Source organism: Aythya ferina (genome assembly GCF_964211825.1).
Source record: "Aythya ferina genome assembly, chromosome: Z".
NCBI classification, from domain to species: domain Eukaryota; kingdom Metazoa; phylum Chordata; class Aves; order Anseriformes; family Anatidae; genus Aythya; species Aythya ferina.
In genome coordinates this window covers 43,073,146-43,361,503 of record NC_140299.1, presented here as the reverse complement: position 1 = coordinate 43,361,503, position 288,358 = coordinate 43,073,146, and the positions used below count along the sequence as shown (strand labels likewise).

The 288,358-nt window shown below is 42.5% G+C and overlaps 9 protein-coding genes across 21 annotated transcripts in view; 7 read left to right on the top strand and 2 right to left on the bottom strand.

Annotated features, from left to right (window-relative positions):
• The window catches only part of GOLM1 (golgi membrane protein 1), a 29,027-nt gene extending 12,284 nt beyond the window's left edge, over positions 1-16,743 (top strand). For both annotated transcript variants that reach the window (XM_084503871.1, XM_084503872.1), the window contains exons 4-10: positions 1,723-1,777; positions 3,586-3,688; positions 5,611-5,749; positions 9,637-9,763; positions 11,011-11,271; positions 13,522-13,632; positions 13,948-16,743. In XM_084503871.1, the coding sequence (XP_084359997.1) occupies positions 1,723-1,777; positions 3,586-3,688; positions 5,611-5,749; positions 9,637-9,763; positions 11,011-11,271; positions 13,522-13,632; positions 13,948-14,015 (864 nt within the window). In that variant the 3' untranslated portion in view covers positions 14,016-16,743. The remainder of the gene's footprint in view (positions 1-1,722; positions 1,778-3,585; positions 3,689-5,610; positions 5,750-9,636; positions 9,764-11,010; positions 11,272-13,521; positions 13,633-13,947) is intronic.
• Positions 16,744-18,365: 1,622 nt separating this feature from the next.
• Positions 18,366-47,572, bottom strand: NAA35 (N-alpha-acetyltransferase 35, NatC auxiliary subunit). Of its 2 annotated transcripts, none has more exons than XM_084503869.1 (23): positions 47,467-47,572; positions 46,870-47,003; positions 45,715-45,748; positions 41,715-41,829; positions 40,557-40,631; positions 39,128-39,295; positions 38,325-38,391; positions 37,567-37,610; positions 37,079-37,129; positions 36,150-36,233; positions 35,195-35,309; positions 34,523-34,701; positions 33,371-33,430; positions 32,112-32,218; positions 31,837-31,903; positions 27,989-28,087; positions 25,638-25,816; positions 23,744-23,880; positions 22,298-22,365; positions 21,909-22,049; positions 20,296-20,418; positions 19,119-19,199; positions 18,366-18,542 (listed from the first exon to the last, which is right to left on the bottom strand). In XM_084503869.1, the coding sequence occupies exons 2-23, from the start codon at positions 46,991-46,993 to the stop codon at positions 18,483-18,485; spliced, it is 2,178 nt and encodes a 725-aa protein (XP_084359995.1). In that variant the 5' UTR covers positions 46,994-47,003; positions 47,467-47,572; the 3' UTR covers positions 18,366-18,482. The 2 variants fall into 2 exon arrangements, with proteins under 2 accessions (XP_084359995.1, XP_084359996.1); XM_084503870.1 differs by lacking the exon at positions 47,467-47,572 and adding an exon at positions 47,114-47,381.
• A 501-nt stretch (positions 47,573-48,073) lies between these two features.
• AGTPBP1 (ATP/GTP binding carboxypeptidase 1) lies at positions 48,074-114,204 on the top strand. 9 transcript variants are annotated; one of them, XM_084503859.1, is made up of 26 exons: positions 48,074-48,204; positions 63,043-63,113; positions 67,196-67,326; positions 68,112-68,179; positions 68,554-68,617; positions 68,959-69,105; positions 69,412-69,543; positions 71,298-71,391; positions 72,894-72,931; positions 75,179-75,387; positions 75,841-76,018; positions 77,740-77,837; positions 78,591-78,707; positions 79,006-79,712; positions 83,309-83,392; positions 83,673-83,759; positions 83,850-83,998; positions 85,523-85,610; positions 86,275-86,419; positions 88,086-88,239; positions 89,025-89,205; positions 90,669-90,798; positions 91,149-91,280; positions 93,483-93,659; positions 98,890-99,050; positions 112,355-114,204. In XM_084503859.1, the coding sequence occupies exons 1-26, from the start codon at positions 48,172-48,174 to the stop codon at positions 112,530-112,532; spliced, it is 3,753 nt and encodes a 1,250-aa protein (XP_084359985.1). In that variant the 5' UTR covers positions 48,074-48,171; the 3' UTR covers positions 112,533-114,204. The 9 variants fall into 9 exon arrangements, with proteins under 9 accessions (XP_084359985.1, XP_084359990.1, XP_084359992.1 ...); XM_084503861.1 differs by lacking the exon at positions 48,074-48,204 and adding an exon at positions 53,464-53,616; XM_084503867.1 differs by lacking the exon at positions 48,074-48,204 and adding an exon at positions 55,142-55,201.
• An 18,833-nt stretch (positions 114,205-133,037) lies between these two features.
• On the top strand, positions 133,038-147,341 carry LOC311426803 (uncharacterized protein). 3 transcript variants are annotated; one of them, XM_084503464.1, is made up of 6 exons: positions 140,528-140,937; positions 145,278-145,513; positions 145,604-145,704; positions 145,909-146,094; positions 146,183-146,401; positions 146,492-147,341. In XM_084503464.1, exons 1-6 carry the CDS (start codon positions 140,844-140,846, stop codon positions 146,595-146,597), a joined length of 942 nt encoding a protein of 313 aa, XP_084359590.1. In that variant the 5' UTR covers positions 140,528-140,843; the 3' UTR covers positions 146,598-147,341. The 3 variants fall into 3 exon arrangements, 1 of the variants encoding a protein (XP_084359590.1); XR_014687057.1 differs by lacking the exon at positions 140,528-140,937 and adding an exon at positions 133,038-133,129 and having other exon boundaries at positions 145,278-145,704; positions 146,183-147,341; XR_014687058.1 differs by lacking the exon at positions 140,528-140,937 and adding an exon at positions 133,038-133,129 and having other exon boundaries at positions 145,278-145,704; positions 145,909-147,341.
• A 7,411-nt stretch (positions 147,342-154,752) lies between these two features.
• On the top strand, positions 154,753-157,054 carry LOC311427336 (uncharacterized protein; the record flags this gene model as incomplete). The annotated part of the gene is made up of 5 exons (XM_084504650.1): positions 154,753-155,226; positions 155,317-155,417; positions 155,622-155,807; positions 155,896-156,114; positions 156,205-157,054. 5 exons carry the CDS (start codon positions 154,753-154,755, stop codon positions 156,308-156,310), a joined length of 1,086 nt encoding a protein of 361 aa, XP_084360776.1. The 3' UTR covers positions 156,311-157,054.
• A 7,411-nt stretch (positions 157,055-164,465) lies between these two features.
• LOC311427335 (uncharacterized protein) lies at positions 164,466-166,767 on the top strand (the record flags this gene model as incomplete). The annotated part of the gene is made up of 5 exons (XM_084504649.1): positions 164,466-164,939; positions 165,030-165,130; positions 165,335-165,520; positions 165,609-165,827; positions 165,918-166,767. 5 exons carry the CDS (start codon positions 164,466-164,468, stop codon positions 166,021-166,023), a joined length of 1,086 nt encoding a protein of 361 aa, XP_084360775.1. The 3' UTR covers positions 166,024-166,767.
• A 7,411-nt stretch (positions 166,768-174,178) lies between these two features.
• Positions 174,179-176,480, top strand: LOC311427334 (uncharacterized protein; the record flags this gene model as incomplete). The annotated part of the gene is made up of 5 exons (XM_084504648.1): positions 174,179-174,652; positions 174,743-174,843; positions 175,048-175,233; positions 175,322-175,540; positions 175,631-176,480. 5 exons carry the CDS (start codon positions 174,179-174,181, stop codon positions 175,734-175,736), a joined length of 1,086 nt encoding a protein of 361 aa, XP_084360774.1. The 3' UTR covers positions 175,737-176,480.
• A 7,411-nt stretch (positions 176,481-183,891) lies between these two features.
• Positions 183,892-186,193, top strand: LOC311427333 (uncharacterized protein; the record flags this gene model as incomplete). The annotated part of the gene is made up of 5 exons (XM_084504647.1): positions 183,892-184,365; positions 184,456-184,556; positions 184,761-184,946; positions 185,035-185,253; positions 185,344-186,193. The coding sequence occupies 5 exons, from the start codon at positions 183,892-183,894 to the stop codon at positions 185,447-185,449; spliced, it is 1,086 nt and encodes a 361-aa protein (XP_084360773.1). The 3' UTR covers positions 185,450-186,193.
• Positions 186,194-196,957: 10,764 nt separating this feature from the next.
• Positions 196,958-286,401, bottom strand: LOC311427634 (uncharacterized protein). The gene is made up of 6 exons (XM_084505140.1): positions 286,374-286,401; positions 198,786-199,021; positions 198,595-198,695; positions 198,205-198,390; positions 197,898-198,116; positions 196,958-197,807 (listed from the first exon to the last, which is right to left on the bottom strand). Exons 4-6 carry the CDS (start codon positions 198,372-198,374, stop codon positions 197,702-197,704), a joined length of 495 nt encoding a protein of 164 aa, XP_084361266.1. The 5' UTR covers positions 198,375-198,390; positions 198,595-198,695; positions 198,786-199,021; positions 286,374-286,401; the 3' UTR covers positions 196,958-197,701.
• Positions 286,402-288,358: the final 1,957 nt, after the last annotated feature.

Here is a 288,358-nt window from a genome sequence, read left to right as displayed (position 1 = left end):
TCTGTCTAACAGGGCTACTGCCACAGTCAGAGATCGGACTTTGATATGGCAAAATACCAAGTATCCTGGAGCTGAATAATCACGGCTAGGGATTGTAGGTATTGTTCTGTGGGCTCAATGAGATTTAAAATGTATTTTTTTTTCCTGGCTCTGAGTTCAGGCTGGTGTTTGCTGACTGTTCCCCTGCAGTTTGAAAAATGAAATGGTATCTGCCTAATTCACAGCTATGAAGCAAAGATTAGCTAATGTTTGCGTGGCAGGAGGAAGAATGGAAAGCCCGAAGCTATTGATACAGTCAGACAGAAAACTGGCAGTTGAAATGCTGCCCTGTAAATTATTAAACAGCATTTCTGCTCAAGTTAAACAGGTGAATAGATTTCCATGATTTCTTCCTGTACTCTTACCCTCAAATTCAGGAAGGAAGGCGTGGCATTGCCAAAAGGAAGTATTACTTGGTTTGGATTTATGCAGTCCAAACGAGTAAGATACGCGTTTATTTCTTAATGTTTCAAGGAGACTTTTTCGTTTTTCTGCACATCAGCTAATCACAGTTATTGCTGTCCTAAAATGTCCTTGAAAATGTCTGCCTCTTCATCAGGACATGAATGGCTACTGCTTTGAACTGGGACTTCTTAACGGGTGGACAAAAGACAAATCCACACCTCTGCTATGTTACCTCATTTGGATTGATTGGACCCTGTCCTCCATCAGTTAGTACTTGTTGCTGCAGTCTTCAAGAAAATGGGCACTGACTGGCAGCATTGACTGGCATGGCACGGGCAGGCAGGCTGAATGTAGGCACTTCTTTTCCCTTGAAGTGCTGTGGGTGTGGGCATGCATCAGTAACTGAGCAGCAGCTTTGGGAAACATGGGGCTTGATGTACCCTGACCTCAGACCCCTGCAGAATATAGGGTTTTCCTGGGAAAACTGAAGAAGTAGAAAATTGCAATGAAACGTAAGAGATCTGCTCCTGAGACTGGATCATTGGTGAAGGATCAGTGGATCTCATCTTTAAGACTCCTGGACCAGGCTTTCTGAATGTTAAATATGAGTTATGTTGATATTTGGCTCAGAGGAATTGTTTTCATGCTAGTTCAGTGAATATTCAGGTGTTTTGGGGCATTTGTATTTGTGTTGGGAGAGGGCGAGTGAGGGGAGAAAGGGGCGCATCGTGTTGATATGTTGACTGCTTCTTCAGAGTGAGAGAGTGAGCGCAAAGCGAGGGAACGGAGGAACATTATGCAGTGCTTTCTTATCAGAGCAGGAGTGGATAATTAGAAATGTGATACAAGGCACAGGCTTCAAGTTGCTTTGGCAGAGTTCACTTATGCTTTCTGTTAAAGGAGTTTCTGTAGCAGGAGTTAACAGCAAGTTACACTACAAGGTATTCTCTGTCATGGAATAACATTAAACCAGCGTGAAGCAGCAAGCAGTTTTAGCAGTGGGCTCTGTAAATTCCTCCTACTTTTGTTTGTGATATCTGTGCAGTGATAGCTGTTTTTTTCTGTATGTATACTGGGAAATCTGGGTTAAAATAAGTGCTTGTTGTTTGTAATAATAAATCTCTAGAACAGCTAATAAAGCTTCTGTGTTAGGCTGTAATTCAGCACTCGCAAATCAAAAATCCTGCTTTAAGTGCTTTGGTGGTTGTTGTTTATAACCTTAATGGTAACACAGGCCCTTTGCAATTAAAACATCGTTTTCTGTTTTGTGCCTTCCAGGCAGTGCTCATAAACAACATCACAACAAATGAACGATTAATCCAGAGTCTAAAAGGTATGATATAATACCCCCTGTATCACCCTCATATTGGTCTTTAAGGCTTGTCTTAAGACTTTAAGTCTTCTAGGAATGCTGCTTCCTTCAAGCTGTGGGGAGGGTGCAGGAGCTGCTGTGACTTTGATCCTGCATCCGCACACTTCAGTTCAGCGATCTGTCAGTCTGCATGTGCCTCAACACCAGAGGGATTTCACAGAAGCATAGGGTGGTATGGATTGGGAGGGATCTTAAAGATCATCTAATTCCAACCAGTTTCAAGAGTGTGCAGGCTCACCTCCCACCAGACCAGGCTGCTCAAAGCCCCATCCAACCTGGCCTTAAACGCTTCCAGGGATGGGGCATCCACGGCTTTGCTGGGAAACCTGTGCCAGTGCTTCACCACCCTCTCAGTAAAGAATTTATTTTGAATATCTAATGTAAATCAACCTTCTTTAAGTATAAAGCCATTACTCCTTGTCCTATCACTCCACCCCTTGACAAGGAGTCCCTCCCCAGCTTTCCTGTAGGCCCCCTTTAGGCACTGGCAGGCTGCTGTAAGGTCTCCCCAGAGCCTTCTCTTCTGCAGGCTGAACAACCCCAACTCCCTCAGCCTGTCTTCATAGGAGAGGTGCTCCAGCCCTCCAATCATCCTTGTGGCCCTCCTCTGGGCCTGCTCTAACAGGTCCATGTCCTTCTTGTGCTGGGGGCCCCAGAGCTGAAGGCAGTGCTCCAGGTGGGGTCTCACGAGAGCAGAGCAGAGGGGGACAATCACCTCCCTCACCCTGCTGGCCACGCTGCTTTTGGTGCAGCCCAGGATGTGGTTGGGTTTCTGGTGTGCAAGTGCACCTTGCTAGCTCACGTTGAGCTTCTCATCAGCCAACACCCCCAGGTCCCTGACCTCAGGGCTGCTCTCAATCCGTTCCACCCTTTACTTGTCGATGTAGTACTTAATGTAGGACTCCTGACCCCGAACGGCTAATGATATAAAAATGATAAGAAATAAAACTAGCTCCTGTGTATATTGTTAATATACCTTTCATTCCACTTTTTATAGCATGTTTGCATTGCTCTCTGAGGTGTTCGGGTCATAGGTTTTAGCACCAAGAGAATTATGAAATTCTTACAATAAACATGAAAATGTAGTCTAATTCCTTTCAGTTCATGTTTGTGCTCCAAAACATTGTTAGCAATTTATGCCTCAGATGTCTGGAGAGCTCATCATAGGTTCTATAAACAGGCGAATAAATGTATTGCCAGTTCTCCTGATGTCCTCTCACAAAGCTTTCTATCAGAATGTATTTATAATGCTAGAGCATGATGGTGATTCTTCTAACATTAAAAAAAAAAAGATGAATCTTGTATTCCTCAAAACCAGAGGAATCTAATAGTAAAATGTATGTTATTCAGGGAAGAATTGGAAACTTGGTCTTCTGATAGCTAATTAACATGAAAGCTATTTCATACTATGGTCCGATTAGTCTTTCATAGACCTGAATGCTTTCTGGGCTGAAATCTAGCAGAACAAGGGTTTGCAAACAAGCTATAGAGTATTCCTAATGAAGTAAAGGAGATCAAAATGTTAACAAAAGCTTTGTGACATGTATGTTCAGCTGAAAGGCTGTTTAATCATACCCAGCCCAGTGCGTCCTTGATGAATCAGTTTAGCAATTGTCAATGCATCTGTATGCAAAATGTAATGAACATAAGAGGAGGATCGAGCTAGTGTACTTACTGACAGACCTGTTGTGTGATATTTATGTTGTAATATACCCAGGTATATATGTACGTGTGTATTTTAATACATACTTTAATCCTGTTATGATCAGACCACTTGAAAGAGTTACAGACAGAATATGGAAAACTACAGATAGATGTTTACCAGTTTCAGAAGAACCAGACTAACCTTCAGAGAAAGTTCTCCTATGACCTGTAAGTATGCTCTTTCTAAATAATGGCTTCTGGAGTTGTAAGTGATTCAGTTACAACCCTGAGTATTCTTGTGATAGCTGTATCACTGTCAGTAAATGTGCAGTTTTAAGCACCTGACACATCTAAAATTGCTCATGGTCGATCTTGGAGAAAAACATAGTCCTTGCAATGCCCAGCATCTCAGTATGCACGGATTACTCACACACTTCATGTTCCTTCCAGTGCAGGAAGAGAAAAGTAGCAATATTCTGATGTAAGAGCTGGGGAAAATGGGAACACAAAATGGCTAGACAGTCCAACAGCCACATTTTAGCCAGATTTTTTAGGAATTCTGACTAAAAGCTCAATGTGCTAATCAAAGAACCTGAATTTTGCAGGCCAAGCTTGAAAACTTGAAATACCTTTTTTTAATTACTTTTTTTGTTTGTTCTTCACTTCCCTGAATTAAGAGTTAAGGATTTGTATTACCACATTTGGGATGTTTACTGAGTGTCAGTTGGTTATGTAGTGTTTCTTTTTCTAACAAAAGTAAAAGGAAGTTGGAGATTTAAGTTTGTACTAGCCTTTTATTAATCTGCATTGAATTTACAAGTCAATCAAAATATTTTTCCCCTTGAAGTTTATTGCATGCCACAGCTATGACATAGCTGGGACTGCTGGACCTTTGTTGGTGGTTTTTGCTAGCTGGAGAAGAGTATCTCTCTTCTAGTGTCCTCCTTGGAAGGCTGTGGTCATCAAGAATAAATGGGTCTGTACGTGTATGTGCTGTACAGTCGTGTTCCATGTGAGTGGTAAATCCTTGAACTACTGGATTGATAAGCATGTGCAGGAAAGTGATACAAAGTAAATGTGGTAAGCCTGATGTCTGAAAACTCACGCTTATTGCTCCTCTCTTGTGAAATATTTTCAAGTACATCTTGTTTAGTGGAAGAAGATCAGATCCGGAGGAAACATCTCAAGGATCACAACAGGCTCAAGGTGAAGGGATAAACAAGTTACAGTGATGAAACTGTACTACTTAGCTGGGTTATTGCGGGTCAGGGAAGGGGCAGAGACAGGAATGGTAATTCAGCCCACCATTAGATGAAAAGGAACTAAGCTGCTAACTTGCCTGCCTTCTGTCAGTCCTGAGGCAGGTGGTAATCCACAAGAGCAGTTGTTACCTCAGTCAAGAAGCTACACTTTCTTCGCTAGCTTTGCTGAATAATATTTAGATGTTCATTTTTGATGACCATGAGAGTGGCCGGCTACGCGACTGCAAGCAGCAGACCCTTAGTGTCATGACAGAGGAGGCACTGGTAGCACTGTGTAACTGTTAGCTTTATATATAAAATACTAAACGCTGTCCTCTTTAAGAAATACCCATGTTGGAACTCATCATAGCTACCAAAGAACTCCTTTCTGTAGCATTTTGTTGTCTTACAGCACTGTGCCTTGGTGGAGTATTGAGAAAGGGTGTGTTTGGTTTGCTAGCAGTAGCTTGCATCTGTTTCAGATTTGACCTAGTACTTTGCTGTTTCGTCCTGTATCTAAAACCCAAATACGTGCTTCTGTTATCATAACAGAAAATTTTCAGGGATCAAAACTGTTTTTGACTTAAGTGAAATGGACTGATTAGTCAAAGACAAGAAAATCCATACAGCTTGTTAAGCTGGTATAGCAAAAGCAATTTAATTTCTTAAAGTGGAACTTGGACCACCTGCACCTTGGGTTTGTCTCTAGGGGATAGGTTAGCATCCTCTTTTTTTCTTATGGACTTCTCAAATATAAGCCCAGGTAATAGAACCAAGAAGATTTAAAAAAATAAAAAAATAAAAAAAAAGGAATGGAATGAATAATGTTACCAAACAACATTTTAGAAGAGTTATTTTATGGATGTGGATGAAAGTTCATGACTACTCACTTGTTCGTGTTTTCTCCAGGTCACAGTGCATCAACCAGATGAAAGAATTAAAAGAACAATGTGAAGAAAGGATAAATGAGATCACAAAAAAAGGCAGTGATGTATCACAAGACAGAGAAAATAAAGACTTCCCAGAAGATTCCAAAAAAAGTGGCCAGGTATGGTGGACGTAGTTTCTTATAAATCTTTTTCTAAGTAATTCTTAAGTGGTTCTCCTCCTTTCTGCTATCTTCAGCTAACATTAGCTCATTAAGTTTTGTACTGCTCTGATTCACGCCTGTTGAATGTTTCTGATTTATGTGAAATTGAGAGATTCTGGATGCAGAACAAGGCAGAGGCTGCAGGAGACCTTGCTGTTCCCCAAATCACTGTCTCTCTGAGTGGGGCAGGACTCGAGAGCTGCTAACGAGGGTGGTATTTTCAAGAATATCTGTGCTGCTGAGCTTTGGTCCTTTTGACTTTGTCAAAGGACTTTACAAAGCTTTGTGTGTTGAAGTTGGATGAGGATACATGATGAGAATAAAAGTACGGTGAATCACTTCAGAGTACCAGCAAGCCTCGAATATGACACTGTAGTCCATAGGTCTCCACTAGCGACTCTGGGGTTCGTCAATAGGTATAAAGTGCCACGATTTTCCACATGAACACAAATTTCAGGCTTTTGCAGTGGGAATGAGGGGGAGAGCAAATGTTTTAGCCGTTTGCTTTGGTTATTCTGAATCAAAAAGGCACAAAAAACGTTGCTGTATGTACTTTGAGCAGTATCAGTGCAGGCTTGCCAAAGGAGGTGGCTGTGTGCCCACCCAGTCTTTCCTCCTGGGATGCAGAGGGTGGGAAAAATGCTAAGAAAAAGAAATCTCAGATGGTCATGTTGTCTTGGCATGTGAATTACTGATGCTTCTTCAGTGATGTGGGGTTAGATCAGGGATAGGACTTGAGCAGTTAAGCTTGCTACAAACAGCCCTGGAAACAGGTAGTGAAACTCCTGGTTGAAAAGGCAGCTAATTTATTGGGATGTACAACAATTTATTTGGATGTCTCCTTTCATCAGGAGTACAGGCACCTGTGGCAGATGTTACATTTGTACGTGTGGCTGCATTTGGGCCTTTTTACCATATATGAGTGGCCAACTCTCATTGCAAAGGCAAGAGAGTTTAGGTGTAGTATCTGCCTTTTACTCCTTGCCTAGGAAAAAGGCTGCTTGGAGGAACAATTTGGTGACTTAGTAAGTGGAAAGGGTAAAGCATTGAGAGCTGAACCTGAGTTTTGCAAATTGCTAGAAACGATTGGGAGAAAATGGCTGAAACATCTTCCCATTGACCCCCGGGGTTCAGATAATTGTTCCAGCCTCTGTTCTGCTCTCCTCAAACTCTTTATGTGAAAAGGGAGAACTGCTGAAGCTGTGACCTTTTATCCTGGGAACCTGTGTTATTTGAAAGAGCTGCAAAAAGAATGAAGCGTTAGAGACAGTAAATGCTAGCCATTTACCCCTTTAGAAGAAAGTGAAAGCTCCTGTTTGTCTAACTCAGGAATTTTTATCAACAGTGCCAGGTAAGTGAGTAAATAACAAACCCATCATTTGGACACACCAGGGAAACCTTGTACAGCAAATGCATCCTATTTGATTGGAAGATGGAAAACACAAACCATTTGGAAAGTTGATAAGGGGAAGAGCATACTGAAGAGGTGATCAACGCAATTTCCAGTGATGCCTTGCAGCAGATTTTCATTAACATTGCTTGTACCAGATGTGGTTTGTGTACCAGTTCCAGCCTGGCACCTGGGAAGCTCGGCTAAAGCCCCTCTACAACACACCTACAGCCTTCTTCAGCAAGTCCTGTAGCTGAATGGCAGTCATTGCTCAAATCAGGCAGCACTTTACTAGTCCTCCTTTCAATCTACAGATGGGTTGGTGCCAGCTGAGATAACCACCGATACAGCTGCAGCCAGAAGAGATTCTGTTTTCTGATGTTCCCTAATGTCTGTGATAGTGCCTTCTATGTCAAGCTGCAACTTTCACAGTAATTTGTTTGCCCAGGGATTGCAACTTTTGCTTGTACAGAGGATGAGTTATTTATTGCCATGAAAGTTTTTAACCCAAGTTTTTAGCTGGAATAATTCCTGTTTTTACAGAGCACAGTGGCTGAGCTACTGTGGTTTCCTATTTTTCATGCAGAGTTGGAAGGTGTACGTGCTTATGTCCTGGAAAGATCAGGGTTAAAATAGAGAAAGAAGATGGAATTTGCACTATTGGTTAGTTAATAAATACACAGATATTCTAACAGCTCTGTCTTTTAAGGACTGATGTATACTCTTCGGTTGAAAGATATATAACGTCTGTATTAATTTCTCTCTAATGTGTTTAAATTATTATTTTTTTAGCAAGAAGACCAACCTCTTCAACTCAAATTTTTTCAGCACACACACTTCTTTTATTTAACTCTATCATTAAAAATTACAGAGTTAGATATTTAAGGTAACGTAAATTAAGGGCTCTTATGTGTCTAATTAAGAGCAGAATTGCAGCTGTTAAGTTCAGGCTCCATATTTTTATGGAAGTATTTGTGCCCCAGCCTAAAGTGGAAAACAGATTTTTGTTCAGTGTCTGGTGGAGCTGCTTAATTATGTATAAAAAAGAAGCATGTTTAAATACAGCATTTTTGGGTTTTAATGACTAGAAGGAAGACAGAGTTCTATTGCAGTAAATTTACCCAATCTTCTGTGGTATGAGTTGCTTCTCAAGCTTTCATAAGAGTTAGTGTTAGATTATTTATTGTTGATGTTGGACTTTATGGTGTTGACCCAACATGGTCTTTAGTTCTGCTTGGCCTCGACTGAGCTTAAACATTTTCAGAATAGCCAAGTAATCGTGTCCTACAAATCCTCTGCAACTCCACTATCTTGATTATTTAAAGGCTTCTTTCTGCAGATGTTTTCCAAATGACCATACGAAGACTTGGCAACCTAGTATTTTATTGGCATGCTTAGGACAATAGGTAGCTGCAGTTTATCAACAATCCTAACAGGAAGCTCTTTGCTGTATGACTTTCCACATCATGGGGTTTCTTACTCAATTGCGTAGTCAGGTGTAAAAATGTTTGTCTCTGAATGTCTGTACACTTGTTCTCTCCAGATCTTTAAAAAGATAAATATGCAAGACAAACAGTTTCATTACAGACTTTTTTTTTTTTTTTTTTTTTAATGCTGGAATGTTGCAAGATGGTCTCTGGACACATTTTACGCACATGTTTGTGTGAACTGAATTTGAGTTGACATAGCTCTTGGCCGGTTAAATGCTAATATGAGTAAAAGCAGCACAGAAAATTTTGACTCTCGAGTTAGAAGATCTTCAAGACAGTGTACAATTAATCTTAAAGCCATGTACAATTAATCTAAGCCATTAATCTTAAAGCAGATCATATGGGTCAGACTCTGAGACCGGTCCAGTACCAGCATTAAATAATCCTTAATTCAAAACTCTTCCTTAAGTGAGCTTCATCCAGTTAAATAGATACTGTTGTCTACTTGGTTGATTTGTGTGTTTTGTTTTGTTTTCTTTTTCTTCTTTGAAGCCTGCATTCAACATAGTTTTAGTCCAGTTCTGTACAGCCTTGATTAACTGAACTCTGATTATGCACGAACTCGGTTTGCCTGTCCCTGTCCTAGCAGTAGCTAATGCCATCTGCTCTTACTGCTCTGCTGGCCCTGGTGAGGTAGCAGGGCAGCAGTGGAGAAACGTGCAGGACTACAGTTCTGTGGACCTCACTGCGTAACAGGTAGTGTTTCCAGCCAAGAACAGTAATCTCAGTTTTAATTAAATTAATGGTGTCGTAAGTTCTTGTGATGTGTTATGTGCTGTTTATATATAGAAACATCACTGCATAATCAGGATTGTAACTCCATCAACAGCAGAAAAAATTCTGAGTGTTTAGATTTATTTTTTTTATCTCTACTGAAAATTGAATGGATTCTGATCTAATTGTAGCTTCCAAGTCCAGGAACAGATGTTAAGACCAATATCTGTCTGTGTGTATTCACTTTATAGGCAGATAGTCAGCTGCCAGCCTTGAAGCAATCTGAGTTCACGCAGACTGACTCAGAACAGCCAAAAGACAATGATGTACCAAAAGAAGAACTTACGGTAAAGAAGACAGACCCTCTGCAGGCTCAAGGTGAGATAGAAATCACTGGTATCTTAGGAACTTGAGTGAGAAAGCTTGTAATTTAATGGCACACTTAAAAAATATTTTTGCATACATGATTAAGATGGAAAAGTGACACTGGTAGGCTGAATTATAATCAATTTTCCTTTAGCTGTAGGAGGGTATAACTAGTATCTGTTCAAGTATTTTTATTACAATCATTCCTACTAGTTCAGTTATATCGAAATTGATGTGTTGCATGTAAAGGAAAATAAAAAGAGTTATCATTCTACCATTGTCATATCGCTCACGTACTGTTGAGAAAATACCTTGCTTTTGGATGCAAAGACTTTTAAGCATGTTTTAAATTTGCTAGTTTTAGTAAGTGATACATCTAGGCTGCTGCTCTTCTGTACGGAATGGCTGAAAGTTAGGCTTTAAACAAATGCATGCCTGTGCTTTCCATGTGTTGTCAACGAGCAAAATGCAAGTAATGGAAATGATATGCAGGAGATCAGATTAGATAACCTAGTGGTTGCTTATTGCATTAAACCCTAAAAAACTATTAATTTGAATGGATGTGCCCTTGTGCATCAGTCTCAGAGAACCGTGTGTGAGAAATCCAATTTCCTATTTAATTATTCTTTCATGCTATCTTAAATTACAATCCTAGGAGTAATTTTAGAGCAATTCAAGACAACATCTCCATATAATTTATGTGGGTAAATTTTGTCCTGGTGTTTTTTAGTTAAAAATACAAATACACAGGAAAAGCGATGCGGTAATGTCTGCTGGAAGCAACAGCCTACCTCCGTTTCCTCTGTGAAGGCTGTAAGAACAGCCATCATTTAGCTGAAAACCTGCCCATGTAACTACTTTGTCCTGAGATGCTTTTGCACACCTAGTCTGTTTTATTGCCAATAATGAAACGCAACACACAGAAACCCGATGTTGCGTAGCAAATGGCAATTTTTATTTAAACTGCTCTATTTCACCTGCCAAACTTTTTTTAACCCCACATGTGAGCATTCTAAGTAGGCAGCAATGTGAATATGATTGCAGTAGACAATGTCACTAGACTTTACAAGTCTCATCTTTTAGCTGTCCCCAGTCTGAAAAGCATGGGTTGTCTTCTGTCTTTCTCTTTGGATCTGATATGACTGAGAGAAAAACAAGAATTGAATGTAAAAAACGAAGCAGCGTTTATTAAAGGTTTTTAACTTTTGCTGCCACTGAAAGATGCTATTTTTTTACTCAATCATTTTTACTGTTTACAGAAAGAATAAGTGACCTAGCTGCCATCAGAAAACAGGACCCTAAAGCAGAAGAGGAGAAACTTTCTGGTGAACTGAAACACCCACAGGATTCAGTCAAGGCTGCTGCAGAGAAAGACCTGCACCCAGCTGAAGATGAGAAGCATGTAGCTGGGCAGGATGCATTAATGCCAGCCGCAGAGCAGGATGACACTGAGGAGGTGGAGAGGGAGCAGCTCCTAAATTTTGACGATAAGCAGAGTGCATCACCCTCTGGAAAGGCTGGTTGGTAGCGTTTTGTGTGTTGCAAGTAAAGGGATAAAAGTGCAGAATGGAGCATGGTTTCTGAAATAGTGATGGCAGCTGGCTGGACTTAGTATAAGGTGTTTTAAAGGTTAGCATGAGAGGTAAAAGGTTAGTTAACCCCCAGCACTCTTCTACAGCCAGAGAGTGAAGATGGAGGCTTCTGTTCGTGCAGCAGGAGCTACCAGGCTGGGTTCTGCTGCACCACTGTCACAGCCTTTCTGTCTGTCTCTCCATCATCTGCACACAGCATCTGGGGATGTTAGTCCCAGAAACTTCGTGGTATTGAGGCTGTGTGAAAACATAACGCTTTTGAAAAGGATGAGACATGTTGCCCATCCAGAGCATTGATGAGTAGAGATGCTGCTTATTAATGTTTTGCACAAAGTCATCTTAAAATGTTGATGTGTAAACGCTAGTTACCCGTGTTTGAAAATACACTAACACGAGTGAAAGTCCACCTGAGACTTAAGGTATCTGAAATTTATTATCGTGAGTCTGCAAAACTGAAGATTGGAAGTTGTCAGCAGAGGTGACATTTTTTGGCATCTACCATATGTGACTGTGAACCAGTGTCTGTCTCCACGGTGCTGAGACATCTGATGTCTTGTCAAAACCTGGCCAGGATCTAGACATCCCCCTGTCTCAAGGAACTCAGTCTTAGGTAGACTTCAATTCGTGCATGCAGCATGGTGTTCCCAGTACTATCAGCACTTTTATGGTTATCAGCACTTTTTCACAGAACAAAATAGTATTTTCTGATGCAGTTGAAGCTTACGGCATTCATGCAGGCTCAGTTCCTTGCTTCTCCTGAGCTTATCCCAGCCTGTCTTGTGTGTCTATCTTTCCAACTGGAGTATCTATCCAAAGGACCTTGCTACGATCTCTTCTGAATGTGGAAATCCTTCACCCTTCCTCGTGTGATGCAGTACTGAATCGGTAGCCCAGACAGTAAACAAGCAGCCTGATGGACTGCAGGAAATGCTGTCTATGCTTTTCAACCCAGTGAATGCATTCATACAATGCATTATGTTGTGATGTTACCACAGTGGACTTGGCAGGGATAAATGATCTCATCTGCATTGCAGAAGTCGTATTTTTCCAACTGCATCAAAAAGATGCTGGCCAGAGCAGGCAGTTCTCCAAAGAGATGTGACTATACACGTTAGCTGTTTCCATTTTAACTCAAGTAGCAATCAGGTGCAAAAATCATCCAAATATTAGTGCAAGAAAAAACTCTGTGGTGCGGCCTGCGAAAGGTCACGGTTTCAGTGAGAGCAAGACCAGCACAGTATTCTTCAGGCTTGATCGCTTAGCAAAAATACCATACCTTATGGTGTAGGTGCCTTGCAGCCAAAGGATCATCAAGCAGAAATGGCTTTCTTTTATGTTCTCCCAGCATCCTGTCAGCTAAAGCTTCTTTCAAGCTTCTTTTCTGGAGACCTTTAGGCCTATTACTGCAGATATTTTGGTCTGAACATGGACAATTGTAGGCTGAAAGTTTTCAAGCCTCCTTCTAAATCAGCTGCTGTTTAGATAGTTTGGCTTTTCTTTCTCCTTGAGAACTAGAGACTCTTTATCTTAGCTGGGGTATGCTTATACCTCTATGCCATTATGTTTTTTACTGGCTGGCAAACTGGAAAATAAAGGTCGGACTTTAGCAGTCAAAATAATTTACTTCTGAGCAATCTGTATTAAGAAATCTTCATCTTGAGCAAATTTTACTACACTAAGTTGTGTGGAGCAGGATGATTCAGGACAGAGCGAAGACAATCTTTTACAGAAAACCGCTTTTGTGTCAAGTTAGCACATAGTGAAGTACTCTTTTTATGCTGTGTTCAGAGCTTTCTGATTGGTGGACAAGCCAAAACAAGAAGGGGGGGATCTGACATATGTTGTAGCAGTGGTGCTAATACATTTAAAAGCAACTCCATCACGTTTTCAGTGTCATCTTCAGCTTTTACTGTTTCTTTGGCTGTCATGTACTGTGTTCTGAAATTGCTTAATGCTTTTTCTTTGTCCATCTGAATGCATTGCCAAATTTTATTCCAAATCCCAAAAGATAATTATCTTGCTCGTTGTACAAGATTTACAGCAAAGGTTTTCTATTCAGTATTAAAACGTACTCTTTAAACAGCAGTTAACTCGACAGCAAAATAAATTCTGTGCTAGGTATTTGCAGTAACTGTATCTTGTGCAGCATAGAACTCATTTAATGTAATGTTTTTCCAGACAATCAGGCACAGGACGCATTGAAGGACAAGGACGTTGACTACAATGTAGATGAGAATGAGGCTGAATCAGAAACGGATAAGCAAGCAGCACTTGCAGGCATTGCAAATGGTAAGTAGGAAAAAAAGAATGTTTTAATTCAAGCTGAAAATGTTACCATGATTTTCTGAATGTTACCCTGTAGCAGATACAGCTACTTTTTTTCTTTGTTCTCTGAGCTTTCCCTAGTTTTGAATGTGACCTATTTTCTGTGTAGCATTACCAAAACTATTTCTTAATGTGTGTTGGGGAGTGGGAGTATCTGTAGCTTTACTCTGCCGTGCAGTACTGTGCAGTACTAACAGTCCTTTCGGAATTTCTAGATGAAGAACTATCACTTCTGAGCCTTAAAGAGATTTCTGTGTCTTTTTCTTTTTTCCTAATTAGTTCAAAACTCTGACGAAAATATGAAGAACCACTTATATGACCAAACTGAGAAACGAGAGAGGTTGTGAACAAGGGAAGTTGATGATGCAACTTCGTCACCTCTTCCTTTAAATGCAGCAAGGATGAGGGCAAAGTGATTTAAGAATGTTTGATTATCTTCTCAAGACTTCGATAAGGGCCCAAATGAAGGAATATTTTGTTGCAAAGTGTTATTACTGTTTCAGTGATGAAAAAAAATCGTTAAATCTCTCAAGGCTTGTTTTAAAGCATCTTGACCTCTGCTATGACTCTTTCCTTCCTACTGATTATAAAATTGAGACCAGCAAGCAATAACTGTAGTAACTTTGAAGTCAGGTCACTTGTACAGTGACTACAGTCATGCTACAATCACAGTGTGCATGGATTGGTGGTACATGGGAAAGAATCCTTGGGCAAGGACAGATTTTTTTCCCTTGATTAATGCAGTAGAGAAATCCCCAACCTAGGCTTAAAAGGGGAGGGTAAGCAAACTTGCCTTGACAAAACGTGAAAGATGAAAAACAGCCCATGCATGCTGCAGTCTTCCCCCTTATGCCAACTCTGACACCATTTTATTGCAGTGTAGGTAGACTCAGCACAACTGTAGTTCCTAAATATTGTGCAGTATGATAGTTTCCTTGGTCTCACAAATGAAACGCCTAGCTTACATGATCTGTACTAGAAATGAATCACTGTCTTGGTTGTGTTCTTAGCTTTAAGTTTAAAGTAGATTCTGATAATAGTATCTTAAGAGATTAGCAGGAAAGTTTCTTGAAAGCCTTGCTGGACACCTGTTCACAAAATCAGAAGTGCGGTTTGGTTCAATTACCACTAATTTCCACAGAATTCAGTCAGGCAGACTGCTGAGAGGCCTTCTGAAATGTTGTGCCACGTCTACCCTTTATCTAGCCACTATCTTCTAAAGAGTAGACAGGCAAACACTTGCCTTACAGAACAGCGGATTCAGCTGTTCAAAAGGTGAATAATCTTCTCTGCTGGACTTGTGAAGGCAGCAAACCAGACTATGCATTTTCCAGACATTTCACTCTCTCTCACAGATGAAGCTGTAGTTGTTGTGAAGTTCTGTGTTATACACAATGTATCACGTTGTTTATGTGTTGTAGTCTTTGTCTTTTCTGCATCTTTTTGAATGTAAACTAAAAACTAGTTTACTTCGGATAGCCTAAGGATAGCCTAAAAGTACCCATCGCTGCCACTGAAACAACCTCCAACTTCAGTCTTACCTGCATCGTGTGCAGTCAGCAGTTCGGAAGATTGTGTCTGTCCTTAAGACCGATACCCACGTTTGGAAGTCTGGGAATGTGAACCAACCAGTATGACCAGAAGACAGACACCACCAACTTCCCAAACAGCAACTTTTAAGAATACAAAGACTTGTTGTGGCTTTCCTGGCTTTCTCTCAACGTACTTCGTGTTATTACAGCCTCCATGGTGTCTCATTCTTAAGTGTACTGTGCTACAGCTCCTGTAATTTTACATGTCTAAATGTGCAAGTGGAGGGTTGGTTCTTTTGTGAATGAAAAAGAGTTGTCAACAGAAGGCAGAGCTCAAGTCAGACAGTGCCTATTACACCCAAATCGACAAACAGATCACTTGCAGACTTGCCAAATGTAACTTGAATTCTTTTAAGAGAATCACTAATTGTCCATTACTGAGTTCTTTGTTACTTTTTCACCATTTAAGTCAGATTTTACTGGGCTGGGCTACTATAGTAAGTAGTAGAGAAAAGGAGGTAATGAGCATCTCTGAATGACAAATGCTGGGGAACTTGGGTTGTTTCTGCTATGCTGGTTCTTTTTGCTTTAAGTTATTTTTTTGCAAAACATGTTATGTTTTGACAAGATGTTTACATGTGTTCAGAGTAAAATGGGCATTATTTTAGGACTTGATCTGTAAACTTATGTAGCTGAGATGAAGTTAATCAGGAATTTAATAGTGATTATTAAAGAGCATATGCTTAACAGTATGAAATGTGCAATTGAATGCTCTATTCAAGTTGAATGAATGGCTTTAACTTGAAACTGGCAAAATGCCAAACAAAAAATCCTTCATGTTATTAATATATTGCCAAATAATTCTTCTAGAATTAGAGTAGTTCAGTTAGAACAGACCTACAACTATCAAGTCCAACTGCCTGACCTCTTGGGGGCTAATAAAATGTTATAGCCTACCAATAAGGAAATTGTCTAAATGCCTCTTGAACACTGACAGGCGCGGGACATCAACCAGTGCCTGTTCCAGTGTTTGGCCTCCCTCGTATAAGGAAATTTCTCGCTGTACTTCTGTACAGTACCTAAAATCTGACAAGCCTCCTTGCTAGCCAGCTAAATGGTGTCCTCCCCCTAAATACAACTTCCTCGGTGCAAAGCACAGTTGCTGTAACTGACAGTAGGGGTCTGAAAGCCTGTGTAAAAGTAATATTGAAAACCATGATGGAATATAGTCTTATTGTCAATAACTTGAAGTGCTACAGGAATATAAATAGGGTGGTAGATTTCTAATGGACAAGGGACCTTTGTGTCTACTGTACCGAACTTTGAAGTCCAAGGACTAACTTTTATTTAAACAAACGAGATTCACTTGGAACTGTGGTTTACAGTGTGTGATCACTAAAACTTTCACTTGCATGAGGGAGGGAAAGCTTCTTGACTAGTCTTCTTGGGGTTAAATTAACACTTGTCCTTGATGTTTTTTAAAAGTGAAGCCTGATACATTTTAGATAATCATTTTAAAATAAAAATAATCTTCTCTACTGTGCGCTATCTTGTTCTGTACTGTTGATTCAGTTCTAATATTAGTGAAAATGGGAAAGGTGATCATTCAAGTTTTTAGAGTTCTGTGAAATGTGCTACGATGTAGAACGTGTACTCTCATACTTCCTGCTTCCTTCGGAAAAATATAAAAGGCTGTCCCTTGAGTTGCCATCATGGAGTTAAAGATTTTGAAGACAGGAAATATTTTTATGATTGCTTACAAGGCAGCAGCAAAAGATAGATGAATTCCTCATGTCCTGCACTGCTACCAGTTTACCATCTTTACAACTATATTTTCCAGGATTTTCATTCCTCTGGCAGTGATATAGAAACACTCAAGTATATGAATCAACATAAACAAACATGTAAAACAGTATGCAACCTCCTTACCAGAGAAATGAGAAACTGCATCTTGAGAGTTCCTCATTCCTGGAAGCTGCAAACTGCTGGCCAGCCAAGGGGTTGTTCTACTTCAGGAGTTCCTTCCTGTTTTCTTGTTAGAGCTTACCAGTGCTGTTGCTTATGTGATGCCCTTAAAGCGGTATTACTCCATGATACAGAGGTATGTTAAGAGAAACACAAACAATCCCCTGCGTAGTTAAGAGGGAGTTAAAAGCTCATCACTGTGCCGTTTTGCAGCAGTATGGTTCATCAAAAGCAAGTCACCTTTTTAACACTCCTGTTCCCTTATAGCAGAAGGCTGCTTAACACAGGAGCATGCCTGTCGGCGTTGTTTCAGATCTGGAAGCATAGGACGAAGAACTCCTCTGGGAAGGGAAGGGTAGGACTGGGACTTCCCCTGTTTGGGATTCCTATCCCTACTAACCCTTACAGAAGGCAGCAATATTCAGCAGCAGCTCTGTAGTCAAAGCAACACAATGAAGGTCATGCAAGAGCTGATGAAGCAACAGAACAAACTAGCAATCCTTCCTTTGCATTGGCAAAGTTATAACAGGATTGAAATTAAATTGCAGATTAGTTAAAATACACTTCTGGCGTCTCGTGTTCCAGTGTTGCTAGTGCCTATTCTAGTATTAGCTATGCAGATTCTCAAGTGCCATAGAGAAATAAGAAATAACTTACTCCATTTCTTGCTGTCTTTAAGGACACCTCCATTTGAGACAGAATACCTCCTCCACAACTGACTTTAATAAAATAAAGTCTCTGAATGCAGGAGCTAAATGAAGAAGTCTAGCTTTTATCTGATTCTGATTGGTATAAAGATTGTTTTAGCTTGCTGGACATGGCAAGAAAGGAAATCAGCCTTTCTACTTGCAAAATGAGCACATCTGATTCAGTTTGGGCAAAAGTATGGAAATAGACCATTTCTCCAAGTGGCTTTGTTCAAAGAATTGCAGTAGCTCAGCTGTGCCTCACAGACATAAGACTATACTGCAATATTTTTATTCAGTCATGAGTGTTACTAAATCTTTAAAACACCATTATTCTGCTGGAATTCATTCATAAAAATGAATTATGATTAAATCTGTAATAAAATCAAGTAAGGTACAACATTCTTCAACAATGCAGTTGATTAAAATCAGCTTCACTTCCAAGAACGTTATACAAACCACTTTAAAACAGCAGTTGTCATTCAGGTCATACAAAGAAGGCAGACTAGAGATATTTCATGAAATAATACTTTTATCCTAGAGCTCCTGCTCAGTTGGTACAGCACGAGATATTCCACCTGACAGCTGGAATCTGATTATGCTTCAGGTATCCAAACAATAATCCCATCTTTCAAACAAGCTTCACAACTGGAAAGTACTTATGAGGGGAGAAGTCAAATTCTGGAGGAACCTAGAAGGAAAAGGTTTAAAATTTTACACTGAAGCACTACTACTGAACTTTGTATTCAAAATGAGGTACACCTTGCAGATAGATGAAAACTTTTAAATAGCAGGCAATTTAAAGAATAATCACAGCTCTTTCCTATCCAGAAAATACTCCAATCCAGTTCTGGATATTCCAGCCATTCCAGTCAGTCTCCAGTGGTCACGGGCACCACGTTGTAGAGCGCTGGTGTGCCTTACTTCAGCGTGGTCCTTCCCTCTTCTGTGCCCACCCCTCAACTGGAAGCCTGAAGGCCCTCTCCTGAAGGCTAGCCCTCCCCCTGCTGTGTTCACACAAGCTGACGATACATGGCTACCAATTACTCCCTGCTTTTGAAGACTACCTGTACTTGCAAAGGTCATCCCATGCATGCCTTATCTAATTTTGTTTCAAAGACATTTAAAAATAGTTTTCTTTATTTAAATAACTACAACAAACTATTTCTAACTGTGGCCTGAATGTGCTAAATCAGCTGTAAGAAATCTGTGGTAGCATTGCATTTATTACAGTACCTCACATTCATTTCAACCAGCATTTTCTTACCTTAGAGTCCTTTTTGTGACCTCCTGCCAGTAGCTTCATGACCACAATATTGGGTTTAGCAACTTTTAGGATTCGACTAACCTAAACAGAAAACAACAGGAAGTTTTCAAGTGGAAGCACATGACCTCAAAAATAATTCAAAGATAACACTCAAATGTACACATACGCTAACAATTTTGCAGTCCTCTTACAGCACCAGTTTATTTCAGATGAGATCAAGGCATTCTAGATATCCTCTGGAGTATATCAATTGGATTAAATTAATTAATTTTAATGTTCACTTTTTTATTCAACAGACCATAGAGATGACATGGTTAAGTTCAAGGATTGTTAAAACTATGGCAAGTTCTAAAGCACTTGTCCAAATAAAGGTTTAGACAGACTCTCAGTATCTTATCCCATATACTGATCCAAACCTGATGAGGAAGATCAACTTAAGCACCAAACAGGCTGCTTTTTAATGGAAGTGCTCTGGGCACACTTGAACTAGCTTGAACTACTGTTAGTCTCAAGTAGCTAGCTCTTCTGTAATCACGACCAGGAACCAGAGAACAGGCCAGGATCCCTAAATCCTCAGAAGAACCTAATCCCATAACTGTTCTTAACCTGCTCAGATGTGACAGAGTCGATGTCCTTGCTTCAAGGACAGTCACAGACACTTAGTTTTTATGCTATGAGCAAACAGGGAGGAACTCCTACCAGTGTTTACAATTACTCATGAGAAAACTGCTCCAGGAAACAAATGCCAGATTCAAACCCTCTTTCCAGCCTGATGACGCTGAAACCAATTTTTCCAATCCCTCAGGGAAAATGACTGGTTTCCAGGTAAGTGAGGCACATGTGCATGTCTCCTTCTCAGTAAAAGAGATACGCTCTTTGAATGTGGCCAGAAGGCAGCATACAAGCATAGATAAATTGCTACCTAACATTTAAGATACTTGGCAGGGAGAGGCTTTGGAACAGGGAGCACAACCCAGATTTCATTATTGAATGTACTCAGGTGAACCACTGCGACACCAGCCTCCTCTGTCTGCTCCGTAACCAAAACATTCAGCTTTCTTTGCTCATCACCAGAGCACACGTAAGGCACCCTGGATCTCAAACAAATACTGCTAAAAAACAAACCCACTCATTCAGTTATTAGCAACCACTCCTTTTTCCAGTATTTCAGTCTTACCTCATGGTCTGGATTAGGAATATTCTCAAGAATCATTTTTGCTTGCTGGAAGTGTTTACTAGCTGCCATGTAGAGATCTGCTGACTGAGGAGGGGGGCTGTACTTATTTAAATCAGACATTTCCTATCATGTTAAAGAAAAACAAAGATACAGTAAGATCAGTTGCCAATTAATTTTATTACCTTAATTGAAAACAAATTACTGTATTGAACAAAAAAGTTATGTCAACTAAATATTTTAAGAATAAGCAGTAAAGTTGAAAACATTCATTTTAAAAGGCAAATATCAAGAAGCAACAAATTATTTAAAGATTATTTTAAAGTGCCACAAAATGCAATGAACTACTACTTTGGATTAAATTATCCCCATTCTGAACAACTTGACATTCACTTGCTTTTTCAGTCCCACGCAGCAGTGAGTGAAAGTACAGGAGGAAAAAAGAGAACTAATGGATGTAATATTAATTACTCAAGGCATGTTTATGGCAAGTGATAGACTCACACTGTTCAGAACTTCATTTTACATAATTTTGATCCCTTAACTCTTTTTTTACTCAGAGATAAGAACTTCTATAACAAGGGAGGAAGCCATGATAGTCTTCATTTTCACAACTGTTCATGACACTAAATCAGGAATTGTGGCTGGCGTACAAAATAGTATAGTTTCAGTAGGAGGCAGACCGTTAGAAACTTGAAGACTGGCCACCAGAAATCTAAGTTCAATGTGAAATGTCCAAATTTCTGTATCTGAGGCAGAATAACCCCACAAATCAGTAGAATGTAGTTGGTTACTAAGTACAGTGAACATGAAGTTGAATATAAGCCAACAGGGTGATCTTAAGCTCCCTGTTAATGGCACACAATATAACACAGGGAGAAAGACCACAAATTGCAGTTTGAGAGATTCAAACAGGACATGAGGACAAAGGCGAATGAGGACAAAAGGCCCTGAATCAGGTTATCCAAAGACTAAGAGGATCTGAAAATGTGTAGGATCAGGTTATCCAAACAGGATAAATCCCTGGATTTTTTTCAGGCTTGTTACACAAAGGCACAGCTGGTTTGATCTATAATACTAGTTCAGGGAGGAGACTGGACAGAACAAGCCTCCAGACTGTTTCCAACCAGCACTTCTGTGATTTAAAACTGAAATTTGATTTTATCTTTGTTTTATTTTCCCATTTGCTTGCTGCAGTAATAACAACATTCTACTAGGTAAAACACAACCAAAAAGTGTGTCAATGGACTTTAAATAAACTTTTTCATGCAAACCAACACAAGCATCTCAAACTGCCCAAGACAACCAATTTTTAAGTATCTAAGAGTCTGAGTTTACTAATAATTCAAAACTATGTTTTTCCTTGCATGTAACTAAAGCTAGAAATCCTTGCAATTTTGACTAATAGAAACGGAATGGTTTGGCTTGGAAGGGACCTTAAAGATCATCTAGTTCAAACCCCTGGCCATGGGCAGGGACACTTCCCGGCCCAGGTAAGCCTTAATGTGAACTTTGAGATGTTAAGAGCAATTTTTACAGGGACAAAATTGTCTATAGCAGGTAAACAAACTATTTTTATAAAAGAATGACTGGTGCCACGTTTTAAGATTACTTACTTTGAACTGCAGGTAGTGCACTGGGGGTGGTGTGATAACACTGTTGAATGGAGCAAACCTGTGCTCGTATCGCACTTGTTCACTATCCAGCTCAAACTTAGGCTTTCTTACTTTGCCATCCATGTCAAATGCGATCATTGTCTAAAAAGGACAGGACAGAGTACAGTGAAAAGTGTTAACTTTATGTTGTATTCTGCTGTGAGCAAAGTGAAAATTATGATTTAGCTACAACTGGAAGGAGATAAAAGTAGTAGAGAATTTAAAGAATTTACTATATCACATTATTAACTTGAAATTAATTTCCAGTCCCACTAAAAACAGAGGGCATGCATGTATACTTCTTATTTAAAAAAAAATAAGCCATTGTTCAGCAAGCATGTATAAATTACCTTGTACATCCCAGCACACATATTTTGGTACGCCTGACTCATGGTGATCTCTCTACTGAGAGGGCGAACTGCAAATTTCACAAAGATTTTTTTTTAATTCAACATAAGCACGCATATATATCACATCAAAATATTTCTTTCACGTTTTCTGAAACTGATGTAATCCTCAAATACCATTAAAAATAATGAAAAAAACCCTGGAGCATAAATATCAGAACAAATTTTTGCTCATCTGACCCCTGATTATACAAAACATCACGAGACATACTTAATAACCATCACACAAACAGCATATTGCCTTCAATGGAATAAATCTGTTCAGACTGTCGAAGGTATTAGCATGTCACTATATTACATTAAATAATCTAAAATTTACAGTTTCTTGTTGAGAGATCTGTTTGCTTAATCCTTATATTTTTTAAATGTTTAAAACCAGAAGGTTAAAACTTTTAAACCAGAAAGCTTCTTACCCTAATAATATTCCTTGATGCTCCCCTTTAGCTTCCATTGTTTTTACTGGACACAAATTTGGCACCTTTTTAGAAAGCATAAAATTTGGTAGTAATTTTCCAAATTTCTAGAGCAAAGGGAATTTGGTTGAAATGATCTTGAGCTGTTCATATCTAATTGTTTGTTCTTCTTGAGTGGAAGACAAGGACATATAAACAGAAAAAAAGAAGGAACAGCAAAGAAGTAGAACTTCTGCATGCTCTTCAATTACAAAGTTAATGCTAAGGTAACTCCAATACATCACAATCTTAGTAGCCACTTAGGCATGGCAAATCTGTATTAAAAGCTATTTAAAGACTGGTTTGAGCTGCTTCTTTAGTAGCACGCTTACCATTCTGACTACAGTAGCAGTCAGCTATGACTTAGGAAAAGAAATTCTCATTGCCTGTTATATACATACATCAGAGAAAGCCTGACTTCTGAATGAGGTTTCTGCATAATATTACTACCACTGAATTGAAATAGGGCAATTCACTATTGTAAAATTAAGAAACACGCTTGAACACAATTGGAAGCCAAATAGAAATTACAGAAATACAGTGGAAGTTTGTTTTTTTAATCCAGCTACAGAAGCCTGTTACAAAAACCATACCTCCACAGGAATTACAGACTGTAAAAATGTAGTATTTTTCAAAGACAATTGCTCTGGTGCTGTTAATTACACCTCACAGCAACTAAGACATAACACTACTGGTGAAGCTATGAATATAAATGAGTTTGGGATTAAAAAAAAATAATAATCCTGAAATAAACAAACATATGGAAAATTCTTATGCAGAGAATGTTTTTAGTTAAAATGCTTACTTTCAGTCTTCATTAACTTCAGGAAATTTTTCCCACACACATAAACGTTCACTGGATTAATTTTAAATTTTAGTTCTACGAGGCCACAAGAAGAGAAGAAAACATCTGAATTACACTCTACACCTCAGATACCTTTTTTCTTTTTCTTTGTTTTCTTGCTACTACGGCCTTTCTGTTGTTCCTCCATTATTCTCTCTTCTGCCATTTGAGAGCTGTCAGCACGGCTCAGTGTTGACATCAACCAAGCATACAGGAACTCTGATAGATACCTACAGAAGAAACAGTTTGTAGCTGTTACATACCACAGTGTAAATCTTGACGCACACATCCTAACTGAGTGCTAAGTCAGCCAAATCATAAGGGACTATTAGGACATTTCAATCCACCTGCTTTGAAGAAGGTGCACTGCTGAAATCAACAAGTTATTCTGTGTTGTTTTATTAAACAAGACTCCACACAGAGTCTCAAGGTATGCATGTTTCTTAAGACTAAGTGAAGTGAAAGTTTCTTCCTATTTCAAAACCCAGAAAAGATTATTTTTTCTATAATTCTTCCTTCCCACACCATCATTTTAAAAAAGCTTGGTTTGCTATCTAAATGCTATGTCTCTGGTTTTGTTATGAATTACTGTTTTGAGAAACAAGGTTACTAATAACTGTTTCAAGCATTAAAAACTCATGAATTATCACCCAAAAAAAAGAAAGGCCAATCCCACAGGAACACTAGATCCACATGCATTTTCTCTTAGTATTTAAAAGAAATCTTTAACAATTCTTTACAAGACATTTCTTAGTGAGCAGCAGTGGATCCAAGAATTTTCCAACCTGTTTTCAAACCAAAAGGAATGGGGAAAAAAGAGCAGAAAGTACAAATCTGGAGGACATAAAAAAGTTTCTTAAGAAGTTTTAACTCAGAAGAAAAATTACTGAGAAACTTTCAGATTTCCTCTCAGACACTTCCTCTATTTTTTTTTTTCATTTCTTCACTTAAAGTGACGAGATAAAACAGCTAATGTGATAGTTCTGCTTAAGAATGATTTTATTAAAATGGAGTCAAGGGGGAAATAATGACAGGTAAAACAGCAAGTTGCAGAAAACCTCGTATTACTTGTTAAGGTGATACTTAGAGCATATTGCAATCACCTGGTAATTATCTGTAGGGTTACTTCTCCCACTTAATGTTTAATCCACTAATAAAACAATGCAAAACATAATGAGATGCACTGAAGTTCAAGTCATTTAAACCTGTCTCATCAGTCAGAAAGAAGGCTGACAGCTTACATGGTAAGAGCTTTTTTTTTATTGGCAGCTTCATAAAAAACAAACTGCAAAGTACAGAAGTACTTCAAAGTTCTTTCAGAAATACTTTAAGGTTCAACATCAATTTTTTAATGCTGAACCAAAGAAGTGAACTATGTAAAATCTTCTGATTTGGACCAAGACATCTACAATGAAAAATAATTTAATGTGAATGAAGATGAATGATAGTGAGGTAAAGGAAAAAAAAGCATTTTGACTCCATAGAGTGTGATCATTTTGACTAAATGCAAGTATCTCATCAAATATGCTCAAAGAGTATGATGTTTTTACATAGTCACCTTTTACATGACAGTCACAACTTAAAGACTGAAGTTCTTTTTAAAAATTCTAAAGGGATCAATGAGATTATTGATCTTGATAGGACAAATACAGAAAAGAACAAAGGAAGTTGTTTTCATTCTGCATTCTCTTCTGCCAAAAGCAGTGTATTTTTCATCTGTTTTCATTTGAAGATACTGTTTTCAAAATCTAAATAGAGAACCAATTACTATTTCAACAAAACGTTAAGTAAAGTAACTATTAAGTCTAGAAAAGACAGCAATAGATTTTTCTTCTCCATTCGTAAGTTTATGAATAGGTAACTAAATAGTGTGTTGAGCAAGCCTGAGATTAGGAGTAATACCTGAAGTCCCTATTTTAAATATTTGCAACTAGAACTCAGTGGGAGCAGCCCTCCCCCAAGAACTGTCAATAAGGCATCCTCTTACCAATATATGTAGTAATATTCATGCATACTGTAAAGCTCCAACTCAAAGCCACTCAGAAGATACTGTATCATAATACGAAGGTTATGATATAGGACCCAGGTGCCCAAGCATGCCAAATGTTGCCTTTGTGGTTCCTGCTTCAGTAACATGCTATGAAGTGCTGCATCTACTTTTTCTGCCTACCGAAAAAGAGAGCAAAACAAACTACTCAATAGCAGACAGGGAAGGAAGAACATATGACTGGAAGAGCATTTGAGTTCTGCCAGAAATAAAATCTTAACAAACTCTGAATAGAAATTGGGTCAGCAAAGCTATGCTCCAAATTAAAAACAGGAATGTTTTTCCAGATACTGTCACCTCTATGCTCTAGAGCCATCAGAAATCAGAAATGTTACTCACATGCCTATAAGCAAATTCAGCTCAACAGACAAAAAAATGCTCAATACAGTCATACAGGGAAATAAGTTTATTAACCACTAATAACATTACTCCTATTAAAATTTAAAATTTTAAAGTTTATAACAGTCATGTGAACACTAGACCTCAGAAAACACAACAAGCGGGTATCTGTTTTGTTACATTGGCAATTATCTTTTTTTCCTTCTAATGTAGCTGCAATGAAAAAGTATATTTCTAAGTATATATTATTAGTATGCAAGAAACACACTCTGCCCTAACACTGAAACTAAAACATTAGTAAGACCTATTCAGTCTTAAAAGTAATTGTACAAAAGATATGAAATATCCCACAGTAGGAATATTATCAGTAGTCCTGAACAAATCACCCTGTATTGCCTATTACAAAGTGAAAAAACATTGTCTCTGAGCTGCAATACTGCAGCAAACTCAAGCAAACAATCTTCAGAAAAGCTGAAGCACACAAAATCTCCCCTCCCCTCCAATTTTCTGGACTGTCCTCCTTACCATGATCCTGGAAAACATTTGCTTATTTCATTACCTCTGACTCCCAAATGAAACATTCCCATCAAGAGGAAATATACCTTTTCCTGTGTTTTTTTTTTCTTTTTTAACTTCTCCAGAATGAATAATGTTCAAAATAAGTTGAAGCACGTATTTTTAAGAGTTATTTCCTTCACATATCATTTTTAAAATTTAGGAAAATTTAGCATCCTACAGAGCTATAAATCTGAATTTTCAGAAGTGTTTACAAAGATGTCTCCTAGAATCACAGACCAGCCCAGGTTGGAATGGACCTCCAAGGACCATCAGGTGCAACCTTTCACAGAACAGGGCACCTCTATGAGATTACCCAGCTCCCTGTCCAATCTCATCCTGAAAACCTCCAATGATAAAGATTCCACCACATCCCTAGGGAGGTTGTTCCAGTAACTGGTTGATCTCATTGTGAAAAAGAACTATTTTCTTTTATCAGGATAAGACATCTTGCAGTGCAGCTTGTACTTTTTGTCACTCGTCTTCCTCCTTTGCTGGTGTGGTAACACATAGACTGTCACAGTTACTTGATTGTGTGATTTGGGCTCCAGGTTTGCCAGTAAAGATGGAGGTAATGAAGGTACTGACTGTGTCTCTGCATGCCCTAGCAAGTTTTTTGTAGTCCTCAATGCATAGCTGACCACAATTCCATACACAGCATGCTTTTTTGCTTTTAAGCACAGACAAAAGCTCCTTATTTAGCAAGGGTGGTCTCTTCTTCTGCCTCATTCTTTTCCCTTTGTAGTGAGTGGACCATTCTTGCAATTCCAGGAGTTTGTTCTTGAATAACTCCCAGAACTTACAAGCTTCTTTGCCCTTCCATGCATGCTTCCCAGGAAATCCCTCACAGATGGGTGTTAAGCATACTAAAGTTGGCTCTTCTAAAATCTAGGCATCTGTCCCATTACTGGTCTTCAGTGTGCTCAGCCAGATCCTAAACCCCACACCATTACTATTGCTGTATTCAAGGCCGCCATCAGTTAAGAACTTAACTAAGTCTTCTCAGTTTGCAAGCAGTAAATTTAGCAATTCAGTGTTCCCAGTTGGCACACTGAGGACCTGTAGCAGGAAGCGGTCCTCAATGCATTCCAGGAACCTGATGGACATCCATCTCACCCGTCTCTCCCTGCTTACATCCTGCAGACCAACAGTGTCAAAAAGGATAGAAGAGCACAAACAGTGGAGTTGCCATTGGATTGCAGATGCAAGAGATTTCCCCAAAGACTATTTCTAGGATAAAATTAATCTAAAATTAAAAAAGCAGTATCTTTTTGTTCAACAGATCTAACAAACAGTATGAGTTGCTTCCTTTACATAGAATCTAATACCATATGCTCCGCTAGGGTACAAATATACCTAGAACAATAGGTTTGCTAGCCTGCTGTCTGGAATATTACCTCATCCTGGAGGGTGGCAAATTCCTCGAGAATGTGACCCAGTTTATCTCTCTGACGAGCTCTATTGTGTCCATGGATTTGAATCAGACTACAAAATGGCTGAAAGAAACAAAGTGTGGTTTTAATTTTTCAGCACAACCTTGAGACTGCTTCGAGGAAGGGTACTGTGATGCCTGCTTAGGCATCACATTTTATACATCTGTATTGGGAGGTGGCTTCCTTTCAGTTGCCTGGGGAGTGCAAGCTCTGCGGAGCAATGCAAGTGCTTACTTCTCTGTACTTAAGTCAATGTGAGACTGAATGGACATCTCTGAGGAGTCTGATCAGAACAGACTGCTCATGGGAAGAGAGAAATTACTTATATCTGTTTTCTGATCTTTTCATTCTGCTGCATTGTAGCAATAAATACAGAACCTTTTCAAACATTTTTTTTTTAATTTTTAATTTTGTTTTTATTTTTTATTTTAATTTTCAAATAGAAGATAAGGTAAAAGGTATTTTTTACTCTAGTACTATGCACTTGTTTTGTGGTAGTGGGTGTGGATTTCTAATAATATGGAGTATTAGTCAAAATGTTAATGAAAAATCTGGAAGAACAATACATGCAAAAAACAGCCATAGTTATTATACCAGCTTTCTAAAAGTGTATTCACTTCCAAGACAGCAAAGTTTTGCAATTTTGCCTTTACATCAGGAATCTATAAGAAATGGTTTTGTGAGAAACAAAGTTGTGTTTTTGCAGTAGGGAATTACTTTTCTCTATTCCAAGGTAGCTGTGTAATCATAACAAGGAGAAATGCTGAGTAGATAAGTGGTCAGTAGAAGGCCTCACTCTTCCAAAACAAAGTAGAAGCTTGAGAAAAACAGGATGAGCAGTGTGGGAACAGTAAAACAAAGATCGCAAGTTCTCAAAACATAAGAAATGAGAAATCAAAGGGTTGAAATTTGAAAATTGTACATATATGGTATAGATGAGCATCGAGTAGCTTGTGAACCTGTAGAACTCAGGCAATGAGGAAACAGTGGAGGTGATCAGGCATTGGGTAACAGGGAATAAAAGGTTATGATTTGTTTACTAAAATGTGCTCCTGACAGGACACCTGCTATTGCAATTGAGAATAAAATGGCTTCACAGAAGATCCTCTCTGAAGAAAATTATATGAGATTTTTCTCACAATTTGGGGGCTCATCTGGGATATTGTCGCCTGCTGAAGATTTCTTGCCACCACAGACAGGAAGGTGCACCCCGCTGATTTCAGCGGTCCCGTCGGGGGTGGTGGGTTGTCTTGGTACGGCCAGCAAAGGACCAAGACTGTTAATTTGAAAACAGGCTCTGTGAAGCTCTGGGGAGGAGGGAAGCCAGCACAAACAGACACAGCCCACATATAGTCCAGCCCGAATCGGTAACAGGCACTGGGATTACTGCTGAAAACCTGGACCGGGAAGCCGTGCATGGACCGAGGTAAAGGAAACTTTACCGTATCTTGCCTCGGGTTGGGTTCGGGGAGACTCTGGTGTGAATGAGATGCACTTTTAGTGCGGAGTGAATGTGAAGTCCTGATCTGTGAGGCTTGGTGGGCCTGCGAGGGGACGAACAAAGTCCCCTTGGCTGGAAAGGGACGAAGCGAAAGAGAGGAGAGGAGTGAAAGAGAGTCTCAGGGGTTTGGGCCCTTAGGTGTACAGTACCCCGAGCACGGTGAAGTGAGGTGCTCGGCAGTACACCCCACCTCTGTCTTAATCCTAGGTGAAGGCGTGTGGTACCCTGTGGGTTGTAAAAGTCCACAGCTGCACGTCAGGAAGAGCTGGGGATTAAGGGTTCCAAGAGTCAGCAGGGTGGGGTTGGTTGGAGACCCCAGGATTGTGCCTAAAGATAGCCCTTTGGAGCGAATGATAAGGATTTGGAAAAACAAGCCAAAAACTAGGGAAAGAGATTTTAAAAATATATAATTAAAAATGGTTTGATATTGTGTAGTTGTCTGGCCTAAAAAGCTAATGAAAGGAAGTTCAGTATTTTGGCCAAAATACGGGTCTGATGAAAATTCGGGCCTGAAATTTGTATCTAAACAATAAGGTTCTGTTTTAGGATGAGGAATCAAGTTATGCTCCCTGTAATCCTAGTATTGCACCGGAGGCAGAGGCAGGTGCTGTGGGAGGGGAGACAGGGACTGCAGTTGATGCTGTCCCTGGAGAAGTTGCCCCCGGGGATCGCGGAGTGGCAGAAGTGAAGCCAGGGGGTCCCGGTGGGGCCTCGGGGCTCTGCAGGGCCAACGCAGGACCGGTGCCGCTCCCCCCTTACCAACAGAGAGCTTAGGAGTTTTAAGAAGAAAATGGAAATCATTAATTGAGGGCCTAGCAGAACAGTCAAATCCGTTTCTAAGGCCTAATTTGTATTCCTGGGGGGAAATGTCAATCTTGAGTATGTTATTCCCTGGAAAAGAATGTTTAGGAGGGGAATGATTTGGCAGGTAGCTATGCAAGAATGGGAAAGAACTAACACCCTCCCCCACCCCAAGACCAACAGTAATGCCGATAGAGCAGAAATATCTGCTTATCCAACTGCAGTAATAACAACCCACAACAGAAATCATATAGAGCCTTGGGGTCAGAATTAGAAAGTACTCAGGGATGAATCCTGAGGACCGGGTAGCCCAAGGGTTCTTTAAAGTTCATTTTGTGATTAAAGCCTGGCCAGATATACAGAAAAAGCTCCAGAAGGTGGGAGCAACAGTGTAGGTAGTATGAAGGTGTATGCCAGGAAGGGAGATGAGAAGGAAAAGCAGAGAGCGACACAAATGGCATTCATGGCGTACTGGGTAGTGAGGCAGAGGGGGAGATAGAGGGCCCAGGATGGAAAGGAGAGGAAGAGAGATGGAGAAATGGCAGGCAAGGAAAGCTACCTGTGTTGCAGCCTAAACGCTAGCAGGGACAGGCTTTGAGAAGATGTTTTAAGTGTGGCCAGGCCAGACACTTCAAACAGGGGTATCCGGAGTAGAAGCAGGAGGACGGATTGCTGTTATAAATTTAGAATAGGGGATTCAGGGCTTCCCAGAAAGCTAGTTCCCTGATAAAGGAAAAAGTGTACCTCAAGAGTTCCTCAAATGTACCTCAATGGGGATCACTCTACAATTATCATTATGGGCAAAACAGACTTAGCATAGGAAGATTAATAAAATTTATCACCTACTGATGATGGGCTGCAGTGGTGAGAAACAAAGAAACAAGCACCTTCCCCCACCCACTCTCTTCCAACTCCTCCCTGCCCTGAGTGGCATGGGGGGGCTGGGAGCGGGGGCTGCAGTCAGTCCGTGGTGCTTTGTTTCCCCTGCTCCTTCACGGTCACTCTCCCCCATGCTCTATTGTGGGGTGCCGACCTTCCTGGGCTGGTCCCGTGTGGGTTTCTCCACAGGCAGCAGAAAACGGGCTCTCTGGGAGCTCCTCTGGTGTGGGGTCCCTCTTGTGAGGTGCTGACCTTCCTGGGCTGTTCCTAAATGGGCTGCGTGTGGAGATCTGCTCCACTGCGCTACACCATGGGCTGCAGGGGTCTGCCTTCCCCACCAGGGGCCTCTTTATGCACTGCGGGGGGGCTTCAGCTCTTGTACTTGGAGCACATCTACACTGCACTCCCCCTCTTCTGCACTGACCTTGGTGTCTGCAGGGAGGTTTCTCACTCCTCACTCTCCCAGCTACTGTTGTGCAGCATTTTTTTTCCTTTTCTTGGGTGTGCTCTCATAGAGATTTAAACTGCATTGCTCATGGTTTTCAATACTTCAGTACTTTCAATACTAGGAAATCTTTGTAGGAAGTACTCATATATGAATTTATTTACTGTAATTGGAATGACCACTTACCCGGACACAATGTGTCACAAAGGAATCGATGTAGTCCTTAGCCTGGTGATTATTATAAAGACAACACCTAGAAGGGAAATACCAACATGCATACATATCAATATAAATGTTACCTGTCTACATAGCACACAATTCAAGAAGAAACATGAAGGCAGCAACAGTAACTAACTTCTTCATGAATAAGCACAAGCAAGTACAAAGTGTGCTTGTTCTTCATATGAAATATTTTTCATCATATATGTAAACACATGCAAGTCAATTCAAGATCCACTTACTTTGGAGAAAGTACTGGAGGACTGACAAAAGACCTTAAAGCATCTTTTACCATGTCTTGCATGAGGTGAGTACCAAACACCTTCTTGTTATCTACCAGAAATGTTGTCTGAAAGTAAAAATGTGTTTTTAGAAACATTCTTTAAGTTAAAAGTAATGCTTCATAAATTACTAATAGGAAGCTGTTATGGTACCTAAATTGTATCAAAAACTTGCAAGATTGCTTTAAAAATTAAAATAATTCATCTAAGTACAAGGTGATGGCCTCAGAAATAAAGGCATAATGAGATCATTCATTTATGTGTTATTTCTATAATACAAATATAGCTCTGTAAGTTGCATAAGAAAACTGATCTTTTCTTGGACTTCAAAGACAACTGATCAGACAGATGTTTCTTTCTGAAGATGAACAGAAAATAGGCTATGCAGTTTCCCTGGAGGCAGAAAAGGCAAATCTGAAAAGAAACAGGCCTATTGCAGATTTTTCTCTATTCTATAGATACTACTGCTTCCATCGATTATGTTTGCTGCTCATTCCACTCTCCTTCATGAGTGTGCACTGTCCCTTTCTTACATGGTTTACCAGCAGCTGAAGAAAAAGCTCTGCTGCCAGGCACCCACAGGGACTGCACAAAGACATGTAGTAGAAAGTCAGAACACACACACACTATGAAAACATTTTACTTGCCAATAGTTATTTCCCATCAGATGTATTCATGGCTTAATCAGGATCAAAGGGGATCTGATGTTCAGGGACACCCTATTTGAATCAAAATCTCTTATAAGGAAATATATTTTATTCTGAGTTAAGGAGTACGTAATATACTCTCAAGGCAAGTGAAACAGTGAGAAAAAAAAATCTAAGCCTGTTGCGCCCTAACCATCAGTTACTGTTGTAGCAACATAGGCAGTCTGTATATGAAATTCAGTCACAACAGAGAGACTGAAAACAAACACCAGCCCCAGACTAAGGCCATCTGTACAGGACAGTATAAAAATGCCTGTACATTTTTAAGGCAGAGAAAAAAAGTTCAATAGTGTGCTCTAATTAGCATGTACTAACATGTTCTAAATGTTATTTTAATGTGTTTAAAAAAGACATCAAAACAAACTCCATTTATCTGGTACTTAAAGAAAATGTTTACAACTGGTATATTATTAAGTGATATGTAAATAATTTGAATATTTAAAATAATAAGATGAATCTGCATTTGTTATGAAATCTTAAGTACTTTACCCAACAACATAGATTAGGACTTGCCTGTAACAGAGATCTTGAAAGAACACATGGTGATTGCTCACTGAATTCACAAAAAAAATCCTAGTTATATTTAGGAAAAAAAAGACAAGTCAGTTAGTTTAATATCCAACTTTTTATCTATCTATATATAGATAGATAGAGAGAGCTGCATTTTAGGTACACATTGCACACACACACAAACATGATTATGTAAATACATCTATATAAATATATACACACACACACACAGACATGCACATAGCATAGCTTATACAAACTGTAAGAAAGCAAGCATGAATAATTTGAACAAAACAGAAGATATAAGCTAAAATCTGTTTCTTCTCTAATTATCCATTATTGAACAGAACAAAAGGTTTTGACTTTTCTTTTTCAAATGTAACAATTAAATGGTTAACATTACAGAAACACTGTGAAACAGCTCAGGTCTCAGCAACATTGAACCAGGTATGTAACAAATCTGCAAAGCTTAATTTGCAGCAGTTATTCCATGCAAATACTGTTTGAATTAATACAACAGATTATAGGAAGACAAAGCATTTTTGCTTGGTCTATGAACTGCACCTGACATAACTGTTGCTCTTTTGTCAGTCAGCAAATTGTGTTAGAAAGTATCTGAAGCCTTTAAATCATTTATAATAAATGCAGGCAGTAACCGAGGGCAGCATCTCTATTCAGGGAAGAACATAAGCAGATGCTTAGCTTTATGTCTATCAAAGGAATTACATGCTTAAATTCAAATGTATGAAGAATTTTCTTGTGTTACAGGCACATATGTGTCTGTAATAAGGAATACAATAAGGAATGGTGTTCTGCTATTGCAGATACAGCTCTTCAGCCAAAGAAATAAGAACCACACAGAAATTAATGTGCTTATGTTCTGTCTCTGCTATGCATTATTATTTAACAGGTAATGGGAAAATGGGAAGTTTGAGTGAAAAGGTCTTGAAAAAAAAAGAGACAACCAATGAAGTATCATGAAAGAAAGTAGGTACTGAAATGGTACACAGCAATAGAAAATACTGAAAGATTTATTGATACAGCACAGTTTTGCCTGCCATGAGCAACAACACAGTATATATGGAATGCTTTTTTTCCATAAGTCAGATTGTAAGATCTTATGTTTGGCTATAAATACAAAATATTTATGCTTACCAGTATACAGTGCAAATTAGTCAAGTTGACCACTTCACATACAGTTTTTATTCGGTCTATTAGTTTGGAAAAATAATTGACCATTTCTTCCCTTTTAATTATTTTTGCATATCGAGGGAAAGTTGGAGGCAGCAATCTCTGATTAACCAGGGGTTCAAAGCCCATCATAATAGGATGATCTAAGAAAGGGGGAGAGAGAAAGCAAAAAGCTGCACATAAACTGTGTTTTTAGAACTCGCTTTGAAGTATAATACTAATGTTTCCACTAGCAAAAATGAACTTTTTAACTGACGGTTAATTTCTGTTGACACAAACTCCCCAGCTGAGAATGATTACTATTAAAGAAAAAGAAACTCAGCACCTTAGCAATTACCTGCACAGAAAGCGAGGTCGTGTTTCTTATGTTGAAATAGCATATGCACTAATTTGGAGTGCACTACACTTTATCAAAAGCTCACATGGTCTCCGGTTTTGAAGTGATAATATTACTTTCAAAAGAACCAACTTTTAGAGAAATAAAATTGAGATAAAAATGCAGATCTATAACAGCTTGTATGACAAGTATTACTATTCCAAGATAAGCAGTGATTTTTTTAAAATACACTTAAATATTGGAGTTTATTAAGGCAACATATTTAAGAAATGAATAAAATAATAAAATCTGACATTTACCTCCTTTAGTGGTATCATTCTGTGCCTGGATACCATGATGTAATGAATTGTGGATGGCAGAAAGCAAGTCAGCTGCCTGAGTCATCAGTTTCTGAGCTTCTGCAACTGCACTTGTCTGAAAGGCAGAGAGCAGTTACCTGCACTTCCAGTGAACGTAAAAAAAAGTTTCAGACCTCCATAAGAGCTAACAAAAGCTGAATAAGATCCTCAACTCCGCATAGTATTCCCCTATTATATCCACAGTTCTATTACAAGAATAAGCGGCTACACAGACCTAAATCAATTCAAAGTAGACTGTGAAGTTAGTAACTTATCCAGTAATCAGACATGACCTGGTTTTGTACATATCATTAACTCATAGCAATTAATACAGAGAATTTGCTTGCAGATCAGAGTAATCACTTCCATATCAATTTTATTTCTATTCTACAAATGATTAGAACATAATTCTTCTCAACTACTCAATCCCTTTTTCTTGAACATTGATGTCTATCAATTACATTTGGACCTAACAATTTAATAAAGGTCTTTTAAACTGCCCTGTAGGCAGCGAGATATAAATTCAATACCCACATTGATGGAAAAGCTAATGATTCTCTAGAGTTGGACACAATACAGCCCGATGTCATGTACCTGCTAAAGAGACAGGACTTGAGAAAGAAAAGTTTTTCTTGTGAGTGTGAAAAGAGTGATCCCAAACCTGTAGATGTTTTCTTTATGTGTTCTAGAAGCGACATTGTCTCTCCATACAAGGGCATACTAACATCAGTTACCGCCCATTCACGTGTTTTTATAAAAACTGAACAGAAACTGACAAAAGCTACTATAAGACCTTCCCCAACCCTGCAAATGCAGCAATATCATCTCAGGTTTACAGAATTTACAGAATAATTTTTCTACTTTAGAGAAAGAATTATAATAAAAACACATTAAAAGAACACATAAATAAATGTACCTCTTTTTTGGTAAATGCTATTAGAACTGTCAGTAGCACCCGGGTAAACTTTACTCTGCTGAACACAGCTAAACATTGTTGATGCTGTAATTAAAAATATGCTTCAAATTACTAAGCAATACACTCATTTAAAATTAAATCCTGAAACTTATTAAAATATCTTTCATAAACCTATAACATTATGCTCCCAAGTCTTAAAAACAGGTTATCTACTTTCCTGAAGAAGAGTTACAGAATTTATGTAAGAAATCTGTGCTGCTGCCAGAAAAGCACTAACAAAAAATACAAAAATACTTTCAGTAATGTACAGCCACTGGCTATATAGCTAACTCCTACGCAAACGCAATTCAAACTTCAGCTTAGGTGAACAGTCACAAACTATTAAAAGAAACTGACTTTTTTTTTCTCCTTTTTTTTTTCTTCCTCATGAAAATCCACATTACAAATAATTTCTGAACAAATTCGGTTATTGGGAAAGAAAACCCATACCCTTCTCTATGAACGACATCAAATACATTTATCATCACTCTTTTTGGAAGGAGCTACACTGCTACCATCTTCTCTTCCTAGTTTTTCCCTTGACAGGGAAGTTGTCAGCAGCAGTAAACTCTGTTGGAAGGAACTGAGGGAAGCAGGTAGAGGATTTGTAATCTACTTTGCTAATTATCTTTTATCAAGAGATGGATAAATAAATGGCAGCATTGCAGCAGCATTCACTACTCTCCCAACAGTATCAATCCAGAAGCTTTTCAGAGCTTAAAATCCAACCTACTAGGTTGGGCTATGCTCAGGGCCATGTTTAGAGAAGCTCAGATATGCGAGCAGCGGCAACACTGGTGACACACACTGCCCACACATTGAACTCCTGATTTAAGTTAACAATATACTAATTTGTGAAATCAGGAAGAAAGAAGTAACTAATTCATTACTTCAAGTTCAACTTCGGGATCTCTCTCTTCTCCTTGTCGAATTCGAGTGCTCTGAAAGGTAAAGGAATTGAAATAATTCATTGAAAATTGCAAAGGGAAGCTACTGAGAAAAACACCTTTATACTCTCTAGAACATCCATCTGTTAAATAGTCCTAAAAACAATTCTCAAGTTCGAAATTTCATAATATATAATCTACGTTTTTAAGTCATCTGAGACACTCTTACAGTAATTATACCGATCTCAGTCTACTTTGCAAATAGTCAATTTCCACTTTTTATGGAAATTTTAAGAACATTTTATACTGTAGACTTTGACAAAGGAAGATTGAATTCTTCAATGTCACACAGTATACGTACATAAGACCCAGAAGAAAACCAACGCCCACAATCAACATTTACAGACGGACTTCATAATCCATCTCCCTCTCCCAAACCTACATTAAGCACCCCATAAGTATAATCAGCAAGGCAAACATAAGAGAAATACCTTCACTCGTCTTTGCATGTCATCTTCTACATCTTTTAGCATACCTGGAAAAGTGACAATACAGCTAAAAGCTGCGAAGCATTCCTAGGTACACCTAGACCACTTAAAGCAAGAAAACTGTATGGGGAAGGCAAGTTTTGAAGTGCTTTAGACACATATTAGCCAAATACTAGGGAAAAAAAAAACATGCGGGATGACAGGGATGTCTTGCAACAACAGATAAATCAGAGTATATCCAAAGTTAAAGTGTTCTACAAATCTTCTAATATTAACTAATGGGAAGTTCAAGTCTATATAATACTTCATAGAAAAGACTAACGTAAATATCTATGTATACACCAATAACGTATGTTATTATAGCTTTAGAACTACTTTTTCCTCAAAAGTACTCCATGTAGATCACAATAAATAGCGAAGTAGAGAAGCAGAATTCAAGAAGAACACTTTGCTGTGATTTGTATCTATCTCAGTCCTGGATGATCCCATGCTTAGCCACTTGGCTGACATATATTAAAGCATCTTTCCTGTTTTTCAGGCATTTAACAAACAAATAGCTGAAACTTTTCTTCAAGAAAAAAAATAATAAGGTTGGCCTCTCTTTTTACCAGGCCACCAGTTTTCACAAAACTAGAAAAACAAACAAACAAACAAAAAACAACCGAGATTCCTGCTGATTCATTATATTCAGTTGAAAGTAACCAACTTACTCAAGAGAAACTGAGACTAATGGAGAGATACACAGAAAGCAGAAGCTGTACCTGTAACTCTAAGATCTGTCACACTGTTGGCCATTTTAAATCCGTAAGTCATTGACTGAAAATCTTCCTAAAAAAAACAACAACACAGAAGTATGAAGCAGTGAAATATAAATAAAAACAACAAAAAACTTAAAACTTTTACTAAGTATAAAATTTAAGTTTGTTTTTTTTTTTTCTAAGCAATGGAATACACACTTGGTTAGGGTGCTTTTCCTGTTTTCCTGCTCAAATCCAGCTTGGGAAAACCATTTTCTGCATAAATCCTTAATACAAGTATGCCTTCATAATTCTTATCAATTGTCATCCTGTCAAAACATTTCAAGAACGATGGACGTACAGCACTATTCAACCAATTTTAGATCTATTCAATAAGAAGTACTTGTCCAAGTTCAGAAAACACCAAGGTTTTCTCCAGTACAAGGACACAGAAAACCAGGTTCTCATTCCACTGATATATATACATTTCAAATAGACATGGTTATCTAAAGTAGAAAAATCAAAAACTAAACAGAATGAAAACCACAAGTAAATGTGATTTCAAATGGTTAGCCACAAAATTTGCATTATTTCCTGAATAAAATATTTATGCGCCTTAATATTCAAGCAAAATATAGGAAACATCTCCACTGAAGAAAAATGCATTTTAAAAAGATCAGGTCCAACACATTCAAGAGGATGAAGTGCTGCTCCTGTGGTACCTACCAATCAAATAGGAATACATTTATCTAAAATGCTCTTTCATTTGTGTTAAGGAGCCTACATGCAGTGTAGCACACTTACCCGTAAGATGTACTGAAACATACCTCCTCAAAAACAGCTGCTTTGTTAACTTTTTCTCTGGCAATATCACAGATTTTTAGGATTCCCAGAGCAAAAGCCTTCATAGCAGGATCTTCTATGAAGTCCGGATTATGAATGTAAAGGCAAGTGAATACTGTCTGTGCCAATGAATGTCCCTCTAACCATGTTATCTAGGGAAAATAAAAAAAAAATAAAATGTTTTATTCATGACAGCCAAGTCCTCATTTTCATATCCCCATTCTTTTTGCATCTCACTGTGCTTCAGCAAGTAAGAAAGTCCATATCCTCTTAACTTTCAATCTAGCAAAAAGGGTTGAAGAAGGACTCTTAACCTACTCATCTGCTGCCTATGAAAGGCAGTAAGTTAATTAACCAGAAGCACTATCAAATTCCTGCGTGGGAGCTCTGCTCTCTAACTGTAGCTTACGCATGACAGAAAGTTGAGAGACCATCAGACTTTTTACTCAAAAAAAAATTTATACAAATACAGAACAAAAAGTTAGAGTAGCTATGGAACAATTCAGCAATATTCTACATGTTCTCTACAACTCATAGCTTCTTTTCACAAACCAATTTCTCTACTTTCATGGTTTAAACTAAAGGGAAAAAGCTTCAGTAATTTAAAATATTACTTCTATCATGAAATACAATAGGATCAGATTTCTAACACTACCACAGTTCCTTAAAAGTTCAGCAGTTCACCAGTATTTCAAGGGGGTAGGAAAAAAGGAATAATGTTACACCGTATCAAATATACAGTGACCTTTCTATGGTTTGTTGTGAATAAACTAAATAAATTTGAACTGTTGTTTAAAAAAAATGAAGTAGTTTTATTGACATAATTTTAAAGAGTATCTTAAAATATTTTGTATTACCTACTGAGCAAATGAAAAGATACATATAGGAAGAATAGTCACAATCATCATATGTAAAAATATGTAGAAATGTGTGATAATTTACGTAATTCCTTTCTAAATTGAACTAGATATTTTCTTTCCATTCCTCAAAACGCCAATGAAAGCTCGAAGTCAACGCTGGCTGTACAAAGATGAGCAACAGGCTGCTGTACGCTACTGAGTATCACTCACAACACAGACAAACCCTGACATACAGCAGGCAGATATACACATGAAAAAAAGCTACAATTACAGAAACTTTTAGTATTATTTAAAATATTACCAGTTCTCTTCCATAATGATTTCTTGGAATTAAAAAACAACATGCAAACAAACAAAAACAAAAAATCAAAGTTATGGCCTGTTATATGCCAGTGCAAATGTATCAGTGGAAATCAAAACACAAAGTACATATTTTCTGCTTAGTGGATCCCTTTCCTCAAGTTCTATTTCTTTTCTTCTTTTTTAAATCTGGATTAGGGGATTACATTTTGAAAGCAAGAACATTTAACACTAAGAGTGGAGAAATCCTCACCAAACAACAGAAGCATGTATCCATTATTCCTATCAGCTCAGGCGATGTGAGATCCTTTATTTTAATGGTGCCATCCTTAGAAAACAAAGAAAGAAACAGATTTTATGAATCTGGAAGACCACAGACAAAACATAACTTATTATTGGTACAGCCAAAAAAGAAATTACAATTTGGTTAAGATTTCAGAACACTGGCATATGATAAGCTTTATTGATCAGCTTTATAATGCCTCAAAAATTCTGGAAAAGTTTACTTTATCATCATGTTGAACATCGACCAACAGACAGCTTTTCAAAGAACAATCTAAAATAAAAATTCTGATTTTTGAGTCGCCAATAAAAGTTTAAAACCAAGTAACTGGCAACACTCAAAATCACAAAATAGCATGTGTAGCCATAGTAACAATTGAACAAGGAATAATATGTATGACCTATGAAGGCTGCTTTTTATACTTCAGATACTTGTACATAGTTTTACTGCTTTGAGGGTCAGGAACAGAAGCAGCAACCCTATTTCTTTGATTTTATTTATTCAGTGTGTGCACATCTGAATCAAGAATTAGATGGCTGTTATTTTACTGGGGTTTCTCTTTCAGTCTGTTCAAAGTATTATGGCAATTTTTTATTTTCCCTCTCTGAGTCCATTACTTTTTCCAAAGTAATAGACAGTCTTTCAGCCTAGCTTCAATTAGTTTTGACCATTCAGAATTGCCACTGTGAATGTTGTCAAATTTGCTAGCTTCTTTTCAGTGCTAATGATGCTAATGAACTGATAGTCACAAAGCATTAATTTACAGCTTTTGTAGAGAAGCTGGTTTCTTTTCATCTGGAAGATGGACTAACCAGTATATCTTCATTTAAAACACATGTTTTAGGGATGCAAGGGATGACTTGCCAAAGTGCTTCTGAAATGTATTTGATTTATTAATACCTAACAGTTTTACAGTACTTTTCACTTAAAGAGTTACTATCATTGTGGTAATGCAAATTGCAAAAAAGGCAAGCACCACAAGCTACTTATCCAAAAGAAAAAAAAAAAATCAATTTATGTAGAGTGAAAAACATACATGAAGTTGAATTATGCTTAACTACAATTTGATTAAGTTATACCATACTTTCACAGCCAGTGAAAAGGCATAAACAGAAAACTCCCACAAACCTTAATAGCTTGCTCAAAGTTAAGAACCTTTCTGTTAACTTGGTTTCCAATCATACCAGCATCCATCTTGGGATCCATCATTTCAATGGCAGACATGGCTTCAAAAAGACCAAAACTAAGGAGACAAAAATGATCCAAATTTAATTACCTTATACAAAATGGTCTTTACAAACCAGTGTAAAAGAACATATCGTGACAACCTTAAGTACATTGCGTTCTGACTGATGACAATAAAGTATGATCCCTCTGTACCACTTCTGGGTACGGAAGGAGAGTTAGAGCAGTTGGGAATGAAGGAGTGAAGCTGAGCCTGGCAAAGAGGGGAGGAAAGTCGTTGGTTTAATACTTAACTTTTTATTTCTACCTGAATGAGTAAATACATTTTAATTGGCAGTAAATTAATTTTCACTGAGAGGATGGTTGGGCACTGAAACAAGCTCCCAATGGCAGTGGTTACAGCACCAAGCCCATCAGAGTTCAAGAAGTGTTTGGATACCACTCCACTTTGGATACACATGGTCTGATTTTTGGGTGGTCCTCTGTGGAGCCAGGAGTTGGATTCAATGATCCCTGTGGGTCCCTTTCAACTCAGTGTATTTGATTCTATTATCAATCTTGAGAGAGCATGGTTTTCAGGAATTTAAGGATTGTTCAAGAAGTATGTAAGAGACGCTTAGCAGAAAACACTTAGTCTTTATTTTAAGCCATTTTAAGAGCACTACTTAGGCAAACATCACACTTCTAAATACATATTTCTATACACCCCATACAGACATACCACCTTTTTAAAAATCACGTAAAATTATAAAATGATGTTAAGTGAAAGATGTTCTTTATTATGTTACATCCAAAACCTTAAGTAAGACACATCATAGAATGGTTTGGGTTAGAAGAGACCTTAAAGATCACCTAATTCCAATCCTTCTGCCATGGGCAGGGACACCTTCCACTAGATTTGACTGCTCAAAGCCCCATCCAACCTGGCCTTGAACACTTCCAGGGATGGGGCACTCAGAGCTTCTCCATTCCAGTGCCTCACCTTCCTCATTGTGAAGAACTTCTTCCTATTATCTAATCTAAATCTACTCTGTTTTAGTACCCTTTCTCCAGATTGCTCATGTAAAAAGTCTCTCTCCATCTTTTTTATAAACCCCTTTGGTCTCCCCAGAGCCTTCTTTTCTCCAGACTGAACATCCCCAGCTCTCTCAGCCTTTCATCGTAGGAGAGGTGCTCCAGCCCTCTGATCATCTTTGTAGCCCTCCTCTGGGCCTGCTCAAACAGGTTCACGTCTTTCTTGGACACAGCACTCCAACTGAGACCTTACAAGGGAGAGCAGAGGGGGACAATAAGCTCCCTCCACCTGCTGGCCACACCTCTTTTGATACAGCCCAGGATGCAGTTGGCTTTTTGGGCTGCAAGCGCACACTGCTGGCTCGCGTTGAGCTTTTTGACCATCAGAATCCCCAAATCTTTCTCCACAGGGTTGCTCTCACAGTGCTGTTCTTCTCTCAGTCTGTGCTCAGGTCCAGGATTGCCCTGACCCAGCTGCAGCACCTTGCACGTGGACTTGTGGAATGTCATTAGGTTCACGTGGGCCCAGTTCTCAAGCTTGATTATGTATATATCCCCCACAAATTAATGGCGTTACACGTTATAAACAACAATATACATTGAATATACTAGCTTTGTTTCAAATGGGCATTATAAGAAAACTGACTGCAAAAATTAACCAAACAGAAGAACTCCAGCATGAGACCTCAGTGCCAGGGAAGCTCACGGAGCAGATTATCTTGAGAGTCATCACGCGGCACTTGCAGGGCAAGCAGGCGATCAGGCCCAGTCAGCATGGGTTTATGAAAGGCAGGTCCTGCTTGACGAACCTGATCTCCTTCTATGACAGAGTGATGCACTGGGTAGATGAGGGAAAGGCTGTGGATGTGGTCTACCTTGACTTCAGCAAGGCTTTTGATACTGTTTCCCACAGCATTCTCCTCAAGAAACTGGCTGGATAGTTGGGCCCAAAGAGTCGTGGTGAATGGAGTCAAATCCAGTTGGAGGTCGGTCACTAGTGGTGTTCCCCAGGGTTTGGTGCTGGGCCCGGTCCTCTTTAATATCTTCATCGATGATCTGGATGAGGGCATTGAGTGCACCCTCAGTAAGTTGGCAGATGACACCAAGTTAGGTGCGTGTGTCGATCTGCTCGAGGGCAGGAAGGCTCTGCAGGAGGATCTGGACAGGCTGCACCGATGGGCTGAGGTCAGCTGCACGAAGTTCAACAAGGCCGAGTGCCGGGTCCTGCACCTGGGGTGCAATAACCCCAAGCGGAGCTACAGGCTGGGAGAGGAGTGGTTGGAGAGCTGCCAGGCAGAGAAGGACCTGGGAGTAGTGGTTGATAGTCGGCTGAATATGAGACAGCAGTGTGCTCAGGTGGCCAAGAAGGCCAACGGCATCCTGACTTGCATAAGAAGCAGTGTGGCCAGCAGGGCTAGGGAGGTGATCGTCCCCCTGTACTCGGCTCTGGTGAGGCCGCACCTCGAGTACTGTGTTCAGTTTTGGGCCCCTCGCTACAAGAAGGACATGGAGGTGCTTGAGCGGGTCCAGAGAAGGGCGACGAAGCTGGTGAGGGGCCTGGAGAACAAGTCCTATGAGGAGCGGCTGAGGGAGCTGGGCTTGTTCAGCCTGGAGAAAAGGAGGCTCAGGGGCGACCTTATTGCTCTCTACAGGTCCCTTAAAGGAGGCTGTAGCGAGGTGGGGGTTGGTCTGTTCTCCCACGTGCCTGGTGACAGGACGAGGGGGAACGGGCTAAAGTTGCACCAGCGGAGATTTAGGTTGGATGTTAGGAAGAACTTCTTTCCCGAAAGGGTTGTTAGGCATTGGAACGGGCTGCCCAGGGAAGTGGTGGAGTCACCATCCCTGGAGGTCTTTAAAAGACGTTTAGATGTAGAGCTTAGGGATATGGTTTAGTGGAGGACTGTTAGTGTTAGGTCAGAGGTTGGACTCGATGATCCTGAGGTCTCTTCCAACCTAGAAATTCTATGATTCTGTGATATGTGACAATGTATCTTTTGTAGTCAGGAAGTTTGTAAAAGCTTCATAGGATACACTCAATGAAAGACTGGCCTACAAAGACAGGATATAGTGCCTCACCTTTTGTACACTGATACTCAGTGGATTTGCTGAACAAGCCTTTCTTAAATGAAAAAAGATTACTGCATGGTAGATGTTCTAATTCTGAGAGTCAGTTATGTATAAAATTATACTATGAAAATGTGCTTTGACTCTACTGAGTAACTTTGTGACATCCTTGAAAACAATTTTAAGCATTTAAATAGCGTATTTCTGTCTTCTGAGCTATTAGTGAGCTATTAGTCTTAAGTGGGCAGTTCTTCCCTTCTGCAAATGAACAGACTTACGCAGTTAAATGATTTACATTTTCTTGAAAATGTTTTAATCTTAATTAATTCTTTAAAAAAAATAAAAATAAAATAAGATCTTAGTACATGCTTTTTGTTGAAGTATATTTTTTCCTTAGACTGTAGAGTTCTCAGTTTCCACCTTGGCATCATGTTTTAGAATTACTCTAAAACACATCTATCTAAAACTTGCTAATAACAACTGAGGTAATTGAATTTTAAAACTTGAAACCTTTCCGGTCTTTTTGTGTAAAAGCACATCCGTATAAAATAGGTCAGTAGGTTCACCACTTTCAACATCACTGATGATCTTGAACAAGTTCCATAAACTTCTAATATTCACACTAAATCTATTAACAGGAAAAGTAATGCTATACTGGCACTATGAGAAATGTTCGGCCTTCATATAGATGCATCATATACATGCTAATGAGGATGAATGGGTATTATGAATATTTCAACTATTTTAGTTAAATAAAAATTAAAAGAAACTTAGTTCATACTTCATGACTTACTCATTAGGAAGTATTAATACATTTGCACTAATTCTATTTCAAAAAACAAAACTATCCCAAAGGCATACTTACAGCTTGTCATGAAGCAGTTCTCCTAACTTGAGTTCTACAAAGGAACAGAACATGATAAATGATTAAAATCATCCTTCTAACAGAACTTCCAACAAACTTCCAGGATAGTTGTATTACTTAAAAACGGTATTACACTAAATGGGAAAGGCGTGGGAAGCAGACCAGGCATTTCTACGCTACTTTATTTGCTTTTACTTAAAAAGCACTTTTAAAACTGAAAAGCTAGAAAAACAGCTCTTCATATTTCCTAAGCCTTCTCTGCTATTCTAGCACTTGAAGGGGTTTAAAATTACCCAACAGTAGCATTTGAATAGCCTGAAACATGGGACAGCAGTTTTCCATGCTCCTTTATGCAGATGTTCAATATTTCCAGAGAAGGCGTTTACTGAAATGCTTGCTTTTTCGTATTATTTTTAACAAATACATCTGAAGATGTATTTGATGAACAAACAAAGTATAGATCACTAATAAAAGGGAATTATTTCAAAGTATAACGAAATTGTGTCTATTGTTGTGTAACTGCCTGTGTGTGGTAAGTTTTACACTTTTTCCTTAGTGTCACCATAAAATCAATTAAAAAAAAGTTGCTGTCATTGTACACTAATAGCTAATAACCATAAAGACACTATTTAAGTGACACTACTTAATTTATTAATAGCTAATAACCATAAAGACACTATTTAAATGAAACCAATTGTTTCCCTGTTGAGTGGGATGTACTGCGTCTCCTCTGAATGTCACCCTTATTTCACAGATGAAAAATGAAGCACTGACCAATTAAATGAAAAAAAAAACAACAGATCCTGCACATTCAAAAACGTACAGAAAAAAAGTGTTGATTCTGCATAGATGTGAACTTTCCATTTAGCACAAGACAGGAAGAACTCTTTGCAAAGAAAATAAAAAATCAGACGCAAAAACGCATATGACAATAGAAAAAACGTAACTAGGGAAGATATTTATGTAATCTGCAAGAAGCTAGGCATGGTTCTTCTGATATACCTATCCTTGCAGTAAATGAAACACAGGGAACCATAGCATCAGTGTGGTCCACTCATCTGGATCTTGAACACAGGCCAAACTACTTAACCATGGGACTATCCTCAGCACTCCACGGGTTCCTGTTTTTCTCAGAACATGAGTAGTAAAACTCACCTCTACAGGCTTCTTCGAATTCCTGGGTTATATCTACCCAGCTTGTGTTGCTCTCTTCCATCTTGTCAGGCATACCGAGTTCCCATCCCGAATCATCATCTTCGACTGACGCCTTCATAACCATGGTGCCGGACCTGCAAACCCGCATCACACACGGGACACGTTACGCACGAATTACAGAAAGCGCTTCAACAGAGCATTATTTTTCCCTGCAATACCAGCGGACACGGGAAAAGAGACTAACCTGGCTTCACTTAAACAGCTACCGCATAAAAGATTGACAAAAAACTAGCCGTAAAGCTCTTCTTTAAAGGATGTAGCTCACGGGCTACGACGGAAAACCCCGCCGGCGGCCCGCTCCCTCCCGACTCGGCCTCCCCACCGGAGGCCTCCGCGGGGCCGGGACCGTTGGGGCCGGAGCCGTTGGGGGCGGCCGTTGGGAGCGGTTGCCCGCTGCCGGGCGCCTCAACGGCCGCGCTGGGCCCGGGGGACGCCCGGGGGACGCTCGCCCGGGACCGCCGGTGCCGCGCCTCGCCCGGTGCCGCCCCCCTGCCCCCAGACGCCCGCCCCGAGCCCCCCGCGGCGCCCGGCCCTCACCCGCCGCACGCAGCGAGCGCCCCTCGGTCTCGGTCGCCGCCGCTGCCGCCGGACGCCAACGGGAGTCGGCCCGCTTGCGCATGCGCCGTTGCGCCTCCGCGCACCGACTTCTGCGCATGCGCGCGGCGCCGCTACAGGCTGGTGGGCGGGAGGGGGTCGCTGGCGGCCCGAGGGGAGGGGAGGGGAGGGGGAAGGGGAGGGGGAAGGGGCTGCGCTGTAGGCACACTTCCTGGAGAAATGCACGGGTCTGTGTAACGCTTATCTCGTGCTGATCCGAAGGGTATGATTGTGAGCAGCAGGCCGTTGCTGCTGAGCCCGACAGTGGCTGAGCGTCCGTGAATGCAAGCTGGCCATACCTCCCTGTCTGTAACAGACGCAATGCCAGCAGCGCTACCGCTCTGCTCTGCAGACAGGGGAGGATTCTGCACTTCAGGGGAAATTCTGTTTCGTTTCAGGCAAAACAACTCAAATTATTGTTACAGATTGTTTCATAGATACAAAATTAAATAAAAAACCTTCAGTCCTTCACTCATTTCTGAAAAGATCGTACGTTGGCAGCTTGTTCGCGATGCTTCCGTTATCCAGCACCTGTGTATGTTTGTGTGCAGGCGGAACTCCAGGAGCTGTGACCTGGCTCTTGCGATGATCGCGTTCCAGTTCTCAGCAGGCCGGTGGGTGCGTCGTAGCTGGCCGTAAGCACTTCTCATGGAAAAAATACCAGGAGTCAAAGATGAGCAGGTTGGTTGCGTTTGTGTGAAGTGACCGTAGCAGTTTAAAAAGCGAGTATGTGATCCCTGCAGTCATCAGTAATCTGAGGTGTTTTGTTTCGAGAACATCAAAGCCCTTTAACTTTATAGGATACAACAAAGCTCACTGATAGGGCAGAGTGAAGGAGTGAGCTAACTTTGATATGTGTGATACTCACACGGGGGCAAACAAAAGAATAAAATCTCTTTTTACTTATTTTTAGGTTCCACACATGCACCTTTTCTTTGGGGGAAAAGTGTATTACAAAAGTCAGTAGTATTTAAAAGTCCTTGGTGCTTAATGGAAAAATAGCCTTTTTTCTCTTAGACAAGCACATCTGTTTGGATGTGCTAATAAAGGGGTGGGGTGGAAAGCAACCTGCTTGTAGTTATCAGGGCCTGCGTCCAGAACTTGTCATATGTTTCCTTCTTGGTGGACTGGGAGTAGCTTAAATGTAAAGATTATGAGGAACTCAGTTCAATTTTAATTAAGAAGTACCTTTGTTCCTGTAATATAGTAAGAACATGTCATCATATACTTGATTTAAATAGGCTGGTTTGTTCAAGAAAACTTCAGCTAACCTTGTACTGATTTAGGGTATAGTCAGTTGACTGCCTGCTCTTTTTGTCTTTCCAGAACAATTTTATATTAATGTTGATGGTACTGATGTATTTTGTATGTGTGTGTAATACAGAGTCTATTTTTACACTGTAGGAACTTGTATTAAATCATTATGAATTTTTTAAAGATACTTATGAGAAGATAGGAGCAGACTTGTCATATACTGTTCAGCTTAAAGAAAAAAAAAATCCTGCAAAAGGAATTCTGATCTGCAGAGAGAGAGGGAAAGAGAAAAAGCACCTGCAGTGTTATAAATCCATCACAGCAAGACAGGTCACCTGCTGCAAGTTGGTTTCAGTTAGAGTTTCCCCATCTCATTGTTTTTGAAGGTTATTCTTTACCTTTGTCTTGCTCAAAGAACAGTGGTAATTTTCAAGAACTTAATTGTTTATATGCGCTTGTCAACAGGAATAATTGGTGCAGGGAGAGAAGGAAAATAGAGATGTGTTGAAGTTTGTAAATATTTTCATAAACAGAAAGAAGGTGACCTTCAACTGGGCCAAAGTTCATTTTAATCCTTGCCGTTCGTTAAGGTGCCTGTATGTGGAGGAATTTACCACAGGGTATTCCAGGGTAACGGTCTGTTTAAAAACAAAACAAAACACAACAATGAAATCAACTGAAAAACTGCCCCCAGTGTGCAGCTTCATAGTACTGTGCTGACAGTTTTGTACTAATATAAGTTGTTAATCTCTGGTACAGCGATATAACTAAAAATACTTAGATATTTCTCAGGATCAACCATACATGGCAGGATATGAAGACATAGCAAAATGTTGCCCTCAGTGTACAAATTAAATGAGGTACATACATTCTTCCTTTTTCATTTTTTATTTTTAAACTGTGAGAATGGAAGTTTTTGACTGGAATGTGAGCAATTCACTCTCTTTTTTTTTGAGTTTATAACCTGTGTGTATGAATAAAATTCGGTTGTCTTTAGGTATATGAAAAAAAAGTGTCTGAATTGGCACAAGCCTATGAAGCGTGATGCGTCACTTTGGAAATCCCTCTCCTTACCACCTCAAAACAACCCTCCCCCTGAGTCCCACCAATCCCAGAAGACTAGGATGAAAGTACCCAGTAGGGTACAAATCTATACATTCTGAATTAGTCTGTGCAAAGAATATTGATGGGTTATTTCTTTTGTGGTGTTATAAAAGCAAGAATAGCTGAATGAACCACAGATGTGAGGTTGAACTGAAATGCTTTTGTATTTGTTGAAATACATACATAGTAGAGCACAAAAGATCTTCTCAAAGGTGAAAAAGAACAGAGGCTATGCTGGAATAGTACCAAGTATTCTAATTGTTAGAGAGGAATGACATATCTAGAGATAAAGAGCCAAAGCCAAATTCTCCAGTGTGTATGTAGAAACAAGTGTTGGCTCTCAAATGAGGGAGTGATTGTTTTTCACAGTTAAGGAGAAGTGGTAGCTATGTTTATTATCACAGACTGACTGGATTTATTGAGTATACAGGGGCTATAGAAACAGGCAAGGCGGATTTAACTAGTGCAGGTTAAGATTTAATAATAAACAGTGAGTAACCTGGTGATAATTACAAGGGAAACTGAGAGAGGGAGAGGATAGGGTCTAATCATGCTTACATATTGTTTCCATTAAAGTATGTTGGAGAGCTTTCTCAATCTCTTTGTTTTTCATGCTCCCAGAGGGAATAGCCATTAACTTTAAAAATTGTTTCTGATTATTTTAGTTATATAGGCTGATTGTGGAACTCCCAATGTGCTGCATATGTATTAGTAAATATTTGAATAACGGACTGTAAGCATGCAGTTGGGGGAGGGGAGCCATTTGTTGTTTGCAAACTTTCACTCTTGCATAAGCTTCTGGAAAGTGTTGCTGGATTCATTGTTCTTACTGCCTTTCCAAAAATAGTAAATGAATACAATATGATTTGTGTAAACATAGAAGCTACTTTTTTTTTTTTTTAAGCTTACATTGCTGGATACCTCTCAGGTCCTTGCCTTTCCACACTGACTGCAGATTGACATACTTTTGCTACTTTTTTTTCTTTTTTTTGTAAGTGCATGGATTATCCCATTTGCAAGAGTACACTTGTGTCAAAATTCTCTACAATTAGCAAAATCAGAGGCCTAGTCTTGTATGGAACCAGTTCTGTTTTGCAAGGCAGTGTTGCTGTTATTTTCAGAAAAGTGTGTCTGGGACCCGTCAAGCTTTCACGTAATGACAGCAATATAATTTGTCATCACCTCATTTTCAAAACACCACAGATTTATGGTTTTCTCTGGCTAAATAAAAACTTAATTGTTTCCAGTAGTTTTGTGTACCTGTCAAAGATTTCACTTGGAATGTTGTAAAACTGTGTGAATTTAAAAAGCATAATGAACCTTTATATTAATTTCATAGCATATGATAAATGTTCAGAATTGTATTGTGTTTTAAGTGTAATCTTTTAAGCATATCTTTACAAAGGATCCAAACTATTGACTTTTGCACACAGGAATGTATTTGAAAACAAAATAGGGGAAGTTCTTGCAGTCTCATGTAAATAAATTCCACCAGAATCGGTGAAAATTCTTTTGCAAATTAGAACAATATTGGCCTGCTGCTAACTTTGTACATTTGTTCTAAAGACAAAGTTGTGTTCTGTAGAAATAAATCCTAAATGTGGAATCACTGCACCTGAAAACAAAACAAAACAACAACGACAAGATTGATAAATGAATGACCTTCAACATCCATGTGCAGATGTTCTGGTAGTAAAAATAGAAATGCACAGAAAAATCGTTTGGGTGAAATAACTAAGATAGTTTTCATTTTGTTCTTGGGTCATATTTATTTTTTCGTTCTTCTGAGTACATTCACAATGTGAGAGTTTAGCGGACTTCAGGAAAGGATCCAAGTATTTGTTTAGCCATGTTACTATCGCTCATTTTTTTCTGAAGTGGAATGGCACTTGTTGCCAGTCTCAACCAAGTTAATCCAATGCTGTGTCCTCCTTCTACAGTAGAGACTTTTCATGTTTTTAGCTAATTTATTTTTGTCGTGTGCCAGGATACACGGAGAGCTATTTAAAAATATTCTCTTCTGAACTAACTTAAGTGAACTGATTCTTTCTTCAGTTTAAAAAAAAAAGGGGGGGGAATTTTTTTTTTATATTCCCCTTCTTTGCTTTTTACTTGCCAGTGCCTGCCTGATACTATTTTTGTCTTTGACTGAGTCATACTTGAGTTTATTCTACGTCTTCTGCTAATGCCAATATTGCTGTAGACAGAGTTATGCATTTAAAATTATTCCATGAATAGAACATCGCAGAAAACTTGTAGCTGTGCTGTTTGCTGCTTTAAAGTATTCTCTGTTAATAGCTGTCCAACATGACTGCTGTTATGGAACAAGTGAGACTGTTCCTGCCCAGTGCCAATATGCTGGTAAATTCCTGCATTCTGATTCTCTGCATTCCTCTTACGCAAGCTACACGACTGAAGAACATGTAAGGTAGGAGAGGGAGGAATCCCCATCCAAATCTGTGTGTATTCTCTGATCATAATCCATAGGTGCACAAGTTCCAGGAAGCATAATTAATGCTGATGTATTTGTAACTAAGTAAGATCAGGCACTGCTTATGTGCCTTAACCTCTCCTATCCATTCATTTTAATATGTTGGAGAGGGGAATTCGGAAGCCATAATCAGCATTTATGCAAAAATGACGTGATAATGGACTTAAGAATCTGTTACACCACTTTAAACTTGAATTAGCTCCAGCATAACAGCAGTTGGCTTCCATGATCTAATGGGCAGAAATTGGCTGCCACTAGCTAGCTAGGCAAACATTGTATTTAAGCAGAGCCAGATAGGAGGACTGGTATCTCCTGCCTATCACAGGTACACAAAGGTAGTACCCTGGTCCTGACTTTCAGGTTTCTGCTGACTCGAGCATCTTTGTTCTGTGTCCAGAAGGTATAGATGTGTATCTTCTCTGCACAGATCACTTGTGGGCTGCATGGATGATAAGTGGAACGTAATCTAATACCGTGACACCATTGGAGCTAAGGCAAGCAGTAAACTATTCTTCAGGTGTATCGACCCTGAGGAAGGGTTGCCAGACATCACCCAAAGTGCAGAGCTGCTTGCTAGAGAGTAAAGCTTTGGAAATCTTTGTTCCAGTCGTTGGGGGTGGCATAAATGATGGTGTATAAGGCAGGAGTTGCAGGTGGCATAGCAAAGTTGGGTAATATGCATGGATGTTGAAAGGCACGGTGAGTGGGAGCGTGTGTGCTTCAAAACCTGCTTCTTGCTGGATGAGCATCAGGACGGGAGGCTCTGTGTTACTGGGGATGACGGCCTCGGGAGAAGCACCGCCTGTCCGCACCGGCAGAACCACACACCTTGGGGCCCAGGGCCGGCACCCGCCGCGACAGGCCGGGCGGCGCCCCCGGCAGCCCCTCAGGGCAGGTCCCTGAGGCAGCCCCAGCAGGACGAGGACGAGGGCGAGGCGCAGGCAGCGGGCGGCCGAGCCCCGCGCCCCCCGCGGCCAGGTGAAGCCCTCCCCGCGGCGGCCGCCGGCGCGGCCTCGGGGCGCCTGCGCGGGGCGGGGCGGGCGCTGCGGAGCGGAGCGGGGCGGGCACGGCCCCGCTGCCGGTCCCGGTCCCGGTCCCGGTCCCGGAGCCGGTGCCGGTGCCGGTGCCGGTCCTGCCGCCGCCGCCGAGCGGATGAGGACGGCGGGGGCGCAGCCCGCAGCCCCCGGCACGGCCCGCGGGGAGCCGCCCGCAGGCGGTGAAGCTCCGCGGGCGCCTGCGGAGATGTAAGGGGCGGGGAACCGGGAACGGGGAACCGGGAACCGGGAGCGGGGAGCGGGGAGCGGGGCTGGCGGGCGTGGGGGAGGCTGCGGCTGCTCGGCGTGCCCGCGGGGTGTGGAGCAGCGTGAAACTTGCACGCGGGGTCGTGGTTTTCGTGTCTGTGTTGCCCTGAAGAGGGAACTGCCCGCCTAGCGATTGCATTTTATTATTATTATTTTTTTTTTTTCCCCTTGCAAACGGTGTGCTTGTAGCCGAGCAGGTGCGTTTAAGCCGCCAGGACTGCCCTCACGGGTTGTGTGTAAGGGAACGGCTTCCCTGTTTTGCAAGGAGTCATTGTATGTCTGGCTGCCGCATATAATGACAGGGCGATGCTAATAGGACAGCCCCACCTTCTGGTTAATCCGGCAGTGAAATCATACTTGTTGACCTAAGAGTTTTTCTGGAAATACCAGACGACGCACAATGTGAGTGCAAGTGCAAGGCTCTATTTTTTTTTATTTTTTTGGCTGGGGGAGAGTGGCAAGACGATGTCCTTTTCTGGAAACCTTTGTGTGTAACATCAGGATAATTTTATCACGTACCCCCATTTCAGCAGAACAGATTGTTATTGTTAGCCTCTGATGTCTTAACTCATCACTGTGGTTCTTTGTTTTTGTTTTTATATGCTAGCCTAAACTGTGGACTTCAAGAGCTTAATAAAAATGAGCCTCTACTTTTATTTCCTTCAAAAAGGTAAAGGAGGATGCCAAACCAAGGAATAGTCTTGAAGTGTGGATATTGTAAGGGTAGGCAGTGAAGAGGTACCTAATCACAGAGGGGCAGGGCTCATGCTTAAAGTTCCATCACAAATTGTCCTCTAAATAAAAGCTTTTGGATCGAAAAATAGTGACCTGCTTTGGTAGCAGTGGTGGCCATGCTCTGCCCTAAATCTTGCTGAGGCTCGTGAGCCACAGCAGGCCTCCATGTGATGGCTCCGTGGGCCAGACAGCTCGTTAGCAGCAGGGCGGAGCCTGATCCTACAAAATCTCTTACGGGAAGTAAGGAAGCGCATCAGGGTCTAGCAAACGGCCTGATAAGGGATCTGAACTCGACTACAGGTCAACCACTTCAACTAATAAGTATGTTGCCTCATCTCCTTCCTCCCTGTAATCAAAGGAGGAGTCGTCTTGACACCCTTGCTCTGTTATCTGTGGAGCGTGGACGAAGGCTGGTGCTGCCCCGCTCCCCCGTTGTGTGCATGTTGTGCACCTGCCCTCAGTGCGATGCAGACCCCACGGTCAGGCCTCCCCTGCGATCACATCCACACCCTGTGGTGTGGCAATGATGTGAATAAGCGCTAAGGGGAGGGGGATTGCACAACCTGGGTGATAAACAAATGGGCAAAAGGCTTGAGTGCTGGAAAATTACTGATCAAAAGATGAATGATGGTCTTGCAATCCTATAAATACTGATCCCAGACGAGCTCAGCTCTCCAGAGAACGCAGCAAGCTGCACCCTTCTGCTCCCCGAGCTCAGGTGCCCCACGGTGTTGGGCTGCCCAGGGCTGAGGCTGTGAGGAGCAAGCTTGTCCATGGGCAAACAGGGAGTAGGGTGAGTAATTCACTCCAGGGGGTATTTTGGAAGCACGTGTGACTGGTTTCAGACACCCTCAGGACTCTGCAGTAAGACCTGGGTGAACCTTGCCATTCACGTCTCTTTAAGTAACTTGTCATTTCTGTTGTAGCAAATTCCTGTAGATCATTGTGCTAATTGACTAATACTTAGATACCGATTAAGTACTGTTAAAATTCATATAAACTGTGTTATCTGTTATAAGGCAGTATTATAAATCCTTAATTGCTGCTTCGTTAGAGTTGTGTAAATCTAATTCTGCAGCAGTAGTAAACAGTAAAAAGCAATCGGCTGATTCTCATTACAGTTAAGCTTACCCTTCTTGGAAGCATCCTTTCCAAAATTATGCATGAGAAGCTACAGCTGGAGAGGGGAAACCTGAGAGAAGGCTTTTTGAAGTCCTCTTGGCTGATGGAGGCAACTTGCTGTTTCACCTCTTGTTTAGGTGTTAGCCTAGTGAAGACGTGCACGCGTTCGGGGAGTCGGTAGCAACCTGTCTCATGATGAGAGACTTTGCGGCCTCTAAACATGGTGATGCTCTGCTGGACACATCTGGGAGCTGCCTGTTTTTGGGGTCTTGGCATACATTAATTGAATCTGTTCTTTGATTTCCAGTATCTGTGAGCTCATTGCTCTGAAGAGATTGCTCCTATGGTAGGAATTGCTGATGTTTGGAAGAACTGAGTGCAGCTCAAGTCGCTCTGGCACTGGAGTGATGGCCGCAGTAACTGAAGTATTTAAACTCCTTAAGGAACTTACAGAGGAAGTCAGGTTTCTTGGAATGAGCATGAGTGCTGAACAAGGCAGCTGCTTGTGGGAGTGCTTAGGAGGGATTTGTAATGGCAGTGTATCTCTGAGTATGCTTTCAAGCCCTGCCACTATCCACAGCTTAACTCCCCAATATCCTGTGCTAAGCATCAAGAAGATTATGAGCAGTTCGATGCGTGCCCTGGATACACAGACAGCTCAGCGTGGTTTACATTTGGAAATAGAGTTTTGTAACATTTAAATGTAGAAAGACTGAAAGTTGGGAGGGAGGAGGGGAGCACCCAGATATACTTCCTTTTTTTTTCTTTTTTTTTTTTAATAGCTACAAAGATGGTAGTCACGAAACTGTCATCCTAAAAGCCTAATACACTAAAAGATGCATATAACTGTTTTGCTACACCTTAAAAAAAAAAAAAAAAAAAAAAGCAATTTATGAGAAACAGGGTATCCAGTGTTGTGTATACTGGAGGGAGGCAATGCCGTTTTAATTGTTTCATGTATAATTCATAACCTAAATAGTACAAATCTACAAATCAAGGTTTTGAGAATGATAGTGATTGCTGAGAGATTTTATGGATTGTGATGTGATTGTATTTGTGCTTACTGATGAGCAGAATTACCTTAAAGAGCTGGAAATGCATTTCAGTGTATAAATCTGCAACATGGAGGCACTGTTTGATTGTTGTTCCGTTGTTTGTTCTTCTCGTCATCTGGATTAAAAGGCTTGATGGTTTGCTCTAACTCAGCAGGTGAACTAAAACAAGCATAGATTTTTGGATTATGTATTTACAGATCTATGTTAGCCATCCTGACAGCATAAGCCAAAGGGACCAGTCACTGGGTTAGATGCTGGCAAGCACCTCTGAGGTTTAACACTCTGTCATTGAAGCATTGCCAAGAAATCAGGAATATTACTGGGGTTTCCAGTTCGTGTTCAGTATGTGGCAAAGGGAAATGCTTAGTTTCTGCTATGATAGTCCTTCCCCTCATGGCTATTTTTACTGCCCCCCCACCTCCCCCCGTCCCCATACCATTCACCTTCTGCCTGATGAAAGGGTTATATTATCTGTGCAAGAAGCAGCTGACTTTGGCAATATTTCTGTCAACTCAAATCACGCAAGTTCTGAATGTGATACTCTTGAGTGTGACGTTGGCAAGTTTGTCATGTCTTGAGGACTACAATTATGGTGCATTGGTAACTTTCTAGGAGCTTCTTTCCAGGCAAGAAATGAAGTGCGTTTTTTTCTGCTGAAAGACTTTGTGTATTGGTGTTAGCTGTTGTTGCTGTGGGTTTTTTGTTGTTTTTTGTTTTTAAGGGAATGAGTTAGATATTTACAGCTCTTCAGGCAGCTCATATCAGACTTGTTTTTACAGTTAAGTGTGGTGGTGGTAATAGGCTGCATGACATAGTTGGCAGGTTGCTGTGCAGGGCTTTGGTGCTGCAGTCTTCTGCGAAGCTTTATATGTGTTGTTTTGAATATCTGAGTGTATACTGCAGTTTATGTAGTCATGTCAAAAAGTAAGCGTTGTGCAATAATACAGCAGTGAGTGAACTAATCAGCTGACTTTATTTTCTACTATAAATATTTATAGGAAAGGGTACAAGGAAAAGGCAGTAGCTGATTTTTTAAGAGCACTTTTTTATTCAAAGTTGTGTTTAAACAGACTTTTTCAGTGTCTTGTAAATAATTATTTCAGTCCATAAACAGTTTCTGAGGCTCTGGGGTGTGTGAAATGCTGTGCTATCAAAAGCCTGTTTGCTTCTGGTTTAGTCTGCACTGGGACAGGGGAGGGTGGCACACGTATGCTTATGTGAGAGGTAAAGCTGTCTTTTTCAGAGCCTACCCTTGTTTGCAGTCTTCTGATCTTGTGGCGGGTTTTAGTTGAGCTGTAACTTCCCAAGTTCTTGCTGCGTGGCATTTACAAAGTTTTAAATCATTACATCATTTCATCATATCTACTTTTTTTTTTTTTAATTTATTGTTACTCGACACAATTCCGGCCTCTACATTGTTTCCTGTCTCTTTCACACATATGTATGTGTTCTTAATGCTGCAACATTTAGAAAGATTTTGCTGGGCTACTTGCTTGCACTGTCCACTGTCTGAGAAATAATTTGTTTGTTATGTACTTGTTAGGGTTCCTTTTTTTTTTTTTTTTCCCCTAAACCTTTCAAATCAGTAGCTCCATAATGAGCATAAATGAAGACTGAGCTCTGGCTTTGAAAATACTTGGGATGCACCTAGCTTTGAATACAAAGCAAAATACAGAAATATATATAAATGAACAGTCCCACAGACTTATTGTGCAGACATATCAACATAGAGAAACTGAATCTTTTTGTCTCCTGGTGGATATGATTTGTTAAAACTCCTGTATCATGCTAAAATTTTTTTTTTGTTTGGTTGTTTGTTTGTTTGTTTTTTTTTGAGATTTTGTGCAGCATAGTCCTACTATTAACTAGGGTTAATTTCAGAGGTCTTTGGCTTTCTTAAGGAGTCTTTTATTTTCTTTCTTTCTTTTTTTTTTTTTTTTTAATGAAAAAAAAGATATTTTAATGTTTTTAGTCACATTTATTCTTCCATGACCAGCATTTTTCATATCTTTTGGTCAGTTAAAGCATATGAATTTAGCTTATGTAAAATCAAAATGTCTTCCAGCTTCAGCAGCAGGCAGATTAACTTATTTTCTTTCAGAGAGACTCCTAATAGCAGGACTTCAGCACAAAAGCTTTGGGGCTTTTTCAATCTCCATGGGGTTCAAGGCATCAGCTTCATCTGGCATGGCCCGTACGTGCCTCTTGTAAGCACATCTGTGTTTGTGGCAGAGTTGTTTTTCCTCGTCAGACTACTACTGCTGCTCACTTTGCTTACCGTTAGCTTGCTGAATACTGCTAGATTTGTCTTCCGTGGCAGTTATTTGAAAGCATATTTGGGGAAGAATTTTCCATTGCAGGAAAATGGACATGATGGCATGACAGTATAGTATAATACCCCAAAATATATATTTAAAATCTATGAATCAAAAAACTTCAAGTTTCAGTGACAACGGGGAGTGGGGAGGGGAATCCAAATCATGAAACCAGAGTTGCTGTTACTTAAAATAAAAATTTTGAGCCTCAGATGTGAGGTGATTCTGTTACCATGTTTAATATATGAGAATTTTTCAGATTTGATGCTAGGAAAATGCCAGTAAACCTGCTCAGCACTGACATGCTGTAATGATTATACTAATGTAACTATGCTTTTTTTCTTAATATGATTACAATTTAGTGTAAAGATTGGAGTTTGCTTTTATTTATTTTTTTAATGCCCATTAGTAATTAATGGGAGATAAAAGAGAAAACAATATGCAGCAATACTTAACTGCAAGTTCTGGTGCAGCTGAGGCATACACATTACTGCATTGAGTATAATCTTCAATTTTATTTAAAAATGGCTGTTCACACCACGTAGAAATTCTGCCTGGGTGGCATACAATTAAATAAGGCATGTATTTACTTTCTCCTGAAATATGTGTGTCAGTTCAAGTATCAGCATGTCAAAGATGCAAGTAAAGCTCTGTGACAGTGCATATGAAGTATTAGGTTAGCAGCTTTTACTTTTTTTGATTCCCTCTTTCCATTATTAGGTAGATGATGGAAAGTAAAGCTGATGATTTAGGTGGCTTTCTAATGCGGTATGGCATTCCTGGTATTTGCGTGAAAATGAAAAGGTATCCTCTGAGGAAAGACAAACAAGGGGAGTGGGACAGGCATACACCTGATTTTAGCAAGGGAATTTCATTATTATTATTATTATTATTATTATTATTATTATTATTATTATTATTATTATTATTATTATAAACAGATGGCATTCTAGGTGCTTCTTCCCCCAAAATAGTGGATTTAGGATCATGAAAGCACGTGACTACCTAAGATGGGAAAGAGCCAGGTCTGACTGTACATGGATATGGATAGGTGAGACCAAGGAAAGAGTTGGTGTCCCTAATGAGGGGTTTGGACACCAAGTATCACAAGTACTTGATGCATGATCTCAGGGGGGTCACAGTAAGGAGGAAATGTGAAACCTGTCAGTCAGCAAAGAAAAGCCCAAACGTACAAGTTTCTTCATCCACATGGAAAGAACAGGGACTGAGGCTGTTGATACAAGAGGCTGGTGATAGCTGGATTCTGTGACCTGGGCCATCATCCCTTGTATGTTTTCTTGCAAAAGTCCTGAGGCCAGGTGTTCCGTGATAGTGGCATGGTATTATCCAACATCAAGAACACAGTGCCAGAATTACCAATTCCTCTTTCCCTCTCTGCACAGGTTGCTACCTAGCTTGTGCCAGTAAAATTTCCTCTGAATCCTGTTGCAATTTCTGGCAGAACTGCTGCCGTCTTGGAGGGGCAGAGCATCTTGGTGTTTATCTGATGTGTAAGTCGACTTAGTGCTCAGGAAGATGGTGTCCTTATGAGTCCCTGCAGTCTAGCAGGTTTTTCCAGTAATGCCTAATAGACACTCCTGGATGTGAGATATGAACAAAATGGTGCCTGTCATTTCTTTAGCTATTTTTTTGAGCAAAAGAAAATAGCTTTGTAATAGTGCTGGTTATTTTTTCTAGTAGCTTTGTGGTTATATATCCCAGAAGGCTCCACGTTGCTCTGTTTCGGGACATTCTCAAGCTTATGAGAAAGGTAAATACTGGGTCTGTTCTCTGCCCTTTTGCTTAAGCTTTGCCCATGAGTCTCATAGGGCTGAAGAGATGGATCAGCAGCAAAGGTGAGTGGGTGGCTCAATGACAGAGAATTTACGTGAGAAGTAGGCAAATGCGTGCGACATAAGCGTGTCTTTACTTTTGGGGGAGAAAGGATAAAGTGAAAATTATGTGCAACCTCCTGCAGTCTGTTTCATATGTTAGTGTTGGTAGCGTTCTTGCAGTAAGTGCAGCTTCTGATTTGGAAATTTACTTGTCTGAAGAAATTTCCTACAAGGAATTTGCCTGTTTGCACTGCCCAGGTCGGAGACCAGAGGGCATAATGTGCCACAGACAGTACGAAATGACTGAGGGTGATTCCACAGAATCCAGCATATATTTAACTAGTCAACACCTTCTGCTCCCCTCTGTTTCCCTTCAGTTTAAGGCTTGATTGTTGTTTTTCTTGTTTTGTTTTCTTCAGGTGCTCTTCCAAATGCTTAATAATCGTTGCTAATTTATCCTCTGCTCTGCTCTGTCCTGGCAGACTAGTGTCACTAGTTGTGTTTAAAAAATGTTTAAATTGAGCCCCATGCACCTTCTGTCTTTACCTTCCTAGCAATACTTTATTCAAATGCAGCATCATATTTTTTTACATCGTCTCATATGTTCTACATTAGTGGAAAGTCAAAGAGAGAGTTTGTTACTTTACTATGTATATATGTTCCACCACAACCCTCTGGATTGCTGGTGTATGTGTTCTTTTTCTACCTGCTTGTTTTTGCTGTTTTTTTGTTTGTTTGTCTTCAGGGGTTCTCGTACTTTCTTACCAGCTTGTCTTTTTCCCCTTGTCCTGGAGTATTTGTACGTTGTGTTTACTGAAATACTTTGTATCAAATTTAGAGTCGAACAAATTAAGACCTTGTAGTTCAAGATAGTTCATCTCTGTAGCTGGCTGTACGTGTAAAGCAGTTCAGTACACTATACTATGTAGAAACCATTGGCACTGGCAGACTGTTCGTCATCTGTCTGACAGCAGGTCAAGGCTGCTAGCTAAACAGCACTTGGCTACTTGAACTCAGGAATCTAATAATTTCCCCTGTAAGACCAGTAGCCTGATTCAAATAATCCAGACTTTGTAATCTTTCTGATTGTCTGCTTTGTGGTAGACACAGTTATTATCCTGTAACTCTTCATTTTCTTTAAATGAAGTCAAGGTAGTGTACACTTGAAGGTTACTTGGTCAAATCTAGAACACCTGTTAGCTTGAGTCAGGCTGCAATTATTTTAAAAATCTGAGCAATTGCTTCCTGGCTGTTGGAAAAAGATTCTGTCTTCGGGTAAGTCTGGAAATAAGCTTGCTTCATTCTTCATCTGCTTTAGGCTTTTAGCAGTTGCCAAATGAAATTTACCAGGAATCAAAAACTGGTTATTATATATATTGAACAAATATTTTTGGTAATATTTTTGGTAAGTCTTACAAATTTCTCTGTGGGGTCTGTTTCTCGTCTGCATTTCACAACTGCATTATTGCCTTCATTCTCACTTCCTATATCTCTGGACAACTTCTGTCTTAAAACTAACCACCGTGCCCTTTGAAAACACTGTGCTTTTTTTTTTTGCTTGTTTGTTTGTTTGTTTGTTTTTGTTGTTTGGTTAGTTTTTTTTTTTTCTTTTTTTTTTCAGTAGAGTATGTGCTATTCATATTAGATCTCAAATGGGAGTACTGAGGTTCAGTTAATGGCCCTGTAGACTGCAACCTTAATTGCTTGGAGGCACCATTTGAGGAAACAGTGTACCCTGAGGACACTATGTCCTTAAAAGGGTAGGAAAATTGTGTCCTTAGCACGATATGGGTTCTGTCCAAGAAACGTATTCAGGTCTTTCTTAAATAAGAACACCAAACGCTCCATGTTTCTTGCAGTGCCCCTGTTCCTAGTTATCCTATGGATACATGGAATGGCAGTCAGAAATAAGCATGTTGTGGTATCTCACAACAATATCAGGGAAGTTTAAAAACGGGCATGTACTGACTTCAGGAGGAGCTTTGTTTGGTGACTTAGCTGTGGACATGAAAACATTGGCTGTTAAATCTCTGATACCAATTCCTGTTTTATTGTAATCAGGCTCTGAGCTTGGTAGGACTGAATTACAACGTGGAACCACGCTGCATGCTTACACTGCAATGCTTTATTTTAAAAGCTGTGTCATAGACTGAAGAGAGGAAAAGCTTGTGCCAGTGCAGAGAAGTGTGATCGATGAGGATTAACTTATTTGACATTTCTAGTGCAGAGATGCTCAATATGGTGGTAACACTTCATCACTAAAGAGCAATAGATACTGATAATATGTAATTGTTTAATATCTTCCAGGTTATCAGAGATGGTGATTTGAAGAATAAGGTTTCCGATATGAACAAAGTAAAATTATCATCTGAAAAAAGGTAAATTTAAAACTAAACTGACTTCTCAACATCAAGCCATTTGAGATTTGTGAAGACATGGTCCATGTTATTAGTAATATAAATAAAATATTCATTATGTGTCCCTGATGAGAGAGAAGAAATTTATGTCCTGAAACACTGAGGGAGTTGATATTGATTAGCATAATGTAGCTTGATTTTTAAGAAGTAACTTTGCACACTTTAAATTTGTCTGCATTTAATCTCAGACATGTCCGTATATAACTGAATATACGTTCAATTTCATTGAAATAAATATCAATTAATTTCATCATTTCATGCAGATACAGGAAAACACACAAATGATTACTACTGAAAGAATTAAAGGACAAGTTCACAAAACTGCACAGGAAGTCATGGAATTTGTCACAAGATATATTTAATTCTCCAACAACTGTACGACTCAGCATACAATTAGGACACACAACAGTGAAATTACAGAAGATTTCAAGAGTTTTTTGTTACTTTCATGATAGCTTATTTTAACAAATACTTGAAAAAGCTATGCAATTAACTATGGAAGGCAATAACCCTGTTAAACATCAGCAAGCTTGAAATACTTTTTATTTTTATATTTTTTTTCTGTATATAAAAATGTAAAAATAATTCTGTAAAAATATATGTGAATATATATATTTAAAAAAAAAAAACAGTTTTATTCTTCTGAGCTGGCACAGTTTGAACCACCTAGTTTCATCAAACTGATATTAAAAAAAAAATTCTCAGTGCAGCATAATAGGGTATTTTGGCTTCAATCTTATTTCTCTGAAATACCAATTCTTACTGAAACTTGTAAATGAAAGTATGAAAAGCATTACAATGAAGCTGTCTTTGGTTATTTATTTTATGTTTTTAGCAGGCTTTAAGGACAGGTTGGACATTTGTCTGTCAGGAAGTGCAAATGTGGCCTTGATTCTCATCTCTGAGAACAGTTTTGATGACCTTGTGAAGTTAGAGTTAAGGAGTTAATGCTCCTTAGCTATGCTTATTGTAATTAGAGATAGTGGAAACCTCAGTGTAAGCCTCAGTGACTACAGAGTCCTCTTAACGAGAAGGCTTTACAATGGGTGAAGCGAAAAATGCTTTCCTTGTTAAAAAGCAGGGTAAGACTTTTAAGAAGTCTTAGATGAAAGGCAGGCTGCAGTGTTCAGGGTATTCACGTGAGGTTCTGCAACGTCAGCAACTTAAGAGGAAATTTAGCTTGACTGGACACTGCTTTTATTGTGCTGTTCTGATTATTTCTTTGTTTTACCTGGCTGATGAATTAAAATCACTGAATTCTCTGATACCTCTGTTTTTGAGAGCAGTCTTCTAGATACGGATCCTGGCTTGTTTATTTGACAAGACATACGTATTTGCATTACAGATACCAGAAGAGAGTTCCATCCCAAACTGGAGTTGCACTTGATTCATAGGTCAAATGGGTTGTCACCGTGATGTTACGAGCAGGAGCAGAATCAGTCCGCCTAGCTGACATAATTTTGTGTCCTACAGCCTTTTTAATGTACAGTACAGATGCTGATATCTGTCAGTGTTATATGCCACTATGTATATCAGTGTAGGATATAATAAAAATGTAATTCTTGTTTTAAGGAGGATATTAAGAATTTTCAGTTAGGAAAATAGGTAAGAAGAAATTATGACTTATGATTTATATTCGAGCATAGACACTGGGTAGGTATAATTTCAAGACCATTTGTGATCTGAGGATTTGAAGTTGGTTTGGCTATATTTCTGATGGAAAAATTCTTGCAAGATCAATAGCCTAAAATCATTTTAAAGATAACCGTTCAAGTGCTGCGGTGAGTGCTGGTTGCTCTTAGTAGAAATTCTGGCACCAGGAGGAGATTACACTCCTGTACTGTTGGGCTTAAATTGTTATACCAGACTGTGGTGAGGATTATTTACCCTTCCTAAACCCCTTAAAGCTTTTAGTAAGTGTGAAGAGATTATGCTAGATGTTAACTGTCTCTATGTGGTATATAACTTCCACGTGCCAGTGTTCCTTTTTGGAGTTTGCTGGCTGGAGGAGTCAAAATTAGATTTGTTTTGAAGCATTAATTTCTTTAAAGAAGTTTTGTGTTTAGAAAAACCTGTATTCCCTTTTCCTTTGTTTGTTATTATGGAACATCTTTGTTGTTGTCCTTGTTTGTTTCTTACTTTAAACTACATTTATGTCATTCTGAGACCAGTGATATACCTAAATGGAAATACTCCCTCCCTACCCCCCAGCAAATATGCATGCTGTCACACACACGTATACATGTAAAACAGCAGCTCTGCTACACAGTGGCTTCTTTGTGGGTTGCCCAGACTATTATTTTTGCTATGGGGCAGGTGAAGTTAATGGCCTTTGGAAGTCTGTGACCACATCGACAAAGCTTGCGTATTTCATTACAGTTTGGGGCTTAGTTTGGAGTATTTCAAGGTCAAGTTTCAAGTGAAAAATGGAGAAGTAGAAACAACGGAACAAAGTTTAAGCAAATAAATAATTTCAGCTTTATTATTACTATTCAGCGTGGTATTGAATGGTGAGAAGGAACTAGAGGTGATTACTTTAGTTATAGATTAAAACATAGCATTTAAGCAAGTCAGATTTATTTGAGATTGAAAATACTTTTGAACCAAAGCCTAGCAAATGACTGAGAAAATGATACACTTCTCAGTAGAAAATTACTTTGATTGAAGCTCTGTAATTAGTATTGCCATTTCTTACTCCTGGTGTTAATAATTTATAAGTACCATGTATAATCTCAAGTTGTTTTTTGGTTATGCACTTCACTTTTCCACACTGACATGTAAATAATAGTTGTGGAAGCAGTTTCCTCTGCAACTGCTGTATCAGTGTGCTTTCACAGTGGTGTGACCTTTGCCATCAGCTACCTTTTTTCCTTGACTTTAACATTTATGCCCACGTGTAAACTAATTCCTTAAACAGTTAGCTGTGGGAGGTGTTTTCCAAGACATAAAATACAAATGAAGATGTAATAATTCTGCATTGTTATAAACAAAACTGACAGTCTTTATAAGGTTAATGTTATATACGTCAGTTTTATTGCAGGTAGTCAGAAGAGTATGTGTCTAAAACGAATTATTGTTGATTATTGCAGGATTCTAATGGTACAGAAGTGAAAAGTCAATGTAGTTTTACCTGGGAAATCATTTCCTCTATTTAATTATATGACCATAATTCAAATGTTAAACATTTGTCTAAAAATGGCTTTCATGTAAGAACATGAATCTGAAGACTATTCTGAATAATTGTAATGGCCTAAAACTGAAGAGTAAATAAAACAATTCTAGACTGACTTTATTTTGAGCACTCTAAATATTTACATGAATTCTTTCTCCGTAATCTACCTATAAATATAAATACTTGCTTTGAAATAGTTTCTTGTATTAAAGTACATTTTCAAGGCAAGTATGTGATGGCAAGCCAAGATGCTGTTTGTGTTCATGATGAATCCAAACTCTGTTGGTACATTTGGAGATTTTCTGAAGTTTTGTACTCAAAATCGTGGTCTTTTTCTTTAGCTGATGAGTGTTGACTTTCTTACTTTGTGAATGATTATCTTTTCCTTCACTTCTTGAAGACAGTCCCGTATGACAAATTGTCTTTGGGACTACAAGAAGTTGCCTATTTTTCTTCAATAGTTGGTTTGATACATTAACCTGGCACTTGACTACATTCAATAGAAGTTACTCAGATTGACATGGAGAAACATATATCTGTATTTAACCTTCTGCAACCGGTTAACCTCTTCACACTTGCTTTTAGAGATGATATTCAAATATAATTAGTTTGCTGAAATGTAGGCTTTGCAAAATTGTTGCCGGAACAGTTAAGAATAGTTGCCAGAATTAAGGAGAATTATGGTGGTTTTATAAATGACAGAAGTAGCCACTCCTCTTACTCTCTCTTCCTGTTTTTAGTGTTTTTTCCTCTTTTTTTTTTTTTTTTTTTTTTCCTCAACTAATGTTTGATTTCATGCTTTGTGTGGATAGACAAATTAAGGTAAAAATTCTTTTTTTTTTTTTTTTTTTTTTTTTTTTTTTTTTTTTAGCGTTTCTACCAATTCTCGGACTATGTCTCTGCTGTCACAGCTGGAGAAGATCAATTTGGACTCTGTATTAGGAGAAGCAGATAATGCCAGATATGTTACCTCAAAGATCCTTCATCTGGTTCAGAGTCAGGGTAAATACCTGTTTTTTGTTTGTAATAGTTTTCCTTTTGAACCTTCTTCGTTCTGTTTATTCTTTACTGGACTTTTTTTTTTTTCTTTTTCTGTTTGCTAAACTTTTTTATCCATCTGTTTCTGTCATGGGCTGTTGAAGGTGCATGTTTAAGGCCATGTTTAAAATTACCTGGTATAATATTGGTTACACCGAATACATTTTGTATCATCAATATAATATATTTTTTCAGAATTTATATCATAAATTATTGCATGTATTATATTGTAGTCAATTTAAGTCATAATTCACTGTGTAAGAACAGCTAATGTGATACTGTCATATTTGGTACATTATAAAATATTTAGCTGCTGCAGTTATATTGATATTCAGTTAATACAGAAAGAGGTTTACTTTGTTTGATAAAAGGTACTTTGAACACTATTCATATGAAGAATAATCTGTTTACTGTTAAAAAGGCTCATGTTTATTTTCACTGCTGCTCATAGATGACCTGTTTCCGTGGTAGACTGATCCACTGAAGATTTATATATCTGATTCCATGAATTAGCCTCACAAGTACATAGAGTTACAGATGCTTTTGCTTTGCTTCTTCCCCTATTTTCCAAATGTTGTTTATTTCTAGCCCCTTTCAGGCTATCTTCACTTGTCAGGCTATCTCAAAAGTCATTTTCAATCTAAAGACAGAAGTGTCTGGTGATGTAATACTAACCAATATGGAAGATAAAAAAAAAAATAATAAATATTTCCTTAAAAGAAAACTGGCCTTCTTCTTCTTACTGGCAGAAAAAACCAGGAAGGAGATGACATCTAAGGGTTCCACTGGAATAGAAGTTATCCTGTCAACCCTAGAGGTAAAACATTTTAATCTTTCTGCTTGTGTGTACACTGCAGGTTTTCCTATCATCTGGGCTTTGTATTTTTAAATATGTTGTTATTCTAGCTCTTCTCTAAAACTTGAGTTTGTCAAAGGACTCTCTAATGATTAAATATGGTCTTTTAAGTATCATAGAGGATTTAATTAATTCTCTCCCTTATTTTTTCAAACATTCCATTTAATATGTCATACTAAGAACTATATTTTAATTCGTTCTGCGGTTAATTCAGGCTGCATGGTGTGAAGGTTAGCTGGAAAGTAACATCTTAAGTTTTGTTTGACTTTAGTGACATTTAAATATCTAAAACCCTATTGGACTTCTAAATTAATCAAATATCCTTTTTATTGCAGAATACAAGAGATCCTCAAACTATTCTAAATATACTAAATATTCTCATTGAATTAGTCTCAATTGGTAAGTGTTCATTAAGATAGTAGTTTGTCATTATATTCATGTATTCTTATGTAGACTTGTTTTGTTTATTTATTTTTCCCTGAAGGTTGCTAAAGCTGTCTTTATACACATTTTAGACTTCGAGAGAATCAAAAGAACATAAAGACTGAAGTGACTTTTTAAATAATCATGCACGTATATTTTGTGTTGCTGTAAGTCTAAGTCCAGCATATTTTTCTTCACGTTTGAAGAAAATACCACTATCAATATTGCTATTTAAAGTCTTCTTTTATATTATCTATAGCTTAGATAGTTAACTGCTCTTTGGTTATGAAGATATCAATTGTGTATTAAATTTCTAGGTGGTGGTCGGAGAGCAAGTGTCTTGGTCACTAAAGGAGGGACACAGATCTTGTTGCAACTGCTTTTGAATGCCAACAGAGAGTCTCCCCCAAATGAAGAATTAATGGTGCTTCTTCATACACTTCTTGCAAAAATTGGTCCAAAAGGTGATGATGATGCACTTATGTAATATGGCTTAATACTTTGCAGTTTTGTAATTAAAATTTAAGAAAATTATATTGCTGAATAAACATCCATGTGCTCAGAATTAGTAGAGGAGAAGAAAAGGAGGAGTAGAGGGGAGTAAAACATGGTAAATATATATATTTAACATGCCATATAAATTATATTTAATATAAATAAATCCACAAAGTTAACATAGCACTTACAGGAATTCACAGTTTATTTAACTTCTATTTTTTAATGATAATTTCAAAACTGATTTGATTGATCTTTTATTTCTTTGATGTCAGACAAAAAGATTGGCATGAAGGCAAGAATTAATGGTGCCCTGAACATATCATTGAATTTAGTGAAGCATAATTTACAGAACCACAGGCTAATTTTACCATGCCTTCAAGTATTACGAGTTTATTCAACCAACTGTAAGTATTGGTTGAATACTTTTCTTTTGCTTATAATACATACGTTTTACATAGATACGGTTAAAAAATATAGCATCTACATACTTGTTTAATGTTAAATGCTTAAAGTTACTATGGTTACCGGAGAATTTGATTTTTATATTGTCAAATTGCTTAAGTCTAATAAAAGCTGTGAAGTTTTTGTGCTTGTGCATCTTTTGGTTTTTGTTCAGTGGTTCACATATGGTTGGCATTCTTTAATGCATTTGAGTATGTAGAATTTGGGTGCACATCATTTGCATAAATGCTGGTGCTGTGTGACCTAAACCAGGAATGCTAACATTGTGCTTGCAAAAGCACTTCAAATGAAAGAATTACTCTTTATTACGCATGCTCATGATTTTTTTTAGTGTATTTTTATTTTAATTAATAGTTGCAAATTTAAAACTTAGTTCTCACAGGAAATATTTACTTTTTTTGTTTAACCTTCCCCTTACTGAAATTCAATGAAAACTCTTCCATGAAAGCCTAGTTCATTGTTTGTACAAGTAGTAGGAAGTTGCTGAAAACAGTGTGATTCTCACAGAACCTCCCATTTGTTGATTGCGCTGATTTTTTTTCCACTGAACTCAAAATAGACATTCAACCTTTTAAATAAATGTATGAATATGAAAGTGTACCAACAGTTTTGACAGAATTGATTTGATGACCTGTAAGAATGTTTTCAGATTACTCGCATGAGAATTTGTAACGTTCCAGTACTTTATGTGGAAGCTTTATTTCTGTTGAGCTGTCTGATAATGAGGTAAAATGCTTTTAAATGGGAGAAGATAATACAGATGTTCATACAGGTTAGCTTTCATACAGGTTAATTTTCTTAAGCCTGAAAATGGAAGATTGAACTGAATCTCTAATTTGGATTATGCTTAGATCACTTCTGTCCTTCTATATTTCCCACTCCTTACAAACATAAAAAGTAGTAGTTTATTTCATGTTGATGGGTGGTGTTACTTAAACTTTGTTTACATTTGCTACCAGAATAGTCCTCATTTTCCTTATCTTTTAGTGTTGTAATAGTTCTGCTAATGATGAAATTGCAACTTGGGTACAAGTGTTGAATGGTACTCATGTGGCACTTACGATGTTGAACTTGTCTCATTGCTTAGTTGCTCTCTTCTTATTTTTCTAAGACTGTGTATTTTTAAGCTCAGTTTGGAATTGAATTCTGGTGCCTTTTTAAACCATGCAGCATGCATTTTGTCAATATTAGCACCATTTCTCTTAATTTGTACCCTTCCCACTGGATTACTATTTTTTTCTGAGAAAACATAACTCAAGAAGCATTAGCTTGAAAATGCTGGTTGATAGACCTGTCTATCCAGATAATGAAGGGTAACAGCAACTCAGAACCTGATAGACCCAAAAATTTAGACATCATGCTGTCTCGATTAAACCATGAGCTTTACAAAAATACAAATCCTTTTTATGATACACATCAGTAACAAGGGAAGCAGAAGCATGCACAAGAACTAGTGTGTTAATTTTATCTGTAAAGTAGTAAGTAATGTTTTTTTTTTTTTTCTTTTGCAAGTTTTATCAGGACTTTATTATTACAGTGATTATATGAAGAGTAGTGTCTGCTTGTCATTGTTTGTCTTAAAGAATATGTGTCTGGTACTTGAGAATGTACTAGCTTGGATTTTAGTTTGTGTATTGATTTTTCTTTTGCCTTCCTTATTATCTTTTTTGTTTGTCTTTTTTTTTAACTCTTCCAGCTGTAAATGCAGTGTCCTTGGGAAAGAATGGAGTAGTAGAACTGATGTTTAAGATCATTGGCCCTTTTAGTAAAAAGAACACTAGCCTTATGAAGTAAGTAATGTCTTTTTAATACAGTATATGGAAAAAATCTTTAGATAAATTTCAAAACTTTTTATAAAAAATAATGTTAGCGAAATCAAATGTAACTAGTATTTGAAAGTTAAAGTGAAGGGAAGTGGGAGGAAGAGCTACAGATACAACTTTTTTTAGAGTATAGCAGAATATGCAGTTATAGTCCAGGTAAAAGAATATAAATGTTATTTTTTGCCTCTAATATTTCTGCATGGAAACTGTACAGTGGCCATGCCCAAATCAGGACAAACCAATCAGGACAATTCCATAATTTTTCTGTCTGTTGAATTGGCTCCCAGACGAAGAGTGACATTATCTGTGGTTTTTTTTTTTTTTTTTTTTTTTTTTTTGTAATACAATTTTCTTTATGTTCCATTTGAAAACAATTATCAACTCTCAAAGACAATAAAATAGGAAACTCCAGCTATCTAGTGGACTATTGCATAAAATAAAGAACATTTCACTGAGAACCTTAAAAGTGGTGTCTTTAGATTTTTTTTCTTTCCAAGGGTGTTTTTTGTTTATTTGTTTTTGTGTTTTGTGTTTGTTTTTTAGAGAGCTTAGGGTTAAAATGAGTAAGTGTATCTTCCTGGAGATAGCAATTTCTTTACATTACTACCAACTTTTAGAAGTGCATACTTGCGGGGAAACAGATTTTTTTTTTAATCTGCTTAACAAAATAATGTTTGAATATGAAAACCCAAGTTTTTCATATTTGAACTTTACTACAAACTGTTACAAAATGTTATCTAAATCTGGTACTTGTGGTTGTTGCGGTGTCTCTATTAAAAAAAAAAAAAAAAAAAAAAAAAGCCCTGTCCCTTCAAGCCCTGTCTAAAATTAAACACATGAACTTACTATTCCATGATGTGAGTAATCTTGATATCCTTGTTTATGGTTTGAGATCAGATGTGTGAAGTCTATCCTTACAAAGCGGGTAAAAATAAATATATATGCTTTCTAGTTGTACATCTTGAGTTAGTTCAGACAAAACCTTGTGTGCAAAATAACTTGAGTGATCTTGTATTGCAGTGCACATTGAGTGTTACATCTCTATATTTATACACTGCAAGTTTTGACCTACAGTTCTCTAAAACAGTGTCCTTTATTTTACAGAAGTACTTGCTCTGCTGCAAACATAAAAACATGGGTGTTAGAAATACCTCATCCATTGAATATAGTTCATAAACATTGCGTTGTCACTTAACTTTTTTTTTTTTTTTTTTTGCAAAGACTAAGTTTGTATAGCCACTATGTTGATGTTTTTAAATTTCACCATCAGATTTCAGATATAGAAGAGATGCACGATAGTTTAATAAAACCATTTTTAAAGCCAAAGCTGTGATACAGCACAACCAGGAGAACATTTAGGTAGATGCTAAAGAAATCTGTTAGCTGTATTTTTTATTTTTATTTTTTACAATGTTGTAGATGAAGTTCACTAGTTGTTTGTTGTTTGACTTTTCTTGTTATATTGACAGGGTTGCTTTAGACACACTTGCTGCATTGCTAAAATCAAGTAAGTGTTTAACTACAAGAAACTGTTTGTCTAGCTGAGATATATATGTGTGTGTATAAACATACAGATGTTTGTGTATATAGACAAAGAGTAGATCTAATACTAAGTCTGTGGCCAAAACAAAACCAGGGCTAGGATAAGGTTACAGTTTTATTGGTATCTGGTACTTCCGTTTTTGAACAGTACATATATATTTAATAATCAGTTACTGTCTCTTCAGTTCTGCTGCAGAAAGGCTGCACAGCTTCTGCAGAACTGGTCTGGAACCAAGGCGGTTTTACAGTCACTCACCTCAGCCCTGCAGCCGTGGATACCTGTAGCTTATCTCCAATGCATCTTCTTCATACACATATCTGAAAATATCTGTTGGATGACAGGGGAAAATACTGGGTTTTTCAGATACCTTTCTGATGAATTAGATCTTGGGTCCTAAAGACAAGTCTGTCTGTGATGACCATGAAGTGGAACCAGGGGTAAGAGAACAACGGTCTGTTCCCAGGTGTTGGCTGATGGCAGCAGACCCTGGCAAACGTCTTCTCTGCTGATTTTGCACCAGGACTATAATTGGCAAGGGATTAAAACCTAATTATTTCTAAAAACTGCAACATTCCTAGTTGTTCTAGTGGAGTTGGATAAGGACTGAGGCATGATTAGATTTGCAGACAACTATTTCAGGTGTGACAGGAAAGTTCTGAGACACTTCTTAGAGTTTTCTCAGGTTTGATGAGAGTGACACTTGGTCTTTTGGGTTTTTGTATTTACTAATTTGGGAGTTTCTCCTTGGAAAATCCAGGGAAATAAATATTTATGAATTATTTCTGGTATTCTGTTCTGTGAATTTGCAGTCAAATTTTAGTGTTGGGAAGAGAAATTAAATGTTGAAAAGGTGTGTATTTTGAAACAGGAGGTCTTGTGCATTTATTTTGAGATAATTCTTATTCAGTCCTGAGGGGTCTTGACACTGTAATTTCCTACACTTCATGTAAGTAAATCTTTTCATAAAAGCATTAATTTCTGGTGTGTGGTTTTGGCATACCAATTACCCAATAAGTGGGTAACATTTAGGGATTGAGTATTTTCAGTTCATAGACGTGAGTGATAGTTGCTGTAATACCGTAAGGATTACAAATAGTAAGAAATTTGTTTCAATCCTGTCTTTACACAGTGTTTGGATATTGATAGATAGGCTTTACATAAGCTATTTTTTTAATTTGCTAGTGTACAGTATCTTACAATTACCTTTAAGTGTAACACACACACACACAAAAATGATGTGCAATGTTATTCTGAGGAACAAAGTATAGAGAACTGAACTCAGTCATTTGGTCACTTCTAATGGGAGTAATGTGTCCTGTGCTTGTTGTCTTTAAGATGAGACTTATACGAGTTTTGTTTGGCAGAAGACAATTATGTGAACACAATGCAAAATAAATTAGACAAGCAAATAAGGTTATTTAATAAATTATTCCAAAATAATAATAATAATAATAAAACAACACACAAATGATGTGTTTTAAAATTGTGTAGCATATGTACACTTGCCATTTACCGGTGTCTATTATGTACATTGTTTTTATTGCATGCTTTTAGTTTAAAAAAAAAAAAAAAAAAAAAGGAGAGAAATTTTTCTAGTACTCACTTTTCAAAACCAATTTATGTTTAAATTGGGTTTTCAATTGAAAAACAAAACAAAAAAACAGAACACCAAAATCTGAACATTTTATTATATACGACTAATAAATAATAAGACTTATTGTCTTGGAGCAATAATGACTGAACATATAGGTTCATTTTAACAAGATGGAAATACCTGAGGAAATTCTGCTAATGATTTCCATATTGATTCAAAATATTTTGCCTATTACTTGTTATTGATATGTTTGATATAAGTTCATTCTCTTTGTAATTATACTTCCCAATTGCAATAAGGAGTTAAGTTAAATGTGCAGCAATCTCATTGTACAGCTGAGGTATATATGTGTGGCTTTGAATGACTTAGTTAAAATTTTGGCAATACTGACAAACATAGGGCTTCTAAGAAATGTCTAGAAAATATGGGAACGTATTTGCTAGCATTTTTTATGATTAGGTTGATGTAAAACACTGCCAAGTGTGCCTGAAATAACACCTTAAATGCAATAGTTCAATAATTTGTGTAAAAATAATAATTCTATAATAGATATGAAAGTAATACTGAAATAATTGGGCAATTTTTAATTTACTTTCTTAACTTCTTTTTAAATAAAGAAACAAATGCCAGGAGAGCAGTAGACAGAGGATATGTGCATGTGCTTTTAACAATTTACGTTGATTGGCACCGTCATGATAGTCGACACAGATACATGCTGATACGTAAAGGAGTTTTACAGTGTATTAAAAGTGTTACGAACATCAAATTGGGAAGAAAAGCATTCATTGATGCAAATGGAATGAAAATCCTTTACAACACTTCACAAGTAAGTTTTTCTCTTTTTCTTGTTGTTCAGTTTGTCTCTTTAAAAACGCTTTCTCACCTCAAATTTATCATAGTTTTAACGATATTCATGATCATTCATAATTGTGGGGGTAAGGGTTATTTTCTTAACTTACTTAAAGCAGAAGGAAAGGGTGCAGGAGGAGATTCCTATTTACTCTTATTCAGCTATGACTATTTATGGGAGGGTGGTTTGATTTTATTTTTTTTTTAAAGCCTTCTCTTTGAGGTCTGGGTTTTAAAAAGGAGAGTTTAAGGGCAGATGGCAGAAGTTCTTTTAGCCTTCAAAGGAGGCTTCTGTTTTAAGTTTGAAAATTTATTTCATATCAAATATTTTAGCCATTAGTGAATTTTAGAAATCTATACAAACAAATGCAGTTTGACTACTAGTTTGAGAGCTGCTTTTCTCTTGTCTTCATTATTTTTCTGTTAACAGGAGTGCCTTGCAGTAAGAACTCTTGATCCCCTTGTCAACACATCCAGCCTAATAATGAGAAAATGTTTTCCTAAAAATCGTCTTCCTTTACCAACTATTAAAAGTGCTTTTCATTTCCAACTCCCAGTTATTCCAGCCAGTGGTCCTGTGGCTCAGCTGTACAATTTGCCTCCTGATGGTATGGTCATTTCAAAATGTTTTTTCTTTGAGTATGTCTAATACACTGTATGTCAGGTGGAATCAACTGCAGGTGTTTATCTTCTCCAGTAAAACCTAGACCCCAATGAGATTCTTATCAGCTAGCAAACGGTCTGTAGCTGTTAGTGTGGAGCACCAGTTTCTAATATTAACTGATGACAATTTTGTCTATACATATGTGGTTATGTTTCTGGAGTTATAATATATAAAAAAAAAAAATAAAAAGAGGAACTAAATATGATCAACCTCTAAAATGGTCGTCAAACTCTGAATTGTAAAGCATGGTCTGTACATATTTATCTACAAACTTATATGGGCTCTCTTTTAAGCTCATCATACGTATTATCTGTGTGAAGTGTAACTATCTACATCCTGTTTTACAGAAATACACATTCCTTAATTTTTTTTCTGTTACTCTGGTAAACTGGATGTACAGAATTTAGGTTAATGTGTACCATTTGAAGTGCTGACTTTAATCCTTTGTGATTCTTCCTTTATTTGCATGATGAGTATATTCTTCTACATTCTTGGACTCTTCCAATCTTGTAGGCATCACTTATCTGCAGACTATTTGTATGATGCCTTGTAGGAAATAGATTCACCCCATTGTGATTGCCTCTCATTATTTTTGCAGAATTAATGCTTAGTGCATTTTCAGATATGGGGAAACAGTTTAGTATCTGGGTAAACAAATAATAGAATCGCTGCGAGGAAGTTGCTCCAAAGTAAGGAGATGAAGTCAGGTGTTTTAATACTTTATTCAAAGCATTTTCTGAAACAAAATGTGATAGCTATGAAAAAAAGACACACATCTCGTCAGAGTTTATTTAGGACAGACCTAAACTGCAGCTGTTTAGAGGTTGCTTTACTTTCAGAGTAGAAAAGTGATTTACAACTGTGTTCTAAAATCCACAGAAGTAACACCTCTACTTAATATAGTGTTACATACACATAATACTTCTCTTGAAACTACCTGTTCTGTTGAAGTAGGCTATTGATACTTTTTCTTTGTGTTTGAAATCTGTAAACAAAGAATTGGAAAACCCAGAGAAATAGGATACATATGATTTTTATTATCTAAGAAAAACTTCAGTACTAGAGATACAGAATGTTGGGGGTGATAAAACTCTGATTTTATTAAAACTATAATTTTGTAGAGTCAGTATTGTAAAAGCAATACATAAGAATACCTTATTAAATCAGTATAATTTCTGAAGTGTGATTCTGTAAATTTCTAAGTGAGCCTTTTATTAGCAGTTGGTAAATTTCCTGCAGGGTTTTGTGCTGAGCTCTGGTTTTGTGCTGAGCTCAAGTCATGCTGAGATGTTCTTGGCACCTCTATACTGTAAAGTATTTCTAAAGGCTGTGTGCTGTTTTGCATTGTTTTTTTTTTTTTTTTTTTTTTTGAGGTGCTTTTTTGTTTTTGTTTTGCTTTGTTTAAGCCAGAGGTCTTTGTTCTGTCTTAAACTGCATGGAAATTTAATAAATTGAGTCTGCAGTATTGTGAAACAAACATTTTGTTTTTTAAATCTTGTAGTAATTAACATTTATGGGCTTTTACAGGACTTAAAACAAGTTGGTTTTTACATTTTTTTTCAAGTGTTAAGTAGAAAGAAAATAAACCCAGTACATACACTTTTTTGAGTATATATTTTACTTTAAGCGAATGATCAGCCTTACAAAACTTATTTTATATCGTAGTGGATGATGTAGTAGATGAAAGCGATGACAACGATGATGCTGAAACAGAATCAGAAATTGAAACTGAAATTGAGGATGACAAGGACCAACATTTTAAGGTTGGTATGAGATAAAACTAAAGAGCAAAAATCAGATACAGCAATTACTTGTTTATTTTTAAATTGCTTGAATTGTGTATACAGCCATGGGTTTAAATATGAAAAGGGTGTTGAGTGGTGAAAAGGGTGATTGACTAGGTCAGTGTTTTCAGCAAGGTAACCTTGGAGTTCAGCCAATGGAAGAGATTGGATCTCCCATTGTTTTATTGCTTTTGGAAGGTTTTCTTCTGCTCTCCGTCTTCCAGTCAGGACGTGAAAGGAAATTAAGTCAGAACAGCCTTATTCAGTATTTTTATGTTACATGTATTCAGGAGTTGATTGAATCATCTGTCTATGGACTGTAATGACAACTTATTCAAGGCACTCATGAGACCTGACGAAGGGAATATCGTCTTTCATTGAAGCAATTATTCCTTTGTCACTGCAGTCAGATGAAATCTCTACACGTCAGATTGAGATGGTTGGGTTATGCATAGATCTTATGTAAAGGGTAGTCTGATGTCTGTGCATAATACATTTTGATGAAAGCAAGAAAATTGTTTTATGTTTGTGATGTTTCTGTTGAAATGGAAGTGTTGAGATACTGATGAAATCAAAATGCTTTTAATAATGATGAAATGTGTGGTTCAGCTCATTTTAAAATAGTGATATTTGACTTTTAAAGCATGTCTGCATCAGATATAAATGCTGATTATCATTATTTTAGAAGTTCATTAATTCTGGGTTGAAGATTAATTTCTTCTGGTGTTTCAGAATGATGATATTGAGACTGATATTAATAAACTGAAGCCTAGACAGGAATTGGGACGACCTTTAGAAGAATTGAAAATGTATGAGAAATTTTTCCCAGAACTTTCAGAAAACTTTCAGGTAAAGTATATGATTTCCAATGCAGTCCTCATCATGAAGAGTTGACTCTGAAGCACAGTTTGATGCTTTTGTTTTGAGTGGATAGCTACTCCAGCAAAAAAAAAAAAAAAAAAATAAAAGAGGGGACACAGTTTGCAGTTCTAGAGGTACACATAGGGTTGGTGTTTAGGGAGTTGTTTAGTTTAATATTGTGTGTTGCTTTAATATTGAGAGTAGAATGGTATGACTTGATAATTTTTTCTTGATAAACTACTTGTTTGTTGTTTTTATGCTTTTTTTTTCTCTTTTATATTTTAAGGACTGTGACCTAGTCTCCAAGGAACCAAAGCCTTTTGTACCTGATGCAAATCTGGGTGGACCTATTGTTGTTCCTACAGCAGGAGAGGAGGTCTCTGCTGAAGCAAACCTCTCAGTTAAAGGAATTTCTTTGAAGGAGAGTAATTCTTTATTGACAGAAGAATGCAATAGGAGGCCAGCCTTTCTGGAACTACCAAAGAAAGATAGTATCAAAGACAGTAGTTTACTTCAGCAAAATGATCAAAGGAAGCTGCTTCCATCATGCCAGTGTCTAAGCCAAGAAATTGTCAAAGGCTTGGACAGAATCAGCTTGCAGAACAGTACAAAAAGTGATCAGTATTATGCAGGGTGTGTAATAAAGAAGGAAAACAAAGCTAGCCTTACCCCACTTGCATGTAGTAAAACTTGTGAACATGTTTCACCTTGTGGAGGTAGTCTTTTTGAAGGGTCATCTGTCCACCTGGGAAAACTCTGTTGCACTGGAGTGGATTCGGAGGAGGAGGATTCCAGATCTAGTTCATCAGGGGAACAAGTAGTGCTTGAAGTTTCTGATGTATCACCAGTTCACGACTGTGATCTCTATATTGAAATGGTGAAAAACACAAAATCTATTCCTGAATATTCAGAAGTGGCCTATCCAGATTATTTTGGCCATATTCCACCCCCATTTAAAGAGCCTATTCTGGAAAGGCCTTATGGAGTGCAGAGGTGAGTTACTGTATGCCTTTTGTTCTTATTGTCTCCCTTGAAAAGTAATCTTTTACATGCCTGTTAATCTTAGCCTATACAATTTTTACCTTGGCATCTAAAACTGCTTTAATTGAAAAACAATTTGAAGGTAAGTGAGTAGGCATTAATCAATGCAAAGCCCTAAATAAGAAGAGAATCAGAATCTTTGCAAATTCTCATTCAGTAATTCCAATTTCTAAATACTAAGTTTACTTTGTAGTCTTAATTTCTGTCCCTGTCATCCCCCCCATATATATCTTTTGGTTTTTATTTAAAACCAAACCAAACCAAACCAAAACCCAACAACATAAACAAAAAGCTCCACAATGCTTTAACACTTCATAAATCAGAAGAAAAAAGCTAGAGATGTAATGCTTTCTAACTTAACTGTTCAACTACAGAATATTTTACTTAAACAATGAGTTGCAGTGTATTTTATCAGTCAAAAAAATGAGAAGTCTGAGAGCTTGTGGACATAAGGGTGTATCAACAGTATTTCCCCTTGAAGCTTTTTATTGGCTGCTTCTCTGTGTTGTCTGTAAATAAGTGCAAATTTGCACAAATAAGTACAAATTCTGGTGTACATGAATGGAATTCCTTCTATTTGTATTAGAGGAACTGTAAAAGCACTGAAGAGACTATGTGCTAGACTGCTCATGTGTTCAGCATTAGTATTTTTTCAGTTAAGATACCTGAATGTTCCCCTTAGGTCTTATCAAATATTAATAGTTGATAGTTGAAAGGTACTTCACTTTTTCACATTCCTGTGCTACCAAAGCTATCTTTCAGCAAAATGCAGTGGGAAAAAATTAAAATAATACTTTTTAAGTATTTGGTTTTAATGTTTGCAATGTAACAGAACAACTGCTAAGGATGTAGTCTGTATTAGATCTGCAAAATGACACAGAATAAGCATGTCAACATAACCAATTATTTGTTTGCTGAGATTTTCATTATTAAAAAATATTGAATGTCACTGGTAGTCATTTGCAGAGATAGTATGAAGAGCTGGCTCATGAGTAAAATTAAGCTACTGTAAAGACAAAAAAAGTTTTTGCAAGAAGTAGTGGTAGTAGATCTTGTCACTTGCTTAATTATTGTTTGAATGCTGTCAGTGTCATACCCATAAATTTAACCACATTCAAGAGATTGTTCATATTTACATTTAGTTATTGATTACGATGATAAAGAGATTAAGTGTCTTTAAAACTAGGCAGTAGAATTGAAATATTTCAGCTGATTCTCAGACCTGTCATAAAAAGGTGGTCTTTCTGATGAAATGAACAAATATTAAAATACTAATGGCATAATATATGTACTATTACTAGAAAGCTAACTTGTGTTAAAGAATGACCTTCCCCATATGCTTATTTTTAAGGTAGATTCAGTTTATCTGCAGATGTGTTGATTTCTGATGCAAGACTAAGAACTGCATTTTAAGAAAATCATGCAGATCTTCATGTAGGGTTTTGCAGTACTTAATCATTCTGAATTTTCCTGAGCAACATTATATCGAATGAAGTCTCTAAAAACAAATAAAATTTGTCATTCCATTGCTCATTCTTCTTAGAAATAAAGCACCGTATTAAACTCTGCCTTTTGACAAACAAACCTACTTGTGAGGTTGTACATAAAGCAGATCTCTAAACTGTGAAGGTAATTCTTGATGATATTTGTTTTAGCTTTAAAATGCTTTATTTTTGTTGGGGTATACTATCTATGTTGGAAATATACTTCAGCTCATCCGTGAAACAAGTATGAAATTTCACCTTCCAATGCAAAGCTTGAATCAAAAATCTCATGTAATCTTTCTAAGATATGCTGTTCTAAGAACTCAGTTTTCTGGAAAGGGCTTGGTCTTGTTACTGCAATGTAACAAATTTCTGAGAAAGGAACCTGTTTGAAGAGGCCTTAATCTTTTTAGGAATTTTAAATTTGCAGAAAGGTGTTGAAAATGAGTTTGGTAGAGGACATAGGGAAGCTTTTAAGTCTTTCGGAAATTAGTGTCCAAATTCTTTCGGCATTCAGTGGGATTTATGTTCTCTTCACTGTGTGCAGTTAGTTACTGCTTGTCAGCTACGTCTTCTTTGGAAAACAATGTGTTGCCTTAATCCGTTGCCTTAATGCCATCTGATAATAACAGAAGTCTTCTTTATTTTTCTACTATTCAGAAAAGAAAAATATTACTTAATTCAATTCTCTGTGAATTAGGGATTCAATACTGACTTTTTTCTATTCCTTATTTTTTAATTTTTTTTTTCTGTACACTTTAATATTTTCTAATCCTCTATTAGAAGTGATCATTAGGTAAATCAGGATCCACAAAAAATGGCCTAAAAACACAGAGTTTTGTGTCAACAGTATTTTTTTTTTGTATTTTTTTTTAATTATCTTAAAATAGATTCTCCTATCTCTCGATTTTTTTTTTTTTTTTTTAGTACCTGAAAATACCCACTACAACTTTGCCTTTTAGTGTGCATCTTGAATACCATTTGTTTATTCTTTTTTGTGTTTTCAATGTCTGATATTTATTAATGGATTTTACTCTGGCACAACTCTTGTGATAGTAGAAAGTATTATGACGCTTTGAAACTGAAGCACGCTGAGAGTTAATGATTTGTGTAAGATCGAAAATCTGTAGTTCTGCCCTGAACTGAACTTGGTGAAATAGGTGGTGGTGAGTCAGCATTTTTACAGTTCTGTCGGTATGGTGGGCTTGTGACTTGCTTACTTTTCAGTTGCTCTTAATTTAATGAGGTCCTAAAGTTCTGTGTTTACCTTCTTTTCCTCATTTGTCAACAATATTTATCTTAATTAAATGGACAGTTTCCAGCCTGAACATTCTTTACAACTCTGTTCCTGTATTCTTCATTGTTAATCTGCCTCCTTTTCTTCTTATTGCAGGTGCTGTGCAAGCTTTTCCACACAGCTCTGCCACTATATTTCATTCTTGAACTGCAAAACATACTTACTTTTCCAAACCAGGACCTAGATACTGCCAGTTGTGCAATGGTTTTATGATCTGGATAAGCATACAGCTGGCATTTGGCTGACATCACCAAATTCATTCTTATTTGTTACCTAGTCGATAAATGAACGTAGATCTCCAGAGGTGAAAAGCTAGTGCACTAACACACTCACTGCACGACCTACTCTCTAAAACTCTTTAATTTTAGTTATGATAGGACTCAAGTGAGTTACTAATACTATGAAGTGCTGTCCTAGATTAAAGCATTAACAAAAGTAATGTTTGAGTAATTCCTGCTACTACTATACATTATGAAATGGTACTTTTTTATTTTATTTACATAAGATAAAACCCAGTGGGTTGTGTGCATGAAAACTCAGTTCCCTCACATACAGATGTTGAAATCAGTCAGCTGTGAATGCAGGTGTTTAAAATGAAGTACACCTATAATTCGTGCACATAAGTGGGGATGAGGCTGAGGTCTCTTTGAAAATCTGTCCCCTGTCTTCATGTTAATGTTAGTTTTCTTTGTTGTATGAGGTAATTTCTCTTTTGTAATTGGAAACAGTATACAACAATTTAAATGGTCATTCTTCTTTTATTTTAGGACAAAAATCTCACAAGATATTGAAAGACTAATTCATCAAAATGACATTATAGACAGAGTTGTATATGATCTTGATAATTCCAGGTAAGTTTTTACCCCACTGAAAACAATACTCAAATAATAGCCTAAGCCTATTCTCTTTCTCCGTTATATGATCTGGAATTTTAAAAGTGGCAGCGTTATGATAGACTTCACTAAAAGTTTATTTTAAAGTAATGTTGTTTCTGCTATTCAAGATATATTTGTGGAAATGTTCAAAATAATTTCTAAGTTAACAAATATGGGCTAAAATTAACCTAATGAGTTTGTTTCAGTCAAATCTGTTTTACTTATTGGCCCCTTTTTTTTTCTTTTGTACCCTTAGTTGGTCAGTGCCAGAGGAAGCAGATGTTTTGAAGTTTAATTCCAAGTTCGAATCTGGAAACCTACGTAAAGTTATTCAAATCAGAAAGTAAGATATTTCAGCTTTTCTTTTTACATGCAAGGCTTTTCATTTCTGATTTTTTTTAAAAAAGATTAATTTGTTTTTGTTAATCTTCAGAAACGAGTACGATCTAATTCTGAACTCAGATATAAATAGCAATCATTATCATCAATGGTTTTACTTTGAAGTCAGTGGAATGAAAACAGGCATTGGTTACCGGTTTAACATCATCAACTGTGAAAAGTCAAACAGTCAGTTTAACTACGGTAAGATATATTTCCCATACTTTGAGAAGAAATATGTAGAAAAAGCTCTGTACTAGACAACTAAGCTGCTTCCTTTCCTCTCCCCCCTTAAGCCTCCTGGGGACTGGTATAGTTGTGTTTTCTTACAGATCGGATTTTTAAAATAGCATTATTAGAGAATGTTTTGACAAGCTTCGGTAAAAAGAAAAAAAAAATCTTAAAACAGTGGCTGTCAGTTTTTAAAATTTTGTGTTGTGAGTGAAACCACGTTTCTGGTTGAAGAATGTTACTGGTGGCTGCAGCTAAAATTTGTGTTAAGACTGTTGTGGGGATGACACCACCAAAGCCTGTTGACCTGCACAGGTGGAGGAAAATGGCAGCTAATGTCTTTAATCCCTTTCTGAACAAAGGTGTATTTTCAGAAGTGAAAGTAGGTGGACACCTTCTCAGACAGCTTTGTGTTACTGATAGGAAGAGAGGTGCATTGTGTTTGAGAAGGAATCTGAAGTCTCCTCTGAACTTATGTGCTTTGTAAATGCACAGAACCCCTGTAGTCTCTACCTATTACTGTTTCATGGTTGTGCCTCATCCAAAAATATTGGCTTACCTGATACACCTTTATTCTATTTGTCTGGATTTCAGGCATTCAGTGTAAAAACTTTTTTTTCTTCTTTTTTTTTTTCTGATGGATATTCTAGAATTCTTCCTTTTAGTCATTTGTAGAGGAGAAAGAGAAAATCCCTTCTCCCACTCATCCTCAGACACTTGGGATAGAGTAACATCGTATTAGTCTTTGTCATAATTTATAATTCACATTGGTAGAATCCAGGAATACCCAAGTAGTTTAACCAGTAGTAAAATGCTTTTAAATTCTGTTTTCACCAGTTACCTTAGATCTTCATTCATATGTTTCAAACACTTAGTAGTTACTTTTTTTAAGTATATTGATTGAACCAGTCAATATATTTGACTAATTACCTAAGTAGCAAATACTGTTCAATTAAGATATATAATTTTCCATTCCAACTTGATACGAAGTATTCAACTTAACTATATTCTTCCAAAAATATAAACTGTTACTGTAAAAAAAAAAAAAAATATCATTCTGAAACATCAGTTACTTTTACAGCTATTCACGTGAATGGATAATAGTTTTTTTTTTTTTTTTTTTTTTAAAAAAAAAACAACTTTTTGAAGCCTTTCTATATAGGTGAGTTGGATAGAGTAGAACCCTAGATTTTCGTGGATTATTATTTGTGCTAACCACAGCTTTCGCTTACACATTTTGTTTTCACCTTGTGTAGATCTGATTTTTTTAATTTGCTGTTTTCTGAAAACAAGGAGGAAGGACAGTCTTTTGTGACCTGATTGAAAAAGAATGTATAGAATGTATAATATTCAGATATTTATACAAGTGTACTCTTTGATGGTAAATGAGCATAGCTAGTTTGGAGACTCACATAAAAATGTTGATGTGGTCCATTACTTATAAGATTGCGACGTTTAAGGTTAAGCATTAAAATGAGATGCATTTTTTCCTTGAAGGCATGCAGCCCCTTATGTATTCTGTTCAGGAAGCATTAAATTCTCGACCATCATGGACTCGTGTTGGGACAGATATTTGTTACTATAAGTAAGTACACCTGTCAAACATACACCAAAGCTTTTACTGAAGATTAGTGTAAGTAGAATTTTTAAGGAAAAATGTTTGGTATTAACTTTTAATAATTACATTTTAGTGGTTTGGTTTTGAACACGTTTTTCTTCCTCAGCTGTAGAGAATGACACAAGTGACAGATGTTGGGTGCTTTTTTTTTTTTTTTTTATTAGCACACAGCAAATGTAGTTCATCTTTCATTACATATTGCTGGAGAACCTTTTTATGGAATGTGCAAATACCTGTTTACTGAAATGTTAATAGTGATTTCCAGTAATATTGATAAAGTGGTGTTCGTATTTAGTCTGTTTTCTATTTAATCATGCAATCATTGTAGAGCAATCATAAAACACAGGATGAGAAGGTAACAGCATATCCTTGTGTTACCCTTCTGGTCAACAGTTGCTTACTTCCTTTTTTTGTTTGTTTGTGTACTCGCATCTTCCTGATGTGCATGCATGTGTATCCCTACTGTGATGAAGTATCTTACAGATGGTGGGAAAGAGTGGATTTAACCTGGATGAAAAGGGAAGAGAAATACAGTCCCTAAAAATTTTCTTGCTCTTATAATGTGGTTCAGAAATAATCAACGATACTGAAAAGTATTCTAGTATGTCTATTCACTTCACTTTACTCTTAGGAATCATTTTTCAAGAAGTTCGATTGCTGCTGGGGGTCAGAAAGGAAAATCTTACTACACGATTACGTTCACAGTGACTTTTCAACATAAAGATGATGTCTGCTACTTTGCTTACCATTATCCATATACATACTCAACTTTAAAGGTGAGAAGATTACAATCCATTACAAAGATCAATATTTACACATTTAGAGAATGTGATACAGAAGCATTCGTGATTGATTTCTTTTTACTTCTTTCTGTGGAGTTCAAAATGCTGCTTGAAATTGAGGATTATAAAACATTAGTACTTAGAATGGTGATGTGTAGGTTGTTATAAAAAACAGTAACTGGAAAAATAAATGCATCCTTTCAGGCTAAAAGTTTTTTTCTGAGAATCACAATTCATAATTGTCTGGAAAACTACTAATTGAATTTTATTTATTTATTTATTTTGAGTCAAATGACTCATATCCTGATGATGTATGTATACCTTTTCATAACAGATCTATCAAAGTTACAATTACGTAAGATAATCAGGGACATTTTCAGGATAATGAATTACCTGAAAAGGGTATTGTAAAGTACCAAGCAAAACTTGGTTGGAATTTCAAGTGGTTGTTTTTGTCATAGTATTAAAAATACGCTTGGGGATTCAGTGGCTAGTATGAAACTGTGTTGAGCAAAGCTTTTTACAAAGGAGTGTTCTCTCCCTGATGGCAGTTTATAAGCAGCTGCTGCCTCCAACAGCTTTGAGGCCTGGGGTTTCTGCCTAACCAGCTGCTGGAGCCCAGCTGAGGGACCCAGGGGTCTCTGTCCCAGGTTGATGGATGTGGCTGCTGCTTCCCTGTTTGCAGGTTCAGTCAGTAGTAGCAGTAACCTAGATAGAGACAGACTGACACCCATCTCCCCACCCCCCAGTGTCACAGCTACACAGACTGGCACAGACAAGGTGCTGCCTTCAACAGCCCTCATTTAACATTTCCAATACTTACTTTAAACCTAGTTTCAAGTCTCTTTCCTTCTCTCCAGCTGGTAAAGACTGCTGATCCAAGTGAGAGCATCCCCCTTCCCTGGATTCACAAGCATGCACACGTCGTGGGGTGCTGCTATGGCCCATCTGTCCATGCAATCCCCTGCCTGATCCTCATCCCTCTTACCTGCTGTAGAGGCCTTCTGCTTGCAGGCTAGTCCAGATGGATGCTTACTGGCACATGGGTGCACACGCTCATCTGGCAGGCACTCTGCCTCGTGGTGCCTCCCAAAGACCAGCATGACTCTGCCTGCTTGGTAACCCTGCCTGGACCTGGGTCCTCAAACTTGCTGGCTAGTCCAACTAGCTTTCTCCAAAGCTTTGCCTGTATTTTTCCAGGCCCACCAGCCTAATGCCTGGAGACATTTGATCTTGGCCATTGTTTCTATTATATCTTGTTTACCAGCTTTGTCTCTCTCTCGTTCCTGGTTATTGCTTCCCCCTTTACTTGTTATCTTCTGCACTGAAAAGGTCCCTGATCAGGTAACCTTAGTGAATCACAGGCACTCACTTTCCACGTACCCTTACAGTTTCATTTGGTAGAAAAGGAAGAAATCTACTCTCTGTTCCTTCATTTGCCTCAAAGCAGTTGTAACAGCAGGCTATATAAAGAAAAGCAGTCAGTTTGTTAGAAATACAGAGAGTGGTATTTAATGGTCAAAAGTACCATGGGAGCTTTAATACTGTTTAGAATGACAAAAAGAAAGAAGGATTAAACAGGACACGTGGAATAAGCTGTCATAAATGATTGCAAAACATTTGATCTGTATTTTTTTTTGTCATTATTTTGGGGATGAAGATGCATCTTCAGAAGTTGGAATCTATGCACAACCCTCAACAGATATATTTTCGACAAGATGTTCTCTGTGAGACCCTGGCTGGCAACAGTTGTCCCTTAGTCACTATTACAGCCATGCCAGAGTCAAATTACTATGAACATATCTGTCAGTTTAGTAAGTATGATTTTTCTTTCTCATCAACTGAAAAGAATGGCAAAACATCTCTTTATGAAAAAAAAAATAGTATTAACCACTGTGCATTGTAAAAGTAGCAATGTAAATAGAGTAAGATTAATGAATCACATTAGAGGAGAAGGTTGTTCATATTCAGGATTTGTTTTGTATTTAAAAATACTTGTGGTAGTCAAGGATATTTATAAGTGACTTTTTTTCTTTCAAATATTAAGTAAGTTGCTAGATATTTTTGCATGTAGCATTTTGCAGACAATACACCTTGGAAGGGGTACCTGAGTTCTGAGTTCCTTTTTTGTCTCCAAAAGTTCAGCATATTTGTTTGTCAAAAAAAAAAAAATCTTTCCCAGAGCTAAAGATAGAGTCATGTGTAAGCTACTGTGATTTGAACTGCACTTTGGTCATAACAGCATTCTATTTTATTCTTCCCTGCCACAAGTTTTGTCTATTGCAAAAAAAAAAAAAAAAAAAAAAAAAAAGCATCAAACTTGTCAGATCGTAATCACCAGCTCAAGCTGGTTATGCTCATGTGTCTTGGATTGAATTTAAAGCTCAGTTGTGAGAATTCTGTAATTAGCAGTCCTTGTAACAATATTCTGGCAAGCTGTATCAAGAATTCCCCATTTATGTGAATATACTGAAAAATAACTCCCAAATAATCTATTGTGGTTTGTAATAAAAGAGGCTGTCTTTTCCTCTCTTCAATTAACAGACTGCTTAATTAGCTTGAGTCTTATTTTGCAACTTTTGTGCATGCTTCTTTTTAGGGAATCGTCCTTATATTTTTCTGTCTGCTCGTGTACATCCTGGAGAGACTAATGCAAGCTGGGTTATGAAGGGAACACTGGAATATCTTATGAGCAATAACCCAAATGCCCAAAGTTTACGAGAATCTTATATTTTCAAAATTATTCCCATGCTCAATCCGGATGGTGTCATCAATGGAAAGTAAGCATAAGTTTACTTACAGATACTTGACCTCTAATACAAAGTCTTTGAATCTGTTATTAAAAAAAATAAAAAAAATATAAACTAATCCCAAAACATAAACATATTTAACAAAAGAAGTATTTAGTATGAAGAAAATTACTTAGGAAATTTCTAGACCTTAGTTTTCCATTTTTTGGCTTTCCAAGGTAGGTGCAGTTGTTTCAGGAATTCAAACTTTATAAATATATGTTCATTTTTTATGGTTGATTTGATATCATTTTAATTGTCTCTCTGAACTACTAGAAAATACTACTGTTCGCAGTCTCGGATAGGTATAGAATGGTATATGATACCACAGCTGCTTCTAGAAAAAGTATGACAAGTTCATATTTATCATGAAAAGTAAGTTCTTATATCTGATACATCTTTTTATATAGTTCTCCCTTTTTTTTTCCTGTGTTTTTTAGAAGGATGTTATGGAAGTGGCTGTGTCATCAGGTGTTATTAAAGGGGAGAACTATATTAGGTCAGTAAGAGAGTATCCTGAATTTATGATAGCTTAATGGCAATACTTTCATTTACTACTACTTTTCTTACTAAATCCAAGGAATATTTCAGAACGCTTTGACACTGCAATCAATAAGTATTCAGCAGTCTATATTGGTTATAGGGAGTTCTCATAAAATGGAAATTCCAGTATGGTGAATCTGCACTTCTTTCTTACCTAGTTATGAGTAGTATTTTAGAAGTTTTTCCAAAAAAAACAACAATAAAACACATTCAAACCAATGATAGATTTGAGTAGAACCCTCTCTTTATATACATAAAAATACGTACGACCTGAAAACCTGGAATTAAATCATTCAGACTATAAGTGAAAGTTTAACACAATTTAAGAGAGTTAACAAATCTGTCCAATCAGACACAATTAAAAAAGAAATGTACTGAAAATGACTGTACAAATGTGAATTTCTGCAACCTAAACAGTTCTTACTGAAAGTTTGCTGAATACAGAGATGATTTTTGTTTCCTTATTTTCGTAATAGCTGGCTGTCTCCTGATGACTTCACGTTGAAATCTTAGATTTCTGGTTGACATTAGTATTTGTTACAGAAGTCAACACACCAAAACTGTAAAGATACCATATGTTTGAAGTTACTGATTTTGAACTAGCATTTAAATAAAATCACAAGCTTTCAGTTTCAACAGCACATACGCAAGATAACAATTAAATTAATATGAGAAGCCACTTCTGATTTATTTTTACGTTTTCTGTAACATGGCTTAAAAATAAAAGCTCAAATATTTCTATACATTTCTATTAATCACAGTGTTATAAAACTGAAGTTTATTTCTTACCAGGCTGTTCCAAAGAAGCAGTGGTAACAACTAAAACTTCAGGTTGGGGGGGAAGCTTATTTAAAAGTATTCAGATAATACAAACATATTATCATGTGTTTTTCCTTCTTCCTCTGCAATAGCCACCGTTGCTCTTTAAGTGGAGAAGACTTAAACAGACAGTGGCAAAATCCAAATCCAGATCTGCATCCCACCATTTACCATGCTAAAGGCTTACTGCAATATTTGGCTGCTATTAAACGTTTACCACTGGTGAGTATGTCTGTATAAACAATTCTGAAGCTTTTAAACTTAGCTGTTCTATAAAACAAACATTTTCATAAGGTCTTACAACGTATCACACTTAAAAATTTGACTTGGTGAAATGAGCTTTTGCAGATTTCTAAGTCTGAATTTGTTTTTATTGTTAGGGTGGAGGGTTAAATCCTTCCATAGAAGAATCCTGCCTTTTCCTCATAATGCAAAAGTTTATCATATAGAGAGTTTTGTTTGATATTTTTTTTGAACTTTCAACAGTGAAAATATAAATACAATAGAAGGATAAATGAAGATTTTTAAAATTTATGTGCCTTGGCTTTATAGTGGTATATGGTTAATTGTAGGTTTACTGCGATTATCATGGCCATTCACGTAAAAAGAATGTATTTATGTATGGCTGCAGCATCAAAGAGACAATGTGGCACACAAATGTTAATGCTGCCTCTTGTGACCTAATGGAAGACCCTGGTTATAGGGTAAGTTTGACATTAATACCTTTTTCACTTGGCATGCATTTGGAATATGCCTTTCAAATAACTTCCTAGTCTTATTCTGTGCACACAGTGACTTCATAGCATAACCAGACTTATTTGGAATGATCGCTTTTAGTTCATCTGTGTATGTCAAAATATTTTGATAGCTTTAAACATCATTTGTATGCTAATACAGCTTAAGAATTTACTGTTAGCAGAGTGCTTAATTTTTTTTCAAATAGCATTGTGTGCTTTTTCTGTTCAACACCTTGAAGCAAATATATGGAAAATATACTTCTGTGCATTTATAATTAGTCAATGGAAAAAAAATCATTTGAGTATGGGAAATAATAGAATAGGGTCAAGAAAATAAGCAAAAATAACAAAATTACCCCGAGAAATACTCATATATATGGAAAAAAGCAAAGTTCCTGTTTTAAAAACATGTAGTTATGAGGCATTTACCCCTAATACACAATTAATTTACATGAGCAACATCCACTGTATTATATAACCTTTTAAAAATTCATAAAATAAAATTCAAAGAATTATGTGATAATTTATTCTGTGTAGCTCCACTGCCGCCATGTGGCAATTAGAAATATGTGCAACCTAAAATATCCAAACAGCTTGTGTTTTCTAAGGAGATGCAAACTTGGAAGGACTTGTGGGTGATGTGATGGTTGGAAGCTGTCTTGAGCATGACAATTATGAGATGATAGGGTTTTTGATCTTTGGTAAAGTAAGGAAGGTGGTTAGCAGAACTGCTGCCTTGGATTTCCAGAAGGCAGCATTTGGTCTATTTAGAAACCTGTCTTGGGAGTGGTTCTGAAAGGCAAATGAGGCCAGGAAGGCAGGACCTTTTTCTTTAAAGATCAGCCTGGCTTCTTCAGGAACTCAGCAAGGAAAAGAGTTCATGAACTCTGGAAGGAGTGGATGGCTCATGAGGACTATAGAGCTTGTTGCCTAATTGTGCAGGGAGAAAATTGGAAGGGCCAAAGTCCAACTGGAACTCAATTTGTATAGTGCAGCAAAAGACAATAAAAAGTGCTTTTATAAATACATGAACATTGAAAGGAAGATTAGGAGAATCTGCATCCTTTATTGGATGGAGACTTCAGTAATTTACCAGCAGTCTTAGCTAACCATGATGGATGCAGTTGACTGGAAATTAGCAAATGTGACTAACCTACAAGAAGGGCAGGTTTTGGCCCCTTGCTATATGAAAGATGTTGAGGTGCTGGAGTGCATATAGAGTAGAACAACAAAGCTGGTGAAGGATCTAGAAAACAAGACATATGAGGAGTGACTGAGAGCACATGAGTTTTATAGTTTGGAGAAAAGAAGGCTGAGGGGAGACCTCAGCTCTCTCTACAGCTACCTGAAAGGTAGTGAAAGGTTGTAACAAGCAGCGTGTCAGTTCTTTTCTCAGGTGAGGAATGATAATCCTGTCATGGAAATGGTCTCAAGTTGCTCCAAGGGAGGTTTAGATTAGATATTAGGAAGAATTTCTTCACAGAGAGGGTAGCAAAGATTGGAACAGGTTGTCCAGGGAAGTGGTAGAGTTCACCATCCCTGGAGCATTTAAGAGGCATGTGGACCTGGCACCAAAGGACATGATGGGACCTGGTAGGTCAGGCCATCTTGAAGGTCTTTTCCAACCTAGATGATTCTATGATTTTCCATAGCTGTAATGTGAACAGCTTGAACTTTGATTCATAATCTTGAGGTTAATTGTGTGCTTAGTGCTTTGCAGAATATGGATGAATTTTATGTGTTAATAAAATTGTGCCTGTTAGGTCTGCAGGTTGGATTGTTGGAACAGTTCAATATCTGAATTATGCTTCCTTAACTATAAGGGTTGTGTAGGACACGTAATTTAAGCAAAGTTATCTGGGTGAATTAGAAGGAGATAGTGATCACCTGAAGAATTCCTCATTCCTATACACTTAACTAATACTTCATTTTAGGAACTGCGTCTGAAAAATAGGATTTAAACAAGTAGGAAGTTACGAACCTGTTGTCATTTGAGCCTCCTGGGCTTAAATAAGTCCAGCTGGCAAAGTCTTTTTAATTATTACTCTTATATTAATTTAAACTACAGACAGATTGTCTGATGACAGTTTGTGATTTAATGTTTTCTCTTCCCTTCCTTTTGTAAATGGAATAAAGAATCACCGTCTCTTTCGGATTATTGTCTTGCAGACACTCCCTAAGATCCTGAGTCAAACTGCACCAGCATTCTGTATGGGCAGCTGCAGCTTTGTAGTGGAAAAGTCCAAGGAGTCAACAGCACGAGTTGTTGTCTGGAGAGAGATTGGAGTACAGAGGAGCTACACCATGGAAAGCACATTATGTGGATGTGACCAGGGTAAATACAAGGTAAGAAAGTGTATCAGTTAAAACTGCTCTTGCTTTATAATTTCTACCATTTGCATTGGTATCCTGGTCTATAACCCCACTTGCTTGCTTGCTTACCTTAGACTTCTAAAACTGCTCTAAGATCTCTGTACTGTAAAGTTGGTGAAATGACATTATTTGCAATATTACAAGTTGCATAACAGTCTTTGTCTGTCACTTAAAACACATCATTGTATGCTATGCTTATGGGCTGTTTTAACAAGCTTACTGTTAATTATTGCTTATAGCACAAATGAATGCATGTAATTAAAAAATTCAGAGAACTGTTCTTTCCAGTAGATTATTCAGATTGGGTGGTAATAAATGCCAATACTAGAATAAAAAAAATCCTTCACATGTGGCAGTTTTAGACTTCACCATGGCAGTTACTGGTTCTTCAGAAAGTATTTAGTACAGAATTTTTGTAGATCAAGAAATAAATTTAGGAAGCAAAACACTTTCATGTTGTCTTAACAACACTATTAAGTGTGTATCTTTAGGTAAACTCATCATAGCTGTTTCATTTCTAGACTTAGAGCTTTTTTTCAAGTTGTGTCATTCAAACCGTTAATAGGGATGGATGTTTTAAAACAAAAACCGACCCCCCTCACTAGTAGAAAACTTACATCATAAGGAAAAACCTTTGTAGGAAGAAAAGGAAAAAAAAGTAAAAATCCTAACATCAGATCTTCAGCTTCCATCACTGGGTTAATTGTGGCTAAAAGTTGAAGCAAGTTTGTAAAGTGAACGTTCAGAGAAGTCACATCTTCCTCTGCTTCAAAACGGAGTTTAGAAGACTAAACTCTTTTATACTCAAGAAAATGTGACCAGAAGCCACAGATAAGGTGCTTGACAAAATGAGAACCAGAAGGCTGGGACAAAGAAGGAGGAGGAGAAAAAAGGGTGTAATGAGGTATATTTACCCATGCTTATCTTTTCAGACAGCAGGAAGATATTTTGGCAGGAATTATAGTAGGTCTGTAACTACTGAATGAGTGCATTAATTTTGTCAATTAACAACAAGCATTCCTGTTATTGTCGGAATATTCCATTACAATTTTCATTGTTCCTCAGATGTTGACATTATGGGGTTTTAAAAAATAACCTATCCAGCTAGTTTGAAACTTCCAGAATATTCTTATAAACATCAATATTCATGGCCTTCACAGTGCTCCTACAGAAAGTTCTTATTGAAAGGTGAATAGAGATGTTTTGTGGACAAACTTTTGAGATGCTTAAGTTGCAAAGCCCTTCAGTGAGGGAGGAAGAAATGGCTGAATTGTGGAAAAATCAGTTACTCTAAAGGGAAAAGCATTCTCCTACATGCTATAAACAAGTTGATGAGATTGAATTGCTGTTCTGTCACTTATTTTGTTTGGAATGAAACAGTTCATGAGGTCTTAGTCATTCTTTGTCATACAGGAAGAACCTTCATTGTTTCTTCACTATGATAATGCTCAGGTTAATTAATGAAATTTGTCTCAAAGGCCAAAGTTACTAGACAGATAAAGGAAAGAGCAACATTTCTGCAAGGAGACTGCCAAAGAGAGAAGAGACTGGGCCTTTTTTCTATGGAGGAAGTGAAGCCAGCAACTCCATGAATGGACTTGTGATATAAATTTGTTTTCATATTTCATATGTTATTTCAAAACACAAAACTGAGTTAAGCTGTTGAAATTCTCTCCTCTACTGCTTGCCACCCCAAAAGACATGACAGCTCAGATCTGAGGGACTGTGTGCTGTGTAAAGGTCTGAAGCGCTTTTCTGCTCTCCTGGCTTACTGTCATCACTGAATTTTGTCAAAGCACAAAGAAGATTACTAAAAAATTTTGTTCTTTTTGAAAGAAATTATGACTCTCTGCCAAAGTTGGTCATCACTTCTTATTATTTTTAATTTTGCTTGGACAGTGATGATGCTAGACTGCGTACAGACAGGAAGGAAGTTGTTTAACTGAAGTTTGCAATTAGGATCGCTGGGCCAGTTATCTCTGGAAGCAAACTCACTTGAACTGCTTGTGTGTTGTTTTTGTAACACATTGAAAATCAGTGCTGCAAATATGGTTTAGCAATCTGTGATTCAAGATACGAAAACCAAAAAGATGAGGTGAAAAGTTGCTCAGTAATCTATGAAGGATAGTTAAGATTCCAGATAAAAGGAAAATTTTGTTACTAAACCTAAAAGTTGAACAGTAATTTAACTAGGAAATCTGTTCCTTTCCTGCTTGGAGATTAATGAGTTTGGTAGTATGACTTAATTTTTAAGTTAATTGAGAAGGCTTTGTTGCTTGGAAATTTTACTATGCACAGAAAAGAAGACTTCAAGAGTCTAAAACAAGGATTTGGTCAACAAACAAAGTTACCACGATCATTCCATCTCCACACTTCGAATTCACAAAAATGATCACATCTTTGTAACCCCTACTTTCTCCAAATCTTAGTACAACTTTTCTATTTAAATACATATTACAGGAAGATTTGTCTCAACTTAAGGTGGCAGCCTGTTGCACCTTCTGTCACACATCTTTGTTTTCGGGTAGGAGAGTCCATTGCTGAGAAGAAATATGAAGCCATTTACACGCTGTACTTAGTAAGGAAGACACCAATCAGCTGTAAAAAATATTACTGTCTGCTGTATAGGATAATGACTGTGTAAAATATAAAGGAAAAGGAAAAAAATTCAGAATTTCAAACAGCCAAAATTCCAAGCATCTTTTTTTTTTTTTTTTTTTTAAGCTACCTTGAGGTGGCTAAACTTGTGCTTAACAGCAATGTTTGTAGCATATAAGAAACTTAATTTGGCCACAGTTGAAGGTATTAGAGTAATAGTTGAAGGTATTTGGAAGATCAAGAAGCAGAGTACAATCAAAGCTTCAGCAAAAGTGAACTTCATCTCAGTTCTTCAGTGCAATTACAATGTCTTGAAGCAGACTTTGGGTCCCTTGTTTCGTGGAAAGTAAGAGAATTTTCTGATAGATCATTAAGAGTGGATTAAGAAGTTTTATATTTGACAAGTATGTGTTACTGCATTCTCTGCTGATCAAAGAAATGATAAAAGCAAACCTAGACTTTAGCTTAGGCTTTTACTTCAAGCCTATAGACTCTTCAGTATAGCATGTTCAAAGTCCTGCTTGGTTCACAAGTTAGCCATCTCCTATTTGATCCATTTAGATTTCTCTTTAGTTATGTACTGTTTCTGCTGTGCTGAAAATAGCAGCCATGGAATATGCACACGCTATTTATCTTTCTAACAATTGTCTTTGCACTTTATTTCATACTATACTCTTGTCAACTTAAACAGCCACTCCTCTGATACTCTCTGTAAGGAGTCTGCCAACTAACTGTATCTTCTTCAGCAACAGATGTAGACAATGATCGGAAAAGTTTCTGAACATCCAGTTGTGCACCTTAGTAATCTTTGTAACAGTGAGATTACTGTTACACTTCTCCTTCCTCTTCTGCATACTTGTTGCCTCTTGTCCTTAATGTTATTTTAATCTTTTTGGGGCAGGGACTGTGTCTTCCTGTGATTAGCGTAGTGGAGCCCCAGCTATGATTGGGGTCTTCGAATGTTACAGATGTGCAAACAGATAACAAAACATAAACAAAAATTTGGCCTCTGTGGATAAGGTACTGCACTGGGAGTGAGGAGAACTGATTTCTGTTCCCAGCGGGGTCAGTGACATGCTGTGAGACACTGTGCAAATCGCTTCAGCCCTCTCTGCCTCCATTTCTCCATCAATAAAATGAGGATAATTCTTCCTTTATTAATAAAGTGCTTTGAAACCTACAGCACAAAAGCACTATAAAAGAGGTAAGTAGTATTATTATTAACAATAATACTTAGTATCCAATTCTTGTTCACTGATAACAGGTTTCTGTGCCATTTGACAGGAGGATGACACTTTTATAGAATAGTAGGTATTGCTTTAGCTTTCTTGTTACTAAAAGGCACCTTGTTTATGAAGACTACTGATAAAAAGAGAAATTGCAAGAAAAATAAATTCAAGCTTTCCATTTAAGTTTGCATACAGTCAAAACAGAAGTACGTGAAGTATGTGCAAACAGCAATACAATTCTTCTGAGCCTTGCATTTTATAGTACAGCATCAGCGTGGCAACATACAAAGCTTGTGCTCTAGCTTTTAGGTCAAAAAAAAAAAAAGGATTCTCTGTTCTTTTTGCTTCATATATTTTCCTCCTGGGTGAGAGCTTGCCACTGTTTCCTGGTTCGTCTGCTTTCCTGCTTGTTTTGTCAAAGCTTCTTTTTAACTACCCATTTCTTTAAGAGGCTTAGAAGAAACAAACTAAACTCTTCCTTAAATTCTCCCGAGAGTAAGAAGTTGCAGAGGGAATATTGAATTAGGTTGTGACGCTGAATATGTTATTGTATATATGGTTCAGTACTGGCCAATTCTGTAATTTTTGAGGATGACTCTGTAATACTGTTCTCTTTTTGTAAAAGAGTTGAGGTCAGAGGTTCTGTCCTTACATAAAGCATTGCTCACTAAGTCTATAAGCTGATGGGACATGTCACATGTGGTCTTGAAGAATAACACAAATTCTACCTCTTCACAGAAGAAAATATCTTATTCAAGTTAGAAAACTGTTGCTTTTGATACTTCAATTTTTTGTTTGTCTTTTTTATTTAATAAATGTGTGAATAAATGCTTTCAGAATTAACATGTAACCTCTAACTCATAGGAAGGGAAGAGATACTTGTTTATGTTAAGGAGTAACATTATTTTAAATTCTCGTTTATGTGTTCGACCATGATCAACTTCATTGATATGTTCTAAGTGTGAATTTACTCATTTTGAAGGGACTTTTGTTTGAAAAATCTTGTATTTGAGATAATCTTATTTGAAATTCATTTTTTAAAATTTTGTCTCAACTTTTATAAATAATTTAGACTTATAAACTTGGACATAGTATCTAATCTCTCTCTTCCAATGTAAATGGGTAAAAGTTCTTTTAATATTGATGTGCTATTCGTATTAAATAGGAAGCTCTGAAGAAATGCAGAAGTGTCCAGAAATGTCTGTTTCCCCTTAGAAGACTCAAGTTGTTATTGTCTGTTTTGTTTTGTTCCTGATACTTGTGCTAAGCATTTACTCTGCAGTTCTTAAATGTGTTGTAAATAATAATTGTGCAGTATGTGTGGGTTTATCTGCATGTACCTATTTTATATTTTTTAAATCTTATTTTTAAATTAGGGATTGCAGATAGGGACAAGAGAACTGGAGGAGATGGGAGCCAAGTTCTGTGTTGGCTTACTGCGTTTAAAAAGAATGGCCTCACCTTTGGAATACAACCTACCTTCTAGTCTGCTGGATATTGAAAATGAGTTGATTGAGTCGAGCTGTAAAGTGACAAGGTAGTACACATTTATTATATTTCCTTTTTTTTTTTTTTTTCCAGGTAAAAAAGTTTATTTCTCAAATTAAGTGAAGATTCTCTCAAAAAATGTTATTTCAGTCTTCAGAAAGAATGTTGTTGTGTTGTGACACTTAGTTTTTCAATATACTCAGATTACTCGTACACTATCTTGTTAATTCAATTTCTTCAAACTTTTAAAGAAAGTAGTAATAAAGTCAGACTGTATGAGACTGTATGCTAACATTTGTTGTTGCTAGTATAAATTTTAAGGTCATCAGGGAGTCATTATATGCAGTGGAACCCTAAGTCTCAATTGTCTCTTTCTCACAGCAGTTTTTTTTTAATTTTATTACTGAACACAGTATGAAAAATTTATTTGGACAGACTTGAACTATAGAAGTTGAAAATTACTGTAGGAACTGTAAATTTTTCTTCCAAATATGTTTTCTTCCGGTACAGATACATAAGAGTAGTTTAAGAATTTAAAACAAATGAAATAAGGTTTGTGACACAAAGTGCATTGTACCTGTTCAGTAGCTAGCTTATTATGTTGTCAAACTGTTAAAGCCTTAGATAGGGTTGAAAAACCACACGTATTGTTATATGTTTCCATGCACTTAGTATCCACGTGTATGTGGTAATTGGAGATACACAGGAAACAAATTATTTCAAATGTGTAAACATCTCTTTCTGAAAATGTGGTTGGAGATGAAATAATGTAGAATTACAAATTTAAGAAAAGTATTAGATGAGTTTGGAAAAGAATAAGATTTGTGTGCTATATAACATGTTATCATTAACATACTTTAAGCCAAAAATAGTTTTACAGTGACCTTGGCTATATCTCCAGCTGGGGAAAGTTGGGGTAAAAAAAAAAAAAGAACTTATTTTTGCTTTTGTGGAACTAAAATAATAAGGTGCCTAAGACTTTTGAAGCTACACTAATGAGGAATTTGTCTGTAGACTGTGCAGAACTAGCAGAAATATGGGAGAGCATCTGTGGTACCCTGTGGAAGGTAGGGGTGATGTTCAGTTCCAGTATTGAGGCTTGAAAAGATTCCATAGTGCACCTCAGATAAACTCCATGATATTAAAATGTGGAGCAAAGGAAAATGTTCTACACTGCAAAGCTTCTAGGACAGGATTCCAGATAGAGTTCCAACTTTAGTATACAGGAAGTCTTACTACAGCAAGTAAAATGAATTGTTTTGATTATAATTTTCCTCACAAGGCCTTTATCAAAATCAAAAGGAAAACTCAGAGCTGGAGGAGGAGGAAATATGAGAGCTGTTTTCAAACGTAAAAAGCTAAATTCAAGGAATCTATTCTGTCTAGAGAAGACAGGATCAGAAGTAATGGCCTTAAATTTGAAAGGAGAAGATATATATATTACCTACAGTCTATTCTCTCTCTCTCTCTCTCTCTCTATACACACACACACACACACACACACACACACACATATATATGTATGGCAAGCAAAAATGAAGTTTTCAGGTAGATCAACGGGGAAAGCTGCACGGTCTCCATAGGAGTTTAAGAAAAGTATGGACAGACTTCAGTCCAGAATAAGGGTGGGCATAGCTGAATTGCCTGAATGCAGAGGTATACACTGAAGAGGCTGTGGGTAACTTCAGTAAGTACCATGCTTAAAATATGTCTAATATGCATAGATACGGATTAGTGAAGAGTAACTTTGAATCTCTTTTTTCAAGCATTGTTTTATATAATTATGGGGGGGGAAAAAAAGTCACAGAGCATTTCTGGAAAATTATCATGCTGGGGGTGCTTCTCTGTAGTGCCTGCATACTAATGCACACAGCACAGGGAGTAAAAATACTGAATTAAAGGTCTGTGTGTGGTTGCAATTCTGTCATGTTGTTGGGATCACAGAGATGTGGTGGGATAGCTCCCATAAGTGCAGTTCTGCAGCTGAGGGGTACAGATTGTGTAGGAAAGCTAGGTATCAGGAGGTGAGTTGGGCAAGTCCTTTTTGTGAGAGGACACCCGGATGCATGGAGCTCTGCCTGCGCAAGGGTGAGGAGCCAACTGAGAGTTTATTGGGTGAGGATTAAAGAGCAGACCACTGTGGGTGACATTGTAGTGGGTATCTGCTATAGCCCACCTGACCAGGCAGCAAGTAGGGGAGGACTTCTACTGACAGCTAGAAGTAGCCTCACATTTGCAGGCCCTGGTCCTCATGGGGGGCTTCAGCCATGCCTGACATTACTGGAGGAACAACACAGAAGATCGTAAGCAACCTTGGGAGGTTCCTGGAGGGCACTGATGACAAGTTTCTTACTGAATGGTCAGACACAACAAGGAGAGGTGCTCTGCTGGACCTGGTACTTGCAGACAAGGATGTGCTGGCTGGGATGTGAAAGTGGGAGGCAGCCTTGGCTGCAATGACCAGGGGGTGGTGGAGTTCAGGTTCCCAAGACGAGCAGGGCAAAAAACAAAGTCACAGCAGTGATATCACTGAGGCAGTCTCAATTATTTACTCCTGCTTGAGGAGGAATGTTGCCAGCAGCTCAAGTGAGGTGATACTTTTCTTCTGCTCAGCACTGGTAAGCCCACAGCCCGGATGTGTATCCAGGTCTAGGCCCTCCTTTACAGGACAGAGATGGATGTACTGGAAGAGAGGCCAATGAGGAGCCCTTAGGATGATTAAGGGACTGGAGTATCTCCCATAGGAGGAAAGGCTGAAAGAGCTGGGACTGTTCAGCCTGGAGAAGAAAAGGCTCGGGTGGATCTTGTCAGGGTGCCCGTATACTTGAAGGGAGCCTGTAAAGAAGACAGAGCCAGGCTGTTTTCAGTGGTGTCCAGTGACAGGACAGCGGGCAATGGATGCAGACTGAAATGGGAGAAATTCCATTTAAGTATTTTAAAAAGTGTAATTTAAAAAGTTTGCTGGTGTTTTGTGCAGCTGGAGTAATTGAAGTACTAAGTCAGGTAGTCAGAATAAAAAGTACCTTTTGTGCATTAGAGAAACATGCTAAACTTCAAAATCTAACACTAACATGTTGCTCTTTATCTCTTGGAGCCTTTCTTACATTACAGCCTTGAGTGCAAACTTTCAAGAATAGTTTGTATTTTATTTGCACCTAGTATATGTTAAGGAAACCATATAATATTTTCTCATCCAGAAGTGTTGTATCATTGTCAATTTTATTAGAACCAAGCTTCAGTATAGATGCATCTCTTTGAAATACTAAGCATCAAATTGTGGTATTTTGAACAAAGATGTATTTGTGAGTGACTAATTATTGGGGTGGCATTGGAGAACAGCCCCAGATTTCCACATAACTTTATATAAACCAGTGCCTCAGGTGATGAATCTTTATGTAACTTTATCTCTCTATAAAAAGTTAGAGTGTTAGTTCACATAGATACTGGCTGTGTTTTAGAAAAAAAAAAGGCTGGTTTTTGCAGTTCATTAACGTTATTCAGGGCGGATTGACCTTAACACCTGTTGAAATGAGAAATGTCATACATGAGTCAGTCCCCATAGTTTCCGGCAGAGAGCTAAAGAAACATCCGAAACACGTAAGCATCAGAATAGGAAAAAACAATTTGGTTATGCTTTCACCATTCTGCTTTTAATTGATCCTCAAACAGTAGAACAAGTTAGGTGTGATTGCGTTGAAGAATTAGAGAACTATTGTCTGGATTAAATGCTTATGCTAGATGTTACCATAAGGTAAGAGCAGAATTAGTGTTTTCTTTGAATTGCGTTTCTGAAAGTTCAGAAATGCAATTCAATCAGCACAATCATTTGTTGAGATTTTCCGGTTTCAGTGAGGCTAAGTTTCACAGTAAAGCTGATTGCTATGGTCCTAATTCTGCAATAGGTTTGCCAAAGTTAGTCTGCACATATGTTGATAACTTTCTTTGAGAGTATGTACAAGCATAAGTATAATCCTTTGGATTTACAGTTCTTCCATCTTGTACTTTTAAAGTGCATTGTTTATGACAGGGTGTGAAAGTGCCTCCAGTCAGTAAAAGGTTGTTACTGCTTTCTGTTTGATAGAATACTTGAGCAATGTTAGATGAAAAAAAGAGAAAGCAGGAAGGTGGCTTGTTTTGATGCTAAGAAATAAAGCAAATCCTGAAGAGAAAGATATGGCTATGGATACACAGTTCAAACTTCTTTCTCAGCTAAAATACTGCTTTAATCAAGTTAGCTCTTAAAAACAAACAAACAAACAAAGCTATTGTGTACCAAAATTAATTGCATGTAAACACTGTGCTGGAGCAGGGGAAAAGCTGCCCCTGACATGATTTATATTTTGTTGGTGAGAACAAGGGTTATGAGGGCTGCTTTATTCTGGATTTTCTGAAAGCACTCGCTTTAATAAAATAAAAATAAAAGACTCGCTACTGTAGAAATGCAGTGTAGGTTGGCACATGTGAGCAGAGTTGAAAAATAACATGATGCTTATAAGAAAGTTGACGAGGCTGTACACAGAACTGTTTATAATCCTTTTGTGTAAGAAAGATAACTGGTACTAAGGAACTTAAAAAACAACAAAACCCAAAACATCCAAAACTCACAAAGGTTCAGGCTCCATTCCAGTGGGCCACGTCATGAAAATCCAAAAGTAATTGTGCTGTTAGACAAAACTTTATACTGGGGAGAGATCATTTAATAACTTCATTGAACGTTTTAAAAGTGAGTTTTTATTTAGAAATCATTTTAAAAACAAAATTTTCCCCAGTCATGACCTTTAGGTATTACACAGCTACAGACAGTGAATGGCAATAGCCAACTGCTACTGCAGGAAAGAAATGAAGGCAGTGGAAAAAAGATCAGATTCTGTGCATGTTAGAGTTAAAACTTCTATCAGGTAAAGAACATTAACATAAAAAGTGTTAAGCTTTATTGGAGAAATCCGTTAACAACACTTTAGATTTTTCTAGTGTGTGATGGCTTTGTTCTTCTAACCTATTAAATGTTGATTCATGTTAATAACACTAACAGGAAACTGTGTAGCGTGAACTGAGAAATTAAGTACCTTACTCTGAGTGGTCATTTACCAATAGCATATGCCTGTGTAAGAATCTGTGCTGAAAAAAATCAAATGTGTGGTTTCCAACAATGTATCTTGAAACCATAACATCAATAATGAAATACATTGTTTATTTATAGCTGACTTTGTGTTTGGACACTTTCTTAACAATTATAACTATCAAGTTACTTTTCATGTACAGACTTACTTGACTGAATTCAGCAGAAATGCTTTTTACTTAAAAAATGGGAGTGGAATTGGACACTTGACAGGAAATCTTTTTCAGAGAAAAGTTTAAATTGCATGGCTGTCTGTGGTGTTACTAGAACATCAACCTAATATCACACTGTTTCTTTCAAATGTGAATTTTCTTAAACTTCATGTAACTACAGCAGCCTTATATTCAGCCACTGATTTTCTTGAATTTGCTGATGCATCATCAAACAGATTTGCTTAATCAATGTTACCTAAGCAATTATCTCTAATTAAAACCATTGAAAAATATAAGTATGTAACAGCTAAACTGGCAAAAACGTTCATTTAGTAAATCTAGAAAAAATGCCTTTTTTTAAATTATAATTCTGGTACTCTTCTGAGATAAATAAACCCCACGGTATTAGGAAATTACTACCTGGGTGGCTGGGTTCACTCCTTTTTTTTCTTTTTTCTTTTTCTTTTTCTTTTTTTTTTTTTTGATATCTGTACTTTGTGCTATAGAAGCCATATAAATACATGGTTTTTGTATAAGGAAGATGATATAATTCTGTTCACAATACCTCCACCACTATTAGCTATAAAAGTACCTTATTATGTATGTTTGCACATCGTCTTCTCTCATCCTTTGCTAAGGGGATTAGCATGAAGTCCAAGTTTCCAATCTTCTGCAGCACTCACTACGTATTTCAGCAGAAAGTTCAAAAACCTGTACTGTTCATCAGTGATGATACTCACAGAGGAAGTCTCTGTAGTTATATACTTGCAGGTACTCATATTTAGAACTGAAACACTTTGTGAAACAGGGTGTAGTTAAAGTTCAGCTTTTTCGTGATACCATGTTCTTCTGGTCTAGATTTAGTTTAAAAGAAATTGTAACAAAATAATCTTTTTTTTTTAATTTTGTCTCAGGGATTGCTTGAGGGCTTGGTAGATAGGTAGTGATCAGATAGTAACTCCTCAAAAATAAAATTGGATTGTCACAAGTGGGAGCCCCTTCTCCTGAGTAAGGAACATTTAGATTTTTAAGTGCTGAAGAAAAGTGTGGTTCAGAACAGATTTTCCACAGGTCTTTCATAACTTTTACTTCTCTTCAAGCTTTTTTTTTTTTTTTTTTTTTTTTTTAAGCAACTGGTGAAGTAGTTTTCAAGGCAGTTTTGCATTTCTGTTGTACAGTGAAAAAGAACACTGGCCATTGCCTCAAGGTGTTATTCTTGTAAATTTATTAATCATAACTTTTTTTTGTCATCATGGGTGGGCAGGTGTGTGCTCCAAAAGGTCTGTCTAGAAGGCTCTACCTAATTGCCATAGGTACAATGCATACCAGCTCCCAGTGACACCTCATAATGAGACTCAGCAAAGTCTTGAGCTCTCCTTTTCCCACTTAACCAGTTTGACAATAATGGAACATCAGTGATCTTGTGGTGTTTTTGCCAGGTACTCTTACACCTGAAGCACAGAGGGCTTCTGTGCTATAGGACACCTTACTGCTGTTTTGATGAAAGCTTTGCCTTGTACAGTTTTCTTTTTCCCCTCCACAGTAAGGAGCTGGCTACTTTTCCTTGGGTCAGAAGTCCCTGCCCTTGTCAAGGCACATAGATTTTCCTGTAATGTTGTTCTATTTCTAGGTGTATTAGACAAGTGATTTTTATTAACATATCTTGAAATCTTTATGCCAAATCTGGGAAATGTAGGCCATTTGCCCTTTGATGTATTCTGAGTGATGAAGTTTTTGTGTTTGTGAGCTGTTCTAGACAAGATATTAAAAACCTCTATCAGCTGGTTTATTGGGCTTAATTTATTTATTTGCTTGAGCACTGGAACTACACTTGAGTCTCTACTGAGTTAAATTTATAAAGCTAGTTTCTATGCCTCTTCAGAAGCAATCGTGGACCACAAGATAGTCAGTCACACACAGTTCCTTGCTTCATATGCCCAGACTTCCATTTTTATTATTCTATTATAGTAAAAGTACTGCTTATGATTTCTTTGTGCTTACGTGATTCACAGCTCATTACTTACTGTTAGTGATGACTGAGGAAAACTATTTACAGAAAATCCAGGTAAAAAAAAATATGAATAAGTAGTATAAAAGTACATAGTTTTTCACAGCTCTAATGTCCTCGTTAGAGTAAAGCAGTGAAAAAGATCGTAGTTACTCCCTTTATATTTTGAATGTTACTGGTGTTACTGTAAAAATAAAAAACAATACAATTTTAATGCTTGAAAGGAAAAACAGCCAAGCTTAAACGTCAAAATGTAAACACAGAAGCATCAGTTTTATTTGCAAATGATTTTGAGGGTTTCTCAAGCTCTCCTTGGTTTTACTAGTTGTATTTACAATGGCCAAGTAAATGCTAATATTTTAAAATTTACCTCTGATATTTCATTACACGTAGGCTCAGTTTCCATGAGTTCATTTTGAACCATGTCTGACACATATTTGACTTAAGAAAAATAAAGCAGTCAGAAGATTTATTTCCCCTCTGGCAGTGCACTTTAACATTTTAAGTGATGAATTAAACACTTTATTTTTCTTTAATTATTTCAGACCAGTTTGCCAGTGTTTTCCTCCATTTCCAAATGGAAAAGATTAGACTGTAATACTGATCTTGTAGTAAGAATTATAGTTGTTATGCTGACAGGTTTGATAGGGTCTGCATGCAATGAAACAAAAACACATGACTGCAGTCATAACTGCTAGGACTTACTGGAATTATCTCTTGCTCAGTAACTTGACCTTTTTTTCTAGTCCTTTCATTAATTGTTTTGACACTCATTGGTGTGTTCTAGAACGTGTTGTATTTTTGTTTGTTAATTTGATTTAATTACAGCAGAGAAGCAGACAGCATCTTTTGGGAATGCTTTTGGCTATCTAGGAAATGGTAGAAAAGCAGACTGCCAATACGAGCTATGGGGAAGAAAAAAAAACACATCTGTGAAATCCATTTCCTGCACTTACCATGTCATATTTGAGAAAATATATCAGAGTGGTAGGGGCACATGCAAGAGAATATCTGACAGAGATCCTCTTGCAAAGGGTCTCTTTGTGTGCTGCCAGGAGGGAACTGAATTTGAGCTATTTTGTTTCCCTTCATCTTAATAACTCATAAGCTTTGCTCAGACAGAATGATGGTGTAAGAGAGACATGGATATATTGAAAAGACATATCTTTTCAATATTAATATTATTTCAATATTAATATTATCTTTGAAAAGATGTATCTTTTTTGAAAAGATATGTGGGGTCACAAGGACAACGAAGAGACTGGAGCACCTCTCCTATGAGGTGCTCTCCTCTCCTGAGAGCTATGTTCAGAAGGCTCGGGGGATCTCATCAATGTGTACAAAATACCTGAAGGGAGGAGGGTGCAAAGAGGATGGTTTAGCCAGGCTCCTCAGTGGTGCCCAGCACCAGGACAAGAGGCACTGGGCACCGGCTGTAACACAGGCACAGGCTGCCCACATCAGCAGCGCAGTCTCCTCCTTGGAGAGCTGCAAAAGCTGCCTGGACGCGGTCGTGGGTGGCCCTGCTTGGGCAGGGGTTGGGCCAGGTGGGCTCTGGAGGTCCCCACCAACCTCACCCATTCTGTGTCTGTGATCCACTTTTCACGCTTCTCTTCCATTCTTGGCAATGTGATCCAAATATTAGGTGTAAAGTACTAAAGTCAACAGTTGTGGAATCCAACCAATTTAATCCAGTTTTGAGTTTTACAAGATGTATTTCGGGGTGATACCACACAGAAAGTGTTGAGATTACTTTTTGTTAAACTGTGGAGGGAAATAATGGAATGCTGTAAGTGGGGATATTGAAAAATAAAACTTAAAGGGGATTTGGATACACAGCTACTCGTGGTTGGGAAGGGAGTTGGACATGTAATTGTTCTCTTTAGTATTGGAAATTCTCTTCACAAACTATCCTTGCTGATTTGGGAACAGCACACAGGTGAAGAGCTCGTTAAGGGCACAGCACTCCTGTTGCAGCTTTGCTGATTCCTATAAAACAATGTGGACCCTAAAGGGAAATCAAGGAACAGGAATGGATAAATGATTCCTTTGTGGTACATCCTGACTCTTTTGTTCCTTAAAAATTTTCCCTTCCCTGGCATTGCAATTTTGAAAGAAATTGTTAGTTCTTAGATTTTTCTCTCCTTCCTTTCCAAAATCCCCAGGCAGCAGCAACTTTACACTGCTTAACAGAGAACATTTCTTATATTTTTTTCTTCAGAAGTTTTTAAATGTGTGCGCTTCCCCTGTAGTCTCAGAAAATTGCTTATCTCCATGGGACTTAAATTGGTTGTGTTTGTGTCTGGCTTGTGGATTAATTTCTCTGTAATTGAGTCATATGGATAATGAAAAATCCAAGTATGTCTTTGAGGGACAAATAAAATTTTAGCTTGAAAAAATACATCATGTTAGCAAATGGGTTTATTTTTGTTTATTTATGTTTGGAGCATTAATTTAAATAAGAAAAAACATAGGCATTGTTGTTAAAAATAAATGTTTTAGTAAGCTGCTGTGTTCATGCCTAAATTCAGTGCATTTGATGGCAGGTGATGTAGAAAATGCACTTTTTTATATTAAAGGAATATTATTGAAGTTCTTCATAAATATGAGGACCAAAAAGTTGTATCAGGTATGTTACTTGACATTTAGGAATTATTCTTTTTACCCATAAAATGTTATTCAAGTAAAATCTTTGCAAAAGTTCACAGAAGATACACCGATTATAACATCCATTAGGCTACAAACTGTGGCTGTATGATAAACAATCTCTGTTAACTTGAGAAAAATAATGGTTTCCTTTTAAAAGCAAATGCAGGAGGTATAGGGGTAGAGGAAGAGGGATTATTGAGCAAGTTAATTAGAAACAGCCCAAGGGAAAAGTTAGGAAATTAAAACCCACTGAATCAGCATGATGGCAGCTAGAAGTATATTGTCACAAGATATGTTGAGGGTGGGGAGCGGCGGGGAGGCAAACGAAGGATTTGATTAAACAGTAAGAAATTTTTTCAGGTGTTTGGATTTCTACATTTCTTGTAGCCAAGCCTCGGTAAAGCAGTGAAGCAGTAATTGTAGTTTGCAGGTTCACACTAACCTGTAGAATAAAGACTGATGGAAAGTTAAATATCCAAGGTTAGCATCTGATACATTAGAAGACAAGCCATGGCAAAGCAAATGTATGTGAGCGGTATGCAACAGGTTTTTCCTTTGGATGTAAAACATTCTGGCATACCGTTTTGTGAGGAACGAAGACTCAAAGGGAAAATGGGAAAAGTCATCTCAATATATTTAAACTTTTGTTTTCAATAATTAATGATTGAGAAGTGTTGGCACATTGTGTTTTGGAGGGCAGTAGGAAGCTTATGAGGCAGATTTTGGAGCCAGTTTCTACATTAAAAGTCTATGCAGTTTTGAGAGTGAGATCAGTTTATCTATTGTACTGGTACTTTTCTTGAATAATGAAATTTATAATGTTGATTTTATTATACAGGAAGTGCAACTAAAAGCATCCTCAAGAATTTTGCATGTATACATGCCAGAGCAAACATCTGAACTGTCGTATATCAGACATAACAATGTTAAGACTGTGCACACTGGCTGAATTTCTAAAAGCCAGAAGTGTGCATACATATGATTATATGAAATAAATTTTTATAAACATAACAAATAACACAGTACAGACATGTACTGTGTACAGACAAATAACAGTACAGACATGTATTGTTTTGCAACACAGTGTAAAGCAGGACATATTCTATGAACTGACAAGGCATCTCTACATAGTAAACTTTGTGGTTTGCTAGTTTGTCCAGTTCAGTGTGTTCCCCTTAAAATAAGCTTCGTTGTTTGCTACTTTTTTAAATAGGCTTGTTGGTTGCTTTATTTGCTTATTTATTTTTGTACTGGATTAAATATTAAAGCTTAATTTCCAAACAATGAAACTTACTTTAAAAAAAAAAAAGTGGTAGAAGTTTTTCAGAGAGCTTTATTAGCCTATATAATACCTCACTAATGTGAATTTTTCTGAGTGTCTACTGTAATGCATTAACATCTCACTGTCAATGGCTAATAAAGTATTTGTCATTGACACAACCCATTGTAGTTTTTTGTTTCAGTATTCAGAATTATTAGTTAGATAGGGCCTACATTCAGATTTAATGGGTCCATTTCCTGTGAATTGAATTACACAATCTATCCTGCAATTGCAGTGTGGATTCCTTGCATGTGAAACCCAGCAAATCAATACCTGTGTTAAGTGGTTAGAAGCAGGACCTACAAAAAAAAAAATGCTGTGCATTTTTTGGAATATGATATATTTGGTGCTATCTCATCAAAATAAAGGAAACATTTCAGCTTTTTTTTTTTTTTTTTTTTCCCATTAAAGGAAAATCTTGGCAGGCAGTAACTGCCTAGGGCATAAAGCATCACAAAATGAAAGCCCAAAAAAACTGTATACATTTCCTGGGGCTACAGCAGGTTCTTCAAATGAAGTGTGTATCTTTACTTACAGTACAGTGGTTTGCCCACCTGTGAAATGAAGAGGCAGCTCAGTGAAGATACTGGTTGTTTTCCTCACATGGTCTCTCTCCTAAATGGAAATAATTTTGTTCAAAGAGCTGGCACCAGTTCTTTAACCAACATAGCGGGTTGTTACCCTAGTTACAATTTAAATAACCTTTGCAAGTATTTAGTTTGGTGGAGTACTCCCTTTTGCACTGATCAGTGTGTGAATAGCTTGTTCACTGAACTATGGTACAGATTGTTTTAAATGTAAATCCAGAAACTCCAACTGAATTGAATTTTTGATAGTTTGTTTTGTTACTATTTTAGGTCTTACGTCTTTTTTTTTTTTTTCCTAAACTGGGACTAGGAGTTCGTCTATTTGTTGTTCTCCCAAAATATGAATTAATTGCCAACTTCAGAAAATGTTAGTGTAGCATGTTATTGGTATTATAGGTAGAAGAAAACAATGTGAAGTTTATTCGCAATGAATAGGGATTGCGTTACAGATTCAAGTGATCCACTTAAGCTCTTAACAGAACTAGAAAGAAGGAATGACTAATCCTTTTAATTTTGAACCCACAGCCACAATAAACTGTGTGCCTTAAGACAAAATTCATCAAAATTAATATGCAAACATTTATACAAGTACCTGATGCCTTCTCTTATGAGAATGCTCTTTTGGCTGAGTTCTGTGTAAGTTGATTATTAGGTAAAACGCATTACAAAACCTTCTTAGGACTTCATCTGAATATAAAACAACTTATGAAATATTTAGCAATACTGAGTGGTTTTAAGCAGATAGCTTTTTATGTGCCAAGGGAGAGTAGTAAAACTTGGTCTGGAAAACACCCATACTTTTTAAAATTTTTTGTTTATTTATTTGGTTTTACTTTTGTTTTCATCTGTCTTAGGAAGGTGAGATGATCGGAAAGTTACTTATTAACCTTTCTCTTGTTCACACTCAAAGTATTACTTCTCTTATTCTTGGAGGCTATTAGTTACAAGCAGGGATCATTTTGTGGACCGTGACAATGTGAGGACCAGATATAAATCTTATGACTCAAATGGCAACTTAATTTTAGTTGTAGGCCAGAAAAACTTGCCTCAATTTGTCATCTGCAGTATGTGCAGTATAATTGCTCATAATGCTTTTCAGTAAAAAGTATTTAGTAAAATACGCAGGTTTCCCACCCAAATTCTCCGACTGTGGTATGTTTTATTTTATTTTTTTTTATAGCAGATACTGTTTCTGCATTTGAGTCCTGTAACAACTTATGGTAATGCTATAATTGTATAATGTTTGCACAGGCAATTAGTGTAATTCTGTAACATACAGTTGATTTGTCATGGCACATTTGGATAACGAGTTATGTATGATCGACCAATTAGTTCAGGGTCCTACAAACGTGTTTTTGGCTCTCAGTTGTTTCATGTGCAATTAAAAAATCAGTTTTGGGTAAACCACTGCTATCCTGAGGTCACGTTGTATATTACTGCATGTTGGGATGGGGATGGGGCATGGCCTGAATGTTGTGTTTGAGGTAAAGCTTTTAACAACCTCTTGTTCGTTTCAGCCCTACTACATATGTTTTGGATGAAGATGAGCCTCGCTTCCTTGAAGAAGTTGACTACAGTGCAGAGAGTAATGATGATCAAGACACCGAATTAGCTGAGAACGCGGGTGATTACGAGGCCACTAATCAAGAAGATGGACTCTCAGACTCAGACTCAACAAGGATACTCCTTTCCTGAACCGTCCTTGCAGCCAGTAATAAGAAGAATCCTGGTTTTTATAGTCATACACCTCCTCACTCTCACCTACTAAGGGGATAAGCTTAAGGAGCCACAGATAACTGGTTCCTTTTCAAGCTCAAGGACAATAAATATTTTTGATTTCTCATAAATTAGCATTTGTTTTATTTAAAAAAAAAAGTGTTTTCTCTTAGCACGAACTAGATAAATTTATTTACTGTTTAGTTCATTTTCTACTAAATAGTATTGCATGGTGTTTTGTGTCCTTAAAGCCTATCATCAAAAAATGGATTATAATTTGTGGTGTGTCAGAGTACAGAAACTAATTCTGTGTGGTACAATTCTTTGAGTTGCTTTCTGAAAAATAACTTATGTACAGATTTTTTTAAATTATGTGTGTGTGTATATGCGTGTGTGTACACTGAGGTGAAGAGGTTATTTTTCAACATTATGTTAAGGATTTGATTGTGTTTGCAATAATGTAGTGCCTGCTCTGAAACCGTTCAATAATTACTAAATTAAAAATTAAAGAGTGATGTATGAATTGTTGCACTGTTTCTTGCTTCTGAGGATTATATGGTTTTACCACAGTACTAGCTGAAAATACAATGTCTGTTCACAGTTCAGGAGTTTTGCACTGCAACCAATGCAGCCTGTGTTTACAAGAACTATATGCTTGTTAGAAGTCACTCCCATAAAACAACTATGGTTTAATATGAAAAGGTTTTTTTTCTCAAGTGTACATGACTACAAGAAATGGTTAAACATGTACATTGTGTATATATATTTTAGTTACCCAGTTGCTCAGTTTTTCTTGTTCAATATGCACATAGTTTAAGAGCTCACTGTACTGGGTGCACATTAGCTGCTGATCTCCAGTTTAAATGCTTAAAGAAGGAAGGTCCATTTTTGTTGAAACATATTTTGGCTGTTTTCAACCCAGTGTTAACCCTGCTTTGAGGAGAAGATTGGTCTAGGTAACCTCCTGAGGTCCTTTCTAGCCCAAATAATTATGCTGTGATGCTGTCTTCTTTGTTTTTCAAGCTGTCAGGCATGGGATTTAAACTTCTTTGTCTTCTGTCATCTGCCAGTTTCTATTGCCTCTTGTCTCTGCTTAGTATGAGATTGAATGCACAAATGAAGTTGCACTCTGTTGTTTACAAGAACTGACATGTTTTGCAATGAAAAATACTTTTCCAAAATGATTTTTACTTGATGTGACCCCATTGTGGCATTCATTTTCTGCTGCATGTGCAAGGCGTTAAGAGCATGAATAATAACACTCCAAAGTTACAGAAGGCTTTTAACTGATTGAGAACTTTGTGTGCAATTACTGTTGCAAATGACACTGTATTTGGGAGGGGAAGGGTGCTGTTGGTAGAAGGATTAAAAAATTCAGGGAATTAACTGTATGAAGGGATTTGCACCGGGAGTTCTTTCACCAGAGTCTGCTGTTTCAAATGCAGCACTGGTTGGTGATGTCTGTCCGTGTTCTGATGTTCAAGTCCTGGTTCTGAAGCTGGGGAAGGGGTTTTGACACTCCAGTGATATGCTACTGTACTTTTTGTTCAAAGACTTATATTTATGTTAATAGTCATGCACTGTTGAAATGTAAGGCTATAATGGAAATGCATTTTTGTCCCTATATAAATTTATCTCTGTCTTGTGAAAATAAGTGTTCCTTGTGTTCTTTGAACTACATACTATAAATAAGAAAGTCCCTGTTGGAGAGGAGTCCCCTGCACACAAGGTGCTGAGGAATTGAGAATCTGCCAAGAAGAAGGATTAACCTTGCCAGAAAACTTGAAATATCTTTAAGTCAGCCCAGTCAGAGCAGTGCAGAATGCCTGTATTACTGTGCCACTTCTGTACGAGCTCTCTGCATAAATTTTCATCCCTAAGGATTCATACTTCAGTAACTTCCATAAATAATTTTGTCTTAAATTTTGGAAGGTGCAGGATGCCAAGTGTTAGTTAACCCCACTGTGCATTTTGCAAGACTAAAAACTTACTACACCCAGTTAGAAATACTTCTGAGTTAGTAGTACAAAATTATCTTTTCATCCAGAGCAAATATGCACGTATGCTCTCAGATTTATACATCAGTTTATGATGCACTTAAACACTAGATTAGATTTGTGTAGTTGATTAGATGTCAGACTGGCAGTTGTGGGTCTGAACTTCAGTTCCAACGCAAGAGTGAAACTGTCACGAAACTGTCACCTTGTGGAAAACGCAGAGGCTGTACCTCCTGCATGCTTTACTGCACCTGCCATGGGTGCGGCGTCCGGAGGGGCAGAATCTCCATTCGTGCCCACGGGAACACAAGCTCCCAGGAGGAACTGCTGCAGCTGTAGCTTTTTCACGCTATGTATCCCACTGCTAACAACCGCATTGGCAGACAAACTCCAGTGTCCCCTTTTATCTGCTTTGGTGAGAAATTTGGTGTTTTAGCTGAAACGGGAATAGTTGAGGCTTGAGCACATGCTCCACTCCGTTCCTATGGCGCTCACCCCCATTAAACGGGCAGAATGGGGGTGAACAAAGACTGGCAGCCACAAACCAGTCTGGCACGGCCTGACCCAGACAATTGGCTGTCTTCCTTTCGTGCATTGGCATTCCAGTGTACTTCTTGCTTTAAATGAAACCCTTTTATTATAAGCATGACTGATTCTGTTTAGGAAAAGGAGCTATTATTATATCCTTTTTTTCCCGTAAAAATAACAAATAAGGTTAGAAACAATAATTACATTTCTGTTACTCACAGTTACTGTCTGGCTTCTAAATAATTGCTGGATGATGAATTCCTTTATTCCTTTTCCAGGTATCATTCAGACAGCAGCTAAAATTTGCTATTGTGTTTGCTAGTGACATCTCTTGGTGTAACATAACTTATAGCTAAGAATGCAGTTTGTGCCAAAATCTTCTTGAGCTCTTTTTGAAGGTGGATTGCTTTATGAGCCTGACTTATAGAGGAGAACTGATTTTTATCTCAAATAAGACTGCAGTAGCAGTAAACGCAGTTCACAGTGCAGAAATTCCACGTTTCAGAGAGAGTTGCCATTGTAATACTGTGATAAACAAACTTATTGCAGTTATTATGCATGCCCTAAGTAACAATACTTATTAATAAAAATATATAATAAAGAATGAATTACAATCACTTTGCTTCCCTATACATTTTAGTGGTTAGAAAATGTAAAGGATTTTTTGTGATAGGCTTTGCTGCTCTGAACCTATTTATAAAAGTTGGGGCGTGCTTAGCATTTCAGAAAAGAGGATCTTATTTTTATTCCCTGCCAAATTAAAGTTAGTGCACTGCAGGCTTAGTGCACCATTTGCACATTTATAGATTTAATTATAGCTCTATAAAAAAGCTTAATATCCATGAATGAATCTAAAACTTCTGAATATTTTGGACGAACCACAGTGGAGGACATCACAGAGCACACAGGAAAAGAGTCTTTTGGTGCGATCTTTCCATCCTACACAGCAAACACTTTTCATCTAATCTAGGAAAGGCACAATTTTATTTTTCACTAAGTCATGCCTTTACAATCCAACTCAGACTGCAGCTGACAACTAGTAAAGGGTACATTACCCTAAATTATATATGGCTTGGCTAGGTGGCTCTTTTTAATAATATATATTTCTAATAGTATAGAGTATTTGTTTAGTTGCTGTAAAGTAGTTCATAAATATGAAACATACCCACTTAATTCTTCTGCTCTACAAAACGTTAGGTGAAATTCTTTCTATTTAAAAAGAACAGAAAAGAAAAATACATATTCTTAGTCCAGCTTTTGAAGCAGTTCATAAAGAATAGACTCCTCTGAAAATTATGGGTCTATCAACAAAGGAAGTGGTACACCATAGAATTTGTTGAGCCAAATTATGTGGTTACCAAATGCCCGTCAGCTGCAGCTTTTTGCTGCCCTGTGTGGTATTCTTACCATGACATGTTTGTGCTTTGTGTGTGCCCTTCTTTCTTGGAATGGGGTTATTTAGCATGCATCATTTTTCACAGTAGATTAGAAGAATGTGTACTTAAGCTAGCAGTACCAAATAACACTATTGTAAATTTTTATAGGACTGAGTACTAAATAATACAAGAACCGGACTAACAAAATTCCACAGTAGTACTTCAATATGTGAAATGTTGCTGTTAACATGGCATGGGGAGAGCAACTTAAAATTACCTGAAACAGGAGCTGCCTTTGCACTCTCTCTCCAAACTTAACAAGATCAGACAATAAATGTGCAAAAAGATTCCACAATGTAGTACAAGGAACTTTTTTTTTTTTTCCAAATCCTATACTGTCCTTACATATATTTTGTCCTACTCAGGTCAAAAGAAAAATGTCTAGATTTGCTTGTGTATTTAGAGAATAACTCACTCTACCACTCAATTTCATTTCTTTCAGTCCAAAAGCAAAAACTGGGTTCTTAAAATCATGTAATATTACTGTAGATATCTTCATACAGCTTAACCTGCACAAGGTCTCTCAATTTAAGGTGGGTTCTAAGCTTATGAGAACAGCTAGGGAAGTCATAATGAGGTTTCCTCCAGAGCACAGAGGCCTGTGGGCCAGGCATGGCCTAGACAGGCAGCTTTAACAGAACAACAGCCTTGCTTTCCCTCAAACCTGAAAATCAAGCAGGGGTTACTCGCCTAGCAGGGAGCTGGGAAAGGGGATGCACATCCAGTCCATGTTTTACTTCACAGCTTGCAGTCTTCTGTTCGATCCAATCACCTGAAACAGCTCTGGAAGGCTATTGGCTTTCACCGCTGAACTGCTTAGGGCAACGAAGCTGGTGAGGGGCCTGGAGAACAAGTCCTATGAGGAGCGGCTGAGGGAGCTGGGCTTGTTCAGCCTGGAGAAGAGGAGGCTCAGGGGTGACCTTATCGCTCTTTTTAGGTACCTTAAAGGAGGCTGTAGCGAGGTGGGGGTTGGCCTGTTCTCCCACGTGCCTGGTGACAGGACGAGGGGGAATGGGCTTAAGTTGAGCCAGGGGATTTTTAGGTTAGATGTTAGGAAGAACTTCTTCACTGAAAGGGTTGTGAGGCACTGGAACAGGCTGCCCAGGGAAGTGGTGGAGTCACCATCCCTGGAAGTCTTCAAAAGACGTTTAGATGTAGAGCTTAGGGATATGGTTTAGTGGAGGGCTGTTAGCGTTAGGTTGGAGGTTGGACTCGATGACCTTGAGGTCTCTTCCAACCTAGAAAATTCTGTGATTCTGTGATTATCACTTGACTGGTTGCAGACTGCTCTCCTTACAAGGCTCTGTTTTGGGGTTGGATCAGAAGTATTGTCTTCTCTGGCTAATTATTAAGTCAACATAAACAACACTTAGATGGCAGCATGACATTCATGTTCAATTTATTCCCCAAAGAAAATGAATATGAATGTATTCCAGCATAAGACAGGAAGTACAGAGTACCTAAGAAAGGTGATATTGATTATTTTGTATAAAATTTGCCTGTACCATATTTACGTAAATCTTAAGAATGATACAAGCAGTCCAGCTAACCCCCAGACTAAAATGGCTTAGTCATACGTTTTGTGAAGACAAACTGGAACGAAGTCTCTTGCACAAACCCTCAGCCAACAGTCTGCCTTAATATTTGGCTTTGATTCAGCATCCCACTTAATTTAATTTACTACAATACACTGCCAAATGAAAAGTCCTAAACTGGGTCAGATAGTATTCCAAAATAACATATGCCTGTTTTTTTTTTGTTTTTTTTTTTTTTGTTTTTTTTTTGTTCAGTTAAGACTGTTGCAAAATTTGTACATTCTCTGCAACAGCCATCCTACTGTTACCACTGGGATATAATCACAAAATGCAGCCACAGCCTCAATTTACACACTTCTCATACTTGTGCACAAGTACACAGGTCCAATTTCATCCATTCGGGTCATGCCAGTCCTTTAGCTTACGTGATAAACCAGTAATAATTCCCTCTTCTTTTCAGTTTGACCTCACTGTTGACAAAATCCTTCTGTTATGAATCATGCTACTCAGGATTGCTTGAAAACTCTCCTGTTATCAAATGCAAACCTTGAGTGTGTTCCAGAACGAAAGAAAGTGCCCCAAAACATCTGCTTAAATACAGCAGGTCATTACTCAGTATGTCAGGTACTTTATCCTTTTGTCCAAAGCCTCTATGTCCAGAACAGAAATAGACTGTGTATCAAAACAAGAATTTTTCAACTCCATGTTACCAGAATAAATTAATTCAGGAAGATACTAACTACACAGATCCTTTTATGCTAACCACCTGGACCCAAATTTTAATAAGGTAGTAGATCAAACATTATTTACTGAAGCATGGCAGCTGCTCGTCAGCTACTTCAGAAAGGAAGCCGAGTCACTCAGCAGTCTCCCTCACGTGGCTTCCTGTGTTGAGGCAGAAATGCTCTCGTTGACAGCAGGGGAAGTCTTCAGCTCAGTATCACTCCCTCGGCTGTATCTCCCTCGCAGAGCTTAAGGATCCTTCCTCTGCGTTTGAGCTGTGCTCTGCAGCAGGGAGGCAGAGGGGAGGGTGTCTGGCAACTTTTTCAGCCACTTCCCTGGGCAGCCCATTCCAATGCCTAAGATGGACCCAGTGAACATTTCCTGCATTTCTAGCTTGTGGACAGCAGCAGCAAACAGGGCCTGAGTAACACCTCAGCCACATGAAGCCTCTCTGGAGCCTCCACCACCAGCCTCCCCCCAGCCCACGGCCAGGGCTGGCCAGCCCCAGGGTGCTGCTGGAGAACAAAATGGCGGGCGCGCCTCAGGAGTGGGCACATAGGTCTGTGGGCAGGAGGGCCAGGGATCCCAAAGGCTTACAGGACTTTAGGTTATGGCTTACACGTTCTATTTCTGTCATTCCCCCTCCTATGTTCATGCAGATCTTTAATTATTGCCAGCTGCATTCTTAATGCCTCAAGCTGAGGAAACAATTTCATTCTAGAAAACGGTACAGCTCTTTCCTTACAGCTTAAAATCACCACCTTAAAGCCAGGACCCACCTACAACATTATCGCTGTTAAATCGAGTGATTTACATCACCAAGATTTATGTTCGTCTTTAGCAGGTGCTAATGTAAATGGAATAGTAGAAATAGAGCACTTCAACAAAAGTTTAAAGTGTTTGTCACACACCAAGTTGGAAAGAATGCGTCTCAGACCCCAGCCTTACACGCAGGAAGGCTTATGTGTTGATTGAGCTATGGGGTTTGCAGGAAGAGATGTTCAAGCCAAATGTGTCTGCTGGAGGCTAACTCTGAGGAAATTTGGAAAGGCATTTTCTCATTCCCAACTGAAAGGCTGTATATGTCTTTAAGTGCTAAGGATTTGAGCAATGCCAAAAGAGGAAGAGAAGACGTTGTGGTGTTGCAAACTGAAGAGATAGCAAAAAGGTTTCAAATAGCTTAAATGCACTTATTTTCAATGCCTTAAAAAAAGGGGTGGTGGTGGTGGTATCAGATTGCTTACAACAAATCCAATATTAACCTATTATTTCTGAAGTCACTAACACTCTGAATTTACAAAATTCAAGTTCTCATATTAATTCAATTTAAAGCTAATTAAACCTTGTTATTCTCTTGATAAGAAAGATTTTTTTTTTTAGGAAAGAATATTTTTTGATATATTAACAGAAAAAGCACCACTGTTTCCTACAAAAAGCTACTTCAAGGCTCCAGCTGTGGATAGCACTAACCCAAGCCCATTCTTCTTCTCTTTGATGTCCTTTAAAGATTCATTCATAATGTAGGTCAATACTGTGAAAGAAATGCACCATTTTCCAGCCTGGGGTTTGTGAATTGGGAAGGGCAGCTATATTATATCATGTAAGGATATAAGATATTGATTTTTATAATAAAAGATTATGATGACTGGTAGTACACTTAGAATGCATTGCCAGATAGTATTACATATGTAAAAGATTCACATCCCCACATGATGCCAGTTATTAGAAAAATCCCTTGAGAAAGCTTGTAAAGAAGTGAAAAAGCAGTCCATATGGCATTCAGCAGAGTGTAACGTTTCAAAGCTGCAAGACTTTTCTGAGGAGAAGCTGTATCTGATTTTTACATAGAGTTCCTGTTAATGTATCCTAGATTTCTTTATTTTCACCATACGTATCTGGCTGCTGGTTAATACCTTACAGGAGAGGAGACCAAACAGTAGAACATTGCCCACCATAGCTGTGAGAGTGCTGGAGGAGGAAAGCAAATGTTTCTCCTTGTTTGTGGCCAGGAGCTTTTCCAGGCAGCCCTGTGAGTGGCAGCTGAAGGTCATACTGATTATGTGTTTCCCTGATGACTGGTCTAGTTGAATGGGTGCCTCTAGCTATGGGGCAGGCCTTGGCCTAATGACGTGGTGAAGGAGATGTCCTTTAATAGGTATTGACCATTGAAATGCTACCAGGAATCAGTAAAAATAAACAAATCAAAATCATTAATGTTTTCCTGTACCTTCTTCCTCTAGTTTGTTTTAATTTATAGTGAGGGTTGCTGTTGTCTTTTATTTATTGAATAGTCAGTTATTAACCTATGAACTAGGTAATACTGGACATACCTATATTATGGAAAAAAATATAGAATGGAATAGAACAGAACAGAATAGAATAGTTCACTTGGAAAGGACCTTCAAAAAATCCTTCACTCCAACTGCCTGAGCACTTCAGGGCTAACCAAAAGTTACAGCATGTTATTGAGGGCAGTGCCCAAAAGCCTCATGAACACTGACAGGCACAGGACACCAGCCGGCTCTCTACAAAGCCTGTTCCAATGTCTGACAACCCTCATGGTACATAAATTTTCCCGTGTCCCATGTGAACTGGCCCTCAATAGCTTTGTGCCATTCCTGCACATCCTTTTATCAGTTACCAGCAGCAGAGACCAGCACTTCCCTCTCCATTTCCCTTCCTCAGGAAGTTGCAGAGAGCCATGAGGTCACCTCTTGGCCTCTTTTTTCCCAAATAAACAACCCGAGTGTCCTCAGCCTCTCCTCACAGAACCTGCCTTCCAGCCCTCTTACCGGCTTGGTTGTCCTCTGCACACTTTCAAGTGTCTTAATAACCTTTTTTATACTGTGGAGCCCAGAACTGTGAGGCCACCCCAACATGAAGCATAGCAGGAGAATCTTGACCAGCTGGCTGTGCTGTGCTTAATGCACCCACATGGTTTGCCCTCGTGGCTGCCTGGGCAGACTGCTGGCTCATGCTGAGCATCCCCAGATCCCTTCCTGCTGAGCTGTTCTCCAGCCAATCTGTTCTTGTTTCCAGCATTAGCATGCTATATATATACCCTCTATGTTTCCATGCAGTGGCACACAATCTCCAGGTTAACAATTCTCCTTCCTCACTGAGTGGAAAAATTGTAGGACCTGTACTACTGGACCAGGGAAAGGGTTTATAATCTCATGCTTGCCATCAGCCAGTGTTGACAGCTGTTGAGACATATGAAGAGCAGTTCAAAGCCTAATTCAGTCAAAGCAACATTACCCTTAGTAATCACATATTGTTCAAAACCCTGTAGCAAAAGAGGTTGTTGTCTTTTTTTTTTTTTTTTTTTTCTGCTTCATTAACTGACTATATTTATCCAGTGAATGCAGATACCACTATTTTTAATATTGCTTAGTGTCTTCACTTAAATTAAGTGCTGTTTCAGGTTTATTCCAGTAAAAGTGCTGTGTTCCATTTTTTTTCAGTCAATATTCCCCGTTTTTTGTGTCCAAGAACATAGATTTTCACAATCTACATTTTGTTTTTCTAGGTGGAAATGGCTACAGTCTCAAGCCAGTGAAAATCCAGGACTCCCTTTAAGACTTAATACAGATCCTGATGATACCTTTAAACTATTGTTATGAATTCAGAGTTGACAGAAAGGAATCTAAGCACTTAAAATAATGTAACACCTCAACAGAAACACTCGAATGGTCTCACCTCCAGGCTGGCAGTAATGCTGCCATGAAAAGAAATGGCAGCTAACAACATGAATTATGGTGCAGAGTGGAAGTCAAGGATGACTACAAGGAAGTCATCCTTCAATCTTTTGTTGTTTCTGTTGCTGAAGCAAGTAGACTGCATTTCTTCAGGCTGCTTTGATGTAAAGCATCATGCGAAACTGGATTCATCCTCACAAGTTTTTCCGAATTTTCCCTGGGTCACCATCTCCTTTTCAAACGTGGTCATTGGAGACCGTACTACAGCCATGCACTTTGTTCACAGATTTCCTGATGTTGTGGGCAGTGAAATAATATTTTTCTTCTTATACTAAGCCTTTTCCTGGTCATAAGTAAAAGCACATCATGGTCTTTGCACTGGGATTTGACATAGTTTATCTGCTTTGATTTTCACCTCTTTGTGTATGTTATTGCTCCCCAAAACCATAGTCACTATCTAGAACTCTTTTTTGTTTTTCAGATGTCTAACCTTAAATTGATGTGCAGGAAAACATGTGAGCTTAGCTAGCCTTGCAGTTTGCTCTGTGTTCAGACGGTAAACATTCACGTTTGGAGAATATACTCCTTATTCTTCTTGTGAAAAATAGAGATTTATGTGCAGATTTTTAATTTAAATGAATCTTAAAAAAAATCACTGAGCATAATTTACCATTTTAAAACATCTGTTTAAAATGTAGTGTAAACTTACTAAAATCTACATTTAAGCAGATTTTAGAAACACTTAAAAGGGTTGAATCAAATTTATTTCAGTATTTAATGCCTTTGAAAACTATTGAACAAGTTTTTACTTGCTTTTACTAGTATGGAAACAAGTTAGTATGTAGTTAGTGAGCTTGATCTAAGTAGATGGGAATCCTCTTGTGTGGCAAATAAAACACAGATAGAAAAAAAAAGGAAAAAAAAAAAAGCAAAAAAAAAAAAGCCCCAGTTAATGTTAGCCTGAAGATCTAGATCCTCACGTTGAATTAAAGCAGGTCTCCTGCTCCAAGTAGTGCTAGCTGGTGAGTGTCAGTTTTTGAATGCCTGAGTTGGGACAACCGAAACGCTGGCTGAAATTGGTGGGAGCTAGTTTTGAATATGTGAAGTGAAGTGTAATGCTTCACATTTCTGCCATGGCACTGACTATGTGCAGTTTTTTTTTTTTATATTACATTCTCAATGCCTCAGGTCCCAGACAATCAACTGCATGAAAAAAAAAAGAAAAAAAAATAAAAAGAAAAAAATAAAATAAAAAAAACCCACTCTGTTAATTAAATAATTTTGGAAACATGATTAAGACTTGATGAGCATCACTGTATGTTTAAAAATATGATTCTAAGAGTCCTGCGAGAACCTTGAGGAATTTGGCTTCAGAATACTTTGAATAGTGTGACATTAATAAGGCAGGAGATCCTGCAAAGAACAAGAGGAATGAAACGAGCATATCCAATAGTTGCTCATCAGGGGTATGGAGTCTTTTTTCATGCAGTGAATGAAGCACAAAAGAAAAAGTATATACCTAAAGATTGCATCATAATTAATAAGCATAGGGAGGCTAAATTAAGTTTGCAAAGATGACTTTTGGAGTTCTCAACTGCAGTTTTATTACTTCTTGAATGAATTTTTCTGTGAAGCATATAGTTAGGTCTTTAAGTGCACTCCAGCAACTAGTAAATTCTGGTTCAATATCACTGTCCTCAAATTAGTCCATCACGTTATATGTGTTGTAAAAAGATGTAGTGGGTTTACGTGGCAAGGTTTTGGTAGCAGGGGGCCATAGAGGTGACTTCTGTGAAGAGAAGCTGGAAGCTGCCTCATGTTAGGTAAGGGCCCACTGCTGACCATAGACAAGCCAGTAAGTGATGTTGTTTGCACCTCTGCGAGAGCATATCTAAGACAGGGAAAAGAAAAATGCTGCAACACACAGCAGCTGGGAGAGTGAGAGGAGTGAGGAACAGCCTTGCAGGCACCAAGGTCAGTGCAGAAGGAGGGGGAGAGGTGCTCCAGGCACTGGAGCAGAAGTCCCCTGTGGCCTGTGGAGAGGCCCTTGGTGGAGCAGGATGTCCCCCTGCAGCCCATGGGTCCCACATGGAGCAGATCTCCATGCTACAGCCCCCCCATGGGTGGAGGAGACCATGGTGGAGCAGGTGGACCTGCACTAACAGAGGCTGCCTCCTACAGAAGACCCCTGCTGGCGCAGGCCCCGGGCTGGAGCTGCAGCCCATGGAGAGGAGCCCACGCAGGAGTAGGGGTCTGGGGGGAGCTGCCGCCCACCCATGGGGGACCCGTGCTGGAGCAGTTTGCTCCTGGGGGATGGACCCCGTGGGATGGAGCCGTGTGGGAGCAGTGCTTGAGGGGCTGCTGCCTGTGGGCAGCCTCTGCAGGCTTGGTTGGGGAAGGATGGCATCCATGGGAGGGACCCCACAGCACTGGGGAAGAGAGTGACCGAGAAGGAGCGGCAGAGACGAAGTGCTACAGGCTGACCATAACCCCAGTTCCCCCATTCCCCCGTGCTGCTCAGGGGGAGGTGGTGGAAGAGGGTGGATGGGGGGAAGGTGCTTTTGTTTTTTTTCCTTTGTTTCTCACTTCTCTTACTTGTTAGCAATAGGCAATAAATCTTACTATCTCCCTATGCTGAGGCTGTTTTGCCCATCACGATAACTGTTGAGTGATCTCCCTATCCTTATCTCAACCCTTGAGCCCTTTGCATCATATTTTTCTCCCCCTTTCCCTTTGAGGAGGGGGAGTGAGAGGGCAGGTGTGGTGGAGCTTGGCCGCCCACCCAAGTAAAACCACCACAAGAGAACAAAATAATATGAGAAGAACTTTTTCATCTTTGCTTTAGCATGTGCAGAGCACATAGACATTTTGACAGGGTAACTGCAAAATATTATTGGTTTATTTACATAATAAAAAGGCTCAAAGTTCCCTAAGATATCCACATTCAAGAATTCAAACATCCGTTTTTATCTTGTGCTTTCAAAGGAAAGTATGCTAAATAATTATGTTTAAAGCAGAATAATAATCAGTAACTTGCCAAAAGCAAACTTATCTTCCATGTTAAATTCCTTACTTGCTCCGAACATAAATTGCTTTTATTGTAAAGGCCTTTATATGAGCTGTTATTTCTACTCACTTGCTTTTTATGTCAAAATAATAGGGGTTAATTGTGCATTTTCAGCTGTTGGGTCTTTCTTTCCATAAACCTTGGAAGACACAAAGTAGCAGAAAGCAGAAGGAGGATTGCAAACCTTTGATGTGTTTTTTTGCTGTTTGACATAATAATTGAGATTATGTAAGATCAAATGTCTCTTTGAGTGTCACAAATAAGAACAAAGGTCATGCAGGTTCTCACTAGCCTACAAAAGAGATAAATTTAAACGTCGGATGTTGGTAATGAGGTCATGCACAGTGAAATTATTATATTCCACTTATCTTTTCCTTACTGAAATTGCTAAAAGTACCAGAGAAATACAGAAGATTTTAAAATATGAAACACAGCTTTCTGGTTACTTGGTGTGTCCAAAAAACAAGATGGGGATCATTTGTGGCTTTATAAAACACACACAAAAAATTGCTGTCTTCAACTTTTTCCAGCTTTGTGGAGGATGCAACATCTTGCTAATGGTGTTCTAAGTGGAAGCAGAATAAGCTGTTACTCCTGAATTTAGGTCCTGGACTTCTTTAGTGATGTTTTAAGAAATACTTACATCTTTACTTATGAGATCTTTTGAGACATAATGGATTATAACATAGACTACACAGCATGGAAAGTGAGAATTGCAATAATGCATTTTTTAAGTGCTCAGCCTGTTTTTCATGGGGTAGACATTCCCCTCGTGCAGAGATATGGGATCAGTTAAACTAGTACAATGCCAGGGATATTTTGGGAGGCTCACCAAGCACAGTGACTGTCATTAATACAAACTATGCACGTCAAGGAGAAGGAAGAAAGGAAATGGGCTAATACCTAAGACAATTAGTTTCCTAGTTAAGTAAAGACTTCTAAATTCGGGAATGTTTATGATTCAGAGTGAGGACCTGAATTTGAGGGAGAGCTCAAGCTTCTTTTTGCTTTCATTAGGCTATAGATGATCTACTATATAGATATAGTAGATTAATTTATTTACTAATAGTTTTTTTTTTTCTTTTTTCTAGCAACAAAATCCTTGAAAAGGACTTTTACAATGATGTGTTTCTTCAACATTTTCATCCTATTTTGTACTACTATTTTGTGGGGATTGATATAAATTTTGTTCCCCTGGAAGAGATATATAGACCTGCTCAGGCGAAGCTCCTACCAGACTACATAAAGGTTGATTTTATGGATTAAGCACTGGACCAGGGTGCATGTGGCCATGGAATTCTAATTCTCTACTTCAAACTTTATGTGAGCAATGTAATTTCTTTGCACTCCAGTTCACTGTTTTCAGAAGATGATCACCCATTCTAACCTCACAGGGACAGATGCTTGCAAGATCAGTATTCAAGTAAGTATTAATCCAGCCAAAATAACAACAGTATAAATGCTAAAAACCAGGGCTATTTAGAAAACACCAAAACCAGCTAATAGTCTTGCAAAATTTATGTCAAAAGAGAGTGCTGAATAACCAATACAGCACATTGGTCCATTCTTTCCTTTATGCATTCTCTTCTTGTCCAGTCCTCCCTTTTCAAATGTTATTAAGTCTAAATTTTTGCACCTTATAATTCAAATTGCTAGGCTTTTTTTTTTCTTTCTTAGTTAATCTCTTGCTTCTCACCAGACAATGTACATTTGTGATAACTGATGACTTGAAACACAGTCATTTACAAGAGAACTCCTTCACACAGTGTTAAAGTTTTCAGTAGTGAAATGAATAGACAATATTAGCCAAGAGCCATATATGAGAAGCCTGTAATTTTAGCATTTGCCCCTCTTCTAACATACAGGTCCATAACCACTTCTCCAGCCAAGCCGGCCATGCAAGGTGAGTTGTGGGACAGGATCGATCAGAATTTATCATGACTGGCACCAAGAGCTGCTGCTGGGCCCTGCATAAAGACCGAGATGCCGAGGCCAGCGCCACATTTGGCCCTGCATGCCTAAAACTCGCTACAGGGACCAGGAGAAGCTGGACTGCATGAGGCTCTGCAGGCAGTCAGGAAGATAGCTGTGAGCTGACTAGGTCCCGCTGCTGTGAGGCTACACAGGGGAAGAGGTCTGCCTTGAGAGGAGAACCCCAGCTGGAGACCACAGCATGCAGAAGATCAGAAGCCTTAAGGGGAGCCACATGATCTTCAGATGTATCCTACTACTCAGACTCGGGAGTAATGCATATGCCATCATGTAATCAACTTCAGGAGTTTGACACAAATTGATGACTTTTTGAAGGGGATTTTCTCCCCATTTTCTTTTTCTTTTTCTTATCCAAGGATCCTATTAACAAAGTATTCTCTTGAAAGCTGCTGAAACAAATGAAAAAAAGAAAGTGCATTTTTGGTATGGAATCTTCTATAAGGTGTTGTGTATGTGGAAGCATTGCCTGCACTGCACACTGGCAATGCTTTTCTCTTCCTTGACTTCACAGTGTAGCCAGCCTTCATGGATTTGTGACAGTTGCTAGGTCTGATTAAGCAGTCTAAACACATGCAAATCGCACCTATGGTCAACATTTTGGGGGAAATTCAAGCAGGGGATTCTCTTCTGCTCTTCCCAGACCCAACACTCACCAGTTGCTCTGATGTATTCCCCAGGCTGTAAGGAGTTACTGTGTCCTGCCTGGGGGGTCTGTCAAATTGGGCACTGTCAAATAGAGATGCAGCTGCAGATACACAGGAGAAAAAGCAATGTACTAGAATGACTAGCAATGACTAGAAAACATTTCTTATTCTCACAATGCATGATGTTTCCAATGGCATCCATTCACACTCTGAGAGGAAAGAGATTTTGGAACATGTAGGTAGAGGCTGATTTTGTAAGCTACAAGAACTCCAGGGATGAGAGAACTCAGTTCAGGTGCCCACTTCAAAGCCTATGTAATTCATATCAATTCCTCGAATGGTATTCCTCTAATGGTACAAATTAAAAAACCAACCAACCAACCAACAAAACAAACAAACAAACAAACAAACAAACAACAACAAAAAAAAAACCACACATTATCCCTCTCTAACTCCCCCTCCTCAAAGGGAAAGGGAGAGAAAGCTCTATGAAAAGGTCTCAAAGGTTGAGATAAGGACAGGGAGATCGATCAAAAATGATCATGATGGGTAGAACCGACTCCGTGTAGGGAGATTAGTAAACTTTATTGCCTATAACTGACAAGCTAGAGAAGTGAGAAACAAAGGAAAGAAACCAAAACCAACTTCCACCCATCCACCCTCTTCCACTTCCACCCCTGAACAGTGCAAAGGAACAGGGAAGTGGGGGTTCCAGGCAGTCCATAGCACTTCATCTCCATCATTCCTTCTCGGTCCCTCCCTGCCCTGCTCCCCATGGGGTCCCTCCCATGGATGCCGTCTTTCCCCAGCTGAGCCTGCGGGGGCTGCCCACAGGCAGCAGCTCTCCAAGCACTGCTCACACATGGCTCCGCCCCACGGGGTCCGTCCATCCATCCCCCAGGAGCAAACTGCTCCAGCACGGGTCCCCCACGGGTGTGCGGCAGCTCCCCCCAGACCCCCTGCTCCTGCGTGGGCTCCTCTCCATGGGCTGCAGCTCCCCTCAGACCACTGCTCCTGTGGGGGTTCTCCATGGGCCGCAGCCTCCTCCAGGCCACATCCACCTGCTACCCCCACCGGGGGCTCCTCCACCCATGGGGGGGCTGCAGCGTGGAGATCTGCTCCATGGGGGACCCATGGGCTGCAGGGGGACAGCCTGCTCCACCAGGGGCCTCTCCCTGCACAGCCCGCAGGGGAACTGCTGCTGCCTGCCTGGAGCACCTCCTGCCCTCCTCCTGCTGCACTGACCTTGGGGCTGCAGGGCTGGTATTTCTTATTTTCTACTGAATTGGTGTTTCTGTATTTCTTCTTTCCATATGTATAGATATCATTCCCTGCTGTTTATGGCATCGCCCTGGAATCCTGAAGGGAAGGAGAGAAAAGCAGAAAGGATAGACTGCCTTCTCCATTGATAGGAGATAAATCCCTAAGAGAAAGCCAAGGGCTGCTTTGACCTGGATTGGGAGGACTCAGAAGGCTGGCCTGCAGTGCTGCGGTGTAGGCAGATCCTGTGGGACTGTCCCCTGCAGCCTCCAAGGCAGGCACGAGGTGGTTCCATTGAATGCAGCCTCCTGCTGGCTGTGCCTGGAGACATGTGGCCTGGCCAGGGAGACCTGGCGGGATCCTGGGAGGACACGGGCAAGGCCTCGGTGACTGCTGGCAAAGATGGATGCTGAACACAAGGCTGAAGCAATGGGGATTGAGTGGATGGTGGCGTCGTGGTAGCCCTGGATTTGCATACTGGGGCCAGAGCAAGCTCTGAGGACAGCTCATGGTGATGTCCCCCACTGAGGGTGTGTGACTGCCTCGTGCAATGGATTGTGACTGCATGTCCCCGCTGCTTATATGCAGGTGCAGAGTCCCATCCTCTCCAGCTGTGCATTTATGTGAGGACTGGAGTGAAGAGCAAGGTTGGCCTTGGTGCTGGTGTCATGTCCTGGGAGTTGCTGCAGCAGCTCTCAGTGCCCTTCCCAGAGCCATTGGAGGTTCTTCCATGGTCCAGTTCAGGCCATCACGAGACCCAGGAGGAACGCTTGTGGCAGCCAAGGTGAGCGCTGTGGGGGCAGATCCCCTGGGCAGCTGGAAGAGCTTCCATCTTGATGACCTGCAGACCTCTTCCAGATGCCCCTCCCCAGGTCAGCACCTGACCAGGGCCTCTCTGCCTTTTACATTGTAACACCTGCTGTGGCAGTGCCAGTGAGGAGGAGAAGGTCTCACCTCATGGTCCTCCCCTGCCCCTGTCAGCAGGTGGAGAACATAGCCATGGCGCTGGACAGTCGCTGTCCAATGTCTGGACAGCTGGGACAATGCCAGCTATGTGCTGCCATGCCTCCACCAGTTCTGCTTTCGGTGTATCCAGCGGTGGGCTGAGAGCAAGCCTGAGTGTCCCCTGTGCAAGGGGACTATCAGCTCCATTGTGCACTCGCTGTGGGCGGATGACAAGTTTAAAGAAGTCACCATCACGGTGTCTGCAGAGGCATTGGATGTGGGCCACCCAGATGACCCTGGCCCTCAACACCCTGCAGGATCCCGACCACAGGCTGTGGGCCTGCTGCTTGGGGGTCTTGTGGGCAGCTTCCATCCCACCACCTGGGCCTTCATCTTCCGCCTGTACCCCCATGTCCTCCAGCCCCTGCTGCCCTGGCTGCACCACAAGCTGAAGCAGTTGCTGGGGGGTGATGCCCAGGCAGCCTCTGAAGCACAGCACTTTGTCATCTCCAGCCTGCGCTTCTTTGGCCTGGATGAGGGCTCCCTGGCCCTGCTGCTGCGCACTTCCCTGCAAAGGCACACAGCTGGCTTTGTGCGCCAGCTCATTGACACTTCTGTGCAGCAGTGCAGCAGGGAGGTCCACCGCCTGCTGGGCCTGGAGGAACCCCATGCTGCTGCCTCTGGCCCCTCTGCCTCTCCCGAGGGGAATCCTGCCCCTGGCCGAGCGCCCTCCTGCAGCCCTGAGGCAGCCAATGTGGAGGAGCTCGCAAGCACCTCAGCAGCAGATGCCCTTCGTGGGCGTCCTGGCCACTCCCTCTCTGTCCAGGAAGAGCCTCTTGAGGAGCAAGGGGAGGCTGTGGCAGGGTCCTCCACTGCCAGCCGGGGCTGGGACCGCTCACGCAGGATGCCCCGGCAGCCTCTAAAGAGCAGGGCCAGCAGCTCCCAGGACCCTCTGCCACCTAAGAAGAGACCACCCCGCCACTGAAACAACAAGAGTGCCCCAGCAGCTGGCAAAACCAGAGCCGGGCTGGCAGACAGGGCTTCACTGGCAGTGGGGGACCAGTGTGCTCTGCAGAGGAGTTTCAATCCTACCATCTTAAAAGAAAGTAAAGACATCAAAATGACAGATAAAGTCTCCACATGTCTCTGTACAGTCTCTGGTTCTGTCATGCCCACCCCTGTGGCTTTCTCCCCACGACTTCCTTGCACTTCTGCTTGGCCCTAAGGCCAGGGAGTCCGTCTGGAGGGAGAGGGACTTGGTCCTCTGCTCTTGCCAGTCTTCTGTTCCCTGAGCTGAGCACTATGGTGCCTCCAGCTCTGCTCTCTCAGTGTTTCTAAGAAACATTTCAAGACCCAGGGGGCTTGTCCTACTGGTCTTTGAAGGCTTCCTTCCTCTCACTTGAGCACCACAGGTACTGGCCCCCTGCTCTCACAGCGTCTCTGTGCCCTCTCTTGACCACTGCAGTGCCTGGCTGTGGTGCTTGCAAGGCACTCAAGTCAGGACAGGGAGATGTGGCAAGAGCTGCGGGCCAGGCCCTGCGGTCATAGAATTATAGAAAGGTTTGGTTTGAAGGCATCTTAAAGATCGTAGAAGTCCAATCTCCCTGCCATAGTCAGGGACCCCACCCACTAGACCAGGTAGCTCAAGGCCCCATCCAACCTGGCCTTAAATACTTCCATGTATGGGTCATCCATAGCCTCTCTGGGCAACTTTTTCCAGTGCCTCACCACACAGTCTTCCAGTACCTCATGGGGTTACAGGAAAGCTGTTGACTGACTGCACTGGGGGGAGTAGTGACAGGACAGAATTTATTCCTTAGATCTAATAAGAATCTACCCTTTTTTAGTTGCAAGCCTTTATGCTCTGGCCTATCACTACACTTCCCTACTGGCAGGCTGCAATGAGGTGTTCCTAGAGCCTTGTCTTCTTCAGGCTGAACAACCCCAACTCCCTCAGCCTTTCCTCATAGGAGATGATAGTCGGGCATTGGAATGGGTTGCCCAGGGAGGTGGTAGAGTCACTGTCCCTGAGGGTGTTGAAGGAAAGCTTCGACTTGGTACTTAGGGACATGGTTTATTGGGTAACATTGATGGTTAGGGGCATGGTTGGATGAGATGATCTGGGAGGTCTTTTCCAATGTTAACGATTCCATGATTCTACGATTTCTCTCCACCTTGATATTGATCCGTTGACCGTAACACTCTGAGTGCAACCATCAAGCCAATTCCTTACCAGCAAGTTGCTCAGCTCAGGGGCAGGAGGCATGGAAAGAGCAGACGAACACAACTGTGCCTTTGTTGACCAGCACAGGTGTGTTTCCTGGACTAAATAAGCCATGGACCTATTTAGTGAAGTCCAGAGGAGGGCCATAAGGCTGGTGACAGGGATGGAGCTGTTTCCTCTGAAGAAAGGCTGAGGGCCTGGAGAAGAGAAGGCTCCAGGGAAACCTTCTAGCAGCTTTCCAATATCTGAAGGAGGCCTACAGGTGTAGTGGGTTCACATGGCATGGTTTTGGTAGCATGGGGCTGCAGGGGTGGTCACTGTGAGAAGAACCCTGAACCTGCCTGCCCCATGTAGGATTAGGGCCAGTTTCAGCCGGCTCCAAAAGGGACCTCCCTCTGGTCAGAGCTGAGCCAATGAGCAATGTTGTTGGTGACCCTGTGAGAGCAGATTTAAGAAAGGGAAAAAGTAATGTGGCACAACAGCAGCTGGGAGAGTGAGGAGTGAGAACCATCCCTGCAGACCCCAAGGTGAGTGCAGCAGGAGGGCAGGAGGTGCTCCAGGCAGGCAGCAGCAGTTCCCCTGCGGGCTGTGCAGGGAGAGGCCCCTGGTGGAGCAGGCTGTCCCCCTGCAGCCCATGGGTCCCCCATGGAGCAGATCTCCACGCTGCAGCCCCCCCATGGGTGGAGGAGCCCCCGGTGGGGGTAGCAGGTGGATGTGGCCTGGAGGAGGCTGCGGCCCATGGAGAGCACCCTCATCTCTGCTGGGACCTCAGAGGTACATCCACCCCACCCCAAGTGACCTGCAGGTACCCAGCACAGAAGTCGAGCTGGAGAAGTGTCTGTTGCTTGTGGTGTCTCCATGCTGGGTGCTGGGTGCAATCCTCTTCAGCAAATGGAGAGGCAGAGCATGCAGTTGAAGGCAGCGATGGGTATTGCGTGTCCTGCAGGTAGGAAAAATTTCCCAAGGAGCAGCCAAGGGCTGCCTTTGACCTGGTATGGTAGGTAGCGGCTGCACCCAGAGGGCCAGCCAGCAGTCTGGCTAGACTATTGCAACTCTTTGGTGTCCCTATTTTGCCAAGTGCATCTCTTGTAATTAAAAAAAAATATATTAAAAAAATCAAGATTTGGTTCTCCCTTAACAGTACTTGTCACTTTTCGATAGGTTCAGTGGACACCAGCAGGCATGGTGGCACTCACGTAGTTCTGGTAATGCAGCAGTAGCACTTGTCTCTAGCACTAGTTTTCAATCAGCAAACTCTCTGCATTGAATTTGTCCATGACCCTCTTAAATCACAAGTCTTTACAGGTTCACATCATGGTGACTGAGCTGAGGCTCTCGTCCTCAACATGGCGTTTAATTCTGGACATCGTTGTCCTCCACCGTTGTCATCGGTGTCCTCCATCAGGTAGCTGCAATAGCAATGGTTCAGTGAATGGAGCTGGGGAAAACCAGCAACATCACTTAGTGCTGGGGTAGCTTTGGGGTCAAAACCACACTTTACTATTAATTCAGTGCCTGCCCCAGAATTTCAGTCAATCTTGCAGGGTGAATGGTACAGGTTCTTCCTGTCTCCAGTCACCCAGGTGGTGATTGCTAAAGCGGTGCTCCTGAAGACGGAGCTTCCGTGTTTCTTCTTTTCTTATATATATATATTATTCCTTGCTGTTCATGGAAGATTGGCACCCTCACTTCCACAGTGCTCCCCTCCTCCACCACCATTACTTCGTATGTGTGTGCTCTGTGCAGGACCCTTCCCAGCACATCTCTGATCTCTTTCAAGTGACCCCAGCAGAAAAGGTAGGAAGTTTTTTTATTGTTGTTGCTTTTTGTTTTGTTTGTTTTTTTCACTTGCATGCAGTCTACTAGGCTCTGAGGTTTGCAGTCTTATACTGTGACAGTTACATGTTAACTGATGATTTTTTCAGATGTTTTGTGAGGTGTTTGTTGCTGTTTGTCACTGTTTTGGAAGGCCTTTGTTTAGGTGTGGTAGGGTCTCTCCTGGAGACCTACTGCAATGGTCTCTCTGTTCTTATGTAAGGGTGTCTGAGTTGCCTAAAGATCAGGTTTTGGCCCCAGTTGCTCCTTGTCAGCTAAAAACAGCGTCCCTAGGGGAAACCAAGGTCTGCAGCCAGCCCTGCAGCTTGTGAAGTTGTTCATGATTGGTGGAAAAATTGTGTCCTGATGTTGCAGGAAATGCTGAGAGCCAAAGATCAGTTATGTCATAGTAGCAGGAGGAGCACTAAATCTCCTAGTCTATTTTGGGATACTCCACTGAATAATCATCACCATTTACAGTAGTCTCTGAAACAGCTGTAAGTTCTTCTCCTCACAAATATGGGGCATTTTAAAGCCAGCTGTCCTTGCAAGAGACCATGAACAGGCAGCTAGAATAGTGTCAGTATGATTCTGCGCTGTAAAGCATGTCCTTACAGACTCAGGTTTTCTGCTCAAGTGCTACATTATTTCTCTATAAATCCCACCAGTTTCTCAGATTTTTATGTTTTCGTCTCAGAGCCATGCATTCTCGACACCATTTTTTCCCCGGACTCTTTTTCTGCTTATAAGAGCCTTGAATTATTTTCCGGTTTACATCCTGTTAACTGCTTGGATCATCACGTTGTGAAACACTCTCTTGTTTACTGGATTTAGCATTATGATGGGGACAATAGCAGAGTAAAACCTGCACAGCTAATGTGTGAGTAATATGATAACCTGAGAAAATGGCAGATGATAAGAATTTCAGTGTCAGTGACTGATTAGAAAGGACATTGCAAAAAAGGCGTAGGTTAATCTCGGAAGCTGCCAGATCCACTATCTGGGAAACAAATCTGATTGCAAATGCTTGATAATGATGTACAAGCAGAAATTTGGGAAGTTTGGGAATGATTATATTGCATAATGGAATATGCTCTAAGCCTGAGCAATATCCTGTAACCCTACAGTGTTACATTAAGCTCTCCCATGAGTGCAGAATTTATTTTACTATCAGTTACTAGATATTGTACGGTGTGAGTCATAATTCATAAAACAACTGCTTACAGCAAGCAAATCAGCATCGGTTGTTTGCATAGTCCTGCAAAATGAGAATTGGTTCAGTTTGCTCTAGACTCACTAAGAAAATACTTTTCAGGACTTGATAAAAGTATTTATATTTTGAAAAGGATTACCAAGGTAATCACAACTTTTGCCTGTCTGTGGACTATGATTTTCTGTGTTTCACACAGGTCCATAAACAATGCATATATGCTTTCAAACACTTGGGACATGTATGACCTCATTGACTTTACTGTCTTTCCTTTCTTATCTTTGCTGGTGTATGTGTTTAATATTCTCTTTTATATTGTTTCTTCTCCTGACTGACTGACACAGGATTGCTGCTCTAACTTAATAATAAATAGAATAGTCACAGATGCTGGTCATGGCATTGCATCTGTAAGCATTTGGAAGAGCACTGAAAAAGAAAAACCTTATTTATTTACAGACAGCATTGTAATTATCAGTGATGAATAACGTGAGTGGGTGGAGAGAGGCTCTGTCCTTCATTTAACAGCTATTTCAGTATTTTTCCTGGGACAGGGGATTCCAGAGTAAACCATCTCTAACGCCAGGAAGGAGGGACTCAAGACCAGGTTTTGAAGCAGGGGCTGGCTTTTCCACCTGACTGTTTGCAGGATTTCAGTGCAGATGTGCAATCCAGAGAAGTATGTGATCCTTTCAGTCTAAAACTGACCGTAAATGCAACTACAGTCTTGATTACCACCTGATGTTTAGGTGAATTGCTATCCCTTTCTGATATTTCCATGTCAGCCCATGAACTGAACCCAGTGATTCACTCCTCCTAGCTACATAGATTGAAAAAAATGCACAGTTTGGTTTGTCAGGGAGTGTTAAAATTTGTGTGGCAATAGATGTAGTCTACTGCAAGTCAAAAAAAATTCCCCCCTTTTTTTGGTGTTAGGTTTGTGATAAATGGAAGCCAAATGTTCACTTAAATAGTTGGGAAAAATGGCATAATTGCCTAGTGCTTGCATGTATCTGATGATAAGCTACCTCTGCAGAGACAACAGGAGCTGTGTACAGCTGCTCCCTGTGGATAATTGAAGAGACTGTAGTCTTCAGATTTTCTTGAGAACAATGCCTTGATGTGTCTATAGCATTACCATGGTCCATCTGAGGCCAGGCTGTCTCAGTTACGGGTTATTTTCCCATTTTCTTGGGATTTTTGATAGCCAGGGGATGGAGGTCTGTCTATGAGCTATACTTGCAAATGTAGAATCTTTTTGCTCTGATTATAATTTTGTACTGAGAATGTCTCCCAAAGCAAAGAAGTATTAGTGACAGTTATTGTTGTACTCAGGTAACAGTACAGACCTTGCCCTTTCTCAGGACTGCAGATCTTGGCAATCAGGAAAAGCATCAGAAATGCGTGCAACCTCATTTTTGGAAGGGTGAGGCTGGAGATGCCACAGGTGCAGAGGTGAGGAGAGAGGATGAAAAGAGGGTCTGGCCACTAAAACAAATTGGATGTTCTGAGATTGCAGATGCAGCTGGTTAGTAGTCATCCTGACACATTCATTAATGGGAAAACACATGTAGCACAGAGCAATTAAAAGGCTGTCTAATGTATGTGGTGATTTTACTGCTAGGCAGCTGAACTCCACCACAACTGCTCTCTCGCTCGCCCTCCTCGGAAGAGGAGGGGAAGAAGAAAAGGAAAGAAATGACTCATGGGTTGAGATAAGGGTAACTTAATTAAATGAAAAATAATCATTAAGGGAAAATTATTATCAAATCATTTAACTAAAGGGAAAAGGGAAAGGGAAAACAACAGCAACAAACAAAACCAAGCAAAAGCTGTGTGGAAGTGCAGAGGAAAGAAATTACTCTCTACTCCCACCAACAAGTGATGCTTGACCATGTCCTTGAATCAGTGCCTCATAGCACATAGCTGTTGTTTGCGAGGGCAGATGTTCACAGTGGAAACCTGCCCTTCCCCTCTTCTTCCTTTTTCCACGTTTTATTGCTGAATGCAACATTATATGGTATGGAATATCCCTTTGGTTGGTGTAGGTCAGCTGCCCTGGTGATGTTCCATCCTCACCTCTTGCCTACCCAAAGCCTTCTTTTCCACAAGAGGGCAGGTTTTAATCCCATGCACTGTACTAGAAGGTGTGTCATGGAGACAGAGGATTTGACCTGCACTCTGCCTCAGAGGGGTAGATACAGAAGAATGAGGAATGGGTGAGAATAATCAACTCTGAAATATTTGCTTCCTTCCAGCACTCGTGTCCAAGAAGAAAATTGTGGTCTTCTATACCAGTGAGTGAAATCTTGAAACAAACCACAAGTTGTCTTGGGATTCAGGAACTGGTCTTCGTATATCTTGCTGCAGGGCTTCCAGTGAATGTAGAAATCTCAGCTGGCTAATAATCACAGGACTGCTCAGTGTTTCTTTGTTAGCTGAGCTTGATGCACTTGGCTAACCATGACACTCAAATGCATTTTTGCCTTCTTGGCATGAAATGAAAAAGTCTTTGCATTGTTTAAAAGTCATATATTCTCTCTGCAACTCTATTTTTATTTTCCTGTTTCATTCTGTTTCTCTGCATCTCCATGTATTTTGGGTGTATGACCACCACAATCACAGGAAAAGGTACATGGTGTCATTTTTCCTTGCAAGTAAATAGAAGGAAGAAAATACACGAACATATGAGAAAACATACAAAAACTGCCAGAGCAGGTATGACTGTTTTTCATTGAGAAACTCAATATAGTAAGGCCAAAATAATAACTGCAGAACAGTCATTAAGAGGGAAAGGTTGGGTAAAGGGAAGGTCTGTAGAAGGTGAAGGAGGGATAGATGTGCAAATAGCTTGGGCTTGGGCAACAGCCCTACAGAAGTGCAGAAAGAGTCTGACAGTATGCCGTGTGGCGTGACTTGTTGTCAAGCATTTCAGGCCATGGGCTGCTGCAAACAGAAGCACAAGCCCATTTGTTCACACAATGCCCACTGCTCATGTCCTGCTTTCCTGGTACAGCCCATCCCCAGTTCCCACAGTTCAGCTTCAGTTTCTGCCCAAACACAATGTGAGTAACTGCAGCACTTGCTACAGATTCAGTATTGCTGAGTAGATATGCTCTCCCCTAAATGGAAAAGAAACACATGGATAAAAAACAGAAATCAGGAAGCAAATGTTCTTGGTTTTGGAAAAACTCTACTGATCACTCATCTAAAGCAAGTGGGAAATAGCAAAATTGAGAAAAACGTAACAAATTAGATAAGCAAAATATGTATTTGTGGAGTAAGAGAAACAGAAAACTGCAGGATTAAAGGTAACACCCTTGCACCATTTATGCTCCTATTTATTGTTTTCATTGCTTTTGCTACAGGACTAACACCTTTGGAAACTTTCCCTCTTTTATTCATCGTGCTCCTAAAATGATAGTAAGGACAACTGTAGTTCACACACAATTAAAAAAACTTGTTCTACCTGACATGAAGTTTGATAAATTTAGAAGATTTACCCGAAAAATATCCACACAGAAGTTACATATTTTTGTTGTACATCTATTTCAAAACAATTATTTATTATCCATTACTATCTAAAATCAGCGCTGGTTCTAAAAAATCTGTGACTGTAGGTCAGAGTAAATCCTGGTGGCTGGTCAAGCTTAGTATCTTGTCTGCAAAAGACCGCTCAAAATAAAAATCAAACAATATGGCATGTAGTGGCACTTCTCCGGAATGATCTCTCAACCTAAATACGTGATCTCTCATACCTCACTTCTCCAGAATAATCTCTCCTATCTTCTATCTCCTATCTTCTCCTCAATTAATGTAAAGTTAATATAGTGCATCCTAAAGGAGGCTCTCCTAAATGTAAAATCAACCATGTAAGCTACTAGTAGACATTACTGAAAAAAAAAAAAAAGCTTTTGGAAGATGTACTCTAGCAAGCAATCAATTACTGAGTCAAAAAAATAACCCTTGATCCCCTCTAAAGCTTTAGAAATGTGGATTTCTATTTGTAATTAAAAAAGAGCAGAATAGTAATAACAAAAAAAGTTCCCTGTCTAATTTTAGAAACTGATTTAACCTTTATGATTTATAGAGAAGTGACAAGTCCATATCACTGAAGGGCTTGCCAAAACCTCCATCACTATTTAAATAATAATCTATATTTTATTATAATGTGTAATAATAATAATAAATAATAATAATAATAAATAATAATAATAACCTAAAATATTTTATGTTTAATATAATTTTGTCCTTTAGATTAAAAGAATAAAGCAAGCTACAGAGCTGACCTGATACACCACCTGCATCTCAGTATACAGAAATACAGCATACGGTATATAGGCCGAGAAAGCCTCAGTGTCTAGATTTGAAAAGTATTTGCTGTATAATAGGGGTGATTATAGCACTTAAGCATTCTGCCCTGATGCTATGCTACATCTGAGTTGTCAGAAAAAAATAAGAAGAAAATACTATTTCAATAGAAACTTAAATTTTCTTAAAGGCTTGCTAAGGCCACCAGCTAGAGTTAATGAGTCTTTATGCAATCTACTTAGTATCACATTCCAGTTGCATCCTTCAGAAGTAAATAAAAGTTCTTTTCAAGACATACTACTATCTTTGTTAGAGACAACAAAGAAATGATAAAATTATAGATACAATTTTGCAAATAATAACTCTTAATGACTAAAAGTTAACCATTTAAGATTTGCACAAATGTTTAAAAAAATAACTATTTAAGAATTGCACGAACTCTGCCTAACACAGTGTCTTATTTCCTCAATGCTAAAAATCTCAACACAGATCACAGTCTTGGCTTAAGTTGCACAGTTAACATAAGAGCTTATTAATAAAGCTCTTTAAGATCAAAATTAATTCAGAGAATCTCAAATGGGGGTTGTAAAGCTTTATTTCAACTGAGACCCATCAGAACATTTTGAAAATTAAAGCTTATGAAATTCATACAAACTCTTGAAACAAAAATATTGTTATGTCTTGAAGTTGAATCATACCTTAACTATGTCATCTACTTAAAGCAAATTTGATTCCAAATCAATTAGCGCCTTTATTTCCAATGTTTTAATCAGGACTTTGCATTTGAAGAATTTATTCATCATAAAACTCTAGAAGGTGGCACTGCGCATAGAATCTCACAGGAAATGTTCTTGGTGCATCATTAATTACCATCAGTAATGCTTATTCTATTTCACTGAAGAACCATAATGAATGAACTACGACTGTTCTTTCCTTCGTCAGGTTTCTTAACAAAGCTCCTACTTTTAGAAGGATTCTCCCTGAAATCCCTCAAGAACTACTGTAAGTTAACTGATAAGAAGCTAAGACATTTACTTGCTATTTTCTTTGTATCTACAGACAAAATTTTGAACAGTTCACTTGCAGGCATTTTGCAGACCACCAAGTTTATTGCAGTTCACACATTCTATGCCAAAATCAGGATTGAAGCAATTTATTAATTTATTATTGACAACTGTTTAACCAGTAACCTGTGAGCTATATAGTCAAGATCCAGCAATACAGGTAAACCATGATATTAGATGCACACAAAAAGCTAATCAATACATACCAAAGTCTGAAACAACTTCCTGTAGCAATCTCCCCTGAAGATCTACTCACATCTGTGCATGGTAGCATGCACGTCTTTTCTCAAAGGGCCTGTGAGCAGTGACAGGCAAACACCCTTCTTCAGCACGTGGTGGTTCCCCTCCTTGCGCACCTGCTGCTAGAGGTGTGGGTGTGGGACAAGTGGGAACGGGCTAAAGTTGCGCCAGAGGAGTTTTAGGTTGGATGTTGCATGTTGGCCACCATGCACCTTGAACATTTGTGAGAATAGACTGAGGGGGGAACATAGTAGTGTCTAAGCGACTCTAGGTGGCTAATTTCTTATATTAGGAGTGAGTTTCTATCTCTGAGTAATTGGTAACGACAGCCATGGAGAAGGTTGAGGTACTCAGCAGCTTCTATGCCTCCATCTGCACTGGTAGACGGGCTTCCCAAGTCTTTCATTTCCCTGAACCCGTAAATGGAGGCTGGGGGATCAAAATCCCACCCACTACAAGTGCAGAGCAGGTTCGACACCAGCTGTACCTAAACAGGTACAAGTCTATAGGACCTGATGCCATCATGGAGACGTGGTGGGACCACTCTCATGACTGGAGTGCTGCAATGACTGGCTATAGGCTCTTCAGAAGGGGCAGGCAGCACAGAAGGGGTGGTGGGGTGGCTCTCTTTATTAGAGAATCTTTCCATGCTGTGGAACTCGAGGCTGGCAATGACAAGGTTGAGTCCCTGTGGGTTAGGATCGGCGGGAAGGCCAACAAGGCGAGCATCCTGGTGGGGGTCTGTTATAGACCGCCGAACCAGGACGAGGAGACGGATGAGGAGTTCTACAGGCAGCTGACAGAAGTTGTGAAATCGTCGGTGCTTCTTCGCTTGGGGGACTTCAACCTCCCTGACATATCCTGGAAGCACAACACAGCCCAGAGAAAGCAGTCTAGGAGGTTTCTGGAGAGCGTGGAAGATCGCTTCCTGACGCAGCTGGTTAGTGAGCCTCCCAGGGGCGGTGCCCCGCTAGACCTTCTCTTCACAAACAGAGAAGGACTGGTGGGAGATGTGGTGGTCGGGAGCTGTCTTGGGCAGAGTGAGCACGAAATGGTGGAGTTCTCTATTCTTGGCGAGGCCAGGAAGGGGACCAGCAAAACGACTGTATTGGACTTCCAGAGGGCTGACTTTGAGCTGCTCAGGACACGGCTTGGTAGAGTCCCTTGGGGGGCGGTTCTGAAGGGCAGAGGAGTGCAGGAAGGCTGGGTGCTCTTCAAGAAGGAAATCTCAATGGCACAGGAGCGGTCTGTCCCCACGTGCCCACCGACGAGCCGGTGTGGAAGAAGACCGGCCTGGCTCAACAGAGTTGCAGCTTGAGCTCAGGAGAAAAAAGAGGGTTTGTAATCTTTGGAAGAAAGGGCGGGCCACTGAGGAGGACTATAAGGATGTTGCGAGGCCGTGCAGGGACCAAATTAGAAAGGCCAAAGCTCATCTGGAGCTCAATCTGGCTACTGCCGTTAAAGACAACAAAAAACCTTTTTACAAATACATCAACACAAAACGGAGGACTAAGGAGAATCTCCATCCTTTACTGGATGCGGGGGGAAACCTTGTTACAAAAGATGAGGAAAAGGCGGAGGTGCTTAATGCCTTCTTTGCCTCAGTCTTTAGCGGCAATAGCGGTTGTTCTCTGGATACCCAATGCCCTGAGCTGGCAGAAGGGGATGGGGAGCAGAATGTGACCCTCACTATCCACGAAGAAATGGTTGGCGATCTGCTACGGCACTTGGATGTGCACAAGTCGATGGGGCCGGATGGGATCCACCCGAGGGTACTGAGAGAACTGGCGGAGGAGCTGGCCAAGCCACTATCCATCATTTATCAGCAGTCCTGGCTATCGGGGGAGGTCCCAGTTGACTGGCAGCTGGCAAACGTGACGGCCATCTACAAGAAGGGCCGGAGGGCAGACCCGGGGACCCATAGGCCTGTCAGTTGGACCTCAGTGCCAGGGAAGCTCATGGAGCAGATTATCTTGAGAGTCATCACGCGGCACTTGCAGGGCAAGCAGGCGATCAGGCCCAGTCAGCATGGGTTTATGAAAGGCAGGTCCTGCTTGACGGACCTGGTCTCCTTCTATGACAAAGTGACGCGCTTGGTGGATGAGGGAAAGGCTGTGGATGTGGTCTACGCTGACTTCAACAAGGCTTTTGACCCCGTTTCCCATAGCATTCTCCTCAAGAAACTGGCTGCTCTTGGCTTGGACTGGCGCAGGCTTCGTTGGGTTAGAAACTGGCTGGATAGTCGGGCCCAAAGAGTCGTGGTGAATGGAGTCAAATCCAGTTGGAGGTCGGTCACTAGTGGTGTTCCCCAGGGTTCGGTGCTGGGCCCGGTCCTCTTTAATATCTTCATCGATGATCTGGATGAGGGCATTGAGTGCACCCTCAGTAAGTTGGCAGATGACACCAAGTTAGGTGCGTGTGTCGATCTGCTCGAGGGCAGGAAGGCTCTGCAGGAGGATCTGGACAGGCTGCACCGATGGGCTGAGGTCAGCTGCGCGAAGTTCAACAAGGCCGAGTGCCGGGTCCTGCACCTGGGGCGCAATAACCCCAAGCGGAGCTACAGGCTGGGAGAGGAGTGGTTGGAGAGCTGCCAGGCAGAGAAGGACCTGGGAGTAGTGGTTGATAGTCGGCTGAATATGAGCCAGCAGTGTGCTCAGGTGGCCAAGAAGGCCAACGGCATCCTGGCTTGCATAAGAAGCAGTGTGGCCAGCAGGGCTAGGGAAGTGATCGTCCCCCTGTACTCGGCTCTGGTGAGGCCGCACCTCGAGCACTGTGTTCAGTTTTGGGCCCCTCGCTACAAGAAGGACATGGAGGTGCTCGAGCGAGTCCAGAGAAGGGCGACGAAGCTGGTGAGGGGCCTGGAGAACAAGTCCTATGAGGAGCGGCTGAGGGAGCTGGGCTTGTTCAGCCTGGAGAAAAGGAGGCTCGGGGGTGACCTTATCGCTCTCTACAGGTCCCTTAAAGGAGGCTGTAGCGAGGTGGGGGTTGGTCTGTTCTCCCACGTGCCTGGTGACAGGACGAGGAGGAACGGGCTAAAGTTGCACCAGGGGAGATTTAGGTTGGATGTTAGGAAGAACTTCTTTCCCGAAAGGGTTGTTAGGCATTGGAACGGGCTGCCCAGGGAAGTGGTGGAGTCGCCATCCCTGGAGGTCTTTAAAAGACGTTTAGATGTAGAGCTTAGCGATATGGTTTAGTGGAGGACTGTTAGTGTTTGGTCAGAGGTTGGACTCGATGATCTTGAGGTCTCTTCCAACCCAGAAATTCTCTAATTCAGTGAAAATTGACGCCACTTCAGCTGCTTTCACTTTTACTAGAGTTTGGGGATTTCTTAGTTTTTCCTCAACTTTACTCTTTAGCTGAAATAAAGTTCATTTCAATGCAATTGCTGCTACGGCTCCTTGATTCCCCTCCCCAGAATCACAACCCGTGGCTTTGGGCTTTTCACTCTTTTTATTCATTTAGTTCTGCCTTCGTGCTTCCACCGTGGGCAGGAACAGACGTGTGCCCCTGTGCGCTGATGGGGGGCTCCTCTCTGCTTGCCTCTCCTCTTCCAGCCGCACGCACAGGCAGCCATGGGACCGAAGCGGGGCGCGCTCCTGGCCTCTCTCCCTCGGCGGGGAGCTCTCCGAGCCCTGCAGGGCAGGCAGCACAGCCCCAGCCGCACCCCAGCACGCTCCCACAGCCTGCTGGCACGGCCCCGCAGCCCTGCCCAAACACCAGGGCACCTTGTCCACCGCCCGGCCCGGGCCTGGGCTCCGCATCAGCTGCTGCCCCCGCCCCCCCGCAGTGCTGCCCTGCCCATGGCTCAGCAGGCAGGGGGTGCCCCATGTCACAAAGGGGCAGGGACGGCCTTGGCCCCGGAACGCTGGCCCCAGTGGCACTTGGGCGCTTGGGCAGCCCTGCCGTGGCTGCCCGTGCTGACGGGGAGGCTGCTCGGCTGCCTGCTCCTCTCCTGCGGCTCAACCAGAGGAACAACTCCAACTCAAACAACAAACTCCACCAGAGGAACTCAGCTCCTCTCTCCTCCTCCCTTCTCAGGCCCTCGCCTCAGACGGCTCTCAGCGCCCTACAGGACACTGACCGAACCGAGCCACCGCACACTCCTGGCCGCTCCTTCCCAGCACGGGGCCGGACATTTGTCCACGCTCTCCAGGACAGGTAACATCAGCCCGACCCACACCCTCCCACGGTCCCATAGCAAGCAGCCAGGTGACACGCTCAGGCCAGGATGGCAGGGACAGCTCCATCAGGACGACGGGACACGGACAGCCTCGGTGAGACGCTAGAGACCCTCGGGCAGAGAGGCAGGGGCTGCCCGTGGTCACAGGGGGATGCTGCTCCGTTTGTTCCTTCTCTCATTAAAGCCAGACTCAGACAGCAATGGGACCAGATCACAGCACACTCCTGGGCTCTCCCCAAGGACTGCTCAGCTGGAAGGAAGAGCGGCCAACGCTACACAGGACAGGTAAGATTGCCCCAACCCACCCCCACCATGGTCCACAGCAAGCAGGAAGGTGAGATGTTTGGGCCACGATGGGAGTGACCGCTCCATCAGGATGACGGGAGATGGACGGACGTGGTGAGTTGCTGGAGTCCCTCAGTCAGAGAGGCTGGGGCAGCTCGTGGTCACAGGGAGATGCTGCTCCGTTTGTTCCTTCTCTCATTAAAGGCAGGCACAGACAGGAATGAGAATAGAGCCCTGCATACTCCTGGCCTCTCTCCGCTTGAGAAGTCAGCTGGAAAAGCTGTCAACGCTCTCCAGGACAGAGAAGATCACCCCAACCTATTCCACACCACAGTGTCAATGCCTGGAAAGTGGGCCCAACATGGCTGACCCGGGAAGGACGGCCTTGGAGTGAGGCTGGGAGAGCCTTAGGCTGGGAGGCAGGGGCTGCTCCTGGCCACAGGGGAAGGCTGCTCCCTTTTGGCTTCCTCTCTTATAGCTCAAAACACTCACAGCGATGGGACCAGACCGCGGCACACTCCTGGTCTTGCTGCCCTCCTCTACTGAGCTGGACGGAAGAGCTGCCAACGCTCTCCAGGACAGGTAAGATTGCCCCAGCCCACACCTCACTCCGGTCCACAGCAAGCAGGACGATGACACGTTCGGGACAGGATGGCAGGGACAGCTCCATCAAGACAACGGGACACGGACAGCCTCGGTGAGACGATAGAGACTCTTGGGGAGGGAGGCGGGGGCTGCCCGTGGTCACAGGGGGTTGCTGCTCCGTTTGCTGCTGCTTCTCTTTCAGCCACAAACACACAGCGATGGGACCAGACCATGGCACGATCCTGCCCTCTCTGCCTGTGAGAACTCAGCTGGGAGGAAGAGCTGCCAATGCTCTCCAGGACAGATAAGCGATCCCCAACCCACAGCCCTCCACACTCTCAGAGCATGCCAGAAGATGACCTGGCTGGGCTATGATGGGCATCTCCTGGCCGTCAGGGAGATGGGAGATGGACGGCCCTGGAGTGAGGCTGGGAGAGCCTCACACAGGGAGGAAGGGACGCCTTCCAGTGCTGGCAGGGGGTGTCTGCTCTCTTTGTCACCTCCTCTCTTACAGCTGGACACGCTGACAGTGAGGGAATGACGCCATGGCACACTCCTGGCCTCTCTCTTTCCGCACTCTGACAGAGAATTCACCACGCTCTCCAGGACAGATAAGATTGCCCCAGCCCATTCCCCACCACGCTCTCACTGCCCTGGCCTAACTCAGCTGACTCTTGGCTGTCAGGGATACCCAGGAAGCATGGCCTTGCTGTCGGGCTGGGAGTGCTTGCCATGGGTTGGGGCTGCTCTTTTTGATCATTTTCCTTTCTCACCCCATCACAGAGCCCCGAGGAGACTAAGCTCTGCCACTGGCCTTTCCCGCCTCTGCCCAGTCGCTCCACGGCCACTGACCTGAAGGCTGCTGCAGCTTTCTACAACCACAGCCATCGAAGGAGCACGAAGGACACGGGGACCCCACCTCTACCCTGACACGGTCCTACAAGCACAACCACAGGCCCCGCAGCGAAGGACAAAGAGAGCTCGGCACGCCTCCGTGACACCCCACGTCTCTCTCAAACGTTGCGCAAATAAAGCTCTGATTCACAACCTCATTGGCTGCTCTTGCCTGCCCTTCTTGGGGAAACCTCAAGGGGGGTTGCCTTTTGCAGAAGGAGCGAGTGCGCCAGCCTCCGCTTCTTCAGATGCTGGCATCAAGAGAATTTCAAAGCACATTACGTGTCCTAATCTAAGAGTCTGCAGGCTTGGGTCTGGAATCCACTTTGCTCCCTCTTTCACCAAGGGCGTATAAGGAAGGACCAACATTTTTGTGTTGTGCTCCCACTTTGAAAGTGCTCCCACTTTCCCCACAGCCCTCCTTCCCCTCCAAGTGCTTTTCAGAGAGGGAGAAAACAGTGTTCCAGCCCCAAACACGCTGACAACCACAAATGGCACCTCACACAACTAAACCATGTCCACCTCGAGTGGACACCGGCGCACAATGTACCTGAATGCCATCAGGCTACCAAGGGACAGAGCTCATCTGTATCTCTGGCGTGACAGGGGCATCCCAACAGCTAACTCTATTGGAAGCTGAAGTGAGCCTAACTGGGAATCAGTGGCAAAAGCTTCCCTTTGTGACTGGCCCGGAGGCTCCATGCATCCTTGCCATAGACTACCTCAAGAGAGGGTACTTCAAGGGTACCGGTGGGCTTTTGGCATAGCTGCTTTGAGCACAGAGAAGATCAGGCAGCTGTCTACCCTGCCTGACCTTTCCGAAGACCCTTCCGTAGTAGGATTGTGGTAGGCAGTCATCGGAAATGGAAAGCTGCTGCGTGGAGTCCCACACGACGAGTTGTGGAGGCTGTAGAAGGGGAAGGCAACTTGAGTCACTATGCAGAAGTAAAAGCCATACAACTAGTGCTAGAGATTGCTGAACGAGAAAAATGGCCAGGACTGTATCTTACATTGGCTCATGGATAGCGGCAAATGCTCTGGGAGGGTGGCTGCAGCAATGGAAACAGAGCAACTGGCAGTGTAGAGAGAAACCTAGCTGGGCTGCTGCCCTGTGGCAAGAGATTGCTGCCTGGGTACAAAACCTGGATGCAAAAGTACGTCATGTAGATGCCCACATGCGCAAGAGATGCGCTACTGAGGAACATGAGAACAACAAAGAGGTGGATCGAGCTTCAAAAATTGAAGTGGCTCAGGTGGGCCTGGACTGGGGACGTAAGGGTGAGCTGTTTGTAGCTCGATGGGCCCGGGAAACATCAGGACATCTGGGGAGGGATGCCATATACAGATGGGTTCGTGATCGAGGGGTGGACCTACCCACTGAGGCCATCACACAGGTTACCCATGAGTGTGGGCCCTGTGCTGCAATCAAGAGAGCCATGAAGGTAAAATCTCCCTGGAATAGGGGGAGGTGGCTAGGGGTTCAGTATGGTGAGGCATGAATCACATGTGATTCGTGGAATGCGAAACATGAATGCTGGTGTCTGAAACGGGAAACAAGACATGGCAGGTATAAATAAAGCAGTCCCTGGCTGCCACGGTATAGAAAGCACACTCAGACAGGGACTGGTTGTCCTGAGTTATGTGAAAGCAGCCCTGCAGCTCAGCCGATTTCAATCATCACTAATTTATTCTTGCTGCTTTTGTCAGGACTTCTTCCGTAGTTCTCAAAGTGCACCATCCCGAGGTACATCAATGTCCACCACGACCGTATGTTGCCCGGATTAGCCCAGAATCTGCCATATGAAAGCCAAGGTTTCCTCACATGGCCCCTGGGCAAATACACACAGCTTCAGATAGAGCTAATGTGATCTTCTGACCAGCAAGTGAAACACAAGCCTCTCCTATGGAGCTAGAAAAGCTTCTTAGGTACCTGTACTGGGTCTGGCTGGGATGTTAACTTTCCCTGCAGCAGCCCATCAGAAATGGCTCTACTCCTTGGAGCCGACCTCTGGATACATCTCCAGGACTACACCTTCATGCCACTTCTTTTGCAATCAGTGTTTCATACCAATTTGAGGACTGAGAATGGGATGTGACTGGGTTTTCTGCACGCTCCTAACACCTGGGTTGCCTCTTACAAACGCCGCCCATTAAACCTGCCCTGTGGTCCTTCTGGGCTTCAGAGAAAGGGGCAGAGGAAGCCAATAGACTGCTCAGGAAGATATTTATTGTGCTCAAATGCACAAGCAATTCTGGCGCATCACTGTCTTCAAGGGCTTGCTTCCTGTTGGTGGAAGGTTTTTCTGGGCATGTCCATGTGAGATATGTTCATCTGATTTGTGTCAGTATGGAACAGTGCTAGGGCAGCATGGTATGATGAATGTGACCTTCTGTCTTACGTACCCTTGTATAACCACAAGTCTAAGAAAAACAGAGTGGTTAATGTATATAATTCTTGTATCTTGCAAAGGAATGTTTTAGCAATTCGTGTCAATAGAGAGCTTGAAGGGAAATGTATTTGTAGGTTTTTCCTTGAAGTCTCTGATATCTGGGGGGTTCAGAATAACTGCTACCTATTATGATTATTGCATGGGACACTATGCAAGTCTCTGATATCTGGCCAGGAGATTAAGGAGACGGGGAGAGCTGAAGAACAACTAAAAGAGAAAGCTTGCAGGGGATGCTGCACAAGTCTCTGACATACAGCCAAGTTGGACAAAGGAGAAGGACAAGAGGGAGGAAGACTATGAGCCTTCAGCACGAGAGACCCCCAGAGGCACCGCTGGAGACTGATACGCATGCTCCCGTAGGAGGGTTTGGATTCCAGAAACTAATTGTAATAACCCTGTTTTTTTTTAGAAGTAGTAATGAATATGCATTAGCCTCGGAGCATAAAAATCAGCTACTTGATGTAACTGGTGTGCGTCTTGGTGGAGCAGAGACTCCCGGTGCACCCAGCGCTGTTTGCTTACCTCTATTCCTTTCATAAATTGTAAACTTTGATTACTGTCCTATTTTGAAGACTGAGCCATTTATTCCATCCAGAACCATCTAACGAGAGGATTGTTTTTTGTCAGATGGAAGAGAAGAAGGGCTCTGTTGCCCAAGGTAATATCCAAACTCCACTTCTCTGAATTTGCTTCAGGACCATGCTGCCCTTATCTATGGGGCAAAAACATCTCCAGTCAGCTCTGTTTGGGCAATGCTCTGATAAAGTAAGATTTCTGCTTCTCCAGCCACAGCCAGGCCAGGAATGCCTTTTTCCAGGGAGAAAGCCAAAGAAAGTGGCAAACCGCAGCCTGCTGCACCCTGAGGGGCAAGGGAAGAGCAAAGCCGGGGCTGGCACAGCCAGGAGCACCCCTGCAGGGAGCTGCAACGTCCCGGAGGGAAGTTTTGTTCAGATGGACCGAGGGCCAGGTTTGACAGCCTCGGGTGTGCCTCCCACTGCGCGCTGCAGCCTCTCTCGCCTCCAGATCGGTCACTGTTCTCTGCAACATGCCGTGCCCTTCAGCACACTTTCCCCCTCTTTTTCTTGGGGAAGAAATGCCTGACTTCCTCTTACAGGTTTGGTACTTGTGCGTAGGGAAAGGAGGAGAAAACACAGGGCGCTCCGTAGAGTAATGCCTTCTCTTTCTTACGGGGAGGCAGCAGGCCATCCAGGAAGGGTTCCCTCATTCCCATTACAACTGCCTGCTTTATTCTAGCCTGGCCCTCTGCAGGAACACGGGCTGAAGTTCCCAACGGCCTGATGAGCTCATGCAGCAACATGGAAGCTGCTCTGCAAGCTCTGTGCATTTGCTTATGGTCAAACAAAGCCAAATGCCACTTTGTCCTTCCAAGTGACCAACAAAGGCCACTGACGTCTGTCGCTGGGGCTGGGAACCCACTGCATGGGCAACTCTGCTGGCTTCAGCAGAGCCCCCCTGCACAACAGCAGGCAGAATTCTGACCCAAAAGTGGACTGATTTTGGTCACAGCGAGACTAGAGGTCAGACTGATCTTAACAATGTCCTTCAGAGTTTCCTTTAGGAGGATCCTTTCTGTTAAGGGAAGTGTTCCGGCAAATAGCATATAAAATGGTGGGGCTCATCGAGAGGGCTTTAAACTAGGTTAGATGGGGGTTGGGACTGAAACAAGGCTTGTTGGAGCTGTGCCGGGGGAACAATGGCGAGGCCTGGGGAGAAGGCAATGGCCCAGCTGAAGTGCATCTACACCAATGCACGCAGCATGATAACAAACAGGAGGAGCTGGAAGCCATCGTGCAGCAGGCAGGCTACGACTTGGTTGCCATCACGGAGACGTGGTGGGACCACTCTCATGACTGGAGTGCTACAATGACTGGCTATAGGCTCTTCAGAAGGGGCAGGCAGCACAGAAGGGGTGGTGGGGTGGCTCTCTTTATTAGAGAATCTTTCCATGCTGTGGAACTCGAGGCTGGCAATGACAAGGTTGAGTCCCTGTGGGTTAGGATCGGCGGGAAGGCCAACAAGGCGAGCATCCTGGTGGGGGTCTGTTATAGACCGCCGAACCAGGACGAGGAGACGGATGAGGAGTTCTACAGGCAGCTGACAGAAGTTGTGAAATCGTCGGTGCTTCTTCGCTTGGGGGACTTCAACCTCCCTGACATATCCTGGAAGCACAACACAGCCCAGAGAAAGCAGTCTAGGAGGTTTCTGGAGAGCGTGGAAGATCGCTTCCTGACGCAGCTGGTTAGTGAGCCTCCCAGGGGCGGTGCCCCGCTAGACCTTCTCTTCACAAACAGAGAAGGACTGGTGGGAGATGTGGTGGTCGGGAGCTGTCTTGGGCAGAGTGAGCACGAAATGGTGGAGTTCTCTATTCTTGGCGAGGCCAGGAAGGGGACCAGCAAAACGACTGTATTGGACTTCCAGAGGGCTGACTTTGAGCTGCTCAGGACACGGCTTGGTAGAGTCCCTTGGGGGGCGGTTCTGAAGGGCAGAGGAGTGCAGGAAGGCTGGGTGCTCTTCAAGAAGGAAATCTCAATGGCACAGGAGCGGTCTGTCCCCACGTGCCCACCGACGAGCCGGTGTGGAAGAAGACCGGCCTGGCTCAACAGAGTTGCAGCTTGAGCTCAGGAGAAAAAAGAGGGTTTGTAATCTTTGGAAGAAAGGGCGGGCCACTGAGGAGGACTATAAGGATGTTGCGAGGCCGTGCAGGGACCAAATTAGAAAGGCCAAAGCTCATCTGGAGCTCAATCTGGCTACTGCCGTTAAAGACAACAAAAAACCTTTTTACAAATACATCAACACAAAACGGAGGACTAAGGAGAATCTCCATCCTTTACTGGATGCGGGGGGAAACCTTGTTACAAAAGATGAGGAAAAGGCGGAGGTGCTTAATGCCTTCTTTGCCTCAGTCTTTAGCGGCAATAGCGGTTGTTCTCTGGATACCCAATGCCCTGAGCTGGCGGAAGGGGATGGGGAGCAGAATGTGACCCTCACTATCCACGAAGAAATGGTTGGCGATCTGCTACGGCACTTGGATGTGCACAAGTCGATGGGGCCGGATTGGATCCACCCGAGGGTACTGAGAGAACTGGCGGAGGAGCTGGCCAAGCCACTATCCATCATTTATCAGCAGTCCTGGCTATCGGGGGAGGTCCCAGTTGACTGGCAGCTGGCAAACGTGACGCCCATCTACAAGAAGGGCCGGAGGGCAGACCCGGGGACCCATAGGCCTGTCAGTTGGACCTCAGTGCCAGGGAAGCTCATGGAGCAGATTATCTTGAGAGTCATCACGCGGCACTTGCAGGGCAAGCAGGCGATCAGGCCCAGTCAGCATGGGTTTATGAAAGGCAGGTCCTGCTTGACGGACCTGGTCTCCTTCTATGACAAAGTGACGCGCTTGGTGGATGAGGGAAAGGCTGTGGATGTGGTCTACGCTGACTTCAACAAGGCTTTTGACCCCGTTTCCCATAGCATTCTCCTCAAGAAACTGGCTGCTCTTGGCTTGGACTGGCGCAGGCTTCGTTGGGTTAGAAACTGGCTGGATAGTCGGGCCCAAAGAGTCGTGGTGAATGGAGTCAAATCCAGTTGGAGGTCGGTCACTAGTGGTGTTCCCCAGGGTTCGGTGCTGGGCCCGGTCCTCTTTAATATCTTCATCGATGATCTGGATGAGGGCATTGAGTGCACCCTCAGTAAGTTGGCAGATGACACCAAGTTAGGTGCGTGTGTCGATCTGCTCGAGGGCAGGAAGGCTCTGCAGGAGGATCTGGACAGGCTGCACCGATGGGCTGAGGTCAGCTGCACGAAGTTCAACAAGGCCGAGTGCCGGGTCCTGCACCTGGGGCGCAATAACCCCAAGCGGAGCTACAGGCTGGGAGAGGAGTGGTTGGAGAGCTGCCAGGCAGAGAAGGACCTGGGAGTAGTGGTTGATAGTCGGCTGAATATGAGCCAGCAGTGTGCTCAGGTGGCCAAGAAGGCCAACGGCATCCTGGCTTGCATAAGAAGCAGTGTGGCCAGCAGGGCTAGGGAAGTGATCGTCCCCCTGTACTCGGCTCTGGTGAGGCCGCACCTCGAGCACTGTGTTCAGTTTTGGGCCCCTCGCTACAAGAAGGACATGGAGGTGCTCGAGCGAGTCCAGAGAAGGGCGACGAAGCTGGTGAGGGGCCTGGAGAACAAGTCCTATGAGGAGCGGCTGAGGGAGCTGGGCTTGTTCAGCCTGGAGAAAAGGAGGCTCGGGGGTGACCTTATCGCTCTCTACAGGTCCCTTAAAGGAGGCTGTAGCGAGGTGGGGGTTGGTCTGTTCTCCCACGTGCCTGGTGACAGGACGAGGAGGAACGGGCTAAAGTTGCACCAGGGGAGATTTAGGTTGGATGTTAGGAAGAACTTCTTTCCCGAAAGGGTTGTTAGGCATTGGAACGGGCTGCCCAGGGAAGTGGTGGAGTCGCCATCCCTGGAGGTCTTTAAAAGACGTTTAGATGTAGAGCTTAGCGATATGGTTTAGTGGAGGACTGTTAGTGTTTGGTCAGAGGTTGGACTCGATGATCTTGAGGTCTCTTCCAACCCAGAAATTCTCTAATTCAGTGAAAATTGACGCCACTTCAGCTGCTTTCACTTTTACTAGAGTTTGGGGATTTCTTAGTTTTTCCTCAACTTTACTCTTTAGCTGAAATAAAGTTCATTTCAATGCAATTGCTGCTACGGCTCCTTGATTCCCCTCCCCAGAATCACAACCCGTGGCTTTGGGCTTTTCACTCTTTTTATTCATTTAGTTCTGCCTTCGTGCTTCCACCGTGGGCAGGAACAGACGTGTGCCCCTGTGCGCTGATGGGGGGCTCCTCTCTGCTTGCCTCTCCTCTTCCAGCCGCACGCACAGGCAGCCATGGGACCGAAGCGGGGCGCGCTCCTGGCCTCTCTCCCTCGGCGGGGAGCTCTCCGAGCCCTGCAGGGCAGGCAGCACAGCCCCAGCCGCACCCCAGCACGCTCCCACAGCCTGCTGGCACGGCCCCGCAGCCCTGCCCAAACACCAGGGCACCTTGTCCACCGCCCGGCCCGGGCCTGGGCTCCGCATCAGCTGCTGCCCCCGCCCCCCCGCAGTGCTGCCCTGCCCATGGCTCAGCAGGCAGGGGGTGCCCCATGTCACAAAGGGGCAGGGACGGCCTTGGCCCCGGAACGCTGGCCCCAGTGGCACTTGGGCGCTTGGGCAGCCCTGCCGTGGCTGCCCGTGCTGACGGGGAGGCTGCTCGGCTGCCTGCTCCTCTCCTGCGGCTCAACCAGAGGAACAACTCCAACTCAAACAACAAACTCCACCAGAGGAACTCAGCTCCTCTCTCCTCCTCCCTTCTCAGGCCCTCGCCTCAGACGGCTCTCAGCGCCCTACAGGACACTGACCGAACCGAGCCACCGCACACTCCTGGCCGCTCCTTCCCAGCACGGGGCCGGACATTTGTCCACGCTCTCCAGGACAGGTAACATCAGCCCGACCCACACCCTCCCACGGTCCCATAGCAAGCAGCCAGGTGACACGCTCAGGCCAGGATGGCAGGGACAGCTCCATCAGGACGACGGGACACGGACAGCCTCGGTGAGACGCTAGAGACCCTCGGGCAGAGAGGCAGGGGCTGCCCGTGGTCACAGGGGGATGCTGCTCCGTTTGTTCCTTCTCTCATTAAAGCCAGACTCAGACAGCAATGGGACCAGATCACAGCACACTCCTGGGCTCTCCCCAAGGACTGCTCAGCTGGAAGGAAGAGCGGCCAACGCTACACAGGACAGGTAAGATTGCCCCAACCCACCCCCACCATGGTCCACAGCAAGCAGGAAGGTGAGATGTTTGGGCCACGATGGGAGTGACCGCTCCATCAGGATGACGGGAGATGGACGGACGTGGTGAGTTGCTGGAGTCCCTCAGTCAGAGAGGCTGGGGCAGCTCGTGGTCACAGGGAGATGCTGCTCCGTTTGTTCCTTCTCTCATTAAAGGCAGGCACAGACAGGAATGAGAATAGAGCCCTGCATACTCCTGGCCTCTCTCCGCTTGAGAAGTCAGCTGGAAAAGCTGTCAACGCTCTCCAGGACAGAGAAGATCACCCCAACCTATTCCACACCACAGTGTCAATGCCTGGAAAGTGGGCCCAACATGGCTGACCCGGGAAGGACGGCCTTGGAGTGAGGCTGGGAGAGCCTTAGGCTGGGAGGCAGGGGCTGCTCCTGGCCACAGGGGAAGGCTGCTCCCTTTTGGCTTCCTCTCTTATAGCTCAAAACACTCACAGCGATGGGACCAGACCGCGGCACACTCCTGGTCTTGCTGCCCTCCTCTACTGAGCTGGACGGAAGAGCTGCCAACGCTCTCCAGGACAGGTAAGATTGCCCCAGCCCACACCTCACTCCGGTCCACAGCAAGCAGGACGATGACACGTTCGGGACAGGATGGCAGGGACAGCTCCATCAAGACAACGGGACACGGACAGCCTCGGTGAGACGATAGAGACTCTTGGGGAGGGAGGCGGGGGCTGCCCGTGGTCACAGGGGGTTGCTGCTCCGTTTGCTGCTGCTTCTCTTTCAGCCACAAACACACAGCGATGGGACCAGACCATGGCACGATCCTGCCCTCTCTGCCTGTGAGAACTCAGCTGGGAGGAAGAGCTGCCAATGCTCTCCAGGACAGATAAGCGATCCCCAACCCACAGCCCTCCACACTCTCAGAGCATGCCAGAAGATGACCTGGCTGGGCTATGATGGGCATCTCCTGGCCGTCAGGGAGATGGGAGATGGACGGCCCTGGAGTGAGGCTGGGAGAGCCTCACACAGGGAGGAAGGGACGCCTTCCAGTGCTGGCAGGGGGTGTCTGCTCTCTTTGTCACCTCCTCTCTTACAGCTGGACACGCTGACAGTGAGGGAATGACGCCATGGCACACTCCTGGCCTCTCTCTTTCCGCACTCTGACAGAGAATTCACCACGCTCTCCAGGACAGATAAGATTGCCCCAGCCCATTCCCCACCACGCTCTCACTGCCCTGGCCTAACTCAGCTGACTCTTGGCTGTCAGGGATACCCAGGAAGCATGGCCTTGCTGTCGGGCTGGGAGTGCTTGCCATGGGTTGGGGCTGCTCTTTTTGATCATTTTCCTTTCTCACCCCATCACAGAGCCCCGAGGAGACTAAGCTCTGCCACTGGCCTTTCCCGCCTCTGCCCAGTCGCTCCACGGCCACTGACCTGAAGGCTGCTGCAGCTTTCTACAACCACAGCCATCGAAGGAGCACGAAGGACACGGGGACCCCACCTCTACCCTGACACGGTCCTACAAGCACAACCACAGGCCCCGCAGCGAAGGACAAAGAGAGCTCGGCACGCCTCCGTGACACCCCACGTCTCTCTCAAACGTTGCGCAAATAAAGCTCTGATTCACAACCTCATTGGCTGCTCTTGCCTGCCCTTCTTGGGGAAACCTCAAGGGGGGTTGCCTTTTGCAGAAGGAGCGAGTGCGCCAGCCTCCGCTTCTTCAGATGCTGGCATCAAGAGAATTTCAAAGCACATTACGTGTCCTAATCTAAGAGTCTGCAGGCTTGGGTCTGGAATCCACTTTGCTCCCTCTTTCACCAAGGGCGTATAAGGAAGGACCAACATTTTTGTGTTGTGCTCCCACTTTGAAAGTGCTCCCACTTTCCCCACAGCCCTCCTTCCCCTCCAAGTGCTTTTCAGAGAGGGAGAAAACAGTGTTCCAGCCCCAAACACGCTGACAACCACAAATGGCACCTCACACAACTAAACCATGTCCACCTCGAGTGGACACCGGCGCACAATGTACCTGAATGCCATCAGGCTACCAAGGGACAGAGCTCATCTGTATCTCTGGCGTGACAGGGGCATCCCAACAGCTAACTCTATTGGAAGCTGAAGTGAGCCTAACTGGGAATCAGTGGCAAAAGCTTCCCTTTGTGACTGGCCCGGAGGCTCCATGCATCCTTGCCATAGACTACCTCAAGAGAGGGTACTTCAAGGGTACCGGTGGGCTTTTGGCATAGCTGCTTTGAGCACAGAGAAGATCAGGCAGCTGTCTACCCTGCCTGACCTTTCCGAAGACCCTTCCGTAGTAGGATTGTGGTAGGCAGTCATCGGAAATGGAAAGCTGCTGCGTGGAGTCCCACACGACGAGTTGTGGAGGCTGTAGAAGGGGAAGGCAACTTGAGTCACTATGCAGAAGTAAAAGCCATACAACTAGTGCTAGAGATTGCTGAACGAGAAAAATGGCCAGGACTGTATCTTACATTGGCTCATGGATAGCGGCAAATGCTCTGGGAGGGTGGCTGCAGCAATGGAAACAGAGCAACTGGCAGTGTAGAGAGAAACCTAGCTGGGCTGCTGCCCTGTGGCAAGAGATTGCTGCCTGGGTACAAAACCTGGATGCAAAAGTACGTCATGTAGATGCCCACATGCGCAAGAGATGCGCTACTGAGGAACATGAGAACAACAAAGAGGTGGATCGAGCTTCAAAAATTGAAGTGGCTCAGGTGGGCCTGGACTGGGGACGTAAGGGTGAGCTGTTTGTAGCTCGATGGGCCCGGGAAACATCAGGACATCTGGGGAGGGATGCCATATACAGATGGGTTCGTGATCGAGGGGTGGACCTACCCACTGAGGCCATCACACAGGTTACCCATGAGTGTGGGCCCTGTGCTGCAATCAAGAGAGCCATGAAGGTAAAATCTCCCTGGAATAGGGGGAGGTGGCTAGGGGTTCAGTATGGTGAGGCATGAATCACATGTGATTCGTGGAATGCGAAACATGAATGCTGGTGTCTGAAACGGGAAACAAGACATGGCAGGTATAAATAAAGCAGTCCCTGGCTGCCACGGTATAGAAAGCACACTCAGACAGGGACTGGTTGTCCTGAGTTATGTGAAAGCAGCCCTGCAGCTCAGCCGATTTCAATCATCACTAATTTATTCTTGCTGCTTTTGTCAGGACTTCTTCCGTAGTTCTCAAAGTGCACCATCCCGAGGTACATCAATGTCCACCACGACCGTATGTTGCCCGGATTAGCCCAGAATCTGCCATATGAAAGCCAAGGTTTCCTCACATGGCCCCTGGGCAAATACACACAGCTTCAGATAGAGCTAATGTGATCTTCTGACCAGCAAGTGAAACACAAGCCTCTCCTATGGAGCTAGAAAAGCTTCTTAGGTACCTGTACTGGGTCTGGCTGGGATGTTAACTTTCCCTGCAGCAGCCCATCAGAAATGGCTCTACTCCTTGGAGCCGACCTCTGGATACATCTCCAGGACTACACCTTCATGCCACTTCTTTTGCAATCAGTGTTTCATACCAATTTGAGGACTGAGAATGGGATGTGACTGGGTTTTCTGCACGCTCCTAACACCTGGGTTGCCTCTTACAAACGCCGCCCATTAAACCTGCCCTGTGGTCCTTCTGGGCTTCAGAGAAAGGGGCAGAGGAAGCCAATAGACTGCTCAGGAAGATATTTATTGTGCTCAAATGCACAAGCAATTCTGGCGCATCACTGTCTTCAAGGGCTTGCTTCCTGTTGGTGGAAGGTTTTTCTGGGCATGTCCATGTGAGATATGTTCATCTGATTTGTGTCAGTATGGAACAGTGCTAGGGCAGCATGGTATGATGAATGTGACCTTCTGTCTTACGTACCCTTGTATAACCACAAGTCTAAGAAAAACAGAGTGGTTAATGTATATAATTCTTGTATCTTGCAAAGGAATGTTTTAGCAATTCGTGTCAATAGAGAGCTTGAAGGGAAATGTATTTGTAGGTTTTTCCTTGAAGTCTCTGATATCTGGGGGGTTCAGAATAACTGCTACCTATTATGATTATTGCATGGGACACTATGCAAGTCTCTGATATCTGGCCAGGAGATTAAGGAGACGGGGAGAGCTGAAGAACAACTAAAAGAGAAAGCTTGCAGGGGATGCTGCACAAGTCTCTGACATACAGCCAAGTTGGACAAAGGAGAAGGACAAGAGGGAGGAAGACTATGAGCCTTCAGCACGAGAGACCCCCAGAGGCACCGCTGGAGACTGATACGCATGCTCCCGTAGGAGGGTTTGGATTCCAGAAACTAATTGTAATAACCCTGTTTTTTTTTAGAAGTAGTAATGAATATGCATTAGCCTCGGAGCATAAAAATCAGCTACTTGATGTAACTGGTGTGCGTCTTGGTGGAGCAGAGACTCCCGGTGCACCCAGCGCTGTTTGCTTACCTCTATTCCTTTCATAAATTGTAAACTTTGATTACTGTCCTATTTTGAAGACTGAGCCATTTATTCCATCCAGAACCATCTAACGAGAGGATTGTTTTTTGTCAGATGGAAGAGAAGAAGGGCTCTGTTGCCCAAGGTAATATCCAAACTCCACTTCTCTGAATTTGCTTCAGGACCATGCTGCCCTTATCTATGGGGCAAAAACATCTCCAGTCAGCTCTGTTTGGGCAATGCTCTGATAAAGTAAGATTTCTGCTTCTCCAGCCACAGCCAGGCCAGGAATGCCTTTTTCCAGGGAGAAAGCCAAAGAAAGTGGCAAACCGCAGCCTGCTGCACCCTGAGGGGCAAGGGAAGAGCAAAGCCGGGGCTGGCACAGCCAGGAGCACCCCTGCAGGGAGCTGCAACGTCCCGGAGGGAAGTTTTGTTCAGATGGACCGAGGGCCAGGTTTGACAGCCTCGGGTGTGCCTCCCACTGCGCGCTGCAGCCTCTCTCGCCTCCAGATCGGTCACTGTTCTCTGCAACATGCCGTGCCCTTCAGCACACTTTCCCCCTCTTTTTCTTGGGGAAGAAATGCCTGACTTCCTCTTACAGGTTTGGTACTTGTGCGTAGGGAAAGGAGGAGAAAACACAGGGCGCTCCGTAGAGTAATGCCTTCTCTTTCTTACGGGGAGGCAGCAGGCCATCCAGGAAGGGTTCCCTCATTCCCATTACAACTGCCTGCTTTATTCTAGCCTGGCCCTCTGCAGGAACACGGGCTGAAGTTCCCAACGGCCTGATGAGCTCATGCAGCAACATGGAAGCTGCTCTGCAAGCTCTGTGCATTTGCTTATGGTCAAACAAAGCCAAATGCCACTTTGTCCTTCCAAGTGACCAACAAAGGCCACTGACGTCTGTCGCTGGGGCTGGGAACCCACTGCATGGGCAACTCTGCTGGCTTCAGCAGAGCCCCCCTGCACAACAGCAGGCAGAATTCTGACCCAAAAGTGGACTGATTTTGGTCACAGCGAGACTAGAGGTCAGACTGATCTTAACAATGTCCTTCAGAGTTTCCTTTAGGAGGATCCTTTCTGTTAAGGGAAGTGTTCCGGCAAATAGCATATAAAATGGTGGGGCTCATCGAGAGGGCTTTAAACTAGGTTAGATGGGGGTTGGGACTGAAACAAGGCTTGTTGGAGCTGTGCCGGGGGAACAATGGCGAGGCCTGGGGAGAAGGCAATGGCCCAGCTGAAGTGCATCTACACCAATGCACGCAGCATGATAACAAACAGGAGGAGCTGGAAGCCATCGTGCAGCAGGCAGGCTACGACTTGGTTGCCATCACGGAGACGTGGTGGGACCACTCTCATGACTGGAGTGCTACAATGACTGGCTATAGGCTCTTCAGAAGGGGCAGGCAGCACAGAAGGGGTGGTGGGGTGGCTCTCTTTATTAGAGAATCTTTCCATGCTGTGGAACTCGAGGCTGGCAATGACAAGGTTGAGTCCCTGTGGGTTAGGATCGGCGGGAAGGCCAACAAGGCGAGCATCCTGGTGGGGGTCTGTTATAGACCGCCGAACCAGGACGAGGAGACGGATGAGGAGTTCTACAGGCAGCTGACAGAAGTTGTGAAATCGTCGGTGCTTCTTCGCTTGGGGGACTTCAACCTCCCTGACATATCCTGGAAGCACAACACAGCCCAGAGAAAGCAGTCTAGGAGGTTTCTGGAGAGCGTGGAAGATCGCTTCCTGACGCAGCTGGTTAGTGAGCCTCCCAGGGGCGGTGCCCCGCTAGACCTTCTCTTCACAAACAGAGAAGGACTGGTGGGAGATGTGGTGGTCGGGAGCTGTCTTGGGCAGAGTGAGCACGAAATGGTGGAGTTCTCTATTCTTGGCGAGGCCAGGAAGGGGACCAGCAAAACGACTGTATTGGACTTCCAGAGGGCTGACTTTGAGCTGCTCAGGACACGGCTTGGTAGAGTCCCTTGGGGGGCGGTTCTGAAGGGCAGAGGAGTGCAGGAAGGCTGGGTGCTCTTCAAGAAGGAAATCTCAATGGCACAGGAGCGGTCTGTCCCCACGTGCCCACCGACGAGCCGGTGTGGAAGAAGACCGGCCTGGCTCAACAGAGTTGCAGCTTGAGCTCAGGAGAAAAAAGAGGGTTTGTAATCTTTGGAAGAAAGGGCGGGCCACTGAGGAGGACTATAAGGATGTTGCGAGGCCGTGCAGGGACCAAATTAGAAAGGCCAAAGCTCATCTGGAGCTCAATCTGGCTACTGCCGTTAAAGACAACAAAAAACCTTTTTACAAATACATCAACACAAAACGGAGGACTAAGGAGAATCTCCATCCTTTACTGGATGCGAGGGGAAACCTTGTTACAAAAGATGAGGAAAAGGCGGAGGTGCTTAATGCCTTCTTTGCCTCAGTCTTTAGCGGCAATAGCGGTTGTTCTCTGGATACCCAATGCCCTGAGCTGGCGGAAGGGGATGGGGAGCAGAATGTGACCCTCACTATCCACGAAGAAATGGTTGGCGATCTGCTACGGCACTTGGATGTGCACAAGTCGATGGGGCCGGATGGGATCCACCCGAGGGTACTGAGAGAACTGGCGGAGGAGCTGGCCAAGCCACTATCCATCATTTATCAGCAGTCCTGGCTATCGGGGGAGGTCCCAGTTGACTGGCAGCTGGCAAACGTGACGCCCATCTACAAGAAGGGCCGGAGGGCAGACCCGGGGACCCATAGGCCTGTCAGTTGGACCTCAGTGCCAGGGAAGCTCATGGAGCAGATTATCTTGAGAGTCATCACGCGGCACTTGCAGGGCAAGCAGGCGATCAGGCCCAGTCAGCATGGGTTTATGAAAGGCAGGTCCTGCTTGACGGACCTGGTCTCCTTCTATGACAAAGTGACGCGCTTGGTGGATGAGGGAAAGGCTGTGGATGTGGTCTACGCTGACTTCAACAAGGCTTTTGACCCCGTTTCCCATAGCATTCTCCTCAAGAAACTGGCTGCTCTTGGCTTGGACTGGCGCAGGCTTCGTTGGGTTAGAAACTGGCTGGATAGTCGGGCCCAAAGAGTCGTGGTGAATGGAGTCAAATCCAGTTGGAGGTCGGTCACTAGTGGTGTTCCCCAGGGTTCGGTGCTGGGCCCGGTCCTCTTTAATATCTTCATCGATGATCTGGATGAGGGCATTGAGTGCACCCTCAGTAAGTTGGCAGATGACACCAAGTTAGGTGCGTGTGTCGATCTGCTCGAGGGCAGGAAGGCTCTGCAGGAGGATCTGGACAGGCTGCACCGATGGGCTGAGGTCAGCTGCACGAAGTTCAACAAGGCCGAGTGCCGGGTCCTGCACCTGGGGCGCAATAACCCCAAGCGGAGCTACAGGCTGGGAGAGGAGTGGTTGGAGAGCTGCCAGGCAGAGAAGGACCTGGGAGTAGTGGTTGATAGTCGGCTGAATATGAGCCAGCAGTGTGCTCAGGTGGCCAAGAAGGCCAACGGCATCCTGGCTTGCATAAGAAGCAGTGTGGCCAGCAGGGCTAGGGAAGTGATCGTCCCCCTGTACTCGGCTCTGGTGAGGCCGCACCTCGAGCACTGTGTTCAGTTTTGGGCCCCTCGCTACAAGAAGGACATGGAGGTGCTCGAGCGAGTCCAGAGAAGGGCGACGAAGCTGGTGAGGGGCCTGGAGAACAAGTCCTATGAGGAGCGGCTGAGGGAGCTGGGCTTGTTCAGCCTGGAGAAAAGGAGGCTCGGGGGTGACCTTATCGCTCTCTACAGGTCCCTTAAAGGAGGCTGTAGCGAGGTGGGGGTTGGTCTGTTCTCCCACGTGCCTGGTGACAGGACGAGGAGGAACGGGCTAAAGTTGCACCAGGGGAGATTTAGGTTGGATGTTAGGAAGAACTTCTTTCCCGAAAGGGTTGTTAGGCATTGGAACGGGCTGCCCAGGGAAGTGGTGGAGTCGCCATCCCTGGAGGTCTTTAAAAGACGTTTAGATGTAGAGCTTAGCGATATGGTTTAGTGGAGGACTGTTAGTGTTTGGTCAGAGGTTGGACTCGATGATCTTGAGGTCTCTTCCAACCCAGAAATTCTCTAATTCAGTGAAAATTGACGCCACTTCAGCTGCTTTCACTTTTACTAGAGTTTGGGGATTTCTTAGTTTTTCCTCAACTTTACTCTTTAGCTGAAATAAAGTTCATTTCAATGCAATTGCTGCTACGGCTCCTTGATTCCCCTCCCCAGAATCACAACCCGTGGCTTTGGGCTTTTCACTCTTTTTATTCATTTAGTTCTGCCTTCGTGCTTCCACCGTGGGCAGGAACAGACGTGTGCCCCTGTGCGCTGATGGGGGGCTCCTCTCTGCTTGCCTCTCCTCTTCCAGCCGCACGCACAGGCAGCCATGGGACCGAAGCGGGGCGCGCTCCTGGCCTCTCTCCCTCGGCGGGGAGCTCTCCGAGCCCTGCAGGGCAGGCAGCACAGCCCCAGCCGCACCCCAGCACGCTCCCACAGCCTGCTGGCACGGCCCCGCAGCCCTGCCCAAACACCAGGGCACCTTGTCCACCGCCCGGCCCGGGCCTGGGCTCCGCATCAGCTGCTGCCCCCGCCCCCCCGCAGTGCTGCCCTGCCCATGGCTCAGCAGGCAGGGGGTGCCCCATGTCACAAAGGGGCAGGGACGGCCTTGGCCCCGGAACGCTGGCCCCAGTGGCACTTGGGCGCTTGGGCAGCCCTGCCGTGGCTGCCCGTGCTGACGGGGAGGCTGCTCGGCTGCCTGCTCCTCTCCTGCGGCTCAACCAGAGGAACAACTCCAACTCAAACAACAAACTCCACCAGAGGAACTCAGCTCCTCTCTCCTCCTCCCTTCTCAGGCCCTCGCCTCAGACGGCTCTCAGCGCCCTACAGGACACTGACCGAACCGAGCCACCGCACACTCCTGGCCGCTCCTTCCCAGCACGGGGCCGGACATTTGTCCACGCTCTCCAGGACAGGTAACATCAGCCCGACCCACACCCTCCCACGGTCCCATAGCAAGCAGCCAGGTGACACGCTCAGGCCAGGATGGCAGGGACAGCTCCATCAGGACGACGGGACACGGACAGCCTCGGTGAGACGCTAGAGACCCTCGGGCAGAGAGGCAGGGGCTGCCCGTGGTCACAGGGGGATGCTGCTCCGTTTGTTCCTTCTCTCATTAAAGCCAGACTCAGACAGCAATGGGACCAGATCACAGCACACTCCTGGGCTCTCCCCAAGGACTGCTCAGCTGGAAGGAAGAGCGGCCAACGCTACACAGGACAGGTAAGATTGCCCCAACCCACCCCCACCATGGTCCACAGCAAGCAGGAAGGTGAGATGTTTGGGCCACGATGGGAGTGACCGCTCCATCAGGATGACGGGAGATGGACGGACGTGGTGAGTTGCTGGAGTCCCTCAGTCAGAGAGGCTGGGGCAGCTCGTGGTCACAGGGAGATGCTGCTCCGTTTGTTCCTTCTCTCATTAAAGGCAGGCACAGACAGGAATGAGAATAGAGCCCTGCATACTCCTGGCCTCTCTCCGCTTGAGAAGTCAGCTGGAAAAGCTGTCAACGCTCTCCAGGACAGAGAAGATCACCCCAACCTATTCCACACCACAGTGTCAATGCCTGGAAAGTGGGCCCAACATGGCTGACCCGGGAAGGACGGCCTTGGAGTGAGGCTGGGAGAGCCTTAGGCTGGGAGGCAGGGGCTGCTCCTGGCCACAGGGGAAGGCTGCTCCCTTTTGGCTTCCTCTCTTATAGCTCAAAACACTCACAGCGATGGGACCAGACCGCGGCACACTCCTGGTCTTGCTGCCCTCCTCTACTGAGCTGGACGGAAGAGCTGCCAACGCTCTCCAGGACAGGTAAGATTGCCCCAGCCCACACCTCACTCCGGTCCACAGCAAGCAGGACGATGACACGTTCGGGACAGGATGGCAGGGACAGCTCCATCAAGACAACGGGACACGGACAGCCTCGGTGAGACGATAGAGACTCTTGGGGAGGGAGGCGGGGGCTGCCCGTGGTCACAGGGGGTTGCTGCTCCGTTTGCTGCTGCTTCTCTTTCAGCCACAAACACACAGCGATGGGACCAGACCATGGCACGATCCTGCCCTCTCTGCCTGTGAGAACTCAGCTGGGAGGAAGAGCTGCCAATGCTCTCCAGGACAGATAAGCGATCCCCAACCCACAGCCCTCCACACTCTCAGAGCATGCCAGAAGATGACCTGGCTGGGCTATGATGGGCATCTCCTGGCCGTCAGGGAGATGGGAGATGGACGGCCCTGGAGTGAGGCTGGGAGAGCCTCACACAGGGAGGAAGGGACGCCTTCCAGTGCTGGCAGGGGGTGTCTGCTCTCTTTGTCACCTCCTCTCTTACAGCTGGACACGCTGACAGTGAGGGAATGACGCCATGGCACACTCCTGGCCTCTCTCTTTCCGCACTCTGACAGAGAATTCACCACGCTCTCCAGGACAGATAAGATTGCCCCAGCCCATTCCCCACCACGCTCTCACTGCCCTGGCCTAACTCAGCTGACTCTTGGCTGTCAGGGATACCCAGGAAGCATGGCCTTGCTGTCGGGCTGGGAGTGCTTGCCATGGGTTGGGGCTGCTCTTTTTGATCATTTTCCTTTCTCACCCCATCACAGAGCCCCGAGGAGACTAAGCTCTGCCACTGGCCTTTCCCGCCTCTGCCCAGTCGCTCCACGGCCACTGACCTGAAGGCTGCTGCAGCTTTCTACAACCACAGCCATCGAAGGAGCACGAAGGACACGGGGACCCCACCTCTACCCTGACACGGTCCTACAAGCACAACCACAGGCCCCGCAGCGAAGGACAAAGAGAGCTCGGCACGCCTCCGTGACACCCCACGTCTCTCTCAAACGTTGCGCAAATAAAGCTCTGATTCACAACCTCATTGGCTGCTCTTGCCTGCCCTTCTTGGGGAAACCTCAAGGGGGGTTGCCTTTTGCAGAAGGAGCGAGTGCGCCAGCCTCCGCTTCTTCAGATGCTGGCATCAAGAGAATTTCAAAGCACATTACGTGTCCTAATCTAAGAGTCTGCAGGCTTGGGTCTGGAATCCACTTTGCTCCCTCTTTCACCAAGGGCGTATAAGGAAGGACCAACATTTTTGTGTTGTGCTCCCACTTTGAAAGTGCTCCCACTTTCCCCACAGCCCTCCTTCCCCTCCAAGTGCTTTTCAGAGAGGGAGAAAACAGTGTTCCAGCCCCAAACACGCTGACAACCACAAATGGCACCTCACACAACTAAACCATGTCCACCTCGAGTGGACACCGGCGCACAATGTACCTGAATGCCATCAGGCTACCAAGGGACAGAGCTCATCTGTATCTCTGGCGTGACAGGGGCATCCCAACAGCTAACTCTATTGGAAGCTGAAGTGAGCCTAACTGGGAATCAGTGGCAAAAGCTTCCCTTTGTGACTGGCCCGGAGGCTCCATGCATCCTTGCCATAGACTACCTCAAGAGAGGGTACTTCAAGGGTACCGGTGGGCTTTTGGCATAGCTGCTTTGAGCACAGAGAAGATCAGGCAGCTGTCTACCCTGCCTGACCTTTCCGAAGACCCTTCCGTAGTAGGATTGTGGTAGGCAGTCATCGGAAATGGAAAGCTGCTGCGTGGAGTCCCACACGACGAGTTGTGGAGGCTGTAGAAGGGGAAGGCAACTTGAGTCACTATGCAGAAGTAAAAGCCATACAACTAGTGCTAGAGATTGCTGAACGAGAAAAATGGCCAGGACTGTATCTTACATTGGCTCATGGATAGCGGCAAATGCTCTGGGAGGGTGGCTGCAGCAATGGAAACAGAGCAACTGGCAGTGTAGAGAGAAACCTAGCTGGGCTGCTGCCCTGTGGCAAGAGATTGCTGCCTGGGTACAAAACCTGGATGCAAAAGTATGTCATGTAGATGCCCACATGCGCAAGAGATGCGCTACTGAGGAACATGAGAACAACAAAGAGGTGGATCGAGCTTCAAAAATTGAAGTGGCTCAGGTGGGCCTGGACTGGGGACGTAAGGGTGAGCTGTTTGTAGCTCGATGGGCCCGGGAAACATCAGGACATCTGGGGAGGGATGCCATATACAGATGGGTTCGTGATCGAGGGGTGGACCTACCCACTGAGGCCATCACACAGGTTACCCATGAGTGTGGGCCCTGTGCTGCAATCAAGAGAGCCATGAAGGTAAAATCTCCCTGGAATAGGGGGAGGTGGCTAGGGGTTCAGTATGGTGAGGCATGAATCACATGTGATTCGTGGAATGCGAAACATGAATGCTGGTGTCTGAAACGGGAAACAAGACATGGCAGGTATAAATAAAGCAGTCCCTGGCTGCCACGGTATAGAAAGCACACTCAGACAGGGACTGGTTGTCCTGAGTTATGTGAAAGCAGCCCTGCAGCTCAGCCGATTTCAATCATCACTAATTTATTCTTGCTGCTTTTGTCAGGACTTCTTCCGTAGTTCTCAAAGTGCACCATCCCGAGGTACATCAATGTCCACCACGACCGTATGTTGCCCGGATTAGCCCAGAATCTGCCATATGAAAGCCAAGGTTTCCTCACATGGCCCCTGGGCAAATACACACAGCTTCAGATAGAGCTAATGTGATCTTCTGACCAGCAAGTGAAACACAAGCCTCTCCTATGGAGCTAGAAAAGCTTCTTAGGTACCTGTACTGGGTCTGGCTGGGATGTTAACTTTCCCTGCAGCAGCCCATCAGAAATGGCTCTACTCCTTGGAGCCGACCTCTGGATACATCTCCAGGACTACACCTTCATGCCACTTCTTTTGCAATCAGTGTTTCATACCAATTTGAGGACTGAGAATGGGATGTGACTGGGTTTTCTGCACGCTCCTAACACCTGGGTTGCCTCTTACAAACGCCGCCCATTAAACCTGCCCTGTGGTCCTTCTGGGCTTCAGAGAAAGGGGCAGAGGAAGCCAATAGACTGCTCAGGAAGATATTTATTGTGCTCAAATGCACAAGCAATTCTGGCGCATCACTGTCTTCAAGGGCTTGCTTCCTGTTGGTGGAAGGTTTTTCTGGGCATGTCCATGTGAGATATGTTCATCTGATTTGTGTCAGTATGGAACAGTGCTAGGGCAGCATGGTATGATGAATGTGACCTTCTGTCTTACGTACCCTTGTATAACCACAAGTCTAAGAAAAACAGAGTGGTTAATGTATATAATTCTTGTATCTTGCAAAGGAATGTTTTAGCAATTCGTGTCAATAGAGAGCTTGAAGGGAAATGTATTTGTAGGTTTTTCCTTGAAGTCTCTGATATCTGGGGGGTTCAGAATAACTGCTACCTATTATGATTATTGCATGGGACACTATGCAAGTCTCTGATATCTGGCCAGGAGATTAAGGAGACGGGGAGAGCTGAAGAACAACTAAAAGAGAAAGCTTGCAGGGGATGCTGCACAAGTCTCTGACATACAGCCAAGTTGGACAAAGGAGAAGGACAAGAGGGAGGAAGACTATGAGCCTTCAGCACGAGAGACCCCCAGAGGCACCGCTGGAGACTGATACGCATGCTCCCGTAGGAGGGTTTGGATTCCAGAAACTAATTGTAATAACCCTGTTTTTTTTTAGAAGTAGTAATGAATATGCATTAGCCTCGGAGCATAAAAATCAGCTACTTGATGTAACTGGTGTGCGTCTTGGTGGAGCAGAGACTCCCGGTGCACCCAGCGCTGTTTGCTTACCTCTATTCCTTTCATAAATTGTAAACTTTGATTACTGTCCTATTTTGAAGACTGAGCCATTTATTCCATCCAGAACCATCTAACGAGAGGATTGTTTTTTGTCAGATGGAAGAGAAGAAGGGCTCTGTTGCCCAAGGTAATATCCAAACTCCACTTCTCTGAATTTGCTTCAGGACCATGCTGCCCTTATCTATGGGGCAAAAACATCTCCAGTCAGCTCTGTTTGGGCAATGCTCTGATAAAGTAAGATTTCTGCTTCTCCAGCCACAGCCAGGCCAGGAATGCCTTTTTCCAGGGAGAAAGCCAAAGAAAGTGGCAAACCGCAGCCTGCTGCACCCTGAGGGGCAAGGGAAGAGCAAAGCCGGGGCTGGCACAGCCAGGAGCACCCCTGCAGGGAGCTGCAACGTCCCGGAGGGAAGTTTTGTTCAGATGGACCGAGGGCCAGGTTTGACAGCCTCGGGTGTGCCTCCCACTGCGCGCTGCAGCCTCTCTCGCCTCCAGATCGGTCACTGTTCTCTGCAACATGCCGTGCCCTTCAGCACACTTTCCCCCTCTTTTTCTTGGGGAAGAAATGCCTGACTTCCTCTTACAGGTTTGGTACTTGTGCGTAGGGAAAGGAGGAGAAAACACAGGGCGCTCCGTAGAGTAATGCCTTCTCTTTCTTACGGGGAGGCAGCAGGCCATCCAGGAAGGGTTCCCTCATTCCCATTACAACTGCCTGCTTTATTCTAGCCTGGCCCTCTGCAGGAACACGGGCTGAAGTTCCCAACGGCCTGATGAGCTCATGCAGCAACATGGAAGCTGCTCTGCAAGCTCTGTGCATTTGCTTATGGTCAAACAAAGCCAAATGCCACTTTGTCCTTCCAAGTGACCAACAAAGGCCACTGACGTCTGTCGCTGGGGCTGGGAACCCACTGCATGGGCAACTCTGCTGGCTTCAGCAGAGCCCCCCTGCACAACAGCAGGCAGAATTCTGACCCAAAAGTGGACTGATTTTGGTCACAGCGAGACTAGAGGTCAGACTGATCTTAACAATGTCCTTCAGAGTTTCCTTTAGGAGGATCCTTTCTGTTAAGGGAAGTGTTCCGGCAAATAGCATATAAAATGGTGGGGCTCATCGAGAGGGCTTTAAACTAGGTTAGATGGGGGTTGGGACTGAAACAAGGCTTGTTGGAGCTGTGCCGGGGGAACAATGGCGAGGCCTGGGGAGAAGGCAATGGCCCAGCTGAAGTGCATCTACACCAATGCACGCAGCATGATAACAAACAGGAGGAGCTGGAAGCCATCGTGCAGCAGGCAGGCTACGACTTGGTTGCCATCACGGAGACGTGGTGGGACCACTCTCATGACTGGAGTGCTACAATGACTGGCTATAGGCTCTTCAGAAGGGGCAGGCAGCACAGAAGGGGTGGTGGGGTGGCTCTCTTTATTAGAGAATCTTTCCATGCTGTGGAACTCGAGGCTGGCAATGACAAGGTTGAGTCCCTGTGGGTTAGGATCGGCGGGAAGGCCAACAAGGCGAGCATCCTGGTGGGGGTCTGTTATAGACCGCCGAACCAGGACGAGGAGACGGATGAGGAGTTCTACAGGCAGCTGACAGAAGTTGTGAAATCGTCGGTGCTTCTTCGCTTGGGGGACTTCAACCTCCCTGACATATCCTGGAAGCACAACACAGCCCAGAGAAAGCAGTCTAGGAGGTTTCTGGAGAGCGTGGAAGATCGCTTCCTGACGCAGCTGGTTAGTGAGCCTCCCAGGGGCGGTGCCCCGCTAGACCTTCTCTTCACAAACAGAGAAGGACTGGTGGGAGATGTGGTGGTCGGGAGCTGTCTTGGGCAGAGTGAGCACGAAATGGTGGAGTTCTCTATTCTTGGCGAGGCCAGGAAGGGGACCAGCAAAACGACTGTATTGGACTTCCAGAGGGCTGACTTTGAGCTGCTCAGGACACGGCTTGGTAGAGTCCCTTGGGGGGCGGTTCTGAAGGGCAGAGGAGTGCAGGAAGGCTGGGTGCTCTTCAAGAAGGAAATCTCAATGGCACAGGAGCGGTCTGTCCCCACGTGCCCACCGACGAGCCGGTGTGGAAGAAGACCGGCCTGGCTCAACAGAGTTGCAGCTTGAGCTCAGGAGAAAAAAGAGGGTTTGTAATCTTTGGAAGAAAGGGCGGGCCACTGAGGAGGACTATAAGGATGTTGCGAGGCCGTGCAGGGACCAAATTAGAAAGGCCAAAGCTCATCTGGAGCTCAATCTGGCTACTGCCGTTAAAGACAACAAAAAACCTTTTTACAAATACATCAACACAAAACGGAGGACTAAGGAGAATCTCCATCCTTTACTGGATGCGAGGGGAAACCTTGTTACAAAAGATGAGGAAAAGGCGGAGGTGCTTAATGCCTTCTTTGCCTCAGTCTTTAGCGGCAATAGCGGTTGTTCTCTGGATACCCAATGCCCTGAGCTGGCGGAAGGGGATGGGGAGCAGAATGTGACCCTCACTATCCACGAAGAAATGGTTGGCGATCTGCTACGGCACTTGGATGTGCACAAGTCGATGGGGCCGGATGGGATCCACCCGAGGGTACTGAGAGAACTGGCGGAGGAGCTGGCCAAGCCACTATCCATCATTTATCAGCAGTCCTGGCTATCGGGGGAGGTCCCAGTTGACTGGCAGCTGGCAAACGTGACGCCCATCTACAAGAAGGGCCGGAGGGCAGACCCGGGGACCCATAGGCCTGTCAGTTGGACCTCAGTGCCAGGGAAGCTCATGGAGCAGATTATCTTGAGAGTCATCACGCGGCACTTGCAGGGCAAGCAGGCGATCAGGCCCAGTCAGCATGGGTTTATGAAAGGCAGGTCCTGCTTGACGGACCTGGTCTCCTTCTATGACAAAGTGACGCGCTTGGTGGATGAGGGAAAGGCTGTGGATGTGGTCTACGCTGACTTCAACAAGGCTTTTGACCCCGTTTCCCATAGCATTCTCCTCAAGAAACTGGCTGCTCTTGGCTTGGACTGGCGCAGGCTTCGTTGGGTTAGAAACTGGCTGGATAGTCGGGCCCAAAGAGTCGTGGTGAATGGAGTCAAATCCAGTTGGAGGTCGGTCACTAGTGGTGTTCCCCAGGGTTCGGTGCTGGGCCCGGTCCTCTTTAATATCTTCATCGATGATCTGGATGAGGGCATTGAGTGCACCCTCAGTAAGTTGGCAGATGACACCAAGTTAGGTGCGTGTGTCGATCTGCTCGAGGGCAGGAAGGCTCTGCAGGAGGATCTGGACAGGCTGCACCGATGGGCTGAGGTCAGCTGCACGAAGTTCAACAAGGCCGAGTGCCGGGTCCTGCACCTGGGGCGCAATAACCCCAAGCGGAGCTACAGGCTGGGAGAGGAGTGGTTGGAGAGCTGCCAGGCAGAGAAGGACCTGGGAGTAGTGGTTGATAGTCGGCTGAATATGAGCCAGCAGTGTGCTCAGGTGGCCAAGAAGGCCAACGGCATCCTGGCTTGCATAAGAAGCAGTGTGGCCAGCAGGGCTAGGGAAGTGATCGTCCCCCTGTACTCGGCTCTGGTGAGGCCGCACCTCGAGCACTGTGTTCAGTTTTGGGCCCCTCGCTACAAGAAGGACATGGAGGTGCTCGAGCGAGTCCAGAGAAGGGCGACGAAGCTGGTGAGGGGCCTGGAGAACAAGTCCTATGAGGAGCGGCTGAGGGAGCTGGGCTTGTTCAGCCTGGAGAAAAGGAGGCTCGGGGGTGACCTTATCGCTCTCTACAGGTCCCTTAAAGGAGGCTGTAGCGAGGTGGGGGTTGGTCTGTTCTCCCACGTGCCTGGTGACAGGACGAGGAGGAACGGGCTAAAGTTGCACCAGGGGAGATTTAGGTTGGATGTTAGGAAGAACTTCTTTCCCGAAAGGGTTGTTAGGCATTGGAACGGGCTGCCCAGGGAAGTGGTGGAGTCGCCATCCCTGGAGGTCTTTAAAAGACGTTTAGATGTAGAGCTTAGCGATATGGTTTAGTGGAGGACTGTTAGTGTTTGGTCAGAGGTTGGACTCGATGATCTTGAGGTCTCTTCCAACCCAGAAATTCTCTAATTCAGTGAAAATTGACGCCACTTCAGCTGCTTTCACTTTTACTAGAGTTTGGGGATTTCTTAGTTTTTCCTCAACTTTACTCTTTAGCTGAAATAAAGTTCATTTCAATGCAATTGCTGCTACGGCTCCTTGATTCCCCTCCCCAGAATCACAACCCGTGGCTTTGGGCTTTTCACTCTTTTTATTCATTTAGTTCTGCCTTCGTGCTTCCACCGTGGGCAGGAACAGACGTGTGCCCCTGTGCGCTGATGGGGGGCTCCTCTCTGCTTGCCTCTCCTCTTCCAGCCGCACGCACAGGCAGCCATGGGACCGAAGCGGGGCGCGCTCCTGGCCTCTCTCCCTCGGCGGGGAGCTCTCCGAGCCCTGCAGGGCAGGCAGCACAGCCCCAGCCGCACCCCAGCACGCTCCCACAGCCTGCTGGCACGGCCCCGCAGCCCTGCCCAAACACCAGGGCACCTTGTCCACCGCCCGGCCCGGGCCTGGGCTCCGCATCAGCTGCTGCCCCCGCCCCCCCGCAGTGCTGCCCTGCCAATGGCTCAGCAGGCAGGGGGTGCCCCATGTCACAAAGGGGCAGGGACGGCCTTGGCCCCGGAACGCTGGCCCCAGTGGCACTTGGGCGCTTGGGCAGCCCTGCCGTGGCTGCCCGTGCTGACGGGGAGGCTGCTCGGCTGCCTGCTCCTCTCCTGCGGCTCAACCAGAGGAACAACTCCAACTCAAACAACAAACTCCACCAGAGGAACTCAGCTCCTCTCTCCTCCTCCCTTCTCAGGCCCTCGCCTCAGACGGCTCTCAGCGCCCTACAGGACACTGACCGAACCGAGCCACCGCACACTCCTGGCCGCTCCTTCCCAGCACGGGGCCGGACATTTGTCCACGCTCTCCAGGACAGGTAACATCAGCCCGACCCACACCCTCCCACGGTCCCATAGCAAGCAGCCAGGTGACACGCTCAGGCCAGGATGGCAGGGACAGCTCCATCAGGACGACGGGACACGGACAGCCTCGGTGAGACGCTAGAGACCCTCGGGCAGAGAGGCAGGGGCTGCCCGTGGTCACAGGGGGATGCTGCTCCGTTTGTTCCTTCTCTCATTAAAGCCAGACTCAGACAGCAATGGGACCAGATCACAGCACACTCCTGGGCTCTCCCCAAGGACTGCTCAGCTGGAAGGAAGAGCGGCCAACGCTACACAGGACAGGTAAGATTGCCCCAACCCACCCCCACCATGGTCCACAGCAAGCAGGAAGGTGAGATGTTTGGGCCACGATGGGAGTGACCGCTCCATCAGGATGACGGGAGATGGACGGACGTGGTGAGTTGCTGGAGTCCCTCAGTCAGAGAGGCTGGGGCAGCTCGTGGTCACAGGGAGATGCTGCTCCGTTTGTTCCTTCTCTCATTAAAGGCAGGCACAGACAGGAATGAGAATAGAGCCCTGCATACTCCTGGCCTCTCTCCGCTTGAGAAGTCAGCTGGAAAAGCTGTCAACGCTCTCCAGGACAGAGAAGATCACCCCAACCTATTCCACACCACAGTGTCAATGCCTGGAAAGTGGGCCCAACATGGCTGACCCGGGAAGGACGGCCTTGGAGTGAGGCTGGGAGAGCCTTAGGCTGGGAGGCAGGGGCTGCTCCTGGCCACAGGGGAAGGCTGCTCCCTTTTGGCTTCCTCTCTTATAGCTCAAAACACTCACAGCGATGGGACCAGACCGCGGCACACTCCTGGTCTTGCTGCCCTCCTCTACTGAGCTGGACGGAAGAGCTGCCAACGCTCTCCAGGACAGGTAAGATTGCCCCAGCCCACACCTCACTCCGGTCCACAGCAAGCAGGACGATGACACGTTCGGGACAGGATGGCAGGGACAGCTCCATCAAGACAACGGGACACGGACAGCCTCGGTGAGACGATAGAGACTCTTGGGGAGGGAGGCGGGGGCTGCCCGTGGTCACAGGGGGTTGCTGCTCCGTTTGCTGCTGCTTCTCTTTCAGCCACAAACACACAGCGATGGGACCAGACCATGGCACGATCCTGCCCTCTCTGCCTGTGAGAACTCAGCTGGGAGGAAGAGCTGCCAATGCTCTCCAGGACAGATAAGCGATCCCCAACCCACAGCCCTCCACACTCTCAGAGCATGCCAGAAGATGACCTGGCTGGGCTATGATGGGCATCTCCTGGCCGTCAGGGAGATGGGAGATGGACGGCCCTGGAGTGAGGCTGGGAGAGCCTCACACAGGGAGGAAGGGACGCCTTCCAGTGCTGGCAGGGGGTGTCTGCTCTCTTTGTCACCTCCTCTCTTACAGCTGGACACGCTGACAGTGAGGGAATGACGCCATGGCACACTCCTGGCCTCTCTCTTTCCGCACTCTGACAGAGAATTCACCACGCTCTCCAGGACAGATAAGATTGCCCCAGCCCATTCCCCACCACGCTCTCACTGCCCTGGCCTAACTCAGCTGACTCTTGGCTGTCAGGGATACCCAGGAAGCATGGCCTTGCTGTCGGGCTGGGAGTGCTTGCCATGGGTTGGGGCTGCTCTTTTTGATCATTTTCCTTTCTCACCCCATCACAGAGCCCCGAGGAGACTAAGCTCTGCCACTGGCCTTTCCCGCCTCTGCCCAGTCGCTCCACGGCCACTGACCTGAAGGCTGCTGCAGCTTTCTACAACCACAGCCATCGAAGGAGCACGAAGGACACGGGGACCCCACCTCTACCCTGACACGGTCCTACAAGCACAACCACAGGCCCCGCAGCGAAGGACAAAGAGAGCTCGGCACGCCTCCGTGACACCCCACGTCTCTCTCAAACGTTGCGCAAATAAAGCTCTGATTCACAACCTCATTGGCTGCTCTTGCCTGCCCTTCTTGGGGAAACCTCAAGGGGGGTTGCCTTTTGCAGAAGGAGCGAGTGCGCCAGCCTCCGCTTCTTCAGATGCTGGCATCAAGAGAATTTCAAAGCACATTACGTGTCCTAATCTAAGAGTCTGCAGGCTTGGGTCTGGAATCCACTTTGCTCCCTCTTTCACCAAGGGCGTATAAGGAAGGACCAACATTTTTGTGTTGTGCTCCCACTTTGAAAGTGCTCCCACTTTCCCCACAGCCCTCCTTCCCCTCCAAGTGCTTTTCAGAGAGGGAGAAAACAGTGTTCCAGCCCCAAACACGCTGACAACCACAAATGGCACCTCACACAACTAAACCATGTCCACCTCGAGTGGACACCGGCGCACAATGTACCTGAATGCCATCAGGCTACCAAGGGACAGAGCTCATCTGTATCTCTGGCGTGACAGGGGCATCCCAACAGCTAACTCTATTGGAAGCTGAAGTGAGCCTAACTGGGAATCAGTGGCAAAAGCTTCCCTTTGTGACTGGCCCGGAGGCTCCATGCATCCTTGCCATAGACTACCTCAAGAGAGGGTACTTCAAGGGTACCGGTGGGCTTTTGGCATAGCTGCTTTGAGCACAGAGAAGATCAGGCAGCTGTCTACCCTGCCTGACCTTTCCGAAGACCCTTCCGTAGTAGGATTGTGGTAGGCAGTCATCGGAAATGGAAAGCTGCTGCGTGGAGTCCCACACGACGAGTTGTGGAGGCTGTAGAAGGGGAAGGCAACTTGAGTCACTATGCAGAAGTAAAAGCCATACAACTAGTGCTAGAGATTGCTGAACGAGAAAAATGGCCAGGACTGTATCTTACATTGGCTCATGGATAGCGGCAAATGCTCTGGGAGGGTGGCTGCAGCAATGGAAACAGAGCAACTGGCAGTGTAGAGAGAAACCTAGCTGGGCTGCTGCCCTGTGGCAAGAGATTGCTGCCTGGGTACAAAACCTGGATGCAAAAGTACGTCATGTAGATGCCCACATGCGCAAGAGATGCGCTACTGAGGAACATGAGAACAACAAAGAGGTGGATCGAGCTTCAAAAATTGAAGTGGCTCAGGTGGGCCTGGACTGGGGACGTAAGGGTGAGCTGTTTGTAGCTCGATGGGCCCGGGAAACATCAGGACATCTGGGGAGGGATGCCATATACAGATGGGTTCGTGATCGAGGGGTGGACCTACCCACTGAGGCCATCACACAGGTTACCCATGAGTGTGGGCCCTGTGCTGCAATCAAGAGAGCCATGAAGGTAAAATCTCCCTGGAATAGGGGGAGGTGGCTAGGGGTTCAGTATGGTGAGGCATGAATCACATGTGATTCGTGGAATGCGAAACATGAATGCTGGTGTCTGAAACGGGAAACAAGACATGGCAGGTATAAATAAAGCAGTCCCTGGCTGCCACGGTATAGAAAGCACACTCAGACAGGGACTGGTTGTCCTGAGTTATGTGAAAGCAGCCCTGCAGCTCAGCCGATTTCAATCATCACTAATTTATTCTTGCTGCTTTTGTCAGGACTTCTTCCGTAGTTCTCAAAGTGCACCATCCCGAGGTACATCAATGTCCACCACGACCGTATGTTGCCCGGATTAGCCCAGAATCTGCCATATGAAAGCCAAGGTTTCCTCACATGGCCCCTGGGCAAATACACACAGCTTCAGATAGAGCTAATGTGATCTTCTGACCAGCAAGTGAAACACAAGCCTCTCCTATGGAGCTAGAAAAGCTTCTTAGGTACCTGTACTGGGTCTGGCTGGGATGTTAACTTTCCCTGCAGCAGCCCATCAGAAATGGCTCTACTCCTTGGAGCCGACCTCTGGATACATCTCCAGGACTACACCTTCATGCCACTTCTTTTGCAATCAGTGTTTCATACCAATTTGAGGACTGAGAATGGGATGTGACTGGGTTTTCTGCACGCTCCTAACACCTGGGTTGCCTCTTACAAACGCCGCCCATTAAACCTGCCCTGTGGTCCTTCTGGGCTTCAGAGAAAGGGGCAGAGGAAGCCAATAGACTGCTCAGGAAGATATTTATTGTGCTCAAATGCACAAGCAATTCTGGCGCATCACTGTCTTCAAGGGCTTGCTTCCTGTTGGTGGAAGGTTTTTCTGGGCATGTCCATGTGAGATATGTTCATCTGATTTGTGTCAGTATGGAACAGTGCTAGGGCAGCATGGTATGATGAATGTGACCTTCTGTCTTACGTACCCTTGTATAACCACAAGTCTAAGAAAAACAGAGTGGTTAATGTATATAATTCTTGTATCTTGCAAAGGAATGTTTTAGCAATTCGTGTCAATAGAGAGCTTGAAGGGAAATGTATTTGTAGGTTTTTCCTTGAAGTCTCTGATATCTGGGGGGTTCAGAATAACTGCTACCTATTATGATTATTGCATGGGACACTATGCAAGTCTCTGATATCTGGCCAGGAGATTAAGGAGACGGGGAGAGCTGAAGAACAACTAAAAGAGAAAGCTTGCAGGGGATGCTGCACAAGTCTCTGACATACAGCCAAGTTGGACAAAGGAGAAGGACAAGAGGGAGGAAGACTATGAGCCTTCAGCACGAGAGACCCCCAGAGGCACCGCTGGAGACTGATACGCATGCTCCCGTAGGAGGGTTTGGATTCCAGAAACTAATTGTAATAACCCTGTTTTTTTTTAGAAGTAGTAATGAATATGCATTAGCCTCGGAGCATAAAAATCAGCTACTTGATGTAACTGGTGTGCGTCTTGGTGGAGCAGAGACTCCCGGTGCACCCAGCGCTGTTTGCTTACCTCTATTCCTTTCATAAATTGTAAACTTTGATTACTGTCCTATTTTGAAGACTGAGCCATTTATTCCATCCAGAACCATCTAACGAGAGGATTGTTTTTTGTCAGATGGAAGAGAAGAAGGGCTCTGTTGCCCAAGGTAATATCCAAACTCCACTTCTCTGAATTTGCTTCAGGACCATGCTGCCCTTATCTATGGGGCAAAAACATCTCCAGTCAGCTCTGTTTGGGCAATGCTCTGATAAAGTAAGATTTCTGCTTCTCCAGCCACAGCCAGGCCAGGAATGCCTTTTTCCAGGGAGAAAGCCAAAGAAAGTGGCAAACCGCAGCCTGCTGCACCCTGAGGGGCAAGGGAAGAGCAAAGCCGGGGCTGGCACAGCCAGGAGCACCCCTGCAGGGAGCTGCAACGTCCCGGAGGGAAGTTTTGTTCAGATGGACCGAGGGCCAGGTTTGACAGCCTCGGGTGTGCCTCCCACTGCGCGCTGCAGCCTCTCTCGCCTCCAGATCGGTCACTGTTCTCTGCAACATGCCGTGCCCTTCAGCACACTTTCCCCCTCTTTTTCTTGGGGAAGAAATGCCTGACTTCCTCTTACAGGTTTGGTACTTGTGCGTAGGGAAAGGAGGAGAAAACACAGGGCGCTCCGTAGAGTAATGCCTTCTCTTTCTTACGGGGAGGCAGCAGGCCATCCAGGAAGGGTTCCCTCATTCCCATTACAACTGCCTGCTTTATTCTAGCCTGGCCCTCTGCAGGAACACGGGCTGAAGTTCCCAACGGCCTGATGAGCTCATGCAGCAACATGGAAGCTGCTCTGCAAGCTCTGTGCATTTGCTTATGGTCAAACAAAGCCAAATGCCACTTTGTCCTTCCAAGTGACCAACAAAGGCCACTGACGTCTGTCGCTGGGGCTGGGAACCCACTGCATGGGCAACTCTGCTGGCTTCAGCAGAGCCCCCCTGCACAACAGCAGGCAGAATTCTGACCCAAAAGTGGACTGATTTTGGTCACAGCGAGACTAGAGGTCAGACTGATCTTAACAATGTCCTTCAGAGTTTCCTTTAGGAGGATCCTTTCTGTTAAGGGAAGTGTTCCGGCAAATAGCATATAAAATGGTGGGGCTCATCGAGAGGGCTTTAAACTAGGTTAGATGGGGGTTGGGACTGAAACAAGGCTTGTTGGAGCTGTGCCGGGGGAACAATGGCGAGGCCTGGGGAGAAGGCAATGGCCCAGCTGAAGTGCATCTACACCAATGCACGCAGCATGATAACAAACAGGAGGAGCTGGAAGCCATCGTGCAGCAGGCAGGCTACGACTTGGTTGCCATCACGGAGACGTGGTGGGACCACTCTCATGACTGGAGTGCTACAATGACTGGCTATAGGCTCTTCAGAAGGGGCAGGCAGCACAGAAGGGGTGGTGGGGTGGCTCTCTTTATTAGAGAATCTTTCCATGCTGTGGAACTCGAGGCTGGCAATGACAAGGTTGAGTCCCTGTGGGTTAGGATCGGCGGGAAGGCCAACAAGGCGAGCATCCTGGTGGGGGTCTGTTATAGACCGCCGAACCAGGACGAGGAGACGGATGAGGAGTTCTACAGGCAGCTGACAGAAGTTGTGAAATCGTCGGTGCTTCTTCGCTTGGGGGACTTCAACCTCCCTGACATATCCTGGAAGCACAACACAGCCCAGAGAAAGCAGTCTAGGAGGTTTCTGGAGAGCGTGGAAGATCGCTTCCTGACGCAGCTGGTTAGTGAGCCTCCCAGGGGCGGTGCCCCGCTAGACCTTCTCTTCACAAACAGAGAAGGACTGGTGGGAGATGTGGTGGTCGGGAGCTGTCTTGGGCAGAGTGAGCACGAAATGGTGGAGTTCTCTATTCTTGGCGAGGCCAGGAAGGGGACCAGCAAAACGACTGTATTGGACTTCCAGAGGGCTGACTTTGAGCTGCTCAGGACACGGCTTGGTAGAGTCCCTTGGGGGGCGGTTCTGAAGGGCAGAGGAGTGCAGGAAGGCTGGGTGCTCTTCAAGAAGGAAATCTCAATGGCACAGGAGCGGTCTGTCCCCACGTGCCCACCGACGAGCCGGTGTGGAAGAAGACCGGCCTGGCTCAACAGAGTTGCAGCTTGAGCTCAGGAGAAAAAAGAGGGTTTGTAATCTTTGGAAGAAAGGGCGGGCCACTGAGGAGGACTATAAGGATGTTGCGAGGCCGTGCAGGGACCAAATTAGAAAGGCCAAAGCTCATCTGGAGCTCAATCTGGCTACTGCCGTTAAAGACAACAAAAAACCTTTTTACAAATACATCAACACAAAACGGAGGACTAAGGAGAATCTCCATCCTTTACTGGATGCGGGGGGAAACCTTGTTACAAAAGATGAGGAAAAGGCGGAGGTGCTTAATGCCTTCTTTGCCTCAGTCTTTAGCGGCAATAGCGGTTGTTCTCTGGATACCCAATGCCCTGAGCTGGCGGAAGGGGATGGGGAGCAGAATGTGACCCTCACTATCCACGAAGAAATGGTTGGCGATCTGCTACGGCACTTGGATGTGCACAAGTCGATGGGGCCGGATTGGATCCACCCGAGGGTACTGAGAGAACTGGCGGAGGAGCTGGCCAAGCCACTATCCATCATTTATCAGCAGTCCTGGCTATCGGGGGAGGTCCCAGTTGACTGGCAGCTGGCAAACGTGACGCCCATCTACAAGAAGGGCCGGAGGGCAGACCCGGGGACCCATAGGCCTGTCAGTTGGACCTCAGTGCCAGGGAAGCTCATGGAGCAGATTATCTTGAGAGTCATCACGCGGCACTTGCAGGGCAAGCAGGCGATCAGGCCCAGTCAGCATGGGTTTATGAAAGGCAGGTCCTGCTTGACGGACCTGGTCTCCTTCTATGACAAAGTGACGCGCTTGGTGGATGAGGGAAAGGCTGTGGATGTGGTCTACGCTGACTTCAACAAGGCTTTTGACCCCGTTTCCCATAGCATTCTCCTCAAGAAACTGGCTGCTCTTGGCTTGGACTGGCGCAGGCTTCGTTGGGTTAGAAACTGGCTGGATAGTCGGGCCCAAAGAGTCGTGGTGAATGGAGTCAAATCCAGTTGGAGGTCGGTCACTAGTGGTGTTCCCCAGGGTTCGGTGCTGGGCCCGGTCCTCTTTAATATCTTCATCGATGATCTGGATGAGGGCATTGAGTGCACCCTCAGTAAGTTGGCAGATGACACCAAGTTAGGTGCGTGTGTCGATCTGCTCGAGGGCAGGAAGGCTCTGCAGGAGGATCTGGACAGGCTGCACCGATGGGCTGAGGTCAGCTGCACGAAGTTCAACAAGGCCGAGTGCCGGGTCCTGCACCTGGGGCGCAATAACCCCAAGCGGAGCTACAGGCTGGGAGAGGAGTGGTTGGAGAGCTGCCAGGCAGAGAAGGACCTGGGAGTAGTGGTTGATAGTCGGCTGAATATGAGCCAGCAGTGTGCTCAGGTGGCCAAGAAGGCCAACGGCATCCTGGCTTGCATAAGAAGCAGTGTGGCCAGCAGGGCTAGGGAAGTGATCGTCCCCCTGTACTCGGCTCTGGTGAGGCCGCACCTCGAGCACTGTGTTCAGTTTTGGGCCCCTCGCTACAAGAAGGACATGGAGGTGCTCGAGCGAGTCCAGAGAAGGGCGACGAAGCTGGTGAGGGGCCTGGAGAACAAGTCCTATGAGGAGCGGCTGAGGGAGCTGGGCTTGTTCAGCCTGGAGAAAAGGAGGCTCGGGGGTGACCTTATCGCTCTCTACAGGTCCCTTAAAGGAGGCTGTAGCGAGGTGGGGGTTGGTCTGTTCTCCCACGTGCCTGGTGACAGGACGAGGAGGAACGGGCTAAAGTTGCACCAGGGGAGATTTAGGTTGGATGTTAGGAAGAACTTCTTTCCCGAAAGGGTTGTTAGGCATTGGAACGGGCTGCCCAGGGAAGTGGTGGAGTCGCCATCCCTGGAGGTCTTTAAAAGACGTTTAGATGTAGAGCTTAGCGATATGGTTTAGTGGAGGACTGTTAGTGTTTGGTCAGAGGTTGGACTCGATGATCTTGAGGTCTCTTCCAACCCAGAAATTCTCTAATTCAGTGAAAATTGACGCCACTTCAGCTGCTTTCACTTTTACTAGAGTTTGGGGATTTCTTAGTTTTTCCTCAACTTTACTCTTTAGCTGAAATAAAGTTCATTTCAATGCAATTGCTGCTACGGCTCCTTGATTCCCCTCCCCAGAATCACAACCCGTGGCTTTGGGCTTTTCACTCTTTTTATTCATTTAGTTCTGCCTTCGTGCTTCCACCGTGGGCAGGAACAGACGTGTGCCCCTGTGCGCTGATGGGGGGCTCCTCTCTGCTTGCCTCTCCTCTTCCAGCCGCACGCACAGGCAGCCATGGGACCGAAGCGGGGCGCGCTCCTGGCCTCTCTCCCTCGGCGGGGAGCTCTCCGAGCCCTGCAGGGCAGGCAGCACAGCCCCAGCCGCACCCCAGCACGCTCCCACAGCCTGCTGGCACGGCCCCGCAGCCCTGCCCAAACACCAGGGCACCTTGTCCACCGCCCGGCCCGGGCCTGGGCTCCGCATCAGCTGCTGCCCCCGCCCCCCCGCAGTGCTGCCCTGCCCATGGCTCAGCAGGCAGGGGGTGCCCCATGTCACAAAGGGGCAGGGACGGCCTTGGCCCCGGAACGCTGGCCCCAGTGGCACTTGGGCGCTTGGGCAGCCCTGCCGTGGCTGCCCGTGCTGACGGGGAGGCTGCTCGGCTGCCTGCTCCTCTCCTGCGGCTCAACCAGAGGAACAACTCCAACTCAAACAACAAACTCCACCAGAGGAACTCAGCTCCTCTCTCCTCCTCCCTTCTCAGGCCCTCGCCTCAGACGGCTCTCAGCGCCCTACAGGACACTGACCGAACCGAGCCACCGCACACTCCTGGCCGCTCCTTCCCAGCACGGGGCCGGACATTTGTCCACGCTCTCCAGGACAGGTAACATCAGCCCGACCCACACCCTCCCACGGTCCCATAGCAAGCAGCCAGGTGACACGCTCAGGCCAGGATGGCAGGGACAGCTCCATCAGGACGACGGGACACGGACAGCCTCGGTGAGACGCTAGAGACCCTCGGGCAGAGAGGCAGGGGCTGCCCGTGGTCACAGGGGGATGCTGCTCCGTTTGTTCCTTCTCTCATTAAAGCCAGACTCAGACAGCAATGGGACCAGATCACAGCACACTCCTGGGCTCTCCCCAAGGACTGCTCAGCTGGAAGGAAGAGCGGCCAACGCTACACAGGACAGGTAAGATTGCCCCAACCCACCCCCACCATGGTCCACAGCAAGCAGGAAGGTGAGATGTTTGGGCCACGATGGGAGTGACCGCTCCATCAGGATGACGGGAGATGGACGGACGTGGTGAGTTGCTGGAGTCCCTCAGTCAGAGAGGCTGGGGCAGCTCGTGGTCACAGGGAGATGCTGCTCCGTTTGTTCCTTCTCTCATTAAAGGCAGGCACAGACAGGAATGAGAATAGAGCCCTGCATACTCCTGGCCTCTCTCCGCTTGAGAAGTCAGCTGGAAAAGCTGTCAACGCTCTCCAGGACAGAGAAGATCACCCCAACCTATTCCACACCACAGTGTCAATGCCTGGAAAGTGGGCCCAACATGGCTGACCCGGGAAGGACGGCCTTGGAGTGAGGCTGGGAGAGCCTTAGGCTGGGAGGCAGGGGCTGCTCCTGGCCACAGGGGAAGGCTGCTCCCTTTTGGCTTCCTCTCTTATAGCTCAAAACACTCACAGCGATGGGACCAGACCGCGGCACACTCCTGGTCTTGCTGCCCTCCTCTACTGAGCTGGACGGAAGAGCTGCCAACGCTCTCCAGGACAGGTAAGATTGCCCCAGCCCACACCTCACTCCGGTCCACAGCAAGCAGGACGATGACACGTTCGGGACAGGATGGCAGGGACAGCTCCATCAAGACAACGGGACACGGACAGCCTCGGTGAGACGATAGAGACTCTTGGGGAGGGAGGCGGGGGCTGCCCGTGGTCACAGGGGGTTGCTGCTCCGTTTGCTGCTGCTTCTCTTTCAGCCACAAACACACAGCGATGGGACCAGACCATGGCACGATCCTGCCCTCTCTGCCTGTGAGAACTCAGCTGGGAGGAAGAGCTGCCAATGCTCTCCAGGACAGATAAGCGATCCCCAACCCACAGCCCTCCACACTCTCAGAGCATGCCAGAAGATGACCTGGCTGGGCTATGATGGGCATCTCCTGGCCGTCAGGGAGATGGGAGATGGACGGCCCTGGAGTGAGGCTGGGAGAGCCTCACACAGGGAGGAAGGGACGCCTTCCAGTGCTGGCAGGGGGTGTCTGCTCTCTTTGTCACCTCCTCTCTTACAGCTGGACACGCTGACAGTGAGGGAATGACGCCATGGCACACTCCTGGCCTCTCTCTTTCCGCACTCTGACAGAGAATTCACCACGCTCTCCAGGACAGATAAGATTGCCCCAGCCCATTCCCCACCACGCTCTCACTGCCCTGGCCTAACTCAGCTGACTCTTGGCTGTCAGGGATACCCAGGAAGCATGGCCTTGCTGTCGGGCTGGGAGTGCTTGCCATGGGTTGGGGCTGCTCTTTTTGATCATTTTCCTTTCTCACCCCATCACAGAGCCCCGAGGAGACTAAGCTCTGCCACTGGCCTTTCCCGCCTCTGCCCAGTCGCTCCACGGCCACTGACCTGAAGGCTGCTGCAGCTTTCTACAACCACAGCCATCGAAGGAGCACGAAGGACACGGGGACCCCACCTCTACCCTGACACGGTCCTACAAGCACAACCACAGGCCCCGCAGCGAAGGACAAAGAGAGCTCGGCACGCCTCCGTGACACCCCACGTCTCTCTCAAACGTTGCGCAAATAAAGCTCTGATTCACAACCTCATTGGCTGCTCTTGCCTGCCCTTCTTGGGGAAACCTCAAGGGGGGTTGCCTTTTGCAGAAGGAGCGAGTGCGCCAGCCTCCGCTTCTTCAGATGCTGGCATCAAGAGAATTTCAAAGCACATTACGTGTCCTAATCTAAGAGTCTGCAGGCTTGGGTCTGGAATCCACTTTGCTCCCTCTTTCACCAAGGGCGTATAAGGAAGGACCAACATTTTTGTGTTGTGCTCCCACTTTGAAAGTGCTCCCACTTTCCCCACAGCCCTCCTTCCCCTCCAAGTGCTTTTCAGAGAGGGAGAAAACAGTGTTCCAGCCCCAAACACGCTGACAACCACAAATGGCACCTCACACAACTAAACCATGTCCACCTCGAGTGGACACCGGCGCACAATGTACCTGAATGCCATCAGGCTACCAAGGGACAGAGCTCATCTGTATCTCTGGCGTGACAGGGGCATCCCAACAGCTAACTCTATTGGAAGCTGAAGTGAGCCTAACTGGGAATCAGTGGCAAAAGCTTCCCTTTGTGACTGGCCCGGAGGCTCCATGCATCCTTGCCATAGACTACCTCAAGAGAGGGTACTTCAAGGGTACCGGTGGGCTTTTGGCATAGCTGCTTTGAGCACAGAGAAGATCAGGCAGCTGTCTACCCTGCCTGACCTTTCCGAAGACCCTTCCGTAGTAGGATTGTGGTAGGCAGTCATCGGAAATGGAAAGCTGCTGCGTGGAGTCCCACACGACGAGTTGTGGAGGCTGTAGAAGGGGAAGGCAACTTGAGTCACTATGCAGAAGTAAAAGCCATACAACTAGTGCTAGAGATTGCTGAACGAGAAAAATGGCCAGGACTGTATCTTACATTGGCTCATGGATAGCGGCAAATGCTCTGGGAGGGTGGCTGCAGCAATGGAAACAGAGCAACTGGCAGTGTAGAGAGAAACCTAGCTGGGCTGCTGCCCTGTGGCAAGAGATTGCTGCCTGGGTACAAAACCTGGATGCAAAAGTACGTCATGTAGATGCCCACATGCGCAAGAGATGCGCTACTGAGGAACATGAGAACAACAAAGAGGTGGATCGAGCTTCAAAAATTGAAGTGGCTCAGGTGGGCCTGGACTGGGGACGTAAGGGTGAGCTGTTTGTAGCTCGATGGGCCCGGGAAACATCAGGACATCTGGGGAGGGATGCCATATACAGATGGGTTCGTGATCGAGGGGTGGACCTACCCACTGAGGCCATCACACAGGTTACCCATGAGTGTGGGCCCTGTGCTGCAATCAAGAGAGCCATGAAGGTAAAATCTCCCTGGAATAGGGGGAGGTGGCTAGGGGTTCAGTATGGTGAGGCATGAATCACATGTGATTCGTGGAATGCGAAACATGAATGCTGGTGTCTGAAACGGGAAACAAGACATGGCAGGTATAAATAAAGCAGTCCCTGGCTGCCACGGTATAGAAAGCACACTCAGACAGGGACTGGTTGTCCTGAGTTATGTGAAAGCAGCCCTGCAGCTCAGCCGATTTCAATCATCACTAATTTATTCTTGCTGCTTTTGTCAGGACTTCTTCCGTAGTTCTCAAAGTGCACCATCCCGAGGTACATCAATGTCCACCACGACCGTATGTTGCCCGGATTAGCCCAGAATCTGCCATATGAAAGCCAAGGTTTCCTCACATGGCCCCTGGGCAAATACACACAAATACAAATTCACTTGCCTGTCCTTCTTGGGGAAACCTCAAGGGGGGTGTCCTTTTGCAGAAGGAGCGAGTTCATCATCCTCTGCTCCTTTTCAAAGCACATTTCAAAGCACATTATGTGTCCTAACCTAAGAGTCTGCAGGTTTGGGTCTGGAATCCACTTTGCTCCCTCGTTCAACAAGGGTGTGTAAGGAAGGACCAACATTTAACACAAAAACCTTATCTGCTCTGAGGGAACTGCTTGAGGAAATTCCCCTTCCTGACATGCACTGTGCACCCAACGTGCAGCCACTGGGGGTGCTGCCCTGCTGCTGGACATCAAAGAGAACCACGCTTTCCACCCGGGAAATTAAGCGCCTCTCATAGCTTTGCTGCACGTTTCTCGCATGCGCCAGCTTTGCCACGGCTGGCCATCCCAGATCACTTTAGGCCAACCTCTTCCTAGTCAGCTTGGCTACCTCCCGGTTACAAACCTGACTGCCAGAAACAAACTGGGATTAAAAACAAAAGCCCAGGGGACGGCACCACTTTTGCACATTCACGCTCCTGACTCTTGTAGGAGACACATCCAGAAACGCCCCATGCACTGAAACACAGCCCTGCGCTGGGAGGGAACCCGCAGCTGCAGGCACTCAGAGTCAGGGGCCTGTTGGAAGGCCGAAAGGGAAAGGTTGAGGAGATTGGGAAGGTTGAGGAGATTGGCAAGTTTTGTGCCAACCTCAGCACGGGGAGAAACAGCTCCCCAGCACGCAGAGTGCTCCCACTTTCCCCACAGCCCTCCTTCCCCTCCAAGTGCACACCATGCAACTGATGCTATGTGGAGTAAGTGGATAACATCAATTATACAGCAGGCTTTAATGGGAAAACATCATCATTCAGGAATCCTGGAAGAGATCATGGACTGGCTGGAAGGATTGCTTTTTGTCAGACAGAAGAGAAGAAGGGCTCTGTTGCCCAAGGTAATATCCAAACTCCACTTCTTTGAATTTGCTTCAGGACCTTGCTGCCTTTATCTGCGCGGCAAATCCTGAGGTCACTCACAATCATCTCAGTAGAATAATTCTTGTTTAGAGTACTTGCCAGTCGAGTTCACTGAACTTAACGGCTCAAAAAAAGCGACCAAAAAAAACTACTACTGTGTTTGCGTACCTGGTCCTTTCCTGGCTCCAACAACGAAGTGCAACCGTGCTGTGCTCCCTCTCTGGACCCACTGGGAAGCCAGAAGGCAAAGGAATCAGACTGGGAGAGATGACGTTTGACAAGCTTAGTCCAGGAGCCAACCTGACAAGCATGGCCACCTGCAAAGCTCTGGCACGAAAGTCTGAAACTGTGCCTCGGCAGCTGCAAAGCCTTTTGTAGCCCTGTCCTCTGGAAATCGGCAGCCTGTTTCTTCCCAGCTTCTGGTAGAGCAGACACTCCGCTTGTTAATAAAGGAAAGCATCTCCAAAGAATTCTCAACCGCTGGAGAGAAGGTGGAGATAAAGCAGTCACTTCGTTTGCACAGCTCCGTTCAAGGCATTTGGCTTTGGAATACAACAAGCCCTTCTTCCGTGAGACATTCCCTAACAAAACTAAATGCTTAACCACGACCATGGTGCTGAAAACCTTCCTTGGTTACCAGGAGCATGGAGCCAAGGCTGTGCATAAGCAAGCTCCCCATCTGCAGCAGCATGCCCAGTCCCTAAGGCCGGTTCCTTCTTACCCTGCCCCTTCTGCAGGCTGCACGGGCACTGGGGGCAGTCCCCCTTGCAGGGTCAGTGCCAGGGAAGTTCCTCAAGTCGTGCCAGGGGATTCCAGGTTTCCACAACTCCTGACCTTGCTACAATTCTGTTGAAGAATGGCTCAAAGAGCAAGGGCATGGGTCCCTAGAGGAATTGTACACGCAAGGCAAAGAAAATGCAGAGTTTATAGCCATGGAGTAGGCCGGATGAGAAGCATTCTTGTGAAAATATGCCAGGAGTAGTCTGTCCTTGAGAGAGAGATAAACAGGTGGATCTGAAGCCTGGGAAAATAAGGGAGTAGCTTATGTGCTGTAACCGCAAGTAGGAGAAACAGTATTTTTTGCAACACTTTCAGGCTTAGACAATAGGAGAGTGACCAGTAGGCATAATTATAGCTGTGTGTAAAAATATACAGATATCTGCACAATAAAGTTGAAGCTTGTTTTAATCCTCATATTGAGTCGATCACTTGCTTCTCCGCGCCTTTAATCGGAGGGTTTTGAACCCGCACAATTCATCCTCCAATAGGCTCTGCCAACAGGAGGGGGGAGTGTTGGATGCTCAGGGCTTCACCAGCTCTTCACTCGGACACTTTATCTTATCATTTGCCCAGACAGGCTGGGGCGTCTCCTGCTCTGGAGAGAGCCAAACCCACCTGGATGCCATCCTGTGCAGTGTGCTCCAGGTGATCCTCCAGGGCAGAGCCTGGGACCGGACGATCTTCAGAGATCCCTGCCAACTTTGGCCATTCTGGGATTCTGTCGTCTTTCCGTACTTAACTCCACAAGCAAATTACAAATCATTTTGGGAAGTGCTCGTTGTTTTACGCAGGGATAAATGCTTATTCTGCATTCTCTCAGCCGCTCCTCATAGGACTTGTTCTCCAGGCCCCTCACCAGCTTCGTCGCCCTTCTCTGGACTCGCTCGAGCACCTCCATGTCCTTCTTGTAGCGAGGGGCCCAAAACCGAACACAGTACTCGAGGTGCGGCCTCACCAGAGCCGAGTACAGGGGGACGATCACTTCCCTAGCCCTGCTGGCCACACTGCTTCTTATGCAAGCCAGGATGCCATTGGCCTTCTTGGCCACCTGAGCACACTGCTGGCTCATATTCAGCCGACTATCAACCACTACTCCCAGGTCCTTCTCTGCCTGGCAGCTCTCCAACCACTCCTCTCCCAGCCTGTAGCTCCGCTTGGGGTTATTGCGCCCCAGGTGCAGGACCCGGCACTCGGCCTTGTTGAACTTCGTGCAGCTGACCTCAGCCCATCGGTGCAGCCTGTCCAGATCCTCCTGCAGAGCCTTCCTGCCCTCGAGCAGATCGACACACGCACCTAACTTGGTGTCATCTGCCAACTTACTGAGGGTGCACTCAATGCCCTCATCCAGATCATCGATGAAGATATTAAAGAGGACCGGGCCCAGCACCGAACCCTGGGGAACACCACTAGTGACCGACCTCCAACTGGATTTGACTCCATTCACCACGACTCTTTGGGCCCGACTATCCAGCCAGTTTCTAACCCAACGAAGCCTGCGCCAGTCCAAGCCAAGAGCAGCCAGTTTCTTGAGGAGAATGCTATGGGAAACGGGGTCAAAAGCCTTGTTGAAGTCAGCGTAGACCACATCCACAGCCTTTCCCTCATCCACCAAGCGCGTCACTTTGTCATAGAAGGAGACCAGGTCCGTCAAGCAGGACCTGCCTTTCATAAACCCATGCTGACTGGGCCTGATCGCCTGCTTGCCCTGCAAGTGCCGCGTGATGACTCTCAAGATAATCTGCTCCATGAGCTTCCCTGGCACTGAGGTCCAACTGACAGGCCTATGGGTCCCCGGGTCTGCCCTCCGGCCCTTCTTGTAGATGGGCGTCACGTTTGCCAGCTGCCAGTCAACTGGGACCTCCCCCGATAGCCAGGACTGCTGATAAATGATGGATAGTGGCTTGGCCAGCTCCTCCGCCAGTTCTCTCAGTACCCTCGGGTGGATCCAATCCGGCCCCATCGACTTGTGCACATCCAAGTGCCGTAGCAGATCGCCAACCATTTCTTCGTGGATAGTGAGGGTCACATTCTGCTCCCCATCCCCTTCCGCCAGCTCAGGGCATTGGGTATCCAGAGAACAACCGCTATTGCCGCTAAAGACTGAGGCAAAGAAGGCATTAAGCACCTCCGCCTTTTCCTCATCTTTTGTAACAAGGTTTCCCCCCGCATCCAGTAAAGGATGGAGATTCTCCTTAGTCCTCCGTTTTGTGTTGATGTATTTGTAAAAAGGTTTTTTGTTGTCTTTAACGGCAGTAGCCAGATTGAGCTCCAGATGAGCTTTGGCCTTTCTAATTTGGTCCCTGCACGGCCTCGCAACATCCTTATAGTCCTCCTCAGTGGCCCGCCCTTTCTTCCAAAGATTACAAACCCTCTTTTTTCTCCTGAGCTCAAGCTGCAACTCTGTTGAGCCAGGCCGGTCTTCTTCCACACCGGCTCGTCGGTGGGCACGTGGGGACAGACCGCTCCTGTGCCATTGAGATTTCCTTCTTGAAGAGCACCCAGCCTTCCTGCACTCCTCTGCCCTTCAGAACCGCCCCCCAAGGGACTCTACCAAGCCGTGTCCTGAGCAGCTCAAAGTCAGCCCTCTGGAAGTCCAATACAGTCGTTTTGCTGGTCCCCTTCCTGGCCTCGCCAAGAATAGAGAACTCCACCATTTCGTGCTCACTCTGCCCAAGACAGCTCCCGACCACCACATCTCCCACCAGTCCTTCTCTGTTTGTGAAGAGAAGGTCTAGCGGGGCACCGCCCCTGGGAGGCTCACTAACCAGCTGCGTCAGGAAGCGATCTTCCACGCTCTCCAGAAACCTCCTAGACTGCTTTCTCTGGGCTGTGTTGTGCTTCCAGGATATGTCAGGGAGGTTGAAGTCCCCCAAGCGAAGAAGCACCGACGATTTCACAACTTCTGTCAGCTGCCTGTAGAACTCCTCATCCGTCTCCTCGTCCTGGTTCGGCGGTCTATAACAGACCCCCACCAGGATGCTCGCCTTGTTGGCCTTCCCGCCGATCCTAACCCACAGGGACTCAACCTTGTCATTGCCAGCCTCGAGTTCCACAGCATGGAAAGATTCTCTAATAAAGAGAGCCACCCCACCACCCCTTCTGTGCTGCCTGCCCCTTCTGAAGAGCCTATAGCCAGTCATTGTAGCACTCCAGTCATGAGAGTGGTCCCACCACGTCTCCGTGATGGCAACCAAGTCGTAGCCTGCCTGCTGCACGATGGCTTCCAGCTCCTCCTGTTTGTTATCATGCTGCGTGCATTGGTGTAGATGCACTTCAGCTGGGCCATTGCCTTCTCCCCAGGCCTCGCCATTGTTCCCCCGGCACAGCTCCAACAAGCCTTGTTTCAGTCCCAACCCCCATCTAACCTAGTTTAAAGCCCTCTCGATGAGCCCCACCATTTTATATGCTATTTGCCGGAACACTTCCCTTAACAGAAAGGATCCTCCTAAAGGAAACTCTGAAGGACATTGTTAAGATCAGTCTGACCTCTAGTCTCGCTGTGACCAAAATCAGTCCACTTTTGGGTCAGAATTCTGCCTGCTGTTGTGCAGGGGGGCTCTGCTGAAGCCAGCAGAGTTGCCCATGCAGTGGGTTCCCAGCCCCAGCGACAGACGTCAGTGGCCTTTGTTGGTCACTTGGAAGGACAAAGTGGCATTTGGCTTTGTTTGACCATAAGCAAATGCACAGAGCTTGCAGAGCAGCTTCCATGTTGCTGCATGAGCTCATCAGGCCGTTGGGAACTTCAGCCCGTGTTCCTGCAGAGGGCCAGGCTAGAATAAAGCAGGCAGTTGTAATGGGAATGAGGGAACCCTTCCTGGATGGCCTGCTGCCTCCCCGTAAGAAAGAGAAGGCATTACTCTACGGAGCGCCCTGTGTTTTCTCCTCCTTTCCCTACGCACAAGTACCAAACCTGTAAGAGGAAGTCAGGCATTTCTTCCCCAAGAAAAAGAGGGGGAAAGTGTGCTGAAGGGCACGGCATGTTGCAGAGAACAGTGACCGATCTGGAGGCGAGAGAGGCTGCAGCGCGCAGTGGGAGGCACACCCGAGGCTGTCAAACCTGGCCCTCGGTCCATCTGAACAAAACTTCCCTCCGGGACGTTGCAGCTCCCTGCAGGGGTGCTCCTGGCTGTGCCAGCCCCGGCTTTGCTCTTCCCTTGCCCCTCAGGGTGCAGCAGGCTGCGGTTTGCCACTTTCTTTGGCTTTCTCCCTGGAAAAAGGCATTCCTGGCCTGGCTGTGGCTGGAGAAGCAGAAATCTTACTTTATCAGAGCATTGCCCAAACAGAGCTGACTGGAGATGTTTTTGCCCCATAGATAAGGGCAGCATGGTCCTGAAGCAAATTCAGAGAAGTGGAGTTTGGATATTACCTTGGGCAACAGAGCCCTTCTTCTCTTCCATCTGACAAAAAACAATCCTCTCGTTAGATGGTTCTGGATGGAATAAATGGCTCAGTCTTCAAAATAGGACAGTAATCAAAGTTTACAATTTATGAAAGGAATAGAGGTAAGCAAACAGCGCTGGGTGCACCGGGAGTCTCTGCTCCACCAAGACGCACACCAGTTACATCAAGTAGCTGATTTTTATGCTCCGAGGCTAATGCATATTCATTACTACTTCTAAAAAAAAACAGGGTTATTACAATTAGTTTCTGGAATCCAAACCCTCCTACGGGAGCATGCGTATCAGTCTCCAGCGGTGCCTCTGGGGGTCTCTCGTGCTGAAGGCTCATAGTCTTCCTCCCTCTTGTCCTTCTCCTTTGTCCAACTTGGCTGTATGTCAGAGACTTGTGCAGCATCCCCTGCAAGCTTTCTCTTTTAGTTGTTCTTCAGCTCTCCCCGTCTCCTTAATCTCCTGGCCAGATATCAGAGACTTGCATAGTGTCCCATGCAATAATCATAATAGGTAGCAGTTATTCTGAACCCCCCAGATATCAGAGACTTCAAGGAAAAACCTACAAATACATTTCCCTTCAAGCTCTCTATTGACACGAATTGCTAAAACATTCCTTTGCAAGATACAAGAATTATATACATTAACCACTCTGTTTTTCTTAGACTTGTGGTTATACAAGGGTACGTAAGACAGAAGGTCACATTCATCATACCATGCTGCCCTAGCACTGTTCCATACTGACACAAATCAGATGAACATATCTCACATGGACATGCCCAGAAAAACCTTCCACCAACAGGAAGCAAGCCCTTGAAGACAGTGATGCGCCAGAATTGCTTGTGCATTTGAGCACAATAAATATCTTCCTGAGCAGTCTATTGGCTTCCTCTGCCCCTTTCTCTGAAGCCCAGAAGGACCACAGGGCAGGTTTAATGGGCGGCGTTTGTAAGAGGCAACCCAGGTGTTAGGAGCGTGCAGAAAACCCAGTCACATCCCATTCTCAGTCCTCAAATTGGTATGAAACACTGATTGCAAAAGAAGTGGCATGAAGGTGTAGTCCTGGAGATGTATCCAGAGGTCGGCTCCAAGGAGTAGAGCCATTTCTGATGGGCTGCTGCAGGGAAAGTTAACATCCCAGCCAGACCCAGTACAGGTACCTAAGAAGCTTTTCTAGCTCCATAGGAGAGGCTTGTGTTTCACTTGCTGGTCAGAAGATCACATTAGCTCTATCTGAAGCTGTGTGTATTTGCCCAGGGGCCATGTGAGGAAACCTTGGCTTTCATATGGCAGATTCTGGGCTAATCCGGGCAACATACGGTCGTGGTGGACATTGATGTACCTCGGGATGGTGCACTTTGAGAACTACGGAAGAAGTCCTGACAAAAGCAGCAAGAATAAATTAGTGATGATTGAAATCGGCTGAGCTGCAGGGCTGCTTTCACATAACTCAGGACAACCAGTCCCTGTCTGAGTGTGCTTTCTATACCGTGGCAGCCAGGGACTGCTTTATTTATACCTGCCATGTCTTGTTTCCCGTTTCAGACACCAGCATTCATGTTTCGCATTCCACGAATCACATGTGATTCATGCCTCACCATACTGAACCCCTAGCCACCTCCCCCTATTCCAGGGAGATTTTACCTTCATGGCTCTCTTGATTGCAGCACAGGGCCCACACTCATGGGTAACCTGTGTGATGGCCTCAGTGGGTAGGTCCACCCCTCGATCACGAACCCATCTGTATATGGCATCCCTCCCCAGATGTCCTGATGTTTCCCGGGCCCATCGAGCTACAAACAGCTCACCCTTACGTCCCCAGTCCAGGCCCACCTGAGCCACTTCAATTTTTGAAGCTCGATCCACCTCTTTGTTGTTCTCATGTTCCTCAGTAGCGCATCTCTTGCGCATGTGGGCATCTACATGACGTACTTTTGCATCCAGGTTTTGTACCCAGGCAGCAATCTCTTGCCACAGGGCAGCAGCCCAGCTAGGTTTCTCTCTACACTGCCAGTTGCTCTGTTTCCATTGCTGCAGCCACCCTCCCAGAGCATTTGCCGCTATCCATGAGCCAATGTAAGATACAGTCCTGGCCATTTTTCTCGTTCAGCAATCTCTAGCACTAGTTGTATGGCTTTTACTTCTGCATAGTGACTCAAGTTGCCTTCCCCTTCTACAGCCTCCACAACTCGTCGTGTGGGACTCCACGCAGCAGCTTTCCATTTCCGATGACTGCCTACCACAATCCTACTACGGAAGGGTCTTCGGAAAGGTCAGGCAGGGTAGACAGCTGCCTGATCTTCTCTGTGCTCAAAGCAGCTATGCCAAAAGCCCACCGGTACCCTTGAAGTACCCTCTCTTGAGGTAGTCTATGGCAAGGATGCATGGAGCCTCCGGGCCAGTCACAAAGGGAAGCTTTTGCCACTGATTCCCAGTTAGGCTCACTTCAGCTTCCAATAGAGTTAGCTGTTGGGATGCCCCTGTCACGCCAGAGATACAGATGAGCTCTGTCCCTTGGTAGCCTGATGGCATTCAGGTACATTGTGCGCCGGTGTCCACTCGAGGTGGACATGGTTTAGTTGTGTGAGGTGCCATTTGTGGTTGTCAGCGTGTTTGGGGCTGGAACACTGTTTTCTCCCTCTCTGAAAAGCACTTGGAGGGGAAGGAGGGCTGTGGGGAAAGTGGGAGCACTTTCAAAGTGGGAGCACAACACAAAAATGTTGGTCCTTCCTTATACGCCCTTGGTGAAAGAGGGAGCAAAGTGGATTCCAGACCCAAGCCTGCAGACTCTTAGATTAGGACACGTAATGTGCTTTGAAATTCTCTTGATGCCAGCATCTGAAGAAGCGGAGGCTGGCGCACTCGCTCCTTCTGCAAAAGGCAACCCCCCTTGAGGTTTCCCCAAGAAGGGCAGGCAAGAGCAGCCAATGAGGTTGTGAATCAGAGCTTTATTTGCGCAACGTTTGAGAGAGACGTGGGGTGTCACGGAGGCGTGCCGAGCTCTCTTTGTCCTTCGCTGCGGGGCCTGTGGTTGTGCTTGTAGGACCGTGTCAGGGTAGAGGTGGGGTCCCCGTGTCCTTCGTGCTCCTTCGATGGCTGTGGTTGTAGAAAGCTGCAGCAGCCTTCAGGTCAGTGGCCGTGGAGCGACTGGGCAGAGGCGGGAAAGGCCAGTGGCAGAGCTTAGTCTCCTCGGGGCTCTGTGATGGGGTGAGAAAGGAAAATGATCAAAAAGAGCAGCCCCAACCCATGGCAAGCACTCCCAGCCCGACAGCAAGGCCATGCTTCCTGGGTATCCCTGACAGCCAAGAGTCAGCTGAGTTAGGCCAGGGCAGTGAGAGCGTGGTGGGGAATGGGCTGGGGCAATCTTATCTGTCCTGGAGAGCGTGGTGAATTCTCTGTCAGAGTGCGGAAAGAGAGAGGCCAGGAGTGTGCCATGGCGTCATTCCCTCACTGTCAGCGTGTCCAGCTGTAAGAGAGGAGGTGACAAAGAGAGCAGACACCCCCTGCCAGCACTGGAAGGCGTCCCTTCCTCCCTGTGTGAGGCTCTCCCAGCCTCACTCCAGGGCCGTCCATCTCCCATCTCCCTGACGGCCAGGAGATGCCCATCATAGCCCAGCCAGGTCATCTTCTGGCATGCTCTGAGAGTGTGGAGGGCTGTGGGTTGGGGATCGCTTATCTGTCCTGGAGAGCATTGGCAGCTCTTCCTCCCAGCTGAGTTCTCACAGGCAGAGAGGGCAGGATCGTGCCATGGTCTGGTCCCATCGCTGTGTGTTTGTGGCTGAAAGAGAAGCAGCAGCAAACGGAGCAGCAACCCCCTGTGACCACGGGCAGCCCCCGCCTCCCTCCCCAAGAGTCTCTATCGTCTCACCGAGGCTGTCCGTGTCCCGTTGTCTTGATGGAGCTGTCCCTGCCATCCTGTCCCGAACGTGTCATCGTCCTGCTTGCTGTGGACCGGAGTGAGGTGTGGGCTGGGGCAATCTTACCTGTCCTGGAGAGCGTTGGCAGCTCTTCCGTCCAGCTCAGTAGAGGAGGGCAGCAAGACCAGGAGTGTGCCGCGGTCTGGTCCCATCGCTGTGAGTGTTTTGAGCTATAAGAGAGGAAGCCAAAAGGGAGCAGCCTTCCCCTGTGGCCAGGAGCAGCCCCTGCCTCCCAGCCTAAGGCTCTCCCAGCCTCACTCCAAGGCCGTCCTTCCCGGGTCAGCCATGTTGGGCCCACTTTCCAGGCATTGACACTGTGGTGTGGAATAGGTTGGGGTGATCTTCTCTGTCCTGGAGAGCGTTGACAGCTTTTCCAGCTGACTTCTCAAGCGGAGAGAGGCCAGGAGTATGCAGGGCTCTATTCTCATTCCTGTCTGTGCCTGCCTTTAATGAGAGAAGGAACAAACGGAGCAGCATCTCCCTGTGACCACGAGCTGCCCCAGCCTCTCTGACTGAGGGACTCCAGCAACTCACCACGTCCGTCCATCTCCCGTCATCCTGATGGAGCGGTCACTCCCATCGTGGCCCAAACATCTCACCTTCCTGCTTGCTGTGGACCATGGTGGGGGTGGGTTGGGGCAATCTTACCTGTCCTGTGTAGCGTTGGCCGCTCTTCCTTCCAGCTGAGCAGTCCTTGGGGAGAGCCCAGGAGTGTGCTGTGATCTGGTCCCATTGCTGTCTGAGTCTGGCTTTAATGAGAGAAGGAACAAACGGAGCAGCATCCCCCTGTGACCACGGGCAGCCCCTGCCTCTCTGCCCGAGGGTCTCTAGCGTCTCACCGAGGCTGTCCGTGTCCCGTCGTCCTGATGGAGCTGTCCCTGCCATCCTGGCCTGAGCGTGTCACCTGGCTGCTTGCTATGGGACCGTGGGAGGGTGTGGGTCGGGCTGATGTTACCTGTCCTGGAGAGCGTGGACAAATGTCCGGCCCCGTGCTGGGAAGGAGCGGCCAGGAGTGTGCGGTGGCTCGGTTCGGTCAGTGTCCTGTAGGGCGCTGAGAGCCGTCTGAGGCGAGGGCCTGAGAAGGGAGGAGGAGAGAGGAGCTGAGTTCCTCTGGTGGAGTTTGTTGTTTGAGTTGGAGTTGTTCCTCTGGTTGAGCCGCAGGAGAGGAGCAGGCAGCCGAGCAGCCTCCCCGTCAGCACGGGCAGCCACGGCAGGGCTGCCCAAGCGCCCAAGTGCCACTGGGGCCAGCGTTCCGGGGCCAAGGCCGTCCCTGCCCCTTTGTGACATGGGGCACCCCCTGCCTGCTGAGCCATGGGCAGGGCAGCACTGCGGGGGGGCGGGGGCAGCAGCTGATGCGGAGCCCAGGCCCGGGCCGGGCGGTGGACAAGGTGCCCTGGTGTTTGGGCAGGGCTGCGGGGCCGTGCCAGCAGGCTGTGGGAGCGTGCTGGGGTGCGGCTGGGGCTGTGCTGCCTGCCCTGCAGGGCTCGGAGAGCTCCCCGCCGAGGGAGAGAGGCCAGGAGCGCGCCCCGCTTCGGTCCCATGGCTGCCTGTGCGTGCGGCTGGAAGAGGAGAGGCAAGCAGAGAGGAGCCCCCCATCAGCGCACAGGGGCACACGTCTGTTCCTGCCCACGGTGGAAGCACGAAGGCAGAACTAAATGAATAAAAAGAGTGAAAAGCCCAAAGCCACGGGTTGTGATTCTGGGGAGGGGAATCAAGGAGCCGTAGCAGCAATTGCATTGAAATGAACTTTATTTCAGCTAAAGAGTAAAGTTGAGGAAAAACTAAGAAATCCCCAAACTCTAGTAAAAGTGAAAGCAGCTGAAGTGGCGTCAATTTTCACTGAATTAGAGAATTTCTGGGTTGGAAGAGACCTCAAGATCATCGAGTCCAACCTCTGACCAAACACTAACAGTCCTCCACTAAACCATATCGCTAAGCTCTACATCTAAACGTCTTTTAAAGACCTCCAGGGATGGCGACTCCACCACTTCCCTGGGCAGCCCGTTCCAATGCCTAACAACCCTTTCGGGAAAGAAGTTCTTCCTAACATCCAACCTAAATCTCCCCTGGTGCAACTTTAGCCCGTTCCTCCTCGTCCTGTCACCAGGCACGTGGGAGAACAGACCAACCCCCACCTCGCTACAGCCTCCTTTAAGGGACCTGTAGAGAGCGATAAGGTCACCCCCGAGCCTCCTTTTCTCCAGGCTGAACAAGCCCAGCTCCCTCAGCCGCTCCTCACAGGACTTGTTCTCCAGGCCCCTCACCAGCTTCGTCGCCCTTCTCTGGACTCGCTCGAGCACCTCCATGTCCTTCTTGTAGCGAGGGGCCCAAAACTGAACACAGTGCTCGAGGTGCGGCCTCACCAGAGCCGAGTACAGGGGGACGATCACTTCCCTAGCCCTGCTGGCCACACTGCTTCTTATGCAAGCCAGGATGCCGTTGGCCTTCTTGGCCACCTGAGCACACTGCTGGCTCATATTCAGCCGACTATCAACCACTACTCCCAGGTCCTTCTCTGCCTGGCAGCTCTCCAACCACTCCTTTCCCATCCTGTAGCTCCGCTTGGGGTTATTGCGCCCCAGGTGCAGGACCCGGCACTCGGCCTTGTTGAACTTCATGCAGCTGACCTCAGCCCATCAGTCCAGCCCATCGGTGCAGCCTGTCCAGATCCTCCTGCAGAGCCTTTCTGCCCTCGAGCAGATCGACACACGCACCTAACTTGGTGTCACCTGCCAACTTACTGAGGGTGCACTCAATGCCCTCATCCAGATCATCGATGAAGATATTAAAGAGGACCGGGCCCAGCACCGAGCCCTGGGGAACGCCACTAGTGACTGGCCTCCAACTGGACTTGGCTCCATTCACCACAACTCTTTGGGCCCGACTATCCAGCCAGTTTCTAACCCAACGAAGCCTGCGCCAGTCCAAGCCAAGAGCAGCCAGTTTCTTGAGGAGAATGCTATGGGAAACGGGGTCAAAAGCCTTGTTGAAGTCAGCGTAGACCACATCCACAGCCTTTCCCTCATCCACCAAGCGCGTCACTTTGTCATAGAAGGAGACCAGGTCTGTCAAGCAGGACCTGCCTTTCATAAACCCATGCTGACTGGGCCTGATCGCCTGCTATCCCTGCAAGTGCCGTGTGATGACTCTCAAGATAATCTGCTCCATGAGCTTCCCTGGCACTGAGGTCCAACTGAGAGGCCTGTAGTTCCCATTTTGCTAGCTGCCCGTCAACTGGGACCTCCCCCGATAGCCTGTTGATAAATGATGGCCTCATCTAGGTCATTGATAAAGACATGGGGCACCCCCTGCCTGCTGAGCCATGGGCAGGGCATCACTGCGGGAGTGGGGGGGGCAGCAGCTGATGCGGAGCTTAGGCTGGTCTGGGACTGGTCTGGTCCCATCGCTCTGTGTGTTTCCAGCTATAAGACAGGAAGCCAAAAGGGAGCAGCCTTCCCCTGTGGCCAGGAGCAGCCCCTGCCTCCCTGTGTGAGACTCTCCCAGCCTCATTCAAAGGCTGTCCTTCCTGGGTCAGCCATATTGGGCCAACTTTGCAGGCATTTACACTGTGGTGTGGAATAGGTTGGGGTGATCTTATCTGTCCTGGAGAGCGTGGCAAATTCTCTGGGTGAGTACTGGAAGAGGGAGGTCAGTAGAGTGCCATGGCTTCATTCCCTCACTGTTAGTGTGTCCAGATGTAACAGAGGAGGCGAGAAAAAGAGCAGCCATCCCCTGCCAGCACTGGAAACCATCCCTACCTCGCCGTGGGAGGCTCTCCCAGCCTCATTCCAATGCCGTCCATCTCACGTCTCCCTACGGCCAGGAGATGCCCATCATAGCTCAACCAGATCATCTTCTGGCATGCTATGAGACCATGGTGGGGAATGGGTTGGGGATGTCTTATCTGTCCTGGAGAGTGTTGGCACTTTTCCAGCTGAGTTCTCAAGGGGAGAAAAGCCAGGAGTGTGCCGCGGTCTGGTCTCATTGCCGTGTGTGTCTAGCTTTAATAAGAGAAGGAACAAACAGAGCAGGATGAGGACTGAGAATTTTCATGGATTCACTGTAAATTTTAATTTTCTGTCAAAAGTATAAGTGGAGAGAACAAAGGAGTACCAAAGATGTCAGAGGTAGGAAGAGGAGAAGGAAAAGGAGAAGGAAATGAAGTTTTAGGGAGCAGTGGCATCACCAAGAGTATCTTGGTCAAGGAATAAGCAAATTTTCTCCCTGTTTTATGAACCAAAAAAAAAAAAAAAAAAGAATAACATAAAGGATATTTAGCATTTCGTTGGAATCATTGATCTCCTTGTGGTAAGTATCAGTTTTATAAGGCTAAAACTGATCTGTCTGACTAACCTGTTTTTAATTTCATTGGGTTATATCTTAGAAAAGAAAATCCGTTCATAAGGACACTATCTAAAGTAGTCACTCATTAGTCATTAGGTATCAAGGATTAATTAGGTATTTCTAATGCAAAGAACAAGCAGTCATAAGTCACTTTTTCAGTCAATATTTATCTCTGAAGTACAAAATGTGTCACTGGAGGATGATGTATATATTTATCTTTCCTCCCCTCCTGATTTGCATCCCTAAGCGTAAACTTTACTGAAAGCCAGCTCAGGATTGAAGAGGTCATGCTGTAAAGACTTCTGCTGTGCACTTGTGAAAAAAATCAAGATAATCCACAGAGTCCTTTCCTTTCCCTACAAAACATTTAAAGATGAACAAGCATAGTGGCTGACAATGAATGTACTCTCTTCCTCTCATGGATGCAAACTTGGCCTTAACAGTACAGAGTGAGCTGCACCCTTCAATTCCATCTCAGCTATTACAGAAATATTACTGTCAGAGTGTTTTGGTAGTACTGTGTACTGGAAAAACGTTGACAGCTTGTGCTTTCTTAGGGCTTTATATTTAGTGCGATCAGTGGATGTTCAGAGATAAATGCATTTTTTCCGCAGACTTTTTTGATAGCTTTCCAGTTGTTGATACAGAAGTGTGCTGTTAATGCCATTTCTGATGTACAGTGTGCTATGTATATATTAGCATAAAACATATCATGGGAAATTATAGATGTTTTTAAATATGCCTTTTTAGATTGAAGTCATGGGGAAAACCTGAGGTTGCCTGTGTGGAAGAGAATGATTTCTGTGATAATATTTAATACAGTTTTTAAAGTCAGAAAGCCTTAATCTTAAATTCATTGTGAGCCCAAAGTCTAGAACCCATCTTATACTTTCCTGTACTCTTAGGAAGAAGACATAGTAGAAATCTTAACACACGCATATACAGCGTTAGCAGAGGAAACTGAGAGCTTCACAGACCCTTTGAAACTCACCCAGCTTTTCAAAGTGTAATTGCATTGGGTAGTACAGTGATGAAATTACTCTCTTTTTTTCTGTAGTGTTGGCAGTGAATTCTGTCTTGGGCTAAAGATCTTCCTGGCAAAATCATCACTTTGCAATAGGAATTGTGAAATAGAATTAACAAGATTGGATTATTTTTTACTTGATAAAACTTTAGATATGATATGTTCAATTGACTGATTTAATTGCATTAATATCTTGTAATCTTCTTTCTTTTTGCTTCCTCTGTCTTCTTAACATCAGCATAATTTGCTTAGTGGAGCACATAAATTCAGGAATGACCTGTGTTTGGATAAATAAGAAAGAATCTAATAAAATAGAGAATTTAGTTAGGGTTAATTTATCTTTAATCATGATTATACCGTAATTTAATGGCCTTAAAAAAAAAAAAAAAAAAAAAAAAAAAGTGCTACAGTCATAAGTGATTTTTTTGTTCCTGTTCTCTGGAACTGTACTTTTTGGCAAACTGCAGGACTTCAGGCCAAAAAGCTGGGTAAATTTCACTGCTGTGAAAGTGCATCAGGCTTTCTTTTCCAAGCATGGAAAGCAACAAAAAAGGGGAGATTTATTTAGTCCCTCCACACTTTTCAAATCTGCTGTGGACGTTTAGCCAAGCCACTGTTGGTGACCTCTTTGCTTCTCTGCAAGGTTGGCTGATACCGCCCCATTCCTGAGTACATTGTTGGTGAGGGGCCTCGTGTCCCAGTCCTATACAGGGGTCAGAGTACCTCTCACAAGCTGTAGGGTAATTTATGATAGGTGGAGCAAGCATAAGTGATCAGAGAATGCTCTGAACTGCTTTCAGATCTTAATTTATGAAAATGCTAAATCTTTGGTTGTTCTCGAATATACTGAGTATGAAAACAACATTGATGGGGAATGATGAGACTTTTAACTGGTGAGAAAGGGACAAGGAAAAAAAACAAACAATACAAAATGTGAAGTGTTGCTAGCAATAGGACTGTGAGAAATGTTTCCTTGGTGAAAAATTAATTTTTCATTATAGATTTTCCCTGGATGTCGGCTGATTTATTTATTTTGTACCACGAGTTATTTATTATACTGCAGCCTACGCATGTGTACTGATTCCTCCTTCACACTACCCTTCCCATGTGATAGATCCACGACTATAAAAGTGATCACACCGAGCTCCAAAAAGCTTGTGTCTTGGCTAGTGCCATGATACTGTACATGAATCTGACAGTTCACTCTCGTAGGGCTTTGCCTGTTCACTGAGCTACTGGGTTTGTTTTACAAATGCTCAGGCAGGCTCACTTGTTGTGGGTTCTGTGCAGACCCAATGGAAAGCACAGCCCTTGTCCCAGGGGAATCTGTGTATGTAAGTGGGAATACCGAGGGTGCAGGAGGGGCATAAGGAGACCTGTATGCCAGGGTGGCCTGAGGGTGGGGCGCAACTTGTTTGCTATGGAATTCTCTTGCTGAAAGACTGGATCTTCTCCAGGCTCTGTAGGTGCCAGTAGTCCTCCTGAGCTTAAAGAAGAGCTGGCATTTGAAGAAGCAGTGTGTTGCCAGGCTAAATGGCTGCCACTGGGGCCAAGAGCTGCAGCCTTGACAGGGAGAAGTCCCCAAATGCACCCACCAGTGCCAGGCCTGTCCTTCCCCACACCCCGGGAACAGAAGAGCAAGGGAGAGGAGAAAAGCAGCCTGGCAAGGTGAGGAGGATGCAGGACATCACGGGGTCTCCCAAGCTGTGGATATTTACGAAATTGCAGCAGGAGGATGGGGCCTTGAGCTACATAAAGATGTGGGTGTGCAGCTCAGTGAATTGGCAGTCAGCCCCCACATGGCATGTCATATAACTCTTTTCTGTCAGACGTCTTTCTTTTTTGTTCTGGTTTTAGCCAATACCATGCATTCATAACAGGCTATTTCAAGTAAACAGGCAGAAGTAGTGGAGTATGTATTTATCAAAAGAAAGCTGACTAGTTTTAGACTGAGCATTGTATATGCAAGAAAAAGCAGAAAGAAAATGAAGCCATGACTGCAAACAGAAGCTGATGCCTTTTGTACTTCAGATGTATGACTTTCTTTACCATCTTGTTCTGAGATGATTTAGTCTGTTTTGCCAAGTCAGTGAATGAAAAGCATCCTTCTGTACAAGGTCTGTGTTTTTAAATGTTGCTGAGAAGTATTTTAATATGTGCCCACCAATACATTTCTTTGACTTCGAGGTTTTTATGGACATCCAACTTTCCCTGCAGGCTCATGTTATTCTGATCTTCAAGAGCATTCACAGAAGCATCATCATTTTAACTCACTGAGATGAGTCACTGGCACAAACTAACATCACTAACCTGATGCAATGAGAAACAGCTACAAATAACATCTTTACAGAACTTATTAAAAAAGGGGGGGGGGGGAGGAAGTAAAATCACAGGAGTTTGCATGTAATGTGAAACTAATCATAAGCTAATAAATTACTACAATGTTTGCAGAATATTTGTTACTTAATCTTTGTGTTTCCCAGTGTTCAGTCCTTCAGGAGGTAGATTCCTTATACAATAGAAAATAGGCTCTGTGACAGCCACTGAAAATGAACCAGAGTTTCTGTTCGGTGGTAAATTTTACAAGTTTAACAGAAAGTTTTGAAATTCCCCTTAAAATAACTCTCATGAAGAAAAAGTCCTTTGTGATAATTAAAACAAGATGTCAACACTCTGCAAATATTTTCTTTAAATGAAACTAATAAAAAAAAATTATTTTCAAAATGTAATACTGAAACACTCCATTCTGAAGTTGTCCTCGCAGAATATTAATCAAATATATTTCCTCTCCTTTATGTGAAGTAATTTCAGAACTGAATATTTGTGTAAAATGCTGCACTTTCAAGCAATTGGAAATTTCTGCTGGGAAAGAATACCGCTGGTAAATTTCCATTCATCTCTAAATATCAGAATCTGCAAATGATAAGTGGTAACTTGTGGGATGACACATGAGTATTTCTCAGCTGAAGGAGGAAGTTTGATTCAGGTTTGGTTCAATGAGGTTTGGTCCAGCTCTCATTTTGCTTAATTGCTTGTTCATTCATGTCTATTATTATATTATTATTATATCTATTATGGCTATTATTATTATATTATCTAACATATCTCTGTTAGCCTCTTCTCCAGTATGATACTGAGTAGGCGAAGAAGAGTTTTATTTGTTGATGCAGTAAATTAGCTACTGTTTTTTAATTTATTTTTATTTTTTTCCTTTTGTGAACACACTGCGTGTGTCTATTCAGGGCAGAATTATAATGTCCCTCATTACAAAGCAACTATATACCCCTGGTAAGTGAGCTGTGCCTCCTTTCTATTAGCTCAAGCAAAATGAAAAACGATGTCTGGGTAGTTCAGGGAATTGTTAAAGGACTAAAAGCTCTTTTTATGTAGTTCATTGGTTTGGACAGCTGGCCCTCTTCAGCACTTACGAAGAGTTGATATGTTGGCTTCTTTATAATCCCTTGATGGGAAGTAAACTGGTAGTATCAAGCCAAACACCAGTGAGGTCTGTAGTCACAAACACCACCTGATGAGGTGCAACATCCCAGCACCATCAACTGAAGAGCTGCAAGTGAGCCAAAGACTCAAACTCGATGAGGAGACAGACCACTGTAAAAAATAGCTTGTTGGCAACCTGTTTCCTGGGGAGCTGCTACCAATGGGGCCACTCTTGGAGGTACACAGGGCACCAGCAAAATAGGGATCTGGTAGGAAGAGAAAGCAATGCGAGACCTAACAAGGCCAGGAGTCGTCCAGGCAGGTGCTACAGTGGCCATCTCCTTGAATGATTAAATGTTGACTTTTGTACTTCCAGCTTTTTTTTTTTTTTTTTTTTTTTTTTTTTTGTCCTTTTAGTTTGTTGTTGCTCTCTCTCTCTCTCTCTTTCTTTTCAGAAGTTGTGCAAAATAAATACATGACTATTGCATGTGATTGAGGGAAGTGCATGGTTTTCTGCTTCTATCTTGCTTCAGAGTATGTGGGAGGATTTTGTTTTATTCACTTCTTCCAACCTACTTCCTAAGTATGTAATACTAGTCCAAAAGACAAGTCTGTGAAATTTCAGATTGAAAGGTAAAAATTGCAAAAAGTTGGGTATAAATGAAAGCAAAAGTTTCTAGAAATACAGTTCAATAAATTTAATTCTCTTCTTTGGGGTCACTTCAGGTTCAGCAATAATGCTGTCCTCATTTAGTGCTATGTCACAATCCTGGGGAACCCAGAGAAGAAATTATAGCTGCAAGATTATAGATGCTTGCATATCTTAGAGTGACCACGAAGGAATCCCTTGTAATACTGGGAATTAAATGAGGTAATTAGCTCTTGCCTCCGTCTCTGCTGGAATTTGCATGTTCTTAAGCACATGTGTTATCCTGCTGTTTCTGATCACAGGAGATGTGATCACTTGCCATGAACTCTGTGCATATGTTACTTTCACAGCCTGGGAGGCTGAAGGGAGCCTCTTGTCTGGAACAGAAGCCTGCAGATGACCCCTCTCATTTGCAGGCTAGGTGTGTTCAAGAGAAGTTGCAGGCCAGTTTCAGATGCCTTAAATAGGAAGCCTGGGATTTGAATGTAAAGCAGCCATTCAGGAAAAACACATCTTAAGGATCTTGTTGCCAGGCAAAACTATATGGTGTATAAAATGGAGTTATAACACTATTTTCAACAGGATACTCAATGAACTATCCATCACAAAATAGGCAATTAATTTCTTGTCCTGCCTAATGGTAATATCTCTGGTAAACTGGTTGCTTAAACACTTTTTCCACCCTTTATTAGCCTAGGAGTGAGTGATGAGTTTTTGGTGGGTTCTATGGCTGTCTCTCCCCAAATGCAGACTAAAATGACTTTTCTTTCCCAAATGTTTGACTCCTTTCTTCTGTCACCAAAATATTGTTTAAATTATTCCAGACATGAATGAGAATGATAACAATAAAGCCTCTTTCACTGAAAATTGTCCCTCAAAGCAAATCCTGCCTCTTTACTGGTAATAATAAATATGGCATTGATGGGATTATTAATTTTCTGATTCTGATACCAGATATGTGTCAGGAAAAAATGCTATTGGGTTAAAGCGTAGCATTTCAACAAGGATATAGGATTTGTGTCTTCACTGGGAGTATGCTCTATAAACAACATACCCAGTATCACCCAGTAGTTCATATTGCGTGATAGGGGATAATTGGGCCCAAATTCCATAATGCAACTGGTATATCTCTGGATTTTATGTGTTATTTGCAGCCTAATAGTCTGAGACATTTTTCTACAGTGCTACCTATGTAGGAACTTCCTATTTTGTATAAATGCTAATTGTGCAACTAATTTGCTTTGTAAGAAATATGGTTATAACTATAGGTCATCCTCAATTTTTGTTTTCCCGCTAGTGGTATTACAGCTAAAATCTCTGAGTACATCTTGGAAAAAGGAACCTGTGGGAGTTGTGGTTGCATTTTATTTTGTTGACAACACATTCAGAGTGACTTGATGCTTCTTCAAGGCCACCTGAACAGGCTGGACCAGCGTTTGAACAAATGTTTTTTTAAAATGACCTCTGCCTTGTTTCCTTGCACCTCAAATTCAAGAGGATTGTTTTCAAATTAACATGCAGAAGGAATATACACACATGTTTCTTGTCAAAACGATTTTTTTTTGGTGAAAAGGCTTGCAGGAAGTTTTTTTTTCAGCAGTTGTGATGTCAAAGCCACCCAAGGACAGAAGTAAAATCATTGTGAAAACAAGCAGTGCTGAGCTAGAGAGAAAGGTCCAGGAAAAAAAAAAAAAAATTTTTTTTTTTTTTAAAAAAAGTAAGCAATTACTGCAAAGAGCTGTTAGCTTCTTTGCCATTGAAGGAGAATATCTTCCAAAGTCAATGTGTTTTCTTTGTTTTCTGGCTTATAACAAACCATTAAAGAGGCAAAGAAACACAAGAAGAAACATAATTTAAAAACCTCACAGAAGTTAATCCAAGCCCTGGAGAGCAAATAATTTTGTCCCCTTTTTAGGCTGATGGATTCAGCATGTGATGATTTGTATGAAAAATAGTAAGAAACATGGCTTTCATTGCTCCATTATGCCTTTGATTTCTCTCCTCAACTGCTCTTTGCTTGTTTGTTCAAGCGATCATGGCTGAGTCACTTGCGATGTGTGGAGCAGCACAGCTCTGAGCTGGCTGGCAGCAGTTCACATCTCTCCCCGGAAGAAATCAGAGTTCAACTCGTGTGGTCATGGTGTTACCTGTGTGACATCAGCAGCAAGGCTGCATCCTAGGAGCTGGGTGTGCGTCTTCTATCTTGCCCAGCCCCACAGTGACTCGCTTCCCAAAGAGCACCACAGCAAACTCGGGGCCTTCATCCTAATTTCTTTGATACTCTGTCTTCTGGGTAAGGAATGCCTAACATCAAACTTGTTAATAACTTGTTAATTACACAGCTAACTATGCATGATATCAGGTGTCCTTTCTGTTGGAAAGAAGTTTATTGCTGGAACCTCTTGGGCCCTTACCCTGCCAACTTCTCATGCAAAGTTTTTACTGGAGTTCATAACCGTGGAAAGTGACATATGAAAGGAGGTGAGTTGGCTTTATCTGATGAAGTTTGAGAAAGATAAAAAAAAATTGTCCAAATTCTTTGTCCTCCACCATCTCTTTGATGCATGTCACTATGAAGCTGTATCTAATGGAGCAATACCCTCAACACAAAACTGAAAAGCCAGGTGTCCTACGGTCCAAATGCAGTCCAAAACCACATTCAGTCAGTGGACAGCTTCTCAGTCCCACTTTTCTCTCTGGCATTGCCAGGCTGTCTTTCCAAAGTCTCAGGTGTGCTTTCTGCACTTTATTTATTTATTGGCAGTGACTTTAATCACAGTGGTTTTTGTTTGTTTGTTTGTTTTGTTTTGTTCTTCTCTCCTTCCTAAGCAATCATGGCAGTGTATCTTCAGCTTCTTGCTCTACCTATTTTATGCAGCTGAGCTGGAGTGCTTTATGGGCTTGGTCTGGCTGGTTCCTCCATATTTACTTTTTCTAGTGGGATTAAATAGTTGCATTTGCTGTAAATTCTTGCAGTGACAGTAGTTCTTCCAGCAGGTAGGAGGCTGATGGTTCACATTGTCTCAGGTCTGTTTCTGACTGATCACGGAGGACTGCAGTGACCCCTTCCTATGCTTAGCAGTCCCTCCAAAGGCTGGCTGCTGGCAGCCAAGTAGTGATTGCTACCACCAGCAGTCCTGCCCTTGGAGCTGCTAGCAGCAGTCACGAGAGTAGGCAATGAAGTAATTTCATGTCCTTCATTTATGGAGCTCCATAAAGTCTGTGTTAAAGGGGACTCTGCTTGACTCCAAGTGGCGTGACAGGGAAGCTCCGTCCCTCTCCTCCCTTCAGACTAAACTCTGCGTCCCTGTCCCTCTCCTCCCTTCAGACTAAACTCTGCGTGACAACCTTGTTGCTCCAGGAAAAGGATGTTCTTACAGAGAAAGCAGAGCCCACCCTTTTTGCTGTGGCAGTGGGTGATCTGTGCACTGACGTGTGAAAACAGATGTGAACATTTAGTAGCCACGGCTGATGATGCATCCTTAGCTCATGAAAGGGCTGTTAACGTTGTCTAAACAATTGCATCATGCTTATTGGTGTACCCTGTACGCAAAAGAATAGAAAACATCTGCTTCAAACAAGAAAGTCTGGACATTGGGTTTGTTATGGGATCCAATAGGAACAGACTGGTCTAAGTTCTGGAGCCAAACTCATTCCCAGTTTAATTTCATTGGTATGATATATATTTTTATTTTTATTATTTCTTTGAATAATAGCAGAGACAAGTTTGTTCCATAGTCTTTTTATGACACTATGGTTAGTGGCAAATTTGGAGGCTAAACATTTTCTCAGAGATCTGCAGCACTTTACAGCTTTTGGGGAGATGTTCCTTGAAACTGCATACACTAAAGCATCAGGGGGCCAAGCATCTGACAATGGATGTTTAGTAAAAACAAAGCCAACAGTGTGATCACCTCTTTTTTCATTCTATGAAAATCTGTGGCAGACAAATGGAGATGAAAAAGTTAATTTTTAAGGTGTATTTCTCTTCATTTGTTAAGTACTGACTGTAAGATGTTGCGGGGTCTGTGTGTAATGGTATGGAGTGGAAAACAGCCTGACTATCTAAAAGGAAGATATGCCAATTAAAATGATACAGAATAAGTCAGATTATTTTTTTTTCAAAAACAATTAAAAATAATATTACATCTTTGTACTAAGTCCATAATCATTCCTTCGCTTGCGAAAATAAAACTGGTTCTGAAAATTTTAACTCTTTTTCTTCAGCTTGCAGAGCAAAATGAAAGTCAAAAGCTGAATTTTTTGATATCAGTGGGATACTTTCTTGTTTTTAAGAAAATAGCAATTTCCTTCACAACACTAGTCATCCTTTTTGACCCCTTCCCTTTGTTTTTATTTATTTATTTTTATTTTTTATTTTTGATGCACTTACAGGAATAAAAGGAGAACCAGAGGGAACTGTTTGGAGTTATGGTATGTCTACCATGTGTTTTCAAATGCTCTACCTTCCTTTTGAAATATGAATTTCTTTTCAGATGCCTCACATAAAAATTAACATATGGATTTACAATACTTCTGATTTTACAGTGAAAGCAGTAGCACACAGACACTTGTGTCTTTCAAATTATAATATATAGTCTTTAATAACAGACGGTGATAGCTGATCTCATTTCAAATAATATCTTGGTTTTGTACACAGAAAAGTACATCTTGGCTTCTCACAGCAATTTAAAAATAGATGAATCTTTGTTTACGGACAGGGAAAATGAAACACGGAAGAGTGGAAGGATTTGCCAGAGGGATTTATATCCACAGCAGATCTGGAAATAAAACTTAAATTTCCTGCCTGAGCAATGTAACCAAAATGTATAACTTTTCCCACTTTTGAATGTTGATGTTTCTGAACTGAAAAGCAGAAACCATTGACAGAACTCCCAGTATTGCAGAGAAAACTGTAATATTGGGAGTTCAAGGCAGGTTATGAAAAAAATGTCATATTCTGTGGAAAAAGCATTTCCCAAAACCATGGAGTTAGAATGAATTTTGACTTCAAATTCTGCTCTGAAAAAGTAGCTGAGCAGTTCTTTGGGTGCACTTCTCATAAAATAGCGTTGCTTCTCCCCCACACACCTGAATCAGTAACTTCGCAGAGCAACAGGAGCAGCTTAAATATACAATATTTAATTATGAGTTAGCAAAATAAATACTGTGAGGATCTCTCTTGATATGCTGCACTGCTTCCTTAGTGGTTCTTCCTAATGGTCGGGCTATGCTTTTTATTGTTTCTGTTTCCTCAGCTTTTATTTTTCGTCATGCACATGCATGGTCATTTTCACCGTGTTTTCTCAGCTGAGAGGCAGCCTTGCTTGTCTCAGCTGCAAAGCAGCAAGACGGGGCTAGGACATTTCTCGCAGACTCGACATGGTCACTGCAAGGGACATGATTTCCTGCCCGCTAATCTCCTCCCCAGGCACAGAGCCTTCCCAGGCTGGCCGAAAGGCAACACACTGTCTGGCGGTGGAGGCCTGAGCACTGGGTTGCAGAAAGGGAAGAGCAGCCCTTCGCAGACAGCCTGGCAGCACCAGCAGCTGCAAATCAGAAGCAGGCCTGCGCTGGGGAGACATCTGTGGTACGAGAAAGTTCACAGGTTCACAGAGGCCTCATGCCGAACCCAGAGGTGGAGGAGGCAAAGAGGATCTCTGGGAATTTCCCAGGTGCTGCCTGGCAGATGACAAAATACATCCCAGTGACCCTGAGCCCCAGGGCTGCATCCTTGGCTGCCACACCAAGCACACACCCCTGCCTTTGGGGCGAGGGCAGACGCCCGGGCCACGCGCCTGCATCTGGCAGGACGTGAGCAGATACAGGTTCAAACTGGCTTCCGCAACATGAACAAAAATAAAACACAAGGCAGATGTGGGGGGCTTTTGGGAGACATAAAAATCACCTTGGGACCTGGTTTTGTGAAGGCCCATGAGGTGCCCAGCAAACACAGGTGGGCCCTCTGCCTGGATGCCTGGTGTCAGTGCCCTGCACGTACCTAGTCAGTGCCTGTGGCAGGCCCACAAAATAGACTTTACTTTTTCCTCAGTGTTTTTTGGTTTAGAGTATTGGAGTTTTTATGATTCATTTTGTTTAAGTACCCAAAAGAAATGAGTTAAATATTAGATGGAAACATATTTATTTCCCCTTTCATAAGAACATGTGCATCCCTGCTCTCTTGTGCTCTTTCTCTTTTGTGTTCATATCCTCCCAGGCAGTTCTCGTGCTCACAGCTTTTTTAACAGGACTTTTTTATTTTTTATAAAATTTAGACTTATAAAAGAAATAAATCTCTCTATTGTTCTCTTGGGGTGCAGCTGTGTTAAACTGTAATCATGGGAGTTGAAACAGGTTTTGTCTCACAATAACATTTATATTCGTTTCCTGACACTCTTTCCTAATAACATGAGTGTCTTCAGCTGACCAAGGGGGAAAAAAAACCTCCACTGAGCACTTCTGAAAGTAAAATAATACTTGCACAGCACAGAATAGTCACTGCCATATTACAGTATTTTTAAAATTTTCTTGCATTTGATAAAGATCCATTAGATCTCTAATTTCCAAGTTAATATTTCCATTTTCCCCTGTTTGTCCTCTGCCAGAAGTTTCTCCTGCTACTGGTACTTCTTTTGCATTGAAGATTAATTAAGCCAGGTCTCATCATCTACCTTATCTGCCTCCTTTTATGCTTGGTTATTTGTTTGCTTGTGTGTGTGTGTTTTTTCTCCCCTCAAAGATGAGCACAAAAGAATCGATCAAAACATCTGGGAAAGAGGCAAAATAAAGCTTGCAAAGTCATGAAGTTGGGTAAATAGGAGATGTCCAGCTCTTTGGCGCACTTACTCTCACTTCTGCAAAGAGAGTAAAGTGGATGTCTCTGTATTTCAGCTTTTCCACCTGCAAAAGTTATTACTGTAGTAAAAGAATGTTGTCTGCATCTCCTCTCTGTGCCCAGACCTTCAGACAGAATATTAGTCTAAATATTAATCTAATTTTAAGCAGTGATACATGCACAAATGCAATAATATTGCTTTGGAGAAAAGATGCTAGACTAGAGATTCATACCTTAGTGGCTGAAAGCTGATGTTAACCCTTTATAACAAAAAGGTGCATTTTCCTTTTTTTGTGTGAGTGTGGTTTGTTTGCTTGGTTGGTTTTATAACATACCATTCAATAACTGATGTTTACAAAGGATATAAGATATTACAAATATTATTGAAAATATGAAAAAGTGAGCTCTTTTCACTTTCTTTTTCATTTCAGAAGATGTTGCTATGGAAAGCAAGTCTGCTTCAAATGAGTGTGAAAAGCCATACAGAAACCTTGTTTTTATGAATTTAATATTTGTAACCAATAACCTATCTTTGTTTGTATATGAGAGAGACTTCCAAGCCCTTTAGGAATGCCTGCATAAGTAGGATATAAACACAAAACAGTCCCATGTTTTTGTTTGCATCTTCCATGTCTGCCCTGAAGCTGACACATACCCCTCTATGCCTTAATGAACACTAAAAGCACTGTGAGTCTTTGTTATTATAACCTTTCCTTTAGCACAGGAGAGAGTCTGGATCCAGAACTGAATAAGTAAGAAAATAACATGCTTTTTTTTTTTCTTCGTCTTCTTCTTTTTTTTTTTTTTTTTTTTTCTTTTTGCTGAGAGCAGGGTTGTGAAAGTGATAATCTGCAGGATGCAACGGCTGGGTAAACTGCTCACATGGAAGGAGCTGCCAATAGGAAGAACATCTGTAAGGGTCTCTGTATTATCTCAGCCTCACCGTGTCTCTGTTATTATACACCAAAGAGTACTTTTGGCAGAGTGTTGTCACAGACCTTTTCTGAATGTAATCCTCAGGGGCAGGGTAACAGATCCAGTGAGAGGATATCTGACCCAGCTGGTAAGTACCTGCTGCAGAAGTGACTCAGAGCTGCTCTTCTCTCCCACGTCCTCGTGTCCGCAGCTCTGTGGGAAGTTAACTGCTTCCAGTGGTTTGCAGTGTAATTTACAGCAAGGTAGATACACAGACCTTGCAGATGCCACCCACAGATGGTACTCAGTATAAATCTCTCCTTGTAATTTGACTATATGAAAACCAGCAGGAAGGAAAAGTAGAAAAGACAAGTGTTGTGGTTTAACCTGGCCGGCAGCTAGACACCACACGGCCGTTCGCTCACCTTCCTCCCTCCCTCTCTGGGCTGGGGGAGAGAAACGGGAAAGTGAAGCCTGTGAGTTGAGATAAAGACTGTTTATTAAGACAGGAAAATAATAATAATAGTAGTAGTAGTAGTAGTAATAGTAATAATAATGTGTGTACGAAACAAGTGATGCACAATGCAATTGCTCACCACCCGCTGACTGATGCCCAGCCAAGCAGCCGCCCCCCCCACACCGGCTAGCCACCCCTATATATTGTTCAGCATGACCCCATGCAGTATGGAATACCCCTTTGGCTAGTTTGAGTCAGCTGCCCTGGGTCTGTCCCCTCCCAGCTCTTGCTGCACCCCCAGCCTGCCCGCTGGCAGGACAGAGTGAGAAGCTGGAAAGTCCTTGGCTTGGTGTAAGCACTGCTCTGCAACAATTAAAACATCGGGGTGTTATCAGCACTCTTCTTGTCCTAAGCCAAAACATAGCACCCTACCAGATACTAGGAGGAAAATTAACTCTGTCCTAACTGAAACCAGGACAACAAGTAAGTCCAGGTTTGAAGAGAACAGCCATCCAGCGCAGAATCTCTATCCCACTGCTAATAATTGCTTTATTTCTTGCTCCAAAGCAGGCAAAAGTGTAGGAAAGGGGGTTCAAGAGCATATTGGCCACAGCCCTCTTGTTTAGCCTAAGAGAAACACCATTTAGGATGAGTATTCAAAGCATGGTTCAGCTAGAGGGAAGGCACTGGGGTGGCTGCAGCCAGGAACAAAGCATTTTGGACTGGTCCCTTTAGAAATGGGAGGACAAAGTACAACCACTGAGGCTGCAAGGGCTTCTCTGCTAGTAAAGTGCTGGAGGAAAAACATATGAAGGATGAAACAGATACAATAAAGTAGAAGAGGTGACTGGAGAAAGGAAAAGAATTTTGGTTACAGAAAACTGCTTTTTTTTGTGAATTTTGCTTAACCTAAAAAGGAGTAGGAAGGTCAGTAGCAGCATTTGCCTGCTGGAGAGTGTGGCTGTTTCTGTTAGCATAGCATTAAGCTTAACAGTCAGCAAAGCCTGACTTCAGGAGTTGTCTTTCACGCTCCTTGCATGCTATACAATATATACATTGCTCAAAGACAATTATCAACAGTGTAGTGAAGGACAACATGTTGGAGAAAAAAGCCTGGCCCTGAAAGTGATGTGGTGGGGCTTCAATTCCGTACAGCTTCAGCTTACTATGAGGTCTTAAGAAAGACATTTAATGCACACATAATGTGTGTGTATCAAGTCCTTCACCATGACCAACTGTTTTTAACATCTCTCAACTTCTGTAGGATATACAGAGGAAGAGCCCTTGGGAAGCTTTATGTATAACTCTAGCCAGAGCCCCCGAGTCAGTCGTCCATGTGCCCCTGACATGGCTCTGTCTCTTACCAGCCTGAAACTTGTGCGTGGGCTTTGAGTGAGGCTGAATTGTTGAAAATTCTGGAAGAAAAACAGCCATGCCATTTTGAAATGTAATATAAGAGGAAGGAGGAAGATCCCTAAACAAACAAAAATGAGCAAATGAGTCTCAGGGATTTTATGTGAACATGTTGGTAGTGCCAAAGCCACATAAGGCCGAAGTCTGAATAATCTAATTCCAGGAAAGGACTTAGTGAGTTTAATAAGCACTACTGATTGTCTCAGTGAAAGATGCCTGAGATTTAGCAAAAATGAACCTTTGAAAGGCATTATTTCAGTAGTTCCAACCATAGCAATGTTTTAGTCATGCTTTGCCAACTTTTCTGTTCAGATGCTCTGCGCATGCCTGGATAGCTAATTAGTCTCCTTGCTAAAAATATGCTAAGCTAAAACAGTTGCCCTTCATTCCAAAACAGCTTCTTTCTTTAATTTTGGCCCCAACCTTACAAAAGTATAAGCACAAGGTCATTTTAATTACAATCACCCAAATAAAGGTGTTTACAAGAAGGCTTAGATCTTTAATTCTCTGCTCAATCATCTCTTAATTGTTGATTGCTTAATGACAGAGAATGTGTTCTCTGACTATAACACAAAGAAAAGATCTAATTTTAGAACTCGTGACATCATTCTTTCTCCCTTCAAACCACAGAAGTTAAGTCACAGAAAGCCAATGTTATCTGATTTGGACTCAAAATAAGAAGATTATTTTTTTTGGTCTAAAAGCCAAAATCTGTCCTTGGATACAAACACACACCTCTGCAGTTCATTTAAAGACCAATGGTTATAACTAAAAATAGAATGGAGCTTGCTTGGTTTGGGTTAAAGTTCAGTGCTGCTGTGCCACCGATGAAGGGATTATCATAGACTACATCATTGATGATCCCCTTTCTCAGCACTGACTCAAAAGGCTGAAAAAATCACCCCAAATTTATAGGAAAAATAAATACATAGCTGTGTGTTTTGAGTGGTATAATGGACTTTGACTTACTAAATCATACTTAGAGGAAAGAAAGTATTCCTTGTAGTAACTATAAAAGATTTCGTAGGAAATACTTGTCTGGCTAGAGAAAGTTATCACATTAATATTGTTACAGAGGGCTTGTCTAAAAACTCTATAAATCGCAAATTTGTGTTTTTGTCCTGTCTGTGCACTTGACCTGTGCAGTGTCAACTTTGTGTACTCCATGTTAATTTAAATCCATATAGCTGGACTGATACCTCACATCGGCTCTATTGGTGTTCATCCATCTTGTGCCAGGGCATTTTTCACATAAAGAGCAAATTAGCCAAAAAAAAATAAAAGAAATAAATTAAAAAGTGCTGTTTTGTGTGGTGCTTACACTGGGAAAAGATGGGCAATAGTTAAGTACTTTCAGAGAACTGTGCTGTGTATGTTGCCAGCATTTTTTCTGAATTTAGAATGAAATTACTATAGTATTGTTTCTCTCTTAAAACTTTTTCTTCCTTTTGAAGCTTCAGTGTCTGTGATTGAAAATACATCTCCAAAGATATAAAACACGCACTGATCAGATTTCTGTCCCCTCTGCTATTTTATTTTACTTTGCAGATGTGTGTTGAAAATGGAGTTGAAATTCAATATACATACTGGCAGGAGGAAGGTTCATTTTCTGAAATTTTCCCTTTAACTACATAACAATACTGCTAAAAACACTCACACTATCCATATGCTAACAATGGATTCTGAACCTCTGATGACGTAAGAAAATAGTAGCATCATTGATTTCAGTCTCCTCTGGATTTATATTGTCCTAACAAATGCTTCACGTTTCCCAAGTACTTTGTCTTGAGCTGAGGTGCTAAAGGTGGTGCAATGAACGCTGCAGTGACATGGTCTTGGATAGAATTAGAGGGTTTTTTACTAAATGGTGTCAGAAGGCCAGTCTGTGGGACAGAATGTTTGTTACGTGGGAGGAGTTCTGGAACTGAAAACTTGGTGTAGTCCAAACTGCTCTTATGGCTGATTTCACATCATTAAAAAAAATTCCTTATGTGCTGAACCATCTTTGCTATTTGATAGTGCACAGCATTCAATTTTCAGAGTCACTGACTCAAAGAAATAATAGTAAATTGCAGTGGGCACAATTCTATTCTGAAATGTGGTAACAGGGAAATTATTTTTGTCTTGTCCTCTGTGAAAATCAAGAAAGATTTGACTTATTTGAATGATGCAAAGCTGATAGGATTTTGTATAACAGCATAGTGCAGTCACTTACACTGTGTGCATGCAACTAGTGACTAGGTTCAGAATAATTCTCAATTTAGGCCAAGCAGGAGCATTTGAACCTACTGGTGCTTTGTTATTTTGTTGTGGTTTGACCCCAGCAGGCAGCTCAGCACCACCCAGCTGCTCACTCATTCTCCCCAGGTGGGATGGGAGAGAGAATCGGAAAGGTTAAAGTGTGAGAGCTCATGGGTTGAGATGAGGACAGTTCAATAATAAGCTCTGTCCCAGCCAAAACCATGTCAGCTTTTTACCTGCAGAGCACATGAAGAAGGGGTGTGTGTGTGGGGATTTCTATTCTCCAGTCCCCCTTTTTAGGGTGGATTAGTCAGCAGGAAGCCCATTGTAAGAGAAAAGTGAGTGAAAGTTACAGGGCTGGGTGGACGGAATGAACTTGCTTGTTAATGCAGAGTTAATTTGGATGTGCACTGGAGAGAGACCGCAAAAGTGTGAGACATCCGTATCGCCTGGGTGGGCAAATGGTGATGACACCAAGAATCCTCTGCAGGGACAGGGTTTGTTTCTGAGTCACTGAGCCAGCACACTGTAGCTCTGCTAAGTGGTTCACACCTCCCAAGTGTTCACAGGGTGTGATTTTATGTGATCTATTGCATGTGTTTTATATTCAGCAGATTATGATCAACTTGTTAAACTGAAAATTTTAAAGAAACCAAATGTTCTTTTAAAGTGAGGTTTCAGAAGTTTTGGTACACTTAGGTAAAAATCCACTGCCCAGCAAAACTTACCCACTACTTGCAATAGCAATGCTAATTATACTGCTTATGGGAATTGGAGCCAAATTACCAGCATGGTAGCAGAATGTGAACTAATTAAATGATCAACATTTAATATGACACTGTTTGGTTCATTGTAGCTGTATACACACGTGCAAACACACACAGACACGCATATACACGTATGTATTACTGACAGCTGTAGGGGTCTGTGACAAGCTGATCCCAGACTAGTTATCCCCAATCAGCCAATTAAGGATGCTTGTTTTTGTTGATGCTTGTTTTCTTGTTTTTGTTTCAGTGAAAGAAAAGACTGAGTCTTTTGGAGAAAAAGTCTTTTGGAAAAGCTTTGTGTTTTGTGCATCACTTCAAAAATCTATTAGAATCAGAAAAGAGAGACCACGGCCAAAATTATTGCTGAATGCTACCACATTTACTGTGATGCAAAATCAGCTCTAGGATACCTGCAATCCAAATAGGCAAATGTGAAGGAAAGAAGCTCAGAAAGAAAAAACATGTCCATGGCAGATAGGAGCAAAACCCGGGTCTTTTAACAGCTGTCTTCATGCTGATGTCTGCCTGGTCACAAACCACCTGGAATTTAAGCCAGACTCAGAGCTAACATGGATGTCTCTGAGGCAATGCACCATCTGTATGTTACAGCAGTACAACATGGTATATGCCATCTCACATTGGTCATTTACCTGTTTCCTTGCACTGTGTTGGAATGATGATTATCAAGCCCGTCATCAGACAGGCAATTTCTGAGTGTTATTTGCATGCTTTTTCAGGAGCAACTGAAGTGCTTCGAACTGTGTTAAGCAGTGAAAAAATTCTTTAACTCTTCACATATGACAATATGTTTTGATGGCGTGGTTTTGCTCTCAGGGCTTGTTACTCCAGATCCCCATCACTCTCTTGTTTACAAACCCTTGTGGTCTTCTTGTTCCTTCATTCCACTTACTGGACAGGATAGGGCAAGACAATGTACAAATTTTGCATAAACTTGTATATAAAGCTTGTCATTTTTTATGTTTTTATAAACCATGAGGCTGTTTGGAGTCGTAGTGGACTCTGCCCTTGCACGTCTTCAGTCTGGACATGGTTCTGGACAACAAACTCTAGGTGGCCCTGCTAGACCTGGAGGTTGAACAAGATGAACTGCAGAGGTCCTCCCCAACTCCAGCCACTCTGTGACTGTGTGAAACTTACAGAGAAAACAGGTTAGATTTGCCCCTCCTAAATTGTATGTGATGTATAGAGGCAAGACTGACAAGAGGGTAAGGCAGAGAGAGGGTGAAGCTTCGTTTCTTTTGTATTTACAGAGAAATGTCATGATTTACTGAAGGTTGCTACAAGAAGCCCATGCAATTCTAAGATGGAACAAATGAGATAAGGGTCCTCACCAGCTCTTTACAGAATCAGACTCAATGGGTTAAAAAATAGCAAAACCACCTTGTCACAGATAGAAATATCTATGTATAAAGAGGAGCAACAGAACTCTAGACTTTAGCAGTATTTGTTTTCAATGACTTTGAGATCTTTATTTTTCATTCCTCCTAGTGCCATTCTTTTAACTGCATTTGGACATAAAAAAGTGATTCGTGTGAGGTAGTCATCTATTTTACAGGAGGTGAAGAGTAAGAGCAATAGGAACCAAAGGAATTAGGGATAGAATCTGGAAACCATGAAATGTGGTGTTTGTGTAAACCTGATGAGAACAGATCCTTTAATCAGAAGTAGAGCATGAAAAATTCTGTTGGAAGCAGACACAAGGAAGCTATGCTTAAGCTCTTGCTTCTGAAAGATTTTTCCCTGAAGCAGATTTGAAAAGGAAGAGGAGGGAATAACAAGTGGTTCCATATGACTTTTTTGGAAATTACTTTTTTTTTTTTTTTTTTCTTCCCCAAGACCATCTCTGCTGAAATCAATTTCCCCTAATGGAGCTGCCCCAACTACTGTTCTATATTAAGGAGCCAGGTGTTCTGCTTAGTCTGTTTTAAATTAACAGCAAAGTATTTCTAAAAGACAATTTTTCATCTCCACTTTGTCTTATTTATTTGTTCTTTTCCTGTTTCAAACTGTTGACTTCGCTAATCTAAAATTAAAAGGTCTATGCTGAGCACTTGCAGCTCTTGTTCGCTCTAATTAGAATTTTAAAGTGATATTATCTTCCAAGACATGGTTGTTGTTTACAGCATTTGAAATACAGTATCATGAACAAGAAAATATATATATATATATATATTTTTTTCCCTTGGCCAAAGAAGCTGATCAGATTTTATAACAGAAAGTGTAGTTTTTGTAGAGTTACATTATGAATACTTTGGTTTTCCTAAGTTTTATCATGGGCATGTTTCACATAGGCTTAGCCCACATGGCTCTCTGATATTCCAGTTCCTTCAAACAAGTCCAAATATTTATTTCCTTTTAATTAAATTTGAATGTATTTCCCTACTGTTACAGGCCACTCCCTGGGAATCCTGCCCTGTTCGGTTCTCATGATGTGGAGTCATCTTCCCATCGGCTGAACAGCCCACTGACATCTGACCACAGGCACAGCAGGGGGCATGTAATATGGCCCATAAGGACATCTAATAAACCACAGCCCATGTGGTCAGCCACAGAACTGGGCTACTCCTATAAGCATCTGCATGTGTCTCTGCGTGTGTGAGTAAGTGTCTGAATACGAAAGACAGGAGGTCTCTGTATGTTCAACTTCTGGATGTTTACAGTGATCTATACATTGGCTTACAAAATGCACTAGAAACAGAAGGGTAGTATATGAACTGATTGCCTGGTGCTGAACAGGTAGGGCTGTACCCTTGCTGAGATTATTTGCTGTAGTAATTTCAGTGCCTCCTCCTTTTAAGAAAAGTTGGGGATAACTTGCTTCCAGCAAGGAAATCTCCTATTCTTTTAAAGCATTAATTATTATATGTAAAACAAGATTTATTCTAGTTTGAACAGTGGTAAATTTTAATGTTCAGATGAGTAGTAGCAATATGGAAGCACTCAACTTTAATCATTGTATGATATACAGTCAACACTGTTTCAATGAAATATGGTCTTGGATTTCTAGTATGGCAAAAGAAGTAGGAAATGATGGAGAAAAAAGAAGTCCAGGACATTGAAGCTTTATCCTGCCAAGTTAGGAATCTTTGCTTCCTGCTGCCACTTTTCAGAAGTGTTTGTGAAGAACAGAATTGGAAGACATCCATGGCCTCCTCTGAACAACAGAAAACACATCAGGAGGTGCATAACAACCCTGTATCTAAACACTGACAGTACGTTTTTTGGTGGTTGATGCAAGGAATAATTACTGGTCGTAGTGGGTCAATCTTGGCTGATTGCCCCCACCCATTGGTGGGAATACAACAGAAAAACACTTGTGTGTTGAGGTTGCAGTTCTTCTAAAATTGTCTCAGTGTGAGTCCACACCACTGAGTGCAGTCCTTCAGGTACAGGTTGCTCCAGTAAGGGCTCCTCTCCACGGGCTGCAGTTCCTGCAGGACCCTGCTCCTGCGGGGGCTCTCCATGGGCCGCAGCCTCCGCCAGGCCACATCCACCTGCTCCACCAGGGGCTCCTCCACGGGCTGCATGGGGAGAACCTGCTGCTCCATGGTCAGTTCCACAGGCTGCAGGAGAAGTGCTCGGGCACCTGGAGCACCTCCTTCCATCCTTCTTCACTGACCCTGGTGTCTGCAGGGCTGCTTCTCTCACTTTTCCACAGCAGTCTCACCAGCTGGGCTGACAGTCTCAGCCTTGGTCAGGGGTGGGTTCATTTCTCTTTGGTCACACAGGATGCTAGTGTCCTACGCTCAGGGTATGCTCTCCTTGTCCTCGCATAAAAATTGCCATAGCTCTTGCTGGAAGTCCCTGTTTCTCCATGTAACGACCCACATTGTGTGCCCTCAGAACTCTGCAGCTGCAGCTAACACTGACAGGCAGTTTTGTTCTATGTGGCTGCTGTGATGAGGTGCATGAGCACGGCTTTGGGTGACATGCACGCATTAAATGGTGTGGTTTTGACAGATGATAAGCATCTGGGAACTCAGTGAGTGTTTAGTATTTTGAGGTACAGGAAACAAGGCCATAGGCATTTCCCTGGGCATTGCAATGATAAAACATTGAGCTCTTATGTCTGGAAAATATATTGTTCCAAAATGGGAGATAAGGATGCTGCCTAGTGTTCTGAGTGCTTGCTCAATACGTACAGCCAACTAACTGCTACGTGTCCATTCCCACAGCACTGGAAGTCTAACAGCACTGGCTGCCAGCCAGAGACTTAATTTCAAAACCGAAAGCATTTACTCATTTCTTTATCCACCTGGGATATTAAATCAGGTTATTTTCAGGTGTTTCTTTTTATTATTATTATTTTTATTTTTTTTTTTTCCCTGTACTGCCTCATAGTAAATCAAAGTGTCTAGATTTGATTCTTTGAGATCATGGATCATGTCCAGGAATGTCAGCATGCACACAGAAGATTTGGGGGTGCTTGGGTGTATAGCTAAATCGTATTTACTGCTTCAAAACATGAGAGAATTGAATGTTTTAAGGAAAATACCAGGCAGTGAGAGCTGATTTTTTCCCCTTGGCTTACTCAGTTGACATCTCTAACCTTTCTAAACTATACCGTTAACTTCATCTTGTTTATCACTCCCCAATTTCCCATTCTTCTTCTGTTATTTGTTCATTTTGTTTGTTTTGCTTGTTAGTTTTGTTTTTTAAACTTGTTCCATTGTGCTATACTGTAGGCTGAATTGCAGAGCAGAAGTATTTGTAAGGAATGTGAAAGTGGGATAACATTTCTAGAAAAAACATATTTAGCAGTCCACAGCTCTTTGAAGTAACATGCGTCTTAGAAACTAGCTACCACGAATCAGTGAGCACAAACTAGAAATTCACTTTGCACCACCATTATGCAAAGCCTAAGGCCACCACTTATTAAGACAGAATAAACTCTTGTCTAAATAGGGGAAAGGCATCTTCAGTAGCTTAGTGAAACTCCTGGTCTTCTGTAACAGAAACACACAAGGTACACAGTCATGTTGTCTCCATTAGCAGCAGTCAAATAATAAGCATTTAGTGGGATTCTGTTGTATTACAGGAAAATATCTCATGGTAACTTTAACCACTGCAGTCGTTAAAAAGAAATTCCTTGAAATATCAGTTCATTTTTATTGTTTATATGTTGACTTAACTCTGATTAGAAGGTCATACTGTCCAGATCACTTTTCCTTTCTGTCTTAGTGAAAGATGAATAGCTTAATTTTCCTGCTAATATTTTTAGTTGCATGACCCCATGGAATAGTAGCAGACTGTCCAGCCCTTTCCTCACCCCTGCCTCAATGTTATATACATTTCCTGGTCATTTCCTGGCCACCATTTACTATGTTACTTAACTCTGTTTTCTTTTCTGTTCCTCAGGCAGAGTAAATGCAGGATGCTCATAACTTTTTTTTGGCTACATGGTGGATGTTAGTGGATCTTTCCTATCCCCAGGTTGTTGCAATGATGCCAGAAATGCTAGACTGCGTCCAGGGACTGTCATTTCAGCTGGAAATTCCCTCTGCAGGTCAGAGTGTTCTACATCCACTGGGATAAAGAAAAAGAGCTTGAATTGCAAATGCACTGAAGTGAAAAACCTTTGTTTATTTGTATCTGAGGCATTTATATTTGAGGCATTTATCTAGTGCTCCTTTCAGTTACGTATGATACATGTGCTGCACAGAAACTGCATATATTACTATCACTGAAGGAGAGCTTATAGTTATACACAGCCATAAAGCACGGGCATGGTTGCAGAGACTTAATTCATGACATAAATAACATGCATTAGAGAGCTTGGCTAAAGTCATGTTAATTTCTTAGGAATAACAATTCACTTGAAGTTTATGGCCACTGCAGAAAATAGGAGATGAAAAGCCTACCTTATGTCTTATCATTCCCCAGAATATAACACAGTGTCTTCATTTTTCCATTCTTTGATCTTTTGTGCCTGCGTGTTTCCTTCAGTGCTTCCCAGGCTCTTTGGTCAGATACCAGTTTTATGCATAGACCACTTCAACTGGGGACCAGGATTTTGTAGAGCTACCCTTTTCTTTCAAGTGTTTACAGACCACACAGACAGATTTTTATTTTTATTTTTACTTTTTTTTTTCCCTGTAAAGCCTTCTTGCCCGTGTAAAAATACTTTACATATTTCAAGGAAATCTGCTCCTCTGTGTGCTCCTCAGAAGAGAGCGGATGAGTTAAAATAGAACCGCTGAAAACTGAAGCAGTCGAACACAAAAATGTCTTTGCTCGCCCATAAAAACACTCGCAAGAAAGAAGAGGTTTATTTCCAGTCTGAAATGACGTTCACACCTTGTTTGCTTGGAAACGTCTTGCTCTTTCAATGGCACACTTCGGCTGGTAAACAACCATTAACATTCCGAGCAGATCTGCATAGCTTGCAGGAAAACCTCTCAAAACAGCTGCAGCCTGCCTTCGGCAGATGGGAATTAATAACAGCCTTTGTTCCACCGTCTGCACCCGCAAAACGGGGCAAGAGCCGCTTCTCCCTGCCCGTGCCACCCACAGCAGCACCCCGCGGGGGCGAGCAGCAGCCGGGACGGGGCGGCGTGTGGGGACGGGGTCTGTGCCCTGCGGGCAGCGGGGCTGTGAGGCCGACCCCGGGGCCATTCCTCGCCCCTCAGAGCCCGCTGGGGATGCCCGCAGAGCCGGAGGCCAGGCCCAGCCGCCACCCGGGCTCGGGGCCACCCGCCGGGGCCGCCGCCTTGCTGCAGGCCCCTTGGGCCGGGCGCCTCTCCCTGCTGCCCGTTAGGGGGTGCTCCGCGGCCGCCATTCCGCGGGGCCGGGGCCCCTCGCCCCGGGGCGGGCAGGGCGGGCGAGGCCGCCCCTCGGGGCTCCTCAGGTGCTCCAGGAGCCGCCCCGTGGCCCTCCTTGGCCGGGCTTTGCCCCCGAGTGAAGGAGGCTTGCCCGTGGCAGAGAGCTGTAGGCTGGTGTCCAGCCTAAACCGCCGAGGTCTGCCCAATTTCTTTCTTGCTCGACTAAAGAAATAAAACGCTTCTCCAAATCTTTTTCGAGTAATTTACTTTGCGTTGTTTGGGGTTGTTTAGGTTTTCTTATTTTCATATTCGTGTTGATGACATGTGCCTAGAAGTCTCTATTCCAACTATTACCAGGTGCCCAACAGCAGAGTGTCAAAAGTTTTAACCCCGGTGATGATACGAAGTGCTGCAGGTGAACAAGAAGAGCTTTTCTGCGTAGTGAAATCTCAAACTAACATCATTTTCCTCGCCTCCTCTCCTTAAGTACTGCAGCTCTGATAATCTGATAATACTTGAGTCCTTCGTGACAACAGGACATGAGAATTAACACCACACATACCTGCTCTTCTTCTTTCTTTTCTTTTCTTTTCTTTTCTTTTCTTTTCTTTTCTTTTCTTTTCTTTTCTTTTCTTTTCTTTTCTTTTCTTTTCTTTTCTTTTCTTTTCTTTTCTTTTCTTTTCTTTTCTTTTCCTTTCCTTTCCTTTCCTTTCCTTTCCTTTCCTTTCCTTTCCTTTCCTTTCCTTTCCTTTCCTTTCCTTTCCTTTCCTTTCCTTTCCTTTCCTTTCCTTTCCTTTCCTTTCCTTTCCTTTCCTTTCCTTTCCTTTCCTTTCCTTTCCTTTCCTTTCCTTTCCTTTCCTTTCCTTTCCTTTCCTTTCCTTTCCTTTCCTTTCCTTTCCTTTCCTTTCCTTTCCTTTCCTTTCCTTTCCTTTCCTTTCCTTTCCTTTTCCTTCTCTTCTCTTCTCTTCTCTTCTCTTCTCTTCTCTTCTCTTCTCTTCTCTTCTCTTCTCTTCTCTTCTCTTCTCTTCTCTTCTCTTCTCTTCTCTTCTCTTCTCTTCTCTTCTCTTCTCTTCTCTTCTCTTCTCTTCTCTTCTCTTCTCTTCTCTTCTCTTCTCTTCTCTTCTCTTCTCTTCTCTTCTCTTCTCTTCTCTTCTCTTCTCTTCTCTTCTCTTCTCTTCTCTTCTCTTCTCTTCTCTTCTCTCTTCTTTTCTCTCTCTCTCTCTTTTTTTTTTTTCTTTTCCTTTCCTTTCTTTTCTTTTCCCTTTCACTATGAGATGGAAGCAGGAAGTGCACACTTTAGCTACCTGGTGACAGGTTGATTGAACTATCAACATAAGGATAACAGATTGTATTTTTATGTACCAGCATGTGGTACCTCAGTTAACACCTATAGACTGAGTAGGCAAATATTCTGTGTTATGCTGAGGAAGGAATACCTCCACTTTCAGTTTCTAGCATTCAGTGTTTTGCAATCAGCTATGGCTATAGCCTGCAATGTTAGACCTGCAATGTTTTGGGAATGTAAATTTAACTTTCAGATAAAACTGGTTATGCATATTGCCCCATGAGCAGCAAGGCTACTCCCTAGACAAGTCCCAGTTCTCCTCCAGATGCCAAAGTTTGCAAGGGATCAGTAGGGGGCCAGTAAGCAATTCAAGTTGAGTACCATCAGTGACCATCTACCGCTGTTGCTTTTTCCTGATGACTCATGTAATCATTTTGTTTGGCTCCATTTTATAGAGGGAACAAACATTGCTTCACTGGCAGGAAAAAGGAGCAGAAGCAAACTGAACGTTTCTGTGCTTTCTGAAGGGAGAAAAAAGTCAAGAGTTTGTCTTTCAAGGATGACTGCTCTTCAAGTACCCTGAGTGGGATCCAATCAGGTACAACATCTGAAGTGCACTTCAGATAAACTCAAGATAAATTCATATTAGGCCTCAACTGTTCCCAAATTTGTAAGTGTTTAGCTAAAGTTAGAGTTTAGACACATCTCTCAGCTACCCAAGCCATAAGTTAGGAGGTAGAAATAAATAAATAAAGTAGAAAACAAAACAAAACACCACCAAGTCTCTGCAAATTACATCACAAGACATATATTGCAAGTATGTGCATAGTTTCCTTGTAATCAGTTTGCTGAAGGGAGAAATATTTGTGAAAATGCAGAGTACTTTCTTCCACACAGCAAGTAGGTAAGGGGTAAATATTTCTGTCAATTTCAGTGAAACTAGTTATAAATAAAGGTATTCATGCAATACTTACAGTACTGGACATGTGTACTATAGCTTGTCAGGGACTTCTTACTGTGAAAACAGTTGCAAAACATCTGCTTTGCTTTACTGGAAAACCTGCTCACATTTCAGGGAAAAGTCCCAGAAGAAATGGTACCAAAGAGATGAAAGAAGGAAAAAGTATATTCTTTGTATTTTTGCTTCTGCCTGAAAACTAAATCAAATAATAAAAACATCCAAGAAATTACACTTAAGTGTTAAGATTCAAGATCACGAATAACAAAATCAAGTAACCCAAACTCCTGAATAGTGGTAGGGGGATGAAGGAACCCATGTAGGCAGAGTAATTAGGCAGTCAATGACTTTAGAAAATAAAAGAGGACAGCTAAAGTGAAGTGAATTGCCTCCATGAAATAACTTGAGGACAAGTGGATGGGATTTTATTGGTATACTGGGTAAGTAGCAGTACTTGGTAGAAAGTCCATAATTAATAAATTGGAATGGAAATTGAATTAACAGACACTTAGCACGGTTGAAACACTGAACATACTTGTGCATTCATCTGAACAAAAATGATAGACAAAGTGGGTGGAGAAAGCAGCAAATGCAACAGGGAATAACCTAGGAAAAAAAGAAATAAAGAAAAAGAAAAAAGATCTGGGAAATCTGGGCACACATGATTAACCTGGATGACACACTTCCTTAGGTGTTAAAGATACAGTTTCCTGAATAATTTTCTCCCTCTGACAGCTGTTGGAAAACCATGGGCAACTGTGGAACTGCTGAAAGATGGAAGGAAAGGAAATACGACAATGCTTTTTTAAAACAGAAAGCAGTACAATTCCAGCAAGAGCCACACTGCATATCTGGATCCCAGCTCTCCCCAAAAGGTAGAGCCCACAGGGCCATTCCTCCTTCCTTTGCCCTTTGTCTTTCTCAGCGCAAGGAAACACCTCAGCCTCTCACACCCAAGCTTACCTTCAGTGGTATGTAAGCTTAGGTGTAAGTGCTTACTTGGATCTGCACCCCTGAGAATACTTTCTGAATATCTCAATGCAGACTCTTGGCAATGGAAAAGAAACACGCAGATACACAGGAGATGCTGGAGAAAGAGATGAATGGGATATAAATACTATTTAGCATGATTTTAAACATCTGGGATTAGCACAGCAAAATGTAGATGATCTGAAAACTTATAGAGAGAAAATATATTGGTGCAGCACATCACAGTTTCAAGAGTAAAGCCAAAAATCTGCAGCAGTATAAAAAAGTGCAAAAATAAAAATAACCCTATTCCTCAGGCAGGATGCCATTGATTTTGTCTTTTGTATGCTGAATAAACAGGGGAGATACAACAGAAATCATGAGATTCATTTGCTATTTTTAATATACAGCAATGAATTTCAGTCCTTAAAGTGCCCCAGCGGGTGTGGATGTGGATGTGGAATAAAGAGATGCATGGATATTCAAAATGATGAACAGCTCAACAAAAACGTGCAATCTCCTGGCATTATGAAGAATATCAGGATATTATTAATTGCAGTAATTTTTTCCTGTTTCAAGAGAGAGCTCTTCTCTGCTGGGAATGTAAATATACTCACTGCAGCTTTATTAAAGGGTTTCATAAACTAAGTTTCATTAAAGGGAAGATCTGCAGCATTTCATCATGCCTCTAATGTCTCGTTTGGACAGATCAGCTCCTTGATCTAAGCTTCTGATACTTGTGGAGCCCTGATTCAGGGAAGCATTTATATTCAGAAGCAGTCCTTAGTAGTCAACTGTAGACATAAGCGATTTTCTAAATGGGAGAGGCCTCAAAGACATATTTAAATTCTTGCTTGGCTCAGGGGTTGCTTGCGGTCTTTTCTGATGCCATGAGACAAACAACTGTGGCTATTATGAGGTGTGAGATGTGAACTGCAGCAATTTCAGCTGGAGATGCCCTTCTCCCTTAGTTTATGAATACCCTTGAATAGCCTGAGCCCAAAGGAACTGGAATCCTGCTTTTACTAGGTTTATTTCATTTTCTTATTTGGAGAACTAGAGGTGCATTAAAAAAAAAAAAAAAAAAAAATGTAAGAAAAAAAAGAAAAGAAAAGAAAAAAGAAGTTATGCATACACATTTTTGGTTTGACTGTTGAGGAAAAGCAAGTATTTGCAGGTCTGTCTCTGGAGAAGTTACATCTTGGGGGAATGTTGCTGTTTCTCGGGAGGAGGCTTTCGTTCAATAGTGCTATACTCCCATGGATAACTCAGCTGACGTCTGCAGAGCCAGATTTCCCTGCCTTGAAATCCAAATTCCCCTTCCTTGAAACCAATAGCAAAACTCACTGAGACCATTTGTTCAGGATGCATGCAAAGGGATTTCTACTGGGTGAGTAAGATCAGGTACTTCTGCTTATTGTGATACTCCTTGAGGATTTCTTTTGAGATCTCATGCTATTTTCTTTTTGATTTTTTTTTTTTTGTAATTATTGTGTCCTTTAATTTTTGTCCCTGGTGTTTTAAAGTGGTTTGTGGGGTATTTTTTGTGGTTGCGTTTTACATTTCACAGAAACTTGGTATGCAAGAAGGTTTAAAAATACTCACTTTAAAATGAATTCCAAATGAAATTCATCTTCAGCAATTTGGCTGTTGGAAATGAGTACATAGTGTTTCAAGAGGAATGCTTTCTCGTTAGCCGATTAGGTGGGAAAGCATTTTGCACAGTCAAACTGAGTTGCAAATCTGCTCCCCATATAAGCTCTGCCACTGCTTTTCTGTGAGTATTTTGGGCAAGTCACTTTGCTTCTCGGTGCTTTTTTTTTTTTTTTTTTTTTTTTTTTTTTAACTCTTGGTGTGTTTTGCCTGTCTCGGCTATTTAAATTGTAACCTCTAAGTGCCAAAAATTGGTATGATTTTTTTTTGTTTTAAGGATGTTACACACATACCTACCCTCCCACTTCTTCAGAAGGGAGGGGAGGAACCCTAAGACAGACGGTAATTAAAATTGCCTGTTTCAGGCGTCCTTACACTGCTGACATCAAAGTTTCACAGCAGGTTTTGTTCCAAAGAAAGGAAATCAATACTTTTGCTTACCTATCCTGGAGCAAATGAAACTTTTAGCACAAAGAATCTGCTAATCTACATCAGCTATCTTATTTTTCAGCTTTCCTTCTGCCTGTGACAGCCCTTTCTTATAGGATCACAATGCTGGCAAACCAGACTTTTAATCTATCTTTTGGTATCCTGATCTGTTGGATCCCCAGTAAGATTTACGGGGATAGAGGATTGTGGAATGAAAACCAGATCTTACTGGTCCTAAACTAACACTTGCCATCCCTGGGTGGCTTGTGGTGGTCATGTTGCACAGCTCAAGCATGCAGTGACAGAGATGGAGCCCTGTCCTCTACAGCACAACATCCGTCCCCATTGGGCAGCTGCAAGATGCCGAAACTTGCATCCTCCCTGCTATCTTGGGGCAGCACCTGTGCCAGGAAGAGGCAGACATGACATGGCAGGATCCTGCTGGCAGCTTAGGTTGGCATCTGCTGGGCATTGGGAGCCTCTCTGCAGGGCTCCAGCCCAGCTGACAGAAGGTCTGTCCCGCTGTAGGGCAGAGGGCAGGCCAGGAACACCCACGTGTGGGCTATGGGGTCCTCCTGCTGCAGAAACCCAGCAGAGGGGGGTGCAGGACCCTGGCAGCCATGCGGGCGAGTGGAGTGACGGGGGTGCACCTCTGCTCCTGCCTCTCCTTTCTCTCTGATTTCCCTTCTCTTGCCATCTCTTCTTCTCCTAGGAGCATTTCTCCCTCAGCCCCCGCAGCACCACAGGAAACCTCACCCACTCTACCTATTTTTGCCCACTGGCATGTGGGCAGGTATACCTGCCCTGTGTGCCTTAGCTCAGCACTGCATCATGGAGCAGGCACTTTTGTTCGGAGCTCTTTTTAAAGCTATTAAAAAAAAAGAAAAGGGAGAAGAAAAGAAAAGAAAAGAAGAAAAGAAAAGAAAAGAAAAGAAAAGAAAAGAAAAGAAAAGAAAAGAAAAGAAAAGAAAAGAAAAGAAAAGAAAAGAAAAGAAAAGAAAAGAAAAGAAAAGAAAAGAAAAGAAAAGAAAAGAAAAGAAAAGAAAAGAAAAGAAAAAGAAAGGAAAAGAAAGGAAAAGAAAAGAAAAGAAAAGAAAAGAAAAGAAAAGAAAAGAAAAGAAAAGAAAAGAAAAGAAAAGAAAAGAAAAGAAAAGAAAAGAAAAGAAAAGAAAAGAAAAAAGAAAAGAAAAGAAACGCACTCTGAAGCCTGAATAGCAGCGTTTCTATCATCTGTTGTCATGACACACAGCTGACGTGGGAACACGGCAGTAAGGCTGACTGCTAGATAGGTTTAATTTTGGTGCAGAAATTTGCTAGAAGAAGCTTTCAAAAATATCTTTGGGTGGGAGGAAAACAGGTGGGTGCTGGTTATGTGTACGTAGCAGGAGGAAATAGTTGTCAATCTTAACCAAGCATTACTCTACATCCATCAGCCCTTTGGTACCCTCACTACTCAGCAGGGGGAAAAATGATGCTGTCTCTCACTGTTCTTCTCTCCTGGTACTTCTGGAGAAGGTGCTGGTGGGCTGCAGAGTGCAGGGAGACTCTGCATGGGATGACTAAATAGCACCATGGTTGGCTTGGTCAAACCACACACTGCCCACTCAATCTTGGTAAAGATATCCATGGCCAGCACAGGAAGGCAGTATCAGTATCATCCACTGAAGACAGGTGACAGCGAGACCCTCACAGGAGACTCTTCTGGGCCAGTAGTGGCTAAAGTGACAGCTGATGTTGGAGATGGGTCCCACATGGTAAGTAGAGTGCTCTGTAGGAAATCGTAGCCTGAATATAGTTTCTGTGGTTGTCCTTGCTGGTGAGCGAGAGGAGTCAGTAGCCCAGGTGGTCTTACCAGCACTCTGTTCCCATGCCCCGTACACACCATTGTTTCAAAAATGTTTCCCCTTCAGTGTCCCTAGGCAAGTCATACCTAGTCTGGTTTCTAGGTGCTCCTAAGCAGTCACAGCTTCTGCTGGCTACTGAAGAGTGTAGGTGTTCAGAAATATTCTCTAAAAATCACTCTGCTAACCCATTTGAAGCTCATTTTCCTCTTCCACAAACTACCCTGTATTAGCACATTTCTCATCTCTGTTAGTCATCTTGACTAATGACTTTACTCATCTCTACTAGTTTACTCACCCATTTCAATACTTAGCTAGATCACAGGAACATTCTGTGACTTAATTAAGTAATCAATTAGAGCTCAGAGGTCTTTGAATGAAGTGTTATGTTTTATAACAGCAAAATACTATGATTACACTTCTTGAAAATGTAATTCAGTGTCAGGACTTGCTTTCTCATCCCCAGTTGGTGTTTGGACATTTGCAGTAATGATGGTGGTGAGACTGGAACTGAAGTCTCCACCCCTAGCACTGAAAATTTTGAAAGATGAACGATTGTCTGAAAGAGAGGAGTTTGGCAGAGAGCCATTGCAAATCAGTTGTATGGACTGAGATGGAGGCAGAGAGGAGGAAGATCTTTTTTGGAGAGGAGGTGCACTAGAACAGAAACACACTTAAGTCTGTGTTAGCAAAGGAGTAAGTAATTCAGAGCTCCTCTTGCAGAACATAGCTTGTACCTAACGTGACCATAAACCCAAAGGAACTATAGCTTCTTCTTCTATCTCATCCTCATTGTATCTCAACTTGGTTGGAAAATCTGGGTTTTCCCATATCACTGCTGCAATTTTCTCAGCGCGTCAAATCTCCCCTCCCTGGTCCTCATTAGGAGCCCCAAATGAGAAGTCCTGCTGAGTGAAAAAAATGTTATCTTCTATGTATTCATTGCATCCTTGCTCTTTTTTTTTTTTTTTTTTTTGGTTTCAGTCCTCTCTTTTTCTCACGCTACTTTCTGTTTCTAGCCTGTACTCTGAATATCACATAATGTGCTCAAAAATGTTGAATAGTTTCCACTTTGAATTCTAAAAATGGTTTACCATTCCCAGAAAGTGTCAGCACCAGTCTTTTATGCAAATAACCACCTTGTTGCTACTTACCAAAGTATCTCATTCTGCTCACAAATCAGGCTCTCAGCCCTTCCACTCAGACACCCTGGGACTGCTGATCTTTCTTCTGCAGATGCCCAAACCATTGCTGTTCACCTTGATTCTGGCTAGAGCAGCTATTGAGTATATAAAGGCCAGGAGCTGTTGTCCAGGGAGGAACTGTTCTTATGAAGCTCCTCCTCTTGCTCCAGGGCAAGTCCATGTGGTTCAACCCATCAGAAGATGTGTTCAGTGTTCAGACCCAACTTTGAAAGCGAGTCAATGCTTGTTGGGTGGCATTAGGTCTATGGGGTGAAACTTGGACATCCATGCTATCTACACTTGCAAATGAAGTGGTGACAAAAAAAAAAAAAAGAGAACTAGGATGTTTTTTTCTGTATTCTTGTCACTCTTTTTTTTCCTTTTTCTTTTTCTTTTTCTTTTTCTTTTTCTTTTTCTTTTTCTTTTTCTTTTTCTTTTTCTTTTTCTTTTTCTTTTTCTTTTTCTTTTTCTTTTTCTTTTTCTTTTTCTTTTTCTTTTTCTTTTTCTTTTTCTTTTTCTTTTTCTTTTTCTTTTTCTTTTTCTTTTTCTTTTCCTTTTCCTTTTCCTTTTCCTTTTCCTTTTCCTTTTTTCTTATTTTTCTCATAAATTCTAGGGGACTAGAAAATAAATTAATTTGGGGTTTGTTACTGAGGGAATAACCATCTGGGAAAAATTGGCTGGAGGGGAAATCTAGCTACTCATGCTAAACAAAGGTATTGATTTTCCCTTTGTCCAGTTATCACACTTCAAATAATTTTTTCTACCCACCTTGAAAAGACAGCTTGCAATAGCATTCTTCCTATATAAACAACTCTGTCTTTAGTAGAAAGGTTGTTTTCCTGTGCATGATCTGCACCCATGAGCTTTCAGCAGAACACCCTAAACCAGAAAAGAGTCAATTACATTTTTAAGAAGCATGTTTTCTTTGTAGGCTCTCCTCTGCCTGCTCCAAACTGAAGACAAAATGACTGCCTGTCTGAATACAGCAGACGTCTCAGAGATGTAAATGTTGAGCACACCTGAATCAAAGCCACAGCGCAGCTGAATACAGTATTGTATAAAGAAAATTTTGACTGTCTTTGTGTTTGTTTTTTTTTTGTGTAGGGGGTTGAAAATACTAGTGATGTTTAAACACCTCTTTAGAGTCATTACAAGATATTGTGCAAATAGAGTAAATTTTCTCCAGTAAACAGGCATGAAATACACGTTTGCTTATCAGAATGAAACAGTTCCAGGGGAGGCCTTGAAGTCTGTCAGGTGAATCATCTAATCTCCAGCTTTAATGTATTGAAGGTGGAAAATAAGTCACTTTTTAGAGATGTCTAAATATATATTTCCCTAGGAGAGCTTTTTCAATCTCTGTGATAAATAAATCATGCCTATATAAAGATTGGTTTATTATTATTATTATTTAAAAGATGTGGTTGCCTGAGTAAATAGTTGTGGCATAAATATGTAGTGCACATACCAAACATACTTAATAACATACATTCTTCACTGCAAAAATGCATATTGCCAAACTGTATCAGCCATTTGGGATTTAATAATCTGCTATAAGATATTTCCCCCTCCCACTTTGGAAAAAAAGAAAAGCGAAAAGAAAACAGGTACAAATTTCACAATCAGAAAAATTGCCATACCTTTTAGGAATGTTTGAGTTACAACATAACCTGCTAAAATAAGGAAATTAAAATGCAAAACCAACACTGTATCCTTAATTCACCCTTTTGTGCTTTTTCTTATTATCATGCAGAAGAACACGGCCATTTCTCCTGTGAATCTTTGCAACAGTGTGCTTCCCTACTGCATTTTCAAGATGACTTATTCTTGCTGTTAGCTACCTCCAGAACTGTTACAGTAGGTCATATAGTACATCACTGCCAAAGTGCAATTAATCCCTACTGCACATTTAAAAGGGTTTATCCTGCCTAATGTAAGTGTCCCATGTGACCTGGCTTTCTCTTTTTCTTTGCTTTAGCATCAAATTATTTTGGGGACTTGGAATATTTAAAAACAAAATATATCTTTTTTTTTTTCTTTTTTTTTCTTTTTTTTTTTTCTTATCTGGATCTTTCTCCTGATTTCATTAATTTTGCAACAGAAATGGGCATTTGGTCTTTACCTACATCTGCACAACATGCCTCACTGTATTTTCCTCTCTTTCCCCCAAGACAGCATCTAGAATTGTTGTCCTCTTCTCTGTTACTTTGGAGCAGGCCACGAAGCACTGCCCATTGGGCATGAGGTCATGGACCCTAGCTCCCCCTTGCAGGGATGTTCTTCACTGCTGCCTCAGGAGCACTTTGTCCTCAGTTTGTTAGCCTGGACAGGCTCCCTCACTTTCTATCACCAACAGGCTTAGTGATAAAACACAGCCAAGGTTTATTCAGAAAGTGATTTAAGGCACTGTCCATCTCCTCCTGCTTTATCTTTGCAGCTCCTACCTTGGAGATCATGGCTGAATCCGAAAACTCTCTTAAAGACTTCAGCTGAAAGCACATGCCTCAGGTACTCATCCCATCCTATATTCTCTGAAAAACACCCAAACTATTTGGCTTTTGCAATTTCTCCCTGGGGTGGGGTACCCAAAATATGAAAGCCCTGTTTCTCCAGGATGCCCAGTCAGACTCAGCAGCATTACAGAATCACAGAATCGTCTAGGTCGGAAGAGACCTCCAAGATCACTGAGTCCAACCTCTGACCTAACACTAAACAGTCCTCCACTAAACCATACCACTAAGCTCTACATCTAAATGTCTTTTAAAGACCTCCAGAGATGGTGACTCAACTGCTTCCCTGGGCAGCCCGTTCCAATGCCTATCAACCCTTTTGGTAAAGAAGTTCTTCCTAATATCCAACCTGAACCTCCCTTGGTGCAACTTTAGCCCATTCCCCCTCGTCCTGTCACCAGGCACATGGGAGGAATTGCCACTGACTGACCCAGGCTCTTCACATGAAACAGACAAGACACATCTTGGCCACGATTAATGCTGGTAATACCTTCACGCAATTGACTGATGCCGTTGTTTACATGTGCTGAGCTAGGCACAGATGTTCTAGAGAGATCATGTGTGGTAGAGTCTCATGTAGTCATGTTAGAGCAAGCCTATGAGAACCTTGCTCCTTTGCCCATTTTGCTGTGTAACCACTTAGCCAGGCCACTCTTTCTCAATGAAGTAAGTGATTCACCAGCACTTGCTCTATGTCTATGTTCTAAGTGGTTTTCTGCCTTTACATTTAAGTTTTGCTAATGTGGGGAGGGAGAATTAAAAGAAGAGCCAGAGAAAATATTTGCAGAACTTTTATTTTCATTCACATGATTTGTATAATATGTAAATCGCAAAGAACACTAGTGGGAACCTGTTTATTAAAGGTAAGTAGCAGTATGACTTTGTACAGCCAATCACCAAGAAACAGATGATGGTGCATTACCATATAATCTACTCTGCTCTTATGAAGCTGGGAATAAACTGCAATGTCTACTAACAGCCTTTAACATTTCCTTTGTTTTATTTCCCTTACCTTTAACCATGATGTGAAATGGAGACAGGAAGGAACTGGTTATTAGCCTTGCTAAGTGGCAATTCTGCACAGTTTTGCCGGCATCCAGAGGACTGAAGCAGGCACAGACTGTTTTTGGAGACTAGGGTAGAGAAAAATAAAGCCTTGATCCCAAATTTTGCCTGAATCAGAAAACAAGTGGCTGGAGAGCCTCCATTGGTTTATGCTTGAATTACCAGATGCCATTGATGGTACAAATATATAAATGCTAAACACAAACGTTTATATTGTTAATAGTAGTATAATGAAGAAATAAAAGTAAAAGAACTAAATTACTTATCCTTATTTATACCCCAGAACACCTTTTTTTTTAACCTGGATCTTGCATTCCTTAGCACTAGTTTATGAGCATTTTCTCATAATTTACCCATTTTAGAAAACAGTAGTGTCCCCATGCTGCAGGTGAGTAAACCAAAGACAGAGACTGTACCTGTTTAACGAGCGTTCAGATAACCAAAGCAGAGGCCAGAACTGCTTTCTCTGAGAGAGCAGCAGGGCAGAACAAAACTAATTTCAGCCCCCCAGTGCCAGAGAGCACCACAGGAGGGAATATCACCATCTTCCAACCACATCTTGCTGTGCCTGCGTTATGATCTGGGCCTAGTCTGTGCAGGGACAGGACCTTCAGGAAAGTTAATCAAATTCATTTTAAAAGGCACTGCTTAAATTGCATTACCTCACTGTGGTGACATTTTCATTTTGATTTGAAGGAGGCTTTAATTCTGTTTCTTCTAATTCACTTTGGAATGTAATGTGGTTTACCTGATCTAATTTAAATTCACACCTCGAATTAGCTCAGCTTAGCTTACCTCAGCATCCCCATGTAGGCAGGACCTAATTTTGTTCTCTGAGTCCTGAAGCTGTGCTCCACCTTCTCTTCTCAGTGCCACTGGGATACTTCTTGATTTGTGCACTTCACAAATTGCTGCATGTCTTGCCATCACAGAGTTAATTTAACCAGCTGTTAAAAGGACTGTTATATTAACAGTTTTTGTCTATGAGGAACTCCTTTAAAAGCTGATGATTAAAAAGAAGGTGAAAGAACAGGCTGAAATAGTAATTTGCGGAATAAAAATGATGCAGTGATGGAGAAATTACAGCCTGAAACCCCCCCAAAAAGCCATACAGACCACCTACGGGACTTGTGGCAGTTTCATTAAGGTGAGGGACTGAGGAGAGGGCAAGATTATTGGCTTTTAAAAGCCATTCTCCCTGCATGGGGGATGTGGAGGAGCTGGCTTTGCACTTGGTGGCAGTGCTCTCCCACACTGCCGGCAGCCCCGCTGCCCTGGACTGCTGCTGTGTGCAGAAGATGGAGGGGGAGAGATGGCTCTGCACAACCTGGAGCTCATTATCTGCCTAATACTGTTTCCTTAATTCATTTTAAATACTTCTCCTCTGCTGTGATGGAGCTCTGCTGTTTTATAGCTTTGATTACTGTATGAAGGACCCCCTTGAAAGGAAAGAGGAAAGGAGGCAGTGGAAACGGGTGAAAATGTTTTCTATTCCAGGCTAGAGGGAGCCTCTGTTATTCAGAGTCCCTTGAGAGTAAGAGGAGGTGGTGGGGGAGAAAGGGACGGGATGTGTTAGCCACACCTGCTAGCACAGTGCTGACCCTCATGAACCATCTATCTATTCCTTCCTTCCTTCCTTCCTTCCTTCCTTCCTTCCTTCCTTCCTTCCTTCCTTCCTTCCTTCCTTCCTTCCTTCCTTCCTTCCTTCCTTCCTTCCTTCCTTCCTTCCTTCCTTCCTTCCTTCCTTCCTTCCTTCCTTCCTTCCTTCCTTCCTTCCTTCCTTCCTTCCTTCCTTCCTTCCCTCCCTCCCTCCCTCCCTCCCTCCCTCCCTCCCTCCCTCCCTCCCTCCCTCCCTCCTTCCTTCCTTCCTTCCTTCCTTCCTTCCTTCCTTCCTTCCTTCCTTCCTTCCTTCCTTCCTTCCTTCCTTCCTTCCTTCCTTCCTTCCTTCCTTCCTTCCTTCCTTCCATTTCATCCTTCCCTGCCTGCCTCCCAGCTGGCTTTACTCCTGTAAGGAAAATGCCATGCCTTCCCCAGCCTTACCTATGACACACCTGAAAACCACCACAAGGAGACTCACCAGCCTCCAGCAAACACCCATTGGGCAGGAATTCATTGACTGTCCAAGAGCTCTCCAAGAGGAGAGGGCAAACGATGGTGGAAGTGGGGTTTATTGCAAGAGTAGCATTCAGTAAGAGCACCACAAGCCAGAGGCTGCTCTGGAGAAGCTCTGGTTCCTATGGGATTTGCTAAAATTACAAGGATTGAGCTCACCAAACTCTCCTTCAACAAGACGACAGTAGCATCAAGCCTATAGAAAGAAAAAATGGAAATAAAATGTCCTTCAAATGCCACACTCTTGTGTAGATATACTGAGACAAGTGCAATGTATAGCATGCATGTAGACACTGTTTTCACTGTGTCTGCTGGTAACAAAGAGTTGCCTGTCATCTGTCACCATCTCACCTCTGTCACCATCTATCTATAGGATAGCCTTGCAGCATGTTGCAACACAGACCTACTGATCCCTCTGTAGATGTAGGAAGTTAATGTATGGTCTGACATATTTTTATTTGGAGAACAACAGAGGGAATGTGGTGTTTTCAACTCATAGTTTTATTATGATTCCATAGCATTAACTGCTTTTCTCAAACCTTCAGTCTGAATTTGGCATGTCAAGAAGCTCATCTCCAATCTTCTTCTTTAGAAGGGAACGAGTGGTTTTCCTGGTTGTATGGAAGAGCGTGACAATGTGAACAACAAATACTTTGAGAGCAGAAAAGAAGTTCCCTCCATTTGTCCAAGAATATGCAAGGCACTTTTGACTTCTGATTTTTGACGATGCCTGATGGTCAATGCTGAGTGAGTTTCCACCATAAAGCATTAATGAGGGTGGATGAAATTACTAGGGATGTCCCTGCTGCAGCACCATAGATGCATTCTTGGCTTAACAAAGTAAAATGTGGGAGATGGTGCAGCCACTCCCTTAAGGTATGTTATACCCTGGTGGAAAGAACTATGTAATCAAAGGACAATAATGTTGCCAAGGGGAAAAAAAAAGGATCCAAACTGGCCATGTCAGTACAGGATGGAAATAGGAAGTTTTGAAAAATTAGAATATGGAAACTTCCCCACGGAAGCAGTAGGAGAGAGAAAATAAAATATTTTTAAAATGCAGTTTGACTTGTTCCTGAGAAGGTGAGGTTGCTTACAAGACTAGACTCAGTCACATAGGACGGCTCTTTATATACTCAGACTTGGAGGTTCATTATGTATCCCATGAATTCATAGTCCATTCTGGGTCCAGAGGTTAAACATTCAGTGCTCAGTGGGGCCCAAAGCACAGAAATCATCTTCCTTCAAATAACCCACAATAAAAGGCAAGGTTAATGTGGTTTCTATAGCTAGCTGGGGCTGGTTGTTCAGCAGAAGATGTCATTCAAGGATTTACCTATCAGCAGAGATAAGCTTCACTTTTTACTGTGTGGTGGACCTCCTGGTCCACCCAAACTAAGTAACGAACAAAAACTGTGAAATAACTTGTATCCTCTATTAGAGACAAACAAGCAAGAACAACACCACTTAAGGAAGCAGCATAAATAATGAATGAGTAGAGAAATGTGGTCCTTTCTGACAGAAATGATGCTGGTTTTAATTTGTGTTTATGGCACCTAAAGTAATGGGCACATGAAATATGCATGGAGAGAGAGAACCAGGATAAAAATCCCCACAGAACCCAACCACAGTCACCTGGACTCGGACCAAAATTTGCAATGGGAAAAGGGTAACGAGGAAAAATAAAACTCCTTTAGGAAGACTAAATAATAAACACTGGGAAAATACATTGTATACCTTTCTCTGGTGCCAGCTGCAATACTAGAAAATCAAAGCACTGTTTAGGAAACAAACTCGGAGTGTAAAATTGCTGAGTGAGACAAGACAAGTCTTTGGCATTTGGCATAACGGGCCCAAATCTTCATAGAGGGAAAGATGCTTCTTGTATATAAAAAGTCTTGTTTAAAATATCTGACTCCCTCTTTCAGGACACATTCAAGAAAGTTTTCTTCTAAATTTAAAGGTAGTATGCCAAGTATCAGATTAAAATAAGCCCATCATCTTGAATCTTTCCCTGGAAGGCTAAGTTTAGTTTAGATTGAACTTTAGCATGTCAGGTATGTAACAAAAGTGTCTTAAAGGCTTAAAAATGTTTCAGAAAAATTGGACTTGTGGGAAAGATCCTGACAAATTATCAGGAATCATTAACAATTTTTATAAATTGAGTATGTCTTTGGCATGAGCTGTTGCATGGACATTTTTCTCTGAAGAACATTTAAAATGGGTAAAGTAAGGACTAAAATGATTTCAGCTTTCACAGCTGAAATTAGCTCCTTCTTGGACTTTGTACAGGAAATCTACAGAGGTGCTAATGTGTCTGAATATGATAAGTAAAGCTATGAAATTGTACATTTTTTGATTGAGCTACTGAATGATAGTGTCCCAAACCTGCAATGAATCAGACTGATTACAGGATTTTTTATCCTGAAACAACAGTGCAAACATTTTCAATTGAGCTTGAACATAAAATCTGATTGACCCAAAGTAGCATATTTCATTTTCACTCCAGGAAGCAAAGGGCTAGCTTTTTCTGCAGGGGTTGAAATGGAATGGGGTGCAGGTGTTACATACTTGAATTTTAAATGTGGATTTTTTAAATGGATTTTTCTGCAAAGGTGAAATGATACCATAGATTTGATTCCTGGACTTCTACATATCATAACAAAGCTCCTGTAATTTCTTTTCAAAAACAGCCCCAAAACAGGTGGTTATAACCCTGGTAGTTGTGTGACCATGGTTAAAACCATGTCTCCAAAGACAGTATCTGATCAACATTATGATGCAGTTATGCATCATAAAGACTGAATTGAAAATCATTTGTCCAGAAAGGAGTGAAATATTTCAGATAGTTAAAAGGTTACAGTAAAGAGAGAAAAATCCTTCATCCAAAGAAGAAACTCAGAGAAAAGCTTTCCAAAGGTAAGGATAGCCAAAGGGTAGATGCCCTGGTTATGGAGTACCCACCACTGAGGTGTTAGAAGAACATTATAGTACAATTCATGTCACACATGACTTTGGCACAGACAATTCAGCATGATCATAATGCTGATGGGCATGTGGGAGATAAAGGAGGAGGCTTCCTTGAGGTCCTTTCCAGTCCACCAGTTCAGGAAGAAAATTAAACAACCCCACTTCTTGATGGTTCATGGAAGTGCTCAGGTTGTGGGACCTCCACAGTGGCACTTGGTCAGATTAACTCCACATCTAAGTCAAACAGGGGCTGTAATGTGCGGTGTCCTATCCACAGGGTATATGTCAGTCCTTGTATAAGTCCTCCATATATTTTCTTCCTTTCTGGCTGAAAGATTACATGCATGCAACGTGGTAAAACATCAGCTGTTGAGAGGGAGTACAGGCCACACTGTGAGAGCTGTAGGACAGTACAGGTGGGCAAGGGCTCTTTCTCTCTTTCTTTCTTTCTTTCTTTCTTTCTTTCTTTCTTTCTTTCTTTCTTTCTTTCTTTCTTTCTTTCTTTCTTTCTTTCTTTCTTTCTCTCTCTCTCTCTCTCTCTCTCTCTTTGTCTTTCTCTTTCTCTCTTTCTCTCTTTCTCTCTCTCTTTCTCTCTTTCTCTCTTTCTCTCTTTCTCTCTTTCTCCCTTTCTCCCTTTCTCCCTTTCTCTCTTTCTTGCTCTCTTGCTCTCTTGCTCTCTTGCTCTCTTGCTCTCTTGCTCTCTTGCTCTCTTTCTTGCTCTCTTGCTCTCTTTCTTTCTCTCTTTCTCTCTTTCTTTCTCTCTCTCTTTCTTTCTCTCTTTCTCTCTTTCTTTCTCTCTCTCTTTCTTTCTCTCTTTCTCTCTTTCTCTCTGTCTCTCTTTCTTTCTCTCTTTCTCCCTTTCTTTCTCTCTTTCTTTCTCTCTTTCTCTCTTTCTTTCTCTCTTTCTTTCTCTCTTTCTTTCTCTCTTTCTTTCTCTCTTTCTCTCTTTCTCTCTTTCTCTTTCTCTCTTTCTCTCTTTCTTTCTCTCTTTCTCTCTTTCTTTCTCTCTTTCACAGAAAAGAAAGAAGGAAAGAAGGAAGGAAAGAAGGAAAGAAGGAAGGAAGGAAGGAAGGAAGGAAGGAAGGAAGGAAGGAAGGAAGGAAGGAAGGAAGGAAGGAAGGAAAAGAAGAAAGAAAGGAAGGAAATGAAAGAAAGAACATGGTCCACCTCTAATAATAATACAATTTGAAAAAAAATCTCACAGGTGGCAAAATAATGCCATGTTAACATATTTGGGGCAGATCATTGCATGATACAAATTGGAGTGTTTCTCTGTGCAAACCAGTCTTTCTCTTTTACAGATATTTTGGAGATTCTCTTTGAAGTGCCTCCACTTGCACACAAAAATGGACTGAAGCTGTGATGATGCCAAAATGTTTCAAAAGGATATAGGCTTAGATCTTCAGCTGGTGGAAGTCAGTCTGTCTTCATGATTTTGAATAGCTTACATAAACATTATCTGGGCAATATATTTCACCTAGGGCAAGGAAAGAGTTTTTCCTAGGGCAAGGAAAGAGTTCAAGATGCCTGTCCAAGGACTCCCTGACAGAGACTTCTCATTCTTAAATGTTCTTTACCCCAAAACAGCCCATGAAAGCTATTTTGTGAAAGTTAGCAAGCACTTGAGGGTGAGCACTATAACAGAAAACCCATTTCATGAATCTGTGTCTTTGTGCTAAATACCATCAAGACATCCTCTGTGTTGGTTACTATAGGTAACCAACCATCAAGGTAGAACAAACCAGCAGCAATGGCCAGTGGTGCCTCAGTGAGCTTGAGATACACCAGCAAGGTTGGGAGGGCTGTCCCACTTCAGGACTGATGGAAGCTAACATAATGGTTGGACTTGATGATCTTAGAGGTCTTTTCCAATCTAAATGATGCTATGATTCTAAATAATTCTATAAACAAGCAAACTTTTGCTCACATGATAACTTTTGACTGTGGATTTCCTATTCAAAATTCCTTTGAGCAGAATTCAGGATAAATGAAAAAATGCCAAACTACCAGTAAAAATTTACAAGACTGTTAGTTGTTGTTCAGAAAGGTCCCTGGCAATAAGCATGGATCATATCTTACTATGAGATGCATGTACCATGTGGGAGTATACCTGCTAATATTTCTTGGTTCTTTAGACAACTAGACTGCATTTAAATGTCTGGGAAACCAAACACTCCTTCCCAGCACGTAGGACCATATTTTATGTTGCATTGTGCTCTGCAGGAATCCTGAGCTTAAACCAAAACAAGAGAATTGTTGCTCAGCAAATCCCAGGTTGGCAGTAAAACCGACAAAGCTAAGTAACAGAAAGAAAAAACACAACTATCACTGCAGTATGTGTGCTGTTTGCAAAAGCAGCTTTTTTTTTTTTTTTTTTTCAGGGCTCTTTTCTTTCTCTTCAGATATGTAGTAGTATGTAATGGTGGTCTCAAGATAAATGGCAGTATTTCACTTCCTCAGAAACTTCTTAATGCTCATTAACAGCAGAGCCAATGATGAGCTTACAGAAATATTTCCAAATGTAATGGGGCCAGGTAGGTTTGGACTAGGTGTGCTCTGAAAATGATTGCAGTGCAGTTGTGGCCCCTCTTACGTGCATTTTGTAAAAGATAAGCTGAGAGTCATAAAACCAGGACATCACTGGTGGTCGGCTATGTGAGATGTCCTCAAGAAGCCCTGCTATCTGACATTTAGGTATTCAAACAGAACATCCTTGGTAGGGATGAATTCCCACAGAAACATGCGATGTGTGATGCTTGCTGAAGGTCTAGTCTATTTCATGGTGTTAGAGTAATCCTGCCAAGGAAGAATATGATCCTGGAGGGCAAGGGCTTACTGTGAGCTACCCAAACTTTCTTATAAGTACCTGCAGTGTATCCTCTTCTCTTGCACAAGACGAAAGGCAGCATGATAGACTCTGTACTATGGAGTACAAAGTACTCTATCCTGATAGGAGGTTCCAATGCCTGCAAATTTTTGAGCAAGTGTTAACAGCTTCACAGTCTTTGCATTGTTAAAAACAAGACCACACACTATTTGGAAATGTAATTGCTTGGAAGAGCTGCTTAAGTAACTTTACTCTGTGCTTCAGCTGAGACCTTTTCAGATAAAGCTAAGAAGTAAAACACATATCAGACTTGTACAGAGACAACACAGCTCCAGTTGTATCGTACATAGTTCTAAAGTAAACAGATCTTTCTTTGATAATTCACTTTGGTTAGCTGAGTATTGATCAGTAGAGCTGGTCTTCATAGAAGAAATTACTTTTTCTTTCCAGTGGAAAGACAGAATTTCCTGAAACATAGGCAGGCCAAGAGCTAAAATCCCTGATGAGTGTTATTAAGGACATCGTTATTCAAAAGTAATACATGTTGGAGCTCTTTGGAGTAAGGATTTTTCCTGCCACAAGAGACTGTAGTATTGTAACATTTATTTTAATAAAAACATGTCCAAATGTATTTGTTTAGACAATTTTCTTTCTTCATCTATGGAGCAGGAGGTTTCAGGATGTATATTTTTGGGAAAGTCCATGTGGAAATTGCGATGAAAAGACTTGCTTTGAAGTACTGGCATTTTTATATTTTATCATACTGAAATGTTGAAATACCAATCTGAAACACAAGTCTTCACTTCCATATGTTGGTTCAACTGATTTTTTTTTCTTAAACATTTCATCTACCAGCAAAGGCAAAAAATATCAGAACTTTCCCCTAAAATACAGTATGTCCATGTGACCCCATTCTCACTGTGAAACTGTTTCAGTGGAAAGTAGTAGTAATTTCCAGAACTCATTAAAAACATTCTTTTTGCTGACTTTAACTCCTCAGCACTTCTCAGAACAGAGAAGTACATATCTTTTGCATCACACAGTAGAGCCACCACTGTTTCTGCGCTAGTTGTGCACAGAGAAAATTGAAAACGGAGAAGTTTCCAAAGTCTCCTGAAGTTTTGGAAATCAACAGTGAAGGCTGACCTTTTGCATGTGGGATGAATATATCACACAGCAATTTCAGACCAGTGCCAAATCCAGCATGATTTTTTTATTTTTATTTTTTTTTTCAGAGCAACTTCTGGCTCTGAGCTGGACCAAGCTGCCAAATTAATCTCCCAAACACACCCAAGTGGCATAGGCTGGGATTGGCCCTGGCTTCATGCAATTGCAAGGATGTAAGGATGTGAGGTGTGCATGCTGCCAATTCAAGCAGGCCTGCTCCCTGGAAACTTGCCTGGCATTAGGTGGTTTAGCACTATCAAATATTCATCATATTGTCAGAGGATAAAGCAAGGGCTAACTGACAACTTCCATAGCAGGGCTCAACAATGTAGGCTGTTTATTGCTCACTGAGAGGGTGTTGTAGGCAATTTAAGGAAAGTTGCTTCTCGGATGAGTTTCTTCTTATTGATTCAAAGTCCCATTCACCTAAACAAAGCTGACAAGCTGTGTGTGGATATCTGCCATGCATACAACAGAGCAGAGAGGGAGGCACAGCAGGCTGGCAAAGCCACCCTCATCAGCCATGTAGTACAGGCGTAGTCAGGTCTGGGGACAATTACCATAAATGCATTGGCTGGTCTCTGTCACAGCAGGTGTAACAGGAAGCAAAGAGACATTGTTAGGGCCTGAAACATTTTGTATTGAGCTGTAGTGGAAGGGCTCTGCAATCTTTGGAGAGAAGAAGCTACAAGCAGGTCTGGCTTCTGGCTGCTAGAAAAATATCAGAAGTGTTTTCTGTGATCATCATGATCACAGAATCACAGAATAGCTTGGGTTGGAAGAGACCTTAAAGATCATTTAGTTCCAACCCCCCTGCCATGGGCAGGAACACCTCCCACTAGGTCAGGTTGCCCAGGGCTTCATCCAACCCTGCCTTGAACACCTCCAGGGATGGGGCATCCACAGCATCTCTGGGCAACCTGTGCCAGATGATGCATTTGCTCCTATACAAGTCATGCAGAAAACATAAGAAAATCCAGTGAAAGCACTAGATTTAGGTTCAGACTGTACATATTTGAACTCAGATCGTTCATTTTGTCTTTTTCTTCATCCATACAGATCCTTATAACGAGATTTTTACTGCAAGAAGAACATGGGGCATTTAAAGGAATAAAAGTGTGGGGTTAAATAAATGCTTAGTTAAATTTTTGGCTCTTCCACTACCTTGCACAGAGATTCCAGCCAACTAAGTCATTTTTCAGGGCCTTAGACTGTTCATCTGTAAAAAAAAGAAGGACACCAATGTTTACACAGAATAAGTGATCAGATGAATAAAAGTGGGTGCCTAAATATGTACAGTAGTAAAAAATAGAGAAAATACAAATGAGAAAAATATGCTTATTTGCATGATATAGTGGCAATAAATATAGATAGTAAATATCTGCGATCTGTGCTAAGGGATACAGCTCCTTTCGGCTTTGCAGATTCCAATTTTATGTTAGTTACATGTTGACCACTATCAGAGATAGCCAGCAGGGTATATATATTCGTATAGCTTAAGATTATAGAAAATGACTTTGTTTTGATGTTTATGTTTGAAGGCTATTTCAGTGGTAGATTGACTGTAGTGTGGAATGCAAACAGATAGGCTTCTGTTCATTAGGTTATAAATACAGAGACCTGATCTATGGCCAACTCTTCTGAGTAGCTTTACAAAGCCAAAAAAGAAATTAAAGACTCAGTTGAAGAGATATTATTCATGGCCAGTGTTAAGTGAATTTCAATAACGGATGAGAGAACTCTCCCTCACACCTAATGAAAGGCTTATGCTGTCCTTCTGGGCATGAATCTTCTTCAATGTCTACTACAGTCTGGGAGGGCCTGAACTGTTGGGCCAGAGCCTTGCATGAATGTGGCCAATTTTGTTTTCATGTTGGCCTCCAATGCTGTTGTGTGTGGCTGTGTTTCCATTCATAATATTTCTCATGATGCTAGAACTGAGCTTTAATTTTAATTTTAATTTTACCCAAGGAGATTGATGCAAATATTAAAAGCAGGCACATATAAAATAATAAACATTCAAAACATTGAACTTTGAATTATGCTTTGTTTTGGAATAGATTCCTCCACCATGTGCAGATTCAGAGATATAGGAGTTTTTCTTGATATTGTAAACCAGGAGAGTTTCCACAAAGTATCTGACCACGTGATATAGTGTGTGTTGCCCATGATACACTGTTGGTAAAGGTCTCCCCTTGACTCTGACACAGTTATTTCAGAAAAAAACAAAGCCCTGGAATTCCTGGGAAGATTTCTGTTTCGGAGAAGTGATGAGCTGACTGACAGCTGAGAGCATGGTCATTGTCTTGGGTTAGCAGGTGTGGACTGCCTTAAGAAAACAGAAGAAAAACACATGGAGTTTGTGTGCCTTTGTTCATCCTGAATTTTTGTTGTGGTGAGTCTGGCTTTCTGTCAAACACATCTCAGCTTGACTCTGATCTGTTATTTCAAAACCTCTTCTTGGTTTGCACAGAGTTTGTGCTAACAAGTAAAATCTACTGGTACTCACCAAAGTCCCTTCAGAGGGGACCCCATGTGGCAAATCTTTGTGGATTCACTCTCTGTGAGTTACCCTATCAGCAGGAGCCTTGGTATTCAAACACACCTTAATCTCCAGATGTATTTTGGAAACACACTTAGTAAGACAAGGTCACTGAAGCCCCAGGGTAAGTTGTTGCTTTATAGCTTTCCTGAACATGCTTATTTTCATGAACTGGTCTCTGAATAACAGCCTTAAGTTCTCAGCACTTTACAGAAATTGGAGATATGGCAGAGTATTTCAGCATATAGTTGCTATGTTCAGTAAATATAGTACAACAAATGTTATAAAATGGTATAGGCCCTGTAAAAATGGCTGTAATCATCTTTGTCCACACAGATGTAAAGATCTAAGGAATTTTAAAAAGGTTCTTATGTCACCTTGTAGATTATTCTACTCCTCTTGCTTTTAGTAAGAGGTATTTCCAGAGAAAGAAAACTGTGTTCTTAAGATATGTCCAATAGGACTGATTATGAGATAGTGAGGTTAGCTAAAAACACACTTTGAGATAGTGAGGTTAGCTAAAAACATACTTTCCACCTACCTCTCTATACATTTTTTTCCTTACTTTGATTCCCTGCACAGCAGAACTAAGTTGGCTCCAGCTGCCACTCTGCAGCCTGTTTCCATGCTAAGCCAGTCACTGCTGTTGCTTTGCACAGGAGTTGACAAGGAAAAAAAGATGGCAACACTGTTCTCCAGCTCTGCTGGCCAAGATCACACTTCCAGAATTCCCAGAATTCATCCCTAAGCCTTTCCCTAAGAAACCAGCTTCTCTTTCCAAAATGTGTGAATCAGCAACATTAAATCAACAAGATTTGTGACCTATCCTTTGGGAGAAACCACTGCAACAGTACACGCGAGGAGTCATTAGATGATAAACAATTCTCATCATACATCATTTTAACTTTAAGGAGGAAGTGTGTTTTTATATTAAAGCATCGGGTGTGAATGCGGGATTATCTATTGCAATTTATGGTCTCTGCCGTAATATTCTACTGTAGGTTTTCCAAAGTTAGCCCTATTCTTCACCTGTGAAATGCAGAAAACTGGACAGTAAAATACCGGTGAATTCTCTCCGGTGAATCTACGGAAAAGTGTACCCATTGATTCCTCACAGGGTGTAAGAGAAGGGCTCCATATTTGCAATGTCTGAGCTATATTATACAGGGGTCACTAGTTTGCCTGAAAATGTTGCTGTTATTGCAGGAAGTATGTGCAAAAGTCTTATAGAAGAGGCTGTATAATTGCATTTTTAACCCACAGTATTTTAGAGCAGTCAGCTTCTTTTGGGGCTTGGCAACATCATTAGTCTGCTGGACTTTAATAACTCATAATTGCATAACCCGTGAATTGGGCAAGTATCCAGTTCTGAGGTTTTCAGACTCAGTTGATGAATTTAATCACAACTGAAAAGCTTCACCAGATGAGTATAAAGAGGTTTATGCAGTGCAGCACGTGTCTGCCTGCCCAGCTGGTTGTTCCGTGTTTAAGTATCGTAACTGCATCAGCAGCTCAAAACCCTTGAACTTTGCTTTTCCACTTAAAACTAACCCCAGGTTGCTGCTGGCCCACAGGACCTTGCCTAGAAAGGGGCATACCAGTGGAAGAGGAGAGAAAAAGAAAAGAACAAAAGGCTTTTAACTTGTGCTGTACATGATAATGATAGACTGCCTTCAAAGAGCGCTGGGGTTTTTGAAAATCACTGGAGTGCAAAGAGGTCACCCATAGATATTTGAATTATTAACACATGTTTAACCATTAAAGAAAGATATATTGATAGAATATCAATGTGATTAATTATTTAGCTACACAAAGTATGGCATAGAAAACAAATTAACTATTCACCACTCTTTAGGAAGGACGAACCTTGAATAAATGCATCATAAAAGGGTTTGTTACCAAAAGCCTTGTTAATAACAGATGATCTTAGAGTATCATGGAAAACGTGTGCGTGTTGGTTGTGTTTATTTTGGTTACAAGATGAGTCTTCATCACTTGATCTATAGTGAGATGGAATGGAGAAAACCACAAAGAGCCAACTTTGTGTTTGACAGGAAATGTGGCAGCTGTTTAGCTTGTGGCGACCTATTAAAACAAATAGGCTTTCAAAGGAATTGTGTACAGCTATTTGAAAAAAAGAAATCCACCTGGTAAGATATCTTACACATGCCGTTTTCAGGGTCTGTATTAAGCAGCTTTGCCTTCACTGCTAATGCAGATTCTGTGGGAAGGAGAGAACATCCCTCTGTTAAGATGTGCTGGCAGGAAAAAATATTCTGTTGGGAGCGGTAGCTCACTCCCCCTCTCCCCTCCCCCCCCTTTTTTGGTGTGTATTATGGCAAAGAAAAGCTTGAAAAATCGCATATCCACTTTGCAATTCTCTCATGGCTGAAATTCCTTTTAAATTTTGATTCTGTTTTGTGTTATTGCATTGTTTCTTCTGTTTCTTGCCAATTATTCAAACACTTGCAAGCAGATTTTTAATATCAAATTCTTAGAAGTATGGTATTTTCTATATGTATATGAGTATTAGAGACTTTGAATTAGAAAACATAGTTTTAGGAAAGCCTTTTAAGGTCTATCTTTATTCTATTTATAATTTGTGGACACTCAGTGGAGTTGGATGCTCAATACTGAGCACAGTGTTGCATAAACATAGCAGTGGTAGGATGAGGTCACTTTACATGCTTACCCACGTGCAGTGTCGAGGGGCTTGCCTTAGCAGGCAGGCTATGTGCTGGTGCCATACATGTCTAGAGAGAAGCAGGGTAAGGAGTGCTGGTGTGTGTATATATATATACATATACATACACACACACACACACACACACACACACACACACACACACACACACACACACATATATATATACACATATATACATGTATATGTTGCTCTCTTGGTGGAGGCAAAGCTCAATTGCTCTGTTTTGTAGCACGTCCTCTTCCCAGGCACCTGAGGGTAACTCCTCTCCTGGCTGGAGCCTTGAGGGGACACTCATGATGAGCAGGAAGCAAACCACTGCCCACAGCCACCAAGGGGCAGAGGGAGGTGAAAGTCCAGAGTCCTCCCGGGGCTGCAAGGGTATCTGTGGCACAAGCTGGCACCAGCAGCCTTTGTGTATGGCCAAGCATAATCTCTGCGGTGAGCTGCACCAGTACAGCAACACTGACTGATATACACCTCATTCATGATGACTCCAAGATGGGAAAAGAAATCTCAAGTATTTGGATGTAGTATTTTTATATCACTGTATTTTTCAGATGCCAAAAAATCTACTTTCCTTCTGGTGTAAAGACATGAGATATTATTGTACATAGCCAACTGGATAATCCATCTGGAAAGGTAGTATAAAAGAAAAAGAACAAAAAGGCAGGAATAATAAAAATTGTAAAAAACACATTTGTAACCAGCTACTGTTCAAGCAATTCTCGTGCTGGAAATTGAATGGAAAATTAAACATCAATAGAACTAAACATCAATACATCACATGACTTCTAGTCCCTATCATGTCTGGAGAACCATATATGAGATATTTTTGTTGTTTTGTTTGTTTTTGTGTATCAACTGAAGATTTCCGGCTTGTCAATTGTGTGCATAGCATTCAGCTTATGTACAAGTATAAAAGTATAGCAATCATGCCGTAAGTCACACAAGAATTTATTGCTCAGTTTTGCCAATTGCAGTTGTCCAGAAAATGTGGGATAGCAAACCATAGCAGCTTTTCCACTTGGCAAGATATACGCCAAGCATCCAAGCTTGGAAAAAATTCAGCATTTCCCCACCACCTCTGTCCCCTGTGGAGCTTCCCAGGTTCTGTCTCCTGCCAGCTCTCCACTGAGATAGCTCAGCTGGGTGCTACAGCAGCCAGGAGACCTGCTGGGACTCAGTGGGGCAAGTAGGCTCCTTTTCTCCATACTTCAGGCACTTACATTCACAGAGAGGGAAGGCAGGCTGACAGTTAAGCTGTCATTTAGGCATGGGTGAATTTCAGAAGAGTCTGATATTTATTTTTGACTCTCATTCAACCTTCACTTCAACTACCAGAATTTAAAAAATTTTTTCTTTCTTAAAGCTTCCCCTCGGACACCCCCTCTGGGGGCTGTGATCGTGCTGCAGTCACACAGCTGTGCAGGATCCCTCCCTTCACATAGCCTCTGTTTTTTGCAATAGCACAAACATTCACCCCCACAGTACCCGGGAGGACAGCACTGGGGGCCCAGGGAAACTGGGCTACATGCCCACTTGGAAGCAGGTCTCCCATTTATCTGACTGGGAAAAAGAAACCTGGGAGAGGTACTGGGGTATAATTCAATCTGCGACCATGTCACAGAACAGAAACCTGTCCTTATCCTGGCAGAGAGCCGGCAGTGCTCAGTTCAGGCCGCTTTGGCCTTGTCCTTGTCTTGCTGAGGGTCTCAGTGAACTCCTCCTCCTGCCTTCCCTCAGGATGTGGTGCTGAGAAGGCCAGGGTAACAGAGGCAATTTGGGATCCCGGGCCCTGGGGTGCGAAAGGCAGGCTGTGAAAGTGGACTCGTGTTTCTGAGGGAAAGTTCTCTGCTCTGCCCCGTAATTTTGGGGAACCTGCTGAATCATTTAGCTCCAACAGACTGTAGAGACCTCTCGCATGGAAATCTTCTACCAGTTAATAATACTTAGTGCTTATATTGCTCTTTGCATCTGCATAGCACTTTGCAAACATTACCTAATTAAGCCTCACAACACTCTGGGGATGTAAGTATAAGTAAGTTATTACTGTTAAGTACAGAAGGCTCTTGGCTGTCTTCTGCATGGAAGCCTTGGGGAGCATCCTAATCCTCCATGCTGCAGCTCTTTCTGGTCTTTGGTTCTCCATCCCGTTACATTGCAGAGCCAATCCTGAAACAAGGCCACATTACTGCTTCTGCAATGCCATAAGGGATGTTTAACTGCTCTGCACCTGCTTGCTCACTTCTCACACCACCACGGACAGCTTGGGCCTTCTTGGGTCACATTCCTCCCAGAGGACCCGAGGCCTTGGAGGCCTGCAGGGGTGATGAGTGTAGTGACAATTTTCTTGAAGAAGTCAGAAAACTCTTTGGGAAAAAAAATATATATAATAATAATAATAAAAAAATATGCAGCATTTTAAGAAGAGTATGGGATGAATCACATGAATCTGTTACCTGTGAAATTATAGCTACTACTTTAAAAGCTAATCTCAGATAGTAATAAACCTCCACCAATGTCAGTTGGGCAGGAACAAGCCTCTACCAAAATTATTGGGAACCCCTATATTTTCAGCAATGCACAGGATTTCAACACTTACTGGGAAAGCCAGTGGAAATTGAGTGTCTAGATCCTGCACATCTAAGAAGATGGTGGCATTTTATTGGGAAATTAATCCCCAAATGCAATGCAAGTAAAAGAAACGGGGCATTTCTATTTCTTTCATCTTCCAGAAGATTATCCTGCAAAGCCTGGCCCTGTTTCTTACTGTGCAGGATAGCATGCCCCCCTGCATTTCTGACAGAAGAACATTTTCTATGGTTCTGGTGGCAGCTCCGCTGGAAAACCACATCCACAGAAATCAAATCTTGGCTCACTAGAGCTCCTCATGAGGATTTGGGGTGTAATATTTCCACTCATGATAGGGCTGTTAATATACCACATTAAACAGACACTATGAAGCTCTGACAAGGGGAATGAGAGAAAGCAGAATGGCAGCTGCTCTTTCAGTCACTTTCTATTCTATGGGAACCAGCTGCTTGTTATTATCACTTATTATTTACCATTTAAGCTAGACATGTTAAAAAAAAAAAAAAAAAAAAAAAAAAAAAAAAAAAAAAAAACAAAAAACAACAACAACAACAACAAAAAGACCTACACAGCCACAAAAAAAAAAAAAAAAAAAAAAAAAAAAAGCAAAACTGGCCTTTGGGGACTTTGGAAACTTTCTGTGGTCTGATACATATTTAAGCTGATGGTTTTCCAATAAATCTCTTTACTTCCTTCTCCTGCCACCTCAGCTGCCATATTAAAGTGATCAAGTTGACCACAGATTTGCTAAACGGAAACGTGCAGTTCACTTAGTCTTTAAACCACATAAATACCTAAGAGGGATTTCTCCAGTTTCCAGCATTCATCTTGAAACTACTGCTTAATATTGAGTCATTAGACCTCAGGCTTCTTTTGTGCAACCCATAAGCAAGCACTTAAAATCTTAGTCATCTTCCACTGGAAGGGAAATGAGCATTCTCTATGCAGTGAAATACCAAGGGCAAGTTTTTAGTAGCACTGAAGAATCTCAAAAGATTTAGTTACTTGGTTAAAGGTGAAAAATGCCTGAAAATAATCTGACCTTTTGGAGACCCATCTGTTTTTTAGAGCTGCTGTTACCTGTGACTGCTCAACTCAAGAGAACACTGTGTTTTCAAGGGAACAAGCCCATGTGCACTTCACTGAGATATTTCTTGACTTGTGTGCTTTACCTCTCTATATAATCTTGTCTTTTCTGTTTGAGGGGGGAAGACATGTGCACACTAGTGTGTGTACATTCAATTACCCAGGTGTTTTCTGCAGGGGAAAAGGAAAGAACCAAAGAAAATTCTTTTACATATGGACTTTTGTTTCTCAAAAACAATTTAAAAATGCTTTTGACTGCCACACATTAAGCCGCCAGGGAGCAGAACACAAGCACAGCCATCAGAAGGGACCATCTTGCACCTTCTCCCAGGTACTTTGTGCATGGAGTAAGCTCCCTGTGAAGACACCTCTCCCTTCCATGCTGCCCTTTGGCAAATCCATCCTTAAAACTCTCCTCCTTCATGACCCCTGCAAAACTCAGGACAAGCACTAAGCAAACAGCAGGCATGGGGTAACCACTGCTTGTTGTACTCATCAGTGTTGGCTTGCCAAAACCTTCTGCTCCTCCCATCTGCTTGTCGCACCCATCTGCTGTCTAGTGTCATATGACTTAAATCAGACCTTGGATATATGTGTGTGGAGGGAAGGAAATCATTTCTTTGTGTGGTGGTACAATATCTGTAACACCTGGACAGTATCCATGGGTAGTAATGCAAGACGGACAAATGATAACAATCAGTATAGCAGCAAGATGAAGGAACAAGCTGAGAAGACAAGGAAGCAGTAGGCCTTTTTGCTCTGGCTAAGGTCCCCAAAATATTCAGACTGTGGACCTCATCAGCAGGGAGGGATAGTTAGCCACCAGCCCAGAATCACACGTATATGAACAGAGGTAGCCAAGACGAGCACATCTTCTGAGGTCCCTCCAAGGTACATTTAGGTGCTCTCACTGGCTTGGTTCTGTGATCCATACTAGAAAAAGCCCTTTCCCGTGCATAGGTGGAGGGTCAGATGCTAACAAGTACTGCTATGTACCCCAAGTAGCCTACAGCAGATTGAATTATCTTTGCAAACACATGTGGCTCAACAGGCTCTGTCAAAGAAACCCACAGCAGTCAACAGAAGTTTACTGCCCCTCTGTTTTAGTGGGGTTTGGAAATTCAATACACACTTACAAGTCAGTTTTTTAAAGGGTGCTTAGAAAGTGAAGTTCAAAAAAGCCCTGCTGGAGTGAAGTTTTTGCTGCTTTTTTTTGCAATGGCTGTTTCAAACAGCATAAGGGCAGCAGTCTGCCCTCATTTTCCTGGACTTCAGGGAGACTACAAAAGGATGTCTAGAGAATTCTTTTTGCATAAGCAAAATTTATGTTTTGCCTTCCAAAAATGTTTGTACTGGAACCTGTGTTTCACTAGGGAATCTTTCATTTGCATTTCCACTTTCATTGTCCTAGGTATAATAAAGTATAAGTTTATATCTGTTCCTGCTTTTCTTCAAGGCAGCACCATTCTTGAATACCTAACCTTTTTGGGTTGGCTGAGTACCTGCAAAGTTATTGTCCTTCATTCCTTGTTCCGATAAACTAACTTTTTCTCCCCTGCTCTCTCATTTCAGAAGAGCTTTAAGCAACCAGTCAAAGTTTCTGTCCTGTAAGGCAAAATATATTCTCACGTTGAGTGTGCATGACTTCTGCAGGTGTTGCATGTACATTTTTCACAGTAGAGTTTAGTCTGGCTGCAACCTTCTCCATTTGACTGAATGTCAGAAAATGAATTTATATTGTAAAATAAATTTGTCTCATTTAACACAGTGTAGGAGTGCTTCACGCATACACCACTTCACCACTTATTTTTGTGATGATGTTTTCACTGAGAGGATGGTAGTGATCTCTACAAGTGCTTTTTTTTTTTTTTCTTTTTTTTTTTTTTTTTTTCTGAAAATCAGTCTTTAGGCAAGATTTAAATATTTATGAGAAATCCATGGGAATATTTGCTTTGAAAAGCCTTTGTTTTCTTTGGGAAGTGTGCTTCTGCCAGGACTTGTAACTTGTAGTCAAGCACCTTGCACAGAAAAAGGGAAGATGCAGTTCAAGTTTGTGATTTATATTTGAATGATTTTCAAAACTATCTGATTTACTCACACTCAGAAATAACCATTTTTTAACAGCTTCCTCATGTAAAACAGAAGTTTTAGACTTATTATGGGGGGAGAAATGGTTGTGCTTCCATGAGACAGGTAGCAGGTAAACGTTATGGTAATGGAAGGGAAGTAGTGGGTCAAGATGGACACTGAGGTAGCCATAGATCCGTAAGTGGGAGGTTTGAAGCTGCCTTGAAACACCCATGCTGAAGCATTGGGCTGGACCCCTTTTCTGTGCTGAATTCACGGGGCAGATGAAGCTGTTATAGTCTTTGACTGCAAAGCCCTAGCAGAAGGTACAGTATGTCATGCTTTTTGCCAGCAAGGAGTCCTCTGTGTGATTTCTGTGTTGCTGCAGAGGTGGAGACTGTCACTTAGGCTTGCTGGTAATGATGTTGTTCCAGAGCACAGCTACAGTCAGGGACAAACAGCTGCACTCATTTTACAGGTTTTACTTATTCAAAGATGACTGTTATTTAAGGAGAAAAGACAGTATTTTAACATGGGAGCTTTATATTCAGCAATGTAAGAAGAGAAGCCTCATGATTTGTGTGTACCAGGTGAATTCTCCTGCAAGTTCTCCCATGACTTCTTTTGAAGATAAGTTTGGGAGAATCCCAGGAAGCACGTCCTTATCTTCAGGAGCCCCAAACCTAGACTGTAAGACATCTGCAATTCCTTGCCCACCTACTGATTTTTTGTTAAGTTTCAAGACAATGGTGCTGCTTCAGTGATCATAATTTATTGTATTCAGCAGTTACAGTAAAATGTTATTTTAAATAGAGTAGCTCAGAGCATGGTCTAACAGAAAGAACGGAGAGGTGTAAATGTCCAGTAATAAAAGCAGTCCTCCTAATCTAATCCTGAGGTGAAGTGAGCACCACACTCTTGACAAAGCTACTTGCTGCTCAGTGCTCTGCCAGCCCAGCTACCCGACACATTTAAAGCCCAGTTGTTTATAAGGTTATTATTAGAATTTTCTCTCCCTTGGAAGCCAAAGGAGGGAAAACAGTGACTGAGGTAAACATTTCAAGGCCCCTGAGATATATTTTTGGTTGTTATTTACAATTCAAATGCAGACATCCGGTCCTGGTAGAAATAGCCCTGCTAGTGCACTTGACAGTATATTTTGTAGGGTAGTTTTTAAGAGGAGCTTGGAAACAAGAATAAGGTAGAGGAGCTCCTGAGGACTGAAAAACAAGTCAGCCTGTCAGTGGCATGCTGCACTCTCCCGTTCCCCTGAGGAGCAAGCTCTTAGTGCGTTTCATCTCCTACAAAGACAGTGATGCTATGTTTCAGGTTTCTCACAGCACTGTAAATCACATTATATTAAAGTAGTGCCTTTGGCTAGGAATATACAAGTGGAAAAAATGCATTTGATTAGAAACAACTCCTACTATTCATTGCAAAATGGTACATGATTGCAAGCAGTATACCTACAGTCAGTGCTACTCTTACCCATTGCTACTTATATATTAGTTCATTGAGTGTTCCATCTTTTTATTCTGTGTAATGGTAGTATAAGCCTGTCTTGGCCCTGGTATTTTGACACTAGTTGCATGCCACTAAGCATAAAAAATGTATTAATATATTCAATGTAAGGCTGCTCCCTGATATGAAAAGCTCTGCTCAGATCTTCAGTCTGGTCTTCCGGAGGCAAGAGCCAAGTAAATGATGCAGATAGCAGAAAGCACTCTCTGAGAGCGGTCACATAAATTTTGTACGTTGATGGAGAGAGTCACAGCATAATACACCCTGGTTTTAGAATATTTACTACCTATCAATATGATGGTGTGGGAAAGAGTTCTTTTGGATGGACTTCTTATCTGTACTGAAAGAGAACACTAGAAATTTGAAAATGAGCTTGGATAATGATAAATAAGTTTAATTGTATTATTTTCAAATGACACTAGATAACACCATGAATAAATAAATATTAGCTCTAATACGTGCTGTAGACACCAACCATATGCTGTCCAAAGGATGGAGGAGATGATCTGAAGCTTTTTTTTTTTTCCATCTCTGAATTCTGGGTATGCAGAGTAGTTTGCAGTGAACCCGAAATAACAGAATTACAAAGGGAAAAACATTGCTATGGCAACAAAATATTTCTATTTTAAGTGAGCTTGTTTTAAGAAAAGGAGCAACACTATGTTTTTAAACAGAAACAGACTTCGTAAAATAAGAAATGCAATCATTACTTTAAAACTAGATCATAATTTAGCTCCTTTTGTGCTGGCATATCTACCTGTAACTGTCTTTTCTTTGGTATTTTCTGAGCTTATGCTATCACAGAGCAACCATTTGCAGTTTTAGAAACTGAGACAGAAGTTACCTAATGTCAGGATACACAGCAGTTCCTTAACAGAGCTAGATACAGAGTGTGCATGATTCAGGGTAAAAAGTCAAGATTACTCCTACCTCACATTAGGCACCAATCTGAAGGTCCTAAATTCGGGGTGCCGGAAGATATCTCCACACTCAGGAAGTACTGTGCTCCCAGAGTACATAACTGTCCTTGGCTGAATTGCCAACAGCATATTGTAAGGGTCTATTTCTCCTCTGGTTTTAGGGATTTAGGAAAACACAGCAGATGTGCTTCCTAATCAGCTATCTCAATTACATGACTAGAAGATGGATCAGGGCCAAGGCTCTTAGTTCAGTCCACTGGTTGATACGAACTGTAAATCTGTATTCCAATGTGAAGCAATGACGCTCATGTGCTATGCTCCCAGCTACAATAAGGTCTCTGTGACTTCTGGTTACTGCAAGTAAAGAAATCTACTTTTGCTACAGGCTTGCTGCAAGATAATAATTTGGCTGAAGGATAAAATTCAGACTCTTCCTCTGATAATTAAGAGCTTTTCTAGTAAGTATAGCAGCAAGAAGCTGTAAAGAAACTCCTTTTCTCTCCCCAACCTGTTTTACAGCCAGCTGACTTGGCTATTTGGTAGTTATTGGTTTTGTTTGTTTGTATTTTATTTATTTATTTTTCTAGAGGACATAGACTTTTCCAAGAAAAAATATGTGATAAAACTACTTTTCATTTCTAGGTAATGCTTTCTTTTGCACCACCCTCTCAGTGACTTTTTGTCTGTTAAAGGCTGTCTGACAAAACTCTAGAGAACCAGAAAACTCTGCAATCTTCCAAAAATGTGGCTATTAAAGTAACACACATGAAAGAAAGATTTGCACAGATGATTTAAGCAATTAGCTTTTTTTTTTTTTTTTTTTTTCCCCTGTAGAATGACCTTACAGAGGTTCAATGTAGCTGCTGATTACTGTGAGTTAAACTCCATCTTCCAAAGGAGCAGAGATAAAATTCAGGTAAAACTTGTATCTAATGAAAGGTGATACTACCTGCTTGCCAAAAAAAAAAAATCTGTGCCTTGGATGTGTTAAGTTACATAGCAAGGCAGAGTGAGCGTGAAGTACTGGTGGTTAATCAGATTCACACCAGAAAGCCATCTAAACACCTGCATCTAATTTTACACATGGGCTGCTCTGAGAGACTCAGCTGATGGGAAGCACCAAGAAGGGATATTTAAGTGGAATTTGACCTGGATTATTCTGGCCTTTAGCAATGCAGAAAATCTGTACAGAAAGTTAGAAAACCATGAAGGTCCCAACTCTGTGGCTTAGCAATATCTATGAAATGCCACCACTTTAAAGGCACATGTTGTCAAGTACCGTAGTGCTCAAAAATCACTCCAGGCTCTGTGATATTTTGGCAATGTCCTACCCTCCAGAACAGGTAATCAGTGTGTGTGGAGGAGAATACTGACTGGTCAGTGAGTGACCAGGGATGCACTGTGCAGACCAGTGCTGCTGCCTGGAGGGACATGGTCTAGTTGTCACTGGCCCTGCTACAAGAGACAAGGGAAATGTGTGGGGAAGGTGTACTCAGAGAGTCACCCTCATCTTGAACATGTTGCCTCCTAGTGATCAAAGGTCTGAAAGGATGTAGCAAGGAATGGATGTCATCTTCTCAGCTGTACTCATCTACTTCAAAGGCTTCTGCCTTGCCATTAAGGCAATCAACAGTTTACTTTTCAATCTAGGGTAGGGTAGGATGTGCAGCATCTTGCACAGTCTTGTGAACTTAGCAGTAAACCAGATAAGTCAAAGGCAGTTATTTGTGCCAAAAAAGCAACTGATAGCTTAATTGGCCAATCAATTCAGAATAGGCTCTGCAGTGAAATAAATGGCAATTTGATTATGTGCTGCTACCACAAAACACAATTTGATTTGATTTCAGGAAAGTGATGGCTTTTTCTTTAATATTTGGTTACAGCCTTTCAATTGAGTGTATCCAGGGGAGAGCACAATGCTGAAATATTATGATTTCTCCATGTTAAACTTGAACATGTTTAATACTTATTAAAAGATTAAATGACTTTTAAAATCAAATTGATTGATCCAAGTTTGTAGAATAAGACTTAATCTTTGGCTGTTCTGCCTCTGCAGAATCAAATGAACCCTGCAGTGAAAGTGGTCTTAACAGACATGAGATGCAAGTCTTTTTTTAAAAGTATATTTATTGAACTTTGTTATAGCTGTCTTCACTACCTCTCTCTTTTTTTTTTTTTTTTTTTTTTGTTGTTGTTGCTTTATTGTTTTATTTTGTTTTTAATTTGTTGGTGTATTTGTTTATTCATTTTGTTTTGAAATGTTTTTTTTTGTTTGTTTGTTTAGAGTTTTTTGGTAGACTCTTCATCTACTGCAGTGAGCAATTCACAGCTGGACACTCTTAGAAGAAGTAATTGTATTCATGTTGTTCTTCCTGTAAAATATTCGCCTTAGTAGGTAAATTATTTTGAAGCAATTTAGATTTTGATACCAGAGTATTTACTTTAACAGAACCATAGATTTTAGATACTGAAGGGACTATTCATTCCCTGATCAGACCTCCTCTCCCTGTCCCAAAATTTCACTCAATCGTTCCTGCATGAAACCCAGTGATTAATGGTTAGGGGTAGAATAGACTTTTCAGGCAGATACCTGATTTTTGATAAAAAGAGATTTTGCTGCCGGGTTATATACAGTGTCGTTGAAGTTCTTCACAGAATAACTGTTTCCTGGAATATAGGCTTCTGTCATGTAAGTACAAACATATATTTTCAATAGTATGTAGGATTTGCATTTGACTCTATTTGATTGACTTGTTTGCACTCTACTATATCCTTCTCCCATGTTACTTATAATTTCTCAAGTCTTTGAGCCATTAGGAACTTTATCTGCAATAACTTCAATTCTCCCCAGTCATCTAGGAATTGACCCTTTCCAGACTCTAGCCAAATGATGAAAACTCCTTACAAAAACTTGTAACTGGAGACCGCAATTTTAGTATGAATTATTAACTCATTGAAGAGATGCAACATTGACACATTTGGCTTGCATAGGACAGTATATTAAAGAATATCTAGACTCACAGAAAATATCAGTTTGCCTTTATCAGTCAGACTTGTAATATTTTTGGAAAAAAAAATAATTCCAAGATTATCAGAAGCACCTGTTTTCTACTTAATTACGTTGATGGTCTCAAGGGCCTGGTGCCATAGACTGTAACATATTGAATCTCTTTTCATATTTCTGCCTTCAGGAAAGTCAGCAGGAAACAGTGCGTAGAAAAGAAATATCAGGATGATTTCATCCAAAAAGTTTGCTTACTGGTGTCAGTGGTGTTAGAGGGAGTTGACCAGGGTCCAGCATATTAGTTCTACTCTAGATTGACTGCTCAGAAAGATTCATATTTCTGTAGGACATATTTTATATTTCTGTCATGTGGAAAGATGCAAACTTGAAGAGCATCAGGGAATCCTCAAGGAAAAGCATTTTACAGTAAAACAACTCCCACTGCAGGTTATTTCAAGTTGAAATATGTATTTGTGCCACTCTCACTGATGGTCATTTTTAATGTACTTCTCATGGAAAAATACCTTTTGAAGATAAGTTCTGTCTGTAAGCAGCATTCTTGAGATGAAAGGGATGGATGATAGTAAAAGGAAATTTATGAACAACAAGGAAAAATGGTCAGGGAGAAAGATTATTATGTTAACATCCTTAAGCTAAATGTGATTTTTTCTTAATTAATTCATTACCTAAGAGTATAAATGTGTTATCTGGCTCCCATGCAGGCTCCCCTATTATAAGGCTGCCTTAGAAGTGAAAAAAATAAAATACTTGTGATTGTGTCCATCTTATTCTGCAGAAGCAAATTCCAAATAGTTGAATGCTGTGGTTGGAGCCCTGAAAGCACATGGATCATGTAAACCAATGACGATACTTGTGCAGGCACAGGAAGCTGCTCATGGTTAATGAGAGGATGACAGACACAGCAGGAAGAAATTGGATCAGAGTGAACAGATTTCATAAAACATTTTCCATTGCAAACTCATATCCAGGTTTCTAGCACTATGTCAAGACTTTTCCACTCTTTGTAAGAGCAATGATAAATAATATAGGCAACATACACTGTTTTGTCTAGGGCAAGAAAGATTTGTGGGAAGTTATCCTTATCCATTTTCAATGTTCAGCCTTCTAGAGGACAGAGAGAACATTCAGACATCAGCAGAGGTCACTCTGAGGTTTACCACTGTAGGCAATGGGAAGACTTCTACACCATAGATGAAGAGCTATATGTGTTACAGTTCACAACACTTACCGCATTGTAAAAGACACTTCATAGATATTGTAATACTTAGCAAAATATCCCAACAAGCTTATATACATAGATCGGAAGGTTGCAACTTACTAAATTGAAATGCTAAATATCTACAGGTCTAGTAAAATAGGCATGTGATTTTCAAAGAGTCCTTGAGAATTACATCTAAGAATTTTTGTGGATTCAGGAAAGATATTTTGATGGTGTGGTGATCTGATATATCTCTGGGAAAGGAATACAGCCTTTCCTGAGGTTCAGCTGGGGTGGCCTGTTTAAAAAACACTATTGGCATGTTTATCTAATTTACCTTTTGTCATTTCCATTATCTTCCCCCTATCTCAAATTCTCAAATTTACTGCCTCAAATTCAGCTGTTTATCTGGTACAATACTCATCATTTCATCATTTCATACACTATTTCTCCTGCTAGTTGACTGTTCTGAAAAAGTCATGCCTATGATAGCAACTCTGGACTTTGCTTTTTATCCACACTTCTGCCATTGTCCTCTTTATAGCACGGTATTAGAGTTACTCCCTTTTAGATAGCTCTAGAGACTGGACTCCAAGACAAACACTTTTGATGCCCAGGTTGGACCTGACAGTGGAAGCAGTTCTTCCATTCCGGAGGATGTGGCCAAGGGAAAAGAATATGGTAGGCCAAACAGCTGTCTTAAAATAAATATTTAATTTTAGCAGCAGGCATAAAACTACAACAACAACAACCAAACAATATAAAAGTAAAGATTTTTAAAATTGCAAAGGAGCTATCTTACCTAAGAAATCAGTTTGATGAGTGTTTAAATGGGGACTAAATTTTCAAGTACTCTCTAAAGTCTGGGATTGTCATACTACACTACTAGCTTTCCTTTTCTCCATATTGGACTTCCTTTAAGCCTAACTGAAATTCCTTGCTCCTTAACACACTTGGACCCATAAATAAACTTGTTGAACTCTGCAGGGAGTTGCAAAGAGCATCAAATTGAACAGTTCTTGTATTGTGTCTGAAGTATCTTCTAGGTATTCAGTTCTCATTCTTCCTGGGCATATCTCCTGACAATCCAGTTATCAAATTAACTCACTATATGAATACATACATGTATGCATGCAGCAGACAGCTCGATAACCAACCCAACATGTAATATTCCTAAATTACTTGAGGCAAGTCCAAATCTATTACGTAGGCAATTTCAATCTCTCTTATATTTTGTATAATATGAGGGATTTTGAAAAAGCTAAAATGAAGAGGATAATTTACCTTCTATTACAGTACACACATATGAAATCATCTTGATGTGCTCATTAAATGAAGATGATACATATTATATAGAACTGGCTTGAATTGCTCACTTGTTGAGGGTATCTGTCACAAATGAGAAAACACACATGCTACACACAGAGCTATGAGAACTACCTCTTGGGATAAGTGCTCTTCAAGAAGGGTGCAGATCTAGCATGTTACTCATGCGTGGTAGTATGTCTCCTGCATCTCTTGCTTACTAAAATTTGATATCATTGACATCCATGAACCCTCAAGTGTGCTGGAGGTCTCAGTCAAGAGGTTTGTCATTAGACTGCTTGTTAAACTTTCTCACCAACTTCTTTCCCTACCTCCAGCCTCCTCACATCTCTGACTCCCTCCCCATCCCGTGTCCCAACCAAACCAAACCAAACCAAACCAAACCAAACCAAACCAAACCAAACCAAACCAAACCAAACCACCAACATCAACAAAAACACTATAGGTTTCACACCTGCAAGAATAAATCCTGGCATCGTTCAAATCAGTAGCAACATCCTCAGATGAGGATTTCACAGGAATTTTAATTTACTAGAGAACATCACCACTTACTAAATCACTTCATGGTGTATCAGTTTTGTCTGCTCTGGCCTAAGATGTTCACAGTAATTTGACATAAGATTAGGTATTGCTACAAGACTATTATGTGCTGGGGAAGCATCTGCTGGAACAGTTCCAGTTCTCACAAGTTATGGTCTCTAAATGCAAAAACTTGCTACATTGGGATTCTTTTTTAAGTCAAAATATCAGCATTATACACTTTTTGAATGTTATCATTCAATGGCTGGTAATACACCTAAAAAGAAATGAAAAGGAAAAAAAAAAAGTGTGACAAAAATAAAAGATATAACATGATAGAAAGAAAACATTAATGAGAACAGATAGGTAGATAAATGTGTTTAACTTTGCCATAGAACAGCCTGAAACCCTACTTCACTGGAGTAGGAATAATTACCCCTCAGGGGGTGGAAAAATATGAAGAATGAAGGCAAATATGAAGTTTGAATGTAGGGGAAGCTGGAATTAGCTGGGTCAGTAAGTGTTCCCAAGGTTGTATATATCTCCTCGTTCCCTGACCATTCATTTCACTGTGAATTGGGAAGACCATATGGTACAAAAAGGAAGTAACACTATTTGTTCCTTGATAGCTCCTGCAAAAGCCAGTATTTCCCGGTGACCATTTACTGAAGTTCTGGGTGAGCAGCTATTGATTGCCCATATACAAATGGAAGTGGCCATCAGGACTAAAAAAAAATTAAATAAAATATGTCATGTAAAAGAAGAAAAGAAAATAGCAGAAAACCCTACTGCTGTGGCAAATACCTTGGTTATGTCCACCCATTTCCTCCTGCATTGCTGTGTTCCTTCTTCTGTTTAAAATGTAGTTACTGTAATATTGATTTCCTAGATAAGTTTTTAAAAGCATTTAAAATTGGGCAATTAGTTACTGCTTAATGCAGAATGTCAAAACAGAGCTATCGATCCAACTAATTGATCAATTGATTCATTATTTCCTTCATGTGGTTTGAAGTGAACCTAGTCCAAAGGAATAAATGAAAGAAAAAGAAGTCAGGTTTTGTGAGGAATAACATACAACAAAAAGTTAAGAAAAGGTTTATTATTCTTGAAAGAAAACTGTTTGGGGATAAACATAATTTTCCAGTAATTGCTTGTTTACTAAAACAACCACTCATCTTACAACAGGGCAACAGAAAGAAGAAATGCTCAACAGTGCACACACTGAAGTGTATAATATTGTATTCAGGGCAAAGTGTATGCCTGTAACTAACATGTCATGGTAGTAGTTTTGATACATATTTTTTGTTTTGTTCATGATGATACAAAACATAATAGTAATCATAATTAAAGAATCATCTTTGACCCAGAAATCCAGAATAGTGGACTTCACCTGGAATTGGCATAAGGACTATGTGCTACTTCATCAAACCACTGAGGTAGGAAAGGACATCTACTGATCATCTGGTCCAGCAGCCTGCTGAAGCAGGGTCAGACACAGGAGGCTGCTCAGATTGCCCAGTCAGATTTCAATATCTCTAACGATGGAGACTCCACAACCCCTCTGGTCAACTTGTCCCCTCCTTCGTGCTTGTTTTTCCTTGCTGTCCCCAAAGATGATGGCAGGACTTTCACTGTTGATTTCTCCACACATTACAAACCACATAGACAGCTCCAGGATCCTGGCACTTCTCCTCCATCAGCAGAAACTACTCCTCATCTTCTGCTATACTGACACAGCTAGGGGCTGACATAGGGGACACACATCTGCACAGGGAAAATGCTTCATCTGGATGTTGCTTTCTGTCTCAGTCTCCATTAAGAAAGAAACAAACAAACAAAAACACACACACAAAACCCACATTGTTTGGAAAAAATATGCTGCACAGCTTCTCACTGGGCCACATTTACTCCTGCACATGTTGAAAGATTAAGGCAATAAACTGCCAAAAATCTAATTTCATTCTTAGTCCCATGATCCCTTTTTTTTCTGAAGATTTTTGTCCCCAAAACATTAGAGATAGGCAGCTGTTTTACTAGAAGGCCAAACAAAATACCATCAGAAATGATTAATTAAATAATGATGAATGTAGTTCGTGAACTGTAACCCGTTAATAGCTATTACAGAAAATTCTGACCAAAAATATTCTACAAAAAAAAATCAGTTAAAACAAATCTGTAACACAGGAGGCAGTTCAAAGAAACTGAAACCACAACAACATATTTAAACAGCTGGAGAAAACTAGAGGTGCCAAAAATCATTCTGTTAACTGCATGCTGTCATTGGATTAAAAATAAATATGAAAGGATGATAAACACCTAGGTTAGCTGCACAGTATTAAATTAGACCTTTGGGAATTAATTCTGCTTTCAGTTTATTGGTGGGTAACTGATGTGACCACTAGTGCAAGTACCTTTAGCACAGAGATAAATATACGGTTTGCAAGAAAGACTAGGCTGAAAAAAATAAATAGTAATTTAGAAGCATTCAAGGTAAAGACACTTCTGAAATTCATCCTAAAGAAGTTCAAGAGTAGCCCAATCATTTTCTGAAATATTAGTTATTAAATTCAAGAACTTGTGAAGGGCAGAGAAAAATCGCTAAAGACTAGAGAAGGTCAAATGCAGTACTTACCACTAATAAAAGAAAAACAGTATGACCTGAGAAACTGTAGACTTATCAGGTTAAGTTTAATACCTGGAAGATGCCAAAAAAAACACAGATGATTATATATTCATTCTGTAAGCACCTAGAGGAGAACAAACATGATTAAATACTTCCAACATTGATTTGTGAAGAATGTATCACATCAAGCCAATCTGGTCATATCTTTGAGGAGGTAACCAGCCAACTGAATAAAGAAAAGCAGCAGGTGTGACTTTAGCAAGGCTTTTCCACAATATTGGGCCTGGTAGGCTCTTTAGCCAAGGGAAATACAGAATAGAATAAAACACTACAGTGTACACAGCTGGTTGGTCTATAATACAAAATTTAATGGATTGCTAACTGACAGCTTATTCTAACAAAGCCATATAGGTGTCTGCAGTTCGCTTTATTCAATATTTTCTTTAATGACTTGGTCCAAAGAAGTGGAATTCATGGATAACACTACTCCGGAATGGTTGAATTATATTGAAGAATCTTTTCATGACTTGAAGATCAGAATTCTTAATTAAAGCAATGGTCTGAAATTAAAGATGGAAATCAACAGAAGCAAGTGCAAAATATTTTGATGAGGAAGCAGGAAGCACAGAAATGAAGAGGACTAACTAGCAAGCTATAATAATGCAGAAAAGTATTTGTGAGTTACAGCTGATGTCAAACTAAACCTGAGTCAGCAGTCTGATGTTGCTAGGGGAAAAAAAGTACTGCTTATTTTGTAATACATTGTTGTGTGTAAGATTCAAAAGGAAATTATTTCTTTCTTTCCATCATCTGGGGGTCCTCAGCTAGATTTACATGTTATATTTAAGGCATTATTCTTTAGGAAATTTGTAAGAAGGAGTAGAGAGTAGCTAGAGGAGATCAATTTAAAAAAATGAAGTGGTCTGCAGAACACGACCACTGCAGAAAAATTGAAAGAATTGGGTTTTCTGAGGTTGAGTAACTGAAGGAATGAACATGATAGTAGCCTTCCATCATGTAAATGATTGCTAGAGTGATTTACATACTACCCATAAGCTTTGTTTGAAACAAAGAATATTTCATTTCTGTAACAGAAAAAGAGTCCTGGCTATGAGGGATAGAGGGGATAAAGTCCAGATATACTAGCTCAGATACAGCTCAGGGAGTCCTCGTTTTATTTCCAAGAGATGCTAAGAACATTTTTGAATGAAAATTAATGACTGAACCTCTTATACATGTATACCTCTTTTTATGTGAAGAAATGGTATCCACTGAAATTAAGCCATGCCTGTGCTCTCCTTGTGTCAAGAACCAACCCCCAGCAGCCCCACCAAATAAAACTCTTCCATTTTGTGAGACTGACCCCTGGGGAACTCTGTGCATCATAGCACCTTCTCTGGGATGTGGTAGGCAGCCACATTAATTGAATCACACAGAGCAAGATCAGGTATCAATAGCATTCCCAGTTTGCGAGCTCACTCCCTGCCATGCCCATCCTATTGGTCATGATACCAGACCAGTTGTTGCCAAGTCATTAAATAAAAAACAGTGAATAGAAAAGCTTTTTGATATTTTTGTTGAACTGTTTTATCACCTGCCTTATCAACACAGCTAAATGAGCAAATCAGAAGCAACAACAGTCATTCTGCAGAGGTATGGTATATGTCATTCCTGGTGCTGAGAATGGAGATTTTCCTGAGTGATTTAGCTACAGCTGCAGCTTTTTCAGCTGAATGCTGCAGCAGATGGAAGAAGCCTGCCTGTTCAGAAAATGTCGTGGTTTTTCAATACTAGGTGATTGCATGGATCAAGTTGTGCGTTCCACCCACAACATACTTTTCTCTATGCACTTGTATGGTGCACTTATGTAGTTAATTGCACACCTGCTTACACCATACAAGAGAGGAAACACAAAATATATTTAGACCCATTTGAATTAAGCAAGTTGTTTTACTGAAATTGCCCACAATGTTTTCTTTGATTTTCAAGATGTTTGAAAGAACAAGCTATTTACATGCCAGAAATATTTGAAGTTGCGCTTCTCTGTGTTTCGAGGATCAAATGTGAAAGTATTATGAAGGCAAGAGAAAACAGCATGCTAGAATGATGGATCTCAGAAAGAATTAAAATGAACAATGCTCTCCAGTTACACTTTCATCTCCTTTTATATAGACAGTTATGATATTAAGAATCATTCACCACTCATCATGTTTCTCCAGCATTAAAATGAAGATGACTGTGATCATTTTTGCCATTTCCTCCCGCAATGCACTAAAGATACACGTTAATGTTGCTACCAATGGAAAAATAACCTGTTTAGCTGAGTGCTGTTTAAGAGATTGCATTCACAACTTTCATTTCACACAAATTAACCAAGTAACGATTCCTGATGTCTGATCAAGTATCTACCATACTGTGCCATCTTGTACTGAGATTTACAGGCATGCCTCACAGTATTCTGTCTCCATTATTTTCACTTCCTATATAATGAACTGATAAAAATGGTAGATAAAGAGTGCTATATTTAACATTGACACAGAATTAATAAAAATGTAAAATTGGGGAAAACACTTTTAGTTCATGAGAGGCCACAAATCCCAAAGATACTAATTGGTTATTGTCTTCATAAAAACCACTTTCATGTTTTAGTAATGAAGGGGGCAGTTTTAGCTGCTCTGCATTTTTTTCTGTTTTGACACCAACTAGTAATCCTGTGCTTCAGTGCAGTTTACTAAGACCACACATAACATAAGGGCTATAAATGCAAAGGGTATTTTGCTCTGTCCCAGGAATTCTAGAAACAGTAGTAAAACTTGATTTGAAATGGTGAAGCAGACAGAAACCAAAGCAGCTCAGATAGCTAGACCTGTGGAAAACCAAGCTGGGTGCCAAACCTGGCCCCAGGATCATACAATCGGCAGCACCTCCTGCTCCTTACCACAGTTTCTGTCTATGAAGGTGCATTTGCTCCCAGTTCCTCCATGCCATACTCCTGCCAGCTGTCAGCACATGCTGGTCTCTCTGCAGCTACAGCCTTTGACATCAGCACAGGACTGCAGTCCATGGCAGGACTTTGCCAAGCAAAGGATTTGAGTCACTTGATGGATTTAAACCAGCTACTTTCTTGGTAACAGCACAGGTCAAAAAATTTCTTCATTTAATGTTCTTTAATTGGGGAGCACAAAAATGAAAACCAAACTTTTGTGAAGCAAGTATGGCACACTATCTGACTCTTTCTTTGATCTCTGTGTTAATAGCGGGCTCATACTCTGGGACTGGTTCAAGAAAATAACTCCCAGCCATTCTAGTTGCTACAGGTATCACTTGCACTGTGTCAAAGAGTGTTACCTCTGACATTCTGGTTACTGTCTGGGGAAGCCTGTAAGAATAAATCTTGTTTGAGGATGACTGTGTTTGCGTTTTTCTGTTTATGTTCCTCAACAGCAAATGTTTGTCTGTATTTCAGGATATTGAACAAAGCAAATAATGCAGTTTCAATCACCCAGTCACCTTTGAGCATACCACGTTACCTAATAACCAAGAAGATGGTATTAGAGTAGTGAAGTTATGTAACTGCAATATGGTATAATAATATCTGAGAAAAGATGGAAAAGGGGAAATGAATTCAGATATAGTATATTAATAGGGACTAGGGATTCATAAAATTGAGCCAGATCACTCAGAAGAGATTCAAACCTCAGTAATACAATTGTAAACCTACTTTATTAACTTCTGGCTGCAATACACAGATCCTCCACAGAAGTGAAGGTTGAAACTCTTCTGTGCTTGTAATGGGGCAGCTGAGAATGAGATTTGGGGCAGATGGGAAATTGCTGGTTTTATATTAGACTCGGTCACTGGGATATGCCTCTGTTTTGGTTCAGACCTTGGCAACACATTCAAACACCTGGAGGTGAGGGGGGCTGTAGCATGGGCCCTGTGTGTTCTGGGATGGAGATTTCACCTCCTATTCACTTTTCCCCCATGAGTTTGACACGTGTGCATCTTCATTTAAAAAAATGAATCTGGATGTAGGAATAGAGGGTATTTTGAGCAAGTTTGCTGATGACACCAAACTTGGAGGAGTTGTGGACTCAAATGAGGGCGTAAAGGCCTTGCAGAGGGATCTGGACAGGTTGGAGAGCTGGGCGATCACCAACCGCATGAAGTTCAATAAGAGCAAGTGCCGGGTCCTGCACCTGGGACGGGGAAACCCTGGCTGCATGTACAGACTGGGCGATGAGACGCTGGAGAGCAGCCTAGAAGAGAGGGATCTGGGGGTCGTGGTAGACAGCAAGTTGAATATGAGCCAGCAATGTGCCCTGGCAGCCAGGAGGGCCAATCGTATCCTGGGGTGCATCAAGCACGGCATCGCTAGTAGGTCAAGGGAGGTGATTGTTCCGCTCTACTCTGCGCTGGTGCGGCCTCACCTCGAGTACTGTGTGCAGTTCTGGGCACCACAGTATAAAAAGGACATGAAACTGTTGGAAAGTGTCCAGAGGAGGGCTACGAAGATGGTGAAAGGCCTGGAGGGGAAGACGTACGAGGAACGGCTGAGGTCACTGGGCCTGTTCAGCCTGGAGAAGAGGAGGCTGAGGGGAGACCTCATCACAGTCTACAACTTCCTCGTAAGGGGTTGTCAAGAGGCAGGAGACCTTTTCTCCATTAACACTAGTGACAGGACCCGCGGGAACGGGGTTAAGCTGAGGCAGGGGAAATTTAGGCTGGACGTCAGGAGGGGGTTCTTCACAGAGAGGGTGGTTGCACACTGGAACAGGCTCCCCAGGGAAGTGGTCACTGCACCGAGCCTGTCTGAATTTAAGAAGAGATTGGACTGTGAACTTAGGCACATGGTCTGAACTTTTGGGTAGACCTGTGCGGTGTCAAAGAGTTGGACTTGATGATCCTTAAGGGTCCCTTCCAACTCAGGATATTCTATGATTCTATGATCCTATGATTCATCTCCTGCTGTCACCAGCTGGTGCTGGTCTGCTAGCAAAGCATGACCACTGTGAGTCCAAGGGGCTGTGGTACCTATAACCACCTATGTAGAGATGTGCCAAACAAATAAATACATAAATAAATAACCACCATGAGATTGTGGTGTCTCTCTTTTTGTGTGTAAACATGACCAAACTAAATTAGCAGCACAGAGGAGTCCTGCCAGATGGGCAGGCTGGAGGCTGCAAGGTTGGGCAGGGATTTGAGGGAAAACCAAGACATGGGGAAGATTGTGCAGTTGTGGAAATGCTAAAGAAACCCATGCTGGCCACTCTTTTCCCCTCTTCCATCTGAGCCACAGTTGTTGCACCCTGCCTGCTCTTGCAGTCCCTGTCAGCCTCTGACTGCGGCAAGCCCTCCATGTGGAGCTGCTCCCAGCAAAACTTGACAAGAGATGCATTTTTAAAGACAACACTCAATTTCAGAGCTATATATAGTGCACCAGCTTGTGTGCAAAGAGCAGGCTGGAAAGGGGGAGAAAGCAGACAAACAGAAAAGAAGTAGAAGAAAGGCAACATGAAAGTCATTATGGAGTATTAATTTATTTTTATTTTTATTTTTTGGTATGAAAATTTGTATATGGGTACAACCTAGATATTTATATATATAGGTATAAATGTACACACATTTTTTCTTATCAGAATTTACATTTTTTAAATATGGGAATGAACTGCCCCCCAAATGGCCAGTTGGCCAGATCTTTTAAGTCTGAAGAAAAACAAAACAAAAAAACAAAACAAACAAAAAATATATTTTTCAGAAGACGTTATTTTAATTTCTCATCTAGTTCAGTAGAAATCTGTTTTAATGGGATACTAAAAATGGACATTTCTTCTTCGACTTGAAGATAATCTTTCCTCAAGATATAGTAACTATGTATGGAAATTTCTATGTATACATCTGTATAAACCACCATGCTATGTAGCAGATATGTAAAATATTTAAGTTTCTTCTTTATAACTGTGTAGAATAATTTGCTGAATGCCTGTAATTGGTTGAAAGTTTTGCTGCTGATGGCAACAAAACTATTAATTTAGCCAGTGAGTTTTTTCTTGTATGCATTTCATTGGGCCTGAGTTTATACTAAAAACAACCTAAAAATGCTTTGAGATTTACCCAAGCCCTACAGTGTTCTGAATAATTTTTAATATTGTATGTTATACCTGTCAAATAATGAAGAACAACTTTCTTCTATTAGATTTAATTTATATATAAGTAATATATCATGGCCTTATGCAGTGATTGTCCAACAACTTTTCTGAAATTTACTTCCTTTTCTTTTCTGATCTTTACTTCCTTTTCAGAAACTTCAGTAAATTTATTTGTTTTCATTAACTTATTTGTATTATTTATCTTGAAATAAGCTTGAGTCATGTTTATTCTACTCATCATTGATAGTCAGCACAGAGTATAGATGACTTTCGTAATAATAGCCCCAAATTATTTTTATTTCTCTTTGTTTCTCAAGCAAGACATATTTCATCTTGGACATTTTTCCAGAGAAGGTGGTGTTAAATCTTTTCAACCATCTCCTTGCAGTCCACCTCAAAATTCTTTAGGGAGGCTTAAATCTTCCAAGAACTTGGTGCTCTGATGAATTACAATTGATCTGATGATGCTGCCGATTTTTTTTTTTTTCTTGTTATTCTGTCTTCGGTTGCTTAAAGGGTCAAGTTAATTTGGAAGATACAGTGGGCTAGCTGGAAGATTCCGGACACTAAAGAATGCCACTGAAAGTCAATAGAGAATTTTCCTAGAAGTAGTGAGGCAACACTGAAGAAAGGATAACCTCTATGTATATGGGCGTTTTCTACATTTATGTATATAGACCTATGTATGTATGTACATATACATGGGCACGCAAATATATAAAGTTAAAGGAAGTAGAAGAAAAATTCCTTACACATAAAACAGCTGTAGTTGCAGAGAGGGAATATCCATCCTGAGGAAAAATGTGGATGTTTGAAATTCAGATGAAAAGCCTGTGCATTTTTCTCATGCTTCCTCACATAAACTTTGCTTAATGGCCAGTTGTCCTCATTTCTCTACCTGTCTGTCCAGACTGCATCATCTCAGCTAAGTTGCTCAGTTATCACCCCATATAAGTAAAAATGAATGAAAAGAAATTACCATTTCTTCCTGTGCCTCTGGAAAGTCCAGTTCTTGAGACTAACGTTCTCCTAAGGAACCTCATGAAGAAACAAACAAGAAATAATGTTACCATTTGTTTTGCGAGAAGCTATAGCTATTTGGTTGTTCCTGTGTCAACGACCAGAAGTGTGCCCAGGTGGTCAAGAATGCCAATGGTATCCTCGCCTGCATCAGAAATAGTGTGACCAGCAAAACTAGGGAAGGTCTGTGATTCTGTGGTTCTAAATTCCACAGATAAAGTTGTCTATCAAATAAAGTTGATGAATTACAGGAAAACAGGAACAACAGGAAAACTCAGCAAAAAGGGATATGTTCCACCTACTGCCATTATGAAAATACATGATTTTATCCAGAAAACAAATAGCACAAAGGCTCAACAGATCAACTTCCTGAATAAGACTTGCCTCACTGCTTCAGAAAGTCACCCAGCATTTTAGAAAAGCTGTGATATTACCCCTTCCAGTTTCTAGGTCCAACAAACCATCATGTTGGGGCATGCTGCTATTTTTGGACACCTTTTTCTAGACAAAATGTCATACCCCATATTTGTCAGAAAAGTCCTATGTTGCCTTAAGGGAGTTTTTGACCTAAAGCCACAGCAGTTCCTATTTGTAAGCTTACTTATCTGACTCCCACTAAGACGTTAGGCAGATATGATGCTCTCACACTAGGGAATGTGAAATTTTCTGGTGTACCCTGTTAAAAAACGTTCTGGGAGATGTAGGTTTGTTTTAGTGAGAGTGAAGTGATTTGTGTTTGTGTCAGTCATGAGAAAGGTAGGACACACAACAGAAAACACAGCTGTTGTATGTCCATTCTCATTTCTAACCAGACCAGAGCAGGGCAGGGCTACAACCTGGCTTTGGAACAGGTATTGTTTATTTCAGTGCCTGCATTTTGTTTCACATAAACTCTTTTTTTTTTTTTTCTTTCTTCCCTTAAATGAAATGAATTAAGGGCAAATTAACAAAATCTGTGTGGGAGCTTGCATTTCAGCCAGGATCCTCAGGCACTGCTAATCTTGGCCCTGTGCTTATGCAGGAGGCAGATGTGCTCCCTTTGTCTCTAAACTCTTGTCCTAGAAAATGTAAATGAGACCCCAAATCAGGTGTCTATGTCCATCTGCTTGGTTTTCTCCTCTGACTATTGCTTTTCCAAATTAAACTTTGAGTCCTTAGGTGGAAATGTTCTGTCAAAAACCATAGGGTCTGAGTGGAGGGAGTGGAGGGAGCAGCTGGGGCTTGAAGACCCTCCTGGGACCATGCTCCTTCCTTCCCTAGTGCAGGGCTGCTGGATCTGACCCAGCACAGGACACAGGAGAAGGGACAGCAGAGGGACATACCTACCAAAACACAGCCCTTATTCAGCAGCAGAAGCAAAAAGCAAACTACATTGGAAGCAGTTTGCAAAGGCCTGTTTGGGAAACAACATAAATGTTTAATCACTGAACTGTGAATCAGGGTACCTTCAGTCTAGCTCCTTGTCCTCACTGTGATGACTAGAGCTGGTGTCCTCACTGGACGTATTTTTCTCCCTATATTGCAGCACAGAAGAGTTGAGCTAAAGTTACATTTGCCAGTACAGGGCTGTTTTTGAAAGGTTTGCCATCATCTCACTTGCTCTCCCAACCAACATGGGAGAGCTGCAATGGCCCTTATTCTGCCCGTGTTGCAAGAGTTAATCTATTCTCTCAACCAAAAAGGTACATGTGAATTGTCAGGGCATCACTATTAATTTACAAGGGCTGTGATGCCCCAGCTAGGACAATTTCTTGCTTTTTCTGGCCCTTTGCCACATGAGTTAATAACATACTCCTCCATTCCTTTACCCACATCTAAGTTCCAAATGCATTACTTCTGCTATTAAGCAGAAGGAAGTTAACCCATACCACCAAAATTATCACTCAATTTTCTTCCTTCAGAAGCAACTATTCTCTGGTCTGTCTAACACATCTTTATCTTAGTGCTTTTTACAGCTAATGGGAGGTTACAGAGAGAAAAGTAGCCAGACTTCTGAGATCCATGGTGACAGGACAAGAGACTCAAGCTGGAAAATAAGAAATTCTGATCTGATATAAGAAAAATATCAGGCCTTTCTCACGATATAGCTAGCCAAACACTGGATCAGGTGCCCAGAGAGGCTATGGAGTCTACATCCTTGGAAAAGAGACAGTCAAAGCTAAGCTGGACAGGGTCATGAGGAACCTGCTCAGACTGAGCCCATATCAGGCAGGAGGTTGGGCTGGATGACCTTCGGAGGTCCTGTTCAACCTAAATTATTCTCCAATTCTACCATTCCACTTTTCTTGCCAAGTTTTTTTGGCAGACTGTGTACACTTCAGCATGGATTTCAGACATGAGTTTCAGCAGATTTAGCTGTTAAACTATGGCAAAGAATGTGCACAGATAGTATTGTTTCCTTTTTCAAGGAGATTTATTTCAATTTAACTTTCCCTCATCAGGAAAAGATCTGTGCTGAAATTAAATGAACTGTCTTTGAGCTGAATTGCATGTCCACAGGAGGATTTGTGCTGGTTTTGTCTTATATATACACAGACTTCCAGTTGCACATCCTGCCTGAACTCACAGCCGTCACTATTTCAGTACATAATACTGAAAAAGCTTTGGTATCTCCTGCAATCCTCTGAGCATGTCCTGTAGGTTTTGTAGCTTTTAATCTTTCAGCTTTTTTATAAGGAAGTGTTTTATGGCCTTGTCATTTAGAGTTTATGGGGATGACCCTTACTGTAGCTACAGAAAAAAAGCTAACTATTCCACGTCTGTGGGGTAAATCGTATTTGCAGACCTGGTGTCTTCCAGGCCCAGGTTCCTTTTCTGAAATAAAAGACATCTGGTTTGACTATTGCTTGTATCTGTTGCAAACCACAAACAAATAACACACTGATCTAAACTAAATCAATATCAACGAAGGACATTTTCAGCCCACGATGTGACCATGCATTTATGGTCTATTTTAAAGTTTTTGTTGTTGTTGTTGTTGTTTTGTTGTTGTTTTTGTTTTGTTTTGTTTTGTTTTGTGTGTGTGTGTGTGTGTTTATGGTACAAACCCTTGATAAATTTCTGCAGCGATAATGGGCAAAATATTGCACTTCTTATGAAGTTCTCAGGTGAGACTCTACCAGACAAGGAAGACAGAGAAAGCTATGGAATTATGCAAAGAGCTTTCATAAACCTGAAGATTTGGAATTCTCCTTTCATATCCCAGAGAAGACACACTATGATGTACTACAGCTAAAAGAAATTTATTTGTATGCAAATATTTCTAATAGACAAAGATTGGTGTCACCTAGTTGTATGTTACAGTAGCAACCCAAAAAATTAATAGGTGTAACTTTTATAATTATGATTATTCATATACCTAAAGGTTTGTTGGCTAATAACTGTCATAAAACACCATGCAACAAAGAACAACTTGCATGTTTAAACTGTACCACTGAACTGATATTTGAGAAGTTGTGGTAATCAAGACAGTTTTTCATAAGATTTAGCAGCATTTGGGGGTAACATACATGTTCAGATAAAAGGAGATCTTAGACAATAGAATTTCAACTAGCTGAGTTTTCAGAGTAGCAGTGTCCAAATCAATTGCCAAATGAAATCTGTGTGTTAAGATTTAAATAGCGACATTATTTTCAGAGGTTATGTGTGTGTGTGTGTTTCCTGTTGGAGAAGCTCCTGTTTCTCAGGGAAGATGAAAAACTCTTGTAGGTGGCTAAATATGTCTTTAGGTATTTAATTTCAATAATTCTTGTTGAAAGTAAATGTCGCAGTGCTGTAGTAAGGCAAATCCCAGGGCACTTAGAAGTCATTTATAAATAACCTTTTCCTGACTATATTTTAAGTTACTTTGTTATTCCTCTTAAATCATTTGTACTATTAGAAAATAATCTCTATTTATTCAGAACAGAGGTCAGCTGGAATAGTTTTTGTTGGCATGAGTATCCAGAGCGCAACTGTTTTCTTATCTTTTCATAAATACAGCTGAAACTGTTCTAAATATTCATCGTTTTACAATTTTGTATATATATATATATATTTATTCATGTTTGCCTTGCAAAGTGAAGAACACTTAAAATGAATTTTCAAAGAGATGTCTCACACAGAAAATCACAAATCCTGTCCTAGGATTGTAAGAGGAAAAATGGTCAGTAGAATTTAGGACCAATACCAGTATTCAATTCTATTTTATTTGTGACCAGCCAGGCACTAGAGCAGAGTTGTGAGAAAAAAAGGCAAATTGTAGAGCAGATGCAGCAGGGTGTGGTCTGTAGTTCCTTCTGCTAATTTTAAAAGGCTGTAGAGATCTGTATAGACTAGTGTGTAAGTTTTTGTGGTATCACAAAAAAGCCTGAATCTTTCCAACCTTCCTGTTTCTCCTTCCACCTCCTCCTTCTAGCCTTTCAGGTCCACTGCTGTGTAGGCTTTAGCTGAGTGATCTTTGAAGGAAACAAGACACCCGATGGGAAACAAAAGGCCCATGGCAATGTGATGTGCTCTTGACCTTCCTCTAAGGTTGTTTAAATATGGTGACATAAATAAGTGAAGAGTTCAGAGCAAGGCTATTCAGCCAAGGGAGGTTTTGAAATGGATCTGCAGAGAAATAAACTCTTCCCTCTGAATCCTATGTCCTTGCTTCTTTCTAAATCTCTTGTGTCATTTTCCTCCTTGTTGTTTTGGCACTGGGGCTCTCTTGCTGCCCAGCCCTGCTCTTTCCCACCAGAGTTTAGCACCCAGTGCCTGGGGGCTCCACAAAGGCTGCACCATCAGTGGAAGTGAAAATGGTGCGTTTGCTCCCAAAAGGCACCACATAAAACTGACTTCCTCTCACTACTTTCCCCTGCTCTGAATGACATCTAACTTTAACAAAAATGGATTACATTTTGCCACAGAAGACTTTCCTACTGCTTGTTCACATTTACTGGAAAGACTGGGAATTATCTTAAAGTTTTATATTATAAAAAACAATCAAACAAACAAATGTAAAAAAGAAATGGATAGACTAGATATCTATCTGCTGTCACAGTGAGCAAGATTATGAGGGCTTCTGAAATATGCCTCTCAAATACAAAGCCCTTTGAATTATCAGATTGTATTCATCTGCAATACATTACTGCACAGTTTCTGTCATTTGTTCACTTCACGAACTGCTTGGCATTTCAAGGATAGTTTGTCCTTGTGGTAGGAAGACATAAACAATCTGATATATGATCAGCAATGCAAGGGATAGTAATTCTCCTTCCTTTTTCAGAGCTCAGAATACAGCCTAAAAGCCAAGTATCTGGTACTAATCTGGCTAGCTGAAGCAGCCCCATGTAGTTTGCAGTTTCCTCAGGACTTGGGAGGATATGGGATTTCCAACACTGGCTATGTACCAGTTACCAGTTACCAGTTACCAGTTACCAGTTACCTGCATGCACAAATTTCCAAATCTGGTTAGTTGTCCCTGTGAGGATCTGAGTGGTGGCTGAGGATGAAGGTAGTCACTTGTGATTGCTCCAAAGTATTGCTCATGGGTAATTTTTGCCAGTTCTCCCAGTTTTACTGAGAATCTCAGAATAACTTACTTCCTTGTACTCAGAGGTCTGGGAAATGAAGATAATAGCAGGGTGTCCACTTTGCAAATTGCTTTGAGACCTTGCCAAGGTGTACAGAAATGGCCAATGTTTATTTTTAAAATCTCACAGATTTTAAACAAATCTCATGATAGTTTGAGGACTCTAAAGCTTCCTCATTTTTGAGTTGATGTGGATTGGCTGGGCTCCTCCACTTTGTTTCTTCCTTCTAGCCTTTTTTTTTTCCCCTTCAATCTGTAATTGAAGTCATCCCACTGAAGGCTGTCTTTTGTTGTTTGTATAAGATGCTATAATGGAAAATCCACATTTGCCAGCAGTGATCTTATTTTAATTTTGGAGAGAGATACTAAAATGCCTCAGTATACACACACTGCACCAGGCAGTTAAAGAATCACTTTTGTAGGAGGCAGATGCCTGGGAAATAGACAAGTAGTGGTGAAATACACAGTTGGCTGTTAACGGTAAGGTAAAAATTTCTTGACCTCGACCTTCGTATCCTGATCTAGAGGTGGACAAATATGGATTTATTTTCCATTGGAATTTCCATGATTGCAAACTTCTAGAGCAGATTAACTTCACTGAATGCATTTAATTAAATACAGGGTCAATGCAAACTTTTCCTTGTTCTGAACCTGATGTCAAGCCTGGATGTCAAGCTGGTGCTGCGGAGTGGCCTGGTACCAGGACTGGGCATGTGTGCACTCAGCTCTTGGTGCCTGGCTGCTCCAGCAGCTACCCAGCCCACCTCTGCTGATCAGCTGACTCCATGTGAGGGGATGGGCTGCACAGCTTCACTGCAAACTGTCTTGTACATCATTACAAGTGTTTCCATGCACAGATTTTGGGCAGCCACAGAGATGTTGTGGGCGTCTCCTGCCGTATGCAGGCCAGTGGGGAGGCACCACCTGCACATCTACATGTGTGTTGGATAACATCTTGGGTGGAGAATCTGGTCTTCCAGTGATGCCCTGGGCATTTCCGGCTGCAGGACATGCAAACCACATTGAATTTCAGATACTCAGTAGAACCTTGTCTTGCAAGTGCAGGAAAAGTCATTGCATAAAGGAAAAGTCCTTTTTTTTTTTTTCTTCCTTTTTTTTTTTTTTTTTTTTCCCCATAGTTAAGAGAGTTAGGAAATGTTTTTTATGTAGCTTAAGATAATCAACAACAAGAAATCATGTGCTCAGATGGGACCAGTGACTGATTTGGAGAATGTAAATTATTCCCAGTCCAGACCAGGACCTGTGCAACTGACTGTCACTAACTATCGTCTTCAAGAGCTTCAGCTTCCCATGTGACTATCATCCCATGTGAAAGATCCCAATAAATAAGCTGATTTTTAAAATTTATTTCTTTTTAATAAACACTCTTTCCATGAACATTGGACAACATAACAAGGTTGACTATGCCCCTCTGTTTCCTCTCTGTCCTATACACCCTCTGTGGTCCTGCTGTGTGCACGTTTAGCAAGTAAGCCAATGCATTGCACGTGAAGAGAGAAGCCCATCATTCTCCTGCAGTCTCTGTAGTATTTAGTTCTTCATATCTCAGTTATAATGGCCTCAAGGAATACATTTTATGCTACTTACATGTATTATACATGCACCTTTCTTGTATCTTTACTCTTGGTCTTATTAAAGGTAGTTTGTGTCTGTTTGTTGTTGTTGTTGTTTTCCTACATTGGCATTACTGTACTAAGTGGAGTGCAACAAAATGAAGTTAAATAGGTTTACAGAGTCAGCAGGAATTTGTTTTTGCAAGAATGCTAAAATGCTCAACTTAATATTTCTGAAGCTCTGTAGTTAGTACCTGTGTCTCATAGTCTTTCAGACAACACTGCGGAGATCAAATAAGTTCTCAGACAACCTTCTTGTTCTGTCTGATCTCTCCCACTTTCCTCTCCTCTTTGAAGGACTCTGACTTCATTGAACAAAAGAGCAGACCCAGACAGTTTTCTGTCTGGCAGTACTTGAATTGCTTAGGCAATTTGCCTAAGTGAGTGGTTTATCCTCGTGATAATGTGTTTTCATGTAGAGACTGAAATGAGAGGGCTTGAGGAGCATGCTATACATTAAATGCATGAAGGGCAAAGCCTTCTTTCTCTGTGTGACAGAGTGCTCCCTGATTATGGGGAGTCTGTTAAAAATACATTAAAGAAATCATTTCTGGCTGGCTGATGAACATTACAGAATTGTCAAAGTTTTCTAGGGAGTTGTTTTATTAATTTTTATTGGCAGAAACATGAGAAAACAAAGTAAGTTATATTGCTTTCAAACTTGGTTTCACAGACTTTACTCACTGTTGGTTATTTTAGAAATTCTGAAAGCTAAATAAAATTAGAGTGTGAATTTTGTCATGCTGTCAAAAACAGAACATCTTTCCCTATTTTGAAAATGTCCCTAAGAGCCTGCCATGGCTTACAGATCTTTCAGGGCTATTTAGGCTAACACATGAGAATTATACTAAATAGAAAAGTTAAGCCCATATGACTACATGGGAGTTAAAAGTCGTGCATTGAACTAAGTATATCTATGTTAACAAAGACAGGTTTTAATTTTCAATCATTTTATTAGCACTGAACACTTTCAACTTCAAATATGGGATACTTGCTGCCTTAAGTGTTATCAGATTGCATTGAATGAAGTGCTCAAATTATTTGAGTGCTTAAAAATAGGCAACCACGTTTGAAAACATGACCCTTTTCAAACAGGTTAAAATAGAGTACAGTGACTTCTGCCCTCCATGGAACAGAGAATGAAAGATTCACAGACCTGTACCTTAGCCATAGCTGCCCAGCTTTGCTTTTTCTTGATATGCTCTTGAGAGTACACCACCTCTACAAACCAGATGTACTGACTGCTTCAGTACAGTGGTACTGCTTCAGGTGCAGTGGTTTTACTCAGGTGGGCAGCTGAGCTCCACCACAACTGCTCTCTCACTTTCCCTCCCTAAAAGAAAAGGGGAGAAAATATGATGGAAAGGTCTCAAGGGCTGAGATAGGGACAGAGAGATTACTCAACAGTTATTGTGACGGTTAAAACTGACTAAGTGTAGGGAGATTAGTAAACTTTATTACCTATTCCTAACAAGCTAGAGAAGTGAGAAACAAGGGAAAGAAACCAAAACCAACTTCCACCCACTGACCCTCTTCCAATTCCTCCCCCCCAAGTGGCCCAGAGGAATGGGGAAGCGGGGGTTGCAGTCAGTCCATAGCACTGTGTCTCCGCTGCTTCTTCATGGTCCCTCTCTGCCCCTGCTCCCCATGGGGTCCCTCCCACGGGATGCCATCCTTCCCCAACTGAGCCTGCAGGGGCTGCCCACAGGCAGCAGCTCTCCAAGCACTGCTCCCACACGGCTCCGTCCCACAGGGTCCATCCATCCTTCCCCCAGGAGCAAACTGCTCCAGCACGGGTCCCCCACGGGTGGGTGGCAGCTCCCCCCAGACCCCTGCTCCTGCGTGGGCTCCTCTCCACGGGCTGCAGCTCCAGCCCGGGGCCTGCTCCTGTGGGGGCTCTCCATGGGCCACAGCCTTCTCCAGGCCACATCCACCTGCTCCACCGGGGGCTCCTCCACAGGCTCCAATGTGGAGATCTGCTCCATGTAGGACCCACGGGTTGCAGGGGAACAGCCTGCTCCACCAGGGGCCTCTCCCTGCACAGCTCGCAGGGGAACTGCTGCTGCCTGTCTGGAGCACCTCCTGCCCTCCTGCTGCACTCACCTGGGAGGCTGCAGGGATGGTTCTCACTCCTCACTCTCCCAGCTGCTGTTGTGCAGCAGCATTTTTACCTTCTTAATTCTGCTCTCACAGAGGTGCCAACAACATCATTTTTTGGCTCAGCTCTGTCCAGAGGCAGGTCCCTTTTGGAGCAGGCTGAAACTGACCCTTATCTAACATGGGGCAGCTTCTGTATTCTTCTCACAGAGGCCACCCCTGCAGCCCCCGTCTACCAAACCCTTGCCATGTAAACCAACTACAAAAGGGTAGGCATGCTTCACATAAGGATGAGTCCAGGTTAGGTGTCTTTATATGCAAAGAATCCCAAAGTGAGTTACTAACAGAGCAGGGAGGTTGTTGACCCTATTATCAGAAAGACTGTGTGGAAATAGTTCTCCTTTAGAAGCTGGAGTCCTGAACAACTTCATCTTTTTCTCCTCTGTCCATCTGATAGCAGTGGAAGTCAGAGTTTCTTATAAAATAAGGCTGCACAAACTTTATCACTGATTTTTTTCTATCCATATCTTTCAAATACTAGTTTGGCTGCACATTATTGTTGTTATTTATGAAATATGTGAACAGCTAAAGCATTTCCAAACTGGCATACAATCTGTTCGCCTATGGCTGATGTGCTATAGGATAATGTGGAAAGGACATGGTTCTGATTTTTAAAAACTGCACGTACATTCTTGATGAGACTCAGTCCTAAACATCTAAAAGACAAAACATGGGACATTCAGTCTGGGAGGAGATGCCAGATTATTTTCATCTGTTGCCTCATGTGTGATTTCTAACATGTCCCTAAAATAATTTAGGAATCTCTGTGAAGCTGCTCATTCTGAGACTGCTTTTTCTTTGCTGTCTATAGGTGGCAATGCCATGCTGTTGACGGCATTACCACCAGTTATCAAGCCTTTGATACAAATACTGTTGCAACTATCCATTTCAATGAAACGGGACCTAAATACAATATGTGACAGAAGCACTTTTTTTTTTTTTTTTTTTTTTTTTTCCCTGAAGTACATGTCTCTTAAAAGCAAGGACACATCCTTAGCTGCCCTTCTGTGATTCTGCACTGCACAAGCAGCAGTGATGCACAAACAGGTCCTGCAAAAGTAGCTTGCACAGTCACCCTTCCTGATAGCACAGAGAAAGCATTTTTATTGCCTTGTGTTTCGGCTTTCTGCTTAAGGGCCATTTCTGGAGGACACGGAGAACAGGCAGTAGGTATGTCTTTCTGTGGCGTGGGTCTTTGTATCCACATTCCTGTGACCACTGGGGACTCGAAGGACTGAAGAGCAGGCACATAGCTCAAAATGTTTTAGAAGGAAGCTCTGAAGTGCCGTAAAAGCAAAATATATTACACTATTCCTGCATTTTATGCTAACACAGTTGCCTAAAAACATATCATCATACTTTCACATATATACTTTCAAATTTCCAAGCCAGAGAACAGCTTAAACAGAATATGCACCATCTCCCATTTCCTTCAGTGCCATAAGACAGCATGGTATTACATCCACAGTACACAATTCTGTCCTGTATGCCAAAGTATTTGACTATACACTGAAATGGAAGTGACATGTCACTTTGTGCAGGCCACCTCACTATGAGCATTAAGACAAAAAAATGGCTACTACTAGAGTATGTAAGTGGGCTCTTTGAGTGTGTCCAACATCACTAATATGTTTGTACATTAGAATAAACTTCCTGTGGGTGGGTGACTCATGACAACTCTGCTACAGCTCAGGAGTCAACTTTTTGCCCCATACTTCCAATGCTTTCAGATTTCCTGAATGTTTCAGAGTCTGAGTTACAGATAAATTGCAGACAAAATATCTGATGAGTGACCTCAGAAACATTTTGACAAAAGTCAATACAGTGGAAATGACTGTAGGTTAAGATAACCAATTACCCAACTCTTTCTAGCCTGTTGACCACAGCAGGCTAGATCTTTCTGGTGCCAGCCTAAATTATAAAAGGGCCAA

Coding starts and splice junctions, on each gene's coding strand:
- LOC311426803 (XM_084503464.1), top strand. CDS start 140,844: ATGAATGAACTACGACTGTTCTTTCCTTCGTCAGGTTTCTTAACAAAG. Junction 145,514..145,603: donor ACGGGACACGGACAGCCTCG/GTGAGACGCTAG, acceptor CTCTCATTAAAG/CCAGACTCAGACAGCAATGG. Junction 146,402..146,491: donor ACGGGACACGGACAGCCTCG/GTGAGACGATAG, acceptor CTTCTCTTTCAG/CCACAAACACACAGCGATGG.
- NAA35 (XM_084503869.1), bottom strand. CDS start 46,993: ATGGTTATGAAGGCGTCAGTCGAAGATGATGATTCGGGATGGGAACTC. Junction 41,830..45,714: donor GAACTGCTTCATGACAAGCT/GTAAGTATGCCT, acceptor TTGTCTCCTTAG/TTTTGGTCTTTTTGAAGCCA. Junction 35,310..36,149: donor TAGCATTTACCAAAAAAGAG/GTACATTTATTT, acceptor TCTGCCTTTCAG/ACAAGTGCAGTTGCAGAAGC.
- AGTPBP1 (XM_084503859.1), top strand. CDS start 48,172: ATGGAAAAAATACCAGGAGTCAAAGATGAGCAG. Junction 85,611..86,274: donor ACAGATATTTGTTACTATAA/GTAAGTACACCT, acceptor CTTTACTCTTAG/GAATCATTTTTCAAGAAGTT. Junction 99,051..112,354: donor TCGAGCTGTAAAGTGACAAG/GTAGTACACATT, acceptor TGTTCGTTTCAG/CCCTACTACATATGTTTTGG.
- LOC311427634 (XM_084505140.1), bottom strand. CDS start 198,374: ATGAGAATAGAGCCCTGCATACTCCTGGCCTCTCTCCGCTTGAGAAGT. Junction 198,117..198,204: donor CCGGGAAGGACGGCCTTGGA/GTGAGGCTGGGA, acceptor CCTCTCTTATAG/CTCAAAACACTCACAGCGAT. Junction 197,808..197,897: donor ACGGGACACGGACAGCCTCG/GTGAGACGATAG, acceptor CTTCTCTTTCAG/CCACAAACACACAGCGATGG.